This window comes from Meriones unguiculatus, chromosome 12 (genome assembly GCF_030254825.1).
Source record: "Meriones unguiculatus strain TT.TT164.6M chromosome 12, Bangor_MerUng_6.1, whole genome shotgun sequence".
In the NCBI taxonomy this organism is placed as follows: domain Eukaryota; kingdom Metazoa; phylum Chordata; class Mammalia; order Rodentia; family Muridae; genus Meriones; species Meriones unguiculatus.
The window spans coordinates 44,578,242-44,842,334 of record NC_083360.1 but is presented as its reverse complement, the minus strand read 5'-3'; the positions used below and the strand labels follow the sequence as shown (position 1 = coordinate 44,842,334).

General features: G+C 41.6%; 2 protein-coding genes and 1 long non-coding RNA gene across 3 annotated transcripts; 1 reads left to right on the top strand and 2 right to left on the bottom strand.

Moving 5' to 3' along the window:
- Nucleotides 1-10,299: 10,299 nt before the first annotated feature.
- Fbxo48 (F-box protein 48) lies at nt 10,300-11,280 on the bottom strand. The gene is made up of 2 exons (XM_021663738.1): nt 10,978-11,280; nt 10,300-10,494 (listed from the first exon to the last, which is right to left on the bottom strand). Exons 1-2 carry the CDS (start codon nt 11,278-11,280, stop codon nt 10,300-10,302), a joined length of 498 nt encoding a protein of 165 aa, XP_021519413.1.
- A 50,763-nt stretch (nt 11,281-62,043) lies between these two features.
- Nucleotides 62,044-229,354, bottom strand: Egfr (epidermal growth factor receptor). Its single transcript, XM_060365703.1, has 28 exons — nt 228,922-229,354; nt 120,074-120,225; nt 118,938-119,121; nt 116,539-116,673; nt 112,022-112,090; nt 111,183-111,301; nt 110,023-110,164; nt 108,351-108,467; nt 107,697-107,823; nt 107,384-107,457; nt 106,470-106,560; nt 102,720-102,919; nt 101,054-101,186; nt 98,715-98,805; nt 96,622-96,779; nt 93,036-93,071; nt 90,596-90,737; nt 89,350-89,472; nt 87,547-87,645; nt 83,865-84,050; nt 75,957-76,112; nt 75,024-75,099; nt 73,529-73,675; nt 70,986-71,083; nt 70,103-70,270; nt 69,691-69,738; nt 68,785-68,887; nt 62,044-68,179 (listed from the first exon to the last, which is right to left on the bottom strand). Exons 1-28 carry the CDS (start codon nt 229,007-229,009, stop codon nt 67,818-67,820), a joined length of 3,624 nt encoding a protein of 1,207 aa, XP_060221686.1. The 5' UTR covers nt 229,010-229,354; the 3' UTR covers nt 62,044-67,817.
- LOC132646819 (uncharacterized) lies at nt 229,009-237,097 on the top strand. The gene is made up of 3 exons (XR_009585124.1): nt 229,009-229,129; nt 229,986-230,134; nt 233,444-237,097. It is a non-coding gene; the product is annotated as an uncharacterized LOC132646819 (long non-coding RNA).
- Nucleotides 237,098-264,093: the final 26,996 nt, after the last annotated feature.

Below are 264,093 nucleotides of genomic sequence, written 5' to 3'. Positions count from 1 at the left end.
AGTGGCAGGAAACAAAACAAAGTTAATAACAACCAGAAACTTTTCTATATGCCATTGATAAGCACACTGACAAAAAAAATCAGAGAAACAATTCCATTTACCTTAACCATTTCCAGTTCATTTTAAAGAGGGAGGGAAAGGGGAAGGGGAGAGGAGAGCAGGAGGAAGGAGATATGGACAAAGAACAAATAACCTTGGAGTAAACTTAAGCAAGGAGGTAAATGCCCTTTACAATGAAACTTTTTAAAAGTTATTATTATCATGTGTGTGCCTGTTCTATGGCATGTGTGGCTGCCTAAACATGACAAGGAAGACATCAAATGGGCATGCTAATGTGGGAGGGGGAAAGCTCATAAGGCCTTAACCCTACATGAAGAACTACAGTCAACTATGCAATGCCGACAGTGGGAAAAAGTCTTCCCCAGGTAAGAGCACACCAGCTGGTCATCCAATACCAAATGGTCAGCCCTGGAAGCATGTACCTACCAGCAATAATATACAGACTGAGCAGGTTGTATCTATTTAGGAATATATATATATATATATATACATATATATATGAATATAATATATATGTGTGTATACAAAACATACATGTGTATGTAACAAAAATTAAAGAAAAAGGTCATGAATCATGAATTTCAAAGAAGAAAAGGGGGAGTACATGAGACAGTTTGGAGGAAAAGAAAGAAGGAAATGACATAATTACAGTATCTAAAAGTAAACTTGGTTTTAAAAGTCACACTAATTTGACCAGGAAGCTTACAATTGCTAGTTGCTATAAATGCCTTAGTTAAGATATTCTTTTGGCATAATTACCTGTAAGTGCAGTTTTGGACAAAGGCTTTTGTGACAACTTGAAGTTACTGCAGTATTTTTATCAAGAAATACTCTTTGCTATAAATGTTCAAAGTTATAATAGTAATTTTTAGTGATCAAAACATGATTTATTATGAAATGAGAAAATGAAGGCAAACATCAGGCCTGCTTCCTTACAAAAATAATATTTTATGAAAGGAACTAGTACCAATTATTACCCTAGATACCTGTACTCACAACACCCTAGTAACTTTCCTCCATTTGGGAGAATAAAGCTATTCACACTTCTGAGAGAGCTTTCTTCACTGCTTATTGTCAAGTTCAAAAAACATTTTTATATCTGAATACAGAACCTTTTGTCTCATGAGGGATATGTTCAGGTATTATGGCTCTGTAATATTAGTGGCTCCTTCAAAGCACCCTTAACATTTCCCTCTCAACTCCTTGTTTTCATTTAGGTGAAAGAAAATAAGCATTGTTGTTCCAACAGATGCTTAACACCAGTCTTTGAATAAATTATACTATTTCTCAATCCATGTTAAAACAATAAAGGGAAACAATGAGAAGAAGAAGAAGAAGAAGAAGAAGAAGAAGAAGAAGAAGAAGAAGAAGAAGAAGAAGAAGAAGAAGAAGAAGAAGAAGAAGAAGATTTGTGTGCCTACACCATGGCATGTGCAGAGATCAGGGACAGCTTTGTGGAGGTGGTTTGCTCCTTCCACCTTTATGTGTGGTGAGCACCTCTACCTGCTGACCCATCTAGTAGAATCTACGATAAAAACCTTAAAACAGCTGACATTTTTTTTTTAACAGACATGGCTAGAATGAAGAACCCTCAGCTTTCAATCAAGCATTTTGGATTTCAATTGAAATATTGTTCCCTCTGCTGGCAGCGGATTAAATACCACCTCAAAGATGATGCTCAGTGTGCTTTGGAGACAGTCTGGAGGACTAGGTTTTTGAAAAATCTTTTTGCTTTTGTTCTTTTTTGATTTACAAGTAGAAGAGAAAAATGGATAAAATTTATTTTTTGCCCTAATAAAAATATTTTTATAAATCTTTCATATTTTTCATTTTTATTAATTGTATAAAATAATGTTACCTATGACATTTAATACATTATATAGTATACTTTCATCATTCTCAGTACCTTATCATAGTAGGTCACAGGTGGAATAAAAAGGGAAATGAGAAAAAAAGAGGGGTAGGAAGGAAGAAGGAGGACAACAAGAGGGAGAGGGAGAAGACAGGGATAAATAACACTAAGTATTGATAAAGCCAAAGGGAAACATAGAAATCATATTATTTTTTGTGTAAAATTATATCTTGCATACATACATATGTACACACACACACACACACACACACACACACACAAAGTTATGCCATTATGGGTGATCCAACAAAATCCCAGTACCAAGAGATGGCCAAATAATATGGGCTATTTTCGTTGCTCTTGCTTGCCTCTAGGAATTGAAGGCAAGGTTCTGTTGCTGAACACGCCACACACTTTGGACATAGGACTGAAACAACTGAATGGAACTGACATGAAGCCCTCTCCCCCAGGACTAGCTCTTAAAATGCTAGAAAGTGTTATGCAAGCTGTCAAGGAAGAACAACATTCAATAGCCCTACTCAGCTGTGATGCTGGAAAGCACGACAATAACCAACATAGCAAGACATACTATCTTGGTGGTGACTAATAGCTTGGTCCAACAATAATTGGATTTATGGCTGACTAATAGGAGGGAATTCATGTCTGGTACAGTAATCCTAGCCAACTACCCATGGTAGTCTATATAAGCAATTAAATGGACTCAGAAGATTGCATTTACATAAATATGTATGTATGTAATATGTAACAATATTTAATATGTAACATATATAATATGTAACAATAATTAAAGAAAAGAACAAGTTAGATAATATATGAAAGCAGGAGGGCTTAGAGATGGGAGAAGTGTTGCAGGATATTTGATCCCATTGTGAAGCCTGAAATTGTGAACTGTAAAAAGCTGTGAAAAACTGTTTCTAATTGTGGCTCAGTCTTTCTGTTTACTGTAAAAAAGTATTTGTGGCATGGCTCAGCCCTAGCACACACCTTTAATCCAAGAGCTTTCTGTAAACAGGAGTAAATAAAGTTAACAATAGGTCAATAGGGGAAGCAAGTAATCAGCTGGCAGGGATTAAACAGAAAGGAGGGACATTGAGTTGAAGGGTGTTTAAGACAGTGTGGAGAAAGAGAAAAAGCTTTTTCCTTTTGGGACATGAGCTGAGTAGGCAGTTCTCTGCCTCTCTGTTACCAAGTTTTCACCCCAGCATCTGGCTCCTGAGTCTTCTTTGGTAACAAAGTCTTAGGATGTTCTTTCTTTAAAAACAAGAAGGGAGATGGGGGCAGAATAGGATATAGAGTGAATTCAAGATCATCCAAGTATATTATACGTATGAAATGTCAATGAAACCCATTAGTTTACACAATTAATAAGTGCTAATAAAAATGAAAACAAAAAGGTTTGGCACTTTCCCATTAGGGAGATTATGTCAGGGAAGAGATGGATTAACATGTAACCACTTATGTAGCCATTTCTATCTCTGAAAGAGAGAGAGAGAATATATAGCCTTAAAACTTTTCCTCCAGCTCTGTAGGCTGTCTACAATGGAGCTACAGCCCCAACCCTGTTTCTATTTTTTGATTTGTGGTTTGTTCTTAGTTCCTGGAGACCTTTTGATGCAACTTTATATTACTGAGTTTTGTCTGATTTTGTAAATACAATCATGCATAACTATAAACTCCTCTCTTAGTCTTTGTTATATCCCAAAGGTTGATAAGTTGTTTTTTTTTTTTTTCATTTGATGCTAGACATTTTTTTTTTATCACCTCTCCAATTTCTTTAGCAATCCATTGATCATTCTAGAGTGTGTGGTCCAATCTCCAGGTGTTTGTTAATTTTTATAGTTTTATTACTATTGATTTTTTGAAGGTTCTTTAACTTGAACTGCATGGTGGTACAAAAACAATCTTCCTCATGATTCCAGCCAAAAGCCTAGCCACTACTCAACTGACCCAGGATTTACTAATGTCACTGTGAGATCCTTCAGTGGAGATAGGGTAAACCCTGACATTTTCAGAATAAAATGGGCAAGGACAAAGGGCTGGGGGCAGTGCTTGTGGGAGCCTGAGGAGGGAGTAGAAGCAGGGGGTTTGTCAGTGCTGCAGGCTCAGAACTCATGCTGACCAGATCCTGCCTCTGTGCCCAACTGGCTCCCACCTTGGACTGTTAACTTCCAGCCTGGAATATGTTAATTTAGGGTGATGCTACCCTGAAGAATCTGAGCCTCTTGTAGGAAGATTTGAACCATCTCAGTTCCAAGGTCCTGTTGCTTCTTGAGGGTTCAGCAGCTTTGAGGGCAGAGGGTGGGGAGTTACAATCCACTGAGGCAGAAGAATTGCAAATCCACTTATTCTATTGCCATTAGCATTTTGATGCCTTAGTACCCTAGAAGGCACCCTGGGTGTTAACTAGGCAGACAATGGAAGACAGGGAAGGCCCAGGGCTTTGAAAGGCTGGTGCAGGGAAGGGGGCTGGGTGGAGTGAATAATCAAGTCTCTATTCCAGTGGCAGACAGTGAGGTTCCTGGTATTTTGACAGGCAAAGACAAGATCTCCCCACCCAAATGCCTGCATTAAGGAAGTTGTAAGGAAATTCTACAGTGGAAAGCTATGGAAGTTTTTAGGAGGAGCAATAGTTCAAGAATACAGCCAGATAAAGACTAGGATCCCTACTAAGGAATCAGACAGCACTGAGACAGCTGGCTAGTCCAGAGGATGAAGGTCTGGGTCCCGGCTGTGGGCAAGAGCCTCTAGTGCTGCAGGCCAGTGTTTGTTGAGACACGTGAAGAGAGAGAAAGGTGGTTTATCATTTGGATGACCAAGACCAATTAGCTTACAGAAAGCTTCCAGGCCTAGTTGCCAGTGGAGGAAACAGTTCCCAACTTCTGGGTCTCTGAAGAGCAGGCTCAGTGTGGTTGTTATCTTTGAAGACCACCCAACTGGCCTCAGAAGGTCTCAAACCTTTGGGAAGACCAACTACCACTATGGCTTCTCTGATACTCTGTAGAGGTCCTGTGTAGATCATCGCTCGTGTGTGTGTGTGTGTGTGTGTGTGTGTGTGTGTGTGTGTTTGTAGCGCTGAGGTACACAGGAACATTATGGAAGATAAAGCTGGGGTTGAAAGGGCTAGTGGAAGAAGAGAATAATAGATCCTCTGTGAAATAGAAATGGGAGACCTGCTTTATCCTGGTGTTGGCCTTGAAGCAGCGGCACCCTCCGGAAGGCCTCAAGCAGGCTGAAGGCAGGTGCTGTTTCTCAATTTATTAAAAGCTCTTCTTATAATTTTATTTAAACCTCAGCCTTACCTTGTGGTTGTAGCTTTCAGTTCTGGCATTTTCATTTCCTCTCCTCCCACCCTCAAATTCTCTAGTTTTCTGGTAAAAGTTTCTATTTTAATCTAGCTTCTTAGCTTTCCCCTGTCTACCTAAACATTATTACAATATTTTCAAATTACCAATAAACCCCACTAACTAGATCCTGTGACTCTGCCTCTATTATCTGAGGTTTTTTTTTTCATTACTACTTTTAATGAACTAGTACTATCTTTCAGCATGATGCACACACACACACACACACACTCACACTCACACAGGTGCTGTACATGGGTAATTGTAGTGCCTTCAAGTGATAGAATTTTATACCCAGGACTCACCCTGTCATCTGTGGGTTTGCTTGCCTTCCTAATGTCAGGAATCCAATCGAATTGAAGCATTTTGTGTGATGCTCCCCAGAGGTTTCAATGGAGAACTTTAGTTGTGCACTCACCATGCATTATATAATCTTTCAGTGGGAATAGGTATACTGCCAGGTCATTTACTTTCAGTTCTTAATTCATAAAATGGAGGTGAAGTGAAGGTGCCCACCCCATACCTGGTACAGAGCAGGCACCTAAGGAATGTTGTCTACTATAATTAATCAGCTTTGCTCATGACAGTTCTCATTTTACCTGCTTGGTATCTTGGGGATTTTGACCTAACTTGAAATGAAAGTACATGATTGCTCATCTTATGTACTTTTTTCCATTTGTTTACTAATGTTGTGACTCAACTTATTTTTGCTAATAATGTTAGGACATTTTAAGTCTTAGAGTACAGGTAAAACAAAATCAAAACAAAAGGGAAATTAAAATGGTTAGGGGTATGCTATATTTTTTCAAATTAGGTTTATATATACACGCAAGTGTCTTAATGTCTACAGTTTTTATGCATTTTTCTACTGTTAACTGTCTAAGACTAGGTTATCAGAAATAACAAAAGAAAGGTTTCTAAGTCTATTTTTATATAGTAAATCAAACAAATTAAAATTTAAAAAGCATTGGAAAAATTAATATTCCCTTTGAATTATCTTGCCCCCTTTATACAGCGTGTAACCACCACAGCATTTTATCTGTTAATGAGGGCACAGCTTCTTCCATTTGGCTCCACCTACTCATGTTCTCAGATACAAATGGTTTGGTCTGATAAATGAGTGTTCTATTTAGGTTATTACCATGCATCTCATCATTTGAGCTCCAAAGAATTCATTTTTATACAAAGAATTATTTTAATAAAATGGAAAACAAATTTAGGTTTATTCATCCAATGTGCAAAGATAATACTAGAAATTGACTGGGGTGGCCAATAATGGAAGATAACAAGTATGGGATACTTTAAAAACTGAGTTTATTTTCAAGTACTTATTAAAAATATAGCAAAACACTCTACGTACCACTTATATCTTTAAGAAGACTAGAACAATCAACTATATCTTAACATTAAGAATCTCTTATACATTCCAGAAGTTATATTTTGCATTTCAATGCAGTCTTATCAACAATAACAAATATTAAATTTGTTACTATAACAATACATATTTTATATTATCCACAATGAAATATTTTCTTATATATTCTGCATATGATTACTAATAATAAATAATACAGTAAATTACTAAGACATTATAACAAATAAGCCATATGACAGGTTTATGCAGCAGAAAAAAATAAATTAAAACATGGTCCCTATCAGTAAGAAATTCACACTCTCTAGGATCAGGTAGACAAACAGACAACTTAACATAGTGTGACAGCTTCTGTGAATGTTACAACAACCATGTATAGGAACTGTAAAAAGATAGCTCAATCCAGAATAATACAGTTACAAATGGTTTACAGGTGACAGATTTTTCCAAGTCAAAAAATTGATGGTGGAGGAAAGGGAGAACCCTGCAAGTGTTCTATCATATAGCCCCACAGAGAGGCAGGTAAGGGAGCAAGCGTGACCAGGCAATGGCAAATGGAAATGATTTATGGTGTGACTGAACTGAGAAAGGCGTGAGAGAAAAGGTTCAGGGTAAGCCAGCCTGCATCATTAAAGGCTTTACTGGCTTCTCAGAGACATCTGGTCTCCACCTGAATGTGGCAAATGATCAAAGCTAGAGGTGACATGCTGATTTGAGGATTTGTAGGCCCATTTTTAGGAGGGAGCAGTATTGGTTAGGAGGCTCCTATAGCCATATCTGCTTCAAAGAAGGAGAAGTAATGAAGCAGAGAAAACTAATGGAGAAGGGTTGGACTGCTCAGATATTTCCATAATTAAACAATTAAGAACTGGAAGGACACAGAAGGAGAAAAGCAGAACCAGTGTTAACTACCAAGAAGCCCTGGCCACTTTCTGAGGTAGGGGCTGAAAGATAACTAGCCTTTGGAGTTAACGAGCTCTGATGGTGGCATTACTGACTTAGCTATCATTCTAACAGATTGGCATATCTGCTGTGGATTCATAGATACAGATACCATAAGCACAGATGCTGGGGGAGTAGATGTTCAGAATACCAGAAGAGAACACTCTGAACCTTCATGAACACCAACAAACATGTAGTGAATAGCTTTAGGAAGGTGAGTCTCCGAAGGAAATTTAGAAGACAGGTTAGAGTGTGAAAAGAAATATGCGCGATGCTTGCCTCCAAACTAAGAATTACAAGAACTGACTGTCAAATGAGTCAACAACAAAATTGGACACAAAATTGGCATGACTAGGGAAGGACAGAGCAAGGTTTGCAATCTCTAAAACTAAGATAGTAATGTAAGCTACAAGTATCACACACTTGAAAATCAGCAAAGGAAGCCCTATAGGTAGGGCTCCTAGTGCAAAACTAAGAAACTAATGTAAACCACAAGTGCCATACAGTGCCATACAGAATAGTAAGAATGCCCTATGGGTAGGGCAGGGTCTCTAGTGCAATTTGTACCAGTTTAGACAAGTAGACTGACTAAAATCTGAGCTTAAACACCACAATCCTCTCTTCCGCTTCCTTTGTTTTTCTGTTGGATAAATATTCTAAGAACCTACTTCTCTTTGTGGCAGGAAAGAGTTTCATCACTTGTCTTCCAGTTTAAGAAACAGGTGGTTTCAGTCACCCTCCACTCTTAGACTCAGTGCAGTGGGTGGCAGAGAGGAGGCCATGAGTAATAAGGGTGATTCCCTGATTAGGGCATTCTTTACTAACAGGAAAGGTGACAGAATGCTCTTCACAAGAAATAGCCAACCACACTCGCATGTATATGCTGCTGTATACAGTAAGATGCTTTGCTATTTTCAAAGTTCTTTTAAAATATCTCTTCTTAAACTAATCAGCAGGATATCTTCCTTTCCAATTGCATATTTGTTAAGAAGGCATAAGCAGTAGACAAGGCTGTTTGGCCTAGAAATTATGTCATGTGACTATCAGAAGGAGTAGGGAGAAGGCCAGGAAGAGATAGGCCAGCTGTCTTCAAGCATTCAAATAGCAAACCTAGAGAAAGACTAAATAGGCAGAAGCAGGACTAGCTATTGATAGTTTTCTGTTAGCAGAATTTTTAATGATTACAGCAATCCTAGGAGACGACTGCCTTGTGATATAATAGAGAAACTATTATACACTGGATGTTTTTGAGCTTGGGATGTCTGAGTTCAGGAAATTACTGAATAGCCCTGGAAACTACACTGGCTGATTTTCAAGATAATTTCAACACTTAAAACACCAGTAGATGATAATAATCCATGTGATGCAACAAAATGAATTTGTATATGGTGGGGCATTGTTCTGATGTCTGTGTAGTTATTAAATATTGGTTTCTTAGATTTTTTTTTTTAAACTCTGGGAGTTTGATAAGAAATGTTCTACACAGGCTCCTGTATTTAAATACTTGTTCGTCCCTGGTGGCTAGGGATGTTTGGGCAGCTTTAGGAGATGTGCTTGCTGGAGAAAGCATGTGTCACCGGGGTAAGACTTTGAGAGGTTAAGGCCTCCCCTACACCCAGTTTGCTCTCTCTGCTTCATGCTTTTGGCTGAAGATGTGATTCTCAGCCCCTGTTCTAACCTCCACGTCTACTACTTGCTGCTGTGCTTTCCTTGAACTGATGGACCCTTATTGCTCAAGAACTACAAGCTAAATAAACTCTTCCTTCCAGATCTAACTTTGGTCATGTTTTGTCACAGCAACAGAAAATGAAAGAATGCAACTATAGAAAGCCCCATACAAACGACCCTATTTCTTGACAAGTTTTTACTGTGATTTACAGATTCAGGTGGAATAACCTGGTAAAGGGAATGCTGCTACATAATCTCCTTTTATATAAAAAAGAGAAACAAAGTTGAAAAAAAAAGATCCTACCCTGAAAAGATACATTTTAACAAGGTCAAACGGAGCTTGGAGAGTAAGTTTTCCTTTTAAGAAAGGAGAAGCATCTAAGAGTGTGCTAGGTGCCGCTTTGGAAGGTTGGCAAAAGAGTCTGACTAAAGTAAATACAGCCTTTGGTGGGTCTAACCATTAAATGTCCTGAAACTTTCCACACATTCTCAGCCGTTGAGACTAATCTCAGGTTTGTAGAAAAATAATGAAGAGCTTTAGGCTCAAATTAAGAACAAGTTTAAATAAACTATAGGTTTAACACACTTTAAAGTAGCTTCATTATTTGACATTCAATTTGTTCCACTCAAGTGGAAACTGTAAAGTTATTAACACGTAAATTTATTATTAATTTAAACATGTTGCAATATTCATTTGGTTATTAATCCCATGAATATATGCTTATGCTTATTTATAATAAATCTTTAAATAAGTTTCTTCAACCCCCCCCCAAATTCTTGAAGGTTTAAATAACTGTAAAATCTATCACTTCAAGTAATGTAATATTCTAATATAAATACATGAAGCAATACATTTCTTATAAAATGACATTTCATGATTTTACCCACAGTATAAGACCAGAAAAAAGTTTTTTTAACTAAAGTGCAAAATACAAACAAAGCTTCCTGATCAGCTTTGTTTTCTTTTAAATGTTAAATATTTAAAAGGCCAAGAAAGACATTATCATATTCTAAAAAGTCCCGTGCAGCCTGAGTCATTTTAATCATGTGCCATTGAACAATTGCGATTTTTCAGCTTCTCTTTCCAGTTCTGCGTCTAGAATCTCCCCCCACGTGTCTGCATCCATTGGGCACATAGCTCTTTCCGGCAGGCTGATGGGAGAACGTATGTTGCTATACCTGCCACTCAGCCACTCATGTTTCACTCGGCTCTTCTGGTAATTTCTTAGGAGTATTTCCTGAAAGGGACAGACATCATGGTTCAAAGAGGCTCAGGCAGCGTGGTTGGCTAGCGCGTATGTCTGAGAGTAGAGAAACTCAGTCACAGGACTGAGATTAATTCCTGATGTGAAAATACACATATTAATCACATTAATAAACTCATGCATGCATGTGTGGATTGGTATATATACAGAGAGCAGCCCCATTGTGTGTACTGGAGGTTTTCATAAGGTGGAACGAAAGGAAACTGTCTTTCTCACCTCCCTTCTGCTTAACAAGGAAAGTTCCTTACTTCAAGATCTGAGAGATGAGAGATGTACAAGGCTTGGGGGAAGATAGTGTAGATACTACGCCAAGTGGAAAAAGGATAATAATTCAACTTTTATTCCTTCCCTAAAGTCAGCATACTCTGCCTGTTACCCTAAGTAGAAATTATAGAATTGTCTTAACTGCGCTACAACAACCCTGCCAAAAACACAAGTTGCGAAGGTTAAACTTACCCTCCAGGTATAACCACTTTCTATGTCATTGTCTATTTCTCTTTGGCACACAGCTCTTAAAGTCAAGCAGTGAGGTTTCCACAAGGAGTCACTACTTCTGATTGTGCGATTCCAACTCAGGCATGTCCTAGAAGCTCTGCTCAAACTCTGAACGTCTAGCTGGCTGAAAATTTTAAAAGTGACTTCCGGGGGCAGCAGTTCAACAAAGTTACTTTGACTCTCTCTTTTTCCCCTTCCGGCATCTGCAGAATTCAATTCTGTACCAGGAACTTCCAAACTCTTCTTCTTGGAAGTTTTCTTCATAGTGTGATATTTTAGTCAATTGTCTTCGTATGCCACCTACAGGGCAGAGTTTAAATACACTCAACCTTTTCAGACCAAACTGTGAATCCTATTCTGAGCCATAGAGCTTTGAGGTATGACTTAAAGAACTTTATTTAATTTTTGACTTCAGCCTCTCAGTCTATAAGACAGAGTTCACATTGTGTCTCTCATATGTTTTGTGAGGACTGACAGGAAGAGTGAATAAAACAGATGGCCACACATCTGAATTGTACATGGAGACCATAAGCACATTCCTTTATTTTTTTTCTCCATTCTTTATTTTAATTTTTATTAATCACACTTTATTCACTTTGTATCCCCCCATATACCCCTCCCTCCTCTCCTCCTAATCCCACGGACATTCCCTTCTTTTTGAATGTTTTTTTTTTAAAGCAAATATGTTGTTTCTGCATGTTTTGTTTCTTGCTGCTCCCAAAGAAAATTATGTTTAAAGAGAGGATGATTCTCTACACCATGCATTTACTGAGTTTAATAATAATTGCTACTTTAATATTTACTGAAAGTCACTGTATGAACTGATGCTTCACTTTTGAGTTCTTCACCATCAATCTGATGTACTCATAAACTGGAATTTCAGTAATTTCTATAAGAGCTATTGATTACTGGGGTGTACTAGACAGGTACATAGTCTTGATATAAATGTACCTAAAATGGACCAGGATGAAATTCTGGTTATAGTTAGATATATATTCAATTAAATTTTAAGACTGATGTTTTAGAAAAATGAATCTATCCCTAGTTAGGAGCTAAGGATGACTGTCCCTGAATCAATCAGTGACCAAGAACTACAATCTAAATAATTCATAATTCAGCTAGGAATGGCATATAGCTATAGACTTAAAGCCTGATTTCAGCCAACAGTCTAAAAGACCCTGGAGTAAGATGCAAGCATGGCTGCAAACATCAACGCCCTTGAGATACTTGGCAATATAAAGACAATTTGTGTTTACCTACAATTAGTTTGTAATGTTTACACTTCCCTGTATATCGGGGATTCAGGGTATAACATGAATTTCATGTACATCTGAATCTCTCTTCACTCAGCTACCAACAATTCCCCTTTCAAGTTTTTATAGTTATTAACCCCATGGTGACTGTTTTTGATTAGGCTGTTTATGATCCCAATTGGTTGTGGTTAGAATTGAAATGTCACTATTGAACCGAGGGCTTCCTTTAAAATAGAAAAAAATAGAGAGCAATTTGGTGGACAAAATAAGACAAAAACCACAAGATCATGTATTTGCAATGAACCTTCTCCCTTTCCACCACTGATACAAACTAAAGCTGGGGAGCATTTTTGAAAAAAAAAAAAAGAAAAAAAGTCTATTAGGAGGTTACACTGCATTTAAATGTTTGCTGTTCCTCCCAGGTTCTCACCAGTAATACAATGCTTCCTTCTGTCAAAGGAATTCCCCAGAAGGCAGTGAAATTTTCAGCTGGACATTCTGTGGTGCCTTGGTCATACTCCAGGAAAAAAAAATCATTAGTAATTTAAATTACCTGTACTGAAAGCTTGACAAACCATCTCATTTATGCCTCTTCTTTTTGAACCAACCTTGTGGAACTACTGAGTGAGCTTCGAGCCCTTCCACCACCTTTCAAAGATTTACTTTTATGTGTATGGCTGCTGTGCCTGCATGTAAGTCTGAGCACAACAATGCCCCGGGAGCTGAAATGGGGCGACGGATCCCCGGACTGGAGTAACAGTCAGTGGGAAGGTCCTTCTGTGGGCACTGTGAACCTAATCTGGGTGTTCAGGAAGAGTGGGCAGGGCTAACCTCTGGGCCATCTCCGACCCCTCCCGCCACTAGTTTTGTCAACTGTCTTAGCAGTGGGGGAGCGTAGCAAGAGCCACTCCCCGCCTTCCTCCCACCCCCGCAAGACTAATTCTCGGGGAGCCCTCACCGGTCGGGCTGGGTTCAGCCTACGTGCTGTTGGGGCGGGCGCCGAGGAGAGAACCGGCCGCCGCCGAGCACGCAGGTCCCCATCCCAGGAAGGGGAGGACTCTCCTACCTAAGGCGCGGCGCCGGCTCCTCCCGCGGTTTCAGTCCGGCGGATTTGAATCCTTTGAGGAAAGCATGGTGTCCGCCCTCTAGTCCCGCCCACTTTCACGCGCCGTGCCTTCTGGGATTCGTATTTTTTTCCCTGGGTTCCATCACAATAAAGAAAGGAAAGAAAGGCGGCCAGTGACTACAAGGCCCAGCGTCCCTGAGTGACAGCAAAAAGAGCGGGACTTCTAGGGTGTTTTGGCGCCAAGTGAGGGCTGCATTCATTCGCGCCTTGGCTCTGCTTCCCTTGAAGGCACTTGCTAACCTGCCCTGGCACCCCCTCCCTGCGATGTGTACTTGGCAAAAGTAACTGAAAAAATAGTTCACGTAGTGTTTGTTTATTTTTCGTGGACAGGAGGATATTTAAATGTTTGATTTTTTTAAAATAATAATTTTTATTTTTTAAATATTAATCACAGGTTATTCACTCTGTATCCCAGCCGTAGCCCCATCCCTCATTCTCTCCCAATCCCACCATCCCTCCCTCATCTCCTCCCTGCCCCTTTCCAAGTCCACTGATAGGCGAGGTCCTCCTCCCCTTCCATCTGACCCTAGTTTATCAGATCTCTTCAGGACTGGCTGCATTGTCTTCCCCTTCTCGCTGATCTACGAAAATCCTAGCACTAGGCAACTGTGCCCTTAGTCTCTGGCTAATGCTGACAAGCTGTTGGAACAGATTGTACCAATCTACTGAGTCAAACCTTGCTCTTGGGACACCTTGACAGGCCACTGACTCCTACCTGCCCAATGGGAATAGTCTATTTGTCCATTCCTCCAGATTCTCCTCTGGGATGTCTTCTGGAGAATTTCAGATTTCTACACCTAGTGCCTGCTTTAAGGACCTCTAAGCTTACACCCGTCTGTAACCAAACTTGGCCTCGGTTTCCTTAGATAACAGATACAAAGCAAAGCTGCTTTAATTACTGCCAGTGATTGGGTAAATGGAGGTTCCCTCAGGTAAACGGAGGTTCCCCTGTTCAAGTCTCTTTGATCCAAATCTTCCACCTCTGTTCGCTTTCCTAAAAGTTTTAAATATACACCTAATGAAATTTTCTCCAGAACCTACTTAACTTTGTCTTCTGCCTGTATATATGTTTCGGTATCCTGCCAGACCCAGGTATTTCTTAAATCCACGACAGTGCCAAGGCAGATACCACAAGTGTTCCAGTCTGACCTCACAGACTTCCAGCAAGCTGGACCTGAACTTTCCCTCCCAGCCATAGATGTTCTCACACACCCTGGACAGCATCAAAACAGCCTGTTCTGCACTTGGCCAGCATTTCAGCCTTTTGACCTCCCTACAGCGCCCCCTAGTGTCAGCAGAAAGTAGCCAGAAGAGATTTTATGTCAGTTATTCACTTATTACTAACAAAAGGTTAGAATGGTGTGTGTCAGGCCCAGGACAAGTAGCCAGCTTCTCCCAACATTCCCCAGTCTCTACCTGCTGCCTTGCATGGCTGGCAAGTCTCTACTGGCAACCCTCTTCCTAAACTTTCCCGGTCAGGGGCTTCCCCTCCTCCTCTTGACCATGTAATCTGGACATTTCGTTGTTGTATTTTTTTTCTCTCTCTCTTACTCCCTTGCATGGCAACCAAGAGCTGCTTCCAATGAACATAAAATTATATGCTTTAACTTCCCTTACAATGCAGCCCAAGCTCCTCATTTTTTAATTATAGTAAAAGGGAGGAATGTTAGTATTTAGGCAGCCTACTTCTGGGTTTCCTAGCAACCTGGGATGCCATCATGTGTCTGCCAGGTAGCCACACCTGATAGGTGTGGTTAAGTTACTCCTTAAAAGGACCAACCTGCCACTTTGTTGCTCTCTTGCCCTCTTACTCTCTTGCACTCTCCCCTTTCTCTGTCAGGGTGTGCCCCTCCCTTCCCCCATCATGACTCACTCTCTCCTTCTCTCTCTCTCTTCGTCTCCATGTAATAAACTTCTTTCATATAAAACCTGTTGTGCGCATCATCATTTCGTTGGTCCTAACACTGTTCCTTAGTTTCTGAGAATAGTAAACATTTTAGGGAGCTGCCTAGGAAGCTTGACTCAATGCAGTATGTCCCTCGTCTGGTAGCACCTTGCAAAACTATAGGGAAATATCAAGGACTACCAGGCTTATAAACAGGGTTATGTATGATGGAACTGCAAACCTTTCTGCTTATGTGGTTATTCGGTTTGGTGAGCATTTCATCTTTGTTTCTGGAGTATTTGTTTGCTAGCATTCATCACTTACCCCCTTGCCAGTCAGTCCTTCATCTAGTTATTCATTTCTCTGTGACTTCTGCTTATTACAGCCTTATTACTTTAAATTTGAACACTCTCTAAGTCTCTGATTATAAGGATGCTGATGCTGTGAGACACTTGTTCACCTAAGCCTAATGACTGAGAGTCACGGAGAACACCCCGGGCATGTAACCATCTGTTAGGGAAACTCTCAATATGCCCTGTTAAGGATTCAAGAAACCTTTACTTAACTGGGGAGAAACATTTAAGAGTTGATTACCTAGTCTACTGAGCTTCTTCACATTCCCAGTTAATGTCCAAGAAAATAAACCAGAGACTCATGGGAGGAACCGATCTTGGAGTGAGAGGTGAGGGAAGGGGGCTACTCTTACAAAGAGCACATTAAGCTGATCTGAACCATGCATCCCACAGCTGACATAAATGGTGTGTGTGTGTGTACAAAACACCATTGGTGTGTGTGAGAGTTAGTTTTTGTCAACTTGACACCTTGGAGGAAGGAGCCTCAAATGAGGAATTGCCTCACTCACATCGGCCTGTGGGCAAGCTTGTGGCAGATTTTTCATGTTTATAGATCTATGAGAGAGGGTCCAGCCCACTGTGGGCAGGGCCTTTCATAGGCGCGTGGTCCTGGGTTGCGTAAAAATGCAAACCGAGCAAGCCGTGAAAAGCAGTCTAGTAAGCGGTGTTCCTCTAGGGTTCTACCTAAAGAATTTGCTTTTCGTTTATGAGTTCATGCCCCTCTGGGATATTTCTGAACTTGCCACTTCTGAACCTAAACATTATGCGGCACGTGCCACCACTGACCAGAAGAGGGCACCATTAACCTACTTTTTTTTTTTTTTTTTTTTTAAAGCACCAAGTTTAGTAACTGTTAAATTTAGTAACTTTTCTGGACAGGACTGGACTGCAACATATAAACTTACAGCAGCTGTGGTTGCCTGGGCAAGGCCTTCACTGACTGGATCAAGCCAGTCAACATTCTACTGGACCAGGGTGGGGTGGGGTGGGGGGTGTAGCTCGAGGTTCTCTACCCCTAACTGGGGAGTTATGGGCAGCTTCTGGGGAGGGCGTCAGCTTTCTTGAACGGTGTGTGTCATCTGTAGGCCAGGCAAGCGCCAGTGGATAGCCCCACACCAGGAGTACATGGCAGCACCAATTGGAGTTGATAGAGAGAGAGAAAGACAAGATGAAGTAGGGGAGCTAGGGAGGTAGGCCTGAATCTGAGAGGAGTTAGGAGGAGGACTGGTTAATATCATCACATCTATGACGTTTTATTGTTTTTATTTCATTAGCTAATTTATTTACTTTACATCCTGATCTTCCCCTCCTTCCTCTCCTCACAATCCCTCCCTCTTCCCTCCCTCTTTCCCCAACACCTTCTCCTTTTCTCCTCAGAGAAGGGGAAGCCTCCCATAAACATCATCCTTCCTTGGCATATCAAGTTGAGGTAAAACTAGGTATTTCTTCTCCTGTTGAGGCCTGACCAGGAAGCCCAGTTAGGGGAAAGAGACCCAAAGGCAGGCAACAGAGTCAGAGACAGCCCCTGCTCTTGCTGTTAGAGGTCCCATATGAGGACCAAGCTGTATGTACATCTGTTACGTATGTGTAGGGGGCCTAGGTCTGTTCCATGCATGCTTTTTGGTTGGTGGTGCAGATTCTGTGAGTCCCTGTGAGCTCAGGTTAGTTGATTCTGTAGATTTTCTTGTGGTATCTTTGACCATTTTGGCTTCATCAATCCTTAGTCCCTTTTTCCCACAAAATTCCCCAAGTCCCGCTAGTGTTTGGCTGTGGGTCTCTACAAAAGTTTTCATCAGCTGGTTGAAGCCTCAGAGGACAGTTATGCTAGACTCTTGAATGCAAGTATAGCAGAATATCATTAATAGAGTCAGGGGTTGGCTCTTTCTCATGAGATGGGTCTCAAGGTGGTCCAGTCATTGGTTGGCCATTCTCTCTATTTCTGCTCCGTCGTTGGCCCTGCTCCTCTTATCAGCACGACAAAATTTGGGTGGAAGGTTTTGGGGTGGGTTGGTGTCCCCATCCCTCCATTGGATGGCTTTCCCGGTTACAGGAGGTAAACTTTTCACTTTTCATATCCCCTACTGCTCAGAGTCTTAGCGAGGGTCACCCTCATCGATTCCTGGAAGTTTCCTTTGTCCCAGGTTTCTGGCTCCTCCCAGAGCTGACCCCCCATTTCAGTTTAGTGTCCCAGTTCTCTCTCCCTCAGCCCTCCCAGCACTTGATCCCTCTTATTCTCCTCCCCATCTCCTCTCCCACCTAGTTCCCTCCTTCCATCCACCATCTCTGATGTTTATTTTATTTCCACTTCTGAGTGAGATTTAAGCATCCTCCCCTGGACCATCCTTGTGACCTAGCTTTTTTGGGTTTGTGAATTGTAGCATGATTATTCTGTACTTTGTGACTGCTATCCACTTATAAGTGAGGATGTACCATGCATGTCTTTCTGGGTCTGGGTTACCTTACTCGGGATGATCTTTTTTGGTTTCATTCATTTGCCTGCAAATTTCATGATTTCCTTGTTTTTAATAACTGAGTAGTATTCCACATGTAAGTGCACCATATTTTCTTCATCCATTCTTTGAGGGACAACTAGGTTGTTTCCAGTTTCTGGCTGTTATGAATAAAGCTGCTATGAACATAACTGAGCAAATGGCCTTGTGGTATGGTGGAGTATCTTTTGGGTATATCTCCAGAAGTGATATAGCTAGGTCTTCAGGTAGTGTTATTTCAATTTTTTTTTTTCTGAGAAACAGACAAATTTATTTCCAAAGTGGCTGTACAAGTCTGCACTCCCACCTATAATGGAGGAGTGTTCCCCTTGCTCCACATTATCACCAGCATGTGCTGTCACTTGAGTTTTTTTTTTTTTTTTTTTTTTTTTTTTAATGACAGGTGTAAAATGGCATCTCAGAGTTGTTTTGATTTGAATGTCCTTGAACTAAGGGCATGAAGTACTTCTTGGCCAGTAAAGATTCATTTACTGAGAATTCTTTGTTTAGTTCTGTATCCCATTTTTGAATTAGGTTTATTTATTTTGGATATTAGCCTTCGGTCTGATGCAGGGTTGATGAAAATCTTTTCCCATTATGTAGGCTTCTGTTTTGTTCTTTTGATGGTGTCCTTTGCCTTCCAAAGCTTTTTTAGTTTCATGAGGTCCCATTTTTCTGATTATTTTTTAAAATTAATTTATTCACTTTATATCTCAATTGTAGCCCCCTCTCTTCCCCTATTCCTCAGACAAGAGGAGCTCCCCACCAATCCACCCAGCTCATGAAGTCACATCAGGAGTGAACATGTCTTTCTCCCCTATGGCCTGGCAAGACAACCCCTCCAGGGGGAGTAATCAAAAAGCAAGCAATAGAGTCCATGTTGGAGATGGCCCCGATCCTCTTGCTAGGGGGAGGTTCCACTTATTAATGTTGATCCTAATGTCCGAGATTTTCTTGTTCTGTTAAAAAAGTTGTCTTCTGTGCCAATGCTTTCAAGGCTGTTCCCTACTTTCTCTTTATTAGATTTAGTGTTTCTGGTTTTATGTTGAGATCTTTGATCCACTTGGACTTGAATTTTTTGCAGGGTGGTAAATATGGGTCTATTTTCATTCTTCTACATGCAGACATCCAGTTAGACCAGCATGATCTTTTTAAAATTTTTTTAATATTTTTTTTTATTTTAAAATAATTTTATACATTCACTTGTATCCCAGCTGTAGCCCTCACCCTCTTTCCCTCCCAATCCTCCCCTCCCTCCCTCATCTCCTTCCTGCCCCCTTCGGAGTCCACTGAGAGGGGGCATCCTCCTCTCCTTCCATCTGGCCCTAGTTTATCAGGTATCTTCAGGATGGGTGCAATGTCCTTATCTGTGGCCTAGCAAGGCTGCTCCTCCCTCAGCGGGGAGAGGAAGCTCATGAGTTCATGTCAGGAACAATTCCTGTCCCCCTTACTAGGGAACCCACTTGGATACTGAGTTACCATGAGCTATGTCTGAGCAGGGGTTCAGCATGATCTTTGGAAGATGCATTTTCTTCCCCATTGTATGGTTTTGACTTCTTTGTCAAAAATTGCCTGTCTGTGAAGGTTTATTTCTGGGTCTTTGATTCTATTCCATTGATTGACCTACATGTTTTTATGCCAATACCATGCGGGTTCTATTACTATTGTTCTGTACTACAGCCTGAAATCAGGACAGCAATCCTCCTTATCAAAAAAGTTCTTTTATTGTAGAGGATTTTTTGTTTTTCGGTTTGAAATTGAGTATTGTTTTTTTCAAGGTCTGTAAAGAATTGCATTGGTTATAACCTAGAACCCCTGCCATGTAGCCCATGGCAATTTAGTGTCCAAGTGGCTTACATAGTGATGGGAAGAGGGACTGCCTCTGACATATTGGCTTGCTCTTTGATCACCTCCCCCTGAGGGGGGAGCAGCCTTACCAGGCCACAGAAGAAGACAATGCAGCCACTCCTGATGTGATCTGATAGACTAAGATCAGAAGGAAGGAGAGGAGGACCTCCCCTATCAGTGGATATGGGGAGGAGCATGCATGCAGAAAGGGGAGGTAGGGTGGGATAAGGAGGGGAGGAGGGAGGGGCTTATGGGGGGATACAAAATGAATAAAGTGTAATTAATAATAATAATAATAATAATAATAATAATAATAATAAAAGAATTGCATTGGAATTTTGGTGGGAACTGCCTTGAATCTCTAGAATGCTTTTGTTAAGACGGTCATTTTCACTGTTTATCATACTGATCCATGAGCATGAGAGAGGTTTCCATCTTCTGATATCTTCTTCAACTTTTTCCCTTAAAGACTTGAAGTTCCCATAATACAGGTTTTTCAATTGCTTGGTTAGAGTTACACCAAGATATTTTATATTATTTGTAGCACTCTGAATGGTGTTATTTCCCTAATTTCTTTCTCAGGCCGTTTGTTGTTTGTATACAGGAAGGCTTCTGATAGTTTTGATTTAATTCTGTATCCTGCCATTTTGCTGAAGGTGTTTATCGCTTTAAGAGTTCCCTGGTAGAATTTTGGGGGCCAGTTACATAAACTATCATATCATCTGTGAGTAGAGATACTTTGACTTCTTCCTTTCCCTCGACATCCTTTAGTTGTCATATTGCACTAGTTACAACTTCTAGTACTATGTTAAATAGATACAAAGAGGGTGGACAGCCTTTTCCTGACCTTGATTTTAGTAAAATTGCTTTAAGTTTCTCTCTGTTTAATTTGATGTTGGCTATTCCCTTCATTGTGTTTAGGTATGTGCCTTGTATGCAGTATCATTCCAAGGCTTTAAACATGAAGGGGTGCCGGATTTTATCAAAGGCTTTTTCAGCAGCTAATGAGATGATCATTCTTTTTTCTTTCAGTTTGTTTATATGGTGGATTACATTGGTGGGTTTTCATATATCGAGCCATCCCTGCATTTCTGGGATGAAGCCTACTTGATCATGGTGGATGATCATGATGGAAGCCTACTTGATCATGTTTTTGAAGAGTTCCTGCCTTTGGTTTGTTAACATTTTATTAAGCAATATTTTTTAAAGATTTATTTATTATTTATAGTGTTCCCTGCATGTGTGCCTGCATGCCAGAAGAGGGCACCAGATTTCACTATAGCTGGTTATGAGCCACCATGTGGTTGATGGGAATTGAATTGAGGACCTTTGGAAGAACAACCAATGTGCTGAGTCACATATCCAGCCCTTTATTAAGTATTTTTGCATCAGTGTTCATAAGGGAAATTAGAATGAAATTCTCTCTCTTTCTCTCTCTCTTTTTTTTTTTTTGGTTGGGTCTTTGTGTGTCTTAGGGTGATGGTAGCCTTATAGAATAAGTTTGGTAGTGTTCCTTCTGTTTCTGTTTCCATTTTGTGGGATAGTGTGAGGAGTATTGGTATTAGCTCTTCCTTGAAAGTCTGGTAGAATTCTATGCTGAAACCATCTGGTGCTGGGGTTTTTGTGGATGGGAAACTTTTAATGACTGCTTCTATTTTCTTAGGGGTTATAGGACTATTTAGTTTGTTTACTTGATCTTGATTTAACACTGGTAAGTGGAATCTATCAAGAAAATTGTCTATTTCATTTAGATTATTCAATATTGTGGAAGAGAGGGTTTTGAAGAAATATCTAATAATTCTTTGGATTTCCTCAGTGTCTGCTGTTATATCTCCCCTTTCATTTCTGATTTTGTTGATGTGCATACTGTCTCTCTGCTTTTTACTTAGTTTGGCTAAGGGGTTGCTTATCTTGTTGATTTTTTTTAAAGAACCAGCTCTTGGTTTCATTGATTCTTTGCATTGTTCTCTTTGTTTCTAATTTATTGATTTCAGCCCTGAGTTGATTATTTCCTGCCATCTACTCCTCATGGGTGTGTTTGTTTCTTCTTCTTTTTCAGGTGAGCTGTTAAGTTGCTAGTATGAATGACCTATCCCCAGTTTCTTTATGAAGACATTTAGTGCTATGAACTTTCCTGTTAGCATTGTTTTCATTGTGTCTCAGAAGTTTTGGTATGTTGTATCTTCAATTTCATTGAATTTTAGAAATTGTTTAACTTTTTTCTTTTTCTCTTCCCTCACCCAGTGATTATTTAGTGGAGAGTTGTTCAGTTTTCATGAGTGTGTAGGTTTTTTTCTTTTCTTTTTTTTGTTGTTGTTGAAATCCACTTTTACTCTATGGTGTTTGGATAGGATACAACTGGTCAATTCGATTTTTTGTATCAGGTAAGACTTGCTTTTGTGACCAACTTTGGAAAAGGTTCCATGAGGTGTTGAGAAGAAGGTATTTTGTGTGTGTGTGTGTGAGTGTGTGTTTGGGTGAAAAGTTCTGTAGATATCTATTAGGCCCATTTGGCTCATGACCTTGGTTAGTTTTATTATTTCTCTATTTAATTTTTGTCTCCATGTCTATTGGTGAAAGAGGGGTGTTGAAGTCTCCCACTGTTAATGTGTGGGGATTGATGTGTGTTTTAAGCTTTAATAATGTTTCTTTTACAAATGTGGTTGCCCTTGTATTTGTGGCATAGATATTCAGAATTGAGATGTCCTCTTGGTGTATTTTTTTTCTTTGATGAGAATGAAGTGACCTTCCCCATCTCTTTTGATTAATTTTGGTTAAAAGCCTATTTTATTAGATATTAGGATGTCTATTCTGGCCTGTTTCTTGGGTTCATGTAGGCTTAGATTTTTCATCAAACCTACTTTATTTAGGGTTCCATTTGCTTGGAAAACCTTTTCCCAGCCCTTTACTCTTAATTAAAGTCTATCTTTGTTGTTGAGGTGTGTTTCTTGCATGCAGAAGAATGTTGGGTCCTATTTACATATCCATTCTGTTAGTGTTAGAGTTGATTCCATTGATGTTGATATTAATGACTAATGATTGTTAGTTCCTTTTATTTTAATGTTGGTGGTGGTAGTGTTCATGTGTTTGTCTTCTCTTGGTTTTGTTGCAGTGAAGGTATTTATATCCGGTGTTTTCTTGGGCATAGTTAACCTTCTTGGGTTGGAGTTCTTCTGGTATCTTCTGAAGGGCTTGGTTTGTGCATAGACAGTGTTTAAATTTGGGTTTGTAATGGAATATCTTCTTTTCTCCATCTATGATAACTGAAAGTTTTGCTGGATATAGTAGTCTGAGCTGACATTTGTGTTCTTTTAAGGTCTGCATGACATCTGTACAGGCCCTTCTGTCTTTCGTAGTCTCTGTTGAGAAATCAGGTGTGATTCTGATTGGTCTGCCTCTATATGTTACTTAACCCTTTTCTCTTGCAGCTTTTAAATTTTTTTTTGCTCTATAATCTATTTGGTATCCTGTAAGCATCTTGTATGTTTAAGGTCATTTTCTTTAGGTTGGGAACTTTTTTTTCTATGATTTTGGTCTTTGGAACCAGGAGTATTCTTTTTCTTCTATTCCTATCTTTAGGCTTCATCTTTTCATAACCTTGGTTTCTTGGATGTTTTGTGCTAGGATTTTTTTTTAATTTAACATTTTCTTTGACAGATGTATCAATTTCTGCAGTTATATCTTTTGCACCTGAGATCCTCTTCTCCATCTCTTGTATTCTATTGGTGATGCTTATCTCTGTAGCTTCTGTTCTCTTCCCCAAGTTTTCTATCTCCAGGATTTTTTTTCTGGTTTGTGTTTCCTTTATTGAATCTGTTTCCTTTTTCAGGTCTTGAACCATTTTATTCATTTCCTTAATCTGTCTGAGTGTATGTTTCTGTATGTCTTTGAACGTCTCTGCTTGTATTTACCTGTATTTCTTTGAGGGACTTATTTGTTTCCTTCTTAAAGTCCTCTTAAGTTCTTTATAAGCACAGGTTTAAGGTCATCTTCCTGTATTTCAGCTGCATTAGGATATCCAGTGTTTGTTGCAGGTTCTGGTGGTGCCATAATTGTCCGGGTTTTTGTTGCTTGTGTTCTAACGCTGGCCTTTAGCCACTTGTTTGTTGCTTTCATTGGCTGGTTATTCCTGGAGCTAGCTGGGATTTCTAGGCATGCAGGAGAATCCCTGCCAGGGTTGTATGCTGGGAGCTGGATATGTGTGATATAGCTTTATTTTCTTTCTTCTGGTTGTGTCCCAGTTGGATCTATGGGCAGAAGGATTAGGGTGTGGGTGTTTACCTTGTGTTAACCTGAGGTCCGGTGGATCTGTTCAGGGCAGCTGGTAGAGCTGTGAAGTGGTAGGCTGCATCTGCAATTCTCTGGAATCTGGACTTGTCTTGGAGTGGTAGGATTAACCAGGAGGTCTGAGGCTGGATCTGTGCATATTTGGGTGCTGAGATCTCCTCCTCTGTCCTCTCTCCTCTCTCCGGGGAAACAGGAATGCATGCTGGCATTTTGGAGTCAGCAGTGCAGGTAGTTCCTGCTCTTCTGGTAGGTACTAATTTTCTGTGTGAGCTGGGCATCCTGGAACGAGACTTTGTATGTCTCTATTGTCTGGCTGGCTCCCACAGGGAGATGAGTAGAACCGTGAGCTAGAGGCTGGGAATCTGGTCCCTGGTGTCCACAGGCTGCAGGGAAGCTGGAGGAGTCTGGTGTCCTGAGGCTGGAGCGTGTATCCCCAGTATTGAAGAGTTGTGTTCAGGTAGGCAGAAGGCACTGGGTGACTGTGTGTTCCTTGGGTCAGGGAGTCATCCAAGGGGGTCTGGGCCTCTGTACCTAGCTCCCAGGGTGCCTTCTTTCATCTGGGAAAAACAGATGGTAATGTTTTGGCATCGACAGTCTGGCTTGGTCAGCATCTTTCTTTCTTTCTTTCTTTCTTCTCTCTCTCTCTCTCTCTCTCTCTTCTTTTTTTTGAGAGAAGATTTCTCTGTGCATCCTTCCTGGCTATCCTGAGACTTAATCTGTAGATCAGGCCGGCCTTTAACTCACAATGGTCCAACTGCTCCTGTCTCCCCAGTGCTGGAATAAAGGAGTGCATATCCGTATCTGGCTATGGGCTAAAATTTGATGATAGGCTTAGATTAAGCTTTTGCTATCACTGCTGTACATTTAAAAACTGTAATGGATCTGGGAAAATAAACCATGAAAAGTCAAAACTGTTTCATTTCTAAGGCCCTGTGGTTAGATTTAAGGACTTTTGAAAATGTGCTTTGGTGGTGCAGTCAAACAGCTCAGCAGAGAAGACACAGGTTGAAGCTAATTGTTCTTCCATCTTTGGCTGTAGCCACATCCCCACTAGCAGGAGATTCTGAACGTGAATTAAAGATCAGATATTCCTCAGGTGTCTGGCCAGGACTGACCAGACCTGAAAGTCAGCTACCTAATCCCTCATCCAATTATGAGTAGCTAGGACGGCAACCCCTGAACTTCCCTCATCCCCTAACAACCTGAGGCTTATGTCTCTAGGGGCCCACTCTTAAAATTTTGAAAACATATTTCCAACATAGCCAGGGCTATTTTCTGTTGTGTTGGAAGTTTTAATATAGCAACTGCTGACAACGTATGAGCAATAACATTTTTTCCAGCTTTACCAGTTTGGAGTGTGGAAAATATAAACCCACTATAAGTGTCAACAAAAACATGAACATATTTAAAATTACCAAATTTAGGAATATGTGTAACATCCACTTGCCAAATAACATTAGGTACAAGGCCACAGGGATTGACCCCAGGATGGGAAGTAGGCAAAAGGACAACACAAAGAAGGACATTGTTTAAACAAGTCAGCTTTATAATTACCTTAGTTAAAGGTCCTGGAAGGTTAGAATGAACTTGCAAATGTCCAATGTAAAAGGAAAAGTTTTTTTTTTTTTTTGTATCAAATTTTGAATTTGTAAAAATAATTTTAGCAGAAGAAGATGTCTAAATTTAATTTGCAGTATCTAACCTAGGCAAGGACTGAGTTACATAGGCACTATCTGTAAAAATATTTAAAGATTGCTTATTAGAACTTTAAAACACAGCCAATACTGCAGGTAACTCTGTTGTTTGCACAGATATGCTAGACACTTGAAAAGATGCATCAACAGGTTGGACTTTGTCATAATAAGCTTACATATGTTAAAATGCCATATTTATTAGATCTCTGACAAGCTTGAGGGCCAGCGTATCTGAGTTACTGTTTTCATCATCTGTTCTAAACTATGTCCTATAAACGAGAATGCTATCTAGAACTATATTTTAAGTAGATTTATAAAGGCAACTTTAGTTACCCATTCTAGGCTTAACCTTAAAAAAACTAAATAAAGACACTAGGTATAGCTCAACATCTTAACCAACTGTAGTTGTTAGCATAACTTTAAATCTGCTCTTTCTGAACTAAAATTAAAGCAAACCTTTTAATCAGATACAGTTTATAGAGAGGCTAGTAAATCTTGCTGCTCCTACCACTTGTATTGAAATTGAACAGTAAAAAGCTTTGCATTTAGCACTAATCAGATGACTGAACATACCTCAGACCTAAACAAAAATGATCGTAAACTCATGGCTTTACCCTTTTATCTCCGGACCAGCATGGTGGCTGGCCACGTGTAACCGAACTCAGCTGTAAGCCCCAAACAAATATGGCGGCAAAACTACAGCTCCACACACTCTCTATCCCTGAACGATCATGGCGGCTAGCCATGTGCACAATCCCCCACAACCAAAAGTTCAGGGTCATCTTTGGCTATATATGGAGCTCAAATAAGTTTTAGAACCAACTGCATAACAGAACAGTACAGAACAATCTTAAACTGTATAAATTATTTTAGCCATACCAAACCTATTAGCCAGAATTTTTTCCCCTTAAAAGAGCATAAGAAAACATTTTGCAATGAGGAATCGCCAGCCTTTTAAATGAATTATAACAATACAGTTTTTGTCCTCTGGTTACATACATTTATTAACCTTTTGCAACGTTCTATATACCTTCAGGTTCCTAGCTTTTTCTGTCTTAACCAGACATGCTTACTTTGTTGCTCTCTCTCTTGTTTTTTTAGACAACATAAAAACTCTCATCAAAATCCTTTTCATCCTAACATGATCCTGCTGGAGCCCAGCGTCTACGATTTGCTTTTTAAAGGCAAAGCAAAAACAAATTACATTACTACAAAAAGTTCTGAAACTGCCAAATATATATATATATATATATATATATATATATATATTATATTTTAAATAACTTTCCTGTAGCAGATAACATAGAGGTAACATAAACAAACTGCAAGGAACTTAGAACAAGTTGTAAGAAACTAGGTGAAAACATGTCTTTCCATAAACAAAGCAGCTTAACAAACAGCTCTCCACAAGGTCTTTACATTTTAAAAACTGTAATTTTCTCAATTAATGCAAACTACATGGCTGTTGCCCCAGGAGACACTGAGTGGCACTCACTGGGACCAGGTGTACAGATTACCCACCAAAATACTGAAAATACTGATGAAGCTAGGGGCGTCCCCCTGAACTTCGGCAGCTGTAACCACCAGTGAGACCACTTTGATCACATCTTGCTACCCAGATACAGACACCTCGAGCTCAGGAATTTTTAGAACAGAGAACAGAAAGTTCTACACGCACAAACATTGCACAGAAACATTTAGACACTTACGGCCAGCACACAAAAACTAAACACAGAGACAAAGACAAAAAACAACCGCGGTACCTGCTTTTTAAACATTTAAATATATATATAGAGCATAACCATGATTTTCAGTCAGAACTAGAAAAATTCAGAATTTATCAGTGAACACAATTTAATCTTTAAAACTAGAAGTGGCTCCATCTTTCTGGTTTCTGTTTGAGAGCTGGTTGAAACTGATACTGGCTGAAGCTGGTGGGAGGGGGCGGAGTAAATTGCAGTTCTGCTAAGCTCTGCAGCTGGCAGAGGCAGGTCTTAGGCCTCCGAGGGTTTGGGCGTTCTCATCCACCCAGTTCTCCGCAAGCCTGGCCCTCGTAGGAGAGTAGGAAGGAGACAAGTAGAGTCCCTGTTCCTCCTGCTCACTGTACTACGGCTCTGGCTCCGATCCATTCCCTTTGCCCCAGCCCACCTAGGGGCCTTTTTTGGGAAAAACGGGGAAAGCTAGGGAATTAACAGTAATGACGGGGGGATAATTATTATCTTTATCTCAACCTCTTTCTCTAAGGTCCTCGAGAGGGCAGGCTCCAACCTAATCCCACTTTTTGGCATATCTCTGGCCCATTAATAGCAAACCATGGACAAATGTCCGACACAAAAACAAAGAACTTAATTAAATCCTTTTTCTTTTAACCCGTATTCCTCTCTTCCTGAGAGAAGCCTTTAAATCCTTTACAAAATCGGCTTCTTTAGACAAAGAATGGCCCATCTTTATGGGACGGAAATGTAAAATAGAAACTCACCAGGCGTTGCTGCTCCTCGGGTGCCTCAGAAACTGCCTTGATCAAGGTCTTTACTCGGGGGTCCATCCGACTTGACCCGTACCTCGAGCCCCACGTTGGGCGCCACTTGCCCCGACCCCCGGGATCTAGTTATTCGTGGGGGCGAAGGGGGTCGCAGCCTGTAAAAGATGAGTGGGAGAAAGGAAGACTCAAGCAAATGTGCACTTGTCAAGAGTTCTCTCTTTCAGTTTCTAATTAAGCGTCCCTCTTAAGTGACCCTTTTGGAAGATAAACTATTTGTACTTTGATCCTGTCCTTGACTGATGCATGTGAGGATAGACTCAAGACACTCAAAGGATGTTTTCAGCAAGGCAGACGAAACAGTCTGTTCTTTTCAACGCTCCTTATGTGGGGAAGGCCAAGGTAGTGCTGTTGAAAGGAAGGGTGGGACTTACCCTTCCACTGATTCCTGATTAAACTCAGACAGAAATAAGACATATTTAGATAAAATCATAAAGAGCCGTCTCCTTCTCCCGTCTTGCTCCTTCTTGTTCTGTCTTTGGTCATAACTCAGAGCTCGGGCCAAGGCTCTTCTCCTCTGTAGATTTGAGAGACAGAGGAAAAGCTGGCATCCAGGTCACATGGTCTAAGCCATTTGAACTTGAGAGGGAAACAGTGATGACTCTCAGATGACCCATGCAGGCCTTGCTTCTTACAACATGCACAATTCTCTTAGTTAGATGTGGACTAACTTTGCCTGAATCTGCTCATCTTTCTAGGAACTTGGCTCTTGATATAAAGGGAGATGGCTTCTGTCTCCTCCATGTCCTTCTATCACCCACCCCTTCTTCTATAAGACTCCCTGTGCTCTGCTCAAAGTTTGGCTGTCTCAGCATCTGCTTCGATCCCTTGGAGCCTTTCGATCCCTTTTCAGCCTACTATACCCTGTATAGTAGGCTCACATCCTGTTTCCTCTCTTCTACTGCTTCTGCTGTCTATCCTGTTTGCCTTTTTTAATGAGATTTAAGCATCCTCCCTAGGGTCCTCCTTAATGTTTAGCTTTAGGTCTGTAGATTTAAGTATGGCTATCCTATATTATATGGCCAATGTCTGCTTATAAGTGAGTGTATACCATGCCTGTCTTTCTGTTTCTGGGTTACCTCACTCAGGATAATCTTTTCTAGTTCCATCCATTTGCCTACAAATCTCATGATTTCCTTGTTTTTAATAGTTGAGTAGTATTCCATTGTGTAAGGAGAACAACAAAGCTAAAAATCTGAGTCCAGGGGGTCCTGCAGAGACTGATGCACCAATTAAGGACCATGCATGAAGAGGACCACCTAGACCCCTGCTCAGATATACCCGATTTGCAGCTCAGTCTCCATGTGGGTTCCTGAGTAAAGGGAACAGGGTTTACCTCTGTCATGAACTCCACTGCCTGCTCTTTGATCATCTGCCCCTGGTTATGTGGTCTTGCCAGGCCACAGAGGAAGAGGATTCAGGTAGTCCTGATGAGACTTGATAAGCTATGGGTAGATGGTAGAGGAGGAGAACTAGGGGACTAGGGAAAATGGATAGGGGGAAAAGGGAAGGAGGGTGGGACTGGGAGGAGTTGAGGGAGGAGGCTTCAGTTGGAATATATAATGAATAAATTGTGGAAAAGATAAAATTAAAATTAAAAAAGGGGTATAGCTCTGACATGTCACAGTAAAGAAATTTTCATCTTTGAGTTTCTCCTCTTCCAGGATTCTGATATCCAAAACTGTAAACTTCAATGAACTAAAATACAAAGAACTCAATTTCCTTTACTCTCTCAAGATAAACAAAAATAAAATAATATCTCCTTTAATATCTCAAGGTAAATAAATGATAAAAATTATCTAAAGTGGAAAACATCACGGGGTATGGTCTGCAGGAAGACATTGTATAGAAAGAGATGGTACCATAAGTGAGTATAAAGGCCATAGTTACTACATTCACACAGGCAAAGCTTAATGGGAGCACGGCTAACGGAAAGATGAGTGTGGTGAGAATCTAGGAGACTCTGTGACCCATGAGATCTTTATACATTAGAGGGTGGTAAAGCTCCCTAAAATGGATGGGGCTAAAGAGAAATAATAGGTCCCAGCCAGAGAAGGCAGCTCACAATTGCTAGGCAAGTGGTGAGGGGAGTCTGAGTCTGACGATAAGTGTTTATGAGGTGGGCTATTTTCACACAAGACTGATGACCAGTGAGGCTACTCTCCAGAGGGATTCACATTCTGCAGATGACATCTGTGTGAAAAAGTGTTCTCTGCAGATTCACAAAATGAAAATGGTATGTACCAAGCATTTCTGTGACCCCAGGGAACCAAATTATAATATTCTATTGGGCAGCAAGCTGTGCTTGAGAACAGTAGGTTGAGGACTTTGGGAATGTAAGAAGAGAATTCTAGTAACCTATGACTCTTGTCAACCACACATACACCAATTCCACGTCTTTTCAGACTTTCAAGGCCTTGGTATGTGCCTCCAGTGCAGTGGCGGAGTCTGATTTGGCTGGGTCTGAAACCAATTTTTGGTACCCTCTTGAAATCATTAAAAATGGCTCCTTTTCATAAAGCACAATAGCAGACTTATTTAGAATGACAAAGACATCACAACCAATAACACTGTAAGTTTGGAAATTTATATAAGTGCTACCTTTTCTGTGGCTTCTGTTTTTAAGATTATAATTACTATGGTCAACTGTGATCTGTTGATATGAAATGGAATGTTCTACCATTAAATATTGTTATCTTTATTGGTAAATAAATAGCAAATATTTGTATATTTTAAATTGCCACTTTTAAAAGTTGTTTTAAGTGTCATCATAAACTGTTGCCCGGGAGATGAATTATCCCTTTATTCAATGCATCCTTTCAATATACTGTCCACATTTTAGTAGCCCTCTCTATGAGAAAGACTGTCTTGATATTCCAGGATTTTTGTACAAGACACCTTTTTCATGTTTAATAATGGTCTAAAAGGAAAGAGTAAGGATGCCAAGGTAGATACCAGGGCATGAAACATGGAGGCACAGATTAACTGCTTCTTCATGGCAAAGCTGCAGGGCATGCTGCAGAAGGCCTGCTGCGTACAGGGTCCAGCGTTATCTGCTGTTTCAGGCATCGACCAAAAAATACTTCCTGGAACGTGACCTACATGAATGTGTGCTCTATAAAAATATAAACACTAGAAAATGTGATTCTTTGTTTACTATTTATTATGAGATTGCCCTATGATTTCCTACACAGCCTCTGTTTCTTTATATGATATTAATGTTCTATTATTTTTGTAGGGAGAATGAAACATCCCATCATTTCTCATGGGTGACCTTTTAAATATCAACCTTTTAAATACCTTATTGATCACATAGTAGAGGAATAACTATCCTCGTGCGGGGACAGGGTCTCTGGCCCTGTGCTGGAGACCCCTGAGTGATGGCACAGAGAGCAGGAGATGTATCCAACAGCCAGAGCAGGACGTTTCTTTCTTTTTCTCAAGAAGCAATTTTTTCTCTGCTCTCTTCAGATGGCAGCCTGCTATACACAGACATGGCTTACACATCGACTTGGCCTCCCCAGGGCACCTCTCCAGCCAATGTCAGGGTGACTGTGTCCTTGGGATTCCCCTGCATGGCCGGGCAGGGGTAGCTACAGAGTCATGGTCTAACCTGCTAAGTTAAACTGTCTTATTTTTAAAGGATTGTTTAACACAACACAAACTTAAGATAACAGTCATGGAAAGATGTCTGTATAATGGGGAGCCTTGGAGCAGTGACCTTTATTTTTTCTGGAATAACTGCTACAAGGCCACATTATAACAAAACAAGGAACCAACAAAGTTTTGGGATCAGGGAAAGAGTGGATGAAAGCTAACAGAGCTCTGATGAGAAGCCCCTAGATGTCACATTTCAGGTTCCATCACACAGAATACTAAAATAATATATAATAATGACTTGATAGTTAATGAAGCAAAAACATAAACTAATCAGAGTTTTCTTTTTAATGAGTAAAGACTGTGCCCAATATCACTGATCAGCATAGAATAACAAATCAAAATCATAGGAAGATAGACCATTATTACAAAAAAACAAAACAAACAAACAAACAAAAACCAAAAAGTGTTCTGGATATAGAAAAAAAAAAACAGAACTGTTGTACTTAATATTGGGACTATGAATTGGTGCATTCATTATGGAAAACAGTATGGAAGCTCCTCAAAATTAAATTTGATTGGGTAATTCTAATCTTGCATATATTCAAATAAGTTAAAGTCAAGATCTCAAAGAAATATTTACTTTCTCATGTTCATTTAACATTGTTCACAATTTCAAAGCTATATGGGAAAAACATAACTCTTCATCAATGGACGAATTAGTAAGTAAAATGTGGTCCATAACACAGTGAAATGCTACTTAACATTAAAGACGTGTGTGTGTGTGTGTGTGTCTGTGTGTGTGTCTGTGTGTGTATCTGTTAGTTGTGTTGTGTGACACTATTCTTGGGAGACATGAACAGACTTCTGTTTACTCCTGATAGAGAACTGACAACAAGTCAAAATAAGAATACTACTGAAGTCCAACTTGGTGAACGGAAGAGCATTGTTAGGGGTACTTAGAGGAATTTATATGAGCAGTTACCTACAGGAGCAGAAATGACTCAAAGACAGTTTCATTAGCAAAGCCTCTCCAAGCAGGGATGACAGCTCATAAAAGCTAGAATTCTGGAGCTTGCTGTACTGCTTCCCAGCAGCTCAACAAATTGGAGAAATTTTATACAGGTAGATCAGTTGGTGTGAGCCTCTTCCAGGCAACTCGAGTGGTCTCTGTTTCTTTTAGGAAGCTAGGCTTGAGAGTGTATCTCAGAACTTCTTACTGCTTACATATATTTGAGGAGGGAGAAATCTGGTAGATCTGGTCACCTTCAGGGATTTCCTGAAACTTCTGAATTATTTCTTCCTGAGTCTTATTAAGCTTCCCTGCAGGATTTCGTGTCTTAACTTGGAGTAATTTTATGTACAATAACCTAGAACATGTTAGAACATGTTATTGGACATTATAGTAAGTAAAATAAGCTAGGCAGAGAAAGAGAAATGCCATAGGATATTACATATGTATGAAGTCAGAAATAGTCAAACTCAGATGCAGGAAGTAGAATCATGGTTGACAGGTGTTTAACAAAAAGGAAACAAGGCCTGTCTTTTTAGATTCTAACCTAGAAAATAGTTATAGCAGAGATAGAAAATAAGAAAAATTCATGACTAACACATTTTAGTTTTATTTTGTCTTTTGGCTTATTTTTCTTTATTGATATCTATATAGACAAGGACAAAAATTAATGACAGACTAGAAAAAAGAAAAGTATTTTTTATCTGTACTTAGAATTAAGTTCTATCCTAGCCTCTTCTCATGAGCCATTTTGTTTAATGCTCGCTTCAACCTCCAGAGGTGTCTATCAGTGGCATCTACTAATAGATCAGAATCTAGCCCTCTAGTTTTATGATTTTCCTAGTTGCAAATGATCCACACAGTAATGAATAAAATTTATACTTACAGCTGCTACTGGGTCTAGCAGTAATAAGGTGTGATGCCTTGTGGAGTCTATTGGCTTGCGGCCAGTCGTAGCCATAATGAGAGGAATAGAAATTGGCCAAGTTATGAGGCAGAAAGCCCTCTGTGTTCATGAATGCATGCACAGGAGAGCTACTGGCCTCATGTGATTAGGAACTGTGCAAGAGTTTACCTAAAGGCTTTTTTCCTTCTTCTACATGTTTGAGAATAGATTTGAAGTGCCGAGGAACTGTCTAGGGGATTAGGAAAGACACCTGAGAGAGGAGAAAGTTGAGGATCTATGCCACAAAGCCAGAAGATTTCTACAATTCTGCAGTTTCAGCCATCAGTGGCATTGCTGTCTTCATTTTATTTATGAGAGAACTGAGGCTGGTCAGGGATGAATTAATTGACCACAGTCATGAAGACTACTGGCATTGAGCCTAGAGTCGAAATTGTATGTGCCCAAGAACAGTGTTCTTTTCACTGTATCACTCCAATGAAAATATTTCTTAAAAAAGACAAAAGCTGTGAGGAATGTTAGAACAGAGGTATGTGCAGGAAATGGGAATTGATTACAGTCAGAGTGTCCTCTGAGAGCTCAGTCTTCTTCACCCACTCCATTTGCACTGCTGCAAACCTGTGGGTGACAGTTTCTGGCATCTCACTGTGGTGTAGCAGGCTCACAGCTGGAGAGCCCAGCAGACTGACATGTTGATTTTAGGATTCTTAGTTCCCAACAGCACAGCAAGAGCTGCCTGGCAACTGCTCAGTGAGACACAAGCATCTGCTGCCCTGGCTTTTCTTTCTCTTCCTTCTCTGTGGTCTGGGCCACCTGGCTCTCTGTGGTCTCACCAAGACCCTTTTGAATGCAAAGAAACAGCTAATTCAAGTCAGTCTTTGTCTTGGTTAGGCTTTCTATTGCTGCAATGAAATACCATGACTAAAAGGAAAGTTGGAGAGGAAAGGGTTTATTGGGTTCACACTTCTACATTGTTGTCCATCACTGAAGGAAGCCACAACAGGAACTCGGAGTAGGAACCTGGAGCCAGGAGCTGATGCAGAAGCCATGAGGAATACTGCTTACTGGCTTGTTCTTTCATGATTTTTTTCAGCCTGCTTTCTTATAGAGCCTAGGACTACCAGCCCAAGGATGGCACCACCCCCAGTGGGCTGTTCCTTCCTCTATTGATCACTAACTAAGAAAAATGCTTTACAGCCAAATCTTATGGATATGTTTTCTTAAACGAGGCTCCAAACTCTAGTTCGTGCCAAGTTTTCTTAAACCTAGCCGGTACAGTATTCTTGCGGAATCCCCGTTGTAACCCAGAGTTGGTTTAGAACCACCTCAGCAGCCGAGGGCTTAGCACCAAACTGAGCAGACCTATGGCCTGATACTCCCTTCTTGGTCTACCCTAGCCACATGCTCCACGGCTTTAGCTAGCTTTGTAAGTGGGATGAGTTAAATAGATAGATAGCTAGGTAGATAGATAGATAGATAGATAGATAGATAGATGATAGTTAAAATGACATTTGATTTTCCCTAGTCTGTCTCATGGCTTTCTGGACTTGTCACTTTTCATCAGGTTTCAATTGTCTTGGGAAGCTGTATTTTCACACTCTGAACTGTAATTCAAAGAGCTGAAAGTCTAGCTAACTTAGATTTTTCCTCCACTAATAGGAAGGAAAAATCTCATTCCACATGCATGACATTGGGGCCTTAAAGTTTAAGGTCTTCTATTTTTTTAAAATTATGCTGGATCTTAGTAATCTCACTCAAAAAAACCTGGAATTGACAAAAACAAACAAACAAACAAACAAAAACACTACCACGCTCCAGCATGTAAAATGCTCTGGATTACATTTGCAGCACAGAAGGAAGAGAAGAAAAATATTCCTCAACATCAGCTCTTTTAAAATAATAAATCTAGTTTCTATAGAGTCATTGAATATTTTTAGCTAAATCTAGAAGCAACCCAAAGTATCATTTATTTCATAGAGCCTTGTAAAAATCATTTTCAGTAGTGCACTGGAAACTCTTGTGGAAAAGAATAGCAGCCACTTTAGGCTCAGCCCAGAGAGGGTCCAAACGGCAAGCAAAAAGGCACTCTCCCACCCTTCACGTAAATTTCATCATAGACTTGTAGAACATAACTCAGTTACTCCTTTCAGTCTCCTTCCTGATAATATTTATCTTTGCTGTGTCGTTTTGCTTTGCTCTTTTAAAGTTTTAAGATAGCAGTGACTGAAACTAGGGTCTCAAACTCTCTGGGCAAATACTCCAATGCTGGACTCTCATGATCCTCAGTCCTTCTTAGACTTAAAAAATTGCCTGAGACAGGGTCTAAGTTGCCTAGGACAGCCTTGAGTTCACTCTGTAGCCAAAACAAGCCTTGAACCTGTGATTCACTTGCTTCCATCTTCTGAGTAGCGGGGACTATCCGCTTATGCCCCCAGGTCCACCACGGTTAGGTTGTTTGCATTAGGGATAATGGGAGAAAGCCAGCTTTCTGGGAAGGGCAAGCTCGAGAACACTGGGCTTGGACAAGCTTCTCCCCACCATGAAAAGCAGCACAGCTGAAACAGATCCACTCCGTGACAAGCACGGAGTGCTTGCCAACACACAAAACCACCCATAATCCACTGCTTCAGTAGTCATACCCCGGAACTGGCCTTTCAGATGTGTTATCAAGAAATTAACCTATTGCCTTAAAAATACAGTGTCCCTCTCCAGGAAATTACAATGGCATCATTGATATTTGGCTTTGGAATGCTGTTTAAAAGATTTAATGCTGTGTTCCACCTATTTTTTATTAGTTTTTAAAAGTAGGATGCAAAGTAAAAGATTCATTTCCATGCCTATGTGCCATCATACTTTGTTTATATCCATCCCCTGTCCCCTCTGTCCTCTTAATGATATTCTTGACACAGGCCCAGTGTTCTTTTATACATTTAAATTGTTCTGAACAGGCATTTTTATTCATTCTCTTATAGATAAATTATCTGTCTTGGCAATCAGATCCCTTAGAAGTAGAAGGTCTCAGGGGCCTTAATGTATAGGGGGAATGTGAACTATGCCAAGTGCCTACCCAGAAGATTTCCTTGGATGAAGATAAAGTACGTTCTTTATCTATTGATATGTTGAAATGATACTTAATTATTGACTATCTACAGATTATTTTCCCTCCTCATTTTAGAATATCAGACCTCTGAAATTGACTCAAAGTGTCCTTGTTACTGGAAAATGCACATTTTCTTAGTTTTTTTTTCTTGTTGTTGTGATAAAAATATCCAGACAAAAGCAATTACGGGGATAAAGGGCTTATTTTAACTCACAGTTCCAGATGGCAGGTCATCATTGAGCTCAAGTTAAGGCACCAGGAACTAGAAGCAGCTAGTCCCATCTACACTCAAGAGCAAGAGAATTGCTGCATGTATGCTTGTGTTATTTTTTCCCCCCTCCACTCTTACAGAACTCACAATCTTCTGCCTAGGGAATCATGCCACCCATAGTGGGTAAGTCTTCTACCTCAATTAACATAATCAAGATAATAGCCCCTCATACATTCTTGTAGGTCAAGTCATTATTGAGACTCTTTCCAGGTGATTCTAGATTGTATACAGTTGACAATTAAAACTAACCACAGTACACATAGATGGGTGGGCATGAACAATGATTTTAGTTTGTGGGAAGAAAAAAAACCCTGAAACTCCCATTACCTGACAATATTCTTGGTCTACTCCAACCCAAACACAGAGTCAGCAAAGCAGATTAACACAATGATGGAGCATCTTTGGCTTTGTATACATGTAGGATAGGTCCTTTTCTCATACTGGCATTTGGTAGTTATGTTTCTTCATTTTTGTTTTGTAAGCTAAAGGATGCTAGCATGGTGTACCTGGAACAGACTTTAGTGCAGACTACGAGGTAATGTCTCATTTTACATACGATAAACCAAGTCAGGGGAGAGTCCTTTCAAGGACACATAACAGATCTGGGACATGATCATGCAGCTCCAATAAAAAAGATGATCTGTGCTCAAAGTGCTTGGGGCACCAATGTTTTCTTACTGAATTTTTATTGAGACCATATGGCAAGTAATTTGAGGCTGAAGTTATGTGGACTCAAGAACAAGAGAAATGCATTTGATTACAAGATCTGTGTTGTGGCCAGGAGGACAGTCATGGAATTGCCTTCTCTCAGTAGTGTAGGCTATGATATCATCTTAGAACTAAACTAAATGCACCTGTGAGAAATAACAGGACCCATTTCTGGTTTCTGCAGAGTTCTTCCAAGTTGAGAAGGAAGATATTCTCATGACCTATTCAGTTTTACCTCCCCTTACATCGTAACCCTCATACATATAGCAGCTCTCACTTTGCAGGCCAAGGAGATGCCATGACCTTGAGAGGAGCTTTCTCTTCTCTGCTGAGGCTTTGAGGCTGTGCATGGGAGAGGTGATTCATTGCAATATTTACCATGATGAACAGATGGTCTTGATCTATTGCAAAATCTACCATGGTGGAACAACTGTCTTTTAGGCAAAACAAGACCCCCCAATTCCCATAATCTTTTATCTGATTGTAGAAGAAACTTTTGAGTTCAAAAGGAATTCATTATAGCCTTACAGAACACTTACAATGTCAGCAATATAACAATGGAGTGGAGAAAGAGACCTCAGAGAGCAGTCATGTATAAACTCAACTTCATTTTTAGACTAATAAAATCGAGTAAAATAGAATATGCTATCTACAAGTGCATTCATTTTAATAAAACTATATTCATAAAGAGACTAAATATGTACACTTACTGATTATAGCTGAGGGGACTGCAAGCAGTTTAAATGGAGAGATGCATGGGAGATCTTTCCATCTTCTCATATTTTCTTCTAATTCTTTCTTCAGAGACTTGAAATTTTTTTCATACAAGTCTTTGACTTGCTTGGTTAGGGTTACTCCAAGGTACTTTATGTCATTTGTGGCTATTGTAAAGGGTGTTGTTTCCCTAATTTCTTTCTCAGCCCTTTTGTCTTTTGTATACAGGAGGGCTACTGATTTTTTTGAGTTAATTTTGTATCCGGCCACTTTGCTGAAGGTGTTTATCAGCTGTAGGAGTTCCCTGGTAGAGTTTTTGGGGTCACTCACGTATACTATCATATCATCTGCAAATAGTGATAATTTGACTTCTTCCTTTCCAATCTGTATCCCCTTGATCTCCTTCAACTGTCTTATTGCTCTAGCAAGGATTTCCAGCACTATGTTGAAGAGATATGGAGAGAGTGGGCAGCCTTGTCTTGTCCCTGATTTCAGTGGGATTGTTTTAAGTTTCTCTCCATTCAGTTTGATGTTGGCTATAGGCTTGCTGTATATCACCTTTACTATGTTTAGATATGTGCCTTGTATCCCTGATCTCTCCAATACTTTAAACATGAATGGATGTTGGATTTTGTCAAATGCTTTTTCAGCATCTAGGGAGATTACCATGTGGTAAAAATGGCCATCTACCAAAAGCAATCTACAGATTTAATGCAATTCCCATCAAATTGCCAACACAATTCTTTACAGACCTGGAAAGAAAAATTCTCAACTTTGTATGGAATAACAAGAAACCCAGAATTACTAAAACAATCCTCTACAATAAAAGATCTTCTGGAGGTATCTCCATCCCTGATCTTAAGCTGTACTATAGAGCAACAGTTATAAAAACTGCATGGTACTGGCACAGAAACAGAATGGTGGATCAAAGGAACTGAACAGAAGACTCAGAAATAAACCCACACACTTATGGACACCTGATTTTTGACAAAGATGCCAAAACCATACAATGGAAAAAATATAGCATCTTTAACAAATGGTGGTGGTCTAACTGGATGTCTACATGTAGAAAAATGAAAATAGATCCATACTTAACACCCTGCACAAAACTGAAGTCCAAGTGGATCAAAGACCTCAACATAAAACCAGACACATTAAATCGGCTAGAAAAAAAAGTGGGGAATACCCTAGAACTCATTGGCACAGGGGACAACTTCCTGAACAGAACACCAACAGCACAGGCTCTAAGATCAACAATCAATAAATGGGACCTCATGAAACTGAACAGCTTCTGTAAAGTAAAGGGCACCATCATCAAAACAAAACGACTGCCTACAGATTGGGAAAGAATCTTCACTAACCCTTTATCTGACAGAGGGCTAATATCCAGCATATATAAAGAACTAAAGAAGCTGAAAAGCAGCAAACCAAGTAATCCACTTAAAAAATGGGGAACAGAACTAAACAGAGAATTCTCGACAGAGGAATATCGAATGGCAGAGAAGCACTTAAAGAAATGCTCAACCTCATTAGCCATTAGAGAAATGCAAATCAAAACAACCCTGAGATTTCACCTTACACCCATCAGAATGGCCAAGATGAAAAACTCAAGTGACAACACATGCTGGAGAGGTTGTGGAGAAAGGGGAACCCTCCTCCACTGCTGGTGGGAATGTAAACTTGTACAACCACTCTGGAAATCAACCTGGCGCTTTCTCAGACAACTAGGAATAGCACTTCCTCAAGATCCAGCCATACTACTCCTAGGCATATATCCAAAAGAACTCAAGTACACAATAAGGACATTTGCTCAATCATGTTTGTATCAGCCTTATTTTTAATAGCCAGAAGCTGGAAACAGCCCAGATGCCCCTCAACTGAAGAATAGATGCAGAAATTGTGGTACATCTACACAATGGAGTATTACTCTGCAATGAAAAATAAGGAAATCACGAAATTTGCAGGTAAATGGTGGGACCTGGAAAGGATCATCCTGAGTGAGCTGTCCCAGAAGCATAAAGACACACATGGTATATACTCTCTTATATAGACTTATAGGATAAACCTACTAAAATCTGTGCTTCTAAAGAAACTAATCAAGAGAGAGGACCCCGACTAAGGGAAATAGTAGGTTATGGAGAGAACAGGAGCCCCACAAGGAGAGCAACAGAACCAGAAAATTTGAACACAGGGTCTTCCCAGAGACCCATACTCCAACCAAGTACCAACCATGGAGATAACCTAGAACCCCTGCGCAGATGTAATCATGGCATTTTTATGTCTAAGTGGGTTACATAGTAATGGGAAGAGGGACTGCCTCCGACACAATCTGATTGGCCTGATCTTTGATCACCTCCCCCTGAGGGGAGAGCAGTCTTACCAGGCCACAGAAGATGACAGTGCAGCCACTCTTGACGTGATCTGATAGACTAAGATCAGAAGGAAGGAGAGGAGGACCTCACCTATCAGTGGACTTGGGGAGGGACATGCGTGAAGAAGGGGGAGGGAGGGTGGGATCAGGAGGGGAGGAGGGAGGGACTTATGGGGGGATACAAAGTGAATAAAGTGTAAAAAATATGAAATAAAATTGGTGAGCGGTTCAGAAAGTGAGATATCAAGTCGACTCCTAGTTAAATTTTCTAATTGTGTAATAGTCTTAGTGACTCTACTAGGAAAGCTGTTTCAAATACTTTATTAATAGTGTGATTGTCTTAGTTTTATATTGTATATGTAAGAAAATCCCAAAATTAATGAGGCTATACATTGTGGTGTCATATTTTCTTTATTGTGCAGCAATTACCATAAGAATCTGTGGCTATAGTTGTCATAGGCCCTAGGGAAGAAACTACTTCTATTATTTTGACAAATGGGTATAGTATTAAACCAATTCTTAGTGACTTATATCCATAGATTAGTGCATCTCCAAACCCTCATCAGATAATGTTTTAATTACCCTAGATGAAGATTATTACAAAGATTCATAACATGTCAAGATGCTGAGAATAAGATAATGCAGAATGCTCAGCCCAAAATGGGACATCTATATCACAACTGCACTCCCAAGGCTCAGAGATCAGTGAAGAAAAGGGGGTGGAATGATTGTAAGAGCCAGAGGTCATGGACTTCAATGAAACAGTGTTCCCAGGGCACAGCAGGGCAGCTGTTTATATGAACTCACAGCAGTTGTGACAGTATGCACAAAACCTGTGTAAGACCAAACCTTATCATGCAGAGGAGAGGCAGCATGAAGTCTCACTCCGGAGCGAGGAGCTACTGACAGTTGATAGCTGTTGGGAGGAGGATATGTTTTCTTAATCATGTAGCTCCTGGTATTCTGATGATACTTCAGTTAAAGGCTACACATTCAAGAATACATAGGCAGCACAAATTGAATGTGATGGATTAAACTTTTTTTGGGGGGGCATACAAATTTGTATGGGTAGAGAAGGGAGAGGGGATCTGGGAGAAGTTCGGAAAGGGTTAAGACAATGCAGCCACTCTTGATGAGACCTGATAGACTAGGGTCAGAGGGAAGGGGAGGAGGACCTCCCCCTATCAGTGGACTTAGGGAGGGGCACAGGTGGACAAGGGGAAGGAAGGGTGGGATTGGGAGGGGAGGATGGAGGGAGCTACAGGGGGGATATAAAGTGAATAAACTGCAATTAATAAAAATTAATAAAAATTAAAAAAAATTAAAAAGAATATGATCAAAACACATTGTACAAAATTCTCAAAAAACTAGTAAAAATGAAAAGAAATTAAAATTAGAAAATAGAAGGAGGCTATAGTGAGAAGAAAGATAAAGGCTGTTCTGTGTCTTCCCTCAGGGGATACCAGATGTGGATACGGAACCTGGAGCAGATGTGTGCCAGGAGAGTAGCTCCCTGCTGGATATAGAACAGAATGATGGTTAGGGTGGAAATGAGGAGGAGCTATAAGAACCATGTATGCAACTTTTTCGGGTCTTTCCCTTTGTCCATTGTTGCTGAAAAGTCATTAGCTTCAACAGGAGCCTGACAGTTTCCAGGCAGGTCAGTATGATAGTCTGAGGAACTCCAATCCTGCCTATCAGCCAGCAGAGTGTAGAATTACCTTTTTCTGCTCTAAACTTGTCCTTAGAACTCCTGAGACAATGTAGGCTTGCCGTGTGTTTACAAAGCCAACTCTCTTCTTACTGCAACTACCTAAGGGTTTATGCTATTGTTTCCTAGCTGCTTTGTAGTTTCTCATCAAATCTCTTTTCTAGTCCCGTATACAAACTCACTCAGCTGGGCCTAGATGTTCCATTCCGGTTTTCCCGGCTTGGCTCCCGGTCTCCTCTCCTTAGGTTTAACCCTATTCTTTGTCCTTACTAGCTCTCTGAGGTTTTGCTCGAGAGAATGCAATTGAACTAGAATGTCAAAGTTTCCAGCATCCCTACTGAAGTCCAGACACATAGTCCAGCCACCTGAATGATCTCTTCCTGTCCAATGGGTTTTGTATGAGGATCACATTTCTCTATCCTGGTTGAGATTCCTATCCTTTGGACTCCTATCACAGTCCTATTTTCAGAGGATTCTTCTTGTTGTATGCTTTCTGTTATCTGTGTAGTAGCATATCTTCATGTCATTTTCTGCTAATGTTAAATCCAGTTGTTTAGTTCTCAGAGATCCCTCAATCCTGAGAGGTAAGTGATCACTCAAGTCCATATGGATGAAACAAGGCTGCTTTCAAGAATACTGTTTTCCTCTCTGCCCATGGCTACTTTTCTGGCGTATGATCCAGTCTTCGAGACTTCACACATTTGTCATTCCATTTATTTCTCTATCCTTTTTGTCTGGAATTTTGCAGTAGTGATCTTGAAAACCTGTGTGATGCTGGAAAGCACCCGTAAGAGTGGTTGTGTAAGAAGAGAAATTTGCATCTGAAGACAATCTAAGTAGCCAAAGAAATTAGTCTGCTAATTTTTAATTTAGCCCACTCAAGTTCGTAGGACATGGTTAGAAAGCAGATAAATTTTCCAGAGCATCACAATCACGGTCTTTAGCCAGTTGCTAATACTGTTCCCCTCTAAAACCTCTTAAGCTGGCTTTCCGCCAGTTACTTTCAGCACTATTGTCTTCCAAGCTCCTACTAGAATGGTTGGTCAACTATGCTCACAACATATAGCTGCTTTACTTAAGCAAAGTTCCAAAGTCTTCCACATCCCTCCAACAGAGTTAATCAGGTTCTTAACAGCAACCCTACCCTGTGGTAACAATGCTCGTATTACTTTTCTATTGCTATGTTAACATACCATGACCAAGGCAGCGTATAGATGAAAAGGTTTATTTTGGCTTACACTTTCAGAGGGAGAAAGGGGTATCATGGTGGGAGAAGCATAACAGCGGGCAACTGGAGCAGGAAACGAAGCAACCACATCTTCAACTACAAGCAGGAAGCAGAGTGAGTCTACGAGCCTGGGAAGCCCACCCACAATGATGTACTTCCTCAGCAATGCTATACCATCACCCCCAAACAGTACCATCAACTGGTAACCACGTGTTCAAATAGCCACTTAAACCACCATCGGGGATAAGGATATCCAGAAATACTTTTCTTCTCTTTAAAAGTGCAGTAGTATAAGCCTACCCTAACTTCGGACAAGTACAGGAATTCCCAGGTCCTAGGGCATTGTGGGAACGTTTTTCTGGCTCTGAGCGACCAAGGGACAGTGTACGTGTGGGCGCTTTCTTCCCATGTTGGCAGCTAATGGAGTTGTGAGAACTCCTCCTTAAAAGTTTGTCCAGACTGAGACCTGCCAAGATTTTTCAGATCCTCTCACCACCACCCACTGCTAACTCCTGCCAGGAAACAGCGGAGAAACCTACAAAGGCTGTCCAGGGATCACACGGACTTCCTACCCACTAAGCCACAGGCTGGTCCTCGGGTTTCAGCCTCTGTGGGTGGTGGCAGGGGCGGCTTTTTGTTTGGCTTTGTTTTCTGCAGGATCCCTGAAGTCAGCTCTGGAAAACTGAAAACAGTGGTGCACTCAGTGTTTCGGTGGATTTTTTTTTCTTTTTTTCTCACAGACAACTGGAACCTTGGGAGCCAAAGGAGATTGTGGAGGGGATGTGAGCAGATGGTCCCTGAGGATAGCTGACAGGGTGGGCTGGAACACAGGCCAGGAACTGCCACCTGAGGATTGTGCCTGCAGTGTCCAGATGATGGTGAGCAGCCACACAGGGACCCCTGTTCTGCTCAGAAGCATAAAGTTGAAAATGAAAAGAGATAGACATAAACACAGAATATTTTGTCTTTGATGAAAGGGCAACTTTTTAAGATTATTTTATTTTTTATTATGTCTACGTGTGTGTGTGTGTACACGTAAATTCAGGTGACCCTAGAGGTTAGAGGGATCAGATCTCTTGGTGCTAGAATTACAGGCAGTTGGGAGCTGCCCAATTTAGGAATCTAATATCCTCTGCCGGAGCAGAGTGCAATCTTAATTGCAGAACCATCTCTTCAGCTGAAGGGGGACTTTAAAAAATACAATTGTTAAAGCCTCAAAGAAAAAAAATTGATATGATGCTTAAAAAGTTAATTCTTCACTATAGAAACTAGAAATAATATTTACAACGTTATATAATGCATGCTATTAAAAAACTAGAAGTGACAATAATAAATATAAATGAACTTCTACAAGTCAGATAAAAAAAGATGGTAACCAAAATGAGAAGAAATATAGGTGCATATTTTATTTTTACAATTGTTATTTTGTACATTAACTAAGTACAATTTTATATAAAAAAGGAAAGGTGCTTATTCTCACAAAAAAAAAAAAGTAAAAACCAAACCAAAACAAAGAAACTCCATTGAACCAGCACTATTTTAAGATTTAGTAACATGAATTGGCAAAGGATATTCTAATATATTTCTGGCAAGCTGACCGACGCTTTCTTAATTAATTAATTAACTTATTTATTTTACATCCTGATCGCAGCTTCCTTTCCCTCCTCTTTCCCCAGTCCCTCCCTCTCACCTCATCTTCCCACCATCTTCCCATCCTTCCTTTCTCCTCAGAAGAAGCTCAGAAAAAAGGAGGTCTTCCAAGAATATCAACCTGTCTTTGAAAATCAAGTTGTAGTAGGACTAAGCACATCTTCTCCTGTTGTGGCCAGGCAAGGCAGCCCAGTTAAAGAAAAGGGATCCCAAGGCAGACAATAGAGTCAGAAATAATCCCTGCTCCTGCTGTTAGGAGTCCCACATGAGCGAGGGCCTAGGTCCATCCTGTGTATGCTCTTTATTTGGTGGCTCAGCTAACCTTATGTGCCCAGGCTAGTTGGTTCTGTATGTTTTCTTGTGCTGTCATTTCTCTCTGGCTCCTCCAGTCCTTAGATCCTCTCTTTCTTGGAATTCTCCAAACTCCTCCAAGTGTTTCCATCGGTTGCTGGTGAAGCTCTCTGATGACAGTTGTTCTAGGCCCCTGTCTGGAAGTATAACAGGATAGCATTAGTAGTGTCAGGTGTGGGCTCTCTCTCATGGCATGGGTCTCAAGCTGGGCCAGTCTTTGGTTGGTCATTCCCTCAAGTTTTGCTCCATCTTCGTCTGTGCACATTTGTTGGCAGGACAAATTGTGGGTTTAAGGTTTTGTGGCTGTGGCTTTTTCAGGCTCTGTATCACCCATTGCTTGAAGTGTTAGCTATAGTCACCCTCATAGAATCCTGGGAATTCCCATTGTCCTAGGTTTCAAGCTCATCCCAGAGATGTCCAGTTCTCTCTCGCCATACTCTCTCCCTCTGTTCTCTCCTCACTTGGTCCCTTCTGCTCCCCTAACCACCCCTCCCCCACCAGATTTTCTCCTTCCATCCACCCCTGATGTCTATTCTATTTCCCCTTCTCAGTGAGATTCAAGTGTCTTCCTTTCTCCACATCCTGTCCAGCATGTCCTGTCACTTGAGTTTTTGATCTTAGCTGTTCTCATGGGTATAGGATGGAATCACAGAGTCATTTTGATTTACATATTCCTGATGACTAATGATGTTGAACTTTTTTAAAAGTGCTTTTTGGATATTAGAGGTTCCTCTGTTGAGAATTCTCTGTTTAGCTCTGTAAACCATTTTCTAATTGGATTATTTGGTTGGTTGGTGTTTAGTTTCTTGAGTTCTTTATATATTTTGGATATTAGCCCTCTGTCAGTTGTAGGGCTGGTGAAGATCTTTTCCCATTCTGTAGGCTGCTGTTTTGGCCTATTGATGCTGTCCTTGCAGAAGCTTTTCAGTTTCATGAGGTCTCATTTATTGATCTTAGTGTTTGAGCTGTTGGTGTTCTGTTCAGAAACTTGATTGGTACTTGTCTTCTGTACCAGTGAGTTCAAGGCTATTCCCTGCTTTCTCTTTTATTAGATTTACTGTATCTGTTTTTTTAAATTTTATTTATTACTTGTTACAATTTATTCACTTTGTATTCCAGCTGTGGCCCCCTCCTCCATTTTCTCATATTCCCACCCTTCTTCTCTCTTCTCCCCTATACCCTTCCCCTAGTCCACTCATAGGGGAGGTCCTCCTCCCCTTCTATCTGACCAGAACCTATCAGGTCTCATCAGGACTGGTTGCATTGTCTTCCTCTGTGGCCTGGCAAGGCTGCACCTCCCAGGGGGAGGTGATCAGAGAGCCTGCCACTGAGTTCATGCCAGACATAGCCTCTGCTCCCTTTACTCAGGAACCCACTTGGAGACTGAGTCTATGAACTACATCTGCACAGGGGTTTAGTCCTCTTCATGCATTGTGCTTGGTTGGGGTTTCTGGTTTTATGTTGAGGTCTTTGATCTACTTGGTATTGAGTTTTGTGCAGGGTGATAAATACGCATATGTTTGCATTCTTCTATATGCAAACATCCAATTAGTCCAGTACCATTTGTTGAAGAAGCTTTCTTTCTTCCATTGTATATCTTTGGCTTCTTCATAAAATTTCAGGTGTCCATATATGTGTGGATTTACATCTGAGACTTCAATTCAATTCCATTAATCAATCCGAATATTTTTGTGCCAATACCATGCTGCTTTTACTACTATTGCTCTGTAATACAGTTTGAAATCATGGATGTTAATACCTCCAGAAGTTCTTTTATTGTGCAGGATTGTTTTAGCTATCCTGGGTTTTTATTTTTCCATATGACCCTGAGAATTGTTTTTTTTAAGGTCTATAAAGAATTGTGTTGGAATTTTGATGGGAACTGTATTGAATATGTAGATTGCTTTTGGTAAGATGGCCATTTCTACTATGTTAATCCTACTGATCCGTGAACATGGGAGATCTTTCCACCTTCTGATATCTTTTCTTTCATTAGATACTTGAAGTTCTTGTCACACAGGTCTTTCACTTGTTTGGTTAGAGTTATGCCAAGATATTTTATGTTATTTGTGGCTATTGTGAAGGCTGTGTTTTCCTAATTTTGTTCTCTGCCAGTTTATTGTTTGTATATAAAAGAACTACTGATCTTTTTGATTTTGTATTCAGCCATTTTGATGAAGGTATTTATCAGCTATAGTTCTCTGGTAGAATTTTGCAGCTCACACACACACACACACACACACACACACACACACACACACATATATATGTATATATATATATTATCATATCATCTGCAAACAGCGACACATTGACAGAGGAAGGGAATACTCACTACTCAGCGGAACACACACCACTGATTTTGGATGTTCACTCTGAGTACTCTGAGAAATGTTTCTGCTGTGAGCACTACCTGGTTGCTGGTAGTCCTAGTTCACTTATTACATCTCAAGGATCTTCAGCATCTTGTGCCTACTTATTCTACTTCTGCTCATCTCAAGAACTCAATCATTATGCTCTCTATACAACCCCCTTATTCCTGTAGATGGAATTCATTCTCAGTAGTAGCTCAGTCCTAGAGACACTGCCCTTAGGACTTTATTCTGAGGAGAGAAATCAGAAGAGAAAATTAAACAAGAAATCATTGTATGTATAATTGCGATGAATGAAGGGGGAAGGGTATTCAAGGGACATAATAAATACTGTGCTATCAAAGTTGCAAAAATAGTACATGTTACACAAATTTAAGCATCAAGAAGTATGTAAAATAAAGGGTAAAGTGCTCATTTCGCTACCTCATTGTAGCATATTTCACTTTTCTTACTAGAGCTCTCAGCTATTAATGATTGACATTATTAGTTTCAGATAGTCTCCAGTTTGTTTGTGCATGCACACAGCTAGGTAAGTTTACACACCAATAGGTTTAAGTATTATACATAATTAAAAATTGAAAGATAAGACACAGAAAGCTTTTATTTTTAAAGTAAAAGGTCTGTAGATGAACTTATCAAACCAGGGGAGAAGAGGCACAGCCATTGGGGCCAACCAGCAGTGGTGAGGTCTGCACTGTGACTTTGGTGCATGATTTCCTGAGTCACAGCTCTGCCTGCCGTCCCAGAGACAGCAGTCATTAGGGACTATCTGCAGCACTGAAGTCAATGAACTCAATTTCTCAATAAAAAGACATAGGCTAACAGAGTGGACGCTAAAGCAAGATCCATCATTCTACTGCATACAAGAAACACACCTCAGCAACAAAGAAAGATATCAACTCAGAGTAAAGGGCTAGGAAAAGTTTTCCAAGCAAAAGGATTCAAGAAACAGGCATGAGCAGATAATCTAATATCTAATAAAATAGACTTTTAAGTAAAAGTAATCAAAAGAAATGGGGAATGGCACTTCATACTCATCAAAGGAAAAATCCACCAAGATGACATTTCAATTCTGAACATATTTTCCCTCAATGTAAGGGCACCTACATGTAAAAGAAACACTGCAAGAGCTTAAATCACACATTGAACTTCCCCCCCCCCCATACTAGTAGTGGAAGATTGTAACACCACACTCTCACCAACTGACAGGTCAATGAGACATAAGCTGAACAGAGAAATAATGAAACTAATTGGTTATGAATCAAATGGACCAAACAGATATCTCTAGAACATTTCACCCAAACACAAAAGAGTATACCTTCTTCTCAGCATCTCATGGAACCTTCTCCAAAATTATTGGTCACAAAGCAAGCCTCAAATGATACATGAAGATTGAAATAACCCTTTGTATCTTATCAGACCACCATGAATTAAAGCTGGAACTCAACAACAACAGAAACAATAGAAAGCCTACAAACTCATGGAAACTGAACAACTCTTTATTCAGTGACCACTGTGTCAGGGAAGAAATTAAAGAAATTAAAGACTTTCTGGAGGTCAATGAAAAAAAAATCCACAATGTACCCAAACTTATGGGACATAATAAAAGCAGTGCTAAGAAAAAAGTTCATGGCACTAAGCACCTTCATGAAGAAACTGGAGCGATCACATATCAGCAACTTAACATTACATCTGAAAGCTCTAGAACAGAAGGAAAAAACCACACCAAAGAGGAATAGATGGTAAGAAATAAACTCCGGGCTGAAGTCAATAAATTGGAAACAAAGAGAATGATACAAAAATTCAATGAACCCAAGAGCTGGTTCTTTGAGAAAATCAATGAAATCGACAAACCCTTGGCCCAAGTAACTAAAAGGCAGAAATATAATATCCAAATTAACAAAATCAGAAATGTTATGGTGGACATGACAACAACCACCGAGGAAATCCAAAGAATCATTAGGTCTTACTTCAAAAGCCCATATTCACAAAACTGGAAAATCAAATGAAATAGATGATTCTCTTGATAGATTCCACTTACCAAAGTTAAATCAAAATCAGGTTAACAATATAACCCCTAAGAATTAAAGAGTAAAGCCCAGGCACAGACAGTTTCAGTGAAGAATTCTACCGGACTTTCCAAGAAGAACCAATAGCAATACTCCTCAAACTATTCCACAAAATAGAAACCGAAGAAACATTGCTAAACTCAATATATGAAGCTACACTCACTTTGACGCCTAAGCCACACAAAGATTCACAAAGAGAATTTTAGACCAATATCTGTCATGAATATTGATGCAAAAAATTCAGTAAAATACAAACCAAGAACTCATAAAAAAACATCATCCTCTATGATCAAGTAGGCTTCATACAAGGATGCAGGGATAGTTCAACATACAAAATCTATCAATGTAATCCACTATAAAAACAAATTGAAAGAAAAAAAAAGCACAATCATCTCATTAGATGCTGAAAAAGCCTTTGACAAAATCCAATACTTCTTCATGATAAAAGTCTTGGATAAACACGGATACAAGGCCCATACTTAAATATGATGAAGGCAGTACACAGCAAGACTATAGTCAACATCAAATTAAGTGAAAAGAAACTTAAAGCAATTTTACTAAAATCAGGGACAAGACAAGGGTGTCCACTCTTTCCATATCTATTCACCATAGTGCTTGATGTCCTAGATAGTGCAATGTAAGACAACTGAAGAAGGTCAAGGGGATACAAAAAGGAAAGGAAGAAGTCAAAGTATCACTATTTGCAGCTGAAATGATAGTATGCATAAGCAACCCCCAAAATCCTACCAGAGAACTCCTACAGATGATAAATACTTTCAGCAAAGTAGCTAGATACAAAATTAACTTTAAAAAAGTCAGTAGCCCTACTTTATAAAATAAAAAATGGGCTGAGAAAGAAATTACGGAAACAACACCCTTCACAATAGCCACAAATAATATAAAATATCTTGGTGTAACTCTAACCAAGCAAGGGAAAGACCTATATGACATGAACTTCAAGTCTCTGAAGAAAGAAACTGAAGATGATATCAGAAGATGGAAAGATGTCCCATGTTTGTGGATCAGTAGGATTAACATAGTAAAATATGGGCATTTTACCAAAAGCAATCTATAAATTCAATGCAAGTCACATCAAAATTCCAACACAATTCTTTACAGAACTTGAAAGAACAGTCCTCAACTTCATAGGAAAAAAAACTCAAACAAAGCAAGGATAGTAAAAACAATCCTCTAAAATAAATGAACTTCTGAAGATATCACCATCTCTGATTTCAAGTTATACTACAAACCAGTAATAAAAAAACAGATAGTATTGGCATAAAAAGAGATAGGTTGATCAATGGAATTGAATCAAAGACACAGAAATACACCCACAGACACTTATAGACACTTTATTTTATTTTATTTTTTACAAAGAAGCCAAATACATACAATGGAAAAAAGAAAGCATCTTCAACAAATGGTGCTGGTCTAATTGGATGTCTGCATGTAGAAGAATAAAAATACATCTAGATTTATGACCATGAACAAAACTAAAATCCAAGCAGCACTTAAAGAAATGTTCAGCATCCTTAGTCATCAGGGAAATGCAAATCAGAACCACTCTGAGATTCCACTTTACGCCTGTCAGAATGGCTAAGATCAAAAACTCAAGTAACAGCACATTCTGGTGAGGTTGTGGAGAAAGGTGAACACTCCTCCATTGCTGGTGGTCGTCCAAAGCTGTAAAATCACCTTGAAAATTAATCTGGTGTTTTCTCAGAAAATTGAGAATAGTTCTACCTCAAGACCCAGCTATACCACTCCCGGGAATTTACCCAAAAGATGCTCCACCATACCACAAGGACACTTCCTCAACTATGTTCATAGCAGCTTTATTCATAATAGCCAGAAGCTGTATATATTCTACATGTCCTTAACCAAAAAATGGATAAAGAAAATATGGTACACTTACACAACGAAATACCTCTCAGCAATTAAAAATAAGGAAATCATAAAATTTGCAAACAAATGGATAGAACTAGAAAAGATCATCCTGAGTGAGGTAACCTAGACCCAGAGAGACACATTTGGTATGTACTCACTTATAAGTGGTTATTAGCCATATAGTACAGAATAATTATACTAAAAGCCACAGACCCCAAAGAAGCTAAGTAACCAGGAGGGCCCGAGGAATGGTGCTTGAATTCCACCCAGAAGGGGATATAGAATAGACAGCAGAAGTGGATGAACTATGGAAACTGGGTGGAGAAGGTGTCGGGAGGAAAATGATGGTTGGGACATTGGGATTGAGAGGCGAGAGGGCAAGGAGAGAGAAGGGAAACCAAGGGGAAGACATCTCTGGGACAAGCTGGAGAGGTGCCACAGGATAAGCCACTGAGAGAATATGTAGATGACTCTAACTGAGACTCCTAGTAGCAGGAGACATGGAGACTGAAGTTGTCACGTCATGGCAGGATATCCAGTGGAGAGAGGGGACACCAAACCATCCATGAAACCTTCGACCCCAAATTTTCCCTACCTACAAGAAATTCAGGAATAAAGATGGAGTGCAGATTGAAGGAATGGTCAAGCAATAACTGCCCTAAAATGAGACCCACACCATAGGAGAAAGGCAACCCCTGACACTATTAATGATACTCTGCTACGCTTGCATATAGGAACCTAGAGGCAGCTGTCCTCTGAGAGGGTCCATGCAGCAGCGGATTAAAACAGATGCTGAACCCATAACCAAACCTTAGGCGGAGCTTAGGGAGTCTTGTGGAAGATAAAAGGACTTGCAGGGGACAAGCAGTTGACAAGAAGATCAACAGAGTCAACTAACCTAGGCCTATGGCGGAATTACAGAGACTGAAGCAGCAGCCAAAGAGCAAACATGGACCTAACCTAGGCCCCCACACATATGTAACTGATGGGCAGCTTGGTCTTCATGTGTCCCCTAGCAAGTGGAGTGTGGGGTTTCTTTGACAAAATCTTGCCATGGAAGCTGTGGTGTGTCATGGTATATCACACAGTACTTGTAAATGTTCCTTGTAATGAATCGTTGGTCTAGTTCGAGGCCTCTGGCCTCTGCTACACTATCATTACTGGCTCCTCACAACCTAAAGAAATTTATGACCACCAGACCAGTTCTCTCTATAATACTTGAAGGAATCTTTCAGGCTGGAAAAAAAAAAAACAAAAAAACAAACTAAATCTATCTACTAGGCCACATGAAACAATAAACCATGTTAAAGTCATAAGTAAACAGGGGAAAAAAGAGGGGAAAAAAGAGGGAAAAGAAAGAGGGGAAAAACAAAACAAAACAAAACAAAACCAACAACATGGCACCAATCACTATATATCTTTTGATAGTAATTTTGAATATTAATGATACAACTGCCTAGTGAAAAGGTTCAAGCTATCATATAGGATAAAGGAACAGTGACTCTTTATTTGTAACCTCCAGAAAAGATCAGTACTAGTCAGGGTGAAAGGACAGAAAATGTGTTTAAAAAAAAAAAAAGAATGTACGAAGCAAGCAGGTGTCACTACTCTAATATCTGACAAAACAGACTTCACACCAAAACTAGAGAGAAAGATAAAAAGGGTCACGTCATACTGATTAGGGGAACAGACCATGAGGAGGACATCACCATTCTAAACATGTATTTTCTGAATGGGTATGTCCAATTTTTTGTTTTAAAAATACTGTTAGTGTGATGCTCAAGTACACAACAAGAACATTTGCTCAACCATGTTTGTAGCAGCTTTATCTGTAATAGCCAGAACCTGGAAACAACCTAGATGTCCCTCAGTTGAGGAATGGATACAGAAATTGTACTTTTACTCAGTGGAATACTACTCAGCAATTAAAAAAAGGAACTCATGAAATTTACAGGTAAATGGTGGGACCTAGAAAAAAATCACCCTGAGTGAGGTATCCCAAAAGCAGAAAGACATACATGGTATATACTCACTTATATAGACCTATAAGATATGATAAATATACTGAAATCTATACACCTAAAGAAGATAAACAAGAAAGAGGACCCGGGGTAAGATGATCAACCCTCACTTAGAAAGGCAAATGGGATGGATATTAGATGTAGGAGAAAACAACTAACAGGACAGGAGCCTACTGCAGAGGGCCTCTGAAAGACTCTGCCTAGCAGTGTATCAAAGCAGATACTAAGACTCATAACCAAACCTCCGGCAGAGTGCAGGGAATCATATGAAAGAAGGGGGAGTTAACATGACCTGGAGAGGACAGGAGCTCCACAAGGACCAAATATATCTGTTCAGAGGGGTCTTATATGAGACTGTTTCTCCAACCAAAGACCATGTATGGATATACCTAGAACCTCTGCTCGGATGTAGCCCATGATAACTCAGTATCCAAGTGGGTACCCTAATAAGGGGAACAGGGACTATTTCTGACATGAACTCAATGGTGAGCTCTTTGAGCCCCCCCCCCCAAGGGAGGAGCAGCCCTGCTAGGCCACAGAGGAGGACTAGTCAGTCCTGAAGATACCTGATAAACCAGGGTCAGATGAAAGGGGAGGAGGTCCTCCCCTATCAGTGGACTTGGAAAGGGGCAGGAAGGAGATGGGGGGGGGTGGGATTGGGAGGGAATGAGGGAGGGGGATACAGCTGGGATACAAAGTTAATAAAGTGTAACTAATATTTAAAAAATACTGTTAGTGTAACGCTATAAATTAGCACCAGCATGATAGTGGGAGATTTCAATATTTTGCTCTCATGAACTGACAGTTCTTCTTTCCAATCAAAAATAAAAATAGAAATATGCAAATTTAATGATATAGTAGATCAACTGGATTGAACAGAAATCTGTCTGGCACAATACCCCCAAATACACATTCTTTTCATCAGCCTATGAAATTTTCTTCAAAATGTGTATCAAAAAGGTGTTATTATTTTATTTCGAGTGGCATTTTGATTGCAAGTGAGGTCCAACATATACAATAAGCATATTTTCTATTAGTTATCCCTTGATACCCTGAGAGTTTTAGTTGGGGTGTTTAAACTTTTATTATGGATTCATTGGAATTCTTCACATTTTAAATTAGTTGTTCGGATATCTCAAATTTTTCTTCTCAGACATATTTTAACTTTTCTACTGTGCTTAGTTATCTATTTTATTTTATTTTTTAGAAACTGAAAATTTAGCTTAGTTATCTATTTTATTTTATTTTTTAGAAACTGAAAATTTAGAAGGGTGAGTTGGTAATCTTTTTCTTTATGACTTCAGAGTTTATTGTTAGCCATTTAGAGCAAGCTTCTATCCCAAGACTAAAAACAAAATCATGAATGTTATGCCTAATACTCCTTTTTGCTTTTGTTTAGATCTTCAGTCCATCAGGAATTTTGTTTTGAATAACCTTTGAAATAGGTTTCTAATTTTTAAGTATGTGGAAAATTTCTCCAAAATCATTTTTTAAACAATCTCTTATTTCTCTAATATCTGGAAATATTAATTTTTATTAAAGGCTATATTTCCATGTACATTCATCAGTTCCTAATTTGTTTTTTTCCTTTCATTATTTTTTTTATTACATTTGCATTATATAACTTTAATTATTAGTTGTATGGTGTATTTTTTTTATCACATTGCTATTTCTACTCAATTGTTTCCCAAATATTGTTAGCTACTATGGTACATTTTCTGTTTTTGATTCCAGTTCTAGAACTCATGTTTCCCAAAATAATCACTGAAATTTCCCCATGAATAGCATTTAATTTGTAATATTTAGGGATAATTGGTGCTTTTATAATGTTCTTTCCCTTATAAATGCAACCTTTAATGTTTCTTTTATGCCTGGGCAAAGTTTCATAGCTTTTATGTTTTATTCTTGAAGTTTATGTATGTATTTAAAGTTTTATTTTATTTTATTTTTGTGTGTGAGTGTTTTGCCTCCATGTGTGTGTTCATCATGTTTATGTCAGATTCACACAGAAGTCAGAAGAGGGTGTTGTATCCCTTGGACTGAGGCTACAGGTGGCTATGAACTACCTTGTGTGTGCTGGAAATCAGCCCAGGTCCTCTGGAAGAGCAGGAAGTGCTCTTAACCACTGAGCCATCTCTCCAGCCTCTGCATATTTATGCTTATTCCTACCAACTTTGTCATTTAGTTGTTTTTTAAGTTTAAAATGTATATTTTATCCATTGGTATAAGGACAACTAGTTAGAATACAGTTAGGAATCACATCCATTTAGGAAAATGGTGAGTGACACAGTGGTGAGTTACCTTCTATGGTCCATGACGTTTTTAGCAAGGGTGGTTGGCTATGTTTACAGTTCCAGACATAAATTGCTTCCTGTTGAGTGGTCCTTAAACCCAACTGGTCACTCTAAAAATAAAAAGCCACATTGCATCATTCTGGATAGTTTACCATGCTGGTCATTGTTGTGGCTTGTGACAACTGGGTAGGACTATCAATACCTTTTCTCCTCTGGCAGCTGGCACAGCACCTGTGACTATTATGAAAACTAGTTCTCCAGGAGAGGGCTTCTAGGTCAATTCTAGTAATTCTTCCAAGTCTGGTGGCTGAAGTGTGTGGCATCTTCAGTAATAATGGCAAGTCCTGGGAGGTAATAGAGGCTACCCCTCATCAAAGAAACTCCTTTTTGCAGCTTGTAGGGACCATTACAGGAGATGATTGGTCAAAATGCAGAGAACCACTCACCATGGGTGCCCAACTCCAATTGATGCATCTACAGCAAGTTCTTACACTTATGGGAAAATAGCAAAAGGGGAGGGGAGAAGATTGCAAGAGCCAAGGACCAGCACACCTGCATGAGGCAGTGTCTTCTTGACTTGACAAGGAAGTTGCCCCTATGCCAGCTCAACAATGTGGTTGCTTAAAGACCTGCATAAATGACATTACCCATTGATATGCCATGGAGATGGGATAAACTGCTCAAGTTCCTACAGCGAATGAGTTTCTTTAGGACCAGTCTCTTGATAAGGTTATCCAATACAGAGTGGTTATCCTTAGACACTTGAACATATACATATATAACAATATTAATTAAAGAAGAGCTCATGAATTTGAGAGGAAGTGGAAGGAGGGATGGGGAGTTGAAGAGGGAAGGGGAAAGGGTATAAATTATGGGTGTAAATACGATACTCATATACTGAGTTCTCAAAATAATAAAAATTAGTAAGAAAGAAAACATTTTTTGTGTCTCTAATTACATGTATGTGTGTCTATGTACATACAAGTGCAAGTATATGTGGAGGCTAGAAGCCTCAGATGCCCCTGGATCTGGAGCTGTAGGTGCTGGGAGCCACACTTAGGTCCTCTGCAACAATGATACCTGCTAAGTCATCTATTCAGTCCCTCATTATTATTTTAATAGAATTCCTCCCCACTATATTGTCATCTAAACAATATAGGAAAAGATATTGATTACATTTGCATGTGATAGCCCCATTGGTTTTATTATATATATATGTGTGTATATATGCATATATATACATATACATATATATATGTTTGTACTTGTGTACACACACACACACACACACACACACACAAACACGTAGTAAGTTCTTTTGGGGTGGTCAGTATTTTCCTGTGAAGGACCAGATAAGAAAAAGTTTTGGTTTTGGAGATCATAGGATCTCTATTTCCGTTACTGAACTCTGCCATTTTAGCTAGAAAACAACCATAGTCAATAAAACTACTTATAGAATCAGGCTGCTGTCTGGATTTTGTTGTGGACATGATGATTTTTTTCTCACTATGTTCTAAAGATTCAAATACATTATGTTTTCATAATGTGTCTTTCTTGTTGCCGTAGTTTAGCTTTATCTATCCTGTGCTGTGAAGAGTGTGTCAAAGACTTAGTGTCTAGAATGGTGTGATTGGGAAGCAGGTCACCGTGAGGTGGGACGGATGTTTTGAGGGGATTGTGCTCCCTTTCTTTCTCCCTTTTATTCCTTTTTCTCACCCCACTCTCATTCCATCCTCCTCCTTTTCCTCTCCTCCCCTTCTCCCTCTGCACCTTCTCTCTAGCTCCAGGCTAGGAGCTGAGCTGAGCACTTTAGCTCCGCCCTGCAGCTCTGCCAGGATGTTCTGCTTCTCTACAAGACCACAGCAACCAGATCAGCTTTTCACAAAATTCCTAAAATCACAAGTCAAAATAGAACTGTTCTTTCTTCAAGTAATTTATCTTGCCTTTTGTTGTTGTTGTTTTTAATAGTGACAGAAAGCTAAGCTACTTGTTTCCAGAACACTGAATATCTGAAGAATTTCAAGTGGTGGAAGTGGTAATGATGCATCTTATCTGATTCTCATACAAGAGTTCTCAAGTTCTCTGGTAGACATGTTTATCTACTTTAAAATGTTGCTATCCATTGCTCAGTTATCAAGTAATTAATTATGATTGCATCTTACTGAATGGTTCATTAGCATCTGCAAGTGCCTTCCTTAGGATGCCTTCTGAAAATAAGCAAAATACTTGTGTGAGCTACCCTAAATTTCTGGCACAAATGATCCAATTTCCCGTATCTCATTTAGAAAACTACTATACCCCCAAACAAATCTTTCTGTAGCCTGTTTGTTTTCCTTCCTTCCTTCCTTCCTTCCTTCCTTCCTTCCTTCCTTCCTTCCTTCCTTCCTTCCTTCCTTTCTTTTTTGTACTATTCTCTTTGTAGATTGAATTGGGATGATTCTCATCTTTTTCTGTATTCTAAAGCACTTCAATAATACTATTTGAAACTTCGAAAGAACATTCAAAAGTCATTTGAAGAGCTTTCAGTAGGCAAGCACACTTTCTATGAAAATATAAAGACCCAAGTACAAAACCCTAGCACCCATGTAAAAAGAAAAATATGGCCACATGCATGTTACTCTGGTGCTGTGGCAGGATGGAGACAAAAGGATTGCTGTGTTGTGCTGGTTGTTATATTGGATGCAATTTCAGTGAGAGACCTTGTTTCAAGGAAGAGGACAGCAAGAGAGTAGGAGACTAGCTGTCATTGTCTGGCCTTTGTGCTCACACGTGTACAACACACACACACACAAACAAATACATACAAACTGTACTGAAGTATTGCATCTAATAGATATTTCCAGTTATGGACTTTGCCCTGTCGACTTCTTCATTTCATTGATGTGTATGAAAACCACACCTACTTTCACAAACCCCTTCATTTTTTTTCTTGTCTGGCAGAGCCTGTCTTGGACCACTTCTCATGTACATCTTCTATATGGGAAGCGTTCAGCTGACTGCAAGCATAGTGGCATAGGATGCTTTGTCACAGCAAACATTACCCTCATTCCTCTTCTGCTCAGGTTCAGTGAAGGCAGACCCATGGACAGGGTTCAGGAAAATGGAAATGTTTAAGGCAGCAACCTCCATCAAAATAAAAGCAGCAATTAGGGAGTGGTCTTGGAGAAGCATGACAATGGCTGATTCTTCCTCAGCCACCACCTCCTCTTGGACTATTACTGCCTCATTAGTTCAAGAAAAAGGTTGTTCATGTAGACTATTGAATGGGTTGTTTACTCTAAAGATTTTATACTCAGTGATCAGACAGCTCGGGCTATGCCACCTTCAATTTCAAGCAGTGTTGGAGGTTGTTTTGTTCTCGATATGGCATCTGCCATCCACAATCTCTTTCCATCCTTCTCTAGAGGTAGGAAACTAAATGTGGAGCCAACCACATGGCACCTGTGCTTAATGTGTGAATCATGATAGGTTGTTGGGACCTGTGGATCCCTATTAAAGCCTGGGGGTCTAGACTCTGGGTACATCAGTTGAACCAGAGTTGAAAGATGAGAGCTGGACACTGCAGGCTCTATTGTTACTCTGGCTGCAGATATTCATGTGATGTTATGCTCCTGAGGCTAGGAATGCTTCTTGTTTAGGATCTGCGGGGAAACTTTCAGGATTGATTGGAATCATAACAATGTTTCTGGTTCCTTTGGACCCAGCACGTAAGCTACATAGTTAGTCACCAGATATGGAGTTGGGCACTCAAGCCAAAGGCTGTATCAGGACCTCAGGGCCTGGCCCAGCCATCCACACAGGATTTGTGTATTTAGGAGCTTTCATCATCATGATGGGCAACAGAATGGAGGCTCTATAGGGCCACACAATTACAATCAACAAATGGATATCTGCAGGATCCTATCATATCGTAGCCACTGTGATACTGGGGAAAAGAACTCACGTATTTTCATTGCTTCTTCCTTCAAGTGCTTCAGTGTTCTTTTTTCAAGGAACAGAAAAGCCGTGGTGGCTGGAGGGGAAGTGAAGCACAGATCATGGGGAACACCATGGGCAAAGCTTATAGGGGATGCTGTTCCTCTTTCCTAGACTTCCATTACTGGGAACTGTTTCTCTCAAAGAGAGTTAACCGTAAGTTAAAGGCAAACTCTCTTTAGGCTCAAATGCTCTCAAAACTTCAGCTAGAAATACGGACTGTAGAGCAACTGTAGAGCCCAAGGTTTGGCAGGAGGTTAAGGTTGTTCACTTGGGATTGTGAACCATGACTTTCAATTAAGAGGCAGAGAAATCCAGGGACCCTAGCACATTCCTGCCTTTATATTGTTTGCTGTAAGTTGCTTTTCTCTGTGGTGGAGCTAAACTCTTTATTTGGAGGCTTAGAGTTTAACATACTCAAGTGTGCTCTGGAGGCTTCCATAGATTTATTTTCCAGAGGCCCACATGCAGAGCATGGGGATACAGCCAATCAGTGGGTGGAAGGTCAGGAAGCAGAGAGAGTGGTCAACTCCCACATTAGATTCCAGGCCCCAAGGATCTGGAAAGCTCTTCATTTGCTTATTATACATGCACCTCGTTGGCTTGGAGACCTCCTTCTATGTGGACCAGCCCCACAATTGTAAGTGACTGATAGTGTCCAGAATGAAAAACACAGAGATAAAGCTGCAGCTTCTCTGGAAATGATTCAGAAGCAGCACTGTAGCTATTGTGGGTTGCTAGAGCCAGCAGAGCCCAGCTTCCTGTCCTCCGTCCTCCTGTGTAAAAGAAATAATGCTAGGGCATTGTGTGGGAACAGCTGGTGGAGGGAAGGTTGTGGAATGAAGAGTTTGACTTATTCTCTGGAGCCAGACTCTACTGGAGAGTCAAGAACTTAAAGCCCCATAGACGACTCATTGGCCAGGGACACTGACTGCAGGTGTTGGCCTGGCCCTCCCCAGCCAGCTGATAAGTGAGCCTACTCAGTGCTGTTCAGTCCTTGTGTCTGGGTTTCTGAAGTTCTTTTCTATGGTGATGATTCTTTCACCATTAGGATGCTTTTCCTTTGTGGAAAAGCCTGCCTGTCTGTCAAGAATATGAAAGCCTGGAAAGAATCATATTGTGTCTGAAGAGCCTAAGCAAAATCTCAGAGGTGGAGTCCAGTTATACAAGGGAAGTCTCTGAGCTGGCTTGTAGGTTTTTTTTTTTTTCTAAGGAGTTATTCAGTTACCGCAATAAGGATGGGTGTGATGAAGAGGCCAGATATGTGGGAACAGGAGTTTCCTGTACTTTCTTTTATACTTTGCTATGATTCTAAATCTTCTCTAAAAATAAGGTTTATTAATTTTTAAAAATGTTTTCAGTTGGAGTGGGGGAATACAGCTCATCAGTCCACACAGCACCACAAAAATCAGCAAGTTGAATGAAAATAAATTTGAAATCAAGAAAAAGTCAAGAAAAAAATGTCTATAGTCAGACATGAACGAAAACAGAAAACAACATTGCACTGTTAACAAAGAATGCAAAATTATTAAGTTCTTAGGAGTAGCAAACAATAAAGGACATACATCTAATTTTTAATAGTGTACAATCAGCACATTCTAATCAACAGCATATAGACGAGATCTGGCTTTGCATTTGTACAAATATTGCTTTCATTGTTGTGAAACTTTCCAAAGTTAAAATGTACCATATACGAAGCTATAAAACTTGAAAGAAACTAACATGAAATTATAGCTGTCTGGTGTTAATCAGTCATGTCATTATGTCTAGAAATAGTCATCATATCCTGGGGTGTCTTCATTTCCAGGCCATTATATTATACAGCAACAATACTTTGTATCCAAATCAGGAGAGTAGGGCATTACAATTTCAAAATAAAAGGTGCATGTAAGATGGGTAAAGTTAAATCCCCTCGGAGTTTTCTGCCAGTGTTGACGTAATGACTCCTAGCAATTTTGTTGGTGATTAGGGCAAGACAGGTTTAGACCTCAGAGGACTACTGTGCATGTACACACACGGCAGAAAAATATGGATTAGCTGCTTCAGTTTTTATCCTAGATTTAGTGTGTCTGTGTGTAGGTGTGCACATGCATGTATGTGTGTTTCTTAGTGCAAGATTCCCCTTCTTGGAGTTTTCTTTTTGTAAGAGCCGCCCAAGTATTAGCAATTGTCTTAAAGTCTGCCCTTTGCAGTCAAAATAAAAGGTCAGCACTTTCATTCTGGATGATGGAGGTTAGTGGGTTGCCACAGGTTGGTGGGTTGCCAATGGCGCTGGACACAGAAGCAGCATCATACCTTCACCTTACCACCACTCATCCTTCCTAGAGCTCGCTTAGGCAACACTGTGATGGTGGTGGGGATGTCTTTGTTTCACTTCCCTCGGCTCTCATCTGTTGGCTAGATGCTTTACCCTTCACTGCCTGGACAGCTGCCATGGGAATCCTGCCTAGGTTCCTGACACCTCTCCTCCCAGAAAGATGCTGGCAAGCAGGCGTAGGGTTCTCTGGGTCTGGATACCGTCTGCATTTACAGAGTCAGCTGTGAGTCTGGAGCTAATCCCCGTGTTTGTGATTTTTAACATTGTCTATACATGACAAAGGACTTAGGACTTATAAAGTATAAAAATTCCCAGGTTTTGCCCCACGGAGATTCATATTTGTTCTTGGGTATGGCTGTGTTTCAAGAGTTTTAAAACCTCCCTAGGTGATTTTATGGTGCATGCATGACTGACAAAACCTTCTCCGGAGTGACCATGTCTGCACTTGGTAGATTTTAAGGAATATAGTGAGTAAGGCAAATAGCACAAATATTATTGTTGCTTTTTAGACATTTCTAGGACACAGTAATAAGTGAACAACATCGTAAATATAAAAACAAAGTAATTGGTGTTAATGTCACGTTAGCATATGTAAACCAACAAAGTGTTGTATTATTGAATCTCTTACATTTACAAGGTCATATTGGATCATCAGAGAATGACACACATTTAAATTCTTTTGGTAGTGATGAGCAGGCAGGCATCCCTATGCTAACCTTGTCTCAGAATCCATAGCTCCTGTTCACAGCAGCATTAAGCTCATGCGCCTTTCCCCTTTTCTGCCTGTATGATGCTGAAAGGACCCTCCTCTCATTCACTGTGGCAATGACCGACCTAGCTTAGTTCTGCGATGAGGCTGCTTATTCACTAAGAGAAAATAGACTTCTCCCCCAGTTGAACCATTTTCAGTGAAGATTTCAATTTCATTGCAGTTTTTCTAAAGCAACAGTTTTCTTTAGTTAAAAAAAAGATAAAAGAATGAGTTTCCTAAAAAAATATACTTTACAGAGTTCAGTGCTACATAAAGAGAACACTATACTGAAAAAAAGTTACAAAAATACATTTACATTTACAAATTCTGTCTAAATGTGACTTTAACAGTACAAAGATTTTTGTCTCTGGAATGGCAGGTGTGGCTGGGAGAAAGAGTGAGGGATTTCTGCTCAGTTAAGGTTTTGCAGCCCTGAAGCAAGGAAATGTAAACAGATCACCATGCTATAATACTAACACATGCTTATCAAAAGAAAGTAGAGATTAAGCGAAGTTTAACATCTGCTTCTTAAGTGGGAACTGCTCATTCAGGGGTGGTGGAGGGTGGTCTGTTTTATGCCTTGTTTCTCAGATAATGCAAAATGTCCCAACACTTTAACAAGATGTCCCAGGACTTTAGGGAGGCTCAGCTTTATGTATTTGCCATTTTCAGGATAAAGGTTGTGCTGGAAAAAAAAAAGAAAGAAAAAGGAGGATTTTGGAAAGGCCACACTTGTGCCCAACTCAGGCATAGTGATGACTGCAAATTACGCTTTCTGTGAGCCGGGGGGGCTCTCCCCTACCCAGGCCCTTTTATTCAACTCTGACTTTGGACAGAGTAGAGTGGCAGGCCTGTTCAACTGATGAAGACAGTGCAAACTTCCTTCCAGGCTCTCTATTAGAACCCCAAATGCGGTGCATCTCTGGGATTCTGACTGCATTAGACTGCAGGGACTGGGAAGATTTAAGCTCTCCAGGGAATTCTCATTTGCAGTGAGGGTAGAAATGAGTACTCGATCATCATGTACCAGCGCTGTCTTATACAAGTGTGACCAGAGCGCCAAAACCAATGAACACAGATGAGCAGCCACCACTGCTGCCAACAGTCCCCTTCTCAAGTCTTTTAATTTTTTTCTCCTCCAGTGTCTCTTGATTTTGGTGTTTATTGGAATATCCTGTGTGCACTCTGAAAAGTCCACGGGTTTAAGACCAATTGAGTTGAAATGTTGCTGGCTGGAAATTTCTCATGATAGCACAGCCCCCAGAACCAGGCCTTTGGTACTTATGCAGCTCAAGGCTCTTTTATGTCTACAGTTTGGGGATGGGTGGAATGCAAGAGCAAAAAGAGAGTGTTTAAAAATTCTCTAAACCATGTTATCATTGGCTGGAATGCAATTTGCTGCCTCACAAGAGCTTGTCTCTATAAAGTCTATGGCAGAGGGATTAAGGATTTAAGAGATTATCATTTCCCATCATGAGGTAAAAAAGTAATTTTCATAAGATATAATGTTATGGGCTCCTTATATATCAGCATGGGGGAACTGTATTAATGGGCTGCAGTATCAGGGAGGTTGGGAATCCCTGCAAAAGGGTCTGCATCTCAGCTCTCAGAGCTCCATGTCTCCCTGCACAGACACACTGAGGACACATGGGCAAACATAAAGTTAGCCCTGACAACAACTAAACTTTATGCAGAATACTTACATAAGAAGAAAAGCAAGTTTGAATAGCTTTTGCTTCTTTATTTTGTTATAAGAAAGTGTCTCAAAGTAAAAAAAAAAATCCTAGGATTTCATTGCTACAATTTGACTGGCTTTCAACTGCTCTCCCTCACCAGTCTCCTGCTTCTGACAAGCAAGTCATTCTATATCCCAATTCTGAGCAAACACCTGCCTAAATGTTTCCTCTGCATTCTGGGTGGATAATGATCAAAGTGGCATTTTCTGGCAATGGCATGGAATTTCAAAGTCTAGAAATGTTGCTTAATGTTTTTCCTTGCTTATTTTCATAGAGGACAGCCTGGCATTGCCAGGAGTGAACAACAGTGAGGAAACTCAGAGGATCTTGCAACTCTAATTCCCAGGCTTGAGGCAGCAGCAAGCATGTCAGGAAAATTGACTTGGCCTTGTACTTGACTCACTAACCGAGCCCCCTGGTCACGGTCCTCTTGGTTGAGGTCTTAAAAGGCAGTGCTTCTCAACCTGTGGGTCATGACCCCCACAGAGGTTGCATTATCAGATATTCTGTATATTAGATATTTACATTGTGATTCATAACAGTAGCAAAATTACAGTTATGAAGTAGCAATGGAAATAATTTTGTGGTTGAGAGTCACTACAAGATGAGGGTCTTGTATTAAAGGGTTATTAAAGGGTCGCAGCATTAGGAAGGTTGAGAACCAGTGCTCTATGAATGCATACTTTCCATTTCCCTGGTGTTTAAGACTTTTTATTCTCAGAGCATAATGAACAACATTATCTAGTTGTGAAGTTTTTAGATGTCTCCAATAGAATGCATCATCCCTGGTCTGTGCTCTTGGTGCCTGGCTGATATGTCCTTTCTGGTTTATGGTTAGTGTTTATGAGTTCCCTTCTGTCCATCCCTTGATAAATGGGAAGGGATAGACACCAAGAGCATTAAAATAATTGTTTACCAAAAATGGCTATCAATCAATTTGTCTACAAGGATGACCAAAGTAAGAACAAACATTGAGATCTCGAGTCGCTAGATACACCAATGTTAGTGGGGAAATTCATTACCTAGGAATGAATTTCTCCCCCAAAGACTTTCAATCTCATAATGCATGCTTGCCACTTGAGTTCCACTCTGTTTTTAACATTCTTTTTCCTGAGGCCTGCATGCCAGTCCCACCATGGGCTGTCACTTATTCCATAGTAGCCTAGATAAACTTCCTCAAATGGAAAGAAAACATTTGGTGGCAGTTTACCAGGGAGAAAAAAAATATCTCCAGTAAACAAATTAAAAAATGAAAAAGATTATCCTCCATGCATGGCTTATACAAATTTTGTGGTGTGTAGGGGTGAAGGCAGAGAGAAGGATTTGAAGAGCAGCATCACTTTTGTAGTCTCATGATACACACCTCAACAGATACTATGCAGAGACTAAAATATTTCTCTGTGAACTTTTGCATCGTCACTCCATCTTAACTAAAGGCTTTCGTTTAGAACACGGATTATTTAAATGTAGGATAGTAGCTGTTCTTTGAGAATACTGCTTTTTGTTGTTGTTGACTTCATGAAACCAAGACAAGAAAGCATATTACAACTCAAAACAACAAAGCAGAAAGCATAAAAGGAAGTCTAATAGAAAACACTGATAAGCTAGTATGTGTTATGTACCTGGGACATATTTATGTAAAAGTAAGTCTGAGGAAAATTCTATCCCTTTATCCATCTTCTCCCAGCCCTAGTACATAACAAAGTGGCTTAACCTATTGTACCTGCCATGATTTAATGCTGTACAGTGTAGCCTGCTCAGGGGACGCAGGTCTTCCTGTGTCTTGTCTTGCCACGGAAGTGTCTTGAAGCAGAGCTAGGAGAACCAACCGTTCTAGCCACAATTAGCTCTAGGCAACTCTGTGTCATACATACTCCAAGCAAACTTCTTCCTCCTTGGGAGAGCCCGTAAATCAAACCGATAAAGACAATAACAATCCCAAAGGTCCCTGTGCAGCAAATCTCCGTATGTATGTTTTTTTCCCTATGTACCTCACCATGAGGTAAACTTCTGTTCCAATGGACAACATTCTTGGTGGATTTTTGTGGAATCTTCACATTTTGAAGATTAAAAGACGCACCTTCAACTTCCCAAAGTGCACCAGGGGAGGGGCCCACTTCTTGGCTCAATGACAAAGCCTGCCAGAGTTAGGGTTTAAACACCAGTCTGAGGTTCTGACATTTGGCACAAGGTGGGCATGACTGTTGGGAGTGGAGGTGCAGCCACGGCTTGGTCCTGGGCTTCGGCAAAGTCTGGAAATTTTCTAGCTGGCCTGCTGCCCCTCTGCGTCATGCTCCGATGAACTCGCTGCTGGGGGGTGCTACCCGAAGGTATTCTGCATTTTCGGCTGTGGGGCCCTTAAAGATGCCATTTGGCTTGGCTTCCTTGGGAAAGAAGTCCTGCTGGTAGTCAGGGTTGTCCAAGCTCATTTGGTGGCTGCCTTTCTGGACCCAGATTGCAGGGCTGTCAAATGCACTACTGATGCAGGTGGGCTGGGCAGTGTTGAGATACTCAGGGTTACCCACGGCATTGCTATGGGGATTCTGATAATGCAGGTCTCTGCCAGGAGCTGGGTGCAGGGGCTGATTGTGATAGACAGGGTTCTGCACCGAGCCTGCCGGCCTTTTAGGAACAGATTGGTTTATATATTCTGAAATGAAAAAGAAAATGTGAGAGAATTAGTAAAGCCTCACCCCAAGATCCCAAAGCAGAGTTCCATAGCTCACTGGGAACCCTGAAAATGTCTTCAGCAAGACAATTGACACCCAAGGGCAAGGAAGTTCAGGAAATAATATGGAGACTACAGAATAACTGGTGACATTTTCTGTACTTCTCAAAGCAATGGACATAAGCAGTTTTTGCCAATTTGAAAGGATGACATGGTGTGTGTGTTTGTATGTGTGTGTGTGTGTGTTTCAGAGAGAGACACACACACACAGAGGATATATATATATCCACCTTTTATATTCAGATATACACATACAATATACATATATACATGCATTCATACATACATACATGGATATTTTGCTACTTGCTTCCAAGCCACCAAATCTGCAGAAAACCCAGTTGTAACATGTATTTGTCACAGGCCTCTCAATATGCTAAGTTCTCTCAGTTTCTGCTTCTTGCTTCCTTACTATGTCTACAAATTTACATAGTCTCCACCTCTGACAATTCCACAACTGACTTGCGCCTGAGGAAGTGGAGGTAGACACCAAGGCCCGACGACTGTTTCCTGAGCACACTACTCACCAGGCGCAGGGAGGAATGTATCATCTATGTTGTCCTCTGTTAAGGCACCAGTGGGGTCAGAGCTGTACCGCTGCAAGAAGCTGTCTTCCTTGATCCGACAGCTCTGTGGGAGAGAGAAGCAGGGATACTTCAGTGAGGATCACTCAGACCTTTCTGTAGAATAACTTCACCTGTGGCCCCATTAAAATGCAGATTCACGCTAGGTATGCTGACCCATGATTGTGATTTTGGAACTCTAGACGCTGAGGCACAAGGATCATGAATTCAAGGCCAGTTGGGCTACATTGTCAGATTCTGCCACAAAAAACAAACAAGAAAAGGAGATTCAATGAAATCTGGCAGAGTAGATTTCTGACAAGCTTCAAAGTCACACCTGCACCACTGGGCTACAGACAGGCAATATCCTGATCAGTACATTTAATAGAACTTCCTGAAGAGATGGAGATGCCTTGTAATCTGTGTTCCATTATAAGGGAGTCACTTACCACATGTGGCTACAGAACACATGAAATGTGTGAGGAGTTGAATTTTACATTTTATTTCATGTCAGTTAAAATTGAATTTGTGGTGTAGTAGCTTCCGGAGAGCATAGTGCAGACACTGACTGAGGGCCCTGCATTTCACCACTTTCAATGTGACTAGGAAGGCTCATGCCAACACTGGTGGCACCCCCACAGACCCTGTTAGTGGTCTGCTGGAGGCCTGAACATCTTATTTCTGACAGCTGCCAGGTGATGGTGATACTGTCTGCCTGTGAGCCACACTTGGAGGTCCTGTGGATTCCAGTCAAAGAAGCCATGGTGTAGAAAAGAAAGTGCGGAAGAAAAGTCAGCACAATGTGGGCTAAGATGGGCACATTCCCCATGTACCTAATTTGATTCTGGTTTATAACATGGTCATACGTACCCCATTTCTATTAATGCAAGCCACAGTAGAATTGTTGCTGGTTGCACTCTGGAAAAAAAAAAGAAAGCAATATTGCATATGGTTCACTCGTATGTTCTCATCAGTTTCTAGTGGATGCAGGAGATGGGTCTCATGGAGTAAAAATATTTCAAGATGTTTAACGCTTTGAACTTTTTTTTTGAGAGAGAGAGAGAAGCATTTTTGTCTTGAATTACAGCCTAGAAAAATTAGGCAATTAAATAACCAAAATCCTTAGGTGTTGATTATTAGTCTAGGTTCTATTTGGTTAAAATTTACTCCTTTTTTTCTAAAGAAAATCTGGAAAATGGAAACTAAATCAATTTAAATCAGAAGGGAGACAGGAAAGAGAGAGACACAGAAAGAAATAGAGAGACAGGAAGAGACTTCATACCAGAGAACTCAGGAGAGGAGTCCGAGATGTGGACGGGCTGCTGAAGAAGCCTTGCTGTGGGATGAGGTACTCATCAGCATCAACTACATCTTCCATGTCCTCCTCATCCATCAGGGCGCGGTAAAAATTGGAGTCTGTAGGGCTCGGCAAATGCATTCTTTCATCTCCCTGGAACAGATTTTGGGACTATTAGAAAGGGCAATGCAGCTGGTCTTCTGCTTCCTGGCTACAGGAGTGAGTGTCTCTATCAACAGGTGTCTACAGGTTTGCCACTTTAGTTACAGTACAAGCTCTGTGGGTCTCAGGTAATCAGAGCCTTTCCATTTTAATGTGTGGATACTTGGGAATTTAACAAAACACAAAGCCTCCTGGATCTGACAGCATCCGTATGAAAAGTAGTTGAAGAGAGGGGAGAAAAAGAAGCAATGGGAACATTTGTCCACAACCCAATACTATGCAATGTTTTGTATATATTATTTTACTGAATCTTTAAATCCACAAAGTCAAACAATCTTAATTTTGTTATTCCAGAATTAGGCGAGGAGACGGGCTGATTGGTTGTACAGGGGTGAATACAGAGTCAGGATAGAAGCCATGTAGGTTGACAGTGAAGTCTTGCTTCTCTGTTTAGGAAAGCCATGGCTCTAAAAAACCAAAAGTGAGGTGAGGGCCAGGTTGGGTCCTAGTGGAACTTCATAAATGAATTGGTGACTTAGAGTTTGATAGGACCTACCTCTTCTCCCCTTGTATTTCAAAACCATTGTGTCATAATTGAAACAGCTCAGATACACAGAAAGCTATATTAACAGAAACATGGCCCACAGCTGTATCTGCAGATATTGGAGAGATTTCAGCAATGGAAGTACAAGCTGCGGTCTGGTACCTGGATGACAAGGTAGCGCTGGGGGTCTCGGGCCATTTTGGAGAATTCAACAATCAACTCTCGGAACTTTGGACGGCTTTCAGCATCTATCATCCAGCCTGAGAAAGAAATGAAGCACAATTACAGTCCTGGAGGAAACAATGAGGAGGACATTCATTGCTTTAAGCATTTCTGCTGTGATTTTGCTAGGCAAATGAATGATGAAGACATGGTCTTTGTGAAAGATTTTTCAGCCTTGGCACATGAGCTGACACTGGTTAGTTCTTAAAGTCCATGAGAAGTTGTTGCCATTCAGGGGCTGGAACCCAGGGCCCTGTGCATTCATTCCCAACCTTATACATTATTTTTAAGTCAGAGCAACAATAACATATACTCTAAAATTTCTACAGTGTCCTTTCTTAGTCATCATTCTTGCATTACAATCTTCAGTGACAACAGGGTATTGCTGTGTGGAAGTCATTACTGAACAACTCTGAATTTGTTATGCCTGTGTTTTCATGGTCCCTACTCTAAAGCCTTCCACACTAGAAATCAGATTAAATTTAGAGAAATATCAAGGTCTTATTGCATTCTAAAATTAGTTCCCATTCATGCAAGTGACAAGGTTGGATCCATGTCTCATCACTCATGTATGTATGTATGTATGTATGTATTTAACAATGCTAGTGACTGAACCTAAGGCCTCATAAAGCTAGTACCTTCTATGTGAAGATATATTTAACAGCCGCCCTGGTGCACTGCATTACACAATGATCTAAATATAGATTCAGCAATGGGGAGGGTAAACTGTGCACTAGAAATCCCTGTGCCTCTTGGGGATTCAGTTTATTTCCTTCAACTGGATATCAAGCTATTTTAGGCCAAACTGCTATGTGACCTTAGACAAATCATGTAACCTTTCCTGGCCTCAGCTTCCTCAGCTCAGAGCAAAGTAGGAAAATAGATTAACTCTCTGGTCTACTTTCGGAGATCTATACTTATTTATGTTAACCTGGCTGTTCTTATCTTTTTGCCAACTTGAAATAAACTAGAGTCACCTGGGAAAAGGAAATGTTAACTGAGGAAATGCCTCCATTAGACTGGCCCGTAAGCAAGTCCGCTGGGCATTTTCCTGATTAATGATGATGTGAGTGGGCCCAGCCCATCATGGGTGGTGCTACTCCTTGGCTGGTGTATTTCAGTTGTCTAAGAAAGCTCTGAAAGACTCTACCCAGCAGGGTATCAAAGGACATGCTCAGACTCATAGCCAAACTTTGGACAGAGTGCAGGGAATCTTATGAAAGATGGGGGAGATAGAAAGACCTGGAGGGGACAAGAACTCCAAAAGGAGACCAACAGAACCAAAATATCTGGGCACAGGGGTCATTTCTGAGACTGATACTCCAACCAAGGAGTAACCTAGAACCCCTGCACAGATGTAGCCCATGTCAGCTTAGTCTCCAAGTGGTTTCCCTAGCAAGGGAACAGGGACTGTCTGGCTGGTTCTTTGATCACCTCCCCCTGAGTGGGGAGCAGCCTTATCAGGCCACAGAGGAAGACAATGCAGCCAGTCCTGATGAGACTTGATAGGCCAGGGTCAGAGAGAACGGGAGGAGGCCTGTTCCTATCAGTTGATTTGGGGATGGGCATGGGAGGAGATGAGGGAGGGAGGAAGGGTGGGACTGGGAGGGAATGAGGGAGGGGGCTACAGCTGGGATACAAAGTGAACAAACTGTAATTTAATAAAAAATTAAAAAAAAGAAAGCAGGCTGAATGAATCATGAGTGCAAGCCAGTAAGCAGCGTTCCTATGTTCCTGCTTTAGTTCCTGTCTCCAGGTTACTGATTTCAGCTCTTCCCCTTGCTTCCCTTGATTATGGACAGTAAGCCATAAGCCAAATGAAGCCTTTCCTCCCACACTGCTTTTGATCAGTGTTTTATCACAGCAACAGAAACCAAACTAAAGCAATGGCTCTGTCTTATTGCTGTGCTGTTTTTATACCAGCGCTATCATATGTGTAATGTTGTTTTAACAGTACAGTTGTGATTTGTGTGGGATAACAGCACTGATCCAAATGCACACTCTCTTTGGGATTAGAATGATTAACTGCTTTACTATAGGAGACCTCACATAAATCCACTGTTTGAATGGTTTAAGCCAAGGCAGAATTGGTGGTTCTATCAAACTCCCACAGGCACTTATTGTTAGTCATTTTAAAACATTAAGTCTCTCTAGCAACAGGTCTCTAAGTAGAATTCAACCTTGTAAGTTCACAGAGAAACTCAGAGAATGGAATATTTTGGAATAATGGCTTCTTAAAGTTTTGATTTTTTTTTTTTTTTTTACTTGCCAATATGGGCAAATATGAGGTCAGAATGAGTCAAGCAAGTACTTCCTAAAGAATGCTTGCAGAAAGAGTTTATGATGCTTCTAGAATTGTCTGCCTGCCTTAAGACTGATGCTATTTCTTTGGGGGAAATGAAGGCCTTGGCTTCTTGGCTAAGAGTAGTCATGTTCTTCCAGACCTATTTACATGAGTGTAGCTGGTCACCCCAGTCACTCACACTTGACCATGATCATGTAGACATCGATGGTGCAGATAGGTGGCTGTGGAAGGCGCTCTCCTTTCTCTAGGATGGATGAGATCTCACTTGCAGGGATTCCATCATAAGGCTTGGACCCAAAGGTCATCAGTTCCCACACAGTGACTCCTAATCAGACAAAACAGGCAAAGTCATTGCTTCATGAGTTAATGGATAACACAACACCTAATCTCTAGTCATTATTGTTGCTAAGTATTGAAAAACCTATGGTTTTGTAGCATTGAACCATTGGTTTAACTGCTGATACCTTTGGTTTTCCTATCAAGTAGAGTACTAGTATCTGTTTCACAGCATGACTTCATGGGTCTAGTAAGGTCTTATGCATAAAATATTTAGCTAAATGTGAGGCATAGAGTTGCTGACTGATAAGTAAAATAGTTCAGTAATAACCTTAAAGATAAGGGCAACTGTGGAGCATGAGTTTGTCACAGAACAAGATCTGCCCACTTACACAGCTGCTCTGAGTACCTTAAACTCAACAGCAGTGCAAACAAGGACCTTATGAACCAAGGTTGTCAACGGCACAGAACTGGATATAGAGCGTTCTTTGTTCTGTAGCTAACATAACCTGATGTATCTGCCTCCATGGGGGAAATGTTCAGGGCAACCTGAATTTGTGATCCTTGGTGATGAACACCCATGTCTGGTTCGAAATCCCTTTTCTCTTTTGAGGTGAGAGTTGAATTTTATAATGACAGTGTTTTCTAACCTTTCTGTGAATGGCTGGGGGGAGATTCAACAAGCAAAGTGCCTGACACAGCAACCAAGGTGAGACCATAATAGGCTCAAGATGAGGGAGGAGTAAGCAAAGAAGGCTTGGCAAGAGTGGTCACCCTGTGAAGGAAAGCAGGGTCCTGTGCATGGCTGTGATGTGTGTAGAAGAGTTGGGGCCTGGTGAGATGGTTCTTTCTTGTGCAACAAGGTATAACTGTCTTCCTGTTGTTATTTCCTTTCCACAGCTATCTTCATAGTTCATCCTTGTCAGGCTACTCTTCGACACAGAGATATTAAATCAAGCACCATGTGAAACAACGGTCTTGAACATTTATTAAGAAAACATCATTTCTCTATCAGAAATGATCCCCCCCATCCCATGAAACCTCCTTTTCTCTCTTCCTTTGGTTTACTTCAAGTTCACAGCAGGAGGTTATGTTCATTTGACCTCTGCAAACAAAGCCTTAACCCACAGTTGGGTCCTTCTCCCCGACCTGCCTGCCATGACCTTCCCTGCAGCATGACTTCATGGCTGTCTGTAGTAATACTTGGTGGTATAGTTAAGCTTCATTTCCTTTGTCAGATTCTTTTAGTACAATAGATAGGCAGCAACTCCATTATTGAATACTCACTGTCTTGCAAGGTAACACTTGGATTGTCAGATCATATAAAGCCAATTAACAAACAATAAGAGCTGGCTTGGCCTCAGTACAAATGCATTAGCATCAGAGTGTTGACTCACCATAGCTCCAGACATCGCTTTGGTGTGTGTAAATTCGGTGTAAAATTGATTCCAAAGCCATCCACTTGATAGGCACCTTGGGACAATGTGAGATAAAGCAGCAAGAAGACTATTAGCTTACAGCTGAAGATATTCAGTCACTCTAAGTGTAATTACAGATGACTAATGTGGAAAGTCAGGTGACCTTGGCAGGCTTCAGGCCTATGCTCCCTCTCAGTAGGGGATTTTCAAATTTACCAGAGAACAAGTGGGTCCCAGAGTCACTTTATGAAAGCTACAGCTGAGAGCATTTTGGGCAATGGACTGTTTTGATGAACTGAGGCTGTGGTATTTCCCTGCAGCCTTAGCTCCCAGGCTTTGGGTATGTTTTCAATAACCGAGTTCAGGGGTTGACAGTGCTATTTAGAGCCATACTGTCAGTATGATAAGAGGGCTGTAGCTGGGGATGGATGAGAACCTTTCGGGGGTCTGACAGGTCTGTGTATCCCCCTTACTGCCATGATAGAGGCCTTGAAGCAACTAAAAACAATGCAGAGGGAAGAGAGCCAGCCCCCTCATTGCCAGTCCCTGGCATGAGTCACAAAGACTCACCGGAACTCCCAGAACAACACTTGCTGAATATGAGTCTCAAGAGCCGGTGCTACTAAATTAGCGATGATATTTCCCAGCTGGTCTTTTGAAGAGTGTTTTCCTCCTGGAGGAGGGAGTGGAACTCAACAGTTATTAATAGTCACCTGGCGATGGGAGCTGGCTCTCTTTAGCCCCTGGGCAAGTCTCCTTCTCTACCACCTCTCCCACCAAAATCCACTCATAAACTAGAGGATGACCTGGACTAGACCCAGGTCATGGTGCAGCTGCTGCCCACAGCTGACAGGTAGGGTGATCAGTCTGCACGGTCAGGAAAATGCTTTGTGATCTACCATCAGGACTTACTTTGCCCCCCTCTGCATGGTATTCTTTCTCCTCAGCACCAAGCAGCTTGGCCAGCCCAAAGTCTGTGATCTTGACATGCTGTGGCGTCTTCACCAGGACATTCCTGGCTGCCAGGTCACGGTGCACTAAACGTCGATCTTCCAGATAGTTCATGCCCTGAAACACAGAGGGCCCTGCAGTGAGTGAGTGAACTATCCAAGGTAACAAAAAGGTGGTCTCCTGCATCCAGAATCAAGGGTAAGCCCACAAGACTCCCCGGGCCGCTCAACACCAGGGAACACATTGTTAGCCTGTGTACTTTGCTTGACAGACAGTGCAACTTGAAGCTGGTAAACATTAGTAATTATCCTGAGTGAATGACAAGGGAAGGAAGCTAAAACCATGTGATCAAGAATTTTTCTCCATCCAGATACTCAGGTTAGAAGCAGAGTAGACCAGCGGTAGAGTAAGACTCAACTGTGCAGGCCTAAGGTTTCTGCTTCCTCTACAGCTTGCTCCCTGGAGCCTCTACATGGCCTCCTGTATCAGCTCTGTCCTTATGTTAAGGGGGCTAATGCAAGTCCCACTAGGCTGTGGCAAAGCAGGGTTCTTTGGTGGATTCCAGCTGTATATTTTGTCATGTTCTTTAGACTGTTTTATGTGACTCACTCACTGATTACAAAGAAGACTGCTCAGTGGGTTTTCTTTTATTCTACTTTTTTTTATTTTTCTAACTAAAAGTATGCGGGCCTTGAGTATGATTTACAAGACACCATCCTTTACCACCTCCTTGGCTGCTCCATAATTAGGCTGCAATTGGAATAGCTAATATAATAGCAATAAAGAAATAATGCTTGAGATGGAACTAGCATACCAATGTGCAATGGATTCCCACAAACACTCCCTTTGAATTTCTGTCTTTGCTCAAATCTTCTGGTGTCCCTGTCACAGAAGTTTTCCTGGCTGCTGGCCAACGGGTGTCATTTTTGGCCTCTACTCCTTCTCTGGTGTGGGATCACTGAGCTGGGCTCTCTTGGCGTTTACCTGGATGCAGTCTGCTGACTCTAGGGTACCAGAAACGCCTTCTCTGTGCAGGGACAGACTTGTCAGAAGGGAGAGGTGAGAAGGACTCTAACGTGTTGATATCTTGTGTGTTTTGTTCTACACTATCTCTCTTCTATTTGCAAACACGTTTTTCTCTGTCTGGAAGAGTAGGCCCTGCTTCCCACTTCTTGTCAGACTAATGTTTTATGAACTCACCTTTACAGAGCTGACTGAGAGCAGAGTTTTCTGAGCCCCTTCCTCCAAGAAGTAAGTGACACTCTGGCCAACCCTTGTTCTAGCGTTTTTGCTATAGTGAAAACACTTCCACTTTAGTACACTGTCAGAGTATACCTACAGAAAAAGTTTGTCCTCCAAACTTTCAGGCAAACTGCTATTTTTTGCATAGATTCTCACATAAAACATGAGTGTTGACTTGGCCTATCAGAATGAAATAATGTTCCTTTCGAGGGTAGAACTGGCCGTCTCATGAAAGTAGACTTCCATGAGGATGCTATTTGGAAATGCTTGATGTCTTTCTTTCCTTGGAAAATACAATTGCTGTCTGTGTTTCTTGTCAACACGAACTGCCTGCCTCCTCATCATATTATTTAGGAAGTGTCTCGTGTTTTAGATGCTGTTCAGTTTATGTGTTTCTTTCTGAAGATTTGCATGTGCAAGGAAATAAAGGTGTCTACTCAGGAGGAAGCGGGCAGCTTCTTCTCTGGACAAGCACTTCCAAGACAGATAGATAGATAGATACATCCACTGCAGGATGGGAGGTGAAGGTACAGAAAGGAGCAGAAGCCGAAGAAACACTTCCAAACACAGGACTCACTTTCTCTGCTCCTTTCTCTTGTGCACTCCAGGGGCTGCCTCCTTCCTCCACTCCAGCCGCCTCTCTGACTTACAGAGCTGTAAACTGTTCTAGTCTTTGGCGCCTTTTGTTTCTTATAAGAGTAAGGACTTCTCCATGTTAAATCTAATGAACTTTTCCTCAGTTGAAAATGAGTGTAAACATTTGGCCCCTTGACTGGGTAAAATGTCCTCACTGGTTCTCTTCTTGCCCCTCTCCCATTTTCTCCTCTCTCCTTCCCTGTCCTCACTGGCTCTCTTCCTGCCTCTCGCCTTTTTTCTCTCTTCTTCTCTGCCTCCTTTCTCATCTCTCCTCTCCTCCATCCTTACCCTCTCTTACCCTTGCTGTCTTCTGTTCTTCTCCGTTGTCTTTCATTCATTCTTCACGCTGGGAACTACTGTGTGGGTGTTGCACATGCTTAAAGTGACAAGTCACAGACAGTATCTATGCAGAGGACCAGTGACTCTCTTTCTTCCTCTGACTCAGTTTAAAGCTTCTTGTTTTTTGTCTATTTATTACATGAACAAGGAGGACATGGGAACTCATTTCAGACTGCACCAACCCCCAGTACTGACTTTTATTTAGCTGCTTTAAATGTTTAACAGAGTCTCAGGTGTGCTGGTGCACACCTGTAGTCATAGCACTTCAGAAGTAGTGCCAGGAGGATCAGGAGTTCAAGGATACCTTTGAATTTAAGACCAGTCTGGGCTATTCAAGACTCTGTCTGAAACAATAATAACCTGCTCAACCCAGATTTGGTTTGTGGGACACATTTTGTACATTTTTTAAAAATGAGCAATTGAATGAATGATAGCTGCAGTGCCAAGAATTGAGAATGCAGCAGCTATTGCCATAATGCAGCAGCCTCTCTGTGTACATACCTACAGGGCCAGCTTGTCAGAGACCCAAGGGTTCAGATCTAGAGCAGGCTGCTTCCCAGACAAGCTATCAGTCTCCAGCCACCATGGGGATCAGCCCTAACTTCCCCAGATGTGGCCTCTAAATGAAACTTGCTAGCTGGGCCAAATCTGCTTGTGCTACCCAAATCAAAACTACAAAAGCCCAGCACTTGGTGGTGAGTCAAGAGCAGTCTGTCATTGTGTGTTTCTGATAAAGCCATGGAGCCTTGCTAGCTCATTACACCCATAGGCTCAGGGCTTTAAAGGAGCATTGTGGCCTTACTGTAAACACTGGTTTCCTCAGAAAAAGGTTGGGAATGCCAGGAGAGATCATGCACATGCTCTGAGGTACACAGCTCAGTGAGGGTCTTAAATCACGTAAACTTGGGACAGAGAGATTAGCTGCATTGGAACGTAGACACAACTCCATCCGCTTCACTCTGCCACACGCTGTCAAGGCAGCTTGAGAGGCCATCTCAGAACCCGACAGGGTTATATTTTAACTGGTCACTAAAGATAAGAGCTGCGATACTGCTTATGAACTCTCCGAATCTAAACAGTCATATCAGCACTGGCCCCTGTGGGGCCTCTTGGAAGGCTCATTTCCTGACTCTTTTTACTTTAATTGAGTTTAACATATTTATTTTTGTCTAATTGCTACAGCACAGCGAGAATGGATTTTGAGAAGCTGAAGTTAAAAAGTGAATTTGAAGAGTCACACTATTTGAACTCCAGCTTAAAAGAGCTGGCCTAGTTGTGTGCCTTCCAGGGATATCAAAGGTCTTTCGGTACACTATGCTGCAGAAGTAAGAGCTGAGTGTAGAGAGTGACATTTAAAGACCCAATCTCCCAAGGGCTCTACAGCCTGCATTTCTTGGGCAAAGTTCAGAGAGGCTAGCACAGGCTCCATTTCCGTCCCGCTCTAGGAACTGTGATAAGGTGATAAGGATAATCCCAGGCTTAGTGGACCCCTCAAGGAGGGAGAAGAGCTGGGAGACAGGTGGGGGATGTTTCTGTGCTTCAGCATCAAGTGCAGGAAAAGAATGTAGACATGTGAGCACGTGAGCACATGGTGTTAAATCCTCATTCTGCAACTTGCTGGATTTTGTTGAATGAGCTTTTTACATTTATACTGTATTAAGATCATCTTAGGTTGGCTGCTTAAATTTAGTTGTGTTTTATGTTGAATGATAGAAGAAAAAAATTAACTGACTAAAATAATGCAGATATTTGGTCCTGTTTGCAAGGATACTGTTGTGCAGGCATCAATGAGATGTGTGCAGTGAAGATAAGTGGATCTTTCTGGCCCATTTTGGACAGGGGCAGTGGGTGCATTGAAGCACTCTCCTGTCTGAACCCCCCGAGGCTCCACAGGCTGTGTGTAGAAAAGAGGATCAATTTTTGCCATAACTCTCTTACAGTCTACCAATCCTATGCTGGTTTCTTCCCTAACTACCTCTTCCCTGTCTCCATCTTTCTCTTCCTCCCTCACATTCTCCCTCCGTCCCTCTCTCCAGTCCTTCATTTTCAAACTTCTTGGCAGTTTACCTCAGACAATGAGCATGTATAACCATCAATATCTAGAATGCTTCTGAAGCTGGTCAGTGCTTGTGTGGGTCAACGAAGGTATCTGTGAGGTAGTAAATCCTACTTTGAAATGTTAGGACTTCAGTTTGTCCTAAGCCACTAAATGCCTTTGGAAAGTTTTCCTTTGCTCTTATAGAAGGAAAACTGTTTAATACTGAGATATATTGCCATTAACTCAGGAGCAAAGTTTTCTCCTTATCACCTGGAAAAACACTGTGTTCCTCCCCTTTGGGGGCACACAGTCTACTACTCGGCTAGTTCAATATGGCACAGAAGGTTTTCCTTGTGAATTCCCAAGCAAGTGAAGTCCAAGCAAAGTATGGACTGCTTGGACTTTCCAAACATGGAAAGACTTCCAATCAAAATAACATTAACAGTACAACAGTGGCTTTAAATAATAGGTTGAAATTATGATTAATATTATATAGAAAATGATCTTAAGTGATAATCAAACCTCAGCAACGCTGGCAGCTCACGCTTGAATGGCACTCACATTATTCAGAATTGTTGTCTGTGGTGGGTGCTGCAATGCTTTCAGAAGGGTGGGTTTTAGAAGTCACTCAAACTTCCAATGTGAATGTGAAGATTCGGGGGGAAGAGGGGGACTCCAAATCAGAGACAGGAAAATGTAGGCTAGAAGATTCTACTTTCAAATAAAGTAAAATTGAAAGAAATAGAAACAACACATCGGGCTGCAGTGATTTTAGCCACTGCAGACCGTGGTTAGCCAGATGGAAGAGAGAAGAGAGAAGGGAGGTCGCAATGGGCAGCAGATGTACATTGGAACCCGAGGCAGGTGACAGGCTGGCTGGTCTCTCCCCTACCACGCAAAAAGTTAGGTGGCACTCAACAGCCAAAGAACACTGAGCAGCCTCACCAGCACTCAGCAGCCAAAGAACACTGAGCAGCCTGCCTAGTTTGCCCAACTCTTGAGCGCTAAAATCAAGATTTGGATTTATAGTTTGCTGAAATAGTAAGCCCATTTTGGTTTGGGCAAAACTCATAGAGGCTCTCCGTGTACTGTGTATGTGTATGACAGGGTCTTGTGTGTGTTTGGCAGTCATTCTGCACTGAGCTGTGCCCTATCACTAAGAAGGCTCACTTTTCCCCTGGTGAACTGAGCATCAGTAGTCACACAAGAGAAGCTGGCCCTAGGGACTGAGAGCTCTGGTAGCTCTGCCACCGTCTGGGGACACAGCTAGATCTCTCTCATCTTACAGCTGGAAAAGTGGTCACAAACTCAAGAATGAGCCAGATCTTCCCAGAGATCAGCATGTGGGGAAATGAAAGCAGAGTAAAATAAAAGACTGCTTGAGAAGGGAGTGCATCATGTCCTGTCTTTGGGAATCTCGGGGAAAATATGAGGGAATTACAGAGTTCAGGAGGGAGGGCTTCAGTAGGCCTTCAGAAACCATCTTATATCTATGAAAAGCTATTCTGAGTTAGCCAGAGGTCAGCTGCTGAAGCAGGTTGCCAGAGGTCAGCTACTGAAGCAGGTTAAAAACTGGCCCCAAACTTCATATCTATTTAGAACTGCAGAATGGAACTTTATTTGGAAATGGGACTCGGAAAACCTAATTACTTACAGATGTTGATGCACATCAATTTGGATTTTGGATGGGCCCTAAGTCCAATGATTGGCACCTCTTTTTTTCTATATATTTATGAGATGCAACTTGATGTTTTTGTGAGTGTTCCTGATGTGGAGAAAATAAGATAAGATAAGCACAATAGCTGTAACTTCATCTCTTTCTCGTTAGGATATTAACAATCTGCTAGTTAGTATTTTCGAACCCAGTGACTGGCATCTTTATGTGAAAATAGACAGGGAAAATGTCAGATGGAGAAAGAAGCAGCGACTGCTGACACAAAAGCTAAAAAGTGCTGGGGACATCAGAAGCTGAGAGACATGCAGTGGGCCTCCCAAGATCCCTGAAAGCCATTGCCTCTTGAACAGCCTGAGGTTGGACTGCTGGCCTCTAGAACAACAAGGTGATAAGCTTTTACTGTGACAAAGACATCAAATCAGGAGGACTTTACCATGGTAGTACCAGGAAACAACTACACACAAGAAATAAACATTTAGAAGCAACAGGATTCCTTAGCAACTCAGGCACACACGACCGTGTTCCAGGACCACTGTCTAATATTCATAACGTAACCCCTATATGCTGTGCAGAGCAGATGGTAGAGGCCAGCACACATGGTCATACTAGCTGGAGAGGACTGAGTGGTTCTGACTTTCCAGGTTGTGGCTGAGGCATATTCTCAGGTCATGCAACCATATAAAAAACATGTTGCAGTCTGGATCACTGGGGATAGGGCTTTTGCTTTTGCAGCATGGCCCAGAGTTTCATACCAAGGAGCAGACCTCCTCCTATGCCAAAGCACTCAGACAGAGGTGGTCTTGTTATGTCACATGTTCATGCAACTCTGTAGAGATGGATAAGGCAACTTCAACACTTCCTCTTACATGCAAGGAGCAACTACCACCATGACCAGGGGCTGTAAGCAGTAAGAACTGGTCCAGATCTTGGAGCCCATTTGTCTCTGCTCCTGTGGTCCCTTGCACATCCTTCAACAGCACAGCCAACTGTCTGAAGAGGATGGGAATGATGACATATACTTAAGAGACCAGGCTTTACCACAAATTCCTTAAATTCAACCACATAAAAATGTCCCCTTACAGTTAGAGAATAAACCAAACTTTCCATGTTTGGTGCCAAAATATGATGCGTGGCTGAGAATGAGATGGGGAAATTTGAGATGAAAGTTTGAGTCCTTAGGAGGCTTATGGACAGTTAAATGCTTGGTCTGTTGCTCTGTGCTCATCCTCACCCCATGGAGATTGGGGGAATTTGTGATCCCTCAGCTACTCTCTGGCTCAGGAATATGCCTGTGATGGGGGCCAGTGAAGTAGCCCTACCAGTGGCCTCTTTAAACCTCCACACCAGACTTGATGATAATCCTTGCCCTGGCCACATGTCCACACCATCCCCATCTCCTTCATCCTCCTTCTTCTGGCCTCACCCTGATTTGCTGATATTACTCTTAAGTCCTGACTGAGGGAAACCACCATCCCATGCCACAAACTACCACAGTGTTCACCAAAAAGAACTCCAGAGAAACAAGGACAGCATCCAACAGTGTTGCATACCTGTACTGAGAAAACTGTCCACTTGAAGTGACGGGATTTTCAGCATGAGCTGTGTGGGCACTGGCTCAGTGCCCAAGCCAAGCAAATGAACTTAAGCTAAAATAAAGAAAACTATTTATCCTGTATGCACACACACCCACCTCCCCTCTCAGCTGACCCAGTCACGCAGAGTGGAGAAACTAATGGCTCAGAAGGGTGACATAAGACATGTTCTCCTTGCCACCTACCACCCTTGCTGCTTTTCCCAGTGCTCTTAGTAATGATCATTGTCACTCCCGGAAGACCAGGGAAGAGTACGGCAAGTCAAAGCGCTTTGTACTACATGGAAACATTTATCCTGCCACTGGCTGCCTGCGCACTCCAGCAGGCAGAGCTCTCCATGCGTTTACCTTTGCAATCTGCACACACCAGTTGAGTAGGTACTGAGAGCCAATGTTGTCCTTATGCTCTCTGACATAGTCCAGGAGGCAACCGTAGGGCATGAGCTGTGTGATGAGCTGGACAGTGGAGGTCAGGCAGATGCCCAGGAGGCGACATACATGAGGATTGTCCACACTGGCCATCACATAGGCTTCCTATAAGGCAAAGACAACAGATGTATCACAATTGCTCCCTGGCATAGTGGCTGAGGGGAGAGGCACGTGGATCCCTTTTAAGGTAAAATGAAATGACTGTTTTGAGTATCAAAGTGTGTACTCTGTATACAAATGTCAGGGACATGTATGTAAGACTGTTAAAGGCCCATCGACTGAGGGCCGCAGACTCCATTTGAGTCTTGCCTGTTGGAATTCTCTTGACAGGAAAAGGCCCAAATGGAATTTGCCATTGGCAAAAGCTTTGATAAAAACAGAATGTGAACCACCCTGATATTTCAGAGGTTAGGAAATGCTGGTATCTTCCCTGAGAAGACCCTCCTTCCTACCCATCATGGCTAATGATACTGTTAGGGTTTTCTGGAGTTCAAGTTTTGTTCTCAGTGTGTCCTGGACAATGGCCTGCTCACTTCATCAAGAAGCCCTGGTCACGGGGACTTTAGATACTCTGTTTTACAGGAGAGATCTCTGAACCAGCGGGCAGTCCAGAGGAAGATCTCCCTTCCCAACACAGGCAACTTGATCCAGGCTGAATGGTGAAGAGTGGGAACATTGGGCCAGGCCACCAGCCTACAACAGCGCTGCACAGATGATCTGGAGAAGCGCTTTCAGTGTGGCAGCTCCAACCTCTGAAATGGATGTTCATGCATCTGACACATTCCTGTACAGTCACACATTCACACACGCTTGCACACTCACACGGAAACGCCCACATACAGCCCCACCCGCTCGCACACGTATGCTGTAGTGTATAAATCTGTTTCACATTTTCCTTCCATTGCCTGGCCTAAATTTAAACTGGAAAGTATACGGAAAAATTATTAGGCCGTGGGATTGCCAGAAAAGCACAAATCACGTCTCTCCTTTGGGTCCAGGAAGCTGTACAATCATAACAGCAAAGAAATCCTCTGGCTGTGACTATTTTCTCAAGATGTTTCTGAGATTTGGGCACATATTGTATTCATTTTAGATGGGGAGAAAAACATCTGCAAAGCAGAGTAGTTAGAGAAGCTCAAGTGCCATAGGCTGATGATGCCTGGGACAGGAACAGAGCAGGGGGCGTGGGTGTCAGGCCACACAGAGCCTGGAGCCCTGCCAGTTGGTCCTACTAAAATATGATAGACAAACAGAACTGGGCTGTCACTTCCTGCCCGCGCCCAGCACAATGGGAGTGTTGTGTAGTCGTGTGCAAAAGTTAAAGTGAGCTTTGTTCTTCCCTGTTTATTTTGGAGGTTGGGAAGGTGCATTGTGACCCGCAGCAAATACGCTTGGCATCCCACCACAGTCTCTGAACCAGCTGCAAGCAGGCAGCACTCACAAGGGAGACCCCGATGGCTTCTGTCCCAGTCTCACGCAGGGCTGCCTGTCCTTGAGGCTTCGGTGACCCTGAAAGGCTACTATCTGTCACTATTGCTGATAGGAGATCTGGATCCTTCCCTGCCGTCTCACTCTTCTCTGAATTATTTGTGCTCTGAATAGGGGCAAAAGGTTACAGGAGATGCTGAATTCCTGGAAAGGCATTAAATCTGGACTTAACAAATGAATGGTAGGAGGGCCAGTGAGATGGTTCAGCATGTATTGAATGGTGTTTGCCACGGAAGCCTGAGAACCACGTATGATCTCTGGAGCCTATAGCTTATGTAAAGATGTAAAGAGAGAAACACCCTCCTCCCCACCAGTCATCCTCTGACCTCCACACATGTGCTGTGAGACATACATCTCAGAGCAGTTCCCTATCATGTCCACACATACATGTGCCCATGGATGTACACACACATACACATTCTAAAGAAAAACGAAAGGGACCCCTGCCATTAAAAACCTTTACCAGTTAATTAAATCACTAAAAACCATGACATAGGAGCTAGACCACAGAGTCTGGGGTTGCTGGAACCATTCTCAAGTGCCTGCCAGTATTTAAAAAGCACGCTCACTGCAGGATTTTCTTGTGGCAATGATGATTGATGTGCTCCTTAGTGCCCTGTTGAAATTGGCCTTAGAGTCACAGGCTTTGCTTCCTTCAGCAGAAATCAGTTCCTCAGTGCTCGCACCCCCACTGAGCCTTCCAGCAACAGCACATGGCCCCATGCTGAATGGTCTGAATGTCTGGCAGACCCAGCCTCATGGCAAGCAACCCAGAAGGTCATCATCTGCTAGCTGCCACAGCCACAACAGCTGTCACAAGAGGAGAAGACCAAAGGTGACTAGAACAAAGATGCAAGGGTGAGGGTGGAGGGAGCATGAGCAATGGAGAGAGAAAGGGGTCAAAGAGCAAGAGTGGAACAGAGGCCTTCAGATGAGGGGTGCACTTGACTTTCATGCCTTTACTATATCCACCTCCAATCCCCTCCCCCCCAAGAGCAGATCTCTTGCTTCCTTTCTAGAGCACAGTTATCACTGAGAATATTTCCAAACTGTTCTTATCCAAACACTGCTCAAATCTGCGTTTTTGGGTGTAATTTATTAGTGCATCCAGAATGAATTAAAACAGGAACTAAGGAAGCAAGACTGACTTCTTTTTAGCAAGCATAAGTGAGAGATTATAAGTGAAAAGTCTTCATAATTTCCTGGCTACTTCTCCTCCTGGTTATATTAATAAGACTTGGCATTGATTTGTAAACTCTTAAATGAAAGATAATTTTGCTTGACAAGTGTATTGCCAGCATGCTTGATTTTCTGTGACACTGCATTCATGAATCATCTGTCATTAGGAATGTGCAATGTGGAACTTCCCTAACTGTTGTCTTTCTTCAACTTTCTGCTCAGGCTAGGAGTAGTTTTCAATGTCTTGCCAGAAGCCCTGGCAGAGATGGAAGGGAGCTCTACCCAGTTCCTAGATAGTCTCTTTGCATTACCCTCTTTGTAGATGGGTCCAACCTTATCATGGGCTAAGAAGATTAAGGAGAAATGGAGGAAAATTTGGTAGAATTCAAAGTAAAGCGATGTTCTCGTAGAACATCCTGAAGGCTTCAGAAAATAACAATCAGCAACGTTGGGAGATGATGTTTAAATTAGTTGGGAGAAATTTCAGAAGGTGGGGCAACAGTCTAGCAGGCTTCACACTGTTCACAAAAGCATTGCAAAGAGCTATTTCAGCAAGGCAAATTGAACGCTCATGTCAGATACTGAGACATACTTCATACCCCAGCCTTAGAAACCGGAGCAGCTTTGTTTATGCTCCACCCTCTCATCTGTAAAACCTATGTATCCTGCAGTCACTATGGTAACATATGCTAAGAGGTTAGCATCAAACTGGCCCTGGGAGAAGAACGGTAATTCTGAGCTTTTATTCTTGGGGATGTAGGGGTTGAGTGACTAGTACTTTCTATATCAAGAGGGATGAAAAGAGATAAAAACTGAGTGATTATGATATGGTGATGGAAAATACTTAAAAATAGAGCATTGCAATACAGGAAGCAGAACAGGTGGTTTCTGGGATCCAGAAACCACGGACAGTGCAACTCAGAAAGAAACTCACATCAAGGATTTCCTTGTTGGCTTTTGGAGATGTGGCTTCCCTTAACTCCTTGATGGCCACAGGAATTTTCACTTTTTCACCTTCTGGGATCCAGAGACCCTGAAATTAAGAAGAGGGCTGACATTAACCTGAAGTCACCATGCTAGGCAGCATGTTGCCTTGTGAGCTGGATGAATTTTTATTAATGACTTCAGTCCTCAAGGGCTCTGAATTTCAAAGCCAACAGTGCTGGGACTCATTATATCTCAGAGGTTCTTAGCTACCTGGCTCTAGGAATCTGAATTTTGTTTTGTTTTGTTTTTAGATTAGAACAACAGCAACAAAAATATGTCAATCCAGAGAAGTCTCTCTTTACAGCAAATGGAGAGTATCGCAGAAAACCACAAATGGATATGATGCAGAGATCAACGAAGAGTTTTTAGAGGAAGCACGAGAAAGATTGTTAAGAGCCAGAAAGTCTGCTGTGAAATTGTCTTTCCTAGAAATGGCTGTGTAAACAAGTTGAGAACTTTGCAATTTCAATGGACATGGTATGGTGGAAGGAGGAAAATTTCATGGGATCCCACTCCTAAAAACAAAAAACAAAACAAAACAAAACAAAACAAAACAACAAACTTATAGGTAATTATTGACTGCTGGGAGTAGGAGAATTATGTCTCCCAGAGGTGAGTCTGCATATTGGTTGTCCAATGCAGAGAGGTCATATACATACAAACAACAAAAATGGGCTTAGCAGATTGTATTTATATATTTTTGCAGATATACATATAAGCTTACATACATTTGTATATATTATATGTATATTTAATAATCATAATGAAAAAGGAGTTATCAACTTGAGAGTGGGAAAGGGTGGAGGAAGGGTACTTAGGAGGGGGGAGGGGAAGAAATGGGAAAAGAGAAAGTGATGTAATTATATTACAATCATTTAAAACAACCATATAAAGCACCCAAGGATTTTGATGCCCCATAACTTTAATTCCAGCACTTGAGACACTATTGAAAGATGATTGAATTTGATGTCAGTCTGAGCTACATAGTAAAAGCATTTCTCAAAAAATAAGGATGAAACAAAACAAAAATGTATGCTTGAGTGGGTGTAATAATTTGAATGAGAAATGTCCTCCATGGCCTTAGATACCGAATACTTGATTCCCAGTTGGTGGCACTGTTTGGACAAGTATGGCTAGGGCACCCTTGCTGGAGCAAGTACATTCCTGCAGGTGTGATATGAGATTAAAATCCTCACACCATTTTTTTTTTGGTTTGTTCTTCCTGCTTTGTGAATGCATTTGAAGCTGTGATTTCTCAGCTTCCTGTTCCTTCCACCAGGCCTGCAGCCCAGCCATGCTTCCCTGCCATGATGGACTCTAACCCTCTGGAACTGTGAGCTAAAATAAAGTCTTCTGTAATTTGCCTTGGCCATGGTGTTTAATTGCAGCAGTAGAGAAGTATCTAATCCATTTAGTTACAAATGCAGTGTGGATCATCCAGAATTCTAACTGGAATCACACTTCTTGAAAAATGGATCTAAAAGAGCAGCCCCATATGCCTCTGCCCTCTACACTCCCAGTCTATGCCTCTGTCATGGTTAATGACATCTACTAAAATGCTTTTGATCTCACAGTGATAAAATATTCTGTTCAAGAACCTAGGGGAAACACTGTGATTCCTACACCTTCAGCAAAACAGGTACATGCAAACGAAAATGTCGAGGAGTCTGATTTACCCACACAGGGCTGGAAAACACGGCAAACACTGTTTCCCAGAAGCCTATTGCTGACCTGTCTCCAGGAATGTTACCTTATACACTGTGCCGAATGCTCCAGAACCCAGGACCTTGATTTTTTTGAATTCTGTTTCCTTTAAGATCCTCAGCAGGGCTTGGTTGGGAGCTTCTCCGCTGGGTGTAAGAGGCTCCACGAGCTGAGAAGGAGAAGGGAGCAGACCTGAGATGCCAGCTCTGTATTCTATAATATGTGACATGAATTTTAGACTCATTCAGAACAAGAGTGGGCCAGTAGCTAACAGCATGGCTCATGTGGTGCTCAAAGGTGCAATGCGTCCACATGTGCAATGGTGCAATGGGCACCTTTCCTGCAGAGCCTAGGAATATACGTTGGAAACACAGATCCTCTGACACACCTATTTAAAACAACAGCTACATTTAAAGACTGTATTTTCCACTTCTGTTTCTATGTTAGTTAGTTTTAAATGAAATGCAGCAGCAAGAAAAATGCTATACCGTAACTGCTTGGTCATCTCGGGAGCCCATAACACCAATATGCTTATAAAGGATGATTCCTTCTAATGCACTGCTGGACCCAGTGTCGCACTAAAGGCTACAAAGCCAAACACCCATGCCATAGAGATTTCACAAAGGAGCCACATAAGATTTCATTATTTCTCTTCACGATTCTTTTCCTATGTACACGCCCAGGAGGTACCCCTCTGGTAGGTCTCCACTCAGCTTTGCATTCAGAAAGACACTGCCTAGGAACACAGATGCTTTTTTGAATTGAAATACCCAAATAGAACTAATTGAGTACAACAGAACATCGTTTCTGATTCTCCCATCATAGCATAAAATTAATAATGACAATTATGTATGTGTTATGGTTTGGGCAAGTCTCTTTCAAAGACTCAAGTATTAAAAATGGACCGTGATGCTGTTAGAAAGTGGTGGGGTCTCTATGAGATGGGGCCTGCAGGGAGGCTTTTAGTTGACTGGGGTCAAGATCTAGAATGGATCATGAGGCACTAGTTCCATCTCCCTGGCATGAGGTGAGTTAATGCCCTCCATCACGCACCCTTGCCCAAGGTCCAAAGCAATGTTGTAACCCCTAACCTTAAAACCATTGGCCAAATTAACCTTCCTTCATTACACATGGATCATCATGGATATTTGTTGTAGTGATAGAAAGCTAAAACCATGTCTAATATATACATTCCATATTACAAGGTCTCAAAGTAAGATCTTTCTCCTCTGCAGCAGTTGAAAGTAATGAAGATGTTACTGATTTAAAGGCAGTGAGGCCTCACTGCTTACCTCTCTCTCCTGAAGCAGGCGGCGTAATGTACGTTTTCGGACAATGTGGCGCCTTCGCATGAACAGGCCTATCCCAAGGGCCACCACCACAATGAAGAGGAGGCCACCCACAATCCCAGTGGCAATAGATGGGATCTTGGGCCTAGAATGAGTTTGAGAGACAAGAAAAAGTAACATTGGCATCCCACACATGTCCTGCACCGTTTGATACATGGACAATATTTAAAATTATCTCAGAAACTGGGCTACTGTGTGGCCTGTTTAGGAGAAATGCTTGCTGGGCAATTTCCAAGGCAAACTTTCCAGCACTTTTAGGTTCTCTGTTCCAAGTCAGTTCCCTTTTCTGCATTTAAGAAATTGAGATCTTGCCTAAACATGTCCCATGTTATAAATATATACAACCAGCTGAGTCCACTTAGTATTGTGTATAGGTATTTGTACTTAAGGCTTTCCACCAGAAATTGGATAGACTATCAGGGATTGTCCCTGAAAATTGATTCTCTTTCTCTTAGCTGCCATTAATTGCTTGTAGCTTTTCATCTAGGAATGGGGCTTTGTGAGATTTCCAAATCCATATTGGCATGTCATCAGGTACTGCCATTATGCAGGTCATGTTCAGAGAGCTGTGTTTTTGAGAATTAACAGATACAGCTTTCTTTCATAGATGAAGACACCTTTAAACAGCAGATATCCTGGTCTTCTGGCTCTTACAATCTTCCTAACCTCTGTTCTACAATGTAACCTGAACCTTAGGTGTAGGGTTCTGTTGTATAAGTACATACTGCTTTTTATTTGACCTTGCATTTTGTCCTTTCTAAAGAAACATATATTCAGTTGGAAAAAAGTCAGATATTTTCCCATGACCATGTTGAGAGACCTTCCAGACATGCTGATATTCCTGATAGGGCCCTAATTTCAATGTAATCCCCATGTGAATGAGCAAAACCTGATAGGATTTAGATTCAGAAAGCATTGTCATTGCTGTGAGTGTTGCTCCAGTGTTTCCTCAAACCCCAGGAATGTATTAACTCCTCTGTCTCACCAAGGTCAAATCTAATTTCACAAAGATGAAAAATGTGAATTCATGTCTTCATGAAGGACCATCTGAATTAATATTACTAACTCTGAATTTAGAATCTTTAAGGATTATTTTTTATTTCTTTTATGGGTGTCCTAGGCTGAAAGTTATTATTCTTAAGAATTGACCTCCATTTGAGTTAATGATAAACTTATTCTTATTATCAGGTAGACATATTAATGAATAGCAAAGATTGGTTATCAGCACTATTTGCATATTGGTAAGTTACCCAAGTCCTTGAAGACCTGTCGTAATTGAATCAACAGTACATCATGAAATGGTGGCTTACAACATTTCCTTCTTAGGGAATACAAATCATCTCATGAGTTGTAGACCAAATTCACAATTAACAAAATTAATGAGTTTTTACCAATAAAAGAGAATATTGGAATACACAAGGAAGGATTTATTTCAGAGCATGTATCAAATAAGAAGCCACAGTAGCAAAGGCAAGTGGTTGAGAAGAGAAAACAGTATATGAGGAAATGATTTCAAAGAGTGACCACTGACTGCTTTAAAGGTGTATGACTGCTTTAAAGGACTGTATGGAAAGCCATATAAGAAGGTCATGGAGGCTACCTAGGAAGACATGGGGCATTCTGCTGTGGAAGTATTCTCGGAAACTCAGAGAGTAGATAGGATTCAGAAGGGTCCCATGCCTGAGACAAAGCTTCATTTTATTTGACTATTTTGGCTGATGGCAGAAGGAATCAGCAGCCATAGAATGAAGTTAATGAGGAGTTGGTAAGTAAAGGGGTATTTATAGACATTTCCACAACTGGGAGATAAGCCTGAGCATCAAGCAGGCATTGCAGATATCTCAGTTCTTCCCTAGATGCTGCTGGCTAATGAAATCACTGTGGCACGTTGGCTCTGAACAGAGATTCATACTTTCATGTTTTCAGGGCAGCATTGCTGTAAACAGTAGAAACTGATCAGAAATAAAATGATGAGGGAAGTCCACTGGGTAATGTGCTTCAAGTCGGAAGAAAAGAGAAAATGCCCTTAAGCTGGATCTTTGTCATTTGACAAAAATGTTATTCACATAGTGTTTGTGACACAACCACCTGATCTACTTAGAAGAAAACAGGAGACCTGAAGAAGAGCTAAGACTTAAGCAGAGCTGCTGTAGCTGCAGAAATAGGTACATAGACAGAATGCGCTGGTCCAGAGCATCAACTTCTTGTGAAGTTGGCCCTAGTACTGCTCACCAACAAAATGGACACAGGGCAAGTGGGCGAAACCTGAGACTTGTGGCTGGCCCAGAGGATTTGGAAGAAATTAAAAGGCTATAGGGAAATCAGAAATGGCTTCTGGTCATAGATCCAAAAGGTATATCAAATCCGAAGTCATGGAACACACCCAGTTGGACATCCTCGAAGACCTGGACCAGTACATCTGTAGAAAAAAAAAGAAACATCATTTTCATTCTTCTTCATTGCATTTGTTTGATAATTTTCCACGTTAAGTCATAAAGCAATTGTGCTATATATAGCTATAGTCACAGTCTCCTCAAAATTGGGTAGTTATTAATGTATTTTCTATACATTAATTCAATCACTATAACAAATGTATTTGCTAATGTAGGTTAAAAATATTTTTGAATGACAGGATTATCTTTCATTAAAGCAGCCAGATCACCACTGAAATCTAACATAGTATATAATCACCACACAGTTAGCACCAAATGTAAGGATGGACAGGGGGGCTAGTATGCCAAAGACTGTATTTGGAGCCACATCCTAAACACTCTGTTCCTATTACTCAGGACAGGAGTTGTTTCTAATATCTACCCTCTGCTTTTCTTATATTTTCTTGGTTTGACTCTGATTTTTCTTGCTCTCAGATAAAGCTCTCTGCAATGCTTTTGACCCTTTATTCCATAAATCAAATTTGCTATTTGCTGGCCTTCCATTTATAAGCAGTAGGCCATATCAGGAAATCTGGTTGTTTCCTTATAGGTACACAAATAGATAGTCAAAGACATATCGGAAGCATTCTCCAAAGTCGGTTAGACTCCTCTTCAAATAGAATGTCTGTTTATTGTTGAGTGAACACTGGGAGCCAGAGCCTGCTGAGGGGATTGACAGTTTGGACAAGCTACTTGATTGCCTACAGCCCTTAAAAGCTACACTGGACAATTGCCATTGATTGTCAACAGGAAGCTGGGATCAGTGAGCTCAGAGGGAAAGACAAACCAGTTCACATGTAACAGTATGACCAACAGGGCCAGTGACAGCACAGATGCTGCAGAAGGGAAGGTTTGGGGCATCACAAGATTAAGAAACCAGTGGGAAAGCTCAGAGTATAATCTCTCGCCTCTTGACTCTTGCTGGCAAGTCAAGGAGGTTGTATCATTTACTCCTGTCATATTCTGTGTCCAACTCAATTCCTTCTTTCGTGGAAAGAAATTTATAAAAATAATTGTAGTCACAAATACCTTTGGGGCATACAACTAAAATGGGAAAATTCTTGTGGACTTTTGTTTAATTTACCAGGATAAAAATTTCAAGAAAATGTCCCTTTTTGTTTATTATAAAAAAATAAGGTTCAATTTAAAGATGCATGTGCCTCCAGTATCCCTCCACATGCTGAGGTGGCCGCATCTGTGGCTCTTGGAGTCACGTAGGTTCCTTATGCTGTAGTCCAGCTTCTTACAGGACTGGCTCATAAATTGTGAGGACCGCTGAGTACCATGAAATCTTTCCTTCCACATGAGAACAGGAAAAGCTCTACCTTTTCTGAAAAATTAGGGGAACAGTGTGTTTGATGATCTGCACATCATACATATTTAACTGGGGAAAAGTTGCACATTTGCAATTGCCATCAACATTTCACCACATTTTAAAGGGTAAATCCATCTCAAACAATTTCTGTGTAATCAAACACTTTAAGATAAAATACAGGTAGTGACAGCAAGACTCTGTAAAAGCATATGTTCTTCATCTGACTTACAGAACTTGGAAGAAAAGGTAAAAAAATGTCAGACCAACTGACCAAACACAATTTTTATTTACACTGTGAACAAATTCTGTCTTTCTGTGCTTGTAAACTAGTTCTTTTTCAAGGTAAGAATGCATGGTGACAATTCCTCTTGATCAGTTGCTTGTGGGGTCTCCCTTATGGCTGATAGTACATACTCACCGACAGAAACACACTTAACTCCAACCCAGAGAGGGAGAAATGCATTTATGGTAGATAGCTTAGGGGATCTGCCCCAAAACTGCTTATGCAATTAAAAATGGGCTAAGTTAGGAGGCACCAGAGTCTGACTGTCGCGGGCTTTGCAGAGTTTACAAACCGGACAAGGTAAGCGGCGTGTTGTTGCACACACAGGGGAACCATCGCCACCGCAGGGATGGCACATTCCAAAGCCCACATCCGAGTTTCAGAAACAGTGTTTTAAACATGCAGGATGATTGGAATTTCAGAGCTACAGCCAGCGCTATCCCTAATGCTGAAACGTCAGCATCGGAGGACAAACATCGACTTCAACTATCATTGTTTCTGATATTATTCTGGAAATTCTGGCCCCTTTACACAATCAGAAATTTTTGGAAAAATAAAGTATTTCAAGGTTATATGATTGTTTTCTTAAAAAGCTAATTGTTATCAGTCACAGTCATAAGACCACCAGTGTCCTAAGTGGCACCACCATCACCACTCTTCACATCACCATCAGCACCACCATCCACATCACCACTATCTGTGTCACCACCACTATTCACATCACCATCATTACTAACCATATCACCAGCATCACCACTCTTTATCTCACTGCCATCAGCATTATCCATATCTCTACTGCTATCTACCTCACCACCATCAACACTATCCTCAGCATCAATCACCATCACCGTTAACACTCATCACTCACTGATCAAGGGCTCACCTTATCTTATTCACTATTTTAAGTGACCACAAATCCCATAATCTATGCTGAATTATTTATTATTGTATTCTTCAGAAGAATATAATTAGATAAACAGCACCTTAAAGCCATATAGTTGGTATTGGAGAGGTCAAGAGAAAGAATAAGTGTTAGTTCTGAGTAAGGATGATGATTTTAAGAAATACAATGAGATGTGGAATATATAAATATATATTATGCATGTATGTATACATATTTATGATAATTCTGATTCTATTCTGGTTACTGAGTGAAATCTGATTTAACCGTCAAATTTATAGTATCCCAATAAATCAGATGCATAGAATCAGAACACTTCTGCTAATTCTAGTCAAGATAGTTTTAGTTTATGTTATAACAGCTTAACAATCAAGCAGATTTTAAAAAGATACTTAGAAACAACATTTCAGGAAATATTACCGTGTGTTGTGTGTGTGTGTCTGGGTGTGTGTGTCTGGGTGTCTATGTGTGCATGCACATGTACCTTGTAAAGATTAGAAGTTAACATCAGCTGTCATTCCTCAAACACAGCTGCTCCTGCTCCCTTTTTTGAGTCACGATTTCTCATTTACCTGAAGTTCAACAGAAAGCCTCAGGGAGCCTCCGCCTCTCCAGTACTGGGGTTACAGGTGTGTGCTGTCATCACCCCTGACTTTTTTACATGGGTGTTGGGATCAAATTAAGATCCTCATGCTTGCATGAAAAGCATGCTATTGATTTAGCCATATTCCCAGCCCCTGTCCCACCATCTGGCCCACAACATCCCCATTACAACCCTACTTATACAGAAGAAGAAGAGGTGACAATTTGGTAACCATCCATACCTCTTCCCCATTGGCACACGCAGTGCCTGGGAAACAAAACTCCCTGAGACAAACATCCTGAGAGGCACAGTGATGTTCCCATCACAGAGAGCTGTCTACCAGCCCATCACTGCTGCCACCATCACCACGGCCCATGTAACCTATTGCCTGAAAATTTGGTAGTCATTTCCAGTGAATTTCTGAATGCTGTTGTAGGTGACTGTGCTACACTTACCCATAGGTGCAGTTTGGATGGCAGAGGTGGCAGACATTGTCGGCATCCGCGTACTTCCAGACCAGGGTGTTGTTCTCCCCCATGATCCCGGCTGGGCAGGTCTTGACACAGTGTGGGCCATCGATGTAGTGGGCACACTTGATGCAGTTGTCCGGCCCCTAAACCAAGGCAGAGAAAAGGGTGTAGATATTTTACTTCTATTTTTTAATGGAAATAACTTTCTATGTATGATATTTACTAATAGAAAACAAAAACCAAACAATATAGATATTATTATTGTTGTTGTTGTACATGTGCTTGACTATGCACCGCTTGTATGCCTGCTCTTCACAGAGGCTAGAAGAGGGTGTCAGAGTCCCTGGAACTGGAGTTACAGGCGGCTGTGTGCTGCCCTGTGGGTGCTGAGAATCACGCCTCGTTCCAGCAGCCAGTGCTTTTAACCTGGGAGGCCCCAGCGCAGAACTTCTTAAAATAAATGACAAGTTCTGTGATTGCTCTTGCCTGCTATACCCGTGACAGGCGACATTTTTCCGACCATTTCTGACTCAGATTTACTTTCTAAAAATATGTTTTTAATTGATTAATTATGTAATTATGTTTATGTGTTTGTGGATGAAAATGTGGAAGTCGGTGGAAAACTTTTGAGAGTTGGTGCTTCCCTCGCACCATGTGGGGCTCAGGGATGGAACTCAGGCTGCGAGGCCTGCTAACTCTGCTGCTAACTCTGATCACATAAACAAAGAAATCTGATTTGTATACAATAATCTGCTAAGGAAGAATAGCTGTTATTTCGCTTCTCATTAGATTCTCAGCCACTCCAGCACAACAGAGTTGTATAAACTAAATGAAGTTATTCATAGAAAAAGGAAATGCATTTATTGTACCCAAACATAAATTAAACTATATTCTTCACTGTATTTTAGCAGTAGTTTTAGACAATGTGGGCATCATCCTTGTCAAAGCCAGTTTGATTGGGCTACATGTATTTTATATCTCCATCTTTCTTGCCTTTCACATTTGAAGTTTTAAAAGGAAGTTCTGAGGCTGGTCAGACCTGGACTTACTGAGGCAAACTCCCCTTTCACATTTATCCAGGGGAAAGAAGGTGACACATGGCAGTGCTGGCTGCAGAATGGACTGTGAATGTGAAACCTTACAATCTGTCTGTAAAGCTTGGAAGGTCCATGAAAAATCCTCAGAAATGAAGGCAGCGGGGCTTCCTGGGTAATGCGCTTCACACTTCACAGGGGCACTGAAATAATGCTGTTAGGCAAGGCTTTTCCTCTTGGCTCCCTTAACGGGTTTGCTTTGTCTGCTCAGAGGCTGAACACACTCAAAGCCAGAGCAGCTGGGACACTAGAGCAAAAGCAGCAATTGTTTCACTGTACCAATGAAAATTCAATCCAAATGCCATGTAAGCCTCAGACCAAGGGCTTTGTAACCAGTCATGCTGACAGCCTAGATTTCTTAGCTTAGTTCTGTTTCACTCTGCTTGATTGATGGGCAACTTCTGAAACATGTTTCAATTAGGAGCTTTAGATTTTGCTGCTGGAACTCAGACCAAATCAGAGAACTGCCCATGCATAGTATCAAGTATTAGCAGGGTATTGGTGTCAGAGACACCTGAATTCTCACTTATATTTCTTACGAGTTTGCTGCTGTATGAGTAGATAAGTAGCCTAATTAAAAAAAAATACTGAGATTTCTTAAAACAAAACAAAACAACAACAAAAACAAAGTAACTTGGATTTGTTAAACAATACTTTGTGATATTTGATTGCCATGAGGTGTTGGTGGCAGATGGCAGAAGCTGTGAACACTGCCTGGAAGTGTCTGAGCCGCAGCACAGTATGTCCTGTGGCACAGTGAAGGAACAGCCATGGTGAAATGAGTGCGGGATGCTGGAAACATAGGTGTGAGGCATCTTTACTCAGCACGGCCACTTTCACAATCAGATCGTGTGCCTCTCTTTCTTAGAAAGGGCTCCCACGGCCCTCTTCCCTACTGGGGATGTCTTGGCTCACTGATGTTTCTGTTGCTGATCTGAAGGCATTTCCCAGAAAGCAGGGTGGGTAACAGCAGAGGGCTCTTACCTGGCCTGTACAGGTGATGTTCATGGTCTGGGGCAGACATTCGGGATGACACTGGATACACTGAGATTTCTCCACAAACTCCCTTGGCTCCCTGAGAGAAGAACACAGTGAACTGGTTATGCTGTGCCCTGAATGGCTGCAACTATTTTAAGTAACCCAAATGACCTATCCCAGAAGCCCAAAAGAATCTTAAGATCAAAGGGACAGAATGCTGAGACTGTCCTGAAATATAATATGCTGAGGTCACTAACAAACCTTGGGTCATCTCAGAGACAGCTTCATTTATGATCAGAATGCTTTTCTGACACTTTCTAACAGGCATAGTTTTTGAATGCCAGGTAAGAAAACCAAGTATGAGAAACATCTTTATGAGCCATCCCTTCCTTTAAAGACCCAATTCATAGATATTCAAGCTGGAAAGAAATGTTTGCTAGGACTCAGGGATAGGAAACGAACGTTGAAACTTGTTCACTTCTGGAGCCTCTGGAAACATCTTCCTGTGTGCCATCTCCCCTGGTATTGCAGTATTAGACACATTGATCCACTAGCTGACTTCTCCGGAGTGACCTTTCCTTTGCCTACTTTCAGTAGTTCAGGCTGAGCTGGAAGCATCAGGAAAGAAGCAGCAGAGAAAGACGCGATGGAGGAGGCCATGGAGCAGCAGTAGTAGCTTAGCAGTCATTTAGGCTGAGCTGCAGAAGTAGCAAGTTGCCAGCTGCTTGACAGGTGAGGAAGAGGCAGCTTGCTAGGGGCCAAAGCAGGCGTGAAGGGAATGGCAGGAGCAGAAGACAGAAAACTGAAGTATAGAAGACCATACAGAGCAGAAGAGAAACTGTAAGCCCTGGTTGTTGAAAAGAGCTCCACAGTGCTGCCAAGATCTTAGTCAAAGGTCTCAGACGTTCTGTGCCCAAGAATTATAACACTAATCACTGTCAAGGACTGAGGAACCCATTACATGGGCTCTTCTTGAAGCCACACTAAGTGCAACTGAGGGCTAGGGAATTGCCATATGTTAGGCTTACACCTATGCTCTATCACGTAGGAGTCCTACACTGCAGGCCTACAGGAGAGTGCTAGGACTTGTAGAGCTAAGGCTCTCAAGAGCCAAGTAATGAATGAGGGTTGTAACAGTAGAGGGTGCCACGGTTCCTGTCCCCACCTGCCTGTTACCACTACCCATTGCTGTCTGTCCAAGCGCGAAGTGTACAAAAGACGCCAAGGACCAGCGCTGAACTGGTTTGTCCTTGTCACTTTACTGCTCCTATCTCGGTAGAACAAAGGGACCACAGCCAACTGACTAATTGCTAAAAACTACCAGTAGGGATTTTTCTGAGCTTTGTCTATGTGTCACCACCTGCAGAAGGCCCCGGCTTGAAGGTGGTCAGGCACTTCAGGGCACCAGGTATGTCACACAAGGAGATCTGGGCCTCTGGGTATGGTGAAGAGGTCTGAAAGCTGAAAATACGAGTGCCTGTTTACAAGAGGAAGGGCATGTAGGCCCTTCGCATGCTCAAACAGCAGTTATAGTGTTGTCCTAATTTCATTAACAAATTCTTATGAAATTTGTCTTTCCTTCCAGCTCTGGAATATTTCTGGATTCAAACTGTGGTCCACACCCTGTTAGCAAAACAGGATGGAAGGTTTCCCAGCATCGCCTGTAACTCACATGGCTCTTCCCATCAGAGCTTTCCCTCATTCTGTAAAGTGAGAAAAAAAAGCCTCTCTGTCCTTCAATTTTCCAAGTAATTTATTTAATCATTATCAGTATTAACTTAAAGTGTTATGCAAATATTGACATTCTCCTTGTATGCATACACTGTACTTTTATTGATTATGATTAAATTAAGCAAATACATGATTTACTTCTTTGTCCCTGGCTGTATTAAAAATCATTTGCACTACTCAATGGTCAGTGTATGAAAGGGGTTCATAAACCTAAAATTAATTGGAAAATATTTTGTGATGATATATCTTAATTCAATGGGAATAGTGGACTGGAAAGAAAGGGGCAAATGCCCATGCTTTCTTGGCTATCTAACCACTTGCGCGTATTCTATCTTGAGAAATTCATGTAAAATGAAACTTTAAAGTATTTTCAGGAAAAGAGACATGATAAGTTATCAGGCTGGCTTAAGGAATGATGAAAGGCTTACTTTCTGATGTGACAAAAAGATTGCCAAAAACCAAACGAACAAACAAACAAACAACAACAAAAAACCCAAACAAACTGTGATATCAAGAGCAAGAGAAAAAATTTAACTTGGCTAGATACAAAGGCATGAGGACAGCTTGGCGGCTTCTTTCCTAGCTGCACGGAAGCTGACAGAGCAGTGCCTCACCCCTCCAGGATGTTGCACTTCGCCACGCACTCCCTGCCCCGGCTGACGTTCTGGCAGGAGACACAGTCCCTGGGCTCCGGGCCCCAGCAGCCTTCTGAGGAGCACAGAGGATCACAGACGTGGTTCATGGCTTCTGAGAAGACACAGTGAGTTACAGGGTCAGTCAGGGGACAGGAACAGGAGAGAGCAGAAGAGGCGACACTCTTCTGAGAGGCTGACACACTGCGAAGGGCATCAAGGCCTGTGGTGCTCAGGGCAGCTTGAACCTGACCCTGGGGAGACCTGGATGATAGATACCACAGCTGACAGAAATGGCAGGGAAGGTTGTAGCTGTTTGCTGAGTGCTGGCCACCATGCCAGGAGTGTCAAACATAGGATTTCATGTCTCTGAGGAACACCATGGTACTGGACTCATCATCATGTATGAATGAAGAAGCCAAAGCCAAGAGTGATTAAAATAAGAAGGACAAGTTCTCAAAGCCCAGCTGGGCCAGAGGAGTTCTAGAACTCAGTGTTACCTTTGCCTGTGTTGAGAGTCTTGCCACACATCCAGGGGCATTTGCCAGTCTCAAAGCTAGTTCAGTGTTTCAAAACCACAGTTGGGAATGTGAGTGTGGGGTGTCAGACACCCTTTGATATATATGTGTGGGAGCGTGTTTGCATGCGTACTTGGCTGTAGTGGTCAAAGGCTGAAATGAGTACAGAGTTCTCTGCACTTAAATTGTAGTATGATGTATACTGCTTTTTGTTTTGTAATTACAGATATTTAGCAGCCTGGACCTTAGAGCTATAACACCTTCCTCGTTGACATGACCACACATCAAACAGGAAGCAGTGCAAGGGAAGAAGGGCTTGTTTGGCCAACAGTGTAAGAGGAGAAACCATCCATCATTGTGGTAGGAGCAAGAGCACGAGTGTTCAAACACACGAGCCTCCTGGAAACATACTCAAACCATCCACTCCCCGGCGCCATGCTCCCTGTAAGAGGAGACACCATCCATCATTGTGGTAGGAGCAAGAGCACGAGTGTTCAAACACACGAGCCTCCTGGAAACATACTCAAACCATCCACTCCCCGGTTCCGTGCTCCCAGACCACATCGGATTATGGACATCTTATAATGGAAAATGTGTTCAGTCCATCTTCTACATTTATCTACTTATTTCATGTAGAGAGTGTGCATGTGCATGCCACAGTGTGTTCTTACTGTGTGTGTGCATGTAGGTCAAAGTACTCTTTGTGGGAGTTGGCTCTCTCCTTCCTCCACGGGAATGGAACTCAGGTTGTCAGGCTTCGCAGCAAAGCTCTTCTCTGCTCATAGCGGACAGGAAGTGCAGCCCTCAAGACCGACTTCCTCCAGTAAGGCTCCACCTTCTAAAGGCCCTACCACCTTCCCAAACAGCGCTGTTAGCCAGGGACCCAGTGTTCAGACACATGAGCCTATGGAGGACACTCCACATTACACTGAACAAGGCAAATTCACCCTATGAAAGGAGAACACTCTGTAAAGAATTCTGACACCAGGGCTACTGTTATGATTATGCAGATCTTAATGTGATGAAGGAATGAAAATGTAATGTTTGGGGAAAACCTCTTCAGAATTCCTTCTAAAAACAGATTACCTCCAGGAGCTGTCTGCACAGGTGAGACAGGACCAGCTACTTACTGCAATCTTTCTCAGCTCTGTTGTTCATAATCTTGGTTTTTTGACTGGACGTCCCAAAGAGTTTTTTCCAGTTTATTGTGTTTGCGTAGCACAAATTTCGGTTTCCAGAAATGACCACATCTCCATCACTTATTTCCTTCAGGGAACGCAATCCCAGTGATGTTATGTTTAGGCCAACAACTGCCAGAGAAAACTGACCACTAAATGGGAGAGAAGAAAAATTGCATTATACACGATAGTTAAAAACAACAGGCCACCCTCAAATTTTGTTTTTCTGGGCCACTTAGATTTCCTGAGTATTGTGTTCTAATTATTACTAATCATTCTGTGAAAAGTATGAATCACAATTTTTTAAAAATGCAAATGTTTCCTTTTAGTTGAGCATTAATTCCTTTATGTACAACTAAGGCATGAGCTACATTGGCTAAATGATTGTTCAGGGTCTGAGCAGTCTGCCCTGTATGACTCATGGCTAATGCCCCGGTGGTAGCTCCAACAGCCGCCAATGAGATGGTAGTAACAATGGTGGGTGTTGTTCCAAGATCCCTTTTCTGTCTGAAGAGAGTCATAGCGTGAGGGGCATCAACGGCACAGGCACGCAGTGAGGCATGCGAGTAACCAGGGCATACCTAAATTCACTAGCATTCCAGCATCGGGCAAAAAAGCAAGTATCATTACCACAATTACTTGGCTCTATCTGGCTAATAATGAATAAAAATGGGGGATATAGACAAACAGGTGTGGACTTATAGGAAGCTTGATGGTGTTCAATCAGAGGATTGACCTCGTGCAGGAGCAAATTGATACCCTATGGCAAATCGCTCAACTTGGCTGTCAATGAAAATATGCTGGACTTTGAGTCACTAGCATATAACATGAGAATTTTTCCTGTGCTGCAAATCTGTCTAAACAATTGTCGAGCTATATTTTAGGTAATTGGACTGGAGAATTCGATACTACGATGGAGCAGCTGAGAGTGGCCATTGTCACAGTAAATTCTACCAGAGTGGACACAGGACTAGCCACAGGATTATCATCATGGATTGCTGCAGCCATGAATCATCTGAAGGAATGGGCGGGCATGGGAGCGTTAGCAGGCCTTCTGGTGTTGGTCTCCTTGGTTTGCCTGTGGTATATATGCAAGATTAGAGTCTCACAACAGTGTGATGCAGCCATGATCATTCAGGCCTTTACAGCCATTGAAGCAGGACATTCTCCCCAAGCATGGTTGGATACCATAAAAAGCTAAAATGATACGCTCAGGATGCGAGGCTAAGCACTGCACTCAGGGTCAGCAGCTTTCGACCCAGAGAAGAGCATGTCTGATTGCATGCAGGTTGATGCCCCAGGTCCTGCCTCTGAGAAAAAGGTATCGGATGGGTCTGATGCTCTTTGGGTTGATGACACCTAAATGAACATTGGTACAAAGTCCCAATTTATTTCTAATATCAGAGATCAGACCTCTACTCTTGCCTGATGCGTCTAAAACAAAAAGGGGGAACTGTAGAGAGCTGCGGAATGCTATGCCTTAAAGATGGAGCTGGTTTCTGCCTTCCACCTTCCCGATGGTGAGTGCTCTCTGTCACGAACAATTCCACATTTGGCTAAGGCTGAGGATCTGGCTTGCTTCCATGTATGTGGACCTATCTGCATTGCCCACGTGGCACGCCTGGGTTGGCTACCCAGAGGCTATTTAAGCTGTGGGCTGGCTTTCCCCAGGGTCCGAGGATTGTTCAAGGTTCCTGAATAAACTGCATTGAAAAAAAATGCAAATGTTTTTAAGTTTCTTTAAGAAAAAGTCAATTTCTCAGCCACTTATTATCTTTAACCTTGAATAATCTGTAGGACTGAATCAATGGCTTTGTGTCATTTCATTTACTGTATTTGTAGTTTTCCTAGAAATCAAGAACATGTTTTCTAGCATCTGCAGCATGAAATGTACTTTAAATATGTGTGTCTGTCCATCTACCCACTTACTCAGCTATCCAGTCATGCTGAGTGAGCAAATATTTGTGGTTCCACTTGACAAATACCGTACAGTTTAAGTGTCTGTCTCTTTTCCTCAGGGAACCTGTCTAGTGGTGACATAATCATACAGGAAGAGTTTTCTGATGCCAGAGAAATGAACTGAGCACTAGACTGGCCAAGGGTGGGCACCTAAATGGCTCCATGGAGGAAGAGCACAAAAGGAGGACTTTCTCCAAGCCATGATACATCATATCTGAGACCTGGAGAGCAGATCCTACAGGTATGTGAAATCCGGATGACTGGATGAAAGTTAGTCAGACAAAGAAGAGTGGAATTCCGAACCACTCAGAGGAACAGGACTATGCAGGATGTGTGCAGGTGGGGAAGGCTGGGGACAGGCCTGGCAATGGTGATTGAGCTCAAGCCCCTACTGGAGGAGCTTGGGTTGTCACATGGGATTGACTGAAAAGCACATACAAGCGGTGTATAAATTTGAAGGTATCTTCTTCCACACAAGTATCAGGAATGGGCCAGTTGAGACAAGAGAAAAGGAGGAGAATGAGAGTTAAGGGGTTAAATGCCAAAGTTTAAAGCATTATTTGGTAGACCCCCGTTTCGAGTCACAAATCTTCCTTTTTTTTTCCTTTCATGAACCATCTCTTCTCACAGCCCGTTTTCCACAACCCCCACTTGCTGGGAATTTACCCCCAGCATACGCCCAGGGAAGTCAAGGAGTCGGGGTCTGTCTACGGTCTTTCATACAGGTCAAGCTCCAGGTTTTTGTGACTCACAGCAGGGACTGGTGCTCATCCCATAGCTTAAATGCTTAAAATTAAGCATAAGGCTACAGCACAGCCACTCAAAACACAGTGCTGACCACAGCACAAGCATGTTCCCGAGAATTTCAGAGCAAAGGCAGGAAGCAACCGTAGCTGTACGCTTGGAATCAGACATGTCTGATGAAAGGAGTTTATGCACAGCAATGTAAATTCTGTGTATATGGTGCTTTGATTTGTTAATATGGCATGATGTTATGTCCCCTTAGTGGTGGTAAATTTCGGAAAAAGTTACCATAATCAGAAAGTTTCCAAGGGAGGCATGAGTTACAGATTTCTAAATTCCATTTCTTCACCACAAATCTTAGGATTTCTCTTACTCTATGAAAGATCTTCCTTTCTCCCTTATCTTTCTGTCTCTCTGCCTCTGTCTTTCTCTGTGTATGTGTGTGTGCATGTGTATGCATGTGTCTTTTTTTCTTTATGCATATTTCACTGTTGTTGCTGGAAGACTGGTCATTATAGGTCTCCAAACCATTTATCATTAAACATTACGTAGGTCCCCTGGTATGGCATGTTATTTACTTTCAACTGCATCATTATCAACTATTAGCCAAACACAAACAAGGAGACATTCTATAAAACACCTGGTCATATTTTTCCAGAGAGTCAAGACAATGAAAATGAGCAAATGACATAGGAGCTAGGGAAGTTTAATGGCGCCTACAAAGGCATTAGAATTCAATGCAGCATGGGATACTGGAGAGAACAGAGAAGGAACAAATACATTCATGGAAAATCTGACAAATTCAGAACGAAGTATGTGGCTGAATGAACAGTGTTGCACAGCATCAACTTCTTTATCTTCATTCTCATTTCTATTTACACAAGTTGCTCACACTAGCGGAGTGAAAGACCATCTTTGTGCTATTTCTGTACCTCTTCTTTAAGACAAATTTCAAAATAAAAAAAAATATCTGCTAGGCTTCTGTTATGGTCAACTTACTGTTGCTTTGTTCTGCCACGTATTATTTCTAGGTTCTCAAAAGCATGGAGGTCAGTCCAGTTTTCAGGCCAAGCCTGAATCAGCAAAAATCCTAGAGGGGAAAAAAAAGGCTTAGACACACTGTGCTAGAAATTTTTTGTTTTGTAGAGATCATTTTCTAGGACTCAGATAAGACTGCTGAATGGACAGTGGCAGTGGAGTCTTCCTGTTCTTACCATGAAGGATGATAGTGCCTGTCCAGGTGATGTTCAAAAACAAACAAACAAACAAACAAACAAACAAACTAACCAAAATGGGAAATCCTGCTGAGTCTCGGGAACTTTTAATTCCTTAATGCACCTCCTTCAACCTCCAGGCCAACCCCCACCAACAGGTGACCAAGTGATGTCTTTGAAGGATCGTAGATCATACACATGGATCCTTCTTTGACTGCTTTCAAGTTGCCTGTTACCAAGGTCTCACTTTAAATCCTTATTTCACTTAACTCTGATCCTCACATCAAGTTTGTTTACCAAAGAAAATTAAGCCTTTTCAAAGATGAAGAAAATGGAGGGCAGGCGGCAGTTACGGATCGAAGACCCCAGTGAACAGCATTTGATTGGCTTCTAGCCCTCAACTTTGTATCTTCCCCTCCACCATCTCTTTGGGGTTTGGAGTCTGTGAGGATGATGACCTCTCTGATCAGGAAGAAGCATCCCATGTGTCCACACCAAGTCCAACATGGCTGCTGCATCCTTGGCTTAAGTGCTTTTAACTTGCACAAAGGAAACTGGATTTTAAAAATGTCTCGAAGAATTAATCATAATGGCAGAGCAGCAGACACCACATTCCTATGCCAGGGAAGAAGGGGAAACATCTGAGGGCCCTATAAAATATCATTTCCCATATGTGCTCCCAGATACCCCAGAACAAACCTGTTATTTCCTTTACAGTTTTTAGAATTTCTAGTTCCCGTGGGTCTAGAGGCGGAGTGTGTGTGAAGGAATCCCTGAAACAAACAGTAACATGAGTGTTGACCATTTTTCATGGTTTAAAAAATTTTGCGTTAATAAAATGTAACTAATAATAATAATAATAAAAAAAGATTTCTGTGCAGTTCATCTTCTAGGTAAGTGATACACCATGGCTCCATTAAGATGTAAACATTACATAAATAAAATATAACTTGAACTTTAAAAAAATATTTTTTTTGCAACTGTCTGTCCAGGTCACTCAGCTGTTACTTACCCCTTAAAGGCCACTGGCAGGATATGAAGGTCCCCGCTGATGGAAGTGCAGTATTTGAAGTGTTTGATGTTTGTAGCATTTATGGAGAGTGTGTCTTTAAATTCACCAATGCCTATGCCATTACAAACTGTTAGGAGAGATGTGTGTTCCATTAACATTTGCTGAGTTAAGAAGGGCTGGGCCTGCACAGGCAGAAGCATGAACCCTGGCACCATGCATTATTAATTCATTCCACCAACCCTGAGGGGACCCTCCAGGGTGCCAGGACCCCTGCAGCAGGCTTCCGTGTTCCTGTTGGCCACTGAAGTGGGAGTTGGGGGTGTCCTTGCCACAGACTTCTGTCAGATTTGCATTTTCCCTATTCTTTTCTACCTGGACTGAATCTAGCCACGCATAAAGACATTGGCTCCTCCCCTTTCTGTCTACGACAGTTCACCCACCTGGGCTGCAGGTGGCGCCTCTGTACCTGGTTCAACAGAACTCCCCAACCTCCTCCACCTTTGTACCTTGGGTTTGCAAGTTTATTTTTTACTTTACAGACAAAAATACAATTTAAAAAAATTAAAAGAGCAAGGTGTGTTTGTTTAAAGGTGACCATAAATGTTCAGCACCATACACCTGTAGGTCAAGCTAATACACCTGTAAGTTCCTTACCTTTGCGACAGGGCCCGTCACATTTTTTACACTTGCGGACGCCATCTTCTTCCACTTCATAGTAGTCAGGACCACAGGCCCGAACACACGAGCCATGATCTGTCACCACATAGTTTCCTGAGGAGGAGGCAATGAAAAGAAGGTGTTGAAGGCCGCAGCAGGTGTTCCCAGACTTCCATAAACATCCTCACGTCCTGCTCTATATGCTCTTCTGAAAAGGTCCCAAGTAATTGGTTGACTTTACTTTGAGGAGAATGACTGACAGGTTTCAAGTAGAGAAGGAACCAAGCTTAATGGCCTTTCTGACGGTAATGTGGAAAAACACAGATACTTGATCTCAGGCACAAAAGAGGAGTGGGAGGGAGCATGACCACGTGTGCTCACTGACCAAAAGCTCCTCTTTGGACACACGTCTTCTCTGTTGGGTCTGTGTTCAGAATTGACAAGGAAACCCTGAATGTGTACTGCCCACCCACTAAGGCCTATCAAGCAGTTTGTGTCCCTTGAGGTGGCTACAGTCTGTCCTGCCTTTGTCAGCAGCTTTGTCCTTTCCCACTTGCCATGCAGTCCTTGGTGGGGCAGTGAGAGGGCCAGTTCGTTCTGCTTCCTAGACAGGTGCCCCAATCTCTGTCTCCACTTCCCCTCACCTTTTTGTAGTCTCCGCCATTTAATATGTATGATCATAGCATTGTTAGAGACTCTATGCTCTTATTTTGAGTTTCTCCAACAGATGCTCGCAGCTATGGACACTGGTAGTCTAGCTGTGAGTCCTATGTTCTTGTTAGCTTAGGTTTTTCCTGTTCACTGTGGATTTTAAAGATCTTACTAAGCCTTCACACAAAGATCCCATCTATGGTATGATTGTGGTGAGTTTTCCTTCATCAGTGTTTTCCATTTTCTTCATAGTGGCTTATGATTCTCTCTCTCTCTCTCTCTCTCTCTCTCTCTCTCTCTCTCTCTCTCTCTCTGTGTGTGTGTGTGTGTGTGTGTGTGTATGTTTCTAAATTTAAATGGACTTCTGTCACCCAAATCTAGGAAGGCAAAATCCACTGTCATAGTTTCGCTTTTACATTTTTTTTGTCTTAATCTTATTTTTGGAAGTCAAAATTGGTTCTTAAGGCTCTTTATATATTGTTTCACGTTCTCTGTTTGGGACTTATCCATGTTGCCATTTTCCTTTAGGTACTGTAGAGTACAATCATATAAACAAAATCCGAACCCAAATGAGTAACTCAAAGCAAAAAACAAAACTGAAAAACCCCAAGAGCCCAACTTTAACCAAAGGTTTTGTGCTCAAGAAGGTCAGTCTAATTTAGGTCTGTCAAACAACGATTGGTCCAGAGGGTTTTGATCTTGTGCTAGTCAGCTCCAGGACACCTCGAGTTACTACAGCTGGCCCTCAGCTTTGGGGTGAAGCAGTAGGTGTTTTTGTTATGCAGTCTGAGAGAATCTGTTCTGGTGTGGCACCATTTGAAGAGAGGAGCCCTGGCCGCCGCAGGCCGCCTCCGTCCCTCAGAAAAGAGCTGGCTCCTCATCTTTGTACCTAGGCTGGGCATGCACTAACCTACCTGACAGGAGGGCAAGCAGAGCAGTAGCCCCCAAAATGCCCAAGACTCCAGCAAAAGACAAAAGAGGCCACAGGGGACTGCTGAGTCAAGGCTGAGCAACTCACGGGGGCATTTCTTCACACAGGTGGCACCAAAGCTGTACTTCCCCTCAGGGTTGACATCCATCTGATATGTGGTGGGGTTGTACAGCATGAGCGGTGGGCAGGTGTCTTTGCACGTGGCTTCGTCTCGGAACCTGTGGCAGACCTATCACAAAAGGGACGACATGTCTGGTCAAGGATGTGGCATCTGAATGAAAGAAGCCAGGGGCCAGGCGGCCTTCGGGTCAGCAGACCAGTGGCAGCTCTCAGCGCTCAGATGTTCAGTTAGAGAGGAAAACAGTCTAGGAAGCCTGTCCAGGGCAGCGAGAAATGCTTTCCTCCCACAAGGACGCAGAAGTGTTTCTAAGTATATGGATGGTCACAGTTGCCATAACTTTGAGTTTGTAGTTAGAAAAAACTTGTCTCTATTGATTACGGGTGATGTAATCTATACATGACATTGGTAGGTAAGCTTTACACTGTGTTTGTCTCATAAAGAACACTTTAGAATACTATTTGAGATTTATTCTCAAACGTCAGGAATCTCAGCAGGAAGTTTCCATGCAGACAAGTGTTGGCTCTTCCTAAGAACTCCATCCACAGTCTTTTCCCTGAGCTGTTCATTAGAATGAGCCCAGACTACCCAAGTGGAAAAAAAAATCCCTGGGGCCAGGTTTAGTTTCTGAAATTTAAGAATGTTCTGTTTCCAGAAACCATAGAATACTCTGGACTCTGGCTTAAGGGTGGACTTTCTTTTCTGGAGCCTGATGGGGCCCTGGTTGGCTTGGTAGCGACCTCAGGAATCTCGTTCACTAACTCTGATGTCTGCAAAGTTAACACTAGAGCTTTCGCCAGAGCTTCTTGGGTGGTTGTGGTGGTGGTGGTGATGAGGAGACACTATGGGATGGGGGAGGGGAGCGGCTTGGGAGGCATCAGAACATGGTGGACAAAGCTGAGCGATGAGGATGGGAGGATTTCAATGCCATACTGACCGAAGGTCTGAGTAACTGTGGACCGTTCTCAGGGGATCTCACAGAAGCAGCTGTCTGCATTCGTCACAATGCTGCTGCTGTTGGCAGTGACAAGGCTTACTTGCGCTGTGCCCCACCAGAAGGCCCCGTCTCTGCCGGGTGGGAGCAAGCGCACAGTTCAGCAGCCCATCTTTCCCGTAACTAGAGTCTTACCAGGCAGTCACTTTCCCGGGGCCCCGTACACCCGGCCGCACACTGGTTGTGGCAGCAGTCACTGGGGGACCTGCCGCGGCAACGCCGGGAACATTGCTGGGCACAGATGATTTTGGTCACTGAAAAAGAACGATCGCCCATGAGCTGGTTCCGGGTGGCAGCGCGTCTTCTAGGGGCACGGACAATGCTTGCACACGGTAGAAAGAAGCAAACAGGATGCAGATGGATTTAGCGACAGTGGAACAGGCCTCCTAGGCATTCACATTCAACCAAACAATGTAATCACAACTTTCCCCTTGGTATGTTTTTCTTATCATTTATTTCAGATTGCTTAGGAGAACTGATTAAAGCAAGTCTGGTCAGAGCTTTGGAAAAAGTAGATATTAGCTAGGGACCCCAGAAAGAACACAAGCAAGAAGAGCAGCAGGCAGGAAGTAGTGTTCAAAGAAACATGACAGCAACCACGCTGAAGTAAATTAACTTAAAAATTTTCTTTTTAAAGTACGATTCACACGTATGCTCTGGAGAAACACTGTCACACTTCTGTATCAGGAAAAGGGGAAGCAGGAGCAGGGGACAGGGCATCCTGCTTATCACCATGGCTGCTTTGGTAGTTGGTGTTTACACATTTTATTACTGAATAAATTATCCCAAATAGCAAGCCTCAGATAGCAAAGTGCAGTGAAGTTTGTAAGACTGTCCATGAAACAGTTAACTGGCTTCTTTGCCAAGCTCCTGGACTTGTCAAGTTACCAAAGTGTAGGAGAGGGGGGCCACACACTGTGGACTCTGCTCACTGGAGGCGTGATTCTCAGGCCCTTGACCTCTCACAGACTTACGTTTCTGGCAGTTCTCCTCTCCTACTCCCCAGCAGCTTCCATTGGGACAGCTCGGATCGCATTTTTGACCTGAAATAAAAATCTAGTAGTTAAATGCATCTTTCAGTAAAAGTGAACAAATGATGTAGAATTGATGACATATCTCTCAAGGGCCTAAAGAATATTCTAGAAACAAGAATAGCTTGTAAACTTTGTATTCACAGTTGGCTTGGATGCTTTGTAGGATAAATTAAAAGACTCCTGAAAGAACATTGAGCCACAGGCTGCTTTTGTTGCACTTTAGCAGTGGAAGCTGAGAGAGAGAGGAAGAGAGAGTACTTATTGACTCATCACAGACACACAAATGAGAAATCTAAAGGAAGTTAGGGTTCCCAAGGTGCAGCCTGCTTAGGCTTCTCTAAGCCGATTGGCTGAGTGTATACTGACTCACCTTGCTATATCCACTCTTGGCTGAGTGGGCAGAGCAATCAGCACTGGGTGCTTAGGGATGTCAAGTTGTGGCTGGTAAGTGAACACACAGAACATGGCACAGGAAGTGAACATTCTTACTCTGTGAGTCACTGGGCCAATTACCTAAGACCTTAGTCAATAGTTGGCATGCTACTGGCTGGAAATCTTCGTAATTGGTAATTTTTCCCTTTTTCTTTTATATTTGGTCTATATCAAGTTGTAGCTACAAAGGTTTGTAATCTCTTAGCTCTATTCAGAAATTAATCATACTAAGAAATGTAAAGACAAAAGTTCTGGCCAACAAATTTGTTGAAAGGTCTGTGGAACAGATTTGTTTTTGTTGCCCTTGTTTTTTTGTGGTGCTGCGTATTTAATATTCCCATTAAGCTTTTAAAGACCACTACGCTTAATTCTATAGTCCTCTATGGGGCAATCAGGTATCATATGGAAGCTTATTTGATGGTGTCTAAATTTGGCTTTTCAATTTGATATTGTAAATATTCACCCTCATGTCTCATGCTTCCTTCTAGAAATATATTATCTCTCTCTCTCTATCTCTCTATCTGTCTATCTATCTGTCTGTCTGTCTATCTATCTATCTATCTATTTATCTATCTATCTATATCTGTATATATCTCAGGACATGTACTACATACACACATATATGTATATATATGTATATATGTGTATATATGTGTGTGAGTGTATGTACATACATACATATTTTTATTATATATACTTAATAGATTTTTGGAACTTATATTGAGTTATGGAGTAGCTGATGAATTTGTTTATTTTCTGTCACATAAATCCACTCTTATAATCTTTACTTGTAAACTTCATCAACAGTAGCATATGCTCATCACAGTGGGCTGCTCTCTGAATCTCAAATGCCTCCCCTATATAACACTTGAAATCACCTCCTAATACTGTTTTTGCTGTTGTTAAAGATGAAATGCAAAGTTCTCACAAGCAGTCTGTGTCTGCAAATCACTTGTCAATGGAGGAGAGTAGAAGGTATGAGACACAGGAGACAGAGATTTCCCATCTTTTAACGTATATAACTCTCATTTCCTTACTTAAAAAAAAAATCGGCTACAGATCTAACACTTTGGTTATTTGTCCCTTAATCATTGCCATTACAGAATAATTTATTGAATCAATTCTTACATGAAATGTCACTTATTCATGCAATCTTGATTCACTTAGGCTTGTTCTTATCATTATCACTCCAGTTTGGATATATGATGATCCCTTGAGGCTCTTGTGTTAGAGGCTTTATGTCAGAGAGAGGTGATGGAAACTTTAAGAAATGGGACTAATGACCACCCTGGCACCATGTGCCCCTGGGTGCATGAACATCATGAGGGAAAACTAGCCATTCTCTAGTTGGACGTAAGACCCTCTCCCCAGGAGGAAACACATGCCTGGTACTGTAAACCTGCCCAAGAGCCCATGGCTGAGGAGCCCCTAAGCCCTAGGGAAGAACTCACTGCTATTATTTTGCTAAATGCACTTAGCATCAAACTGCCCTCAAAATACTTAGTCTCTATACCCATTAGTGCTTAGTCCTCATCAGGGAAACTTCTTTGTGTAGGAGATGATGATTACCACCAACACTCACAACTGGCCAAAGCACAGAGAGTGTCTACGGGGTGCTCAACTATAGATATCTGTATCACAGCCCTCCCTCACTCCTAAGGCTCTGGGCACATCACAGAAAAGAGGTGGGAAGAGGATAAGAACCAGAGTCCAGGGAGGACTGCTGTAAAACAGCAGGGACACAGCGGGGCTGTTGTTCTCACAAACCCACTAAGTCCATTTATTTAGCTGTGGCTGCCTGCCTGAGACCTGCAGATAACCAAGCTGGTCAACATTCCAGCACGGGTGGTGGAAGAGACCACAAGAACCTGCCCGTGGCTGCTGGAAGAGCGAGAGCCATCTTTTTCTCAGGGGTGTGGCCCCTGGTTGGTGAAGCACGCTCCAGTGGATGCCCACACCCGTGCATGCATACGTAGCGCTAATTGTACTCAGTGGGCTATATAAAAAGATATGAAAGGGGGATGAGCACACGGAGGACAGGGGAGTCGGAAGGACGGTAAGGGGATTGAGTATGATCATAATTCCTTGTATACATGTATGTAATCCTGAAATAATAAATAGAAATACTGTATTCAGAAAGAGGTGGGGGTAATGGAATCTCAGTCATCAAAGGTTGCATCTTTGAAGGGACAGGCGGATCTTGACCGCTTTTCTCTTTAACTTATGGCACCATAAGGTGAGCACACTTCTACTGCATTTTGCTCCCATAACACACTGGCTCAGGAACTCTGTAGCCAACTAACCATGGATGAAGCCACAGAATTGTAAGCCCAAATAAACCTTTCCTACTTTCAAGCTGATTGCCTTAGCTGGTTTTATTCCAGTAACAGAAAGCTAAATTTGTTATTAAATCTATACCTCACTAGTTCAGAGATCCAATGTTAAAACATTTGAATTTTGTATACTGTTTTTTCAACATTTCTTTATGGGTTTTCCATATGCCACTGAGTGTAAATGTGCCATTGTGTGCTACTTGACTTTACCTGTGGCAAATTCAGCTCTTTCCATGTAATATTTTAAATACATATGACTTAATTTACTCATTGTACATCAAAAAGTTTAAGCACCACTAACCTTGATTTCATGAGTAATAAAAAAAAAAATCCACTAAAAATATTCTGTCTGGCTTCTTGCACTGTCAGTGCCACAGTGGCGATCTAGTAGAATGTATATTTATAAAAAAAAAAGACTCAATCTGCACATTCATAGTACCATTATTCAGAGAGTTAACCCAAGTGCCCATAGACAAACAAAATGTAGTACAAGCATATGATGAAATATTATAGAGCCTGGAAAGGAACAAAATATCTCGCATAAACTACAATATGGATAAATTTTAAGGACCTTAAACTTAATAAAAATAAACCAGACACACACACACAACACTGTATAGTTCCACTCCCATGAGGTGCCTACAGTAGTCAAATTCATAGAAGCAGAAATTAGGATAAGGTTGCCTTGGCCAAGGCCTGAGAAGAAAGGAAAATAGGTCATTAGAGTTTCAGATTTGTAAGATTTGAAGATGGATGGTGGCTGTATAAGAATATGGACACATAATGCTACTAAAGTGTCGCTTAAAATGACTAAGGTGATAGATTTTTTTAAGTTTTCAACGGAACTACTTTAATCAATGTATCAATAAAAATAAAGCGACTAAGTAAAAAAAAAAGTTTTAGTTGATTTTTTTTTGGATTAATGGAGGCTCCACTTCAGGTCCAAAACTCAACCTGTGTACAGCCTGCAGTTCCAGGAACAGGAGAGTAGGAAATGGGGTTGTGACTTATTGCAAGTGTTGAAAGATCAGTGCTGTTAGGAAGAACAGACTTGGTGGAGCTTGGTAAGTGAAAGACATGTTACTCCAGAGATTGCTACTCTGTTAGCAAAGGTCACAGATTGTGCCCCTAAGCTTAGTTTTGATCCTCTGCAAGGCCCTCAGTTGCAGGGGGATGCTTGTGCAGTGGGATGAGTTGAGAACATTTCGGAAAATGTGGCCAACTCTCCTTCATGTGGTCCTATGTTAGGATGGTTACACTGATGAGCTGATAGGCAGGGCCCATGGTTCAGGATGACATGAGCACCACTGGAAGGGATCAAGACCGTGTCAGAAGCACACGTGTCTGGTTAATGCCTGTGAGGTAGAAGGGGAGATGCTTTGTACCAGCAAGACTGTCAGTGCAACTTGCATCATAAAGAAAGGTTCTCTCTGCCTAACAGCCTCACAAAGGTTCTACCACCCTGGGAATGATGGATGCTATCTTGTACTAAAGGAAAAAAAAAGTCTTATATTACTGCCTTGCATAAAATCTCCTCTGCTGAAAAGATCATTTGTTTACTACTTATTTTTGTTGTGTGCTAATTAATATGATCTAAAGTTATCATTCTCTTTCCCACCCCAACACAGTCCACCTCCGCCCACCAGAGGATCTGGTGCTAGCGGAAGGTGAGCGAGTGGGTGTCGCACTTACAGCTGCTCAGATGGTTCTGGAAGTCCATGGACATGTTGCTCAGAAAGTCGTTGTGGACGATGTCTCTCCATTGGATGCTCTCCACATTGCAGAGGATGGGGTTGTTGCTGAACCGCACAGCACCGGTCAGGATTTCTGCATGAATGGAACCACAGTAACCAAACTCTTTGCCTCCTATTAATTCACGCAATGCATGCACTTAGTTCTTTACATGTATGATGTTCGGCTTAATGCTTCCTGTGTGAAAATACGGAAGTCCCCAAAGCAAGCCCGATAGATCTGCTAGGGCGACAAGGAGAGGGGATCTGCACATGCGCAGGAGCATAGTTTTGAGGAAAGGGAAGTTGTTAGCACTGAAGGTTTCCAGCCGGCAGAGATGCAAAGCGAAAGTGCAGATCTGGGACAGGTGATCGTTCTCTCAATAGATGACAGGGGATCAAAGACTTCAGAAGGAAGGAAGGTAGGCTGGCCAAAAAGGGCTGGAATGTGGAGCTCTGCCTGCAAAGTAGAGGTAACAGCAATTTGACAGAAAGAACCAAGAGGAAACAGAGGTAAGAGGTTAAGCTTAGGCACATAGGATAGGCGCATCAAGGCTGCAGTGACAACCACGAGAAGAGATGAGGAGGCACAGAGAGGAAGAGTCAGCAATAGGTACCAGAAGAAGCCCGGGGGCTTCCGTAGTCACCCCCTGACTGAACAGGAAGAGGGAATGAGTAGAAAGTCAAATCGATTGTTTTTGTTTTAACGTCCAGGAAATGCTCAGTTGTTACAGTAGTCTTGTATTAGAGAACTGGGACCTGTACAGTGATAACCTTGCATTAATTATAAAAACAGGAGTAGTCCAGAGGTACAGCATGCACACCCCCACCCCCGCACTCGCTCTCTCTCCCACACACACATTCACACACATACACAACACCAACAAACAAGGAACTCAAATAGCTGATGCATTCTTTGTCTGTGTAGTCAACATGGCGGGACTACATTTGTGAAGTCAGGGCGCTGAGATACAGAGAAAGAGACAGGTGAAGGAATATCTGCAGAGTGTGTTTGGCTGCTGAGTGATGGGGTTGGGGCTGGGACACAGACAGCCTGGCTCCAGGAGACACCCTCTCTTGCCTGGCTTTCTCACATGTGTGAGGCAAGATAGGCAGAATAAGGCATGCCAAAAGCACCAAACAGGCCATTTCATGTAATGTGTGTACGGGAGAAATGAATGCAAGTACAAATTCAGAAACATGCGTGGGTGCTCAGAGCAGTTAAAGTGGTGGGTGGGAATTGTGAAGGCAGTTTACAGGGTGGTAAACCAGGGAGCTGGGGAAGGAAGTGTCTGGCTGGCTGTGTTCCTAGCTTCAGCTGTGTGGCCACATCCTAGCTCCGCACACCATGAGGCTGCCTCTGCATTCTATCTTTTCTCCTCATCTCCTTCCCAAGCCAGACTGCTTCCCCATCAGAACTTCAGAACTTCAGAGCACACAGAGATGAGGGAACTAGGCAGGGGCACAGGGCTTTGGAAGATTTATCTTACTGACATGCCTTTATCTGTAAATTGTCCATGTATAACACTCGACTGTGAAGGCAGGCCTTGGTGTTAAGTGGAGTTACTGACTTGAGAAGCATTCCACGAAGCAGGCGTAGAATTGTTGTTTTCCATCATTTCAGCCATCTTCCCCAGTTTCCTCTCCAACTTAAACCCTTCACTCCTCTTCCTAACTTTCACGTGAGTTTCCACATAACAATATTAACCTTGAAACCTGCTTCTCAATCATGGCAAAATTTGAAGTACATTGGAACCACCTCCCCTGAATAGTTTTGCTGTTTCTGTGTTCAACAGCTTTTGGACCACTTTGGGCATGACATCAAATGACCAAATCCATAAGCTACTGTTGCAGTCCCCTAATTGTTCTGTTAGTTTTCATTATTGTTGTAATGGTTCGCTGTACCCAATCAATGAGTTGAATGACAAGAGGCATATAGATGGGGGAGAAAAGCATTGCATGCATAGTTTGGAATACCTGATGTTTCAGACATCTGGTTTTGTCTTGGAAGGCGTCCCTGCAGGAGGAGGGGGTGATTGCATGCTCTCTCTGCTTCTGGCTCAAGGTTACTTTCCACTAATGAATACTCTCACTCACCAAGGTTGACTGGATTTCTGAAAACCTGGCCATTACTTACTATCTCTGGGTATTGTTCCTGATCCACAGAAGAACTGATTTTTACCTGGCTGAAATCTCTTTCCATTGCCTTTCATCTATGTAACCACTGCCTGCTGACTCTTCCCAACAGCACTTAGCACATGTGTTGGGTAAATATCTCTTCTCTGAGTTAGGATTAACTGAGGTGGCAGAGTTGCCAAGTGCCATCAGAGTCCCGCCCTGCCCTGATGTCCGACCTCTTACCCTGTAAGTTCCGCATAGGCAGTTCCCTGAGCCCAGTTCTGTTTGCCCCGTAGTTGGACAGGACGGCTAAGGCATAGGTGTTTTCGTACAGAGCATTTCCCCTGATGATTTGCAGGTTCTCCAGAGGGATCCTCTCCACAGTGTTGAGGGCAATGAGCACATAGCCAGCCACCTCCTGGATGGTCTGAGAAAGAAAACAAAAGCCTATTGTTTTGCTCTGGAGAAAACAAGAAGTGGGTCCAGGAGTCCCATTTAACTTCAAAATAACATTCATGTGGCAGATAAATACAAGACACTTAGACAATTGCACTTGGGTGAAGGGTGAGGCAGGTTTGCAGTACTTTTGGAGCCAGCATTAAAGAACAGCACATCATTTGACATGTGATGACTCCCATTTTGACTCAAATGAAAAGTGAAAAGAATTACTTTGAATGTATCTCTCATGATTTCTTGTGGAAGGAAAAAGTGAGGGAGGAGGAGGAGAAGGAGGAGAAGGAGGAGGAGGAGGAGGAGAAGGAGGAGGAGGAGAAGGAGGAGGAGGAGGAGGAGAAGGAGGAGGAGGAGGAGGAGGAGGAGGAGGAGGAAGAGGAGGAAGAGGAGGAGGAGGAGGAATTAGAAAGAAATCAAGGCGAAATAAACCCAACCAAAGTCCAAGTATCTGCAAACTAAATTTGCAGCCTTTGGAGCTGGCTACTAATGGCTCACTATAAATATTTGGGAAATTTGTGAAGTAGTTATAAATTCCTGATAGCTTGAAATCAGCTATGGTGTAAATATTTATGCTACATATCTAGGTACATATCACAAAACAGTGTTTTAAAATTTACCATTATTATTACTTGGGAAGCTGCTATGTCAATACTATCTGGCTGAGACAATGGCCAGCAGTTAATATTAGTGAGGACCATGGAACAGTAGAAGGGTGTCGCCCCATTTTCTTTTCCAGAAGTAACTTGACAAATGACACTCCTACCTGGCAGAGTGGACTTCTCGAAAAACTCACCTGTAATCCCTTTGACTGTGGCTTCCCTTTTAATGAAGTGTGTATACTTCAAGTCAAATTCTGTTACAACTTCTGTCTGCTCATGTTTAATTCTCTAATGATTGAGTAGGACGACCAAATTCAAGGAACTAACCTTTAAGAAGGAAAGGTCGTAATTCCTTTGCACGTAGGTGATTTCCAAGTTTCCAAGGACCACTTCACAGTTGTTGAACATCCTCTGCAAGCTCAGAAAGTGGTCTTCAAAAGTGCCCAGTTGGGTGAGCCTGTTACTTGTTCCTTGGCAAACTAGAATAAAAAGGAGAGAGGTCTCTCAGAAGATGCTGACTAAGGTAGCGAACCACAACAAAACAATATTTGTCAGCTTTGTGAGCCACCACTGACTTACAATCAACTTTGATCAAAGCCACCACAACGCTGATGTGGTAAGAGATGTTTAAGTTTACACAGCTGTAATCCATAGTAAGACAAAACTCATTCCTGTGATGCATGTGATCATGTGATATTAAAGATACAGAGAAAACGAAACATTAAAAGTTCAAGGAGCTGGAAATTCTGTAGAGATTTTGCATTCATTATCTTTTTTCCCCTTGGAAAAATACTTAACAACAGCCCCTTAAGGAGGGAAGGATTTATTTAGGCTTCTATCTAAGGAAGACAGTCAGCTATGGTGGGACAGGTAGGATGTCAAAAGCTCAAAGCAGCTGGTCGCATTGCATCCACAGTCAGGAAATAGAAAGATGGGTACCATTCAGCTCCCTTTCTCCTTATTTAGGTTCAGAACCCCAGCCACGGAACAGTGCTGCCCACCTTTAGGTAGAACTTTCTACATCAATTAACCTAATCTAGAATATAGTTCACAGATATGCCCAGATGTTTCTATGGTGATTCTAAATCGTGTCAGGTTGACAATCAAGATAAACAGTTTCTAAAACATCTCTAAAGCAGTCTCTCTAAGGCAGGATAGACTAAAGAGTTCCTGCAGAGAAAGATATCCACCAATTCTATGTGTATGATACAGTTTCAAGGTGAGCCAATATCAGTGCAATGAACATTTTACCTCTTTGAAAATAAGTATGCTACATTATTGTGTGTACAAAGAGTCTCCAAAACCATAATATTAAATAGGCAATGTTTTCTAACCACATTTCTGTACACATAAAAATTGGAATTTAAAGGTTAACTGTCTAGGAATTAAAAACATTCCTCTGAATAGTCAAAAGACACATCAAAGTTCTGATTATGGAATACACAGATTTTTTTTAATGAAAAAAAAAAACTATACTTTCTTTAAAGCAACAGGTTAGTAAGAAATCACCATGTCCTTCTGTCTTTTTCACATTGTGTTAGTCCACAGGTATTAATATGTTTGCCTTGTGTGCCCTGCCAATATAAAGCATGCCAAGACACAAGCATAATCCAAGAAAACATGAGAAATTAGGGGCCAGAGTTAGACCACAGAAATGCACTCTGTAGTCTACATTTAAAAGCAGAGGAGAGGATAGTAATAAAATAGTATTTACAACCTTGCTTTTGAGGAGACATGTTTAGGCAAGCATAACAAAACAAAGAGGCTTGGAGCCTTTGAAGCAGGGAGCTTGTTAAGGTATACACTTTGAACCAAAATTATCCCAAGAGTGAAGAAATATGGCCTCTGGGTTTAGACATTACATTTGGAGCTGGCCAGATCCTTCTGTGTTGGCAATTTTTTCCCTTGAAAGTCACAGTAACCAGGGGACAGAGCACGAAATAAGGCCAATGTCAACACAATGGTACATTTTTCAGGTACTCTCTACAATACACATCTCTGTTTTATAGGCTTCTCTGTTCCCTCCCTTGGGTTGTTCTAAGCACATCATCTGTCTGGCCTGGCATGATGGAGCCACAGTAAGCAACCAGCACATGTTCAGACACCACATAATCAACCCAAGGCATTTACAGACACGATGAAGCAATCTTCTCATCCTCTTTAACTCCATGGGATTCTCACTCCCTTTCCATTTTCTCCTACTAATTCAACAGAAGCGAGGGCTGCCACAAAGGAACTGTGAAAACTGACAGGATTGGGTCCCTATCTCCCACCTGAGCAACTCCATAATTGTTCCAAATATGACTTTGACTTGACCCAATATGTCTGGTCCACTTTTACCTAAGAGTGTGAGTTGCTCTGATGTTTGCCTTCGCTTGGAACAACTGCTTAACTCTTCTGTGCATACAGCTAGCACAAGACTCTGTACCGACTCTAGATCCTTAAGTTGCCACCTGCAGGTGTAGGGGTTGGACAATCATGTGCCACCTTTCCACCATCACGTCATTGATTGGCCGCTACCTTTCCAATCAACAAACAGTAGCCTTTGCTTTCAGTTCCTGCTCATCAACTGTGGTCCCAGTCATGACATCTGTTAGCTTTGTTCTCCGCATCGGTGTGGTATGCAGAACAAGCTAGATCTAGGACCTATTCAGACAGCATTCTTCAGCACACAGAAATATATTAAATTATATTTAAATGATCAAGTACTTCAGTTTGACAGTCTTGAGGTAAAACTATTCTCGATACTCGAGAAAGTGCCAGTTGATTTCTAAAGTGGTTGTGTAAGTTTTGGGAAAGATAGAAGGATCCTGAGGGGACAAGAATGCCATAAGAAGAACAATAGAGCCAACTAACCTAGGCCCATGGGAGCTTACAGAGACGGAAGCACCAACCAAAGAGCATGCATGGCTGTACCTAGGCCCCCTACACATACGTAACCAATGGGCAGCTTGATCTTCATGTGGGTTCCCTAGTAAGTTGAACAGGTGCTGTCTATGACATGGACTCTGTTGCCTGCTCTTTGATCATTTTCCCTTAAGAGGACTGCCTCACCTGGCTTCAGTGGATGAGGATAAGCTCAGTCGTGATGCGAATTAATGTCCTGGGGTAGGAGCTCAATTTTTCTGAAGAGAAGAGGAGGAGGTATGGGTGGAAAAGGGTGGGAGGGTGGGACTGGGAGGTGAAGAAAGGAGAGGATGGAGGGGGCTACAATCGGGATGTAAAACGAATAAATAAAATAAAAATGATTTTTAAAAGAATAAGAAATGTATATTTTATGTATTCAATAAAGTCAAGTCTATGTTGAATCAGAAATACTGTTATAATAAACGTACAGTGCTAGCCACTGCAAGTTGTAGCACGATTACACAGTTGCAAACTAAAACAATCCAATTACATTAACAAGCAAAGCACATTAAAATAACATTCCCCATGTTCTGCGCTGGGAAAGCCAACATCAAAACAATGTTATGTCTCAGCCCATGATTCTCCTCTCTAGCCTCTAAATAATCCTAAAACAAATTTAGAATTTCTAGAAAAGTACACCTTTGCAGACTTTGTCCCACTTTCTTGGGAGGTAGGTGAAATTTCCGAGTTACAGGAAGGCCAGTTTTATGAGGGACAGAAGAATGTTTTCAATGACATCATCAAATACCTTTCTCTTAGCAAGACCTCCAGTATCACCACATGTCATCTCCAGCAATTAACTCCTCTCAATATACCAGCCAGGAAAAATGAGACCAGTTTCGCCTATTTAATGGTGTAATTGTGAGTGTAATAAGATTGTGAACAGGGGGCTACAGAGGCCACCCAGTGGTTAGGGACACTTGCTGTTCTAGGGGACTCCAGCACTAACAGGAGAAGGCTTACCACTGTTTGTGATTTTGGCTCCAGCAAACCCGACACCCTCTTCCTTCATTCTTGGGCACTGCAGTTGTGTGCACAAGCCTCCACAGAGACAAATATATATATATATATATATATATATATATATATATACATATACATACATACTTTAATTAAAAAAGGAGGAAAGAAAGAGTACAGATGAAAAAGTACTTTACAAATAACATCCCTCTCTTAATATAAGCTATGTGCCCCCTGAGGCGTTACCATAGAAGCAACAGTTCTCATAATATCTGCTTACATATCTTCCATGATACCAGCAAACATCTTCCCATTACTGTTCCTTTAATTGGCAATCCTAGATCACAGGACAATCTATTCCATCCTTCACAAGAAGATGAATGGCGAATCAGGAACGAATTGTCTTGTGATTGAGCTATTAATGAGTGCAATAAGAGTCTACTGTGGATCTGACAACACATTTACCGAGCGAGCAGTTTCTCCAGTTACCTGCACTGACATTCCCATAAATTCTCTCAACACAATCACATATGGTAAGAAAGGCAGATTCACAGTCAACTTGAACTGGAAAGGGTTGGGACACTTCTGCTGAGCAGGGTGCTGTGGAGAAAGTAGCCCTGGTTTAAAGTCTGTGCATGGAGATGTAAGCAGTAAGCGATGAGGTGCTGCTGCACGCAGCTTCGCGGAGCCTGCATACGTGACTAAGCACTCCTCTCCGGCCTGTGGCCCGTGTTCTGTTCCTCTAATCTCACTACTGCTCGCTCAGTCATGATTAGGTCTGTTTCTTCACATAGAGGCATACTTCTGCAGTGAATACTATTTCCTTCCCTGAAGCCTGCCAGCCAAACTTCCACCTCCACCCTTTGCCTCCCCGGCCTTTGGAAGAATCTGACCTGTTTATCTAGAGCTTCCTGTTCTCAGCTCACCGTCACTAGCAGCAAGGAGTTACAAACAACACTAACATTTGCACTGCCACCACACCTCAGTTTTCAAAGTCCTTCCCCTGATTTCAGGAAAGACCTCAAGGAAGCAGCCAGTCCTACCAACTCCCTCCTATGCCTGAAAGCTGAGGGGCCCTTGCACATAAGACTTCTGAGAAAATCAACAAAGAGTATAAGTTAGCTCCCTACATTGGCTTCCTGCTATCATGGGATGCTAAGACACTAAAGTCCATAAATGATTATCACATAGCATAAGCTCTAATGAGGACCAATGGGTGAAAGAATCCCCTAGGCTGGGGCTAAAAATGATTGCATGAAAAGTGACTTTGAAAGTTTACCACTTTGGCTTCAAGGAAAATAGCTCTTTACTGAATCTTAATGTGCCCTTTGTTGCCAACTACCAGTTACCCATGCCCTCTCTTCACTCCATGCAGTAGAGGACTGGGCATCAGAAAGCATTTTGGAAGTGTGAAAGGCTAGTGGTAGGCTAGAATCCACCTTCACTGTTGCCATGGGCTGAAATTCACCCTCACTATCCAGTGTTGCCATGTCCTTGGAGCACTAGTCTGTCAACTTCCTGTTTCCTTAAGAGCCTCCGTCAAGCTCTTAAGGAGGGTTGAGTGCTTCCAATAGGCTGTGGCATCTCTTCTGCAATATGCCTTCACCATCCATGTCAGCCCATCAAGGCCATGTGAAGTCAAGTAAGACAGGTCTGCAGGATCTCCTCACTCTAGGCACAGTCCCCACCCAACTCACAGAAGTTCTCTTTCATATCTTCCTCAGGTCTGATTACTCACTCCCTGATGACGATGGCTGAGTAATGTTTCCCACATTGGGCTGTTCTCTTGCAGGTTGAACTATTCCTCTAGAATTCATGCGGATGCCATATATGGCCAGCAAAAATTAGGACCTGTGGGGCTAGCAGCCTGGAATGACACTGCAACCAATTAGCAAGGTTTACCTTGCTCTGCTGTCTTTTCCACAGGCTTGAGAGGTTGTTCTTTCTTCTGTTCATCCATTGAGTTAAACGAAGCCAGTTTTATGAGGGACAGAAGAATATATTTGCAGTGGTGTCACCTATTAGCAAGACAGCCATAGTATCATCATGTCTTCTCCAGCCAGTTAGCTCCACTAAGTATACTCACTGGGAAACAGGAGACCTATTTTACCTATTTCACAGGGTGATTGTGAGTATTAATAATATTGTGAAAAGGGGCTCAGAGTTTAAGAGCACTTATTGCTCTTCTAGAGAGCTCCAGTTTGGTTCCTAACGCTCACATGGGGAGGCTTATAAATGCCTACAGCTCCAGCTCCAGGTTGTCCTCTTTCTGTTTATTTTTCACTCATTCATTGACCTGCAGTGCTTAATAGAGTAGTGCACAGACAGTTGCCAAGGGTGAATCAGAAATACTGACTCAAGGAATCCAGTGATCCTTTGAGGAAATGCCACAAAACATGAAATGGTTGTAGGACATCCTATAATGCAGAGCCATGCTAAATGAATGTAATGAGGCAGGAGGAGGAGCAATCATGAAGCTCAGGACAGGAAAAGAATATGCCAACATCCCCTGGTAAGCAAATGAAAACATCAGGTTACAGGAATAAATTGGCTGAAAGTGTCAGTGTTGAATTCAATGACCTCATTACACCCAGTGGCAGGATTTGCCACCCTAAAAAGGTAGTGGTGGTGGTGGTCTTCCATTTGTATATGATTTCTGTACATTCCTCTCTTCTGGGTTATTGCCCACATTATTACTTGGGGATATAGCTTACCTTTTCTGGATTGTAGTTGTTTGTGTGAATTATAAAGTCTTAAAAAAATCTTGGACAAGGTGTTCAACTTGCAAGGAAATAAAAGAATTCTGATCCAGAAAATGGGATTGGAAGTTATTTTGGGCAAATATTTTTCTGTAGAGAGATTCTGGGCTCCATGAGCTGTGTATGTCCAGGCTTCACCACAAGATACTTCACATGTCTTTCTATTTTTAAAACTCAGATTGTAATGTACTGTTGTATATAAGGCTATCTCTACAAATTCACACACATTTATGTTGTTCTACAATGAGTACTAAAAAAAACCAATCTAACAAACAAGTACACAGTCCCCTCACAACGGAAAATAAAAAGAAATCTAAAGGACAACCAAAACCCTAAAAAGAATAGATCACTAAGACAGCAGCAAAAGGCTGGTATTTGGGTGTTACTTTCTTGTTTTTGTTTTAATCTGAAAACAAGGTGTCTCATTGCAGCTCTTCCCTCTTAACCTTGGCACCTGTTGGTTATTCCAGGAGAGTCACTATCCAGTCAGGTTAGGTGGGGGCATCTTCCAAAATGCTGCTCTTGCAGAACCTCAAGAAAGCCCGGGAAGCAGTCAGTAGGAGAGGCCTCAGAGGATCTGAACTGTTCTATGGGTAACCTATCAAAGGAAATTTTCTTCCCCCAAGGAGTAGACACTGGGTTATTGGGAGCTAAAAGAGTGGTTAAAGGTAATGCTGCTGAGGTTCAGGAAGCCAACTAATTTACGAGTTTGGGAGAAGAAGCAGGCTCTGAATGAATGTATACATAGACAGAGCTGTGGGTCAAGATCCAAGATGTGCCACAACTCTGGCCTCTCAATGTTCCTCTCAGGTTGGGACTCTCCTATGTATTGGCAATTGCTTTAAAAAGGAAGAAAAAATTTCTTTAAACGAATCGCTGGCCTGATCTCACAGGTGAATGGGGTGGCAAGCTTGCTGTTATTCAAGGTACAGAAACATGGCAGGTCTCAAAGCCACTTAAAATAGGGCCGTGTGTCTACATTAAAAAAACAAAACAAACAAACAAACAAACAAAAAACAGTTTAAAAAGCAAAATGAGAGCAAAGAAAGAGAAGAACCTAAACCCGTTTGTATTTGAGTACAGACTGATTTTTTTTTTTTCAATGCAGTTTATTCAGGAACCTTGAACAATCATCTGACCCTGGGGAAAGCCAGCCCACAGCTTAAATAGCCTCTGGGTAGCCAACACAGGCATGCCACGTGTGCAATGCAGATAGGTCCACATACATGGAAGCAAGCCAGATCATCAGCCTTAGCCAAATGTGGAATTGTTCGTGACAGAGAGCACTCACCATCGGGAAGGTGGAAGGCGGAAACCAGCTCCATCTTTAAGGCATAGCATTCCGCAGCTCTCTACAGTTCCCCCTTTTTGTTTTAGACGCATCAGGCAAGAGTAGAGGTCTGATCTCTGATATTAGAAATAAATTGGGACTTTGTACCGATGTTCATTTAGGTGTCATCCACCCAAAGAGCATCAGACCCGTCCGATACCTTTTTCTCAGAGGCAGGACCTGGGGCATCAACCCGCATGCAATCAGACATGCTCTTCTCTGGGTCGAAAGCTGCTGACCCTGAGTGCAGTGCTTAGCCTCGCATCCTGAGCGTATCATTTTAGCTTTTTATGGTATCCAACCATGCTTGGGGAGAATGTCCTGCTTCAATGGCTGTAAAGGCCTGAATGATCATGGCTGCATCACACTGTTGTGAGACTCTAATCTTGCATATATACCACAGGCAAACCAAGGAGACCAACACCAGAAGGCCTGCTAACGCTCCCATGCCTGCCCATTCCTTCAGATGATTCATGGCTGCAGCAATCCATGTTGATAATCCTGTGGCTAGTCCTGCGTACAGACTGATTTTTAACCAGACTGTTAATAGCACTTGTCAGTGGTCAGTAGACTTGGAGTGACAAGTCAGAACTATAACCCTAGTTCCCCTTTTCCCCAAGCAACTTCCTAATTCCTCTGCCCCTCTTCCTTTTATCTACTAAACTGGAGCAAAATATTGCTATGACTCTGGGAGGATTTGTTGAGGTAGGAGAGTCCCGGGCAAAGCACGTGACTCATGGGAAAATCCTTACTAAATCCTACTGTGGCTTGAACCTGAGTGAAATCTGGATCAGGTCCCGAGAGCATGAATTGCTTCCTTCCGCTCAAGCCCTCTCAGAGGAGGCTGACCTTTTTGCCCTGTTGCTCACTCTGCTGGTGTGTGGCCTTTCTAAGGGCTATGAGGTCTTGCCATGGATGGAGGGAAGGACTGCTAATGCTAACCATCACTAGCTGCTTACCCAAATAACAGGCATGGGACTGTGGCTCAACAGGACGGTAACAGGTCCCAAATCTTACCAGAGGGACTAATCTGAGGCACTTGGCAGTAAGAAAGCCGATCCTACTATGAGTCTTGCAAAATTCTTTCACAAGGAGTCCCCACTTGCCTCCTGGAATGTTTTCTCTTGTTGTTATTTTTTTTATTCAGTAAAGGGCCTTTCCTGACTCTTTGTGGTGGTTTTATAAGTTGATTATATAAAGACTAGGCTCACAGCCAAAAACTAAGTTGATTTGGATTTGTGTGCCGTGTTTGCACATGTTTTTATGCAGTTTGTCCTTGAAAATGAGCAACCTTTTCACTCACTCCTGCTTAAGCTACATGTCTCTTTGTTTCATTCTTGAGTGGGCAAAAGGCTAGAGTGGGGTTTGGAGGGCTGTATGTGCAACTCTCCTCCTGCTGAGGGGGGCTGACATTTTTTTCTCTTAGAGATCTCAGATCCAAAGTCTATTTTTCAGGATTCACTCACTAGGAAAAAACTCCACGTAAACAACATTAACAAGTACCAGATTCTATGAGAAGCCCAAGCCCAGCTGTGTCATAGAACAGTCTGACCTTAGGCTCAGGATGCTATCTCAATGGGCTGTTCTATTCCTTCTAGGCTGTGGTCACCTTTCCATGGGGAAGGCTAACAATTAAGAGTATGTGTTCTTAGGCATTTCCATTTGTTAGTAAACGGCCCAAGTGTCTGGACGAATACTGAAGACTGATGCCGGCCAGAACCGGCTTTCTGCTGCGCTCATCAAAGTCTACTGTAGGGAGTGGATAGCATTATGTATGAAGTTCCAGAACAGGGCCTGCACACTTTCTCTGAAAAGGCCACAAAGCATGGCTTTGCAGATCAGGTGGTCTCTGTCCATCCCTCAGATCTGCTAGAATAGTGCTGCAATAGTCATAAGCAATTAGAAAATGGGTGCATAATTAGCTGTGTTCTAATGAAACTTCATTTAGAAAAGCAGTTAGCAGGATGGATTCAAACTTCTCCTGTATTTTACCAGTCTGCTTAAAAGAAAGGCTTACCGTGTGTGTGTGTGTGTGTGTGTGTGTGTGTGTGTGTATGTGTGTGTGTGTGTGTGTCTTTGATCACCTCCCCCTGAGGGGGGAGCAGCCTTACCAGGCCACAGAAGAGGACAATGCAGCCACTTTTGATGAGAACTGTTAGACTAAGATCAGAAAGGAGAGGAGAACCTCCCCTATCAGTGGACTTGGGGAGGGGCATGCATGCAGAAAGGGGAGGGACGGTAGGATCGGGAGGGGAGGAGGGAGGGGCTTATGGGGGGATACAAAATGAATAAAGTGTAATTAATAAAAAAAAGTTAAAAAAAAAAAAAAGAAAGGCTTACAAGGACTCTCAGAAAGGATATAGTTAGATACATCTGTTCCTGTACAGGCTTGGTTATAATGATCATTTTGTTTGTTTGTTTTAGAGACAGGATTTCTCTGTGTAGCACTGGCTGTCCTGGGACTCACCCTGTAGAACAGGCTAGCCTTGAACTCAGAGATCTTCCTGCCTCTGCCTCCCAAGTGCTGGGATTAAAGGCATGCACCACCACTGACAGACTCAATAATAGATTTTTTTTAATAAGGGCATATTATAGGGGATTTTCTTGGGCTTAGGTTTCTCTTATTTAATTTTCAGCTAAATGGAGTAACTACTGTAAGATAAAAGGCAGTGAGAACTGGCTTCCAGGTAGAAAAGAGCTGCGTGTTTGTGTGCATGAGATCTGTGCTGGGCATCACTGTAGACTGAGATTTCACCCCAAGCACATCTAGTAGTTCTGCCATCTAATAATGGAATGAATGCTGTCTCTACCGTACAGTTATTCCGTACATTGCTTGAAGCCTGCTGTATGTTAACTTCTCTTGGACAGCACAAATGCAACTCACATCTGTATACCCACATTAGGACCCTGCAGGTATTTTCACACAATGCTTCTCCACATCATGCTCACTCCGGTGCCTTCCTGTAGGGTTCCCTCCTTGCCAGGCCTCCCACGAACTCGTGTGTGTGTGTGGCTTCCCTGCTGCAGGGCCTGTGTCTAGCTGTTCGTTCTGGCTTCTGTGTACTTGTAGCTATCTCTGTGTGAGAAGTCACTCATGTTTGGTGAGAAACACTTTGATATGTCACAGTATATTCTGTTTCTTTAAGGAGATAATGTGGCATAGGGACTGCTGTTATGGGCTTGTAGTCCCAGCCACTGAGATGGCTGAGTCATAAGTTCAATGACAATTTGGTTAAGTAAGTGAGACATTGGATCTATAGCTCAGTAGCAGAGCACTTGCTTAGCATGACAGGCCCTAATTTTCTTTCTCAGTACTGACAAGAAAGAGTGTAGGGTTGGTAGTCAATTCCAAAGCTTAGGTCATGAAGCATTTTTCCTTTCTGTGTCTCATGTAGCCTGTAGATTCCTATTATACCCCAAGAGCCTGTAAAGAATCAGTAGGCGAAAATAAAATGCTTCATTTTCAATGATTATTGTTTCATTAACTTAGGAATCTACTATCACTTCATTATTAACTACTATGTGCGTGAATACATACAGACTTGCCCCAGTGAATCACAAAGCACATTTTATATCTTCTTCCAAAAAAAAAAAAAAAAATCCTGCCCTCAACTTTCATGCTTGTATTTGATGTACTGAGAGCTTTTGTGACTCTCTTCATCAAATGGATCTTAAATGTTCTTCACATATCCTTGAACTAGGCTGATATTATCTATTGGTAAGAAACTCTTTGAATTTCCTTTCCCTCAAGGACAGTTGCAGGCAAATTGCAAGGAGACAGTTGGGTGCTCTTGAACACAGGAAACATTACCCAGGGCACAGGAAAGGGAGCTACAGAGCAATTTCTAGGGAGCTCCCCAGTGAAAGTAGCTTCACTCAGGGACTGTGACAAGACTCTGGTAATTAAGTGAGAGGAAGAGTGGAGGGTGGAATAAGGTGGCTGTACCCCAGTTCTGCGAGCAAAACCGCTACACATGAAAAGCGTCTTACCCCTTGGTTTATCTGAACACCAAGTTGAAGCTCAGTGAATAACTCCAGGAGATAGGAAACCATTTCGTTTGTTCCTGTGATAGTCCTTGCTTCCCTGGCTCTCTTAGTAAAGCTGACAGGACGTGTTAATAAAAGTAGTGCTGGAATCATGGACTCCAGCATGCACCTGGAAGGCCATTGCTGGGAGGTGGTTTCCAGTGGCCACTCAATGGCAGGAAGGCAGAGGGCTTGTGGGATGGACATATTTCAATAAGCTCTAAGCCCTAAAGCAAGTTTTGTTTTTCTTTTTTAAGCTGACTGCCTGGAGACTGAAGCCAGAACCTAGAGAAGTGACTCCAAGTGTGTACTTCATGTCTTAACTCAATTCGTCCTGAAGCTGTTTACTCTGGCCCACTGTCAAGCCTTTGCAGTGGTGGGGAGAGGGCTGGTGGAGGAAGGGGTCACTCCCAAGGGTGCCAGGAGTCCCTTGCAATGAACCACTTCTGTGCTGCTGAATAACCACTCAAAGATGATTTTTCCCTCTTGCAGCCAAGAAAATTTTCTACACAAGCATTTCTTTGTAAGCTCAGTTAACTTTTACAATAATTTGTGCTTTTAATTTTAAAAAAAGCTACAAATGTTGTGTGGGTAGAGGTGAGGGTGAGGGTAAGAGGAGACGATAAAGATGTGAGGATAAAGAAGTGAGGATATAGGTGCCTCTCCCTTGGAAAATGCTGTAATGCTTTCTTCCATGGAAAAAGCACATTGAATTAATAAGAAATGCAGATAGTTTTCAGTACCAGTGCCAAAGCTGGTGGCTGTTTAGTTTGGGGAGGTTAGATTGGATGCCCTCTTCCACTCATCCCCTCTTGAGGAGATCTAACTCTTTGTGAGAAGAGGTTATCTGGGATTGCAACTTAATGTTTGGGATCATCACAAAAGTTAGGTAGTTGAACTCAGCCACTCATCAACACTGCCTTGCTTTTGGAAAAGTAGACAGAAACCCGAATGTACCACAGAAGCCTCATTAAACACAGATGTCTTCTTAGAAATTAAATAATAATTTTCTTTGGGGAATGCCATTAACAATGGAAATACACTTGTCTATTCTCTGTAAGCTATTCGTTATTTAGTGTTGATGTGAGACCATTTGGGTGTGTAGAGATTTTATGTGATTCTGGGGTTGATTTCAGTATCTGCTGTATCTTCTACAGCAGTGGTTCTCAACCTTTCTAATGCTGCGACCATTTAATAATGTCTCATGTCCTGGTGACTCCGACCCATTAAATTATTTCATTGCTACTTCTTAGTTGAAATTTTGCTACTGTTGTGAATTGTAATGTAAATAGGTGATATACAGGAAATCTGGGATGTTATCTCTGTGTAAAGGTCCTTTGACCCCCAAAAGGGTCAAACCACTTTTCTATAGCAATCCTATATCCAAAGGTGGAGGGATATCCTTACCTAGCCTTACCAGGTTTTGCTGATCATAGATTAGTCTTGTCATCATTTGAAAACAGTCTACCATGTGGATTACTTTAACAAGATTCTGCATTAAAAGCTGTATACTGTTGTAAACTTGACCACTTAATAAATTTTCTGGATGTAAGACACCACACACAACTCCAGCACTGAGCGAATTCAAGAAAATGCAGGGACAATAACATAAACCAGCAACTATTTTACAGTGAGAGAGCACTCATGTGGCAAGGGCTTGAAGCTGCAGTGACCGCTCAAACCACTACCTTTTACAAGGGGTCAGAGCGCTCTGCCTGGGGCTAGGGGCTGAGAGAAGCTTTCCAAAAATATTTTGAGGCTTGGGCTGTGCTGTGAAGAATGATGCAGGAAAAGTGATGCAGTGTGAGGCAAAGGATCAGAGCCAGTGGATGGGCGAGAAGAGGAAACAGAAAGAAAACTTAGGTAGACATGAGGGGCATGAGGGAAATCTAAAAGCAGCTGCTGAATATGGAAACTCCTAGTCCAGTTACAACCGCATCTGTGGAAACGAGATAGCACTGACAAACAGTGGGAAGACTGCTTAGGTTGGGGTCTACCTCAGAGCCTCTGTGGCAAGGGAAAGGGTTGTTCATTTGTCTAACAGCAGAGTAAAGTTTTTGGGGGTGTGGTTGTTTTTCCCCCCAACTTTCTGCAGCAGCCGTATGTAGACACTTCTTATCCTAGGTGTAAGCTGAGCACAGCTGAGAAACCAGGAGACACAGACGACCTGAAACTTCCTCAGGTTGAAAAGAGAACCTGAGGTGATCACAGACCTAAGAGGAAAGCTCATATTATCCACAGGAGGGTGGCTGAGGATGGATGAGCCATCAGTAAGACTGGAAAGAAAGGAGTGCTGGGGAGGTGTGGTATACTAAAGCCAGGCTTCTGAATTCAGTCCGGGCTCAGAGGCTCTAAGGCATTAGTTCTCAACCTGTGGATCTTGACCTCTTTGGAGGCTTGATTGACCCTTTCATAGGGAATGCATATCTTGCGTATCATATATTTACATTAAGATTCATAACAATAGCAAAATTATAGTTATGAAGTGGCTATGAAAATAATTTTGTGATAAGGGTCACCACAACATGAGGAACTATATTAAATGGTCACAGCAGTAGGAAGGCTGAGGACCAGTGCTTTAAGGGAAGGGGTGCTTTTCTGTGAGTTGTCTCTCATCACAAAGACTCCTTATGTTATTTCCTTTCAGATCCTGTAACCACTACACAGATGCTAAATACATTTGTGCTGTTGAATTAATGGCTGGTGAAAGCTGAAGCTTCCTTGTTTTTCTGCTCTTCTTCTTCCAAGAGCTCTATTATTAACTTCAGCTTGGCTGAAGTTACCCAGGAAAGCTTTGTAATCCAAAACAGACGAGTTGTGCTGCGGCATGCTGCATGGCTAGAGCATGTTTAATAGCCATCTTAACAAGTACCAATGGAGGGGAAGGAAGTAACCGCTGGCCCTGGTTGGGAGAGGGATGGAGAGGAAGGCAGGCAGGCAGATGATACATAGCTTCCTGGTTATGAGAGCAAGACTCTGATGGCCTCAGTTCCCCCATTCCCCACCAAAGCAAGGTGAAGATGTCTGAGGCATTTCCAGTGGTGGAACAGGCATCTAAGAAGGGAAACAGCCCATGATATCTATCTGAAGAGCAGGCATGTCCTATTTGCTTCTCTCCATGGCCTCTGGAGGCAGTTGACAGGGTTGGGGGTGGGGGCGCTTCCCTGAGCTTGAAGAATACTCTACTTTCTCTTTGCTTTCAGAGTTTTATCTCCACTTTTATTCATGACCATAAACATCTAAGTTTTCAGAGGTTTGGATGATACAGAATTTCCAAGGAGAACTTTTGTTTTTACGTTAAAGATTTCATTACCCTGAACCATCAGAGATATTTCCTTGTGTTGTAACACTTGGATTTAGTTCATGGAATATTCCAGGCTCTCACAAGAAGATTCACTTATCTCTTTCTGGCTTGTAAACCAGTCCAGCAAATTTCTCTCTTGCAACAAACAGGCAATTCACTCAACCAGAAAGCTTGTTATCTAGTCTCCTAACCACGACACTAAGTTTCTACCTCTAAAGCTGCCTGGCTTATTCTCATCAACTCTTTTTCTTTAAAAAAATACTTTATTTACTTTTGAAAATTTCATTCATGCATATTTTGATCATATCCACCCCTCACTTCCCTGATACAAACTTTTCCTGGGACACCAGTCAACCTATATCCCTCCTAACTTCATGTTTGATGTCCTCCCCAACAGCCCACTGAGTCCAATTAGTGCTGGTCATAAGTGCATGAGTGTGGGGCCATTCACTGGTGAATATGCAATTTACCAGAAGCCACACTAACAAAGGAAAATGATTTTCCTTCTCCCAGAAGCTATCAACTGCCAATAGTTTCTCAGTTGGAGTACGGTTTCATGGGCCCCTCACTTACCATTATAAAAATTTGACTGGCCTGATTTTTTTTTTTGTCCTTACAGCTACTTTTAATATTGCTTTAGGTGTTTGAAATTAATTTTTTATTAATTACACTTTATTTACTTTACTTTGTATCCCTCCTGTGGTTCTCTCCCTCCTCCCGTCCCAATCCCTCCCTTCCTCCCCCCTCTGCATGCATGCCCCTCCCCAAGTCCACTGATAGGGGAGGTCTTCTTTTCCTTCCTTCTGATCCTAGTCTGTTAGGTTTCATCAGGAGTGGCTGCATTGTCTTCTTCTGTGGATTGGTAAGGCTGCTCCCCCTCAGGGGGAGGTAATTAAAGAGCAGGCCAGTCAGTTCATGTCAGAGACAGTCCCTGTTTCTATTGCTATGCAACCCACTTGGACACTGAACTGCCATGGCCTACATCTGTGCAGGGGTCCTAGATTATCTCCATGGTTGGAGTATCAGTCTCAGGAAAGACCCCTGTGCTCAGATTTTTTGGTTCTGTTGCTCTCCTTGTGGAGTTCCTGACCTCTCCAGATCTTACTGTTTCCTACTTCTTTCCTAAGATTCCCTGCATTCTGCCCAAAGCTTGTCCATAAGTCTCAGCATCTGCTTTGATAGTCTGCAGGGCAGAGGACTGGCCTGATCTTATGCAGGAGGTGACCACAGCTGCTGTGAGTTCATGAGTACAGTAGCTACGTCATATGTAGAAGACAACATTTCACAGCATTTCTTCTCATTCTCTGGCTCTTACACTGTTTTTGCCCTCGCTTCTGTGATGTTCTCTGAGCTTTGGAGAGTGAGACAAGTTGGTGTGGATGTCCCATTCAGTGCTTGGCACTCACAGTCATTTACTCTCAGTCCTTTTCCTACACTAACCACAGCCTATGGCAAAAAGAAGCTTCTCTGACCAAGGCTCAGAGGGACAAAGACCTTGGGTCATATCTGGACTCCTCCCTCTGACATTTCTGTTTATAAACAATGTTAACAGTGTTTTAAAAGTCTGTAGTGAACGGAAGTTAGTGGGGCATAGACAGACAAGAACAGCAAGAGCAGGCTTTCCTGAGACGATGGATTCCTGTTCTCAGAAGACACTGTAAAAAGAACCAGTGAGGAGGCAGATGGTGGTAGTGTATCTAAGCAGGACTCAGAGGGAAGGGGAGGACCAGGGTTCTTGTAAGATACCCAGGCCAACATCCTTTTACAGGACTTCCAGCCTCAGGCTCTCCCACCCTGAAGGCATAAGCTCTCACTCTTCCTTTTCCTGTGGCATGGTCTTCTGTCTTATCTTGACATTCAATGCTTTGTCTGTGTACCTGGGAATGAACTTGGAGATTCACCAGACAAACCCATCACATGTGAGTATGATGGTAAGAATCACACTAGTAATAATAAGAGGCAATTCAGTGAACACTCTTACTGTAAAGCTTTTAAGATTTATCAACCACAAATTCAGATACTAAGATTCCCAGCAACTTCTGCATTTAACTTTGGTTTCATAATAGGGAACAGTTGCTGGGGGTGTGCCTCTTCAGGACCAATAGTTTTTCCAAAAGCAGTGTTGGAATCAGATACTTATGTCGTATCCCATTGTACAAAACAAGAGATGTTAAGCTAATTCGGAGTCTACAATCTCACTTTGTCACGTCTCATAGAAAAGGGAGTTTGCTTTTTACAGTCATACATATTGTAGATGGAGGAAGGTACTCAATGAGTTACTAGAAAACCGTTTCAACAGGACACTAACTGTTAACTTGTCATGACTTTAGGGATGCAGTGTAACCATGCTACAGTGAGGGAGACCTTGGATTCCATCTCCAGTACCGGAAACAGAACACAAAAAGCAAAGACTCCAAATGCACAGTATTCCTATTCTTATCAGATTTGATGTAGAATTCAGATCTTGTTGATACTGCTCCCTCTGACCATGACTATGAGTGGGTGGAGCAGGAGTCTCAAACTTATCGGTACCCCATATTGGTACCCCACATTGATTATTTTCTTCTTAAGCTTTGAAGGTCAAAGAAAGGATTTTTTAAAAATTAAAAAGCAGTTTTAAAATTTATTTTTTTCAGTTAATCCCTCTCTTTCTGAATCTTTTAAGTAAGCTAAACTCCTTCCACACTTACCTGAATCTGCAAAAATCATTTTCTGGAAGGTTTGAGGTGACCTTTCAAGCAGCTGGTCGTGTTTTAACCTGCTACTCCCTGCTATACCTTGGAACCCTCCATCTTCACCTGGCTGGGGGAATTTCCTGAGGACAGCAGACTTAGGCCATTTTCAACTCTATGTCTTTGTCCTGGAGATTTGTTTGTCCTGTGACGGTGTGTGACCATTTCAGAAGAGCAGAATATTGTCCACTCAGCTAGCATCTGGCAGAATCTCCTTGGATGCCTGGGGCACGGCAGATGCTGGGGCATGCTTACTTAACGACACCCCATGGCTAGGAGGGCACACAGCCACAGATGGGCTGCCTGCTTGTCCTATTGGCTTTTACAATGGTATCTCTAGTTATCTACGAAGCCTGTCTTACTCTGGTTTTGTAGCTTCAAGCCTGAAGAATAATTGCCTGTAAGAATTTTATGGACAGAAAGGACACATTCCAACAATAACTTGGGCTAGAAACCTTAAAATCTCCCATGCCAAGGTGAAAGTATAATCATAAAGTTGCTGCAAGAGGCTCTGTGGGATTTACTATGTGGGATTTACAGGTACCGTTGGCCAAGTGGTAGAAGCCAGTTTTGTGCAATCTCCCCATTCTCTATGTTCAAAGCTCAGTTCTACACAGATCATCTCTTGTAGTACCCTCAGTCTTTCTAGCATCAGAATAAAGGTTCACATTACAGTAAGTTTAAAGGTCCTCTGTCTATAGAATCTAGCCTGGAAACTTTGGAAGCCTTCAATGCTTTTAAGACGGCTCTCTGAAGCCCAGTCCATGTCCCTCACAGGCACCACCTACAAACACACCTACAAATCTCATACAGCATTCCTCATGCTCTGGTGAGTGTTTTCTGAAAAGTGCCTATAGTGAGCATGTGAATCCTGTGTGCAGCTTTCAAAAATAAGCTTATTGGGGCCATCACTGCCTTATTTTACAGAAGTCAGTGGAATAAGTCAGGACCGCTGTCTGTGGGGAGTTTGTCTGTATCAGTTCCCTCCCTAGTGCCTGATGCTTCCCTAGTGTCAAATGTTCTCTTAGTGATAATATCCAGGGCCAGAAGTCACTCATTTTGACAAGGTATCTTGTTTGTTTTGCTTCTGTTGATCAGCTAAACTATGAGGTGCCTACTGAGGGTGGGAGTTGCATAGTAGGAGTTTTACTAGCGGAATGGGCCTACTTCCTTCTGTGTGGTGTTGCATCTTTCACCGTGCACCATGGTTGCCATCCTTCCACACAGGGGTTCAGCAAGCATGCATTATCCCTAAAGGCAGAAAGGGAACTGTGCTCACATCTCCACCCCAGTTGACAAATCATACCAATAAAAAGATACACAAATTCCCCTTCAAGGATGATAAACAGCTAAGTCATTTATTTATCTGGAATATTTTAGATTTTATTGGGAACAACTTGAAAATTTTCTTGTCCCTTTATAGTAACTGCAATAGGTCAGAAATTATTATTTTTTGTTATTGTTTACAAATTGGTTGATTCCTTGTTATCAATATTAAGAAATACTGGGCAAAGATTGCTAGAACTAGACAGAGGATTCTGAGTTCTAGTTACTCGTAAACAACAGGCTACCTGTGGGATTCTCTGAAGAGCCAGCTTCTAGCTTCCAGATTCCAGTACATGGGGCTAGGTGATTTCCAAGCTCTCCATAAGTGTCACTGTCTAATGTGATGAATGGCCCTGGTGAAGCTATTAAAATGCATATCATCCAGAAAGAGAAAAAAGTAAAAGCAACTTCCTGTCTTACAATTCTGGACTGACTGCATGCAGCTCGTGGCTACACAGACACCCTACTCCCACTTTCCTAGAAGGTATAAGTTTCATTGTAGAAATATGGCTGCATGTTAAGAAAAATAACCTACAGAAGAGCATAAAGAATAAAGGTGACTGCCTATCTTATGCTTCAGGCCTTCTATTTTTCAACGTCACATCATTTAACCTTCACTCTATCACGTGGTTTATAAAATGAGAAACTGAGGTTCTGATATAGTCATTAAGTGGGCAAGGACGGGTGGATTTGAAAGCCTTCTCTTTCTGACTCTAGGGCTTGTGCATAGCTTGGGGGTGCTTTGGCATCACAAGCAGTTTTTAAAATGTAAGGTGGAGAACTTTGGTTACTAGAATTTCAGGGAACTCACTCATCAGTATAGCAAATGAAGGCACCAGATATCAGCAGGTACTGGAAGAGATTTAGTGCAATGGAAACTGTCATGGAATATAACTTGTCATGACAGCTTCAGAAAAGTTTTTGATGGTATCTACCCAAACTTCCAAAGTTGCTCTGTGATCCAGGATCCCCTCCTTAGGACCCAGCAGAAGCAAACACGAAAGTGTGCCAAGAACACGTGACAATATACACAGACTCATAGCCACTCAAAAGGGGAAACAACTGCCAAATTTTCAGCAGCAGGCTGGACAGACACAGCATGACACTCTTGTAGCGGAACTGTCCATCAGGAGAATGAGAGCACACAGCACCACAAGGGACAAGTTTCCATATGATGAAACAAAGAAACCAGAAGCAAAGGAGAATACACTGGAAAGTTGTTTCCATCTACACAAAATTCCAAAGCAGGAAAACAGACTTCCATGAACATCAGGCCAGGGGCTATCCTACACTTAAGAAAGCACAAAACTGACTGTGGTAGGCTCCTGTCCTGTTCAATGTCTTCTTCTGCTTCCAATGTCTATTGCATTTGTCCTTCTGAATGAAGACTGAGCATCTTTCCTACGGTCTTCCTTTTTATTTAGCTTCTTGAAAGACTCTACTGATCGAGATTTTGAAGCAGAGGTTGAGACTCATAGCCAAACTTTGGGCAGAGTGCTTGGAATCTTATGAATGAAGGGGGAGATAGAAAGACCTGGAGGGGTCAGGAGCTCTATAAGCAGACCAACAGAGACAATAAAACTGAGCCCTGTGGGTCCACCAGAGACCTATACTCCAACCAAGGACAATAAATGGAGAGGACCTAAAACCCTGGCTCAGATGTAGCCCATGAACTCAGTCTCCAAGTGGGTTCCTAGTAAGGGGAACATGGGCCTTCTCTGGCATGAACTCAGTGGCAGGCTCTCTGATCACCTCCCCCTGGGGGGCGGGTACAGCCTTACCAGGCTACAGAGGAAGACAATGCAACCAGTCCTGATTAGACCTGATAGGCAAGGGTCAAATAGAAGACCTCACCTATCAGTGGACTAGGGGAGGGGCATAGGGGGAGAAGAGGGAGAGAGGGCAGGATTGGGAGGAGACAAGGGAGGAGGACACAGCTGGGATACAAATTGAATAAATTGTAATAAATGATAATAATAAAAAATTTTAAAAAGAGTGAAAAGAAAGAAAAAAATGTGACATTTGGGGCTGTAATTCTGTCATCTAATCACATGCACACCTGCTAATTCTGATTACATCTTGACATTTTATTGCTGTAAAGTTATATAATAAATTCTCTAGTGCAAAAAGAAAAGAAAAAAAAAAGCACAAAGCATGCTGTTGTTTTAATGGTGGCCTTTTCTCCCAGTCTGAGCACTATCTACAAAGAGCTGTTTGGTTTGTAATAATCATCATACTGCACAGCTGGCAGCTTATCTATTGTTTTTAAATTGGGCCCGGTAGGGTATGTGCATGGTGGTAAGATACTAAGAGACCAGATGCGGTGATTTGGCTAAAAGTACTTTCTAGCCACCCACTAAATGATCTGCAGAAGGTGAGGTGTGTGTGTGTGTGTGTGTGTGTGTGTGTGTGTGCATTGTTTTGTTTTTTATTCCCAGAGAGATGACAAGAGTGGGTTGACGCTATCAGGATCTCAGTGTCCTGCTACAGAGCATATTCAAAAAAGGCAGGGAAGCCTGGATTATAGCTTAGAGTTAGGGAATTCAGAAAATGCATGTCTTCCTGAAATGTATGCTGCTTATCTTTCTTTTCCTAGGAGGATTCTGCTTTCTTTTTTTTAAAAAAATTTTTATTAATTACACTTTATTCATTTTGTATCCCCCCCATAAGCCCCTCTCTCCTCCCCTGTGGATCCCACCCTCCCTCCCCTTTCTGCATGCATGCCACTCCCCAAGTCCACTGATAGGGGAGGTTCTCCTCTCCTTTCTAATCTTAGTCTATCAGTTCTCATCAAAGATTCTGCTTTCTTTAACATAAGTGAATTCTGTTTCTAGGTCACAAATAGATAAGGTTATAACAATAAGCGTGAGCCACACTTACAACTTGAGCATGAGTAACTAACGCCTAGACATATGTTTGTTTCCACCTGCAGACAGTTATGAAGTGTGGCTGTCGGTGTACATCTTCCTACACTTGATCTGCTGCTACCTAAAGAGAAAAGCCCTAACAACCTATGATTCCTAGGAGCTTACAGAGCTCACAGATCCAAGTCTCCATTGCGGTTATGAAATCCAAGGGCAAACCAGCCAAACTATTCAACAGGAAGTCCTGGCTGGTTGTTATATGAATGAAATCAGTCAGGAGACAGGAGGGACTGTGAGAATCAGGGATGCCGTGGGCAGATTCCATGTAGATAAGTGACTGGATGCTCAGAGCAGCCACCTGAGTGTGTGCAGAAAGCCTGGGAATGGAAACATGTGCCTGGTGCCCCTACAGCTGCTATATCTAGAGAAGGCTTCTTGGAAAACCTGTGTTTTAGACTATGAGTCACTTCTCTATCCCTTGAATTGATTGCCAAATCTATTTTTAAAAGATGAAATGGCTCAAGCACTAGCTGTTGAGAAACATAATTTCTTAAATGCGGTAAAGGGCCAACACATATTTGTTAAACATAAATCATAGAAAGAGTGGTCACTGACTGGGCATTTACTTTGTGTGGACAGTGTCCTTGGTGTAGTTACAACAACCCTGACAGGTTTACCCAGTCCATGTTTTGAAAACTGACAGCGCGCAGAAGCACACTGGGCTCATCAAGTGTCTGACATACTTTTATTATAACTTCATCCAACCAAAGATTAGGTGATGTTTAACCTAGGTTATTATGTTAAACTTAATAAAAATTCCATGTCAACTTTGCCATAATGCAAATAAATTGCTGCAGTGTTCTATTGCACTTTCTTCTCTAAAATTCTGCCCCATGCTACAATATATTTAAATTTGTCTATATAATAAAGAAATGATAAAAAAACAAAAATCATGGATTAACACTTTGTCCATTTGACAAGTTACTGCAGTAGATAAGAATCTACGTTGAATCAAAGTTAATGGTTCCTTGTTGCAAAGACATGGATTTTAAGATTTTTTTAAAGAAAATTAGTAATTACACAATATAAAGTAATATTTTAATAAAGTTATATAGAGTACTATACTTATTAATCAAGTTATATAGCTAATAAATTTTTATAATTTCAAATTAATCATTAAAATAACAACTAATCTTAATGTTATAATAATAAATATTGACAAAATAAAATTAACTATATATTAATTCACTTTATAAGAATAAAGTTAAATGTATGTGTAAAATGTAAAGCTCTAACACAGATATAAAATTAATTATATATCTTTTAAAACATTAACTGGCATGGGAATCATGCCTTTCTGCATTTTTCTGGTATTCAAGAATGACAACACCTTTCTCTGTAAATTGAGAAGGATATGTTAAGTGAGGACAGAAAGAACCACTGTTAGTATTGGTGTGGAAAGCATCTCTTGGTGTGGCTACACATTAGAGTCACCTTTGGGGAACTTTTAAAAACACAATACTGAGCAGAGACACTGTCCTTAAGTGCTCCATGCTGTCAGGGGACTCTACAGATACAGCTATAGGGGGTTCAGCCTTTTCCCTAGAGGTCTCTGGCATGTGGAAGGGATTTGAAGCCTACCTAATCCAAGATAAATACATTTTTTTTTAAATACCAAAGGAGCCCAAAAACACTGCCCTGCTTCTTATTAAATCACCCTGGGAGCCTTGTCAAAGCAAAATATCCACGAATCTTTTTATTTGAACTGAAGTTCATTTACAGGCCAAGATATGAAACAAAAGTTGGATTGCTAAAAGATGTTCTTGGACCAAGTAAGGTACTTAACTAAACTAATGGCCTTTTCTTACTGTTGCCCTGTCAAGGAGGAACACTGAAAAGACACTGGTGGAGAGAAGATAATTTACTTGTCTGAAAAGCAAACACCCAAGCATGGTTGGCTACCATAAAAAGCCAAAATGTTACGCTCAGGATGCGAGGCTAAGCACTGCACTCAGGGTCAGCAGCTTTCGACCCAGAGAAGAGCATGTCTGATTGCATGCGGGTTAATGCCCCAGGTCCCGCCTCTGAGAAAAAGGTATCGGACGGGTCTGATGCGCTTTGGGTGGATGACACCTAAATGAACATCAGTACAAAGTCCCAATTTATTTCTAATATCAGAGATCAGACCTCTACTCTTGCCTGATGCGTCCAAAACAAAAAGGGGGAACTGTAGAGAGCTGCGTAATGCCGCGCCTGAAAGATGGAGCTGGTTTCTGCCTTCCACCTTCCCGATGGTGAGTGCTCTCTGTCACGAACAACTCCACATTTGGCTAAGGCTGAGGATCTGGCTTGCTTCCATGTATGTGGACCTATCTGCATTGCCCACGTGGCATGCTGAGGTTGGCTACCCAGAGGCTATTTAAAGTGGGCTGGCTTTACCCAGGGTCAGATGATTGTTCAAGGTTCCTGAATAAACTGCGTTAAAAAAAAAAAAAGCAAACACATACAGTTCATCTACACTAGAACTCACTTTCAGAGGAAAAACAAGCCTACAGTCGCTACAGTCAACACAGGGGCCTGGGGGAGGGCTTCTGGGATCTTTCCCTTTGTAGAATCCTCTTGGTGTGAGATGACTTTGCTTGGAAATGGTTCCTGCCATTATTAGGGCCACAATAAATGATCAGATCCTCCTTCATGCTGGTTGCTTTGCATTGTCTCCTTTAGCCACCACAACTGACCCAAGCACAGCAGCATTATTAGTACTGTGCCATATTTAGCCAGGTGTTTAGAGAATGGATTGCTATAATTTATTGAACTTTCTGTCTAACTGAGAGCTACGTCACCTAAGTCTCTTTCTAGCTTGACTTTCAAAATTCTTTCTATATAGCCTGCTCTGCTGCTGTCATTGTCCTCTCAATGACAACTGTGCCAGGGTCCACATGCCACACACTCTTCAAGCTCCAAAATGTACAACCAGGTTATTCTAGGTTTATGACGCTTAGTTTTATCTTCTCTGATGACTGTCTAAATCATCATGACAAAACTGATTTACTATTAATTAATTAATTTTTGACACACGATCTCACACTGTGGCTCCGGCTGTCCCAGAGCTTACAGTGCAGACCAGGCTGCCTCAAAGTCACTGAGATCCACCTGCCATTGCCTCCTAGTTATAGGACTAATGGCATGTGCCACTATGCCTGTTTTGAATCCTGTTTAGAAGACATTTGAGGCTGTGGTTGGCCCAACTACAAGGCCGCATGCTGTACTAGAATGCACACAGTGGATCTCAGTACCAACTCTATCATTAATGACTTATGTCCTCGAACCAGTGTCTCCAGGTTTCACAGTGTACATAAAAACTGTGAATTTACCACATCTCAGCTGGTATTCATTCCTATTACTTCTTGCTTCAGGAGCTACCAAGAAAAGCTGTTTTCACTTGAGGGAGACAAAAAAGCTGTTTTCACTTGAATCTCCCAGACTCGGGTTTCTGGTTTGGACCAGCTATGGCTACTTTTTAAGGCTTCTCTGGTTGCCACAAAGGCCTGGCAGAACCTCATGATTCTGACTCTGAGGCTGTATCTGGACAATGACAGGATACCTGGTTGAAAGCGACAATTCCCAGATCACCTGCTTGCCTCTAAGTTACATATTAGAACCAAGGACTGACCCTCACTCTGTATGCTAACCCTCTACCTTACCTGATCCAGCCACCTGGTTGTTCAGCTCTCGCCATGGCCAAGACATCTGTGTCTTGCCTGATGCCTGTCTTTGATTACTCAAGCAGACCCTCACAGACACACTGAACTTGGGAAGAGCTCCCTAAGGACAAGACTCCTGGCTGCAGCTGTCACAACACTATGACTAAACCATCCTTAGAGCAGTGCTGACATGCAGGTGAATCACCCGAGAAGGTTTCAGAGACTAGTTGTCCAGTACTCTGCTGGTGTTTCCCCTGGGAAATGTTTGTAAGGGAAGCTTCCAGCCTCCAGCAGGAGAGCTGCTGCTTCCCTGTCACCCAAAGATCCGTGCCCATCAGCCAGGACGTGTCAGGTGAGCCTGTGGAGCCCAGGTGTCTTTGTCCATCTTAGCCCGAGCTCCAGTTCTGGATTTGTTCAGAGAGAGCTAGCCATCTCAAGACCACCACTCAGCCTCTTGAAGATCTGTGCCTGTACCCCAACTTCCACTCTTGGGTAATTCTCAACTAAATGAGGTAATGTGACAAATGCTTGGCACAGAAGGACATGTCAGAAGGGTATCTCATCTCTTTTCTGTTTCAAAAATGTCTCCTGTTCTTGGCGTCACCCAGGCCCTCCTAACTATGGTATTTACCTGTTCTTTATCGAGTGGGTTGCTAACATAAAAGGCTGCGTCCTTTCTAAAAAAGCTCCTTAAACAAAGCATCTAAGGTGCTTCTCAAGTTAATACTTGCCTGTGTTTGATCCTATCTGATTTTAAGCCACTTAACTAAAGTCACCGCTCCTGAGATAAAAGCAGTTCACATTTCCCATCAAAAATTCACTTCTAGAGGATTATAACCAGTCTAGACAGTCACAGTATTTTAAAGCCATATTTTGAGTGATTTAAAACCTACAAATACATTCACCATTGCAGGCAGGCAGAGAGCCTAGTGGGTCCTGCTCTCAGGGAATTGGACTCCACAGCTAGTGAATAAAAGGTGTAGTTACAGGGGGGAAAAAAGGTCCAGGGTGCCAGATGAAACCTGTCTACGTAGGCAGCTGCTCCAAAACTGATTACGGTGGATTGCAAATCATATCCTGGCAGACTGAGCCCCAAACCACAAAATGTCTAAAGAATGAAGCAAAACACTTTAGTTCTAGTGCTGTGAGATGTGACTGGATTGGAGTTACAGGACTCAGCCCCACCAGCCAAGAGAGCAGGCACACTGGATACCCTCGCCCAGCTGGCAAGATTTCTTGGGAAGAGTGCAGTCAGCTGTCTGCTAGCATTCAGCAACTCCAAATCCAATTTCTATGGTTTCTGAATCAGTTCCTGGGATATAAATGGAAGAGGGAGAAAGCAACAATGATGCTTCCAAGAATAAAAGCAGTTGCAGGTCTGGAAACCCCCCAAAACTCCACTCACTGGAGGAAGCTTTTCAGGAGGCACTTGAATCCCCTTCATCTCTGCATAGCATCAATGGAAAATGAAATCACTCCCATCCTGGCTTCAGAATGCTTCTCCAGCTACTTCACACCTGGGCCCAAGATCTGCCAAGGGCCAGCTGGTCATGTGCAATCGAGTGGATGACCGCCAGTGAGAGGCAGAAGAAAGGGGAGCAGGCCAAAACCATTCCGAAATAAAGCATACAAAGCAGTATTTGAAATTCTACTTCCAGCTAGAAAGAGGAAATGGCAGGAAAACTCAGTAGTTCCAGGGTAGGGTGGCTGCTTTACCTTTGATTTCTCCTGTCAGGGGTGGTCTAGAACAGTCTTGGTTTTGGACACATACTAAGACAATAGCAAATCATTTGTAAGGCACTTAAGATGTAAAACATTCTTGTACATCATTGAGGTTGGTGCAAATAAAAATATTTTGGTTGTTCTCAATCTCTGCCAGCTCTGTCTTCTGTTGTTGGGCTACACCACACTGAAGGACATGGTCCTTGGAAGATTGAATAGACTTGGGTACAACAGTTCAAAAGAACACTTCTGTTTTGTTTTTCACTCAGATTCACAGAAATTACTGTAGCCACAGGACACACACACATACACACATTATCTCTCTATCTCTTTCTCTCTCTCTTTAGCGCCATTCCTACTTATACAAACATACACATAAGAAGATATTATGGACATTATGTCTAGAATTTTATACTATGAAGTATATTATGTGCAGCTTTAAAATGAGTCACACACACACACACACACACACACACACACCAAAAACCAAACCAAAACAAAACCACCCCCTCACAAAAACAAAACAAAACAAAACAAAACAAAACAAACAAACTCAGGGAAACTCTGGAAATTCTTATAAGGATCTTAAGATTCTTTCTTCCCTGCCCCATGATAATATCTTACCATGTGTTACTTCTGCAATAAATGCTTGTATGTTCCGGCATTGTTTTTTTTTACCCCAAGCCCCAAAGCACTTTCAACTTTGGTTAGCTGGGTAATAATGCTCAATAGAAAAGGTCTTTTGGCCTAGACACTGCATAGCTGATGTGCCCCACCCACCAGGACAGAGCTCGCTCCCTAATTCCTTTCAAAGTTCAGCTGAGAACTCTGTTGGTGGACTTTGAAAAGGAGGATGCTTTTATATGTTTGTGTTTGCTTGCTACAGACTTCCACTTTCATTGCCAGAGAAGAAACACATTCTCAGACCCCCAAATTGTCAGGATTTGTCCTGCATAACAAACATTCACACGTAAGCACAGAGGGAGTATCCCTTTAAGGGCTGACCTGAAATTGAGTCTCCCTGCAAAGGTAGTGTTCTGACTCACACTGACTCGCATGGGAAGGACAGGAGGCCACTGAGTCACTGCTTCTGAACCTGCCCTGTCTTGCTTTCCGTGCAGGGTTTGGCACAGGGGATGCTTCCAGCCGGAAGCCTAGCACGGCTCCTCCATAGAAGGCACTTGGTTTATTTATCTATTTAAAGGACCATAAGACGATATCTCAAGAGGAAAATCTGCTTGCAGCCAGTTATCTGGGGACCCATGCCAACACTGGTAGACATTTCACTCCTCTAGATACACATTTTTATTCTACTAACAAGAAATCATGCTATTGGTTTAACTACAAAGAGACTAGATTCTTGAGAAACATGAGCACATGCAGGTAAGCTTTGTTTGGATTACATCAGCATGTTTAGGTGGAAAGATACTTAAGCGACTTTGCAGATCTCATAATTTAAGTCTTCTATACACATTAAAATGTTCCATTTCTAAGTTCCAAGGCACTGGAATTTATGGCCAAATAAGGCAGCCTATTCACCCTGTGGACCTTTGCTGTCTAGCCAATTAAGTATACTCTTTCTATTGCCTCCTTTCCAGCCAATGCTTATCGTGTTATTCTATTTTATTATTATTTATATTCATCCATCTGCATTTCTGCCTTCATCTCTAGAGTGCAAGCTTCCAAGCCTTGTCACCTTCTGATCCTATTGCCAAGCACAAACTCTTATACATTTGAGATGCTTGTTCCATACTGTAGAGGCCAAAGACATTGTTCTTTAAGCCGGATGTTCTACTTCTTACTCCCACTTCCTCGTCGTCTCTTATAACCAGCTCCAGATCAAATCTGATCTGGGAATGGAGTGACAGTTCCACAGGAGTGTGATGACGTGTCCTCTCTGCGGTTCCCTCCCTGCCTCTCTAGTCAGAGCTCACAGTCCTCAGTTCTTTTCACAGTATTCACAAAGCCCAAGCACGCAATCTTCTGCACTCTTAACTACACATGACCAGTTTTCTTAAAACGTAGCATTTAAGGCAAACTGGCTTAACTACATAGATATGCACAAACAGGAGTGCTCATCCCAGCCTTTCACAGGAGTAAACCAAATATCCAACCATAGAGGAAATGACAGGCATTAGTAGGGGCCATCCACATACCAAAATATAGGTTAGCTATTGAAATAGAGAGCTAGGTCTCTGTGCCTCTATAAGAAGATATGCAAAGTTTGTAATGGGGAATTAATTAGAAAAAAAAACTTCAAGAATTTAATTCTGAGTATTTATTATTAGTTCTATGTTTCAAATATATGATTCTTATTTTTGTTGATTTTTCATTCAACAAATATTCTCATGCTATTTAATAGGCAAAAATTTGGAGGTCCTGTACCAATTTTGAATTGTGGGATGTAAGGTTATATAGATTTTTAACATTATGCTATATTTTCCCATAATTTTTGAGATTCTAAGAAGTAAGCATTACTTTGAATGTTCAAAGGTAAACAAAATAGAAGTGGTCTCGCTTGTGAAAAGCAGATGAGAACAACTCCCTCTCATGTCCTGGACCCTGGCTGTCTTTCTATGGCTATATGACACACTGGAGGAGCATCTGTCCTGCACTGTGGATTTTCATTAGTTTGTGGGTCAGTGAGGGAATAGTTAAGTATGGCCTTTCATGAAGCCTGTGGTCAACCACAGCTGCTGGCCTGCCTCCCCCTCCCTTCCCCAGTCTATCAAGACTGCACATAACAGAATGATTATTTTAGATGGCAAAGATATTTTTTATTTTATATTGATTTTATTGATTGTATCCTTCATCTACCATTGTTTGCAATAGTGATGTCATTTCATGTTTTAAAAATAGATTTAACTTTTTAAAAATGATATTCACTTTACATCCTGATCATAGCCTCCTCCCTCATCTCCTGCCAGCTCTACCTACCCTCCCTCCCTTTTCACCCTATTCCCCTATTCTATTTCTCAGAAAGGGGATGCCCTCCTCCCCTACCATACAACCCCAGCCTATCAAGTCTCATTAGGACTGCCTGCATTCTCTTCTTCTGTGGCCTGGCAATGCACCCCCACCAGAGGGAAATGATCAAAGAGCAGGCAACAGAGTCCATGTCGGAGACAGCCCCTGCTCCCCTTACTAGGGTACCCACATGACTACTGAGCTGTCTACTGGCTACATCTGAGCAGGGCGTCTAGGTCCTCTCCATGCATGGTTCTTGTTTGGTGCATCAGTCTCTGCAGGCCACCATGAGCCCAGATTTGTTGGCTCTGTCTGTCTTCTTATGGAGCTCCTGTCTGCTCTGAGTCCTTCTATTCCCTCGCTCTTTCCTATGACTCCCTGCACTCTGCCCAAAGTTTGGCTGTGAGTCTTAGCATCTGCTTTGATCCATCTCCTGTTGGGTGGAGCCTTTCAGAGGACATCTGTGGTAGGCTCCCTTCCTGTTCTCACTCTGTAACCGCTTCTGGTATCTATCCTATAGTCCTTCTGAATGAGAATTAAGCATCCTTTCTAAGGTCCTCCTTTTTACTTAGCTTCTTTAAGTCTGTGGATTGTAGTATGGTTATCAGTAAACATTTAAAGAAATGCACAAAATCCTTATTCATCACGGAAATGCAAATCAAAACAACTCTGAGATTCCATGTTCTACTTATCAGAATAGCTAAGATAAAAAACTCAGCTGACAGCACATGGTGGCAAGGATGTGGAGAAAAGGTAACAGTACTCCATTGCTGGTGGGAGTACAAACTTGTACAACCACTTTGTAAATCAATCTGGTGCTTTCTTAGACTATTGGGAACAGTGCTACCTCAAGAACCAGCTATACCACTCCTGGCCATATACCCCAAAGATGCTCCACCATACAACAAGCACATTTGCTCAACTATCTTCATAGCAGCTTTATTCATAATAGCTAGAAAATGGATACAACCTAGATATTCCTCAACCAAAGAATGGATATAGAAATTGTGGTGTAGTCACAAGATGGAATACTACTCAGTTATTAAAAACAAGGAAATCATGAAATTTGCAGAAAAATGGACAGAACTAGAAAAGATAATCCTGAGTGAAGCAAAAATATTTTTAACACTAATACCTTTTCAGGTGTCTTGTACAAAAACTGATGAGAGCAGAATTGGAAACTTTTGTCTCTAGATGAGTCACAGTGCAAGTAAGACTCAATTTTGGAAATCCTAACAACTCTAAAATAATAGAATTTTTTCTCATTTCATCTTTTGAGGATGAACACTCAAGAAGAAATCTAGTGGGAAGAAGGGGAAAGAGATGATTTTCTGTAGCAGGGAGTGTTCATTAGCAGGTCTTTGAACACTGACACCTTTATGTAAGGGACGGCAGCAGTTCCATGGGAGCCTGTCATTTTGCTTGGTTTGAAAACCATTTATTTTACAAATAGGCCTGTCTTTTTACTAGTTTGTACCAAGTGACAAGGGAAAAAGAAGCAGACAGTACAGAGGGAACAGGCAATGGCTGAGTGATACTTTTGCTAAAAGCTGACTTCCAATTGCAAACACAAATATTGTTCAGCCAGCAAATCTATGGCCTCGTGAATTTGGAAGTCAAATATTCTCTGAAGCAGAGGGAATAACTCAAGGACCCCATATGACCATGTTTAGTGCTCTGTAATTGGAACATCCACAGAGCTGACTCAAGATCTAACCTCTACTTGTTCCTCAAACCCTGGTACCTTTGCATCACATTGTAATGTTTTACTGCCAACAGTTCACAAGAACAGCATTAATAATGGAACCAAAATAACAAGCTGTTTATTGGCTTTGCTGCTACAGAAAACGAAACATGAAAATGGACGTGTGTCACTGAACAGCTGAGTTTCAAAGGAGTTTCTCTTCACTGAGGGAATGGTTGTTTTGTAGTCATTTGGTGTCAGAGAGGAGAAGTGGGGAAGAAGAAGGACTGTGCAGGGAAGAGAAGCAACAGCAGTCAGAACACTGACAGGAACACGGTGTTTGATTTCAGTAATCAAAAGAAAGCATGCCGTCGACCGTGCTTTCTACCTGGTCTACACCTTTTGAGCGAATATTTCTACGTATAAACCTATATTAAACATTGTTATACAACAAATTTAGGCACATTTGAGTCAAGAGTTGAATACAATTTCTTGGCATAATGGCGATGTTTTCTTTGAGATTTTTGATAAGCTCAGCAAATACCAATTTTAAAACAACCTGAATTTAGAGGCACCTAAAAAAGTAAAATGCATTTTTTTTTCAAATATTTAGGTAGCCTATGAGAAGCTACCATATTATGGTGGGATGTAACAACATCCCCAGATTTGGGGGAAAAGGGCTTAAAATCAAAGAGCATATGTCAGATTAGTACTGATCAGATCCAATCTCTTGGAAGAAATCATTCTTTTGTGCCAAGGATATGGCTCTTCAGGTAAAAGCAATTACTGAGCAGCTAAGAGCCCCAAGCTCCATCACTGGAACATTCTGGGACCCATAGAAAAATCCAGATGTAGTGCCACACATCTGTAATCATAGCCCTCCGTTGGTGAGATAAGAGTGAAAACCAGAGAATTTGGGGAAAGCCCACAGACCAGCTAGTTGGAAGTCTGCATGCAGTAGAAACAGGAGTGGTTGTTTCAGCAAGGTGAGAAGCTAAATCCAACTCCTAAAAGTTATCTTCTGACCTGTACACGCATATCATGGCAAGAGCATATACATGCGTGCACACACACATATGTACACACTTATGCACAAACATGCATATTTGCACACACAGAAACCAAATCAGTAAAGAAAAGCAGAAATGCTTGTTTTCAATAGTTTTAGTTGCTTTCAATCTTGACACAGAAGACTAAGTTTCCTTTTGCTCTGCGATGGTCGAGTGTACATGGTGCCAGCCCAGATTTATGGGGTTATGTAAAGAAAATGTCAGAGTCTGAATAAACAATTATTGGACACATTGATGTCCATGGAAACTGCCCAATTTTACTCCAAGGAGCAAAGCTCTTTATGAAGTGAGATGGGGGAAAAGGACGGATGTGAGTTACCAGAGGCAGTCCCTGGAAATGGAACAGGTTAAGGGTGTTGGTGAATTCTAAGCCACATGATTTTTGTGATTTTGGCAAAGGTGACAATGTGGTGTATGTTGCCACCAGCATTCTCGGCAGGGGATTCTCTAGCATTTATGTTCCTGTGCTGTGTTCTGCTAAATACAGCCTTGTAGCAAACAACATTTCTGACAAGGGACACATATATGACAAAAACTGCATAAGATTTTGTGACCTGGAGATGTTGCAGCTGTCACTGTGCTCTTTGTGATGTTCACACAATGACATGATAGTGTGTCCTGGGCTTTAACTCATGCACAACTGTGTTAGGTTTGTAAACATGTGAGTCAGAATCACTCAAGCACCAAGTGCTCAATTACTTGTGCCTGGAATGGCCATGGCTATGGGTTTCCAGTGGCATGTTTCGTGTGCAGGCTGGCTGCCCTTCAGCCTCCACACCACATCTCTATCCTCTGGACAAAGCACACTACCTAAGACAGCACCTTACAAAAACTCTTCAGTTTTCTTGTTTCCCAGTCAGAATCCAGAAATACAAAGGTGTTGGCTCTCCTAATTTTATGCTTAGAACTTTGATCCTTTCTTCTCAGTATCCTATTCCCTTGTCCTGTCTCCTCAATAGTTGTCTTTACACAAATAGCTAAAAGTAGCTGCTGCTAAATCAGCAGGTTTGAGCCACAGGATTCGATCTGAGCACCAACAAATAGCAATGAAAGCAAAGTATATGGGAGCAATATTTAACATAAATAATCATCAGACGATCTTGATCTACTTAAACCTGGAGGCTTTTGCTTTGCTTTCTCTCTCTCTCTCTCTCTCTTTCTCTCTCTCTCTCTCTCTCTCTCTCTCTCTTTCTTTCTTTTCTTTTCTTTTTTTTTCTGCACAACTACTAATTAGAATGGCACTTTACAATCCATGCTAGATGGCACCAAAGCCTGGCTGGCATTTCTAATCTGTGTCTCTCAGCTCATGCACAGCCACATGCAGATGAAGATAGTAATAAATGAAGCCTAACACAACACTTCCTAAAAACATTATGAGTTTGGGAGGTTTTGATATTCCTTTTTTCTTCTGTAACTCAATGAGGAGGTTCTTAAGCAGTCACTCTGTGGGTACAATACCCTTTTGCAGAGTTAAAAGTTTGGCCATGCCTGCAAGGTAATAGTGAGATGGGAAAATATGCACCAATGTTCCTTGGGTTTCCCAGCATTCCCTGACTTGTTCTCGGGTGTCAAGCCCGAAGGAGTTGCATGACGAAGGCAGGGAATAGCACTGTCCACTGTGGGGTCCTAGAAACCTCTAGAAACTAATTCTCGTTGATCACAAGTGGCTGTTTAATCAGAAATTGGCAGAGAGAATTCTCAATTGCAGCAGAAAGCCATTTGAAAAATGTAGACTGACTAACAAAACTTCTTAGAACAAGTGAGGATAAAAGTGGCTGCAAACAAGCTACACAGTTTTATCACAAATGCTCGCGGCAGCCAAGCCCCAGCCTCCTTTGTTTCTGTGCTTGTGCTTTCTCAGCTGTCTTTAGCCAGGAGCCACATCAATTTATGGCATTTTTATGAGGGAGCCACAGTGTAACTGACCATTTGATCTGGAGACATGTGTCCTCAAAAATAAAACCACCACTTAAAATAACAATAATAATACTTTAAAATAATTCTTTGAGATGAATCATACTGCACAGAGTCAAATTTTCACTGTGATTTAGCTTGAATGAAGTGTCACTATAGTGCAAAATGATCACATTTTCAAAAAAAAGTGTATTAAAAGGATAGCTATTAATATTTCCATCATTGAAAAGTTTACTAGTTTACTTTTTCATTTGATTTAAACAGCTTTCTCAGTGCACCTGATTTGCATTGTACCAAATGAAGCCAAGATGCAAACAATAAATCACTTTTTCTGACCAGTGGTCAGAAAAGTTTACAGGAACACTATAGGAAAAAAAAGTCAAGATCATTAATGTGGGAATATATATATATATATAATTTTATTTTGAGACAAGGTCTCTGTAGTCCAGACTGTCCTAGAACTCACTATGCTTGATGTGGCTCAGGTTGGCCTCACACTGACAATAATGCTCTTGGCTGGCCTCTCTAGTGCTGAAATTAAAGTAGTGAGTCATCAAAGCTAGCTTATGTGCAGTTTTAGGGGGAGAAAGTCAGTGCTCCCTCCTTCAGAGTTGCTGGTGCCTTCTGTGCTTAGTGGGAGAGGCAAGTGCTCCCATAGAAAGGCAAGGCAAATGAAGCGTATGACATTGGTCTTTCTTCATTAAGAAGATCCATTGTCACTGACAAATTGTGGGACAGTCACTAAATACTATGGAGCAAGAGGCATACATACCACTGGGATTGTTAGGATAACCCCAAAAGACTGGCCCTAAAGTTTTTCAATTTGTAGAGAAAAAAAAAAGAGGCCCAAGACAGTTCATTTGCCAAGGGCATATCACCAACAGTGATGGGAATGTGATCAACCAGCCTGTTTTAGTGTCCATGTGTCCAGGCAGGGTGAAATAAGTTGCAGATCCATGGACTGGAGTTTCCATTCATGTAGGCAACTTATTTACTATGTGGCCTTGGGAAATTTAAATGTCTTTTTCTACGCCCCAGTTCCTTTGTGGTAAACAGTCTAAATGCCTTTTAATAAACAGGGTTATTAATGAAAATTCACAGTCCATAGAAAAGTGCCCACCTGCAGCATAGTAAATATTTAATAAGTGCTTCCGATTGTTGCCAGCAACAGGTGGTCTACTCAGCATTACAGAAGTGATTTCCAGAGTAGGGACACACTCTGCTAGTGCCTGTTCTGTGAACTGAATTTTCAGTCAGGTTCAGATGCTTTCCCCTGTTTTTTTTTTGTTTTTTTTTTTTTAACATAAGAATAGACACTCTACCCTTCGTGTACAGAAAAATAAAAATTAAATAATTCAGTGCAAGCAATGAATTTTTATTTATTTAACCAGATAATACTATGTTGTTTAGCTAGACATTGCTTTGACTGGCTGAGCTCCCAGGAAAAAGAGAAATAGCTCCAGCTGACTGTTCTTGTCCAGTTCAGCTTGGTGAGTGAATGCTACTTTAAAGCGGTTTTCTGGCTGCCCTTTCTTCTGCTGGGCAGACTGAAGAGGGAGCTAAGGGGAAACAATCAGATTCAGAGCACAGAGTAAGCTGGCTCCAGGTTCCTGGGGGAAGGGGATAGTAAACCCACCTGGCAGGATTAGCAATGGCTTCCTGAAGTATCTTTCCAGGTTTCCCTTGGAGAGACAGGATAGAGTCACCAATGGGAGTTGGGTAGGAGACGAAAGAAAGCAACATTCTGAATTCTGGGGAAGGGGCCAGAAAAGTGTCATGTTTGTACAGTTGACCTAGATAGGAAGGACGGGAGCAAAGTGGCTTTTCAGGACCATAGAGTGAGGCTATAATGTCAGTCTGGTCGGGTTTGATTAACAGACTAGCACATCTATGCCAGGCTTTAGGAAAACGTTTACCTGTGTAGCATAGACATCACCTTCCCCTGGGTGTTTCCAAAGTTTTAGCTAGATGGAAAGGGAATAAGATGAATCAAAGTTGCTGAAAAGTTTTTCAGCCTTAGGGGGTCCTACAATATGCTGAATGTTGTAGAATTGCTGTTAGGCAAACTTTACCCATCTTCAAACAGAGTAAGACTATGCAGATAAATATCTATCTGATGGAAAATAGAAAACAACATAAGCAGCCATTAAAACTTGATGCTTATACTTTTAAAGACAGGCTAGTTTCTAGTATATCTAGCAAGCCCAGTAAATGCAGACTATATTATTTAATTAACTTGGTTCATTTTAAGGTGGCAATACAAGATGGCACTTGCTAAAGCCAACAGTATAGATGGATGCAATCTTTTAGGCAAGTCTTCTAATTCATCTCCAGGAAAACGAGGCTGGCGTGACTGGGCCACTGGTAGAGCATTTCTCTAGCATGTATGAGATCCTGAGTTTCGCCCTCCAGGACTAGGGGTGGAAGTACAAAAAAAAAAAAAAAAAAAAAAAAAAAAAAGAAGAAGAAGAAATGGAGGTGACTGAAAGAAAATCATGGATTGAGCTCTGGAACAACTTTTTGGAATAAAGACTACTGATTCCGTGGATGAAGGGAGGATAATGTTCAGTTTTGGGAAGAAAACAACCAGTTGTCTTCAAATTAAGCACGAAGCAGAGATGTGGCGTGGTTGAGTGTTTGGGGGATGGGGTTAGGGGTGTGATAAAAAAAAAAATCTATGTGCTATAAGAGTGCCAGAATGAAGGTGACAAAAAGACATAGGTAACTTTAACAATGACCTTGGGAAAATGTCAGCTAGCATTGCAGCTGGTCATGGTAAATTGTTATTAGAAGTTTAAAAAAATATATATGTATATATTTAATAAATAAATAAATATATATTTAATATATATATACATATATATTAAGGCTCAGATGTTGCTGATTTTCTGATACCATAAAAGAGATGACTGCTGCCTGGTGCATGGCAAGTACACTTCAGAGGCTGGCTTCCAGCTTGCAGTGTGTGTGTGTGTGTGTGTGTGTGTGTGTGTGTGTGTTTGTGTGCGTGCGCTGAGTCCCCAGGGATGGAGTGTGTAGATTACAGTGAGTCCTTGAAAGAAGTCAGTCCTCACACATGGTGCTCTAGAGAGAGCGGAAGTGGAGGTTCCCTTTCATAGGCATGCATAACCACAGTTATGAACATGATTGCTCTGCAGTAAACAGCTGTGGTGACTCTAAAACAATTTATACAACTGAAGGAACGGCAGGAGAGAATTTCCTGCTAGTCTTCTCTTCAGGACCCTGACGCCCACCTCTAAGACTGCACCCAATCCCAGAGGACCTGTCCCCAAAGACGTTTCCAAGATGTAACTAATCCAACTGTTTACACAGAACAGCTGTCAGGGAGAGGTTGCTGCTGTGTAACTGACTGGAGCAATCTTATGACCATGAGCTCAAACTGTCCTCCAGGAAGCTACTGCCTGTGCAGAATACTTGACATAATTAAAGTTGGAAACTAGGTCAGCCAGCCCCCAGGCAGTTTAGGTGAGAGTGTTTGTGAGCTTCTAGCTCTGTCCTCTCTCTGAGCATGATCAATTGTCTAGAGAAGGATTGTGGTTGAGGCATGAGGGCATCAGCAGCCTCTGCTGAGGAGACAGTTGTTCAGGCGAGATCCAAGAGAGGCTCGTGTATGCTAGTCTCCATTTGAACTGGTTACTGAACCTGAAATGAAAAGAGTGCCTCCATGCTTCTAGGCCCAGAGTCTCATAAATATTACAAAATAAAAGAATATATATGCTGGGGCTGGTAAAATGGCTGCAACTAAATATGTTTGCCATTAAGAGTGAGGGCTTGATTTTGATCCCCAAGATACACATGGTAGGAAAAGCAAACCAATTCTTGAAAGTCCTCTCACCTTCCCATAGCGTAATGTACACACCATTCATACTCAAACACATGGCATGGAAAGAAACAGAATGTAGTTTTTAGAAGTTGGAAGGATTTTTATCTCACAAAAGAGGAGAGACAGGAAGAACAGGCAAATGTAAGATGACAGGTACTGTACTGTCACATTTGTAACTGTCGATGCATGTAGCATGTCCGTTCTATTTCTGAGATTTTAATTGGAGTCATTGGCTTGCCCAAGTTTTCACTGATAGCATTAATGGGAAGAGAGTTCTTGCTTATTTGTTTCTGAACTTCACATCTGGTCAGAGAAGTTTAGTAGGAGGCATGAGGAAGTCCACTGTGAAGTCCACACTGTGCTTTTGTGGGAATCAGACCCTGAGAGAGGTAGGGACATAGACCTGTCTCTCCACCTTCTGAGGACTTGTCAGTCAGTGCAGCTTACAGCATGGTGTGAAGAGCCTGGCCTCAGAGCCTTTGTAGCTAGTAATTCAACAAGGGTAGAACTGGCACCAGCGTATCCCCACTGTCTTGACTGTAGAGTGAAAATCAGTGAAGATCCCGTGCTCTTTCCAAGCACTCTGAATTCCTGCTGGTATCAGGGACTGTGCATACTACTTAGCTATGTCAAAAGACTTTATCTTCTCACAGAGCAGAGCTCTCACTCTCATGGCTCACTACCACTCTGGCTTTTGAGTTTCAGAGCCCAACGATAACTTCTGGTTCTTAAAAGAATGTATCGTTAAGAAAACCACCCATGTGGTGGCTGGAAACAAAACAAGTTAGATGTGCCTGCTTGCCCCAATACTGGCACCTGTTGCGTAATCAGAAATTGCTGTGTAATCTAATGAGACAAGGGGAAAAATGAAGCACAGTAGCACTGTGGGAATGGGGTCACAATCCACCTAATTTCAGAGAACAAACTAGCAAGGCTAATGCAGAGAACATTGCATCCGTGGGTATAAGCGGAGACAGGACAAAGGACACACAAATATGACAGAAGTGGATTTTCCTTTTCTCTTTGACCCATGCAAATGAAGAGTGGCAGGACTAGGAAAGCACCAGTGTTTATTAAAAGTCCCTAGCACAGGCTGTGCCCTCTCTGTCACCTCCTGGATGCTCTTTTGGTCACAGTGAGGCTTCCCTGGGGCTTCTGTTTACTCTTGTCACTGAGGAAATCTGGAGATTTGGGGGAGTGAGGACTCAGACTGTTTAGTAAGCTGGTGCACAGATAAGACTCACATGCCCTAATATTTCACCTACTGTATCAACTGCTTTCTGATTTTTTTTTGTTTTTTTAAATTTTTAATTTAATATTTATTACAATTTATTCACTTTGTATCCCTGCTGTGGCCCTCTCCCTTGTCTCCTCCCCAATCCTACCCTCCCTCCCTCTTCTCCCCCTTTGCCCCTCTCCTAGTTCACTGATAGGGGCAGTCCTCCTCCCCTTCTATCTGACCCTAGCCTATCAGGTCTCATCAGGACTGGCTGCATTGTCTTCCTCTGTGGCCTGGCAAGGCTGCACCCCCCAGGGGAAGGTGATCATAGAGCCTGTCACTGAGCTCATGCCAGAGACAGCCCCTGCTCCCCTTACTAGGGACCACTCTTGGAGACTGAGTCTATGAGCTACATCTGAACTGGGCTTTTAGGCCCTCTCCATGCATAGTCCTTGGTTGAGGTATCAGTCTTTGCAGGGCCCCCAGGGCCCAGGATTTTGGCTATGTTTGTCTCCTTATGGAGCTCTTGTTCCCTCCAGGTCTTTCAATCTCCCTGTCTTTCATAAATTTCCATGCATTTTGCCCAAAGTTTGGCTATGAGTCTCAGCCTCTGCTTTGATACCTTGATTAGTAGAGTCTTTCGGAGGCAGTCTGCTGTAAGCTCCTGTTCGGTTCCCTTTCTTCTCCTGCTTCTTATGTCTATCACGTTTGCCCTTCTGAATGAGGACTGGGCATCTTCACTAGGGTCTTCCTTGTTGTTTAGCTTCTTTAGGACTATAGATTTTAGTATGTTTATTCTATATTATATGTTTATTAAACACTTATGAATGAATATATACCATGTGTCTTTCTGCTTCTGGGTTACTTCACACAAGATGATCTTTTCTAGTTCCATCCATTTGCCTGCAAATTTCATGATTTCCTTGTTTTTAATAGCTGAGTAGTATTCCATTTCTTACTCTTTTTAATAGGTAAAAAGTGTGAATCCTGAAATCCCTATAGGCAGCTGCATGAAGGGTAGTTTATCTGTTCTTACTTGTTTTTAGTGATCAGTGATCAGTGATAATTTAACTATTTTATTTTTACATCATTGGATGAACAAGTTCTTTGAAATAAAGTTAGGATGGTAAATAAACAAGTAGAAATGAAATATATATATATATACAGTAATATCAGTATAACATTAATGTATTTGTAATCTTTCTATGCATACATGATAGGTATACTTATTTACAAAAATTGGATTCCAGTAAACACCATTTCTGGCACTTTGTCAGTTGATCGGTATGTTCTAGTTTCTCTTTATCTTTTGTGGTGTTGGGGAATGAACTACATTCCTAGTTTAAATTTTATTTTAATAGCTATTTTCCTATGAAATAACTTTTCCCGGATGATGGGGATATTTTGTTTTATGGTGTTATCATTTATTGGTGTGATCATATAATGATATGGTAAAACAATTACTCATTGCTGCAAGGTCATATGTGCTAGAAACATTGGTAAGTCAGTTCTTTCCCTAGTACTGCCTGCTGAAGTCTATAGATCAGCTAGTCAAACAAACCTGAGCAATATAGGTATGGGGGGTGGGAATTAATGAATGAACATTTTTGTTTCTATTACAGCTATGAATATTCTCATTTTCCTTGCATTATGGTATGCAACTACATGGATCCCTGGGGAGGAAGATTCTTTATTCCACCAGAAACTACACAAAGAGTGAGTATAGGGTCTGTAGTAGAATAAACACACATACACACTCACACACATAGGCACAGGCACACACCTGTGTGAACAGCAGTTATTTATTGTTGGAAGGCATAGTTAATTTGCTTAGTATATTTAATAATTTTTCAACCTCTGAAATAAGCATTCATTTTTGTTTTAAGTAAGAAAAGAAAAGCACAGAATGAATGTCAAGTTTGTAAAGTGTGAGGAAGGATCAAGAGTACCAAAAGAGCAGGAGGTAGAAAAGAAAAAGGTTATGTGCTTAGGTGAGGCCAACATAAAAAGCCATTTCCTTTGTTATCAATAGGAGCACTCTGCAGATATCACTGCTGGGCAAATCACAAAACCCATCCCAGCCACCACATACTGGGCATATCAACTGGGCCAAAGTCTGGCTGAAGCCTACTGTTCCCCATGTACTCTCCCCAAATGTACACGGAGGCAGATGTAGGGTTTATGGGTCCCGGGTTTAGCAAATCACATGCAAATTACATGTGGGTATTTATAACAGAAAATAACAACTTAAGAGACCCTACCAGGACGCTGTCAGCCCTTCTTAAGGGGGCTTTCACGTCCTCAGGCTCACAATAAGTGGCCTCTTGTCCATGTGGCATGGTTTGCCTACCTCTTTTCCCTTTGATATGTATTTGAGTTAGTTGCTGATGTACTTTGTTTCATTATTTCCTATTAAGACAACACTGGGGAAAAAATTTCTAGGGGAGTCAGGGTGGTCACTTGATGTTGTCCGTGCAATAAGTACACAGTTGTCCTTCCCTCCTTTCTATGAGAAAGACTGGGCCATGGGACAGAAAGTACGGCACTGGAATTTTGCATTCTAAGCAGCATGCTTTAAGGAAGTAACTGCCCCTGACCGGCTCTTAGATTTGTGAAGTGGCATGCAGAAATATTTCTTTTTGAACAACTGTTTACAGCTTTCATGCTCAAAATTCTAGAACCAGTGATTTAGGCTGAAGACTGTATATACAATACAAGAAATGAAATTCACACAAATGTTCATCAACAGACAAATAGATAAAGAAAATGCGACACATATACAAGATGAAAATGGATTCACCCACAAGAAAGAGTGAAACTTGTCATGACAGGGATAAAACTAGGGCCATCATTTCAGTGCATTAGGCCAGACACAGAAAGGCACATACCTTATGACCTTGCTTATATGTGGATTCTATAAAAACAATGAACTCACGGGGAATGGACTGGCTAGAGAAGGGAGTGGGAGAGGGAGATGGAGGAGGGAAGGAGAGGAGACAGAGACCGGTTACAGTTGCAAGTCTGCATCAGGCCTTTATTTACTAATAACATAATGTCTATCATAAGCCAGCTACATGAGGAGACTATGTGTTCCACCAGAAAGAAGGGGCAGATGTTTGTGGTGCTGCATGTGATAGTTACCCCGGTTTGATCATTACACAATGTACACATACATTATAGTCTATAAATTTGTACAGTTATTGTGTCACTTAGAGAAGAGAGGTGGAGGGGGAAGGGAGGCAGTTGGGAAGGGAGAGGCAGAAGGAAGAAATCAGTAAGTGAGAACAGGGCCCAGTTATGTGGCCTGAGGTAAGGCACAATTTCCCAGGCTTAAGTGTCCCAGCAAGTGAAAAGAATACAGCAAGCATGCAAATGGAGGCTTTCTGAGCAGTGGAGAAACAAAAATTATATCATATTCATTTCATTCTGAATTACACTAGCTTGGGACGTGGTGATGTTGGCCACTATCCAGGGTAGGCAGAAACCCCAGAACTTCAGAACCATCAGCCTAGAGCATTGCTCTGTCCCCAGCTACAAGGGTCCTTATAAGCAACCTGGAGACCAGAGACCTGGAGGACAGACACATTGTTACTAGACAAAGCAGCAGAGGGGTTTGGCCTGGAACACTTCATTGTTCACATACAGCACAGTGGAAAAATATTTTGTTTTTTCCTAGTCCCCAAGATGACAAAGCTTCAAACCTTTCAGGAAGTTAAATTAGCTGAGAATAGAACATATAAGTTTTAAATAACGGGCAGCCAAATGCCTCGTGTTTGCTGTTACTTTTATGAAGAAGCAGAAGAAACAAACAGAGATTCCACAGACAGACTGTGTGATCTTCCTACCGTATGTGTTAAGTTCTACTCCACTGCTGCTGTGGATTAACCATGAACCCACTGATACACTGTGTCATGGACTCTTCATCATCACGGAGTACCCCAGAAAGTAACTAGGCAGAGGGATGTCAGTGAGTGAGAACGAGATGATTGGGAGGAGTGAGAGTGAGCAAACCTGGGGACCTGTGGTGTTTAGTGGGTCTCCAACTAAGCTTGCTTTTTTCTGTTGTGGAAGGATGGGGAGAAATGAAGATTTGCCTATTTAACTGGTAAACATTATTTTACCTTAGTGTACGTTGTGTGTGTGTGTGTTGTATGTCTGTGTCTGCGTGTGTGCATGTGATTCTTGGAGTCAGGTGTTAATTCTTTCATTGTACAAGTTAGAAAATGGAGGCTGTGGACCTCACTCCCACAACTGCCCTGTGCCAGGAGCTATACATGAAACACAACTATCTTCTTGGAGGATATGCTAACCTACCTCAGTGCTATGAATCCTCTTTAATGTGCGCAGGTGTAAAACAGAACTCCAGTGGCTGGTAGCATCACTGGACACGTGCTATGTAGCCGCTCTCCTTCAGGTTTCAGCACAGACCTGGCATTTGCTCTGCTTTAGGGGAAAGGTGGTTGCACTTGAGAAAGTTCAAGTGAATCAAACATGCAACTAAATAGCTGTGTAGGAGGAGAATGCAACTAAATAGATATGTAGGCACAGTAGGGCAAAGTGCCCGCCATATTTTGTGGGGCCTGAAGCTTTCGCCACAGGAGACAAACAAAGAAGGAGGCAATACTAGATTATAGGATCAAAATGCACTGTATAAACATATGAAATTTTCAATGAATTGATAATTTTTTTTTTAATTCTGAAATTAAAGTCAGGAACCTAGGTCAGAATATAGCCTTGTACTCAAAACATAAAGAAGCACTCAGAGGCACAAGCTCTCTTAGCTACTCAGTGTCCATGTCTGCCTTCAAGGACAAGCCTACCCCTTCTCTGTGCTCCTTATTCCTTCTATCCCTCCATTCTTCCCCCACCCTCTCTCATTAGAAGAAAAGCACAGGTAAAGAACGCCGAGATAAATCTGCCATTTTATACTATTTATTGAGTCATAACTATAACTACACACACATTTCAGTTTTAAGTTTTCTGCTTTCTTTGCAGAATCCAGTCAGCTAAATCCCCTGGAACTTATTTCTTCATCAACTGGTAAGCATAGTGGAAAGCCACTGAGCCAAATGCTTTCAAAGAGAGAAAGGCACGATGGACATGACCATACCACCTTTCCTTCTGGGAGGTGACAGTTCTAAGTTACCAAGCGTGTAAGACATTCCTAGCATGTCTACACATCCAGAGGTGTCCAGGGAAATCATGCCATCCATTCTAGTCACTCGTTCTATACGGCAAAGCCTGTCTTCCACCTAGGAGAAAGTTGCGAAAGAACAAGAACAACAAGCTAGCACTTTCATCACGGGCTGACAGGATCTAAAGCAGGGCTCATGGGCTCTCTCTCGAAATTCTCAGAGTTGCTTTGGGCCGTTCACTCCAGTCTTCCAAGGCTGATGAATTCCCATTGACATGAATCATGGTTTTACACGGCTGAAAATGCTTCTGCTAGATTCTTTTGAGCTTTTCTCATTTTCCAAAAATAATTACTTTGCTTGCCAAAGAGTAGGATCTGCCCAGATCCTGTGAAATAAACCTTAGTTAAAAAATAATAATGTAATCCCACAGCAATTAAGATGGACAGAAACACACTGAAACCACAATGTATTTCTTTTCACCTTCCTTTTTCTCCAAACAGATCCAAGATGACCACACAAATGCAAAGCCTGAAAGAATGAACATGGCTATCATATGAAGATAATAGAAGATTAGTAGGCTGCTTTGGAACAAGTCGCTGTCCCTATTCACAGTATGAACTCTCAGTAGAAAGCGGAGCCCTGCATTGTCTTATTCCTTCCTACCCTGGAACTTACTGTCTCCAGTGCAAGCATTCTCCCAGAAGTAGTGTACCCCTTGTCCAGATAAGTGGTCTGTGGAAGCTTCCTGATGTCTGAACACACTCGTGGGATGTGCTGTTCTCCCAAAGGACTCCTTCACAGCTGTGGATGTACCTACTTAGAGAGCTGCCTGCAACCCACTGCCCAGGAAGGGCTGACAAAGCAACCGCATGAGCTTGGCATCCGCACAAGGCAGCTGCCTCTTATGACTGACTGAGCTCTCTCCTGAGGATAAGGAGATGGATGCTGGGTTCAGCCAATTCATTTTTCTCCTCATCAGTCAGTGGAAACTTGCTTCCCCAGTTTCATTTCCAAATGAAGGAATGCTATCACCAGATGTCACCCCTTCAGGATAAATGTATTCTTCATCACAGGGAAAAGTGGACTTCATGGAGCCAGTCTGCTCTGTAGAATAGGTTTTTTTTTATTTGTCTAACATGAATAGCATTGTGGGTTTTTGGTGGATAGACTTCCTGTCTCACACATGGTTTCACCATCATCTGCAATAGAACTGATATTTTACAAAGCCAGCTGCTTCGTGTCCATTGGCACTTCTGCACCTCTAAGACTCCCAGAGCTACCACAGCCTTTAAGACCAGATGGAAGAAACAGAGCACCCCTCTTCACCTCCACCCCGGCTCTCACCCCAGGTTGGCCAAGCAAGGTGCCACCTGGGAAAGATATGCAGATAACCGCACTAATTTCTCCCACTCTCTAAACTAAGAAACAGAGCAACACTAGTCTCTAGCTAAGAGTTCCTATCAAAACTAAAACTGGAAAAAGCACAGCATTAAAAAGTTACTTTGGTTTATTATTATTATTGTACTTGTTATTTAAAGGCCACAGTTACTATTAGAAATGGCTATTTCCAAATAGGAAATTTTACATCCTGAAAGTCGAGACGTTCAGCAGGTGTGCAATGTTCTCTTTGGTTCCCATGAACTAGGACTCAAAGCTGCAGAAGAACGGTTGAAGAAAGATAAGAACTTGCTATGTGAATAATGCTATTCCCACTAAGTCAAGAAATTGGTCAGGCAAGTGGGATAAAGAAGACCAATACAACTCCATTAAAAAGCAATCTCATTTTAAAAAGCATACACATACACCCAAATATTTTATCAAACACAGAACCAGGAATGCAACAAAGGACAATGCAAAAAAAAAAAAAAAAATCTGATACTGTAAAAAGTGCATTAAACTGCCAGCTTGTGGATGCTAACAGGCATCACTGGACCATTTAGCTCATCTCTGTTTTAGATACAGCCTGAGGTAACCAAGAAACAGACAGGCAGACTGGTTGAATGAGTTAGAATTCCCCTTTAGTTTAGACTCCTCTTTGGTTTTATGGTCTGGAGATCAAATCCAAGGTCTGAAGTATGCTACCAGTGACCCACAGCTCAGCTCCAAAACTGGACTCTTTTGATTAAAATAAAAAGGCCCAAGTGAGACCATTGAGTGGGTAAGGATGGGACACATAGAGTTAACCAATCAAGTGAACTCTATACAGGTGAATCCTCAGACACTGGAATTTAATACTTTCAGTTGGTTTTTCTTTGAAAAATGCAGACACTAGAACTCCTCCTCATCCCCAATCTCGAACCCAATCTCCAAACAAAGTTGTTTCCAGCAACATCATCAAAACCACACGTATCATCTGCAAAGTGCTAGATGCATTTTCCTGGAGTCTCCTCTTGGCGTGATTGAGGTCACAACAGCACAGCTGTAATTAGACCAGCACAGGAGTGACTGTTGCCGCTGTGCTCAGTGACATTTGATATTACACGCTTGTTTTGACCCGTCAAAAATGGTATATAAATTCAATTCCTTCCATGCTGGAGTTCTTTGTGATAATAAGAACACTTACCCCTGCCCCCCAAGCTCACCGGAAGGATAATGAAGGGGTTGGGGGGGTCATGGTAGGAAATGTAAAACAGAGCATTTGTGTGGGTAGGTGCAACTTAAGAGCACTGGGCTCTCAGCTTAGATTTGGTTTGCGAGGACCCTACACTATGAAATAATAAGAAACTGCAGCCTGAGTGTGGCATATTTCACCTGCAGGGCTCCGCATGAGACCGGAGCCACACTGACACAAATCCCAAGCTTCGCAGGGCACCTCCTAGTCCCACCCAGCACCTTCCCGAGAACTGGCAGAACTCAGCAGTAACTGAATTACCAGCCCAACTGGAAAAGAATGAGAGCTGGTAAACGAAGGCCTGCCTCCCCGCCCCCCTACCCCATGTTGTGCTATATGTGGTCAATATTCCTCTGCATTCTGGTTTTAGCAGTGTAGGAAAGAGGGGTAGCTCGGGATAACACGAGACATCCTGGTAATGTTCTCTGTAAGTAAGTGCTGCCCATGAAATCACTTTAGTCAATTGAAACCCAAATTAAAAAAAACAAAACATTGTCTTTATTTTATGTGCATTCATGTTTTGCTTGCATGTATGTCTGTGTGAGGTTGTCACATCTTCTGGAACTGGAGATACAGGCAGGTTTGAGCTGCCATGTGGGTGTTGGGAATTGAACCAAGGTCCTCTGGAAGAGTAGCCAGTGCTCTTAACCACTGAGCTGTCTCTCCAGCTCCCAGATTTTCTTAAGGAAATAGAGGTGAAAAGGGAATGGAAGATTGGATTAATCATGATGCATGAGGATTTCAAGGAAGTAAGGACTTTTAAAGTGTCTTATCCAAAATCTAAGTGCATGAGTGTGTGTGTGTGTGTGTGTGTGTGTGTGTGTGTGTGTGAATGTTCATGCAGACATGCACTCAGATCACACATGCGCGCGCGCGCGCGCGCGCGCGCGCGCGCACACACACACACACACACACACACACACACACACACATACACATACACACACAGTCTGGCAAAACAATTCCTACCCTAAGAATGTCCCCACTTTGTGTGTGGCTCTCAGAGACTGAGGTTCTGGCCTAGGGCATGAGGCCTCTTCAGTGCAGGCACCTTCACAGCTCCTGCTTGCCACTACTCAGGGGCAGACTGAAGAACATAGATTGAGATTGTGTTACCCGGATAATGGAACTTTTGATCACCTTTCCTTGGCTCTGTTCTGCAGCAGGTGACAAGAAAGAAGTCCACATGCCAAAGGAGGCTGGAGGGGACACAGATAACCATCTGCCTCCTCTAGCTGTTCCTTCACCTCACCTTCTGTGGCTGCCACCAGTTCCTCAGCCCACACACCTTTCTCTGCATCAGAAACTGCTATCATCAGGGCCTTTCAAGATAGCCCTTGTTATTGTTCCCATTCCTCAGTGCCTAATAGACTGTTAAAGGACAGCATGTGTTTACTCGGCTCTCCTTCCTGGTTTTGCTGATGCTTCTAAAGCAGAAGCTTCCCTTTGAGAGGCTGAAGGCCTCCTCCTCCATAATGTGCTGCTGTAGGAAGAGAAATGGTGCTTAAATTAGAGAGCGGGGCTCAAGTATGACCCACATCATTTACTAACTTGTGATAAGGGGCCACAGACCATTTTAGGGACAGACTGTAGCTGTTGCTGAAATCATACTCAAACAGTATACAGTGTCTCACACAGGGAGAAGTTATATAGGCTTAACTCATGTTAAAAAAAATCTTATAGATCCAAGTATGTCCTGTGTTTCATAAACTCGCCCAACTACAGTCTTTGAAAACTAAAATTCATTTTCAAGTTTTTCAAAGTTAAAAGAATTTTTCTCCAGCATGTGTGAGTATTTCACCATCCACTGTCCTCACTCTGCAAGCCAGGATGATCATCTTTTACAAACAAACAAACAAACAAACAAACAAAGTTTTTGTTTTAAAGATATACTTAGGGTCTGGAGAGATGGCTTAGCAACTAAAAGTATGTACTGCTCTTGCAGAGGGCCCAAATTCCAATGCTGTAGCCATGCCCAGTGGCTCTCTCTCTCTCTCTCTCTCTCTCTCTCTCTCTCTCTCTCTCACACACACACACACACACGGAGAACTAAAAATCTGTTGGTTGCAAAAGATTCTCTCAATGTGTGAGGCTTCTCTCAGTTTGCATCTTGGGTCCTGGGTGAAGTTCTGGCCTTCAGCTCAGGTTTATCATGAGGGGTTTTAAGAAAATACATGATCTTTCAAGTGCCAGGACTGGTGGTTTTAGTAAACCTTGTGCTTTCTATTGTCTTCAGTGATTTTTGAGTTATTTTACTTTTTATTTGGCTATTATACCTGAATCATAACTGAAATGGAAAATTTAAAAAAAAAGCTGTACATTGAAAAAAAAAGAAAGAGAAAAAGAAAAGAAAGGGCAAGTGCCTAAGAAAGGCTTCTTGATTGTGTGAGCTGAGTTGGTGACAACTCCTGAGCTGGCCAGGACCTCTCTACACTGCCAGTTTTGTATGTTAGAAGTATCTAGAATTTCTTTTAATGACAGAATAAGACATGAGTATCAGAACTGAAAATGTCTATAAAGGCCTGAAGCCATGTAAAGTAGAGGGCATCTCTGTAAAGGCAGCCCTGCTCACCAAGAACTGTCTAATGGAAGCGATGCTCTGAGCAGCGATGAAGGAAATAGGGAAGCCTGGAAGCCCTGAGACACCAGAAAGCACCGCGAGCCACCTTGCTGCTAAGAAACCCTGGATCCAGTACACTAGAGAAAGTGGAATGTGTGCTTAACTCTTAGATAATGGTTCACACAAAAGGCACAAAAAGATGCTTGCCAGACAGTTGTGGCTATGGGAACTGGACAAGCTGAAGAGGACACAGGAAAGGTGGGATAATTTTTAAAAATGTAATAATGATATATTGATTACATAAGAAAAAATTTCAGTGTTGAGAGCTGTGTGATATGAAATATGTAGGATAAAAGGGCACAACTTCTTCCATCTGACTAGTTTTCAAGAAGTACAGAAATGCAACAACAGATGTGAGGGAAAAAATGGTGATTTCTAGTTTAGATACACGTGGCGGCAACTGTGAATAATTGAAAATTATAGCAAAATTTATTTAAAAAATTTTAATATCAGCCCCTTCCGTTCTGGGTGTGCCCTGTAAGTCCTAATTAAGTGTGCATAAGAGGTTTATACAAACAAGGCCACTTAAAGTGTTCATTGCACTATCTAAAAATTCCAGAATAATATAAGTCTCTCTTAGTGACAGCTGTGTGGATGATGAGGCAGCATTATATAAAGGAAGCCAATTTATATGTACTGCAATTGGGAAAGTCTCAACTACAGTGAAATTGTTTGAAAAATAAGTGTCTAACAACATGTATCATATGAACTCAAATCTGTATGAAATATATTTAAAATTGAATCTATTTTTAATTTAAGTACATTTTTTATGTAAAGTCCACAGAACAGAAATCTGGAAGGGTGTCTTCTCAGTTCTGTCAGCGTGTGCAGGAACCAAGGGATGAGAGAGAGAGAGAGAGAGAGAGAAAGAGAGAGAGCTCCTCCCTTTTTATACTTTAATTTTTTGTTGCAATTGTTGACCTTTAACAAAGAGAGGATATTTTTGTATCATGTAATTAAAGTCCAGCCAAACAAACAAACAAACAAATAAATAAATAAATAAATAAATAGAGACAGAAATGCTGGCAGAGTGGGAGAACAAAAACAGAGGGACCAGGAAGGCAAGCCGGCCAACTTCCAGAGTGGGATGGCTTCATAGCCAAAAGGATCAGAGAGAGACACACACAGAGAGAGATAGCATTTTAATTTCATCATAAAGACCTTTCATTAAAAAAAGAAACCATTGTCAGCAATGGGGTTGATAACATGACTAAATTCCATTAGCAGAAAGGAGGAGGCTCCCCTAGCAATCACAGGCAAAGTCAAGATGACTGCAAAGGTCGCATGGCCACTGGAACACCCCTGTAATTTGTATTGTAATGAACTATTACCTCAGCACAATCATGTGCCAGGCATTTAATTTACAAGTACAGATGCCTGGCAGTTGACTTTAAAATTACTCTGAAATTACCCCCATGTAATCTGAACAACTACAAGTGTGGCCACGGCTTCATTAGAAGGGAGCTGCTCACGCAGGCGCGGGGACTGCAGATTGGCATATTCCTACTGGTTGTGCTGTGTGCAGCTGCGTTCTGAAGCTTCCAGCGGTATCCTCCTAACACCCGGAGTCCACCATCCCTTTGCTGAAGAGCAGACTCTTCCCGGGGTCTCATGGACAAAAGGACCCTCCCCATGTCCACCCTACCCTCAGTTAACCTCAAGATGAAGTGGGACACGGCCTGGAAAATAAAATGATTTTTTTCTTCCATTACCCTGGCAGCTCCACCATCTGTTTCCACTAAAGAAAGAAGTGCAAAAGAAGGGATGATACTTCATTGTGCTGTGACTCAGGTCTGCCCAGGGCGACAACATGCCAAAGAGGCAGCCCATAACTGGGTGCGTGCTTGTTCTTCTGGATAAACCAAGTTGGGAGGTCTCTAACCTGTCACACCACCACACACGGCATGTTAGAAAGTGCGGGCTCTCTTTTCCATCAAAGTTGGAGCTTATTTTTGCTTCTAGGAATCACAAATACTAGGTGCCAATAAAACATTTTACCACGCGCCTTAAATGTTTTGCATGCAGGCCAAGCTTGGTGAGGAAAAGCTCCCGCTTTTGCTGGTGCACAGCATCGACTGCCAGAACGCACATTTCTGAGAACCATCCTCCAACAGCGTAAGCCCAGTATGTACCAGGATGACCAGGGACGTGCAGGTCTATGAAGCTTTGCTGGTGTTGGCCAGTTCTGTGAGAAATGGTGAGTTAAGTAAGGAAGCCGAGACCACGTGTTTGGGCAGCAAGACTGAAAATAAAAATAGAAAACCCCTTGAGACACTGGTCATGAAGGCTGAGCCTGATTACAAGGTGAGTGTCTGTGCCGGGCACTGGCTGTATAGGGTTGGGGAAGGTGAGGCTCCCATCTGCGCAAGCGCAGTGACGATGGTGGTGGGGTGCGGATAGGTAGTATTCCCAGGTCTCAGTTGCTCAGTGAAATAGTAAAAAGCCTGAGTAAACACTGCCCATCAGATAATGGGGCATTATTACTCTGGATGACTTCCTGAATGGTTTAAAACATGGCTTTCTCATTTCCTGCCTGCAAGACAGAGAAATATTCAGCGCCGTGTGCAAAGAGACACGGAGAGGCTGGAGCCGGGCGGGAGTGAAGAGAGCAAGCCGGTGGCACCCAGTCCCGCGCCTGCGCAGTCAGCGGCCAGCTGGATCTACCTGCTGCGCAACGCCCCAGAGACAACACCGCAAAGAAAATCAGGCACCAAGGTGTGAGCGAGAAGGCAGGGCGAGCCTCTGTGTTGCCGCTCCCTTTAAAACAGAAAACTCTGCTATGTTTGGTTTTAGTCCAAGACCCTGCCAGGAAGGAGCTGGCGCACAGTAAAGCCACAGCTTCATTTTTTCCCATACTCAAGCGGTATGTCTTTCAAGGGCGCTTTCCCTCTAAGCCAGCAAAATCCTCTCTCTCCCAGCCTCCTTCTTTCTCCCTTTCCCCCATCTCTGTGTCCCCCGCCTTCCCTTTCTCTCCCCCACCCTCTCTTCTAAGTTACCACAGACTCAAGTGTGTAGCCATAACCTTGTTATGTCTCCAAGCCTCTGCCTGTGAGAATACTCTGGCTTGCAGGTTTCTGACCACTACTAGGTCTGTGCCACGACTCTGACCTTAACTTTCCTTGGCAATAAAATGAAGCTCAGTGTGGGAACCAGGAGGCAACGACAAAAATAGATAATCCATTTTAAAAGGTCTGTATTTCTGGGTAGGATACACCTTAGGAACCAGACACATAGCTACTGTGGTGATAGCATTAGTTTTTAAACTATTTCTGAGACGTCAGGGAGAAAATTACCTGCTGGGGGAAGGGATGCTCCCATCTACAGACGGCAGCAGACTGTGACAAACCCCGTGGCTGAGACATGGGCCATACTGCGTACGGCCTCAGTTTCTGCTGCTCCCGCCGTCTCTTTTGGGGTTATTAGGTCCTACTGCCCACGTTTTTAAAAACAACGTGGGAATTAGCTTATTTAATTACTATGAAGTACTAGGGCAGTAGACAGCAGATAGCCACAAAAACCAATCTCTGCCTTGGCTCTTAGCAAACCGTTTAGCAAATTTCAACACAAACTTGATTATGTGTTTAGATTCGTGTCTATTTACTTCAGCTAAATTCTTCAGAAAGATGAAACATGATTTGTGAAGCACCAATTGCACTATTAATTGTTATTCCTATAATCTTAGGGGTTTGTGTGTGTGTATGGGTGAGAGAGAGAGAGAAAGAGTGAGAGAGAGACTTTTAGGGATAGAACCATCTTCATGTAATACAAAAGAAAACTAGTCTGGTAAAGTGGAGCAAATGTGTAGGAGTCAGTGGGCCCTTAGTAGACCTGCCTGGCCAGTGCTGATGGCCAAAGTCCACAAGCCTTTCCTTCATCCATGCTGAATCCCTGCAAAGACAGATATGTGTGAAGACCATAGAGAAGACAGGAAACGCTGAGTTTTGGAAAATTAAAGGAACGTGCATGTCTACAGTGTGTTTGGCCATCTAGAAAAGGGGATGGCTGACTGACCTCTGAGACCTGGACTCCTACACGACCACTTATGATTTGGCCATTAACTACGACCTGACACACAGCTTTCACATTTTTACACGTGAAATGCCTGTGAAGCTGTCTCCACTCAGGCAGGATGATGGTTGCCGTGGGATGCTCTCCATTCCTGAAGGTTCTGATGCCTTCTCGGCTGCTCACTGACTACTTGAGGCAGAGGACATGGAGAAGGGGAAGTGCAGAAGACCTCATTTTGTGCCTGACGGCTGGAAACGGTGTGGCTATATTCATGTGGCATTTAGAACATTGGCTCCTCTGGTGAACCTGAATGGAATGGAAGACAACTGGTGGACACCAGTAGCCAGGATGGGCACTGGAAGCTAGCACACTCTGGCTTCCCACCCCAGAGTAGCCTTTCAGAAATCTGGGGACAGCTCCTGGAACAACCTCAATGGTTTAGAATTTCAATGTCCCTCAGGGCCCCTGTTGCTAAAGGCCTTCTGCTGTATCCTGTTGTCCTACTGGGAGGTATGGCCTTGTAGAAAGAAGGCCATTAGTGGCATTTCTCCCCTCCCCCTTTTCTATCCTTTCGGAATCAGAAGTTCCAGGTGAGAGCACAATTTGACCACAGCCTCATGAGACCCCCAAGAACACCAAGTACTTTGGTTATTCATCAGACAAATTCTGTTGCCTTCTATAATAATGACCCTTTCTATTCTTTTCTCACTATGCATTTACCAATACATGATATCTCAGATGGGTCCAGATTGCTGACTTCGGGTATCTGCACCAGTCCTGGATGGTGGGAGGCCATGATGGAGTGAGTCAGAAAGAATATCCAGAGGAAACCCTTTCCTGGAGGTCAAGGCTGGCTCATTAAGGAAGATAGCCCAGTGTTTTAATGCTTTTTAGAAATCATCTCAGGCTGTTTTAACAACATGTTGGTAATATCTCCAGGGCTAATACCGTCAGAATCAGTCTTCAATGAGCACTTAAACTTTTATGTGCTGTGAAGAGAATTGTTTTAATAATACGTGCACAAGTCTTGACTCTGGTACATGTTATTTGGAAAGAGGGCCTTTGAAGATACAGTCAAGTTGCCGTGAGGTCACAGTTGATGAGGTAGGCGCAGTTGCTGGTGTTCTTATATGAAGAGAGGAGTTTGGACACAGATGCTCAGAGAGAACAATGCGTGAGGACACAGAAACAGACACATAGGACAATGCCCTGTAAAACAAGCTAGGTGCACCTACAGGGCAAGGAAAGCAAGTGTTGCTGAAAGCACCAAATGCTGGCAAAAGTGTGAACCTCCCTTGTACATTTTAGAGAAAATGTGGCCCTGATGGTACATACATTTTAGATTTCTTGCATCTAAAACTTTGAGAGAACACATTTCTGTTGTTTGAGACCAGGAAGCCTGTGGTACTTGGTTTCAGCAGCCATAGAGAATGGTTTACTATAGTTGCCCAGATGTCTGCACCCATGCAAGGCATTTAAATGGTGTCTCAGGCAGGAACTGATGCTGCGACATCCATGGCACAGGGGTGAGTGGTCTATTGCTTCTGGAGACCAAGAGACTGGCACCCTGGACAATGACCCTTCACAGAGCAGGAGAAGGCATGTATATGAGTTCTTAGGGAATTCACAAGGACACTACACTGCTTTGCTTTGTGGATCATTCTGCAGCTAAGCAATTTCTTACATGCCACCAGCTGAGGTTAGCTCGGAAATAAACTGTTCTGATGGCAAACATTAGACAGGAGACAAAGGAAGCAAAAAGAAAACAGAGATGCTTCTGAGGAAATGTGAGGCAGAATGTAAACAGAAACAAGGAAAATGGGGAGTACTGAGACTGTTTTTCACAGATGTTTCAAGTTCCCTAACTACTTTTCTGCTCATTGGCACATCATGAAAGCTCTAAGTTCCTTCACACACCTAATGTTGTAAATTTTCTACTACTGACTTTTCCTTTTTGAAACCTTGCATATTTTGGGGTTAATAGCCTCAATTTCATACTCTGGATGTGGAATTTCAAACAGTGAGTCTCAACCCAGAATTGTGCTGTAGAATCACTACTGTGAGCTGAGACAAGTATAATGTAAAAAAATAAAAAAATAAGTGGACTAGAATAAAATGACAGACAATAGAAAATACCAGAGTGATTTTGTGAAGATAATATTATGTACTGAAACTATGTACAGCCACCAGTGTATGTCAAGACAGTAAAAACAATCATTTGTCAGAAAATAATATGGGAGCTGTCAGGGGAGAAAAGCTCCCAACAGTCCCTCCCAGCTGCCAAGCCTGAGAACCACAGTGACCAGGTGGGTGAGATCTCCTTAATAGTGCAATAATGGCACTTGCATCTTGGGTGTAACTAGCCGTTGTTCAGTTGGACCTGAAGCGCATCCAATCTGTGGGAATTCATGTCTAGTATTGTAAATGTGAACATCTGTGGCTAGAGGCCTTGCAAGTTCTAGAGCAGATTGAACTACCATTTTGTGACTAAAGTAATATAGTCTTCAGCTACCTTTCAAATCCTTATCCCTGTGTCCATAGGAGAGTGAAGTTCTCACCTGTCATCACAGAAGCTTCTTTTTTAAGGCAGAAGAGGCTACTAAGTATGATCTTCAACTGGTCAAAATGAATAAAGAACTGTGGGTTTATCTGGCCCAAAATGAGAAATCTGTAATATATTAAGGCTCAGGGAGGTTCTTGGAGGTGAGGGCAGAACGGTTTTAAGAACCCGAGTACCAGTTTTCCTTGGGCAGCACAGGAATGTTACATCCGTGAATGCTCAACAATATCCTTGCCTTTGTTGTACCAACTTGACCACAGCAGTCAACATGCCAACACAGAAGAGGAAATGTCACATCTACGCATCTAGATGAAGAGTTAAAGGCTTCCAAGGGTGGGAGAATCGGCTGTTTATTCTTTTAGGGACCAGAGCAGTCATAAGTGGTCATCTTAAACATATGCAAATAAAGGCAACACTGATTGAGTTCAGTAGGGTGGTAGTGTGTGTGTGTGTGTGTGTGTGTGTGTGTGTGTATGAGGAGTTGGAGGGGGAGAGGGAAGAGCAATAATGATACAAATTCAGTGAACTCATATATGAAATTCTTAAATGATTTTTTAAAAAAATATATAAAACCTTTGTTAATTTGGTAAGGTTGAAAATTTTGAAAGCCAACAAACTAACATTATCATAGAACAATTTCCATGTCAGCTATTTGTGAACTGACGATTGGCTCCAGAATACTTTATAGAATGAACTAGAACACACTGAGCATGCTCTAAAGTGAGGGGGGAACAGTCTTAGTAAAAAAAAAAAAAAAAAATCACTGCTTCAAATGGTCTTATAACCCACCTTCCTCCATCAGGTGTTGAGAGCTATGTAGAAGTGGCCGTTTCTAGCCCGAGGTAAGTAGGTACATGTGAGGTTAACTTTCTGCTAGAGGAAGTGTATGGGAGAGTCTTGCTTTACTGGTGGTGACAGCACACTTCAGAAAACACTCCCACCTCTATATAATGAAAGGTAAATGGGGAAAGGTTACCTCCCAGGGCTTGAGCTCTTACTCTTCTACATTGTACTTTGGGACATGGCCTTTATCAGAAGTGGGCAAAGTGCCCTGAGAAGGGGAAAACTGAATCTAGCCTAGACAAGATTCCTTCATGCCAAAGGCGCTCATCACCCTGCTCAACAGACCATGCTCCTCCTGCCGCTGTGGTGGATGAAGAAGTAAACAGCACAGAATCCATCATCTAAGGGGTGGGTCTTGTGTGCAGACGACATCAACACATAACTTCTTTTGCTGCAATAGTCCACGATCAATAACCATTCTGTTAATCATTTCTACTGTCTGCACACACAGAGTTCTGCCAGGAACACATTTCAAATGCTTTCTTGTTCAAGGTGAATTTGTTGTTTTGTGTGAAGAAACATTGTTTCATGTGGATGGTGGAAATCAGGTATATGTCTTAAACATGTGGGATCTACAAATGTGTGTTTATCTTTGCATTTTGCTGAATGCATGTGAGTGTGCAGTGTTTACAGGAAGCTCCTGCTATTTCACAAACCTTGTTTGTAAGGGCAGGACACTTAGTCTTCATGACAAATGATTCATGTCACTAGGTTGTGTCCTGGCTCAACAGAGAAGAATGTTCCATGTTTCCTTATTATATCCACGTTATGATGAATGATATTAATTTTATTTGATGTTAATTGACAAATAAAATTGTTATATTTATGATATAAACTTGATATTTTGATATCTGCATACACCAAGGAATGGCTAGTTTGAGAATAATTAACATATGCAATGCTTCACATAATTTCTTTTTAATTTTGGAGTAGTACAAATATTTATTTAGTCCATTAGCAGTTCTGAAGTCTGCAACACACTGTTATTAACTACAGTCACTATGACTTACCATAGTTCTCTTGAAGGTATTTCCTCCATTGAACTGAAATCTGGTTGCCTTTCCAGGGCATCTCCTCAGCCCCTGGGGACCAGACCCCTTCCATCTGCCTCTATGGGTTCTGCCTTTTTACATATATGTCAGGTCACAAAGCATGGCCTTTTTGTATCCAACCTACTCCATGTGACATAATGTCCTCCAGCTCCATTTGTATGTGATTTGACAGTATTATATATATGTGTGTATATAGAATAGAATTCTATACTATAGAATATGTATATGTGCTATATAATGTATACTATAACAGCAAGAAGAGACTGGTACTTATTACATACAAAGCCAAGAGAAGCAGAACTCCTCGTTAGTACAACTGTGCTGTGCCTTTCATTAAGACACAATTTCAGCAGACATACTAGAGCAACAGGACGTCACAGCAAAAAAACTTACACATGATGTAACTGCTGAAAAAATTAAAAAGTAAAGAACTTCAGACTTAAATCTAAACCACAAACACAAAAAAACTTCTAGAAGATACTTTGTGAAAAATCTTTTGGACCTGTTCTAGTGGGGAATTCTTAAACCTGAGAGTGAAAGCATAATCTATGAAAGGAAAACGTTTTTGTAATATATATTTTTTAATCTGGCAAATAACTCTGTCAAGATGTTGAAAGTGAGCTATAGACTACTTGTAAAGAATAAATCTAGCAAAGGAGTCACACACAGAGTGTATAGAGAACCCTGAATACATAAATGTCTACTCTGGCTGTGTGCCTATTTTCAGCTTTGCTGGAGTTCTTTGAGGTACACGGCATTTTTTTCTCACAAGCTGCTGTCATGATTTCCTTTGTCTACTCAGGTTTTTGAGGTTCTGTGAAAATAATAACCAGTAAAAAGCAAGCAAGACAGGCATATTTCTTGGACACAAACTTAGAAGGACCAAATCAACAAATGACAGTGCATAGTGTGGCTTGAGAATCTCTGTCAAATTTTAATCCCCACTGAGGCATTAAAAGGTGACAGCAGGTAGGACATTTAAGAGATAACTGACTCACAAGGATCTGCCTTCAGGAGTGAGTTAATCTGTTAGTGAAATAATGTACTATTTGTTACCTGAAGAGTGGTTCTGTTACAAAAACCTGCTTGCCTATCCCTTGGATACAGCTCTTTCCTTGGACTTGGCAGAGTTCTGACCAGCACGAAGGAAGTTCTCCAGATGTAGCTTCCTGACCTTCACTCTTCCAAACCTCTTTAACCTGAGCTGAACAAACCCCACTTTTTATAAACCAGTCTGTTGTATTCTTTATAACAACAACATAGAAGGTGACAGTAACAGTATTTTTAATCAAAACTAATGTGAGAAAATCAACAGTAAAAAATATTAAAATGTAAATGACAATAGGATTTAATGCATGTCTCAATCATCCATGGATTCCAGACAGTGGAAACAGAAATCACACAAAGGGCACAGATCCGAGGGAATGAAATAATGTTCAATCCCAGCCTGTTTTTCTAAACATCCTCTGACCCCAGTTCAGGACACACAATTCTTTTCCAGCTCTTCCCACTCCAGCAACTGCATTCTGGCCATTTGGCATCTCTGCGGAGTGCACGTGGGCACATCTTTCCAGAACGTACACCTGCCCACCCACTGCCTCTAATGCAGAGCTGGGAGGCAGCGCTGCCCCTACTGCTTCTTACCTTCTCCTTCCTAGACTCTGCCTCCCCCTTCCTCTCTGCATGCTCTACCCAACACCCCTCTGTGGGCTCCTTTTCTCCTCCCAGCCCTTCTTAACCCAGGACTCCTTGGTCCTTTTCTTTGCATTCAGCCTGTGATTGTTTCAACCCACACCGCTTTCCAGAAAGCTAAGTTTTGATTCCCTTTTTCCTTCTGAAACCACCTATATAACTACCCACTGTCATCCAGAGAAGTGGAAAGAGCAGGTGCATGGGTCGGAGAGAAGTGCTCTGTCCTAACACATTCTACTCCAGAAATAAGCCCCAGCTAACATGAACAGGTCAATACAAAGAAACGAAGGTTGGGACTTTCTTTTTTCATGCTGCTCTTCTGTTGCTCTAGAGCAGAAGCAAGTGATTGGCACAAAGACCTTGTACTGCCTATGGGTCATCCAGTTCCACCTCGGAGGACACTCCCTAGCTCCCTGAAGGCAACACCAAGAGGCTGTGACTCTAACTCTTACCAAGACTGGCCATGCACTCAAGCTCAGCTGGCATGGACATTACTTATTCATTCATCAGTTGTAGGGAGCATGTGGCCCTAAAACTAATTGAAACTTTATATAGTTAAGTATAGACACATCACGGTTCATAAAACCCATTTCCCCAGGCTGTCCAGCGTAGGAGAAGGAGAGAAACGTATAAACTTGCATGTACTAAAGTATTTTAACTGACTTGTTATATAAGTCCTTATCAAATAAGAAATAAAGTAGAAAAGTTTTCTTCCCCTTTGGAGACAATGTCAAGTCTAAGAGCATACTGTAATAAGAACTTTCTGGAGCTGGTAAATGCTTTGGGGACGGTATTGTGGGCAAAGATTACTGGAAGCCTGGAGGACAGAACTCTGTCCCCTAACCCTGGGGGAGTGCTCATCCTCACTGCTGCCACCTCGTTCTTCCTTCTTTCTCTATATGCCTGCTGAATGTATAATATCTATTAAAATGGGAATAAGTGCTCTGTGGTTTCTAGAGAGGCAAGCACACAGCCTCTCTCTCTGACTCACACACATCATTCTCAACTGCTCTTGACTGCCATGTACTTTGCCCCAAGAGCCCTGGACGTCCCCCCCTCTTTTACACTCACAGTGTCACTGGGTCACTTCAGATAGTGCTTAGCTTGAGAAACATTACAATTGTGCCAAGCTTTACTAGCTAAACAAAACCTTGCCTGATGGCGTCAGAGCCTGCTCTCCAATCCCGGCTCAGGACAACAGCCTCCAGCTCTTGGCAGCTGCCTTAGACTGAAGGACAAAACAACCCTGCCTGTCACCAGCCACCTCTCCAGAGCATCTCTTCTAGAAGCTTTCCACTAATTCCATAGGAAGACTTCTTGCAGCATGGCCCAGCTCCTGCACTTCCAGAGAAAGCTGCTTGGCTGATTTGCTAGCAGGCTCAGATCTGTTAGGGTAAACAGCTGTCCTCCTCCAAGTTGTCCTGAGTTGCTCCACGTGAACGTAAACATCTTCGTTATTTAATCCCATCATAACTGTGTAGGGGGAATTCGATGGGAAAGTGTGAAACTTGGTGTGCAGTAGAGGCACAGGCACATCCACGTGGCAAAACAACACAGGCAGTTGTGAATAGTGAATACATGTATGTTTCCCTGTGGCAAACCAAGGTGAGGGCAGATTTCTACTTTCTATGTAAATGGATGACCAAGATAAGGTCAGTCGGGAAAGAAACTATCATAATTCCTGCTGTGCTTTTTAGTTATCTTCAACAAAATAACTCCACAGCCTTAAGTAACTTTTTTTTTTCCTTTAAAATCTTATTTAATGACTACCATGGAATTCCTGTGTTACAGAGGCTAGATGCCTGGCCCATTCCCATCTCCATTTAAGTACACCTGGCAAAGAACACTAGTCACTCAAACCATGACATTTACCAAGATTTACCAGAAATGAAGAGCTGGCCCAAACATGCCCTAGAGAACCTCAATCATCTCACCAAACTGTCACATGATTTTTCAAGTCACCTCCCTACTTTGCATGAACTCAGTAGCAGCACACACATATTGGCATTAATGTGCAGGTTTGTTTAACTTCTATTTTGCTGCTATAGGTTCTACTTCAGCAGTGACCTTAGTTTCCTAACCTCAAAGCAGAGGGTGGTTCATGTCCACAGCTTCCCTCACTTTCAGTTCCCCCAGTTTTAACTGTCTATTCTTTCTATGTTTATTGACAGCCTACAACAGAATGACCAGTGACATGGACCAGGGCTAAATATAGAGGTACAAACCTCATATAAAGTCCCTCAGAGCTCTGACAGATAACATATTCAAGTGGCAACAGGACAATATGTGTACAACTAATTCTTCAAAAATGAAGAACTCTGTGATCCACTGATGGCATTCAAGTGGGCAGAATTATTTTGCTGGAAGCATCTATGAGAAGCAAGGATCATGCTTTAATCGGGGTTTATTTCAAAGAGCACTGAAAGATTCGTGCAGATCTCAAATATTAATGAATTATGTCACATTCATACCGTAGGTTATACATAGCTGCATTCTTTCTGAAACTTGGGAATACATCTTTTTGAACTTGACTACACTAGGCCACTTAAAGCCCAAGTTGCTGTCATGAGGATTCCTAGGAGGCAGAACATAATTGCAGTGGTGAGAGCTGAGAGCAGAGTACGGGTTAGCTTACTCATCTCTAAACAGATGAAAGGTGTCTCTCTGTCCTCTCTCTCTCTCTCTCTCTCTCTGTGTGTGTGTGTGTGTGTGTGTGTGTGTGTGCGTGCATGTGAAAGTAGGCATACCGAGTGAAAAAATCAGAAAGGAAAACCTTTCTCTCAATATTTGTTGTGTCCTAAAATCTGGGTCACACATTGTCCTAAAAACTTAAGCCATCAAGGTGCATAACCTAATGCTTATTACAATTTTGTCTGCAAGGCAACTGGCTTTTGCTGGTTTCACAAAGCCTTCATACTAGAATCTTTATGTGTTGTGACTCATTAAAGGAACCTACAAGGCTTTCTTGGGTTTTGAGGATTTTTGTTTGACATTTGTTATCAATCATTTATGGTGGGAATTTTATTTTAACCTAAAATTTTAGCAAGGTAAGTTGTATGGAATGTTCATAAAACTCCTGGATAGGATGGATTGTAATACTTTTTAAGCTGATAAAAAAATGCTAACAGAATGTTCAAAATAAACCACGATAGCACCTCAAATAAGATGTTTCCATACCAAACGTGCCATTCATAACAAATTGCTAATGGACAATGGCTAGGCTGGAAAAAATGGACAAGGACAATTAATTGAGTTAAATAAGCTTGGATATTTCCAGTTGAATGGAAATGCCCGCTGAGTATGACTGCTTATTTTGTAGAGAACTGCTATGTAGTTATAGATTACATTCCCACCAACTGAAAGCTAGCCCATCTAATTTAATGCTCTTTTTAGCTCAGCAAATTCTGATTTGGAGACTTGATGCGCATGGGTTTTTGTAGACTCGTATTTGCAGAGCAACTGAAAGAAAAAAAAGAAATAAAGTGTTCTGATCCCAGAGAACATAGTGTAGCTCAGAGCTTGCCAGAGACAGCAGCTGTGATTGCCTGAGAGACTGCCTGGGCTCTTTTCTCATCACTGTGTTGGGGTCTGCCTTCTAAGCACACTTGTGAGTAGGACTCAAGCTTCAGGTAACCCAAAAGGATGCAATCTTAAGATTCTGGGAAGAACACAACTCTGTATAACCTATGACATAAACATGATTTAATTTTTGAAAACATCAGATTAGCAAATTCATCCAGAATGTATTGCTTTCTGTTGTTTTCTAAGTATATTCCCCAGTGACTATATTCTGAAATTAAATATAAAATGTTTATGCTACAAAAGCCCTAATATAAGAACTTGTGTTTCAATGATGACATTTGCATGACCATTGATGAAATTCTCTCCATATAGGGAAGGCCCAGAGCAAAAGGTCATGGTTACAGGTGCTAAGAAGTGGGATCCTTTGCATAACCTAAGAACAGGGCAAGAAGTACACACAGCACTGTTCACATTAGCAGGGACAGTGTCCTGACCTGATACAAACGTTTAAACATTTGGTCACTTACACATTGTTTGTACTTATGTGTTGGGGGAGAGGCAGTTTGCACATGTGGTGGTCAGAAGATAACTTGTGGGACACCACTCCTTTTACCATGTGCGGCTTGAGGTTTGAACTTGGTGCACCAGGGTTGGTGGCCAGTGCCTTTTTCTTCTGAGTCATCTCTCCAGCACCCTGTGGAGTTTTAAAGAGTGTGTTTCTTCTAGCTCTTGCTTCTGCACTGGTTAGTCTTTGGGGAAGAATGCAGAGCTGATCATGTGGTGTGTTCCTCGAGGATTGCTTTTTGGTGCTACCCACACACCTCTGCCTTCCGTTCAGCTACTAATACCTGTTCTTTAAAATCTGGAGGCATTTGACAAAGTGGCACTGGTGGAAAGTCTCCTGAAATTTCCTTATTGATTTTCCGCAAATCTCATGGTGGTAACCAAAGGTCTCTGGAAACAAGCTCTAAAGCAAGATGACTCTAATTCTGGATGAAATCTATGGATGAAAGTACAATTTTAAATGACCTTCCCAGTAGAACTTTTTAGCTATTTGAATGATAGATTGAGCATCATTCCTTAACTTGACAAATAATCTTGACATTTGCCAGTTAATCTAGTTGATTAGAAATTTTCTTTAATGTTGAAATACATAGTACAAATAGGACATAATCCTTAACAATAGCATACACACAAATGAAAAGCAGAATGTATGTGCAGAAAAGGGAAGATGTTTAAAATAATTAGTCAATTTTTAAAAATACATATTAAACACAAAATTATTTCTGGAAAAACTTCCCATGCCTTTCATCTGGAGTGAAAGTGTGACATCATTATTTACACATTTTGTTTCTATTTCATGACATGAGCTAACTAAGGAAGCCACTGTGATCCAGTGTTTGTTTTAAACTTTGTCACAACTTTCAGTTTTGATCTGAGACATTCAAAATTTACATGGAACAAGGATATTAATGCCCCCAGGGTAAATGACCAACTAGCAGGGCAAATAAAATGAAGCTGCAGAGTGAAACGGGCCCTCCAGAATTTCTTACTGGATCCAGAATGGAATCCACTGTCCAAACAGATGGTCTGAAACATGACTCAGAGTCTGAGAAGGTGTGTGGTGTTGGGGCACTCTTTCTTTTCTCACAGAGAAAATAGTATGAACCTCAGAAGGAGCCCACGTGTGACACAAATGATAGAAAGCAGGCTTACACTCTGGAAGCATTAAAAACCATAAATACGCCAGTACCATGCCTGAGGGCTGTTGCAGCAGCCCTGAAGCACAAGGGCTGTGCAGTGCCTGTGAGGAAAGGGGAAACTTAGCTCAGCAAAGAAGTGATTACTCCGGGCAAAAATATAAACTATATTTTATTATAATTTACTACAGCTTTATTTATTATGGGGGGGTTGCACAATACCACGCAAATTTGTAAGAGGAAAATTATGTTATATTGCTTGATAAAGCAACAGGATAAATGTTTGCTAAGTTGTTTGATAAAGCAACAGAAACTTGCTTAAAAAAAAAGAACTGGCAATATGTGAAGAAGTGTGAATGTCTCCGTACAGTTAACACGATGGAGAAAGAACAGGAACGGCTCAGAAAGGTTCCTCGATTTTTACTCCTTGGATTCATCACAGAAGACACAGGAAGATTTAGCTATAAATACCCACAACGATGGTCAACATTACACCATCCAAAGTTATGTTAGCATCTGGGCTTTGTGAAATAATACACACCTTTCACGACATTTTAGCTCATATCATGAAATAGAAACAAAATGTGTAAATAGTGATGTCACACTTTCATGATAGATGAAAGGCATGGGAAGTTTTTCCAGAAATATTTTTTTGTGGTTAATATGGAGTTTTAAGCATACCAAACACAAGCTGCATTCAAAGTCCCGTTGGCATATTTTAGAATTTGTGCAAGTCAGGGGCACCTTCAACTAACTAACTGCAGAAGCATTCCCCCCCCCCACATGCCCGCAACTCAGTCTCTGAACAGTGTTCTATCTTTTTTATTTTTATCTAACTTTATTCTCCCACCAAATACCTTCTAATCCACCATGTTTTGCCCCCTTCAATATCAAATATAGCCCCGCCCAACTCTGGATTGTTTACACTGAAGGGGTTCCTTCAGTATTCATAAAAGTTATAGGTAACGAAATGGTAAAACAGTAGGGGAAAAAGCCTGTGATATCAGACATTTGTTGTTCTTCAGGAGGAGAAATGATGCCTTACTGCTCAGGTAGTCAGAGGGTTGGCTTCCAGGAGTGATAAGGTACAGGAAAGCCTGTGGACTCCTGACCCAAGTGTAGTGACACATTCTGGCCTGACTATCAGAAAAATATTCCAGATTACAAGCTGAGCTGAGCTGTACTTAAAACTGGAAAAGGAAACTAAAGAGAAATAGTAAAAGCCGTTTATGCGCGATGTTTTGGATATTGGCAAAGACACACACAGACACACACACACACACATACACACACACAACACACACAAGTTCACTTGGAGATGTCCTAGCATTTTATGAGCCATACTGTCATCTATTTGACATTATTTTGAGGTCTTGAAAAGAGACAGATAGTAAGCTATTCGAAGAATTTGTTGATACTTATCTAAATACAATTTAGTAACTGGCTGATAGGAGCAGTCATAAAATGACTGGATACGCCACTCTGGTTTCTGCTAGTTCAAACAAGCATGCTCTGTGGTGACAGACGGCACCAGGCCTTGGCAGGGAACAAATGAAAGGCATCACCATGATTACTCAGAACAGCTTCCTATACATACGTGTCCAGAATTTCAGAGACACCAATAAACCTCATAGGGTCCCCTGATGCAGTGGTTCTCAACCCATGGGTCAGGACCCCTTTGGGGATTGAACAACCCTTTCACAGGGGTCATCAATGACCATTGGAAAACACAGATGTTTACATTATGAGTCACAACAGTTGCAAATTTATAGTCATCAAGTAGCAACAAAAATAACTTTATGGGTGGGGGTCAGCACAACAGGAGGAACTGTATTAAAAGGTCACAGGTTAGGAAGGCTGAGAACCTCTGCCTTAAACTAAGAATTATCATCAGATCTGTGGTGCTGACAAGAAGGCAAAGGTGCAGGTGGCTCAAGGCACTAACTGTCCAGTCCCTCAGCTACTCACTGGGCAAGCTGGGATGTGCACCTCATTTGTGCAACTCCCGCATATATTCTTTTGTCTGTGTAACACCTCCAGGCTTGTGAGATTCACCTTGAAGGATCGAGAAAGGACACACAGCCTTTACAATGTTTCTGGAACAAAAAAGATCCAAATTACTTTGCTAACAGCTTCTGACCACCGACAGATTGACAGATTTAACATAAACTGGAGAGGCAGTTTGCAGTTTAGCTTTATGGATAACACACACACATTTCATTTACATTCTTGTAAATGAGTTCTGTTCAGGGCCATGGCCATGAGGCTGGGGGTTGACAGTGGAAGACAGTATGTGAAACCTTGTGTTTCATCTCCAACATTAAGGGAAGAAAAAGATCCTGGCTGGAAATTTGGGGTGGTAGGCGCTTGTCACTGCACGGACACAGGACACAGGACACAATGCTGGCCACAGTGACTTCAGTGTAGTCTAGGGCTGTCGGCTCCTTTCTCTCCAGTACTTTCTGACCCAGCCCAGGAGAAAAATCTGTAGCAATGCTGGCTCTTTTCTGTTTATGTTGCTAAGTTACTGAATATTTTGTCTTGCCTCGTCCAGAAAGCTGTGGTAATTGTCTTTTAAACAGATAAGCTGCATTCTGGAACATAGTTTATGTGCTCTAGATATGCTGACATTATTTTTGTATTTTTTTTCTCTTTCAAGTACAGTTTACAAAGAATGGCGATTCTCTATCAATTTGAAAAGGATTTCAAACATTCTTGTATTTAAGCATGAACATGCCTCTCTTGAGTGTCTGTGAACTACCGATTCTTGCACACACACACACACACACACACACACACACACGCACAGGTGTTGTTCTTAGGATTGTTAAGAAAGGAAGTCTGAAAGGGCTGATATGAAGGTGAGTCAAGCAGCTAAGTGGGGTTGGCTATGCCATCAGTCCAGGATGAGCTTCAAGGCAGAGATTAAACAGATTTCTGTATTGTAGTAGGGCCAGGCTATCTAATTCCATTTTAAAAGTAAAATATGGGTAATCCCTAGGTTGGGGTATCCTTTTATTAGGACCTATGGGGTTCAATGACAGGAGTTAGGGAGGGGAACAGGAGCCTTTCAGGATAGTTGTAGTACCACAGGATGCAGCCCTTTGGATATTATGGGAATTGAGAAATGAATGGGTAAAATACGATTAAGCTAACAGAAAAACCTAACACATTCAAAACGATTACTTCCTTTCTCTTAGGCATAAAGGCTTAACAACAACAGCAACAAAAGTATACAGTTTAGAAAATAGGAATATCCAGTTATGTCTTTTATGAGTTTCCACTCTAGCACACACCAGTGGCACAGGTCCTTTCCTCCATCCACCATCTCCTGCTTTCGGGCAGTGATGTCAGTACCCTGAATTCCTTTCTATTACTTCCTAAGAAGTTGAGACCTGCCTACACACTATTTGCTCAGTGTCAGTAAGGAACAAAGGGAGATCCCAAGACACTCAAGACACAAAGAAAGGGCCAGCATGCCGATCCAGGCTTGTCTCCACATTTCCTCCCACAAGTAGCTTTGGCACAGACCTTACCAGCTCTAAGCTACTGAACCCTCCTATGTGGTGTGTATAGCCATGTTGCCATGGAATAAATGAAAACTTTATAAAATGGGGATTAAATGAGAATTTTCTAGACTTATCATGTGGGTTCATTGCTTATTCTTTCTCTTTTCATCTTTGTAGATCTGATGCGGGAGATTAATGCATCAGCACCTCCATTGGGAGAGCTGCAGCAGAACAGCGGGGACTCCAAGCCCTCCTATATGTGATTTCTTCTTTCATATATTTGCCAATTTGCTTCTGAAATCAGCATGGACTACGAACTGTGAAACTAACAACAGTACTAGAAGACGGTTACAAAACCCTCTGAGAATGTCTGAGTGCTCTCTTCTGCAAATGGAAATGAGGGAACTCAAAAGTATGTCTCCTCCATTCCAGAATCTCATTCTCTTTTAAAACCTGCCCTTACTTTCATATGTGTTTTCTCTCTGTCCTTAATTCCAAACCTGTGAGGGAAATTGGATCAGTACTCACTTTGGCCCCCTTTCTACTCTAATCAAGTCAACACTAAAAATGAAGAGCTTTGCTGTATTCTACGCATTGGGGGTCCTGTGTGGCAGGAGAATAGATCTGAATAGCCAAAAAACAATAAGTAAGTTAATATCAGTGGAACTCAAAAGACTGCAGCTCTATTTATCAAAACCAATGCCTGTCTAAGCAGAAATAAAGAGAAGTATTGTTCACTGACAAGGTGGGGAAACAGGAGCTTCGTGGACTGCAGAGTGTGCGCACTGAGAAATGTCACAAAGTTCAGAGAAAAGTGGAATGAGGCATGTGGCAGTGTTCTTCTTCTAAAACAAAAGAAACCCATCTTTCTAGCTGTATTTCTAGTGTTCATGAGCTTCTCAAATATGATGCTTGAAAATCAGCACAAACTGCACTGCTCTCTGCCACAGCTAAGGAGACTCCAGGCAACTTGTTGGTTTCGTAAATACATGTCATGTTTATGAGAACTTCCCTGAAGTAGGCCAGCTGAAAATTGACCAATATGATTGGAAGAGGAGAAAGCATGAGCAATGTCTTTCAAACCCTCTGACTTCAGAGGCGACAGACAGATAAGTAACTGCTGGGGTGCCTTCAAAGGACTATAATTCTGAAAACTTCAAGAGCCTTCTTAGGTAACCTCCTGGGTCAGTGCTACTCTGTGATCCCTGTAAACAGTCCATTTAAATTCCTAAAGACAACGATGGTACGGTACAAAGGATATAATAAGATTATGTCGTCCACACAAACAATGACTTTTAGAAATAAATGAACCATTGTATCTTCACTAAATTAATTTGCATTTTCTGATAGGAGAATCTTATTTAAAAACAACACACACAAAAAAATAAAAATTACCTCCCATCTCCCCAACAAATTAGAACTGAAACTCTCAGACTGCTTCATGAGACTCGAATCTCTTATCGCTGAAGAAATGGTAACAAAACAAGAGTTCATAACCAAAGGGACATATTAATTTCAGGCAAGACCTCCTTACACCAAACATCAAATTGTCTTTCACTCCTTGTCCCTCGCCTCCTCTCCTAACACTGTTGAAGGCAGCTAATGTTGGAGTGGGTGAGGTCTTCCCATATGGACTGTGTCTCTGAGGAGCTTTAGCCTAGCTTGTTCTTTGGTGATAAAAGAATATCAAGCCTGCAGCTGGCTGTCTCTGTGCCTTGGACATAAGCAGCCTTAGCTTTGACCTTCTTTAGGGTCTCACTGCACGAAAACATTAATTATCTGAAACTTCTTCTACCCACGAAAACCAGCAAAGGAAAATGCCATGCTCAAGCAAGCTAAGCAGCAGGAAATTATAATATATGTACATACACATTTTTTTGAGACAAGGTTTCTCTGTGTAACCCTGGCTTTCTGAACCTCTCTTTGTAGACCAGACTGGCCTCAAATTTATAGAGATCTACCTGTTTCTGCCTCCTCAGTGCTGAGATTAAAGTTGTCTGCCACCAATGCCCACTCTGAAAAATATATTTTAAAAGTAGCGTTTATTGATAATTTTTAAATGGGAGAGATAACTGATATTTTAGATAGAAGGGCAAACACTAAATGGCCATTGCTGTCTTCTCTGATGGTGGGGGCCGGGTGACAAGAGAGCGTATTTGTACCATCCTCACAGCACCCACAGTAGTGGCTATGGGCAATGATGGGCGTGCCGATTTAAATGTCATAATTAGTGCACACCGTATAGATCAAGGGCCACTATAAACATACACGTCTATATTTTTGATCACTGAAATGTGGTTAGATAATTTCCCTTAGAACAAAATATAGCATTTTTGCGTAATCGTGAATATCGATAATAAATGTTTGGTGTGCTTAAAAGTGGTTGAGATAGTACATTTTGTTTGCTTGTTTTGAGAAAGGGTCTCACTGCAGAACACACAGACTGGCTGGCTTGGAACTATATAGCAGAAACTATCCTCAAATGCAGGATCCTCCTGCCTCATCCTCACTAGCTCGGATTCCAAACTTGTGATGCCACAACCCCCTGAAGCTAGTACACGCTATGTTACGTACGTTTTATAACGATTCAAACTTTAGAGCGTTTTTAAAGTTTTACAAAAGGGAAATGAGGAGCTGTCACCTTGGGTTCTCATTTACCCACTGCGAGCTTCTCAGAGACCTGAGGTGGCCATTTTACTCAGCTATTAATGAGTTTACTTACCTGAGTGTCCTTGCTTCAGACTGATGATATGGTACAGTGAGCAAATAAATGCTTGGAAGAAATTTCTCCATGGGTTCTCTGTCACTGCAAGTCAACTTTAAAAGGACCCTGGGAAACAATGGCAACACCGGGCATTGGCAATCACCTTGGAGATCTTTCTCTGATGGCCATCATTTAATTTTAAGATTGGCAGGTTGTCCTGTGGATGTACCTTGTCCATACCAGGTACTGAGACATTTGACAGCAGTGCTTTGAGTGACAGTGAGAAAACTGGGGGTGCAGAGCCAGCCCCAGTCCTCCACGGGCTACAAAGGGAAGGTGAGCTACCCACACAGGAACGAGTAGAACTCCAGCCCCAGTTGGGCCTCCTGAAACAATGACCTCAACATGAAGCGCTGGGATCTCACCTCTGTGTGGTCTGGGAACTCCTGTAAGCATGAGAGCATGACTGTTTTCTCGTTGTACTGTTTACAACATCCAGGACTGTACATGTCACTAGTTCTTGTGCAGAGAAGAAACTGCACGACTGACATCAGCAACAGCCGGAACAGAGCTACGGTTTCACAGCTGAAGGTCGGTGCTAAGGCAGCTCTCTTTTATTTGACTCCTCAACATCTCACAGTGCAAAGAAAACCAGCATGTGTCTTGCTGCAACCCAGGGCAGAAGGAATTTTGTGTTCTCCTAATATCAGTGTAACATCTTGGGGTTAAACCGATCCCCCTTTAACCCAGCAAACCAAGTTGATAGTAAAATGAAATGCCTTTATGACACCAAACACATGGAAGGTAATCTATTGCTGTGAACTATAAACTAGTTATTTGTGTCAGTCCTCATTTTATATATCACTGACTTGAAAAAAACTGTTGTTTGGGGCAGGTTGATGGCTTTCCTTGGACGGATTCAGTATCTCAAGCTATGTAACCTTGTCCTTAGCTGGCCAACGCACATTCCAAGAAATATATTTATTTTTATTTCGTTTGTCTGAAAACAATAGAAGAATAGCGAGGGTCCAATTTGATGTCTAATGCCACAGTATCAGTGTCAGGACTATGGATACTTTAAACACAGAATTCAAACTAGGCTGTGGTCATTAACAAGTGTTCCCTGATGAGGACAATATACTGTCTGAAGAGTAGAGCTCTGAGCAAAGGAAAGAGAGGCAAGAAGGATGACAGCTGTATCTGATACAGCATTCCCACTAAGTCCATGGAGACACTTTTACCAATTTACACATCTGTCTCTCTGCATTGGACTTTAGTCATGTAGTCACTGTTGGGGGAGGGGGAATTACACTAAAACCTACAGCCTTTTGGGGTTTGTCTTTTTAGTAACACATCGAGCCAGGTGTCACAACGGCCCCCTGAAGCTGTAAAGGGAAGCAAGAGCCAAAGGAATGCATAGTAGAAAATAGTTCTGCCATGACAAAGGCTGTGTGACTCAGCTCCATTTGCTTAGAGGCTGTCACTGTGCTGTCCCAGAGCTTTCAGCTCCACCATGCGTATCAAAGGCATGCTGGTCCTCAGGAGAAGGGAAGGCAAATACCCAGGCTTGCCTGCAGAAGGGTAATTCATCTCCTTCATGCTCCCAATAGACTGGCAGGCTCAATGCCTCCTGTGGTGTGTTCTACACCAGAGAGTATCTGTTCACCAATGCCATTTACTCTGCCAAACTCAAGCTACCATCTCTATCATTGTGGAGCCAGAACCCTTTAATCAATGCTTCAAAAATCAGGAAACACTGTCAGCTTTTAATGACATTCTAAAACATGCTTTGCACTCTTAGTATAAAATAGAACCCATCTTTTTAAAGATACAAATGCATTAGTATCCATTCAGATACACAGCAAGTAAATATTTCTCCTGGATTGATAAATTAGAGGCTTTGGAAAGCCATTAACTCTTTAGTATCACCCAGTGCAACTCACTGACCCAGGCAATTTCCACATGGTTCACGAGTCACTCGCAAACACTCGCTGGCTACTTCTTTCCTCCCTGGCTTAGAATATCTAAGTTTTTATACATTAAAACCCAGAATGCAGCAAGATTTGTCAGGAAAACTAAGTCCAGTTACATGTTTTTCAGGAAGTCCAGGGGAAATCCCTCATCAGACCGTTTATCAGGAATGCACACAATTAGTGGAAAAAAAATGTCACTTTCCCACTGACTCAGGCAGACACCTGGAACCCTGGGGGAATGCTTATAGAGAAGAGTGTTTTCACTCCATGCCTTAGGCTTCCTTAGATGTGGCTGCTATATGGCTCCCAAGGTGCACCTATCCCAGGAGGCTGCCAAGCTGAGCGATGATAGAACATGTTCATCTCCTGGGCTTTGGTTTGTGAATTACCTGCCCTTCCATGAATGGCTACATTTTCATCTACTTCCTCTCTCCTTTATACCCTGATGTTTTTGTTCTAAATCCTGATGTTGGAATTTCCGTAAGTCAGAAGTCTGAGAACCCTGGGAGAAACAAACAAACAAACAAACAAACAAACAAACAAAAAAAAAAAACAAGTCTGAACTGTTAAGTAGCCCCTGCCTTGCTGTATAATCGCCTCAAGGTCTCTTTGTGTAACTCCCCGGCATTTCCAACTACTACAGAAAATAAGAGCTGCAGGTCACCAGTTATTTCTACAAAGGGGAAGCGCTGATTGAGTTCAGAGGATGCAGTCAGAAAATAAGTGTATACATGCTGCAGAGTCCCCTTTTTACCTGTGTTCATGTACTTCCTGAGTGGGAAAAGCAGATTCTGAAAAGACCCAGGGCCTTCTCTGCCTTCTCGTTATAACAAAGCAACACAAGCTGCTGCAAAATCATTCAGGTCTAGGCCAGTGAAATCGAAATGGGTGCTGTGGTAATATTTGCCATGAATGGACAAGACAGCAAAGCTTGCATAATTGGTACCCTGGAGGACATGACACAAATTTAAGAATTAAAATTCTGTCCATATGACCAACATAACCCGAGAATCATATTAAGCATTCATCCATGGAACATGCGTAATTCTTTTTCGACAGAATAAAAAGGCATCTGTTCAGCTAATAAATGACAAGATTTGATACAAATTTTGTTTTTCTATTAGAGTTTTACTACCCAAGAGGGGCATGAGGAGAATGGCCAAGCAAACATGTCTTGCTATCAAGAGTTGCTGTGCTGCAATTTTTTTTTTTTTTTTTTAGCTTAAGGAAAAGGCATATGGAGTTTAGAATTCAGGGTGCTCCTCCTGTCTTGAGGTACAGGGTCTTTCACCTTCTTTTGTGTTCAGAACTAACTTCCTTTTGTAAATCAGGTACCCTCCCCCTTTCTCTTCCCTGCTTGCTCCCTCTCTCACCCCACCCCAGCACCCTGCGCTACCCTGCTCTATCTCCTCTCACTGAGCAGGTCCATCATTGAGAAAAAACATTGTCTCTCTGCCTTCTGAAGTCCCTTCCATCAGCCCTGCAGCCTGGCTAATTTAATGGTGGCCAGATCTCAACAGGCTGTGACTTTTGTCTATGTTTATGGTAAAACGCTTCAGGGGGATCTCATGGGAACAAGGCTGTTGTCTTAAGTGCAGATTTAGTACTCACTTAAAAATCTCATTTTGCCTCATTATATTTCTTCCCCCACACCTGGCGTTTTCATCTCCCCCCATCTCCCCCTAGTCTATCTCTGCCTGGAAAATTCTCTATCATTTCAATCACATCAGCACATGTAGTTCTACCTAAATGATGGGCTGGAGTGGAATAAAAGCCTAGAACCAAATGACTTTCCCAGGGAAGAGGATTCAAACAGGAAACTCGGGGGAGAGAAAAATGGACCAAAAGGCAGAAAAACATGGAAATTACAAGAGGTAAACAGAGCCAGGATAATGAGGGTCAGCGTTCTTGCTTCTGGGCATAGATTCCTTCCTTCCTCTTATTTTTTGTTACTTGACCACCAGTTGTTACTTTGATTTTATCTCACATGGAGGGAATGGAAAAGCCATGTGGTGTAGAGCCAACAGCCTTTGGAACTTCCAATCCTGGGCTTGAACTGGCCATTTTGGAGTTGGTTGAACTATTACTTCCCATTTATGGCCCTCTAAGACTTTCTCCCTGTCTAAGGAGACCCTTTCTCGCACACAGCTAATTTCAAGCACTGAATGGAGAAATATTGCCCTCAGCATGATGCCTAGCATGAGACAAGCATGGTTGAGTTCATCTGGTATGGGTGGGAAGGGCACCACCAACCCTACTGAAAGCACAATTCTGAGCTCAAATGACAGCTTCCCACTTGAAGCAGCCTTTCAAAAACCCCACCATCCAGTTTCTGAGATTTCAAAGAACTGGGCCAAGAAAGGAGGCAGCTGGGAATCCAGATCAAGCTCCTTCCCTGTAAAGTCATAATGGGAAAGTACAGTAATGTATGGGACTCATCCTGCTTATCAAATATGACACCAGTGGCACAAATACAATGGAAGTTAACACACAAAATTATGTTTGAAAAGGCAGGGCACACTCTTGCATGCAAATGATAGATGATGAAAGAGAAAAAAATATCATGCAAGTGAATGAGTAGCAGTTAATTAGTCTTCAAAGTGTTTCAAAGGCTCTGATCTTAATTAAAGGGTTAAAAGATGAGAGTATGGAGGTGGGTTCCCCTGCTTGTCTACTGTTTAACCCTTTCATGCCTGAGTATTATTCTAATTTTAGTTTATACAAACATAAACATGATGTTCCCAAAGCCCTGCTATGCCTTGAAGGACTTTTCATGCTTCAAAATCTTACTCTAAACTCTTCCCTTTCTTGTGTCTTTTCAGGATCAAGCTCCTCTAGGGTTTGGAGAATGTTTTTACCTCCTCCTCCAGGATCACAAATCACTGGAGGGCTAACACCAGCATTCCAAGACCTTGGGCAAGTAGAAGCTCCTCTTCAGCTGCAGTTTAGCACAGTACAAATAGAGGTGCTTGGTCCTTCGTTCTTTAGCCCTCACCCTGTACGTGTACCCACTTTCTGACACTTAGAGTTCTTAAGTAAGTTCACTTCTTGAGTACTGTATAAACTATGTTAACTGAACCACACTCTATCTGGTAGGCTAAGTACAATAGCTGATGGCTAATTTGACCCCTTTCATCCCTTGGCTAAATTTCATTTGTCTCAGTTGCAAAAATCCATATAAAAATGAAATTCCAGAAATATGTTTATCTTTATGTTGCTATTTACATTTGTACTTTGTTGTTGTTGTTAAACTTTACTAGGAGAAACACTTGTGCCACAGTATGCATGGTGAAGTCAAGGACAACTTGTAGGAGGTAATTGTCTTCCTCCACAATGGTTGAGTTTCAGGTATCGAATTCAGGTTGTTAGTCCTGGTGACAAGTGCCTTTACCTATTGAGCCATCTTGCTGGCTCTATATGGTCATTTAGACATATAATATCTTTTGAGGCCCTCATTCTTGGGTGAGAGTTCAAAGAATTGGGGCAAGAAAGGAGGCAGCTTTATACACAGAATATCCTATGAAATATGTTCATTTAATCAAAGTGAAAAGGTATAAGCTATGCAAGAAGTGAAGAGAGGAGAGGGCTAGATTAAACTGGTGTTGACTTTCTGTAGTTTATATTCTTACAATGACATAGGAGAAGTTGTACTGATAAAAACACAACCTGGCTATGTACATTGAAACTAATTGGAAGCAGCTGAAAACAGTAAGAGGAAAAATTATCTACTTGGACAAGTTCCTTTATTGTGGGTGGGCTACTTTTTCAAGTCCTTGTAGCCTTCCCAGAGCCTAGTCCCAAAGGCTGAATTGCAACACACACCTAACATAAAAAGCAGATTCACATCTACAAAAGACACGTTTGCTTCCACAACTTTGGGGTCTATTAAATAAAAGAGTGAAATCCATATAATTGTCCCTAAGCAACTCATTTAATGTCCCATCTTGCTTTCTAATACAAATATTTTTTTTGTGGAAATGGGGTTTTCAAGAGCCACACGTGTTTACTTTCTTTAGGATAACTAACATTGCTTCGTGATAAAGTGAGTGAGTCATGTGTGAGTAATACAACAATGGGCTCAAGGGCCCCTGCTCTGTGCTATCAAAGCACATTCTGGATTGGACTCTTGGAGTATGCAGCATCCAGAGTTACAAATGTATATTCCGTTGCTTTTATGAGGAACTGCCATCATTACACTCGTGACAAGCCCACATGAGCATCTGAGTTCTAGAGAGACCCATCCTGCTCATAACCATCTGTGGTTCCCAAAACACAAGGTGATAAGTCATTAAAATGATTACCTGAAATTAGGGCAAAATAAGGAGAAACTGACTGTGGCCAAACTTAGGGATAGATATTTACTAGCTGGAATTCACAAACATGGAAGGAAGAGATGCTAAGAAAAGGTGGATTCAATCTTGTTTTTTCTTTTTCCTCATTATAATTCTAGGAAAAAATATGGGCCCTTGAAAATAGCATCGTTAAGCAGGCCGTGATGGGGTACACTTTTAATCCAAGTACTTGGGAAGAAAAAGCAGACAGATCTCTGAGTTTAGAGTCTAGCCTGGTCTATAGAAAGAGTTCCAGGACAGCCAGAGCTGCATAGGGAAACCTTGTCTATAAAAACCAAATAAATAAATAAATAGCAGAAAGAAGAAAGACAATATCATCATTATTCTGTGAAGTTAAAAAAAATCATTAACTTCACTTTTTGAGTTAGAATCCAAGGAAACAATCCAAAAGAAATTATAATATCCTGCAAAACCCCTACAGCACCACTACAAACAGAAATGCCAGGAAACCACACAAACTAGTCCAAGAATGGTTGAATAAACCAGAACACATTAAAGAAACTTATCACATGACTTTCGTGGGCAATTCAATGGCTAAAAGTACATAAAATAGCACATTTATGAAAGGTAAGAAAGATGGGATAGACTGACTGACCTTAGAAGGATTAAATGGTTCTCTTGGAGGTGGAGAGACTCTCTGCAGCTTTTTTCTTAGGATCCCTGCAGCCTCTTGTCAGGCATGGCAAGCTTCAGCATCCAACAAGTACTTAGCACTCACAGGGAAGACCACCTGGGGCCATTTGCTCCCTACCCACATGCAGGGAGCGGGGCTACAGTTTGTGTCTCTTTCTAGCCTGACCTCCACCTGGACCTGACCTGGCTTGGACACATCCAATGTACATTCGGCATATCTCTGGGGGAATGAAGGCAAATGGAGATATGTCGGAATTCCCTTTCCTTGATGTGTGGCATTTACCTCCAGGCAGGGTTCTCACGGTTCCTGCAGGCAGGAGTCCCCCCATCCTTGATAGTGCCGTACAGTCAAGGATCTAATAGGACCTAGGACAGAGGATGGGCATGTTGACATATCTTGCTCCATCCTGCTTTATACCAGAAAATCAAGTGTCGGGACTGTTAAACGTAACATGGCCAACCTTAGAGGAATGGTGTTTGAGGAGACAGACATTTATACTGTGATTTGAATAACAAACCCCATCTAGATCAGTGGGTCTCAGCTTTCCTAATGCTGTAACCTGTTAATACAGTTCCTCATGTTGGGGTGATCACAACCATAAAATTATTATTTTTTTGCTACTTTGTAACTGTAATTTTGCTACTGTTGTGAATTATAATGTAAACATATGTGTTTTCTGATAGTCTTAGGCAACCTCTGTTGAAAGGATAATTTGACTCCAAAGAGGTTGTGACCCACAGGTTGAGAGTCACTGGTCTAGATATTTTCAAAACATCTCCAAGTACTCCATAAGTGTGTATAGTTTTTAATGTAACATTAAAAATATAAATAAATGACCCCATGAAAAAATTGGAAGTGGGTGGTGAAACTGTCTATTTTTTGAAGTGTCAGTTGATAGTGAAACCAAAGAGGGCATTATAAGAAACCTGACAAACTCACTTCAATCTTACTCTAATCAAAACTTAACTTATCTGTGCCCCTTCGGAATGGTGAGTGGGTTTTTTTTTTTTTGTTTTGTTTTGTTTTGTTTTTTTTTTTAACAGGCTTGCCAAGAAAGCCAAGCAGTAGACCAGAAGAGGTTAGGAAAGAGGCTGCTTAAAAACCTTGAACCTTGTAGTAGTCCAGTACCAGTATTTAGTTCAAATTCCAGAGAATGCATTCTCCTCTATGGAAAGGGTTTACTAAGGGCCCATCTCAACTTTGCTCAAACACTTCCAGCATGACGCAGTCACAGCTCTGAACAGTGCATTCCATGTTAGGACCGTTCAGCTGTTTATAACATTCTTTCTTAAGTTGATCCAAAATTTTCCTCCCTTGGAACTTCAGACCATTCATCTTAGTGCTTTACTCTGGAGCCAGAGAACAAGTATGTTTCTTTCTCCATATCACAGAATTTGCAATATTTGAGCACAGCTGTCATTTCGCCACACATCTGTCCTTTGTGCCTTTGGCTGTTTGGCACAGATTTTTCTTTTCACTTCTAGTGCTACATTCCATTTCATGGACTTCAGCTCACCAGGGTGTTCCTTTAAAAAACGTGCCCGGAGTTACACTATTTTCTGAATTCTTTTACCAATAGAGTCCAACCCCACCATCCTTCTGTTGCTGGCTCACGTTGACCTGCATCCAATCCAAACACCTGGGCCTTTTTCACACTTATGTAATTGGTGTTTTTCATTCCACCAGTCACTCAACAAATATTGCCTCCAAGAAAATTATTTCCACACTAAAATCTGACAAGTTTCCATAAGATGATTGAGAGACAAACAGACCAAGTAAACACAAGGAATTCTGACCTACAGTTGAACCTGAGTTTTTACTTCTCTGTGAATTTAAAAGCTATATAATTGATCAGTGCATTGTTAAAGGGCAACTGGATTCAATAGTAAGTGAACTGGGAACAATTGACAAATGAGGTGAAACTGTGTCACATTGCAGTTGTGTGTGCAATGAGTTTGTTCACAGGGGCCATATGGTGATTTCATGAATACTTGATCCTATTAACAGGTTGATAATCAGTGCAAACAAAATCTTTAGGCTGTGAGTCAGAATATATAATTTTTAGGAATTATGCAAATAGCATTTGCAGTTGCTGATCGAGCCAAATGTGCCCATTAGCTTTAAAACAACGTGACACGACTTAGTGTCACCGGGGAAGAGAGTTTCCCTGGGGACCATCAGTATTAGGATGGCCTGTGGGTACGACCATGGGAATTGTCTGTAATTAATCGATGTGGGAGACCGAAACACAGGAAAAACAACACCATCCCTAGGGAAGAGGTCCTGAGCTGTATGAAAGTGGAAAACCAGAGCTGAGAGCATGCGGGGGGAGCACCGTGCACAGCTTCCTTTCTTTCTGGACTTGATGTGGATGCGGTAAGACTACCTGGGCAAGTCTCTGTGGCTTTAACTTCTTCAAAGGATGAACTGTAACCTGGAATTATGAGCCAAATAAACTCCTTCCCCCTAAGCTGCTTTTTGGAAGTTTTTTTTGTTTTTGTTTTTTTTTAAATCACAATCACATCAACAGAAATTAAACTAAAACACAAAAGTAGAAGATTCTCAATTTTCAGGGCAGCACACACACACACACACACACACACACACACACACACATATATTGCATATAAATAGCCCAAGTACACATTCATTTCCCAGAAAGTCCCCAAGCTACCAAAATTTCCATATGTAGCCCTTACAACGTACACATCTTTATAGTTCAACAAGATGCTTTTAAAACATTCTTTATTAATTAGTGTTGTTCTTTCACAATTTCATAAACATGCTCATCCCATTCCCTCATCTTCTGACCACCCTGCCAACTTTCCCAGTCCTTTCTACAAATCCCTTTCCCACACAAATAGCTTTGTTTTGTGACCAACTGAGTTTAACCGAGATCATCTCTGTTCACCACAGGAACCTGGTAGGCTTATCTGTGAACTATCTTACAGCTGGAAACAATGACTTCTCCCCTTCCAGAATCTACCAAAGGCCCTAGTTCCACAGGGAGGGGTAGGGCCCAGGGAGGCCCTCCCTCTTTGACTGATTGTTGGTAGGGCCACAGCATACAGCCATACCTGCTATAAGTTTTCTATTGCAATGGTTGTATTCTGCCCAGCTGTCTATTTGCAGCCCATCTCTCTATCTTCCGAAGATGCTCGTATCCATTTGGGAGATCATTTATCACCAATCAATGCTTTAATTCATCTTTTGTTTTAATTGTTACTGAATTCGTTAATTATAGAATCAATGCAAGCTCCCAGCTAGACAGAATTCAGAGAATCTGCAAAGCCAAGGCTTTTTTTTTTTATACAATGAGGACAGAGGCCCAGGGAATCACTCTTCTCTTACCCAGCACCACATGTGTGCTCTCTCTAGATACCCTGGTAAGCAGAGAAAGTGGATGAAGCATCAGAAACTGGCCTTACTCAGGGGAGAAGAGAAAGCACTGCTGAGCAAAAACTAACTGACTCCAAACAAAGAGGTCCATGATGAAGCTCCCTGTAGATGACATTGGCTCTGTTGTCTGCAACAGGAGATGGGCTGGGAAAATAGAGGAAAAGGTGAGAAATTAGAAGATAGATGTGCGTTCAAGGCAGGCCTCATATGTCACACATTTACAAGAAAAAAGTTTCAAAGTTACCATTGTGTGAATTATGTGTTATATCCAGTTATAGAAAGTGGTTCTCACTGAGTTATCATTGCAGTTTCAGAAATGTACAGTGATTCCAGGTTATGTTCAGTTTTTAACTTTAAAAAATAGTAACCTGAATATTTTAAGTCGCCAGTAACATGCTAGGAAATCACATTTAAGCTATGTTTTATAACACAGAGAGCTTTGCAAAGATATCTATAACATCCGATTCCAATTCACTTCCCGCAGAATCACAGCTTTGGGGTCATAGGTGTAATTCCAAAGCATAGTTAGTCACGGTGGTAGAGAGGCACTGCTTTGTAGACTGCTTTGGCTGCCCTGGTAAGAAGCCCTAGGTGGGAGCAAGGGAGGCAGAAGACAGTCACACCCTCTTCCTGGAGCTGCTGCGGGAGGGACCTGAGCTAGTTGAAAAAGCAGGCACTTGGAGAAAGGCCATGGAGGGTGTGATGTGGGTGTACCCTGAGCAAGAGGACCATCCTCAGAACACTGCCAGAGTGCTGCATATGCACAAGTGCAAATTGAAAATATGCAAACAGGTTCAGCAGGCTCCACAAACAGCATGGAAGAGTCCTGAGCAAGTGTCCTGCCTCCTTAGATCCCAGGGAGCCTTTAACTGCACATGGAGCCCTTTGGCTCAAGGGCAGGGACCTCATGCTCCCAAGCACTTCTCAGTCACACTTACTGCAGAGCTGTGGGTCAGAAGGACTTTCTCACTAGGAAGCAGATGCAGGATTGGCATGTACCTGCTCGAACCCTGGTGCTCCCTGACTTGACAGCAGCAATCAAAAGACTTGTGTTTCTAAAACCCTGAACCCTGTAGGAGAGTCAGGAGAAAGTTGCTGTTTAGCAACTTCTGGCCTGATGGAACTGAAGCCTCACTACCCAGACTCATGCCACTCTTGTCTGAACCAACACCAACTTTCTTGCTGTGTTAGGAGTGGTTTCTGATCCTCACTCAAATGGTGCTTTCTGGGCAAACTTAACCCCATGTTGCACATTTCAATGGGAATGCAGATTTGAGATTCTGAAACTTGCCTAAAGGTTATGCTACCAATGCCTGGAGGTCCTACTAGCTGTTGCTCCTTTTACAGAAACAAGCCAGGAGTTGCAGAATGATGGAAGATAAACTTTTATTGAAGTCTAGGCTTGGGAAAATAGCATACAGACTATAAGCTTTCCCCAGTTTTGAAAGAGAAACCAGCCTCTGGGTTTTTATGGAGTAGTAGATGGATGACTGCAGCACTTGAACATTTTTTTTCTCCAGAAAAAAATTCCTTAAAGTATGAAAACTTGATCTGTCTTTCCTTCAAAATTATTCTTCCTGCTTGATCTTGTGTGTCTCTATAAACACACCAATTTTGCAAATGAAATTCAGTGACAGGCAGAGGAAGGTACCACATGAGCAGGTTTAAGTGAATACAGATGATAGGCTTAAGCAAGAGCTTTCAGGCTTTGTTTATTTTCCTTATCAATGCCCAGCTGAGGAAAGGCTACTTCCTCCAAGGCATAGCTCCTTCAATATGAAGGTTTGTTTTTTTTTTGTTTTTTTTTTTTATCTTCTTTCTAAGTTTTAGTCTATCCTAAAGTCATGGTCATCCAAAGTTGAGTACTGCAGGCTGAAACATTGGTTCCTTTTGAAAGAGATTCCAACCCGAGAGAGAGGCCCTATTCAGAGGATCTGGGTAATGAGGCCTCAATGCTAGGTGTAATGGGAAATCTTTAGTTAAGTCCACTTTCTAGAAAGGAGGTGAGGCCAGGGCTCAACAAACAAGAGCAGGCAGCCAGGAAGACAGACACGGTTGGCATCTCCCACAGATTCACAACTGTTAATATGCATGGGCATGATCGTGTGTGTGTGTGTGTGTGTGTGTGTGTGTGTGTGTGTGTGTGTGGAGAGAGAGAGAGAAGAAGAAGAAAAAGAAGATGAACAAGAAAAAGAAGGAGGAGGAGGAGGAGACTTTGTTTTTTCTAAGATGGAGAAGGTAAATCTTTTAGAAATTGAGGGAATGAATTTTCACTATCACCTTCTCAAGAATCAGGGCAGACAACTTCAGCCAAAATTAGTTCATTGCAGTTGTGCTCACATCTTTAATCCTATCGCTTGGGAAGCAACATGGGAATATCTAAGTTCCAGGCCAGCCAGGGCTACATGGTGAGATCTTGTCTTAAACACACACACACACACACACACACACACACACACACACACACAAACACCCTCTCAAAACAAAAACCCATCACAAACCCTAATAACAGCAAAATCCCAAAACAATACCCACCCCTGCAAAAATGAAAACAAAACAGTAATAATTCATTGTAAAGCAGATCAGAGGAGGGAAAAAAAAAAACATAGGGAGGACAGGAGTGGTTAGGAAAGCTGTGTAGAAAGAAAGCATTTAGTTCATCAAAACTTGTTCATTACCTCAGAAGGAAGGCTGAGAATCAGATTCCCTCCCAGGAATGCCTCACCTGAAGGGGAAGGAACTGGCTTGGGCTACCAAGAGCGCTTACAATTCTCTGTTTTCTAACCTTCACACTTCAGTTGCAATGTTTTGGTTTTTGGCCCTGGCCAGGGCTCTCTGGCAATAACTTAATGCTGATATATCCCAGTTCTACCAGAAAAGGGCTAGTTCCCGTAGTCCTTGAGGGCCACTGGGTACTGACCCAGTGATCTGCAGACCCTATGATCTGCTTTTCCACCCTACCCAAGACAACAGTTTTGTTTCTGAGAAGAAATCAGTGGAAATTTACTCGGCCTATGAAATAGGTATTATTTTTGTCCATTTGTAAAAATCCTGAGAATAGAAAACATGACAGTTCAAAGCGAAAAACATGGAAGCCAAGCACACCCAACTTACAGAATGCTTTTAAATTGCCCCCAGGAAACTCCAAAGCATTATCCTTTGGCAGTCACTGTCCTTTGGGTTGTCCTCACAGATTGCTTTGGCAAACAGTTATTTTAACTGTATACTTTGTCTTTTTTGCCCCCAAGACACAGAGCCCTTTTCCAGTGGCTAAGGATGCCTCCCAGCCCCTTGCCCAGGGATCATACTGGAGGTCTGACTTATCCAAATATGAAGTTGTAACATTGAAGCATATCAAGGAGCCACAAGGATTTCCCTTAAATAAGCAGAACACACATGAAACTGGTAATAATTAAAATAGTCTGCCCTGAAGAATGTGCACTGAGTTGCATTTTCTCCCCAACTGAGGTAAGCAAATATTCCTCTAAAAATCAGCAAGAAGCTACCATAACAATATTTTCTCCAAAATCACAACTGCACTATGTTTGAAGGGAGTTATTTCCAGATGCTTAGGCAGGGATTTGGTGCTAAGAATCAAGTCTTTTTCTGTTTTCCTTTGCCTGTCACAACTTTGTCTAAAATCATGGAGAACTGCACTGCTTAGATGAAGCAAAACAATCCAAGATGTGCACAAACTCTAGCCTTGTGCTTCTCTGGAACAGATCCTCCACTATCTTGGCCTTACACTAGTAGCACAGAGCTACTGGGACACCCTGCCAGGAGATGAAGGACTCCTTCATTTCCTGTGCCTAGTTCCTTCCCTTCCTCCCTCTACCAAGCTGGAACTACTAATATGAATCCTTCCCTAATCTGTTCCTGTTTCCTCCTTTACTGCTTCCGAGCAGAGGCATACTAAGACTACAGAAGGCTGATGTTCTGCCTGGAAACAGACCAGCACCTTAAATCCTGATTCTGTTTGTTCTTTGTTTGTGGGGTTTTTGTGAGAAGAAATTTCATCTGTGAATGAGGGAATACATACAGTTTGCCAGGTAGGGAAACTGAATCCTCATGCTAATTGATGGCAGCAAAGCCTCCATCGCGGAGCTATGGAAATGCAAGGGCTGGCTGTGAATAATGAGCCAGAAGAATGGCATCTGATGGGCAGATAGGAGGCCTGGCCAGAGAGAAAGAGAGCAGAGACAGGATTCTAACCCACAGGATGGGGAATCTGTTGATGGTTGAAGCTAAGGAAAGAATTGCTTAGATTAGGATTTTAAAGGAGAAAGCATATGCCAATGTGCTTTGGAAATACAGCAGCAGTCGAAAGAAAAAGTAAATTGAGGTTGGAGAGATGAATGAACAAACAAAATGTAGGAAAAACACATTGAAATTTTACTCTGCCTTAAGGAGGGAAATCTGACACAGGCTACAACCGGAATAAATGAAACAAACAATCCAGTCACCAAAATAATGAAACAAGACAAAATTACTGTATGGTACTATGAATATGAGATCTAGGTAGGTCACAGGTACAGAGGTAGAAATTACAGTGATTTCTACAGATGAAGCTCATAGAGCTTCATTCTGATAAAATGAGGAGAGTTCTAGAACTCAGTGGTGGTGCTGGCTGCTCAGCAATTCAGCAATGCGAATAGACGTCATGCCACCAAATCTCATGTTATGTATATTTTACACAACAAAAAATAAGTTTAAGAGGAGAAAACAGCCAAGGAGAGGGGCTGGCCAGTGAGACCCCAGTCTGAGGGATGAGGTGCAGAAGCTTGAAGCAGTTTGCAGTCCCAGGAAGGACCACAGTGGTCAAGCACGGGTGAAAAAAAGCAAGCAGCAGAAGGATCCTGGCTGGGAGCTAAGGCTGGGAAGGAGAGAGTTGAGGCCCTGTTGAGCAGGGAACACCTAATCTCCAACTGTCAAGATGAATTACCGAAGTATCACGTTTCACGGTCTGTAGATGCATGATGGCTGATACAAGCATGAGATCTGCATGGAGAAGCCACCTAACCCAAGGCACAGCAGAAAGTCAAGGACAGCTAAATCTCTTTGACTCGCATTTCTGCTTAAATAATGAAGAATGAGGTGGCTTGGTAAGGAACTACACTAAGACAAGAGAATACCATCTTTCAGGTTATTCTCAAATTCTATTTTTGTACTTTTTACAGGAGGTTTCATAGAGTGAACTTGCCACAGAGAAATCCATGAGCATTGTTCCTTCATCCACTCTAAAGACAGGGCCTAATCATTGGCATTGTGGATGGAATTCATTCTTGTACTAATGTGTATAAGAGTCTTGTAGCTTTGCATTGACTCAGCAATTGAGGATGCAGGCCTCAACAACAGGTATGAAGCGCTTCTATTGATTTTTAAGAAGTGGCAACATTATTTAGAAATAGGCTTAGGGACTTCAAAGGATTTGTTTCCATTTGCTAAAATGCAGTTTCTCCACGAGGCTATTCTTAGAGAGAATTAAGCTAGATGGGATCTCTCATCCTTTTACAACCATCAGCACTCTAAATTGTTTAAATTCTTAGTCATTCAAAAGAAGACCTTGTCTTCTGGGCTGTTCCATTTCCTTTAATCCTTGTTTAAAGTTTGAATCCATTATCCACTCATGCCATGGATCATGGCATGTAAGAAGTAGTAGTATCTATCCTGTGAAGCATGCTTAAGCTGTCCCATGATCCCAACAGCCAAACTGTCCTGTACCCTCATTTCAAAGTTACCAAGGTCACACAGCCTAAGAGGAAGCCCCAGAGAGAACCTCATACAGCCTGGAGCCGCCACTGAACACCCCACCCACTGGCTCACATGAGCATGTTAATTAAAACACAAACAGACAAAACCCCTTTAAAAGTATCTCGGAATTCCTGCCGTACTAAGCTAGAGGCACACGTGCCTCCCCAAGGTAAAGTGTGTACAAGGTCACCCGAAGGCCTCGGGGCAGTCCCAGCTGTGTTTACCTAAACTTCACAAACATCTCTAGTGCTCGTAACTCTGTAAGGCCCAACGTCCCACACAGGACCTTGGTTCTGGCCTGGGCCCTTCCACAGGGCGCAATATACACCTGTCACCTACTAGCACACCTTGTCCCAGAACAAGGCATGAGGTAAAGCAAACAAACAAACTGAAAAACAACTTAATTACAACTTGGTCATTATCGATTAAAAAGCCAGGAGCTGGGCTGGAGCATGGAGTATGTTTTTGGTAATCAGTCTGTTACCAAACCAAACCAAACCAAACCAACAAGACGACAAAGACGATATCCTTTCAAAGTAGTTACTTGACTGCAATAAACATCTACCGGTGTGCTAATACACAGTGCAGTCACAAAACAACCACAAGAGAAGGTGAAATTGATGAGATTCAAAAACTCACTACAAGGTAGTATTTCTGCTCTTCAAGGAAATATTTCTTTAGCTTAGTATGCATGTGTTGGGAATTTTTATTTCATTATTTTCTGATGAGGACTGAGATGGCAGGGAACATAGATTCACATGGTCTTAATTTTAATACTTGAAAGGGAAAAGTGTGAACCAAGCACACACATGTATTTTCTACTTAAAAGTATTAAAATTTCAAAGTGAACAAACTGTAATTAATATAAAAAATAAAAATTTAGTAAAAAAGTATTAAAATTTTTATTTTATTTATTTGTATGTATACGTGTTTGTGCAGGTGTGTGTGTGTGTATGTGCGTGTGCATGTGCATTATACACGTGTTTGGTATATGCCCAGAAAGGTACAGCTGTGTCCCAGAATGCAGGTAAATGAAGAAAGCACAAGGTTTTGGGTGTTTTTCTTTCTCACTCTTTACTTTATAGCCACAGGATTTCACACTAGACTGGACACTCTCCATTTTGGTTATATTGTTTCAAAAATTGTACCTTTTTATTTCCGGGTAGGAGAAGTCAGCAGCCTTCACAAATGCTAGGCAGGAGTCCTATTACTGAGCTGTACACAGTCTCTAGCTTACAGCACCAATTAATTTGAGCTAACCACATTTAAGTGCCCCAAAGCCAGCACATGTGGCTCATGGCCTCTGCTATCTTTGGCTTCTATGACCCAGAAACCACACAGCAGCAACAATAAACAGTTAGTGTTTATAAGCACTTCCTGTATGCCTGGCCCTTTCTGCCCAACCTCCAAGAGTCCCCTAGGCCTTAGCCATGGTTATAGTGGACTTGATAAGTGAAATTGTGGCACAAGAAGACACAGCCATTAAGCCATGCTGCAGATGCTGGGGTTCCACAGACTGATGTCAACAAAATCTAGCAACCTCCTTTCAGCCCACCTTCAGGAGAGTAGAAGGCACACAGCTATCACAGGTATGTAATTCTGTTTACAGGTAACAAAACCAAGGTTTTTCTATTGGGAAAAACATATACCAGCTTGAAGGAAGTCTAGTCAGATGTTTAGTGGGAGATAATCACATTGAATTTGACTAAAATGTACCTAATTAATTCAGAATATTCTTAGTTTTGGTGGGTAAATTTTATCAATGCGCATAAAGAACATAAATACATAATGTTAGAGTAATAACTAATAATATATGGCAAGCGCACATATTGTCTTTGTGATATCAAACATTCTGAATTGTTTATGTTGTTGTATGTATGTGCTATGCACAGGTGTGAGCATGTGTGTGCTGGTGTGCATGTACACGTGCCGGTGGAGGTCAGAGGTTAGCTTGGGGTGGTATCTTGGGAGAAGAGTCCAGGATACACTCTTCTCCTTGAGACAGAGTTCCCCTCTGGGTCTTGAAAAGTGATAAGTAGACAAGGTTAGCTGGCAGTGAGCCCCAGGGGCCTGCCCATCGTTGCCTCCCCGGCACTGTGCTTGCGGCAGGAACTATCACTTTTTGGCTGTTTAGTGACTGAACTAGTGACTGAACTCCGGTCCTCATTCTTGTGTGGCGAGCACTCTACGGACTGAGCTACCTCTCAAGCTCCCCGTTTTCAAACTAGCAGTTCTGTTAGGAACCCTAATGCCATAAGTCATTGATGTCTTTTTTTTTTTTTTTCTTCAAACTGGGGAGGAATAGATTTTGTAGAACTTAAAACTTAAGCAGTGCCGGAGGGGCTCTAAGAGAGCTGATTGTGGTAGTGAATGCTAGTAGAAAATGCTGATGAGAAGGAAGCAGAACGCCTGTGAGTTGGAGGACAGCCTAGGCTACACCTTTCAGCACCTATAATCCTTGCTGGGGGCAAGAAGACAGACAAAAGCAAATCTCCGAAGCTCACAGAAAGAGTGAGTTCTGGACCCAGTAAGACCCAGACCTTGCAGAAGCACGTAAGTGTGCACTCACCAACACACGTGCACACAGGCATGCAAGACACACAAGTTTTTAAAGCTGGCCACAGACCTACGGAATGTCATGCCAGCTGCACAGCTCATCGGCATGTCCTTTCTAGATGGTCAGGGTTTTTATATGAGGTGCCCATTTATGATGCCAAGTGAACCACTGGCCATCCTTTTCTCATCAGCAGTTACAGACCCCCGTGGATGTCTGTTAAATGAGAATGCTGGATAAGAACCCCATCTCATTATGAACTTACTCATTCCACAAATGTTTCCTGTGCACCTACTACCCATCAGCTACTGCTGTCAGCACAAATGACACCAAAGTCAAGAAATCATGGTGCTCCACGGTGCTGTGGTGTAAAGGAGCAAGTGCTGCTGCAGCCATGCGCAGAGTCAGATTTGTTTTATGAGGCGGCCTCCAATTTGACCAGGACCTTTGGTCTGCTCAAACACCAAGAGAACATGCAACAGGTGTGCAGCTGTGTTCCAGGACTCTGGCAAGCCCTCCACGCATGACCAAAGGCAGGAGGACTGTCCAGAAAGCTGCTGGGTCAGCCTGCCCACACCCATGTCTGGAGTGACCTTTGCCTGGCAGAGAACTGTCCTTTCTTTTTGTAGGCCATGCACATAAACAACGTTGTCTTAAAGTGTGGTGGAGCAGAAAGAGGCAAAGCACTGTTCGCTTGTGTAATAACAAATCTACTTTCACCCTTCAGGAGGTTGCTACCGATTTGAGAACGGAGAAGCTGTCCATTCTCTGTGGAAGAGTGTCCTCAAATCAGCGTTGTTTTGCTTATTTCTTTGTTTGTGTTTTGTTTTGTTTTTGGAGCTGAGAAATTGATACTCTGAAATATTGTGTTACCCAGTAGTGTCCTTGAATTGCTGGGGATGGGGCAAACAGGAGGAATAAGAAAAGCACATGTTTTATGCCTAGTGTGTGTGTGTGTGTGTGTGTGTGTGTGTGTGTGTGTGTGTGTTTTCTAATAGCAGTGCAACAGTGCAGAAGCTAATCTCTAACTTTGGGGCCCCACCGACTCTGTAAGCAAGTTTCTGGGTGGGTATAATTAAGGTGTCCTCACATGGCTCTTGCTTTCACTTGGTAAGCTTTCAGGTGGAACAAGCCGGTGCAGGTAGAAGAGGAATGCTGGCCGCGGTGCCGCTGAGCAGGAATGCCAAGCTCTGCCCTGGCTGTGGGACTTCTGGGCACATGCAGCACCCAGCAAGGGAATGATTAACCACAGAGCAGCAGGAGTGAAGCACAAAGCCCCACTTGATCATTCCGTTAAAGAAGATGGGGAAGCGTGAGCTGGGCATGGCTTCATCAGCAATGGGAAGCTAAATATCTACAAGGCTGGCATTTCAGGCTAGGGCCATTCCTCCTAGGGCTGGCTGTCCTACCCATATTAAAGAATATTCAGCAGCACCCTTGGCCTCTACCTTCTAGGTGGTAGTAACTTGGCTCAGTACGACTTAAACACTTTCTGCAGATATTATCAAATATCTTCTGGGTTGGAGATGGGAAAAATAATGTACCTAGCTGATAACTACTGAAGCAGGCCTCCATATTCCTAAAGTGTGTTATCCTGACTCAAAGCACATCCTACATTACATGTTCAGTCTTAATTTGGATATACCTTAACAAATTAATACCTTGGAATGTAGATAGCCACTAAGTGTGAAGGGGAGCATTTCAGTTGAAAGAGGTATACCAATCAGATGGGGGAAAATGACATCTGCTACAGTCATTGTTGAGTGGGCATCACATTGCTAATTCTCACAACTCATAGCTAGAGTTTGTTCTTAATAGTATTTCTTCAGAGAGCAGTTTATACTTAGTTCTAAGGCAAATCAAAGCCAATCATATTCTTTAATGGAATATTTTAGGTTTGTCCTGGTTATAATCTTTTATCATGTACCTGTAGTCAACATTATCATATTTTATGAAAAAGTGGTTCATATATTACTCTACCCTCCTCCCAGTTAATGTGAACTAAAATCTATAAAACAAAATTATATCTCTGAATGAAAATGCTCAGGCTTTTCAATCTGAAGAGGTCTACCCTGACCATCTGAAGTTATAGTTTGTGTTTCCTGGGTAGTACTTCAACTCTTACTTCTTTAAAATTACTTTTAAACCTGTAGACTTCAAAGATTATTTCTCTGAAAAGTATACCTACAAAGACACTTGCCATGCTCCCATGTGTTCAGAAAAAACCTTGCACGGGATTGTGTTCTGGGTAGTACAAAATAAGTGTGCTGAAGGCCAATGAGGAGATTTATGAAATGCTGTTATTGCAGTCTAGGCGTGTGTGGGTCTAGATACCTCAGTGCTTGCCAGGGAATAAAGGTGAGTTAGGATTTCAGAAGTCGATATGGGACACACACTTATGTATGCTAAATATATACCATAACTACACTCATCCAGGGTCTGCCCTGTACAACAGTGCTGGGAGTTTGGGGCTGGATGTCCGTGGCCTCAGACTCATGCCGGGATGTTTATATGCCACTTCTGCCTGTTGTCATGGCCCACACCATGCATTGCTGTTAACGTTAATCACTAAGGAACATGCATACTCATTTGTCTTCATCCTCTACTGAAGAAAATGATCCGAGCCGATGTTTTTAACCTGTTTGTTACCAAGTTGTCAAACCCCTGTCACCGTCACACGGACACTTCCAAACAGGACTCTCTGTATTGCTTTGCATATGGCATAACGCTCTATTTCTGGAGGAATCACAATGTATTCTACATCAACACAGGGAACATCACCTGGTCATTTTTGAAGTTTAGAGTAGAACTCTAAAATTTCCAGTGACCCCTCACTTACTTAACTGTGTGAAGTCTACACAACGGTTAGAATTTCCTCAAGCCTCCATAAACTAAACCATATAAACATCTGCCCCTATTTAATGATAACCTGAGATTATTTTGAGAGAATACATGTTGCCACACAAAAAAAAAAATAGTACTTCCAAGAAAACTAAGCTGACACTGAAAACAAATGCAAAGAAAATCCCTTTGCTGTTATTGAGTAAGCCACTGACCCAAAGTAAGAGAGGGGGCTAGAAAAGCACAGTGTAATATCTGAGACCAGATCTAAAATGTCAGTAATGAAAGAAACAACATGCAAAGACCTAATTCACCTGTTTCATATTTGCCAAAATTTATTTTTCCGTGGTGGAGGAAATAAACTTCAGAGGAATTACACAATTGCACATGTCTTCCTACTTCACCTTTTTCTTATTATCCCTGAGCTGTCGTGGTGGGTGTAAGGGTTAGTAGTGCTTTGAAGAAATGCGGCACATGTGTAGCCTCTTTCTTTGAGAGTTTTAAGCAGTTTAACACACAGAGGCACAACATACTTTTTATATTTCCTGGAAGTAGGAGGCTCTCTGAAGTAAACCCAGATATCCCAGGAATAAAACTTGCCAATGTGCAATGTTCCTTGTTTGAAGAGGGTATAACGTACATGATATTGAGCATACACAGAATTTACATTGCACCATCATGCAGGAGTGAATTAATAGAGCGTGTGTGGGAAACACAGTCAGTTGTCTCAACAAAGAGGAGGGTGAGTGCCAAGAGAATACTTCAAGAAGACCCCATTTATCTCCCAGGCACTCCTTCTTTTCCAATATCTAGAAACAATTTCATATTTGCTTGCCTCTTCAGGATCAAAGTTTCTGTATGTGTCTGTCAGCTTTTATTACTAAGAGAAAAGGCTCACGGTTTTACACACTCCAGTCCATGATCTCACGAGGATGCCAGACAACAATGGGGTATGTCTTAAAGGAAAGTCTATCATTTTATGTTCAGGGGTTAAAACAAACAACAAACAAATGAATAAACAAACAAGGTGTAGAAGGTTTTCTTTTCTCACAAGTCAGCCAGTGAGTTAAAGATTTTCCATATGGACCCTGATAATGGGCTTGGTTCCAAATTATCCTTCCCATTTTCCTTTCCTACTGCAAGACAGTCTCCTGCTTTCAAAACTCATGGTATATGCTCCGACTCTCCAATCCTTTTCCAGACCTCCAGATTCAGACCTTCTAAGAGTTACACAGAGAAATAGCTGTAAGTGTTGAACAATGAACTGTATCTGGGAAGTCCTGAGGGTTCAGAGACCTGGAGAAATGGAAGGTGTCATTCTTTAACATTGCCTCCATCTCTCCTCTTTCTTTCACTATGTGAAAATATGCCACTTTAAAATTAGCATTCACAATGGACATGACCTCCCAGGAAAGAACACACAGGGTTTCTTTTCTCTCTTTCTCTTTTCCTCTGGCATGAATTAAATCTGAGAAGATGAGCTACTTTGACAATAAGGACCAGCTTTACTGTAATTGTAAATTGCAGTCACAATAAGATGGTTGGACAACCATCCCGATTTGAAAAAATCTAAAAAGTTTTGAGTTCCAACATGCTACTCAAACAGTTTTAGATTTCAAAACATTTTAGAGTTGGGATTTTTTTTTTTTAAATTCCACTTGTACAGTTGTTGAAGTCTATGAAAATTTCTCTCCTCTGCAAAGCTCCAAAATAAAAATGCTCTGGTTCTAAGCATGTCAGATAAAAGACACTCAACTGTAATTGAAATTATACATCTTGCAAGTCTTAAGTTTGCAGTAAACAATGTTGCTGTCAACAGAGAATTGTCAAGAGCACAGAGATTTTCAGCACTGATTTCGTTCTATCAGAACACAGAAACTTGAAGCTCATCTACTGTGTTTCCTTTATCATGAAATCACAAAGGGAAATGAGGCTGTGCTCTCATGACTATTCAAATAAGCCTGTGTGTGGCACAGGCCATGAGAGAGCCATGAGATGCTCTGTAGTGAGGGTATGGGTAACATTTGTATGCACATTTAGCAAATTCATCCAAGGCCTTTTACCCTTGTCCACAGTGCCGAGGCATTCAAAAGCCACACCAGATTCAAGTTTCACTTTCAGAAATGGAATGCCATGAATGAGGTCTGGATTTTAGGGTGTTTAGGGACAGAGATTATAATTTCTATGTAACCCATAGTTAAAAGTGCAACAGTGTGCAGGAAGAATTTAATGCATGCTAGTTGAGTCAACTATCATGAAAAATGAAACATCCATATAAGGTTCTTCCAAAATTCATTCAAGTGAATTATCCCAGCTAGCAGAGCAACATAGTGTATGGTTTCATGCTATAATGAGCATAAGAATCGGGGCTCAGAAGGCTGGGCAGGCATGGGGGCTCAGAACGCAGCCCCAGAATAAACGGATGCTGTGGCTTTACTCTGTGCTCTTCCTCATCTCACAGCACTGATGTTCGAGCTCATTTCCACGTGTCTATCTGAACATGGTTCCTCTGAAGATGGAAGCTGAGACTGGGTGGGAAGAGGCAAGGAGGGGAGCTGTGGGTCTCTGCAAGGGGACAGTTTCTCTGTAGGCTCTTTGTAGTTGCTGGGTGTCTTGTGAAAATACAAGGTTTCCCCTGGTGGAATTTACAGAATCAGTGTTTTGTTTCAAGCTCTCTCTGTATATAATTTGAAATGAGCTAAGTGTAAATTGCAGGAATGATAGGAGGATGATGTCTTTGCATTAGAGAGATCTTATAATTCAATCTCAAAAAGAAGAGCAGGTGCATTGCTTTGACTTAGATGTCCAATACTCTATATGAGATTATGAACCTTTTGACAACATTTTGACTTGTCCAATAGTTTTTTTTTTTTTTTTTTTTTTCTGTAAGCGGGGAGGATAAGTGTGTAATGACGTGCATGGAGGTCTAAGGGCCTTTGTTGGATCTCTTCTTCTACCTTTACATAGTTCCAGTTACTGAACTCAGGTTTTCAGGCTTTGTAAGGTGAAGAGCGTTACATGCAGAATCACCCACTGGCCATCCTAGAGCTATCTTGTCAACCAGGTGGTAGTGAGTTCAGGAGCATCATAGACAGTCTTGACTTTTTTTTTTACAGTGTAATGTCTATGTAGGAAAGAACACACATCAAAAGTGTGCAGCTTTAGAAATGTTGCAGTAAATTCATATATGTGCGCCCAAATCAGGCTACATAACATCACTAGCTCATCAATGGCCCTCATCTAGTATGCCTACACCCGGAGTAAGGAAGCAACCCAATCAAGAAGTGCAGGGAGAGTAGACTGCACACAGTCCACCTGTGACTCAAACAGAACATACGCTTAGCACATGTAAGTCAACACAAAGACTGCAAGGTTTGGTCAGGTCACCAATTTTCCTCCCCATCGCTTTGTCTTCCTGTCCTATGTGCTTAACAGTCCTCTCCTCTTGCCTCCAGGGCCTTCATATATATCTTTCACCTGGCCTCTCCTGACACTGCATGCACATGGTGCAAAGTTTTGTATATTCAAGCGAAACACCAATGCACATAAAACCTTAAAACAAATAAAAGTAATAAACTATAAAAAACAAGATCAATATTCTAAATTCTAACAAAATGTGAATTGAAAGTGAACAATGTAAAGCATACAAGCATGGCCAAGTGTAGAAATGCTGCCACTGTATTCCCTTCTTCCTAATCATACCTCTTCTTAACTTTTCTGACATTTGAAAAATGGTTTTGCCACCCCAGACCAAGTCAAGCTTAATTTCACCTCCCTTTGTGGCACAGAAATTTCCAAATAGAATAAAACCTTCAAAGTATTTGACCTTTTCTATCCACACATGCACAGCTGGGATGCTACAACTGTAAAAATCTCACATACAGTGGAGGCCAAGCAGTACAAGGGTTAGACTACCCTTCCTTGTGTCTGTAAACCACAAAGCTAGTAAATCCTTGTACAGTCTAAAGCAGCCATGCTGTTGGCAATGTCCATGAGATGTTAGTGTCAGCTTTAAACTGTTAGCTTTTCCATTTTTGGTGTTTCTTGTAACAAAGCAATTTTTATTTTTATCTACAAATGTAACATTATATGATGCTGGTAGAAAAGAAGTCGCCATCACACCTTAATCCATCACCAGTCTGTATGCCTCCAGCCCACTGAGGCCAGAAGATGGGCATCATATTCCCCGGTTCTGGAGTCATAGAGGTATGTGAGCCACCTCCTGAGTGCTGAAAATTGAATCCCAGCCCTCTGCAAAAGCAAGCAGTCCTCTTAATCTCTGTGCCATCTTTATAGCCCCAAATCCGTGATTTCTGTGGTTCTGTGTAACACCTGAAACCTTTCCATTATGAAGGAGGTAAAGAGACAGGAAATCTAGCGAAGTCTGAGAATAGAGCCAGATTAAAGTAGCTCTCCTGGGAAATTAGTATGGAGTGATTCAAAACTTCCTACAAGGTGAGTGTTGAGTGGCCTCAAAGGTCTGCAGATTTACGGTACACTCTTCAGTGTGGTGCTGTTGGAAGATGGCAGATCTTTTAAGAGGTGAAGCCTGGTTTTTAGGTAACTGGAAATGCAACTTCATTTCACTTTCAATTCACATTTTGTTAGAATTTAGAAGAGACTGAGCAGCCCCCAGTTTCTTCCTTTCTCTTTCTGCTTCTTTGTCATGAACAGCATCTTTGCTGTCTCATGGGAAGCTCAAAGCAACAGAGATAGTTGACCATAGGCTGGAACCTCCAGACCTTACGTCCAAACAAATTCGTTATCATTAAAAGCTAATTACCTCAGTTGTCGATTATCCTGATAGAAAACAGACAAAAGTGGTCTTGAGTACACTAACCACAGCCTGAGCCACCAGTAAAGTCCATATCAAACAGTGCTGTAAAGAGGAAGAGAATGCTATTCCTGTCTTTCTTGAGGAAGCTGGATTGCTGCTGTATATACCAAGCACTCAGGCAACAAATGTTTGCTTCCCTCCTGACGTTCAGATGATTCAGGGAACCATAAAGAGCCAAAGGCCGCATGCTTGGAGCACAGTACGACCATGATAGCCATGTCTGCTTTGATGATAGTGGGAGAGAGGGGGTGAGCAGTAGGATGGAAGTGAGGCTTCCCACCAATTGTAGTGGTGTCTCCCCTGGAGATCAGCATAGGATAGGCTGTCAGGTCTATACAGGGAAATGAAGGGTCTAAAAACTGGTCAAGCACTATAAAGGAAACTAGCAAACAAAACTTTCTTGTCAGGAGGACCAAGACCCAGCAGAGAAGGGAAGACAGGGTGTGGTGGGTGTACTCTGAAAGTCTTATAATGGGGCTGAGGGCCAGGCACCAAAGGGCCAAGGGCAGTGAACTTGAACCTGTCTCCTGTCCAGATCGCAGTAACCCTCTGAGGATTTAACCACAGGGCAGTCATCTGGGGCAGAGTATGGTACTGCTGAGCTCTCTAGGGCTACCTTCCCCAGTCTGGTGGCTTTGGGTTAGAACGGTGACACTGTGCAGGATCACAAAATATCCACAATGAGGGCTGAGCACCCTAGCGTGAGCCCAGCACCCCTACAGTAGCAGTGAAGAGCACATGGAGAGTGCTTTGCCTGCGAACAAACCATTTGTCCATATTCTTCTGGATCCCGTGTTCTACAAGGTGAATGAATTGAGACTTGTGTGGGTTTATCACATGGGCCAACATCACCCTGCACGTGTAGAGCCTATGCATCAGAGTCATCCCCATCTGTTGCTAGAGAGTAACAGGCGCTTCCCTGTATATCTGGAAAGTGAAGGTTAATAAATAATTCCTATTAAGAGTCCTTTGCCCCAAAATGCCAAATCATAGGCAGCATATTTTGGTACAAGCATTGCATGTACCATGTACATTGCATATATTCGTCGTTTAGTTACATGTGTTCATTTCACTATTCATACTCAACAAAGATTTAGCATTCCATAGCTGCTTGTAAGCCATCCTTGCCTTTTCCAGAATAAAAAAGAAATCCATTAAGGCTAGTGAGGACCACTCCTATGATGGCTTCTTGAATGCATTTGCTAGCCTATCGCAATGGTTTTCATGCTTGGGAATTATTTATAGACAAGGTCATTTGCGGACAAATTTAGAATCAATAGAAGTTTTCAAACATCTGTCTAGGAACTCTGAACTCTGCACAAATGGTTTCTTTTGACCTCTGACATGGTGAGTCCCCTTTATCTCACAAATGTACATTCCTGGCTGAGTAAGTGTCCCCAGTATCCCCTTTCTATGCAGAGTAGAGAAATGTCTGGCTGTTTTCTCCATTCTCAGTAAATGACAAAACCATTCTATTTCACAACCAGAACACATAGAAACAGACAGGTTATGTTAGAAAGGCAGTTCTGGACACCCCAGCAAGCATCTGTAACCAACAGACGACCAGACGCATTTGTTGTAAAATAATAATAGTGATTATAGTGATAGAGCATTAGATAGTCAGAGTCCAGACAAAAGTGCAAAGCCAGCTTTAGCTGTCATGAGCACAAATAGCCACTTAGGCTGGATTGGCGTGTACGTTGTACATTTGTGTCATGACTCCTATTTGCCTCATGTGTTAGAAGCAATTGGGAGCTTGTCATGGTTCTGCTTATTATACAAGACAGCCCAGAAGTTTGCGCAGATGAAACTCAGAGAATGGAGGAAACCTCTTCTCATGGACAGACGTACTTGTTTCACTAGAGACCCATTGCACCTGTACCCAGCTATGCCAAGCTGCTTCCTCGGGCAGACTCTGACTTAATGATTTAATTGTTTTCTCTATCTGTTAAGAATGACGCCACTAAGGTGGCATGCTTGACGTCTTCTTTCCAAATGTCTGGGTATTAATTAACTATTATCTGTTCTGTTTAAGGGTACTCTTAACTGATCTGGGGACCTTCTCTGGCTTAACAGAACTTCCTGTGAGTGTGACGTGTGGGTACCACGAGATCAGCACTCTTGCCGATGAGGTATGTGTACTCAGAAGTTCTCTTTTAATAGAAATCAGCGTGCAGCTTGTGCTCAGCAGTCACTGCCTGTACAAGGTCTGCGAGACGACGAGGCGCTTTCTGCACAGCTGTGCACATCGAAGCTCCCCTGTGACTGCCGCCCGCATTTTACCTCTTGGCTAATCATCCTGATGAGAGAGAGTAAGCTGCAGAAGAAACAAATCTGCAGTGACTTCTTAAAATAAGGCTCAAGGAATTCTAAACCTTCTCTAATTTCAAGAGAATCAAAAACAAGCAAACAAAGAAACAAACAAACCCATATACACAAAAACTCCAAAAATTGCAAGAAGAAGAAAAGTATGCTATTAGCAACTCATCTTCCCTTACACCCCACCTTCACTGGCTGCTTTAGCATACACCAGGCCTTGATTTTGTGACTTATTTAAATAATGACTACCCTCCTTATATTATATACAGCTTATATATGCTCTGCAACTGAGCAATATTATGAATATTTAGTGGCTGTTGCTACACCTATTGCCCAACAAAAATAAAAATTTCTTTTTTCTAAAGCCAAGAGGTTAAAGGACAATATTTTGCCATGAGGTAAGAGTGGAGTCAGATAATCACGCATACAGGACCTTTCTCAATCAAATGCCTCTCATGCAAGACACACATATTACTAGGTTTGTGTTCAAAAGGGCAAAACTGAGGTGAAAACCCAAGTTATCCTAAGTGACCACTGACACCATTCCTCGTCTTCAAATTGCTCAGTCTTCTGTTCTGGCTTGGCTCTGTAAACTTTTGTTGACCAAAGGAAAACTGGCATACATTTGGGCAGGTAACTTTTGCAACACTTTCAAGGCCCAGTTACTAAAGCTGCCTTGCAACCAGCAACCTAACGGCCTGGCTCATTGAATGATTGTGTGTATTTGAAATGTTTGTCATCTCTGGGTTGAAAGATCAATCATCTGTCTTCCCAGTGACATTGTCTAAACTGGCAATACAGGACAATAACCAAACATTCATTGCTCAACTGACGTCTGGGACTTTCCCCTATTTCACATCATAGTCGTGAAACATGAACGTGCTTTGCAAGAATTTCTGCCTGAGACCTGAAAAGTTTCCACTGTGAGGAATAGGCAGTAACAAAATGTTCCTTCCTTGTTGGTGAAGGAAAATCACACTATGCTTAGAAATTTCTTTGGGGAAAGGTACCTCACCATCCAAGAGTGATCTAATCACGTCACATTCCACATTCCATTCATTCAACCAACAAAGTTCCTCTGAGTTAATAATTTGTTGTGTATAACAATTTCTCCTTAAAAGTCAATGCTCACAAGTCTCACTGCAGACAAAACAGTTTCGATAGAGGGTATTATGTTGAGAACAAACCATCCCTGGTGTTTGTGTGTGTGTGTGTGTGTGTGTGTGTGTGTGTGTAATTTGTTATCTTGTTTCAGAATAGCTGTTTTAAATTCTATTGAGCTTATCTGTGTGTTTTTCTTTAAATTATAGAAATGACCCAATGGCCACCATAGACCCAGCAGCTGAATGGCCACATGTTGCCACAGGCATGGCTGATTGTCCCAACAGCTGAATCAGGCTGCTCTGGTCCTCATTTTTCTTGCAAGTATTTTTAAGCCTGTCAAGCTAACAGTAGCTATGACCCAACATGTGAAAAAAAATAATAACCAGACTTGTAATTTCTACATTAATTTGTGGGCCAGCAAGATGGCTCAGAGGATAATGGTGATTGCTACAAAGCTTGAAAACCTGAGTTCAATCCCTGGGATTCACATGGTGAAAGGACACAACCGATCCCACAAGTTGTCTTCTGACTTCCACACTAAGACAGTGGCAAACACACACACACATAGACACAGTATTGAAAACATCATTGTTTATCTTCCTAATGCTATACAAAAATATACTTGAGAGAAAAAATCCATTTGAGTCATTAGACTTTACAAGTTAGTACTAAAACAAAATTAAAATGGCTTTTCTAAGTGACTATGTTCAGCAAAATTTTAAGCACACACTATGGCTAATAAAGTATGAGAATAAACCAGACAATGAGCATGTAACTGGAGAAAGTTAAGCGTGATAAAATTAAATATCCCCACAGCTTGTAAGCATTAAGTATTTTCCTTTAAATAAACAAAACCAGGTTTTGACACATGAAACATCCATTTTGAAAAACTTTTGAAGTCCTTCATGATGACATGAAATTTTCAGGGATACCTTGTCACCAAGGACTTACACAAATTCCATAGATGATTTTTTTCAGTTTTTAATTGTTGATGTAACAATATAATTACAACATTTTCTTCCTTACCCATGTACCATTCCCCTCTCTCTTTTTGTATCAGTCTCTATTTTTTTATCAATTGTTATGACATGCATATATGTAAATGCATAGAGTCCCAATATTCAAGCCACTAAATATGAAAAATTATGACTGTAGGCAAAGAAACTACTCCGTTCAATTTGTTAGTACAAAACTCCATTTTTTTTTGTTCATAGAGTTCATACACATCAACTTTATCCCAAAAGAGAATACAAGAAGGAACATTTGCAGTAGTCTTAACAGTAGGAGATGAAGCAACACAGCTGCTAATGCAGTCATGAGATCACCTACTCAATGCATGCATACTCACTTTAACAGGAAAGTTGTCTGGCATCACATTTCTGCTTTTAAAATAAAATCCCTTACCAATTCTCTTGAAACACCTGCGAAGTTCACAGAGGTCCTTAGTTACATTCCTTCTTACACACAGGCATGGGTGCCCAAGTGGTAATGCCAGTAGTCATATTTTTCCTTATTTGTTATGAATTTACCTATTTATTTCTAAATGGTCTGTGCAAAAAACAGGGGAATGTGTAAAACTAATGCATCTTCCAATTCATAAGTAGCAATAGCTTAATTTGGGAGACATATTTATTGTGCCTATGGTTAAGAAGACGGTGACTGCTTTGAATTCCATAGCAGGCATTTCATAAAGCATGTAAATTTATCATTTTGTTTATTCACAGCAAGGTTTAGGGGGAGAATGCTATTATATAGAAGACTTTAAAAGCTTTCAACTACAGCCTAGAGAGTCTAGTTAATTCTTCTTGTTTTCTTGTTACTTATTAAATAATAGCATTTATTTTAAAATGTGTCACTTCTGTTCAATGTTTAAATTGTGCCAATTCTCACTCAAGGCACTTTACTTTTGATGTAATAACTTTCTTTAAAGTGTTTAAGAAAAACCAACCAACCAAAAAAAAAGTACCAATGATTAGCACTCACTATAACAGAATTCTGGGTTACAGAAGAGAAGCAAAGGCAGGTTGCTGGCTGGTGCTGGGACTATCCGAGTTTCCACATTCTTTTTCCTTTCTTTGAGACTGGCAGCAATCTTGTGGAGATTCAGCCACACCATCTCTTTCTGAGAAACTGCTCCTCTGTGGGCAGAATTAGGCTATCTCTTTTGTATGCTTTAATTGAAGTCTCAAATCACATCTGTTGTCAAACACTGGCCTGCAGGGTGCTGTGCACACATACCCCCACCAGCTCAATCAAGATGTAGGTCCTCTGAAAGTAAGCACCATTCTCTCATTCCTCTGATACATCCACAATGGGCTGTGCTGGTAGAGATGGCTGCTCCCACACTCTGACATGCTTGGGAACCTCTCAGAAAGCCTTTGCACTTTGTTATTACCGTACAAAACATATTTGATGATGACTTAAGAAATGGTGATCTGCACTGAAGGGTGTGCTGCAATTTACAAACATTATGGCTTCCAACATGCCTAATCGTTGTACATCAGTTACTGAACTGCAGCTAAGATTGATAACTTAAGCCTATGCTAATACAGAAAGAAGGGAGAAATCTGCAGCCCTGGCAGGTTTAACACTGCTGTGATGGTGAGCATCTGACAAGAGGTTACTGTGGGGCTAGTGGTTCTAAGACCAATGACTTTGACAGAAGTGGAAACAGCTAATAAAGGGATGGTAGGCCCTGCTGCTTTATAGTCTACTGCCTCATACATGTTCCCATCTCAATACTTTACACTCAATATATCTAACCAGTAAATCCCTACTCAGCTCCCATTCTCTGTGATTTCTTAACTTTCCAGCCCCTTTGCATGGATTCATTACCTACTAAGACTTCCAGGACGGAAGTTTTTGTCTTGAGCTGGCATTCTCAGTTTCCCCTCTTTGTTCCCCATGACTCTGTCAGATCTGCCTCCAGACCCAGTTTCCCAGACACTTGTCTTTCAAGCTCCTTAATCTTGCTTCATCTCACCTGTAGCAGTGACCCATCTCCCCATTTCTGCTGATACTCAACAATCCAGGCTTCACATATTTTGGAGACATATGGACAAACCACTTCCCCAGTTCTTCAAGCTTCTGCAATGAGTCCTCTCATACAGAGTAAGATCCAAAATTAATGGAGCTCTATGGAACTGTATAGGGCAGTCCCTCTCTTCCTGTTGCCTTGACCTACTCCTGCTTTCCAGAACTTGACTCTCAATGTCACTTCTGTAATACCTTTGGCCTGTTCTCATTTTCTATTTAGGATTTTTATTGGTCTCCTCCCCAGGTAGAATTAAAAGCAAACCTAAGTCTTAAAAAACATCCATTGTCCTGTGCATTTTTTCTATGACTCCATTGCACATTTACTTATGACCTTTCACTCTTCTACTAAATGATTTTTAGACACTGAAGGGTCATAATGACCCAACTCCTCCTCATGCCTCAAATATAGATGGTACAGCACAAATTATACATCATGGTTGAAATATAAAGAAAAATGTAAAACAACAGTTTTAGGTGCCAATGAGTGTCCTTCTACTCAAAAAGCAAACAATTCTGATTGTCTTACATAATTGTATAAAGCAGCTCATGTGTGCTGACTTTTCAATAGCAGTGAAATTGCAGAATATCTAGGGATACAAACGAGACATATGATGTCCCAAACTTTAAGTCTAGCCTGCTGTTAATGGATATAGTTGGAGAAGTACCTGGAGTTTAGGTCTGTCCTGGAAGAACTCATCCAAAAATGCAAACTCGAAAACAGGCATTTCACCCGGTGATAGTCCCCACATAGTTTCTAGGCCAGCTACTGGAGCTGCTATGAGTGAACATCATTCTTAGCATGTGGCCTGTCAAGAGGGCCAGGCATTAGACAGTGATAGAGCCTTTAGAGATCAAGATGCCAAATCCAGCACTTTTTTGTCTTTAAAAAAGTTATGGATTATGAGGTTAAGTACCCAAAGCCAAGTGCAGCTGCTCAGTCTATTGGTGCTATCACCTGATTTCAGATAACTTCATGTTCTACTGCTGTGAATGTGCACACAGCAAAGACATCCAGAGTACAGGCATCCTTTACACATTTGAAAAGCAGGTCACCAATGTTTAACTACTGATTTCAAGAACTACACATATTTAGAAGTAATAATAGAAACCATTAGGATCCCCCTTCAAAATCATAATGGCTGGCACATCTGAGGCAAGCAATAAACATTCAGTGACTCTAGAAAGGTGATCTCGAAAGCCTGGAGTTTCAATGGGACTTTCCACCTAACCTAGACCTGGAATGAAGACATAGGCTTCCTGTTTATGAAGGCAGGCCTAGGCTTTGCAAGACTCAGTCCTCTGAGAGACAAAGACAGAGAGGGGGTGGGAGAGAAGAGAAGAGAGAGAGAGAAGGATGGTGGCCATCACCTGAGAAGGTAGCCATTGGAATCCCACTATTGTTGTCTTTAATAAACCCAGCCTTCTGAATTCCAGTGTCTTCACAGATAGCACCAGGGCAGGCTAATGTCTACAAGGAATTTAGGCTGAGAATCCTTACTCTCCTCATTTGCTCTGTATACAGAATCTCTTCCAAAACAGTGCAATCCCTGCCATGGCACAGGAGGAGCTTGCTCATATAGGAAGCCAATCTCTGCCCAGATCTTGTTTTGGTGCCTCCACTGCCTCCTTTAAAGGCAACCCAGAAGACCACAGCTTCCCTCAACAAGAGAGCAGGCCACTGAACAAGCAAGCTTCAGACAGGGACTCATCCTCAATAGCCTGTTTCCTCTCCTCCATCTATCCTCAAACCTGAGTTCTTTACACACCTAATGTAGCCTGGACCCCATAAAATGAGGCGGTTTTGGAGGTGGCAGGACCTTGACTCTTGACATCACTTCTTACTAGCAGTGGAAGAAAATCACTACAGTTCTCTCTGCACAGGTTCCACACAAATGATGAGGGCCTCCACTCAGCGCATGTAATGCGAGGACTGACAATATACTTAAAGCAATGTCCCATTGTCTTCTGCTCTGAGGCCAAGTACAGATGATACCAGAGACTAGAGAGAAGGATAAACCCCACCTCACTAAAGGAAGCCAGCCTGGAAGAAAACTGACCAATTAAACAAACAAATCCCTTATCACTATGTTGCAGAAAAATTGTCTCATGTTTTCAATGACCTGCCCTTTATGTTACTTTAACAGATGGACATTTGTCTGCTACTTTTACTACTATACCCAGAAGCATTTGGTTTTAAGTGACTACCATACAAACAGGCAAATGAAGTGGCATTTTTTATTTTACCCAGAAACAAATCTGCAACCACTAACAGTGCTCAAAACAGTAACATCAAAGAGCTTGGCACAGTTCTGAAGTGAGAAAAAGTGATATTCTACAGGGTCTCTAAAGGGAAATTGAAAATTAGGAGAAAGAGTCTCATGGGCAGGGGCAGAGGTCACCCAACTGAGGAGCCCTAGAGTTTGCTATCTAGCTATCACAGGGGGAGGGGAACCATTCAGCTAAGGAAGGTAGGAGAAAAGCTGACCCCATTACTGATTGCTGACATCAACCCTTCTTTCTCCTGTTCTGCAAGGTTGCCCAGACTCTAGTCTTCCTGTAGATGTTACCAATTTTCCGTTTATGCCGTTGAGTCTCAAACCAAATACACAAGAGTTTAAAAAAAGAAAATGTAATTCTCACAATAGGCTAGTGAAATCTGAATGTATGGAGTTGGAGCCAAGCACTGGAGGAGGGGCTTAGTTTGTTTGGTTTGTTGATTTTTTAATCCCAAATGATTTCATAGTGTAGTTAAGTTTGGGAAAGGGAGCCTTACGCCCCCTCCAACAAAAGCACCAACCCCCAACTCCAACTGGGGTGCCTATGACATCAACAGCCAGCAAGTGCAGACCTGACTCTTGGAACCCGAGCGGCTGGATTTTGAAATTGTGCAATTAAACCTTCCGAGGCATGTTTCTCGTGTCAAGTGGGTTTATGGTCTGGTAGTCATGAAGCCAGACTTGTTCATGTTCCGTCTGGACAGTTGGCACATGTGATCCATGGACATTAATCTGTTTCTTTTTAATTACGGGTTATATTTTAGTTGGCCCAATATCAATCATAAGGGGAAAATTTAAAAGAAAAAAAAAAAAAAAAAACAAGAGGGAAAGTCTCGCATAACACGGGGAAAGTTTGCTGTGGACCTCGTTTCGAAGCATCGCGGGTGAACGATGCACAAGGACCCAGCTGCCACAAGACGACCAGCCATACCATTTGGAAGCCCAGACATGCTCCTGAAGCCCTAGCTTCTGGGAAAGGGAAACTGGGGATCCCAGGGAAGCAACCACCCTGTGAGATTAGCTCCAGTCTGGCAGGAAGCCCTGGTCCCCAACCAGTGCACCTAGCCTGGCAGGTCCCTGGCATGCTTTATGCCCGAGAGGCGGGACCGACCCACCCCACTCCTCCCCCTCCCCCCCGCCCTCTTTTTTTCTAACGAAGAAACAAATCACCACCAATACCATCTTTTCCAAGGGGTCCCAGATGGTTAGTGACAGAGATATCTCCAACCCTCCCAGATCATTGATGCAGCTCCACGCCCGCAAAAGGGCACGCAGAAACCTACAAGCCCCATTGGGATTCAAGCTGCCAGGTCCAGAGGGAACCCTGGCGGAGAAGAGAGGTGCAGAGGGCGCGCTCAGGAAACCGCCTGTCTCAGTGGTTCCAGCAGGTTGGCGCTTCCTCCAGTCCCCAAACTCCGGGACTGTGCGGGTGGGACATGCCCGCCCCCCGAGCGGCTCCCGGGTCCCTCAGCTCTGAGTGCGCACGTGCGCCGATGCCAGTCGCCCCGCGCTACCCCGCACCACGTTTCCGCTCCGAACGCCTACCGAGCGCAGAAAAGTGAGGCAACTAAGTTGGGAGCGGCCGGGAGCCCCGGAGCGCACCGCCGCGGTTCCCACGCTGCTTGGGCAGCCCCTCCGACCGCAGCCGGGTCCCCTCCCTCCGGCCGCCCCAGTCGCGCCCCTTCTATCTTCCGCGTCGCCTTTGGGAGACGGTGGAAGCGGGCGGCGGGGGACGCGAAGCCGGGCGCGGAGGGCTGGGTCGGGGCGAGCGCGCTCCGCAGGGGGCGCGGACCGGCGGGTCACGCCCTTACCTTTCTTTTCCTCCAGCGCCCCACCTGAGGCGCAGAGCGCGGCCAGCAGCACCCACGGCGCCACTCTCGCCGTCCCCGAGGGTCGCATCTCTGCCCAGGAGAGGTTGGCTCCGGCTCTCCGGTTTTAATCCGAGACCGACGGAGTCCTACAGCGGTGCGCGGTGACCGCGTCGACAGCGACGCGACCTGGACTCAGGCGCGCGTCCAGGTGACCGGTTGGTCTAGGAGGTGGTGGCCTCCGGGACTCGCTCCAGACACCCTGGCCCGGGGCGAGCGCACGGTGCGGGAAGCGGAGGGAGGCTGCTGCGCGCTGAGCCCGGGCTGCCCAGACGTCTAGCTCGCACGGGTCGGGACGTGGGGAAGCTGGGCGGGAGGAGGAGGGACTAGACCGAGAAGGAGGGATCGGGAGGAGCGAGGAGGAGGAGAATGTCAGGAGGGAGGAAGCACTCGCCTCGAGGATCGAAAGCAACCAGTGACCGGAAGGTGGTGGTTGATGGCCTCGGCCGTCACCGGACCAGGCTCTGGGCTGACTCCCGGCTGCGTGCAGCGGGGCAGCAGCTGACCTTTGAGGTTAATTTGAGTGGAAACTTCTCTCCGCAGCATTTCAAGACTTAGACGGTCCAGACAAATCTATGTCAGGGTCCCCTTCCCTCCCTCTGTCTCTCCCACTTTCTTCTTTCCCTTCTTTCTTTCAATTTACTGAGCAACTTTAATCCACCTCGGGTACAAACTGGCCAAACTCTAGAGCACAGGCTAGAAAATGACACAGATGAGGACAGGGACGCTGCGCCACTTATTTTCCATAACTTCTCCCGGGCAGAGGGATCTCAGGAGGGTCAGGCTGGCTAGGAGGCGGAGTTCCCAGCCGCGCAGGCAGAGAGGGGGTGCCCTATGTCTGAAGTGGCACTCAGAAGTCCAAGGGTCCTTCAGAGCCCATCAAGAACCCTCCACGTCTCCTGAAAGGAGGATAGCCAACTCCGGGCACTGAGAAGGGGCACAGCAAATGTTTGCTGAATGAATGCATGAGTGTTGGTGAGCTAAAACATGGCATTTTCTACACCTAGAACCAGCCAGAAGTGCTTGGATAGCAAAGGCAGATTCCTTCATGAAAGCAAAGACTTGACACAAACAACAGTTGGCTTATCTTTAGAGCAGTTACCAGCCTCCAGTTACCCAAGCTTGCTGAACCACACACCAAGAGTCAAATTGCCAGGTAAGTTCACGTAGAATTTGGCCAGTAGAAATGCTGTGTCCCTGAACTGCAGAAGCATCACCTAAATTCCTTCAGCGAAGACCAACTAATGTCATTGCTTCTAATTATGCGAGAAACGTCCCCTGCTCCCATTTAAGAGCTAGAATCTCCCAGTTCTTCCAGAGAGAAATCCCTTGGTCCCGAATTTAAGCCCCTTTGGTCTCCCTCTTAGCAGGAGTCACTGCTAACCAGTGATGTGCAGGCCAGCCTTTTTTATGCAGCTACAAGGGAGGCACTCCCAAATTTCTTTCCCACCCAGCAAAGACAGGGCTGCTGCCCAAGTTTTGCAGCTGGCATCTTGAATGGGGCATTTCACCCAGCCTGTGTGGGAGTCCGTCCTCATACCCTAAAACCTTCACTGTGAGGTAGAGCAAGGCTTCTGAAACTTTTCCCACTGGCAACGTTTTCCACAGAAGTTTTTATGTAACTTTGGATATATATATATATATATATATATATATATATATATATATAATGCAAATCAAACATTTACTAATGATAGACCATAATGCAATGTTAAGATGACTCTGATGACTCTTTGGCACACACATGACTTTACCATTTATTAAATATTAAAGCAGCTTTGTGTGATAATAAGATGAATTTGTTTATTGTTAACAATTAGATCTTGACTGCATACTTGATTCTGGATATAGAGCATCTGTGACACTGTTCAGGGTTAACTAATATTTCGTTTTACAGACCTCAATGAACAAAATAGAAAAAATATATTTATGGTCATTTTGGAAAATTTCATCCTAATCCCATGCTAAAATTCAGTTAATTTTTTTTTAAAGAGACTCAAGACATTGACTTTAAAAATCAAATATTCAAACACAGTACAGCCCAAACACACACTTGAATCTCATATGCTAAGGGATGATGGTGGGAGAATAGTAAAACGTTTTTGTTTTCTGTATTATAACATTCTTCTTCTACAAGAGCAGACAACTGTATGTAGAGTAAAATTGCTACAATCTACACCATACAATAGCCTTTCATCTGAACTGAGTTTTTGACATAGCATTTCTTGGTACCCTAGGGTGTGACAGCATGTACAGAGCAAAAGGTCCATGATTATGGGTGTATAGAAACAAGGCTGCTTTGAAGTGTGATCCAGCACGTGTTAGGATCACTTTTCACAACAAAGCCCTCCTGTGTGCCCATTTTTACACCACAGGCTGTGTATTCGCTGGCAGATACACTAATGAGCAATTTCTCTGATGAATGGCTACATAACAAGCTTTTGAGTATGGTGTGTTGAATAAGAGTTTACTCTTTCCTAAGAATAACATGAAATTGAGTTTCCCCAAATCATACATTCCATGGAAGAAAAGACAGTTGTATGGAGATAGGCAAGTAGGTAAAGCTATGAGGGCCTCTTTCTCATGTTTTGGGAGTTTATTTTTTCATTTTCATTAGTTGAGAATTGTGTACAATGTATTAAAATCATATTCCCCTTCTGCCTCGACTCCTTGCAGATCCCATCCCTATTTCCCAACCTACCCAACTTCATGACCTTTGACTGTTTTTCATCAAGTACAATCTGTGCTATACATACACTCTTGGATTCATGGTGCTCCACCCACCAGGGCTTCACCCCTAAAAAAATATGACTTCCCTATTTCAGAAGCAAGCCATTACCAACAGTTCTTCACCTAGGGGTGAGATTTTGTGATCCTCTCCCTGATCCAGGATAGAATTTTGTCTTCCTTGACTCTGTGCAGGTCTGCACGTCCTGACTCAAGCGTTGTGAATTCATATGTTGTGAATTCATTCTGCCCTGCTGTCTGCAGATGACACAGCTTCCTTCTAGTCATCCATGGCCCCTGGCTCTTAAAATCTTCCTGCCTCTTTGGCTGCAATGATTCCTCAGCCTTAAGTCACATCTTAGATAAAAGGCGCTTAGCCTCCTGTTTTCTTTCTCCTTTCTTTTATTTTTTTTCTTGCCATAGGAGTATAAGTAGAGAATTCACAAAATGCTGACAACTCTTCAAAACCCCCCTATGTGCCCACACATAATTGGAGTCCCCAATGTTCCAAAGGGAACATGTATCAAATCATCTGTATTGATTTAAATTGACTGTGGTTTTTGTTACGCTCACTTATGAACACATGTATAATTTTTTTTCCTTTTGTTCCTGTTTTATGATGATTGAGGTAAAATAAAATTTAGTTTTGAAAGAAAACACAAGGAAGGAAAACAAAGGAGAGTGGCAGATTTCAAAGTTTGCAAACATCTTAAAAGACATACTCGGAATCTATCTAAGAGTAAAACTGACCCCAGAGTTTCATGTACTTATCTAGAGTTTTCTTTGCTTTTTTTTTCCATAGGAGCAGTAAATGCTAAGGGAAATTATGATTAAAATTCTAATATTATGGAAAAAAGTTTTTTTCTAAAATAAATTTCCATCTAAAGGTGGAGGCACATAGTAGTTCCTTACGGATGTGTTTTAAGGAGACCCAAGAATCTGCTAACAATTTGCATCAAAAAAGCTGTTGGGTGTTAAGAGTTTGAGAGTTATTTTCTAAAATTTTTTGTCCATTTACATACTCAGAATTTTGTCCTATGGACACTAGTAAGCCTATTTCCGCACGACAAGGGTTACTGCTCTCCGTTATTCCTGCTGCCGTTTACTAGCCCCGGGATAGCGGACTCGGCGGCTGTTCTAGGCCACGTATTGTATTCATTATTGTTGGGTCATTTGACTCTGAGTGGCCATCTCATGGGGGAAAATGCTGACACAAACTTGGAAAGTGCTTTTCCTCTTGCCACTAAGATCTGGAAGTGGAGGGTTTCATGATGCTAAATAAGGCAGAGTGGTCACTCCATCCTAACTACAAGCTGGGCTGAAGAAATTGAAGAGTCAACCATTCCTAGATCCATCCACCAGAAAAGTGGGATAGAAAGGCAAATCTCTCTGCTCAAGAGAGTTTAGACACAGAGAGGTGGACTCAGGGAAGTGCAGCTCATGAGGAAAACAGTGCCTGGCTAGGAAACCCTGAAGGGAATTGACACATTCTAGTCTTAGTATGGAAATGCCCGTGAGTTACAAACTCCGCAGGGACCCACTTTGGGGAAGGTTCCAGGGATGGAACACTAAGGTGAGTTTTATTTCTAAGAGACCTACCAGATCTACACTGCAAAAGCTTGGAGACAATCATTGTCCTTCTGCCTGGAGAAGATTATCAGGGGTACAATCTACAGGAGCTTTTAGCAGAGTTTATCACAGTTGGAGTAAAGGAATACACTTCTTTAACTTCCTCTAGGTATCTTGGGTGAGAATGAGGATCTATGAAGCATGTATGAAGTTCACAGTCCAGAGACAACTGCTCACTGAAGAGCTGAGACATATGGTGATGCTATGGGATCTGTCATGTCTCTCCACACCCTACTGGTACCTACTAAAAGCCTCATTTCTATAGTTCTCCCTATCTAAGTACATCATATCTACTCTTCAACAAAAAGTATAGTCTCAGTTACTCAGGAGGCCAAGAAAGAAGGAGATCTTGAGCACAGAAGTTCAGTGTCAGCATGGACAACAAGGGGCCTAACAGTCTTTTCAAAGACTGTAGTGATCAGACCAGAATTTTAAAAATAAGCAAACAAAACCACAGCCATGATAAATGTACTACAGCATTACTTTTAGTGGGAAAATGTAGACAGCATTTAAGAGAAAATGATAGTGTCAACAGAGAGAAAAACCATGAATGGTTCAAAGAGAAAAGCTAGAGATTAAAGAAAAAATAAACTTGTAGGTGAAATGAGAAATGTCATCAGTGAATTTAGTGTACCAGGTTTGTCTGAAGAAGGAATCTATAAACTTTAGGGTAAGTCAATAGATACTTCCAAAAATGAAAAATCAAAGTAAGAAGCCTAGAGAGTTAGAGGGAAAAAACCAGAGAAAAATATTGAAGAGCTATGGAGCATCTACTAAAGGTATAATGTGTGATGTGGATATCAGAAAAGAGACAGAAGCAGAACCACTTAAAGTAATGGTGACTGAGATTTTCTACAAGTTAATATCTGACACCAAACCACAAATTTAGCAAGAATAGAAAATATCTAGTAGAATAAATACCTAAGCCACAGCAACAACTCTCAATAGGCATGCTGTATCTATTCTTCAGAAGTCCAAGGCAAGAAAAGGCCATAAAGCCATTCTGGAGGCTAACCTTACCTATGGGAGAGCTAGAAAAACCCTATCTATATAAAAGAATCATGTCTCCAACCAAGCAAGAGAAATAATTTTAGAAGGAAAAAATTAAGACACTGAAGAAATTGAAAGACATAAGACGATAGAAAAATTATTTGTGTTCCTGTATTGGCAGAATAAATATTGTGAAGGTGACTAGTCTATCAAAAACAATCTATAGATTCAGTGCAGTTCCAATAATATTGCAATGATGCTCTCCATAGTACTAGGAGAAAAGAAACTTAAAAGGGCTATGGGAACAAAATAGCATGCATAGTCAAAGCAACTCTGAGCATAAAGAACACAGCCAGTGGTGTCACATTACCTGACTTCAAAGTGTACTATACATTGGTAGTGGCAAAGACAGGTTGATACTGGCACAAAAAGACTCATAGGCCATCACAACACACTAGAAGACCCAGAGATAAAACCATAAAGCTATGGACACATAATCTTTGACCAAGTCATTAAAAACATGCACTGGAAACCAAACCAAACCAAACCAAACCAAACCAAACCAAACCAAACCAAACAAGCAGATAATAAGCTCTAAACCCTAACATTAAAATGGCCTTTTCACAAATGTTTCTGGCCAATGTAGATAGCCATCTGCAGAGGAGTGAAACCAGATCCACACCTCTCTCCCTGAACAGCAGTTGGTTTGAAATGGCTCAAGGATCTTAATTAAAAACTTGAAACGGCTATGGAACACACTTCAGGATAAAGGAATAGACAAATATTTCTGAACAGCACCCCAATGATGTGCCCAGAATTGACAAATGGGATTGTATGAAATTAAAAAGCTTTGCACAATTGAAGAAACTACCAGTGGAGCAATAAAACAAGTTACAAAATGAGAAAAAAATGTTTGGCAGCTATTCTTCAAATAAGGAGTTAACATGTAGACTACCTAAAGAGACATAAGAATTAAAAACAAAAATTGCCAATAAATAAATGGATCAATGAACTGAACGGAAAATTTACAATGACAAAACCAAATGGCCAACAAATATTTTTAAAGTAGTCAACATCCTTAGCCATTGGGGAAATGCAAATAAAACTTCTTAGATCCCATCTCACCAAAATGGCCATCATCCTTATTCGTGGTTGGTGGGAGTGTGAACTGGTACAGCAACCACAGAAATCAGTGTAGAAGTTCCTGACAAAACAAAACAACAACAACCGCAACAACAAAACAGTAAAATTAGAATCACCACATGACTCAACTATATCACTTCTAGAATAAACCCAAAGATTCCACAACCTATCACAGAGATCCTTGCATATCCATGTTCATTGCCACTTTTTTACAACAGCAAAGAAATGGAATCGTTTTAGGCATTCATAAGCTAACACACAGACACTGGAAACACGGTATGTAAGTACAGTGGACTTTATTGTCATAAAGATAAAAGGACATTATGAAAATTATAAGATGGCTCAAGCTGGAAGGTGTAATAAGTGAGGTAACTCAGGCTTAAGAAGACAAACACCGTGTGCTTTTTCCCACATGTGGATCCTGTCTATGATGGTTGGTGGTGTCTAATTGATATAATCTAAGATCACCTTGGAGACAAGCCTCTGAATGCACAGGTGAGGTATTATCTAGGTCTGGTTACCCTCTGGGCAAGACTGTTGTAGCTTATCTTGACCAGCTCAAAAAGAGTGGCAAGTCTAGCCGTTGAGAACAGACCCATTCCCTGGGCTGGAGCACATAAAAAGGAGAAAGTTAGCTGGACTCATAACATTCATTACAGCTTCCTGACTGGCTGCTCTAAGCTCTTGTCTCCTTCACTTCCCTGTCCTGATGGATGCTACCTTGAAGGTATCAAGATATGGGTCAAAATCAGCCATTTTCCCTTAGTTACCTTTTCCAGAGGGTTTTTATCAAAGCAACAGGAAAGTAAATATGACACAAAATTCTAATTGATATATATGTGCATTTAAGAGAAAGTAAGCATAGGTAAGGGGCAGAAAACTGGAACTATTTTATTTCCCTTTGTTGAGAGGCAAAAGGAAACACGTGATATCACAGTGGAGGTGGGGAGAATACTGGAGGCAGAAGGATGTAGCAGGGAAGAGCAGAGGTAGAGAGATGGGGAAGGGTACAGAGGCTAAAATGTAAAACCCTCTGGCCATGTCATCAGATACAATTAAATCACTGACAAAAGCCTGCATCCACTGGTGATGAAAATTCTCAGTAAACCAAGAGAAAAAGAGGATACCCTCATTTTGATAGATGATCTACAAAAATATCCTTTGATTAACATCATGCTTAATGATGAGAAATTAAAAATATGCCTGCTGTAGTGAGACAGAAGGCAAAGATGTATTTCATCACCAGTTTCAACATTTTATCACAAGTCAATTAATTTAATGGCTCAATGATAAATGAAATATATACTGTTGTGAATAAAGATAGAACATTGACTGTGCTCTGAGGTATTGTGACCATCTATGTAGAAATCTGATTGCCCTACATCCCCTTGAAAATGGACAAACAAATCTACTGTAAGCAATAGGCAATTAAAGCAAGATTGTACGACTTGTAGTTAATGTTGAGATGTCAATCTATTTTCTATAAACCAGCAAGGAGCAATTGGAATGTAAATTGAGAAATCATTACTATAACTATTAGCACCCCTCAAAATGGAATGATTGGTATGTTTCTTTTAAAATGTGTGCAAACTGTAGTCCTAAGAAAACCCATAAATTCTGATGAACAATACTAAAGAAGAGATAAATAAATAAAGAAATATTCCAGCCTTGCTTGGACGACCACTGGTGTTAAAATGATAAACCTGTCTAGCTGTATCTTCAATTGATGGCACACCACTTCAATACCACGAAGTCATTGTGTGGATATCAACAACATGATTGACAAATTTCCATGAGGAGGCAGAATAGCTACCGCTGAACACTGCATTGAAGGAGACAAAGAACAAAAGTTATTCAGTGGGGCAACACATCTGGCTTTTCAACTTTGGAAGAATGAGATATTTACAAGTCAAAAATGTGGCATCGCCTTCTGAAAAATAATATAGTAGAAATTTAGGTGGCCCTAAGCATGGATTATATTTTAGACATAATACTAAAGTTGCCAATGAAATAATTAATTGATAAATTGAGTTTGATTGAAATTAAAAACGTTTTGCTATGAGGAGGATACCCAACAAAAAAAATGTTATCTAAATGCTTCAAAGTTTACAGTAACAGCTCTTCTGGGTGACTCAGAGCTTGAAGCTGACCTGGGTAGACACCCAGAAGATATATACAGGTGAAAGGAGAGAACTTCACAGAGTTGTCCTCTGACCTACCCAAGCACAATGTGGCATACATGTGCCCCCTCCAGTCTTACACATACAAACACATTCACAAGAGCAATAATAATAAAATCTAAAAATAGAAAAGTAACAACTAAATAATGTGACTGAAAATGAGCCATAGTCCTGAACAGACACCCCACAAATAAAAAAATATGTATATACATATCACAAATGACCATATCAAAATACTCAGCATAGAATGTAGTTGGGAGATTATAAACCGAGAGAGAGAGAGAGAGAGAGAGAGAGAGATCTACTACACCTGTTAAAATGGCTAAGGTTTAAAGCATAGTCAGCAACAATGTGGCAAGAATGTGGAACCAGAGAAATTCTCATTCACTGATTGTGGGAATGTAAAGTGGACCTGCCCCAGGAGAGGACAGTTTGTTGATTGTTCATGAAGCTATACACACTTAACCCATAAATTGCTCTTTTTGATATTTACCCAAATGAATTGAAATCTTACACACACATGCAAATGTATGCTCATGATAGATTCAGTCCTAGCACGCCAACCCTGAAACAACCAAAGGTTCCTCTGTAAATTAGTAAATGAATACATTTTGATTGATACACACAATGGAACAATATTCTATGCTAAAAAGGAATGAGATGGCAAACCATAAAAACACATGATGGAAACTTAAGTGCATATTTCTATGTAAAAACAAACAACAACAACAAAACAAAGACAGTTTGCCAAGGTTATGTATTTTATGGTTACAGTTCTGTGACATTGTGAAAAACACAAAAGCACTAGGAAGCAAAAAGCTCAGTGGTTAGCAGCAAAAAGAAGGAAATTGTTAATAGGTGAAGCACCAAGCATTCTTAAGCCAGTGAAATGATCCTGTGAGCTACTCCAGTGACAGATATATTCATTTTATACTTGTAAATATCTACAGAATGTACAATAGAGGAAAACATAAAATTAGATATGGATATCGGTGGAGAACTATGTGTCAATATAGATTCATTGTTTGTAAGGGACGTGCTACCCTGGGCAGGGTTCAACTCTGGAGCAGGCTGTGTAACTGGATGGTAACTCAGTCTACTCTTTGCACAAGTTTTCTATGAGTCTAAAACTGCTTTAAAGGTTATTAATCCATGTATGGTGGCTTCAGCCTACAATTTCAGCTCTCAAGGTGTTTAGGTAGAAGGATGTTAAGTCTGAAGCAAGCCTGATCTACATAATAAGTTCTGAGTAGCTTGGCCTACATAGAAGATCTTTTCTGAAAATAAATACAATTTTTATTAAGAGCAAGAATGATTGATTACATTTTTGCATGCCAGCATTTATCATGGTTGATGTACTCATTACTTTGTTAGGACCTAGGAATTTTCTGAGCCCTGCATAAAGCTTTCTCCTTAGTAAAGATTTTTACAACTGACTTTCAGAGACTTTGTACAAAACATTCATTTTTATTTCAGGATATTACTGCCTATAGACACAAGCCTAGAAACCTACCAGCTGAATTCTGTATACAAATGTGGTTTGGGGCTGCTTATGCAGTTTTTTGTTTGTTGTTTTCTTTTTTATTTTGTTTGGTTTTGTTTTTAGAGACAGGGTTTCTCTGTGTAGCCCTGGATGTCCTGGAACTCACTTTTTAAAAATTCTTTATTAATTACACTTTATTCACTTTGTATCCCCCCTGTGGTTCTCTTTCTCCTCCTGTCCCAATCTCTCCCTTCCTCCACCTTCTGCCTGCATGCCCCTCCCCAAGTCCACTGATAGGGAAGGTCTACTTTTCCTTCCTTCTGATCCTAGTCAATTAGGTCTCATTAGGAGTGGCTTCATTGTCTTCTTCTGTGGCCTGGTAATGCTGCTTTCCCCTCAGGGGGAGGTAATTAAAGAGCAGACCAATCAGTTCATGTCAGAGACAGTCCCTGTTCCCATTATAATGGAACCCACTTGGATACTGAACTGCCATGGGCTACATCTGTGCAGGAGTCTTAGGTTATCTCCATGCATATTCCTTGGTTGGGGTATCAGTCTCAGGAAAGACCCCTGTGCTGAGATATGTTGGTTCTGTTGCTCTCCTTGTGGAGTTCCTGTCTACAGATCTTACTGTTCCCACTTCTTTCTCCTTTGGCTTTCTTTTTCTATATTTGCATGTATGTACTCAGGTATGTTTCTTGATAAATTTTGGTTCAGGGCTCTTAACATACTACACACTATGTTGTAGCTCATGCTGAATGTGTTGTTATTCTGGCTTATTTCAAATAGAGAGTAAACTGAAAGCACAAAGGCTTATAACTTTGCCTAATCTTATTATGACTTAAAGTCTGAAATTTACTGGGAGGGAGCAGATGCAGTTCTGCAAAATGAATAAAGGACGGCATATGACTTCATAGACTCTGTAGGCATATAGAATATAGCCTGATCACGATATGGCTTTGAAGGAAGCAGAAGTAGGAAGTGCTGCTGTCAAGACTGGATGAAATAGCCTTGTTTGCTCTCCAAATCAACAAATTTTGTCTGGTTCCACTGTCTATGAACTGTAATAAATGGTAGAATGAGAGCATTTGTATATTTATTTGTTCACTTGTTTGTGACAATGTCTAGAAAATTCTTGAACGTGCTGTGTAGTTGAGGATGAACTTGAACTCATGATTGTCTTGCCTCTACCTTCAAAATATTGAAGTTATAGTTATGATTTACCACTCCCATCTTGGAGGATTGTGTTAATCAGGTTTTTTTTTTTTGTGGCTGTGATAAAATACCTAACATAATCAATTTTTAAGGAAGAAAAGTTTATTTTGGCTCATAGTTTTAAAAGTTTCACTGCATGGTCAATTGGCCCTGTTGCCTTGGTTGGGCCTGTGGTGTTTACAGTATATAACAGGAGAAAGTGTCTAGAGGATTCTTATTAACTTCATAGCATTTGGAAAGCAAAGAGGAAGAAGAAAGTAGAATAAGACCTAGTCTTATTCCACTCCTTCAGGGGAGTGGCCCCAATGACCTAACTTTCTCCTGATAAACTCACCTCATTCCTAATGATCTTACCACTTTCCAGTAGGCTTGGGAACAAATCCTTGTACACATGGGTGGGTCTTTGGGAAACAGTTATCCAAACCGCAGTGGAATGATTATCATAATATTGTGTTATTATACAGCTAAGAGGATGCTTTCAATATTTTAGTATGTATGATTTAATTATTTTAAGCATTGCGATTTTGTTTTACCTCGTCTAATAAAGGTCACAAAGCAAAGACTTCCTTTATGTTCATTCGTCTAGGGAGGAACTCAGGACACTTCACAGACTGAGGGTGTTGTGGGTTTGGAGTGCATTCTGTTGTTTTCCACAAGCAATATGGGAAATTTCAACCGCATAAAATGATCCCTTTTGAGAGGTGATTTGTGGAAGTTAGCCTCAAAACGGCATTTTAACTGATGAAAATGCTGCAAAGGTAAGAATCCTATAAAATAAAATAATCAAGAAATCTGGAAAAATCCAAGGTAAATTAGCTATGTATTATGCAATTGACTGGAAAATTAGAGTTATATTTCCCCCAAACTCAAATGAGAATATCTGCAGAAATTCTTACAGTTGTTCCTTGTGGGAAACAAACAAAAAATAGCAAAACAAAAACAAAGAAACAAAAAACCAAAGACCAAAACCCACAATACCCTCAGACCCTGTGTAGAATAATGAGCATGAGAGAGCTTTTTGCTATGTGATCTTTGTTGCATGAGGTATGACAGAATTTGAATTATTAAATAAAACACTTGAAGGCATCCCTTTAGCTGTATCATAATGAACACTTCACTATGGTTGACTGCTGAGCTTCAAGGCCTCAGTAAAGTGGGCACTAGGTCAAGAAGAGCCTCCCAGAAGGACATTTCATCAAGGGCAAGGTACACAACAATACATGATTGGCCCCAGGAAGAGATGAAGGACATGTGACTGCTGTTTAATAAAATAAAATATAGAGCGTTGAGGGATGCTAGGAATTGCAGTGAAATTCAAATTTGTAATAAATGGTGTTCAAGATTCACTGAACTTGAAGTGAGTAGTGATGGGCATATTCCAAACTCTTCCCTCAGAATGAATACTACCTGTACTTGTTATCTTATTGCTTATTACATCCATGCACTCTCCCTCCCCAATGTGCGTTGTGTGTACAATGTACATACACGTACATATATCTCAGTGAACATGTAGTGGTCAGAGGACAATTTGTGGGAGTTGGTTCTCTCCTTTCACTATGTAGGCCCTGAGGGTTGAGCTCAGCCTTCAGATTTGACAGTAAGTGCCTCTCAACAATTTGATATATACAGCTAGAAGAAAGGAATCTTGCAGCCCAGCCCATTAAGTCCCTCCTTCTTCTTCATGGTCACATGAACAACGGAAATAAAATAAGTACTGTGCTTCTTAAAAGAAGAACTTTTGTGCTCCCAATAGCACAATTTAGTGGCAATGCCTTTCCTCTGAGGATTCTAATTGTGGACTTTGAAGATCATACTGTTCCTTCAAAGAGCTGCAGTTGGGCTAGGGAGATGGCTCATTGATTAAAGCACTTGCTTTGCAATCATGGAAATAGAGTTTGGATCTCTAGCACCCCCACACACACAAAAAAAAAAAGAAAGAAAGAAAAAGGAAACAGGGTACAAAGGCACGAGTTTTTCACTGCAATGCTGAGTGAGGGTTAAGAACTGCGGATCCCTGAGACTTGCTGACAAGGCAGCCTCAGGTTCAGTGACAAAGGCCAACTGCTCAAAAAACAAAGTTGAGATCAATAGAGGAAGATGCCCAAAGTTGACCTCTGGCCCCTGCTCACACAGCTCATACACATGTGTCCACCCTCCCACCCTCCCGTCCTCCCTGAAACTGCTATTTGTTGTAGCAGCTGCGGGGGGGAAAACGAGGTCAACAACAGTCCAAATGTGGGCTGGCTTCCACTGTCCATGCCCATGCCTTCTGCAGATGGACATGCTAATAGGGATCTTGCTGCCCGTGTGTGTTAGAAACATGCACATTTGGTGCTGGCCAGAGAACCTTGCACAGCCAGTGCCTTGGCATAGAGCTCTCCAGTTGCCATTCTTTTATTTTGAGATGGTTTTGAATTCTGTTTTTCTTTCTGTGGAATGGCTAAAGGATTCACCTCTGATTCTGCTTTGGGGCTGACACTGGGGCTTATGATGCTATGGTATAGTTAGAGAATGGGAAAAATTGTTTACTGTTCTGAAGATTATGCAAAGTCTAGAGTCAGATATCCAGGAAAACCCTAAGGGCCCCCTACCCTCTAGCTTTTGGCTTAGATAAATGTGAGTTTTCATTTGAAAGGGCTTTACCTGAGACTCTTGGCAAGAAATCTGGTCCAGTTTTGTAAGCATCTGTGACTTGGGATGTGGGGTTTTAATAAACCAGCTATTTCTGACTTGGCCAGGCTAATTTTGTGACTGTAATTTTTCTAGTGAGATTTGATTTGTATGCATTGTTTTAGTGACTCCCCTCTTCCAACCTCAGTTGGTTTCTTCTACATCTACTTTTGAATGAAGAGTACAAATCAGAGCTAGTGAGGGAGTGTGGAATTTTCTCTAATTTTAACTTTCTCCAATTTTAGCCCGATTGTAATATTGGAGGTTTCCCCATTGCATTTTCTTAGATTTGGGGATGTTTGTGAAAGTTGTTTTTCTAAACAGTCCTTAGATTTCCCACTGTCTTTTGCCCAGCACAGGCTACATAGGAGAGAGGTCAGTCAGAAAGGATCCAGGGAGATCACCTGAGTTTCCCCTTTAGCTGTATTTATTTTCTCTTTACAAAGTCTTCTGATCGCATTTGCAGATGAGCAAATTGCATGTGTCCAGCTCTCAGCGCAGCCTTCTCACCAGGAAGGAGCCTGAGGGCCTTGAGTAGGTCTCATCATCTAGTCATGGGTCAGTGTCCCTCAGCTGCTGCTGCTGCTGCTGTGGCTGTCTCACTCGCTATCTGATGCTCCTTGAGCTCCTGAGGACACGGTTCTTTCATGGGAGGTACACATCAACCTTCTTCTCAGCATAATGACTAAATGACTAAACTGACCAAAGAGAAGTCATTTTCAGAGTAGTGTGAAGGGAAAGGCCTGGGCTTTTTGACATGGTCTTAGGAAGCCTCCCCATATTTGCCACATGATAACCTGGAAGCTCCACAGTCTGCCAGAACAGATGGTTCTTTGGCCAGCCCAAATTACATTGATGTGTATCCACATCTTCCAAAGGAGATGCCCATCCTAGAGGTACCACTGAGGAGAGGGAAAGCCCTCATTGGTCCTGATGAGCCCTAAGATGGGGAAGAAATGGCATTTTTCTGTTACTTAGCTATGGAGACCCAGTGACCATGTCTATATTATATGAGATGCTACAATGAAGCTTCAAAGGCCTGTGCACATCAGTACTGGCTCTTCCCATAGCACCGCAGGCAGCCTTGGGTAGAGGACAGCAAATCAGCAGCTAGCTGCCAGAAAAACAGAGGATTAGGTTTCCTGGGGAACTTCAGCTGCTGCCTGTTTTGAAGGTCTTTGTCCTCCTGACCTCTAAGATTCTTATGTGGAGTTGTTGCCTGGCCCCATGGTTGGGGAATTACTAGGAGTTATGATTAGTTTTAAACCTCAGGTAGTTCAGCCATCTTTTTGGGGGGAGTGGAGAAAAGGGTTTATTTGAATTACATTTCCCATTGCTGTCTATCATCCAAGGGAGCCAGGACAGGAGGAACTCAGACAGGGCAGGATTCTGGAGTTAGGAAGTGATGCAGAGGCCATGGAGGGGTGCTGTTTACTGGCTTGCTCCTCATGGCTTATTCACCCTACTCTCTCTCTTTTAAAAAATTCTTCTCTTACATAAAGGGCAGGCCTCGCAGGGCTATCAACCAAATTTGGCATATCATGTTGCAATAAGACTAGGAACACCCCCTCATATTAAAGCCAGGCAAGGCAACCCAGTAGGAAGAAAGGGTTCCAAAAGCAGGCAAGAAGGTCAGAGACAGCCCCTGCTCCCATCTTTAAAGCAGGTCTTATTGTTGCTTTTGGATTGTTGGCTTTTAAGACAAGGCCATACTCTGAAGCCCAGGCTGGAATTACAAGATGAGCTACACATCTGGCTCCTAGAGCAGCTGCTACATAGAAGCTCCTAACCTGACATTTCTTTCTGGTCACCACTCAAGCCAACTACTGTCTTGTTACTGCTCATGCCAGCCACGGACACGAAACTCTGAAGAACAGGCCCTCACTTTTTCCATACCTGTTGGGGTTAGAGGGAGTGAATGGGAGATTATCTTCCCCTTGTTCAGCCTTACATGAAGGCTTTATGGATTCTCTTCTACCATCTCTGTCTCTGGAGTCAAACTCAGGTCCTCCAGCATAGTGGCAAGTGGTATTATTTGCTGAGCTGTCTTTCTGGGCCTCGATATTGTTTCAATAAGCAGCTGGGTTATAATGTTTCTCACTGAGATGAAAAAATGGGAACAGGAGAGAACTGGAAGAAGTAAACCAATAGTCTAAATTTGGAGTTGCCATACTTGAGACAACTTTAGACTTCCACGGAGAGATACGGAGTAATTAGGTAGATAAATGATCTTGGGCCTCGGGGAAGTGTTGTATTAGCAAAAGATAAAACTTGCAGTCATGAGTATCTACTTAAAATTTAAAGTCTGGAGTTTGAGCAAGATCTGAAATGAGCTAGAGATTATAAAGGGTCTAGAGGAGAGACTAGCCTTGGACTCTGGCCTGATGAGGTGAAAACTTGGGAATTGAAGAGGAAGAAGCAAGCCCCAACTTCAGCTGTCAGGATCCTCCACCTGAAGGCAGGTGGCAGAACTGGTTTGCTCTGCCTTAAGAGCTTCAGATAGATCAGTGGACTGGAGCCATAGAATGCTGCTGTCTCCTTCTCAGATACTGTCCTGAAACACTGAGGTAAGAGGATGGAATGGAATTTTGCTAAATTTGTGGAAATATTTAAAAGTATTCTCTCTACCATCTTTTCATTTCATCTTCCTTCCACCATACACTTCACTGGCAGACAAAATTCAGAATTTTCAGTGCTAGGGGCTTAAAAGGGATGTCTGGAAGGATGGGGGTTGGGGGAGAGGGTGACTCTTCTTTGTGACTATTGAAGGAGAGGGAGGGATTACTGACTGTGTAGGAGATCTCTGAGCAGCAAGCAAAGGGTGAATGAGCAGGAAGAGGGAGGAAGGGGAGAGGCTGAGGCTTGGCCTGCAGCAAGTCACTTGTCTCCTTTGCAAAGCCTTATCTTCCACTCAGCTGTGCCTACTTACTTTACTGATTTGACTTGAATATTTGAATAATTAATACACTCATTCGGTTCCAAAATAAATGAAATAAAAATGTTCAAAAAGTCTCATCCCACCAGGGCTGACTAGTTTTCTAGCCATTTCCAAATGGCTTGTTAGTTTCCTGTGGTCCTTCCAGGCCAGTCTCCACACTTACAGGGTTTACGCATGCATTCTGTACCCAGGGGCTCAGTTTCCACCAGAACTTCAGGAAGTCTCACTTTTTTCTCACCTGAAGTAATATATATATATATATGTATACACACATACATACATACATATGATTATATATAATAGTATATTTACTATATATTTGTATATATACTATATATATACTTTAAATTAGTATATATAATATACCATATATTAGTATAAATTATACTATATATAATATATTAGTATATATTATACTATATACTATATATTAGCATATAGTATAGTATATAGTATATAATATATAGTATATTTACTGTATATTAGTAATATATATTTGTAATATATAGTATATATAACATATACTATATATAATATATACTATATATTAGTATATATATTAGTGTATATATATGATTGTTTTTCTAGTTACCTAGAAAAGGATGTCAAAAAATATCCAAAGAAAATCAAATAAATAATATTTAGTATCAATTCCATACATTTGTAAATAACACCTGAGTGTTTTGTTTATGATTTTAAAATAAATTTTATTTCTATTCTCTTTAAACTCTGCGCTTTAAAAATTTTGGCAGGAAAACTGTAATGTAAACTTCATGCTCTACTTGAGAGGCCCTGACTTGTTCCCAGACCAAAAAAGAAAAGAAAAGAAAAAAAAGAAAAGAAAAAAAGAAAAGAATTATGCTCTAATAAAATACATGTATTAAATGATTTTTAAAATTTTTCATTTCCATTTCCCTATGGTCTACTGTTAATCTTTGTTTATATACTTATTAGGCATCTCTGAAATTATTTTCCAACTTAAGGTATAACTTAAATTTCTTTTATTTATTTATTGGGGCTGAGAATAGATATCTTACACTAAGAAACCATTATTCTGTTGAGCTATAGCCCATCCCTGAGATACCAATTCACACATAGCCACAACTGTGAATAATTCTGTACAGCTGATATTCTGAATGCCCGTGAAACAACCACCACAATCAAGGTAAATGAAAGGCATTGTCATCTCCCACAAGAGTTTCAATGGGAATTTTTTTAAAGAGTTCCTCAGACCTTGCTTCTTGCCCCCACACAACTACTGATGGATTTTCTTTCATGGATTAGTTTGTATTGTCTAGAGTTATAAAGAAGTATGTATTTCAAGAAGTATCATACACCGTGATGTTTTATGTATGAATTGAGGCCCATCTATGTTGTTGCCTTTACTAGTAATTTATTCCTTTTTATTGCCCTATAGTACTCTACTGGGTGGCTAACCTACCCTTTGTTTACCCATGTACCAGTGCTGGACATTGGATTGCTTCCAGTTTGGGGTTATTATTATCAACAAAATTTACCACGAACATGTACATGCAGATCTTTACGTGGATACATGTTTTTATTTCTCTTGGATAAATACTCAGCAGTCAATTTAATGAGTCATAGAGTAAACATAAGCTTAACTGCTTCCTGCTCTCCTGCTCCTTCCCTCATGCTGCTGCATGTAGGGAGGAGGACCAACTGTCCACGATCTCAGGCAGGTGTTAGTAAGGCAGCTGATTAGAGAACTAATGGGTCTCGAAGTGTGCAAACTCTGGTGTTATACTTATCTGTCATGTCTATAGCATAGTATGTCAAGGATGGAACTAGGAATTGGATTATGACAGATACATACTTATCTAAACGATGTTTAATCTTACCAAGGTCTAAAAACAGCATTATCAGCAATTTCTATTAGCATCTCAAGCTTTGAATGACCTCGTTGAGATAGATCTAACAGCAGCCGGCTGGCGAGTGTCTCCTGTTTCTCTCCATGGCTGTGCCTGCATGGGAAGATGTAATCTGCCTGGTGAGCAGCACCTCGTTAGTGAGGAGCACTGGCTGCAGAGCAGGGGTCACCTATTTCAATTAACGAGTGACGATTTTGCCTCATCCTGTGGGACGTTAAAAAGGCAGTGCTAGCCAGTAGACTGAAACTGGGAGGTACTGCAGAGGTACACTTTCTCAGACTTTTCTGAAATCAGTGGGAGAGTAAATATTAATAAAATTGCATAGCCCGTTTCTTGAAAACATTCTAACGGACTCACTAATGTTTTAAGTATTAGTGTAAATGAAAATTGCAGGTAGCAGAATTAAAATTAAACTAATTAAGAGCGAAGACACATTAAATACACTAATTACTAACATAACAGCACTTTTAATATTTTAGTTAATTAGACATAAATAAATAAATTTTTGCAAAGACTCCAAGAGAATGTTACCACCAAAAAACTGAACAAACCAAAAAACAAAACAAAAACCCAAAATTAACAAAACAAAAACCCAAAAGACAAACAAGAAGAAACAAAATAAAACAACAACAACACAACATGTGTCACCTAACCAACAGAATAAAGGACAGAGGAGGCTGGTAGTGACAGGCACTTACTTAGTATGTGTGACTTGTGTAAAGTCCTAGTAAAGGTTTAGATTCCAGTTACACACAAACATAGGCATACAGGACAGTAAAGTCCACATATGAAAAACCCAGAAGATGAGGCTCGAGTCAAGGCTCACCAGTTAAGGGCACACACCTCCCACGCGAAGACTTTAGTTGACTTCCCATCACCCAAGTCAGGCAGCTCACGGACCTCCGTGACTGCAGCCCAGTGGATCCACCATCCTATGTTAGCCTCTACTGGTACCCAAACCCATGTGCACATTCACCTACTTTAAAATAATAACAATTAATTTTTAAATAAAAAGAAATGCTATTAGGGTCAAGACAGCAGAGAAAGAGCAAATAAACAAAAAAATCATGTGCAATATTAAAACAAAACAAAAACAAACAGCAGAAAAAAAAAAAAACCAAAGCTCTCTGCGTATAAATGTGAATTTGTAACTCATGCATGAAACAATGTTTTTATTCATTCTAGGGAATCAGAGAGGAAAATATTTGTGTGATTAGTTTTCGTTAGCACACACACACACACACACACACACACACACACACACACACACTCAATGCCAGTGAAATGTTATGGCAACATTGTGAGCTGTTCTTTGTTACTGATAAACGTATGCCTGCCTAAGGATGTGGAGAAGATCTGAGGACCTGTGACATAGTTTGCCCTGAGATGTGGAGCATACTCTAGAGCAACAGTCTATCTGTAGCAGTTCCCCAACTGCCGCATTCCTGTGCTCAAGCACAGAAAAAGAAAATGCACAAAATCCCCAAGCCTTGACATCTGCCACTGCAATCTCCCAGGAAGACACATAATCCTGCCCACTGGGAGGCTGGCCTGTACGCTGAAGGATGACCTCACTTCCACTCCAACAAAACATTGCAGAGATGCCTCAGCAACAGACAAGACCAGAAACTAAACAAAACCCTGAAGGCTCAGGAAGCTGCTAAGAATCAAAAGACTGCCAAGGCCCTGTCCACACTTACGTAAGCAGTATCAGTTGCTAAGGAGAAGAGATGTTCCAATCAGTTGGGCTACCTGCAGGTTGTGCAGGAAGCTTCAAGGAAAAAATTCCACTCAACCCTGGCTTAGTAGACATATGAGTCTATTCAGGTTACTTACAGGAAGAGAGGCGAGTGGTTACTTACAGAAACAGGGTTGACTCAAAGAAATCTGTACAGTACAAAACCCCAGCCCATGATGACTCATGAGAAATGGAACCTTGCTGAGGTCCCTTTGAGTGTCGGGGTGGAAGACAATAAAGAAGTGCAGGAATTCTAGAGAGAGTGCGGCATGAAGGAGGTAATGGTCGATTGCCATCCATTGGACGAAACAGCACTGACTTTATGGACAAGTTTGGAAGGAGTTAATTCACTGGGGATGGCTGGACTGATGCAGGGGTTTAGTGCATCTGCTGCATCCCATGAGGTAGGAGGTAGGTGAGGCGTTGGCAGTTCTGAGATATTTAGATCAATGTTTAAATTGTAGTAGTGGTTCTCAGCCTTCCTAATGCTGGGGCGTTTTAGTCCAGTTCCTCATGTTGTGGTGACCCACAACTATAAAATTATTTTGTTGCTACTTCATAACTATCATTTCACTACTGTTATGAATCATAATGTAAATATCTGATATACAACCCCCCTCAAAAAAGGTGTTGCAGCCCACAGATTGAGATCCAGTGTTGCATAGTAACCAAGCAGGGACAAGGAAAGGTAAAGCAGACAGATCTGTCTAGGTCACTCGAAGAAGACAAATGTGGCAGATCCGTGTTGAGTGGACTTCCTTGGGAAGAGCTTAACAGAAACCCAGCTGCTATGAGAGAGAGCTTCTGCAAGGCTAGAAAGCCTGAGCAACAACAATACCCAGAAGATATATGTCAAGAGTGGCCAACCCACAGTCTATAGGCCTCATGGGGTCCAGGACAGCTATGAATGCAGCCCAGCATAAAATTGCAAACTTACTTAAAGCAAGACTTGGTTTTTATGATTTTTAAAGTTATGCGACTGTTGTGGCTTTTCAGCTGAACTCTATGGATTACAATGTTGTACCAGGATGTCAGGAGAGATAAATGTCTGTATATTCTTGCTATTTGTGTAGTGTTTGTGTAACTGTGAGGTGGGGCTTGCACTGTGCTATCTGCCAAGCACCAAAAGCCAAGCTGATGCCGTCAGACATGCGATGTGGGTGACATGGCAAATTAAATAGTGATCACAAGTAGTTAAAATTACCGTTGTAAACAAAAGTCATTCAGTGTTATTCAGAAGACAAGTGAGGATTCGTATTTGCTCGTTAAGAGATTTACCACGCTCTGCCCGTTCTTCATGCACTGCCATGCTTTACAGTCAGCATTCACTTTGCACTGGCTTGGCAGGTGAAATCTGAAAGGGCCCAAGCTTTGCTATCTATTTCCCATCAATTCATTTTCATGATAAGGATAAATAGAGGTCTTTTCTATTAATACTATTGTTGTTGTTGTTTTAGTCCGCACATGGCTTCTACAAGAGAAGACCTTCAAAAAAAGAAAAAAGAACTATGTATGAAAGACTGTTTAGTGAAAAATAACCGTTGTCTACACTTTTGTCAAGAAACAGAAAAAGCCTCTGCTTAATTTACAGGGAATTTGTGAGTATTTTCGACGACTCTGATTTGAAAAGGCATTATTTGAAAATATGTGCAGCCAAATTCACTGACCAGCAAGGCTGTACCAGACAGAGAAAACAGAGGAACCGAAAACATGTCTCTGTCTCAACAATAATTTACTTTTTAAGAAGTTACAGATCAGACATATTTTATTATAAAAGCTGATCAGGTGGTTGCATAATTAATGATGAAAATCAAAATCATTTACTGTTAGTTTTCAAAGGCAGATTTGATCACGTCTCTTTACTAATATATGTCCTGTCTTCTCAGAGATGAAGTATCTCACTTCATGGTCACCTTGTCCATGTTCTTGCTTTTTAGAAGTACCTGTATCTGTAAGTAACTCTCAAGAGAGAGTCAATGAGAATTTTAAGGATTTCCATCGGAATAGATGCTAATGCATTAGTCTCTCAACTCTAGTTTACTATGTTTTAAAATAAAATATTTGTTTACTTATTATAATGCATATGTATGTGTGCCCCAATGTATTTGTGTATGTTACATGCCTACAGCTATCCTCAGAGGCCAGAGGACATCGGATTCTCTGGCTGGAGTTATAGGTGGTTGTAAGCCATTTGATGTGAGTTCTGGGAGCCGAACCTGGGTCTTCTGTAAAAGCAATGAGTATGCTTAACCACTGAGCCATCTCACAAGGGCACATTCCACTAGTTTTATGTTCCCTGCCCCCTTTTCACATTTATCATATAAATTTTTTTTAAATTAACAAAATTTTATTACATACATATGTTCCTTTTCTTTATTGGTTAGCACAGAAGGAAATTTATGCCTGGTAATATAAACTCAATCAAAAGCTCATGGCTGTGAGGCCATAGGTCCTTGGTGGAATCTACCACTGCTGTCTTCTAAGTGAATATGTTGTTAAACTGCCTTCTAAATATTTTTGTTTCTACCCATAGACTAGGGCTGTTATCAGCCTTGGTCAAAGAAGTAGGAATAGCTTGCCAAAGTGCTAAGAATGAGTGCCTCTTCAATGCACAGTGTAAACAGGACATGTAAGTCACCTCCTCCAAGGCTCATGAAAGAGGGAGTAGAAAGAACGAACAAGGCAGAGGATGAGAGGAATGCAATGGAATGCTATCTTTTGGGCCTGGCATGGCTATTGCACTCATGGACTTAGAGCAACTGTGTTTACTGGCACTAGACTTGCACAAGACTGAGCTGGTCAACAGGTCAACATTCCATCATGGACAGAGGAGGAGGTCATAAGGACCCACCCATAGGTGGGGAACTATGGTGGAATGGAGCCTGGATCTTCTGTGAAAGATCCAGAGGGAGGGAAAGTCATTTATCTTTGGTGGTGCTGCCATTGATAAGTTGCCCAAGCTACAGTAATTAACTTCTAACCCATGATCATGCGAGAAAACACTTAGAATCAGTGGAGGAAGAAACGAGAACAGAGAACAAAAATAAAAATAGGATGGAAACTGTTGAGAAGAAGGTTTAAGCGGGTGATAGAAGGGGTGAGAGACAGTAATGGAGAGAGACAGAGAGGACACAGAGAGAATGTGTGTATGACTATGTATGTAAATTAGCAAAATTTATTATCTACATGTGTGGAAATGTCAAGGAATAAAATTAATAAATGAATAAGCAATGAAAATAAAAGGAAACTTTTGGAAATATAAAAGGGCTTCAGAGGAAGATAGATGAAGATGAGGACAGTGGAGGTAAATATGACCATACATGTAAACTTTTCAAAGAATTAGGTATGTTAAAACAACAACAAAATGATGAGGGAAGAGGAAAGTAACTGGAAAATTGGTCTGGAACACTTGAAGTTTGAATAAATAATGAAGGCATTATTTAAGATAATTTCTACAGTGTATTCTTAGTTAGTAAAAAATTAAAGCCCTGGGAATGACAAGAAAGATACTAGTTAAACTGACTAGATTTCTGTGTGTTTGTGAGTATGTGTGCATTTGAGCACTCATCTGTTGCACCCATGTGTGTGCACAGGTGCTCTGGTACACATGGTGTGCATGCAGAGATCAGAGGCTGAGTCTTACATGTCTTTCTCAATCCTCCATTTATTTTTGAGACAAGGCCTCTCACTGAAATAGGATCTTTTTTTAAATAATTTTTAATTTTTATATTAATCACAGGTTATTTACTTTGTATCCCAGCTGTAGTCCCCTCCCTCATTCCTTCCCAATCCCACCCTCCCTCCCTCATCTCCTCTCTGTCCCTTTCTAAGTTCTCTGGTAGGGGAGGTCCTCCTCCCCTTACATATAACCCTAGTTTATCAGGTCTCGTCAGGACTGGTTGTACTGTCCTTCTCTGTGGCCTAGCAAGGCTACTCCTCCCTTGAGGGGTTGGGGGAGGTCAAAGAGCCAGCCCCTGAGAACCATCCCTGTTCCCCTTAATAGTTAAACCCACTTGGATGCTGAGCTGCCAGGGGCTAGGTCTGAGCAGGGTTTATAGCTTATATCCATGCATGGTCCTTGGTTGGAGAGTCAATTTCAGAAATGACCCTTTGCCTAGATATATTTGGTCCTTGTGGTACTCCAGTCCTCTCCAGGTCTTACTAACTCGGCCTTCTTTCATATGATTCCCTGCACTCTGCCCAAGGTTTGGTTATGAGTCTCAGCATCTGCTTTGATATACTGCTAGGTAAAGCCTTTCAGAGGTATGGTAGGCTCCTGCCCTGTTTCTTGTTTTCTCCTACTTCCAATGCCCATCCCATTTATCTTTCTAAGTGAGAATTGATCATCTTACCCTGGAACCTCTTATTGTTTAGCTTCTTTAGGTGTATAGATTTTAGTATGTTTATCCTATCTTATAGGTCTAGTACCCACTTATAAGTTAGTATGTACCATGTGTGTCTTTCTGCTCCTGGGAAACCTCACTCAGGATGATCTTTTCTAGATCCCACCATTTGACTTTAAATTTCATGATTTCCTTGTTTTAATTGCTAAGTAGTATTCCATTGTGTAAATGTACCAAAGTTTCTGTATCCATTCAAGCTTCTGGCTATTATGAATAGAGCTTCTGTGAACATGGCTGAGCAAATGTCCTTGTTGTGTACTTGAACATATTCTGGATATATGCCTAGGAGTGGTATAGCTGGGTCTTGAAGAAGCGCTATTTCTAAATATCTGAGAAAGCACCAGATTCATTTCCAAAGTGGTTGTACAAGTTTACATTCCCACCAGTAGTGGAGGAGGGTTCCCATTTCTCCACAACCTCTCTGGCATGTGTTGTCACTTGAGTTTTTTATCTTAGCCATTCTGATGGATGTAAGGTGAAATCTCAGGGTCTTTTTGATTTGTATCTCCCTGATGGCTAAGGACATTGAACATTTCCTCAGGTGTTTCTCCGCCATTCTATATTCCTCTACAGAGAGTTCTCTGTTTAGCTCCATACCCCATTTTTAATTGGATTGCTTGATTTGCTGTTTTTTAACTTCTTTAGTTCTTTATATATTCTGGATATTAGCCCTCTGTCAGATATAGGGTTGGAGAAGATCCTTTCCCAGTCTGTAGGTTGTCATTTTGTTCTGATAACAGTGTCTTTTGCTTTACAGAAGCTTTTTAGTTTCATGAGGTCCCATTTATTGATAGTTGATCTTAGAGCCTGTGCTGTTGGTGTTTTGTTCAGGAAGTTGTCTCCTGTGCCAATGAGTTCTAGGCTCTTCCCTATTTTGTAAACTAAGATCTTACAAGTTCCCAGAATCTATATTCTCAACTGTTCCCTAATCCCCAACACTAGTGTTGCAGGCACACCTCAATTTTCTGTGGACACCAGCTATCCAAACTCAGGTCTCCATTCCCTTGCAGGGAGCACTCTACCCTGTTAGCCCACCCCAACCTAAACCAAATCTATTTCAATGACGTGTGATTTACTACAAGAGGCAACAGAAATATATATTTTTGTATAAGTGTTTTTGTATTAACTTTCCTGTAAGTTAGAAATTTATTCCTCAGTGTTTTCTTTTTAAATAATTTTATTAATGAATGCTTTGAGTAAGGTGTTAGACCAAATACTCAGTCCCAGCTTTACTACAGTTTGTTGGCTACTGTAATTAAATACTTTTTTCTTAGGGTGTGTAAAGAAGTTACTCAAACATATGCCTTACACATACACATAAATGTATGTGGGTATATTTGTATGCATATATAAGCATCATATATGCAATGATAGGCTTACTGATAGGTAGGTAGTTAGCTAAGTAGGTAGGTAGATAGATAGATGACAGGTAGATAGATCAATTGGTAGCTAGTTAGCTAGTCAGGTAACTAGATGGATAGAGGGGAGAAGATTTATTCTGTGAATTGGCCTCCATGACATGAAGGCTGAGGAATACGAAGGCAGGTTATGTATCAGTAACATTTCTCATTGCTGTGACCACAATGCTGACAAATACATCTTACGGAAGGAAAGGTTTATTTTGGTTCACAGTTTGAAGGATATACTCCATGATGGTGGGAAGGCACAATGGTGGGAGTATGAGGCAGCTGGTTATATTGCATCCACAGTGAGGAATAGAATGAGATGAATACCGGTGCTTATGTTTGCCCATTAAAAAACACAAACAAACAAACAAAATAATTCTGCGCTTTTTAGCCTGTCAATGACACAACACCATCCAGTTCATGTTTCATCTTCCTTCATCAGTTACACTTATTTAGAAGCACCCACACATACATGACCAGAGGTGTCTCCTCTGAGCAGTTATTCTGGATCCAGTCAAGTTGACAGTGCTTAACCATCATAGGCTATCAGCCACCTAGAGCCCCTAGCATGTAGTATGTTCTAGTCCAGGGGCACCAGAACCAGAAAACTAATTGTGTAGCTCTCACCCCTGCACTAAAAAGCCTGAATACCCAAGGACCACTGAAAAACTGGACAGTTCAGAGTAAGAGAGTGTTCCAGCTCGGTCGTTAAATTTTTCATGTTTTCTTTTCATCCACAGGGCCCCAGCTGGTTGGATAATGGCAACCCACATTGAAACCCACTGATTCATGTAAATCTGTACCAGAAGTAGCATCATAAGCATACTCCCCCAAATAATTCTTTACCCAGTTTCTAAGTATTCCTTAGTTTAGTCAACTTGATATTTAAAAGTAAATGCCATGTAAGGTGACGCTGTCCTTTGACTATCCAGGTCACTCCAGTGACACAAGTGAATGGCGAGTTTGTTGTGGTAGTACTTGAATACTGTTACCAAAAAAGGATTGTTGGATATAAATCAGTTCATGAAATCTCAGTTCATTGGGAATGGTGTTTAGGGCTTACAGTGGCAAAAAGGGGAAGATAGTCTTAAGAGTTGATCAAGTTACTTTATATCTGTCAAAGATTGTTTCTATGCAGACTTGTCTTTTCAGCTGTTGAAAACAACTGTCTTGCTCAGCTTGAAAATATAACACATTTCCAGGTGGTGATGGTGCATGCTTTTAATTTCAGCACTAAGGAGGCAGAGGCAGGAAGATCTCTCTGAGTTTGAGGCCAGGCTGGTCTACAGAGAAAGTTTTAGACACCCAGGGCTACACAGAGAAATCCTGTGTTGAAAAACCAACACACACACACACACACACACACACACACACACACACACACATTTCTATCATGAAAATGAATCTTAAGTCCTGAGTTAGAAGGCCATTACAAAATAATATGATTTGCCTCAAACAGCAAACATCAGAATATAATACAAATTTGTTGTCAATAATTCATCTTCATGAAATCAAGGAAGTTTAAGAATGCAGTAATTCATTGCATATATAGAAATGCCATATAAATAAATGTCTATAGATAACACTCATGTCACCATAATCTTAAACCTAGAGACTGTCTACAGTTGCCTGACTCATCAGCTATGGATATTCCCAAGACTCTTTCCTCTGTCAGAAATTCTTCCTACTTCTCTTCCTTGTTTCTTCTTTTGATGAATATCATGAATTGGCTATATGCAAAACACTGCTGCTGACATTAAATGATGAACTTATTCTAAAGCCCTTCCCTTCTGATGGGTTATAGATCACTGGGAAAGCAAAAGAGAAATCAAACTGTAAAAGCATATCAGCATCCATGACTAATAGATCCATGACTAATGGACCAATGACTTATGGAGATCAGAGTGTATGCACGTATTTCAAGGGGCCAGAATTCACTAAATAGAATACAGTGTTAGCAAAGTTCAGGATGGCGGTAGAGACCATGAAGACGAGTAGAACAAAGAAGCCAAAGGGATCCCAAGTTATGGTTACTAACTGGTTCCTTGAACCTAGACATGCATAATTGGCATAAATTGAGATAAATCTAGAAATCAAGGGTTAAGCCATGTTTTGCTGGAAAGTGTTGATGATGTTAAAAACTTGGAGATTTACATTATAATAGTGGGATAATATAGTCACAGTAGAATTTTGAAGAGATGTCTTCAAAACAATGTGAGGAATGTATCAGAAGTCCCAAGAGTGGAAGCAGATAGAACAATTAGGAGTGGCGCTGGGTGCTGAGACCTGATAAGCTAGGGTCAGGTGGAAAGGGAGGAGGACCTCCCCTATCAGTGGACTTGGAGAGGGGCATGGGAGGAGAAAAGGGAGGGAGGGTGAGGTTGGGAGGGAATGAAGAAGGAGGCTACAGCTGGGATACAAAGTAGAAAAATTGTAATAATATAAAAAATAAAAATTTTAATTAAAAATAGAGTGGCCCCAGGAAAAATTGTTTTTAATAATTTCTCCAAATAAGATGGTATCTAGAGAGAGGTTGACATGGGCAGAGCCCAGTCCCCTTAGACATTAAAAATGATAGGTTTACAGATAAAATGTGAGGGAGTTAGAAATAAGGATTCCCACCATCCCTTGCTTAACTCAAGGAGTAGATATGTTCATCTTTTAGTACTGAGACAACCAAGAAAAAGTCAGGGCCTAAGATGTGGCTCAGTGTTTTCAATACTTGAGGGCCTAGGTTTCATCTTTAGTACCATTGTCAAACAAAAACATGCTGGTGATGACTATTTCACTTTGTGAGGTTTAAACTTTGACACATTTAAGTAGTAATGCCAAATAGGCAGTTGGAAAATCAAATATTATACCCAGAGATGTAATATTGTAGTATAGGGTTGGGACATAACATCTTAAAGTCCCAATTGTCAACAATATCTAAAGCCATGGAAATTAGTGAGTTTATCAAGAGATAGTAGGAGAGAGAATGAGAGAGCAATAGAAGAGAAAGCAACAGGGAGGCATGAAAATATTGGAGGCCCCAGACAAGGAAATCTTACATTAATATTAAAAAAAAAAACTTTTATTACTGAGGCGCAGGATGATGAGGTGGCAAGGAAATGAGAACGGAACAGTCACATGGGGAAGAGGAAGACTTGCAGAAAGTGAGTCCAGGGAGGCCAAGGATAAACAGTGATTCACAAAGGAGGAAATGGTCAGAGAGCCAAATGCTACTGGGATGTGAGGCAAGATAAAGACCAAATGTCACTCATTGGACCCGAAGATGCCAAAGTCATTGATGACCTTAGTGAGAACTGTTTGGGAAAGTTTGGGGGTGGAAACTAGATTTCAGTGGGCTAAGGAGTGACTCAGATCCTGTTTGTATGGGACTCTTGCCTTTTGATTCTGCCTTTTTATGATTCTTTGTCTGCCTTTTGAACCTGCTCTATTTGTCTTGAGTCTCAGACACTTGATTCAGCCCCAATGAGCAAGGCTTTTCTCCTATCTTAATTAGACCCTTTAGATCTCAAGTCTTATTTCTGGACAATGTAGAGTTCCAGATAATGCATGAGTTATTCCTCAAATGAAGATAATTGATGTTTTACTCATCAAAGCAATGCAACACAGACCTCAGGCTTGCAGCAGCTTTTACCACTAATTGCATAAAATTGGAAACTTTCTTAACTTTAGCATCTTCATCCATGCAGTGAGTACTGATCATAACTTTTTTGCCATTTTATTTTGAGGATTAATGTTTGTTATACATTATAACCTTCAATAAATGATTATCTTCCTCCACCTTTGCAGTCCTTTCACTGTCTTTGGATCATCCCTAAATTTAAAGAAATGTTTCTCACATAGTATCTGGTAATAAATGCCTCTTTGGTTATATTTCCTTATTTGGTCAACATTTCTTTCTTAAACTCCTTTCATGAGATGATCACAGAGTTAAGATTGGACAGTCAATGATGAGCCAGGGCTCTCTGTTAAGTGTAAGAGACAGACATGGAAAAAAAAAGAGACTGATAGCATGATTATAAAATAGCAGGAAGTATTGGGGAGGAATAAAAAGGTGGTGTGAAACAGAGGAAGATCAAATGGAGCCATATTAAATTAGATTTAGTGTGTAAGCTGTCATGCAACAAGCAGGAAGGAAACAAAGACATTGCCTCACTTTCCTGACATTTGCAGACAGTCCAGGATAAAAGAGGGGTTCCCCGGAGAAGCTGTGAAGTGGGAGGCTACATCCTTTTAAGAGTGGATCCACATCTAGGTAGCTATGGGATACTGACCTTCACAGTTATTCTTTCACTATCTACCAGGCGACTGAGTCAACCATCTCTTAAACACTATTTCTAATCTGTTTGTGTACTGACAAATCTCATAGTCATGCTGGGTAGAATTACATAAAGATGAAAATGAATTGCTTTGGATGAGGCCTCTCCCAAGAATCACATACCTTTGGACCTGCTTGTTACATTCGTTTAGGGACAAGTTTAGCTCCTGAGTTCTTAGCCAAGTTCTGGACAAGTGAGGTTCTAATTAAAAGTCCTTATGGTAGATAGGGCTTTCCCATACAAACCTAAGCTGTCACGACACACATTTGCTTTGTTAAATTAGGTTGCCATTTGGGTCCATATACAGCTGTTGTGTGCACAGGATTAACTGCAGACCTGGGAGATCACTGCACAAACATTTGAGACCAGTGCCCATCTGATTTCGTGGCTTTCTATTTCTCCACTGTGGCTGCCACTTCTTCTAGGTCATGTGGTGTCCTCCCCTCATTAAGAGCCCTGTCATTACATATTACATTCCTCTTTACAGACAGCCTGGCTTAGGGGAAATGTTTGTAGTAAAAGAAAACAATGTTACCTATTGGGGCAAGTATGTGGCTACTTAGTAAGAATTGTTTCAGGAACACAAAGGTGTTGTTTCTTTTTTTCCCCTTGAGCTGACTAGGCATCCAGGAGAGGGAATAGGAGACAATTTTTTGTGGCACCTTCTCTCCAAGGGTCTATACATTTTCAAAAACTTAATCTTATGCCAGGAGAATGTGATGATGGAGAAGTGAGTAATAAAAGAAGATCTTTAGAATGATTTTCTGTCCTCCATAACAAGTGAGCGTTATTGTTTCTTTGACTCATAATTATACTAGCTCCCATGCCAAGTTCTTTCTTTATGTTCTTTACTCCAAAGCCATGACTCTCACTTCAGACTGCTCTGAGTTAGGGCTTATTAGAGTGACAGAGGGCTAAAGGCTTGATTAGGCTTAGGGGTGACTTTTATTCTTATCAAACACCCTTCTCTGCAGTATAGTACTCTCACAGAATGTGTCTGTCCTCATGAAACATAGAGCTCATTCCCAATAAAGGCTCAAAACAGTGACAGGACATGGTTGTATGTGTCAGACAGGGACTGGGTATGGATCCAGTAGAGACAAGGATAGAATATTCACACAGTGCACACCTCATTTCTTTTCATAGCTTTCAAAAGTTCACTACATCAAGAACCAAGGCACTTGTGTGAGCTCTCCTGGGGAGAGCTCCAGAAAGCCTCCTTCATCAGCTACTAAATTTAGTGACAAATGATGGACACGGGAGTACGTGTTGTGGAAAGCTCTGAGGCTCAACCAGGAAGGCCAGTGGACCATTTGACTACATAACCTGCTTTGGCCAAGAATGCCTTTAAAAAAAACGAGGTTGCGTTCAACAACTGTTCTAGATTCATTCAGTTTGAAAATGCTACTTTTATGAATAAAGGTGGCATTTCAGGGCCAGTATGTACCTGGGATGAATCTAGGGGAGTTCTAAAATACATTTGACTGTTTTACATAAGGCTGCTGCAGTCAGCACCTTGAGAAATAATTTCACTTCCCATACTCCGTGAGCTATGATAGAGGTGAGGGACTATATGCCTCATGGAAACGACTGTCTTTGTTACAGTGGGCCTTTGTATATTACAATAACATAAAGGATATCAAAAGTTGACAGTTGTGGTGAGAACACCCCTTACACACAGGAAAGAAATGTACTCTGAAAAATTAAGTTGTATTTAGATGGTAAATTGCGGAAGTTCTTTTTCTTATTTTGCATTTATATATATATATATTTAACAATTACTACTTTATGTTCAATAGGTTAAGTGTATTCACTGCAAATACTTTGTACTTCAGCACAAGGTAAAGTTCTCTTAGGGTCCAACAATCATAGCAGCAATGACACACTAGGCATTTTATTTAATATTTAAGAAACCCTTATCACCAAATTATTGCATGATTTAATTGTTGGTCCCAAGTTTATTTTTAATTGAAAAATCTGAGGCAAAAACTGAATTTAATTTTACAGTCTTCTGTCTTGAGTGCTGGGTGGGTTCTTTCTTAGATGTTTATTTGCTTATTTTATGTGTCTGTGTATGTGTGTGTGCATGGGTGTGTGTGTCTGTGTGTGTGTAGTACATGTGTGCAGGTGGCTACAGAAAAGGACACTGGCTCTCTTGAGGGTTGAGTACAGGTGGTTGTTAACTGACTGGTGTGGGTGCCGAGAGATTGCCTGAGTCCTCAGCAAAAGCAACAACTGTGCTTTACCCCCGAGCCTCCTCTTCAGCCACGATTTTGCAGTCTTTTCTAAGATGTATTTTAATTTGGGCAGCAGGTTTGAAATTTCTAGACCACAGTGCTAACCATGAGAGAAAACTGGGAAATTGTATTTAACAGTATTTCGGAATTTTTGGCATTTTGGAAGAGAAATACTGTATATTGGGAAACATCAGCCATTAAGATGGTTTGGCGGAATTCAGGTATTGAACATTCCATGTTTTAGTATCCTAATTTATTTTGAAAAGATATGAAATGGAAAACAACAACAACGAAAAACAAAAGGCTCAGTTCTTTCTAGCCATGAAGGTGTTGCTGCATCCTCATCTTGGTTTGAAATTCCTCAGCACTTTGCAGCATTTACATTGGTCCCTGTTCAACACTTGTCTCATTGGAAATTTCAAACACTGTTTCTGTTAATCTATTCTTAGCTCTTACGGAAAAGTTGAAGATCGGGCTTCATCTCACATTTTCCATTGCACGCTGATGCCCCCAGAGACCTTCTTGCTCCTGGCTTTTCTGCAGGGGATGGTTTTCACCCTTCAAAACAATCTCTGCCTTCGGCTGAGTAGCAGGAGCAATGTCTTTCTGCAAAGTGAGGGGACTTTTTCTTTTTTTTAAACCAGTTAGAATCTGTTTGATGCTCCTGGTGGAAGCTCTCTTGGTGTGAGCTGGCAGCAAAACGGCCCATCTCCCAGCCTTTCACAGTTTCCCTCACATCCTCACAACAGTTGCAGCTGGTCACAAAACAGTGTGATTTATCCTGCCATTTGGTGGTCCCCATTTGCTCCCAGCAGCAGGGATCTCCAAAAGGGTCTCTTTTATCAAATGTTCTAATGAGAAAGCTAAGCTGTTTCTATGATTTGGAACACGATCATGATGGGTGCTTTTCCAGGCCCTCTAACTAACCTATTATGTCACCTGTTACAGCCTTAATATACAGAGACCCTCATGCCACCCTGAAGGGCAGCCCTTAACACACTATGACAAATCTTTATGATAAGAATCATCATATTAACATCTTTCTTTCTTTCTCTCTCTTTCTTTCTTTCTTTCTTTCTTTCTTTCTTTCTTTCTTTCTTCCATCTTTTCTTCCTTCTATTCTTCCTATCTTCTTTCATTTTTCTTTTTGTTTTTTGGATACTAATGTCTTTAAAAGAACACATTTTAAAAATTCATTTCCATTCACTCAATAACTGTTCAATGAATGTCAGACTCTACGAAGTGGTAGGAATTTCCAAAGGAGTTTAAACTTTCCTGTATTGCGTATTGTGCTCTCTGGATCCTTCAGTTCCCATCCTTACATTCCTGTTCGTTTTCTAGCTTATCATAGCCTTATAGTTCTTCTGAAAATCGATAGCCTTTTTAGCTTTGTTCTTTCAGTATTTATTTCTTTTGTCAGTTGCTCTGCCAGGTGTAGGTTGGCCTCTACTCATCATGTGTCCCAGGTTGGCCTTGAAATCAGGCAGTCTTCCTCTTGAGGCTTCCCAAGTACTGGTATTCAGACATGAACCACTGTCTTAGGGTTTTTATTGCTGCAACAAAACACTGTGACGGAAAGCAAGTTGGGGAGGAAAGTGTTTATTCAGCTTATGTGTCCACATCACAGTTCACCATCAAAGGACGTCAGGACAGCAGCTCAAGCAGTACAGGAACCTGGAGGCAGGAGCTGATGCAGAAACCATGCAAGGGTGCTGCTTTTTGGCTTGGGTCCTCACGGCTTGCTCAACCTGTTTTTTATAGATCCCAGGTCCACTATCCCAAGGATAACACCACCCACAATGGGTTAAGCTATCCCCCATCAATCACTAATTAAGAAAATGCCTTACAGGCTTCTCTACAACTGCATCTTATGGAGGCATTTTTTTAATTGAGGTTCCCACTTCTTAGATGACTTTAGCTTGTGTCAAATTAACATAAAACTATCCAGCAAACCACTTTGCTTTTATTCTTTTTAACAATAGCTTTATATTTTATACCTTTTGAATATCCATATTAGAATTCCATACATACTTTAGAATCAAGTTCTAATATACACAAAAAGTCTAGTGGGTACTATATTGAATTTGAATTTTAATATTTTAGTTGTCAAAAATAAATAAAAATTGGTGGAATTTTCAA

Excerpts from the sequence above, each read along its gene's own strand:
- Egfr (XM_060365703.1), bottom strand. The coding sequence starts at position 229,009 with ATGCGACCCTCGGGGACGGCGAGAGTGGCGCCGTGGGTGCTGCTGGCC. Across the intron at positions 108,468-110,022 it reads CTGTGTGAAGAAATGCCCCC|GAAACTATGTGGTGACAGAT; the intron begins GTGAGTTGCTCA and ends CCTCCTCCTCAG. Across the intron at positions 101,187-102,719 it reads CAGAGCTGAGAAAGATTGCA|AAGCCATGAACCACGTCTGT; the intron begins GTAAGTAGCTGG and ends GTGTCTTCTCAG.
- Fbxo48 (XM_021663738.1), bottom strand. The coding sequence starts at position 11,280 with ATGAAGAAAACTTCCAAGAAGAAGAGTTTGGAAGTTCCTGGTACAGAA. Across the intron at positions 10,495-10,977 it reads AAAGTGGTTATACCTGGAGG|GAAATACTCCTAAGAAATTA; the intron begins GTAAGTTTAACC and ends TGTCCCTTTCAG.